This window comes from Pinus tabuliformis, chromosome 8 (assembly GCF_031772625.1).
Source record: "Pinus tabuliformis cultivar Carrire ecotype Pingquan chromosome 8, CPIR1, whole genome shotgun sequence".
Classification (NCBI taxonomy): Eukaryota; Viridiplantae; Streptophyta; class Pinopsida; order Pinales; family Pinaceae; genus Pinus; species Pinus tabuliformis.
The window spans coordinates 699,454,294-699,742,651 of NC_142294.1; the positions used below are offsets into that span (position 1 = coordinate 699,454,294).

General features: G+C 35.5%; 1 protein-coding gene across 1 annotated transcript; it reads right to left on the minus strand.

Annotated features, from left to right (window-relative positions):
- Positions 1–269,567: 269,567 nt before the first annotated feature.
- Positions 269,568–270,242, minus strand: LOC149237540 (wall-associated receptor kinase-like 20). Its single transcript, XM_089369307.1, has one exon. The coding sequence runs from the start codon at positions 270,240–270,242 to the stop codon at positions 269,568–269,570; it is 675 nt and encodes a 224-aa protein (XP_089225433.1).
- Between the last annotated feature and the right edge of the window lie 18,116 nt (positions 270,243–288,358).

The following is a 288,358-nucleotide window of genomic DNA, read 5'->3' on the forward strand; positions in this document are numbered from 1 at the left end:
GCTAGACTTGTTTTAAATTATTAGACATTAAGAATTATCACCAAACTCAAGACTAAAGGATTAACTAACTAATACTAACTAGTGTATAACTTTCGGCTAAAATAAAGTGGAAAGTTGACTGTAACAATTTCCAAAGATTAAATGATGTTTCAATTATCTATTTATGAATCAAATCAATAAATAAATAATGAAATATAAATACACATTATAAAATTCTACCGGACATATGTTAATCCAACTCATGTAAAAATAGCATTGTTTACAATCTAAATTGTTGGACACAATTCACAACAATTCAAATTGAAGTAATGTCCATATTAGTATCACCCTTAGGATACAAGTCACTGAAGCAAGATATGATAAATTATAAAAAATTAAAATTGAATTAACAAAGAGGAAGAGAAATGAAATTTTTTCACTTTTCATTCACGGGACCAAGCCATTGAACAACAACAAGCTATCCTCCAAACATTCAGGAATTAAATCACAGAATAATAAGAAGACCATAAATAAAAGTGACTATGGAAAAGAGGAATGATATAAGTATAATTGATTGAATCAAGCCAAACCAACCACATTTAACAAAACATTTTTGATTAAAAATTCCATAGTCACAGTTGTTAACCAACATTTCCTTTTAGTAATTTCCTCTCCTACAGCCTACAACCTTCATAATGCACACTCCCATTCTACAGATATTGATCCCCCCATCCTTTAAGATTACACTCACTCATCTTTTATAACAATACAAAATTAATTGAATTTGGTTCTTGTTCAATGGTTTTACTTCAAAAAGAAAATTGAATCTTCAAAACTTTTTGAGAAGATTCAAGGTTTGCTTGGTTCTCTTCGCTGCTCAAAGGCCAATTCTGGAGGAAAATTTATTACTCCTTCCACACAAGGTTTGATATCTCCTATTCTATTCCATAAAAAATGTCACCTAAAGTTTGGGATATTGATAGCACCTGCAAACACTAAATACAATTATTAAACCATTAATAAAAAACAAATTCTTATTTAGAATGCAATATTCTAAAATAATCATCAATTTGATGGGTGATGGTTTCATTTTGATGTTTTCTAGAGTCCAATGGCACTCAATATCTTTCAAACTCATGGTTCATTCAATATATTTCTAAAAATACGCTATCTACTTTGATCTGATCTTGAGTAACACTTATGTGTGTTCTTCCTTCTTCTTCTTTGTTGTAATTATTTGGCAGACTACAATTTGATGTTATGGCATCTTTGAGGCCTGTAGAACTATAACTATCCATCAAAAGAAAAAAAAAATCCTCAAAATCTTAGAAAATATGGAATCTAAAAGAGCACCATTCAATGTGTTCATTTTGATAGCAGATCCCTTGATTTAAAAGGTTTTCCATGTAAAAAAGGGTGTAATCAAATTGCATGCAAACCACATAAGGGTATGAACTTTTAGTCATTTCTTAGAAATCGTCGAGCTCAATTTCATAGCAGAATTGATTCAGGTATGCAGAAGATCATTGAATTACGTTTAGTTCTTTCAATGGTTGACGTGGTAGTGATAAAAATGAGCAATGAAACATGCTTGTCATTTTTGCATGCTGAGCTAATGATATGTCGTATATCTCATACACCTAAGGGTGTTTTTTGAAAAGTCAATAGAACTAAAACCAATCATTTTTCCTCCTCTTGCTCATGGTGTCATCATTTTTTTTAGTCGCATGGTGTTAAGTGTAGCTTTACCCTTTTGCAGTTTAAAATGACTTGTAGTCATTTGTCACCTCCACGATACAGTTTACATTTTTAAATTCATATAACATGCACTCACACGTTATTTTTTAAATTGCAAAGGTTATATACCAAATACATAAAATAAATGGTTATTACTATAGTGCCCCACTTTAGTTGACTGACATTGATATGAAATTAATATTGATTTAGCTCTGAGGCTCACACTTTATTATTTGAGGACCTCAGGTTGAGGATCCAAATACTTGACTCTATTATTAGTGGATGTGATGGTTATGTTTATTTCCTAGTTGATAGTGTGATGATGATAACATTGATGGATATGTATGTTGTCTACTTATATTATGATGATGATAACATTAATGGATATGTATGTTCCATATTGATATTATGATGGTGATAACATTGATGGATATGTATGTTCTATAGTGATATCATGATGATGATAACATTGATGGATATGTATATCCTCTATCGAGGATATGATGGTGATAACTCTAATGGATATGTATGCTTTCTATTGATGTTACGATGATTAAAACTTTAATGGATATGTATGTTTCCTACTAACATTATGATGATGATAGCTATGATGGATGGGTTCCTTATGTTAGCTACTTTGATTAGTTCTGGTTCACGATGAATGACGATGTGAATGACAAGGTCATGTTGATGATGATATTATGACAATGACTAACAATGTGAAACTTTATTAATAATGATTATCGAGTATGATAGGAAACCACTAGTGGCACTCGCTTGTGATGAGTCAACGACATCTGGTTGGATGGAAATGAATATTTTCTCTTTGAAATTATAAGTTTAGTTTGACACTTTCTATATATCCTAATGATAAGTTAGTGGTTGCAGACACAAATTATTTGTTTGGCTGAATGACTCACACATGGGTGATGGGGTTGTACAATTGGATGGAACTGCATGGGAGGGGTTGGGGCAATGTCTCTGATTTCAGTGCTAGCATTCCCGCCTTGACTTGGACTAGAAGGGTTGGAACATCTTCACCTTGAAGATCATGATATCATGGGGGTAGGTCCCAAATTTGGGTTGCTCACAAGGATTTTATTGGGGGTCTCACATCAAAGTGGATTCCTTGATCCCAAACACTATTAGTCTCACTATAGCTGTTAACACTAGATATGATGGCGGTCTCTATCGTTGCACCTAGACTTTCCCCTTGAGCCACTGGATGCTTGACAGGCAAATGACATGGCTCCCTTAGAACTTCAAGGGATTTCTTGAAGTTCATGACCAACTTGGCGCCCTTGGCATCATAAATAAATTGTTAGGCATGCCACCCTTGGAACTTCGAAGGGAAGTTCTTGAAGGGAACGACGAACTTGACACCCTTAACATCATCAAAAATAAAATAATAAATATAATCCATATATGAACATCCTAATATTCACATCAAGTGGTAAATGAGGTTATAACCAAAGCAATTAAATCAAAAATAAAACTTGGGGTAAAGGAAGAATATAAAGAAATAAAAATATTGTACTTGAAGAACTTTACACTTCCCATGTTGAAAAATATTAGGTAGATAATGTAAATAAGTAACTAAATTAGGAAAAATATGGAAAGAGGGGCTTAGAGTTAATTATAAAGATTAATCCTAAAATAATTAAACCTCATTAAGAGAAAAGGGTGGTGAATTAAAATAATATTAATAAATTAAAAATTGACAAATTTAGAGAACATAAACATAATAATATCCACATAAGAGGAAATTAAGGAGTATAAAAGGGGGATCGAAAGACAACTAGGAGAAGAAATGGGAAGTCTTGTTGGGATGAGGGAAAAAATGTTATTTTTAATCAAAATTTAAGTAAATAATTTTGGGGAGCCTTGGTGAGAGGGTGACACATGGGTGGAAACCCTTGGATTAATAAAAATAATTAATTATGCATGAAATGCCAAGTGTTACCTATGAAGCCTCCTATAAAAGAAGCAGCGACCCATGGGGGAATGGACTTTTTGGCTTACCTTGTTGTTGGATGGATGGGATTATGTCATTATGAGTAGCTATGCATTATAGTTGATTTTAGTGAGTTAGAGGATAATAGAGAGGGGATGCTTGAGCCAAGGAGGGCTCACCTATATCAGCTAGAACACTTCGTCCATTGTACAACCTCATTGCAACTCGCGGTCTGCGGGGAAGAAGAGTACCCAAGGAGTAGGCCAACAGGTCAACCAATGGGTCACTACATTTAGTTAAATCACACCAACATACAACAACAAGGGAGGGCAAGTAGTGGCAAGGTCAAGATCAAATATCGTCTTTGGGCGAACCGTACCTATGTATTTACAAGGTTCTGTTATATGATTTTGTTGTGACTATAGTTAATAGAATGTGAAATGATAATATTTGTAATGTAGTGAAATTCATGGATACTTGATGTAAGTGCTTTAATATTTCCGAGTTTCCAAAAGTGATGTGCTTATGGTTGTAATCCTAATTTAATATATTCTTGTTTACAAGAAAAAAAAAAATAACATAGAGTTGGTCCCTAAACTTGGGTATTAGGGCTCTGGTTTAACCTCTAGTACCTTGAAAATTTTCAAGTTGTTTGTTTTTCTTATATGGTTCATGTGGCCTTTTATTCCTTTGCTGACAGAACGACCATCCACCTGCAGGTCATCCAATAGCTAAAGTATTTAGCTCAGCTATGGTTTCCTCTTCTTCTTAATTATCAGGAATCAAACAATGGCTTAGTTATAATATAGTATTTACTTTGGATACCCATAGTTAACTCTCTATCGAGCAACTACGTATAACATTGTTGGGTCCAGTAGATGTAACCAATTCCACTGGTACTTATAAGCCCATGTGGCCTAGCACTTAGGTGATGAATGGAAATGCAATTTTCTCATCTGGATAAAAAATTGTAGGTGACCTTCCCGTATGTCAGCTCTGGTTCCTAGTCCATGAAATGAGACAAATACAAGGATTAGAATTTCATCCATCTGATATATAGCCTAGTTGGGCTTCCAATAGTTAGCTAGGTGAGGAGACACACTAGTCCTGGTGAAATAACATGTCGGTTCCTCAAAAGGCTACATAAATGACTCACGACTTGGTCATTACATCTTTTGAAGTGAGCTTATGGTCATTACATCTCGTATGAATTGGAAAAAAATAGGCAGGTGAGAAGAACAAAGACTTTGAATCGAATCATGAATAAAGGAGAAAAAATCCAGAAGTAGAAAAATAAAGATATACAAATAAATGTCTGGTAGCGCTGGTGGATGCTATCTGTAGTGTAGTCAAATAGAGAAGAAAGTAGCTCAAACAGGTAGAATACAAAACAAAAAAAACTTTTACAGACAAACTGGCATGATCTGTCCTTGACTTACAATTCGAAATCGCAATCACAATGTCTACTAAAGTTATGAATTTGACTTAGTCAACGTAAATTTGTACCAGTGTTCAATGGGATCATTTGGATGCCAATCCAATTCAAGCTCCGAAAATCATGACAAATTCTTGTTACACTGAAAAATAGTGCCCACTTTCACCATCTTGGCAGGCCACCATTGACATAAGAATGTGATTATCTAGACAGACACATTGCATCATGCTTGTAACTAATGGGCTTCCTAGTCAGAACTATGTTGCTTGTTCATATCATACTAGCAAAATAGTTTTGAATGTAGATTAAGAACCGGATCCAATGATGCAGCTGAGGTAAGGCCAACAAGCATTTTGATGTCCATTGAACTAGAAAAATCTATCCGTAAGATAAATATTTATGGGGGATTTAGATGATAAAAAGAAGAAAACATAGGTATATTAGGTGTATTCTCTGCTAAAAGGAAATTGACAATCGAACTATGAAGGTCACGCGTAAGGAGAGTTGAGCTCGACATTACAAAATCAAGAACCCTTTACCCATCCGAGACCGTATTCCACTTACGGGATAAACTAGAATAACCTAGTTGCATGAGCACGACAAAGTGTTTACTTTCCCTCATTCACCGAATGCAGTCTGAGAAATTCTGACTCAACTTCTTGCGATGGATGGTAGCAACATATATATAAACCAGTTGTATTTGTAATCATTATCCTGACACGAAGGATTTTTAATTAATCAATATAGATCTAGTTTAAATATGGATCTAACTTGAGATTAGAGATATTTAATTTTTTGAAGTGAATTTTTTTTATGAGTGGATATTATTTAAAAGTTATGTATAGTTATCTAATTTTTTTATTTTAACCCACATAAACAAAATTTCAATTTTGATGAGAGATTGACCGTAGGTTGTAAAATCAACCAACCTAGGTTGTAAAATCAACCAACCTCAATAACTAGGCCAAATAAAACTAATAATGAAACACTAAAGATGAGATACAAAATCCCAGCGGGAAACGAACCATATTCATTTTCAATATACATGAACTCTCCACTCTCCATGTCGGATCTTCCTGTAGGGAAAGCATCTTTGACATTGATGCAAAGCTGCGATTCTGGAATGTATACTCCAATGCAGAAGTGGAGTTGTCTCACATGTGGACAACCTGATCCTTGAATGCGGTAGCCGTAGAGTTAACTAAGTGCAATAACTAATTTTAATCGTTGCAATAAGTAACTTCTAGTTTAATCAACCCTAACTTAGTTGTAATATACTTGTAACTCTAAATTCGGGAGGCTTTACATTATCTGAGAGGCGCATTCCATTTTTATGGCACTTCGTTCATTTACCATGCAAAATTTACCACTTGTGAATACACGAGCTTGTTTATCGCAGAGAGGAAGTTGACTGGTTGCCTCAACTGATTCACTAAGCGCTTAGCTTTCTGAATGGATTGAATGGATTTGATAAATTGGAAACCATTTTTAATTGTTCTGTATCATTGGCCAAACATTTGCAGGCAGCATGGCGATGTTACTGGATACCCATTTTCCATGTTGATGAATGGTTTACATTCAACAACTAAAATCTAACTTACGATTATCTGTAATTTTATTTATATGAATCACAATGAAACATAGGCACTATTAAGACTACTCAAACATATATTGAATTATGAAAATATCCCTTTGCACTAACACTTTAATTCAATAAATAAAGATTTTTTAAAATCAACTAATAAAAATAACAAACTTATTTTATGAAATCACCATTTTAAAAGTTTGTGATTTTTTAAAATTAAATTTAAATTATAAAGGTGAAATTTAAGTTTTCATATTTTAGATTCATTTTAATTGGCTATATATATTCTTGTAAATTTCAAAAAAATTATGTTGAAAGGAAAAAATTATGTTAAAGGGTTCTTTGCTTCATAAACAAAGAATTCTTAAGAATCCTTTTCTATACCAATCAAGTACCTTGTTGATTAATTAAAATGAAATTATCAAGCTTCGTTATAATGATTCCACATTACCCTCTCAAAACTTATAATTTTATTAGAGGTCATCTTAAGGATAGGTAGATGAAGGGACTTTAATGCAAAGACCAAAGCCCCCACACCCAATAGTAAATGAAACGAACAAATCCAGTCAATTGAAAGCTCTTCCACTGCGGTATTCAGATTCGTCTCATCAAAATGAAGAAGTTCCAGAAATCAATCTACAGAATTGCATAATTACATATATAATTCACGACCAGTACACATATTTCGCACATTTTTTCATGCATCACATCTCTTTTATAATGCGACAACCTATCCAAAATTCTATGGGCAATTTTTGGCACCTCGTCCACAACAGATGCCTACATGGCCCCTATCAATGGCCATTGGAAGGGCTCCAGTCTGCCCCCTAGCCTCACCAATTGAGGAACAAGAAACCAAGACGGTAGGGTCCACTGGTGTATATATATTTATTACGTTGTTAAATGTAGTTCAAAAGGTTGATAAAATTTTATTTAATAGGATGAGAACTATGATTTATTTAGAACAATGTAAACTTTGAAACAGAAACTATAGTAAAAAAAACATAAAAATACTGCTAAAAACTAAAAGTGTTGATGTTATAATATTTTATTTTCTAAAATAATTTTTCAAAATGATTTAAAAATGACACTGAAAAGCAATTTTTTGTGCAAAAATTATGCAAAAACACACACTGAAAACCAAAAATGTTGATTTTCTAGGTTAAATTTTCAACATTTTGAAATAATGGCATAAAAGATTTTATCATGACTCCGAACAACATTAAAATTTCAAAAGAAATGAAAACTTAAAATTAAATATTAAAACAAAAGTTAAAACAATTAAAAAAACAAAAAAAAAAAATAATAGAACCTAAATAAAAATATATATTAAAACAAAACATAAAATTAAAAAAAACAAAATCAAATATATAAAAAAATACTAAAGAAAAATAAAGCATAAAAAAAAAAATAATAACAAAAAAAGTCAATTATAAAAACATAAAAAAACCCCAAAAAAAAAATCAATCATAAAAATGTTTAAAAAAAATAACAAAATTAACCTATAAAATATAGGAATTGAAAAACTAAAAAAAATAAAAAAAAAGAAATATAAAAAAATAATGAGAAAAACATATTTAACAAAAATAAAAATAAAAAAAATCTCGTAAACAATAAAAAATTGGGAAAAATAAAAAGGAGAAAGAAGAAGAAGATTAAGTAAATAAAAAAAGAAGAAAGAAGCAGAAGATTAAGTATATAAAAATAAAAAAAATTAACCAAAAAGAATTAAAAACATTTAAAAAAACATTAAAAAAACCCAAAATATACTCAAATTAAAAATAAAAAACCAAAAAACAATTAAAATTAAAATTAAAATTATTTATATATATATATATATATATATATATATATATATATAAATTTAAAATTTAATATATATATATATATATATATATATATATATATATATATGTGGTTTCTTAAAAAGAGCCATTTATTTTTTTTTTATAAAAATGTATATTTTTTATTTAAAAAAAATTATATATATATATATATATATATATATATATATATATATATATATATATATTCCATTTAAAAAAAAAAAGACTTTAAAAACAAGGAGCCACTGTTGTGGCGCTAGTCCCTGTCGGTTAATAGAAGGGTCTGGTGAGTTGTTATGATGAGATTTAATAGGTGTTTAATTTGCATTGTCATTAGAGCTGGTTTGCATTACTAGTGTGTTGTAGGCATGCTTATTTGTATTAAGATTTAGCGAATTCGATAGCGAATTGTTGTATGGACTTTTTGACTTTATGGAATGAATGAAATATAATGAAGTTTGCGTTTGTTAAATAAGAATTGTGATAAATGTAAGAATAGTTTTAGACGTAATTTTGCAATGTGTCATGATTTAGAAAGTGTTTAGATTAATAATTAAAATGTAATAAAATTTAAGAGTGAATCATGGAAACCTTGATGGGGAAAAACTATAAAAGGTAATAATAATGCATTATAATGTATGAAGAATTAGAGAGTGTTAAAGTAAGTAATGTATTTTAATAAGCATGGGGTATAAAGTATATTTAAATTCATAATAATAAATTCATGGTGCATAAAAGATAGAATTTTGTTATTTTTTTACATTTGAATATTATGGAAATATTCATAAAATGATAATGAGCAAATAAACATTAATATGAATATAAATTTGTTAATTAAATCCGTGGTGGAGAGTGTTCAATATTTAGATAAATGATTGTCGAAAGTCAAAGAAAAACTTAAGCATTTAAAAATTATGGAGTCTTGAACCCATAATTGAAAGATTAGATATCTAGTAACATGTTTGGACATAAGTGATTCCATTGGGGTTAATGTCAATGATTGGGGAATTATTCCATGGTCAAAAGAACAAAAGATATATTTATTTAAAAATATTGTTTATCATAACTTTAGTGTGAACTTTAAATTTGTCCAATTACTAATTAGCAAAGAAAATAAACCCTGCATCTAATCTCTAATTAGTAATTTGTTGCATTTAATTAGTAATTTGTTGTGATGCAAAAGGACATGACTTTTGGTCTTTTTTATAGTTTTGGGTTAGTAAATATAGTATCTAAGTACAATAGCAAAGCAATTTTGATAAGTTTATTTTATAAATTAAAAACTAAAATAAACATATTAAAATTAAAAAAACATTTAAACTCTACAAGTCGAAATGTAAATTGATCATGACCTGCAAGAAAAAATTCATTATCTTTTGGTGTTGTACACTCTTGCTTTTTGCAATATCTGTGTTCCATTTAAGCAAGTTAGTTTTCTTATTGAAATTTTTTCAAAGTATAATGGAGGCACTTACATCACAGATAAACAAATGGCATTAAACATAGTTGTTTTTCTATTTTGTGATTATCTTAATTAGGGAGTATAGTTTAATATAATTCATTTATTTGACATAACATAAACATAGGAGATATGATGACATATAGAATGACGAAATTTGGGATAATTGAAAATAATAAAAGAATGGAGATTGACTATACCAGTTCAAATTACTCTATTTATTAGTTAGAAATAATGTTTTGACACTTCAAATTACTTTATTTATTAGTTAGAAACTATTTATTAGTTAGAAATAATGTTTTGACACTTCAAATTACTCTTTATTAGTTAGAAATAATGTTTTGACAGCTTGATTTTTTAAAAGTTATTATGTTATTAAAATTTATACCTGGTGACAAGAAAGGCTTGCCTTGCCATAAGCTAATTGTTGCAGGTTAATACAACTGGGAGAAATGATATTACATGTTATAAATTATGAAAGTCATATTCAATTAATACTATTTTAAATAAAAAATAGATAACAGTTCATTTCAATGTGCGAATCTTTTTATTCAAGGAATTTTATTTCTTTGTGATTGGAAGTGTAGTCTTTCCATTATGAATACTGAATAATAAAAATATTATAGCAAATTTATACTTAGTTAAAACTATAAATAATTTAATAGTTATAATTAAATATGAATGGATAAGCAGTATTTAATATTATATGGGTAATTTAAATCATAAAATACATTATTTATTTAAACAATGCAAGATAGAGTGTGATATTACAATTAAATAAAAATAAATAATAATAATATTTTTATATTAGATCAGAGATATTGAAATTTAATTAAACATTAGCATAATGAATCAAGAGCCATAGAGACAAAATAAAAACTGCCAATGCAATTTTTATTAACTAATAATTAATGCATTAAACATTGGCATAATGAAAAAATATTGGACCAGAGATATTGAAATTTAATTAAACATTAGCATAATGAATCAAGAGCCATAGAGACAAAATAAAAACTGCCAATGCAATTTTTATTAACTAATAATTAATGCATTAAACATTAGCATAATGAATCAAGAGACATAGAGACAAAATAAAAACTGCCAATGCCAATTTTTATTAACTAATAATTAATGCAATGCAACATTCCACTAGATGAATGTTCACATACAGACAAAATAAAAACTGCCAATGCAATTTTTATTAACTAATAATTAATGCATTAAACATTGGCATAATGAAAAAATATTGGACCAGAGATATTGAAATTTAATTAAAGATTAGCATAATGAATCAAGAGTCATAGAGACAAAATAAAAACTGCCAATGCAATTTTTATTAACTAATAATTAATGCATTAAACATTAGCATAATGAATCAAGAGCCATAGAGACAAAATAAAAACTGCCAATGCCAATTTTTATTAACTAATAATTAATGCAACATTCCAGTAGATGAATGTTCACATACAAGATGATCATTTAAGAACATAGCATTTGTGCTGTAACATTTTGCCATTCTGTCAATACAATGTCATTTTGCCAGCAATGGCAGCACTTCATTCCAAGTCTGCATATTTCAGAAATTTCAGTTGAAAGGGATCCCATGGAATTTGCAGAAATTTATGCTTCTTTATACTGCTGAATTTTAACAAGATCATTTCCAGACTTTCCTAGAATGGCTTCAACTGTGCGTTCAGATGTTGCAACTTCAAATGTAGTTTTTGTGATAAGCTAACCAGCTGCTGTCACACTGCCAAAGGTGATATACAATGCCAAGGACATTAGCACAGAAATACTGATCAACAAAAGCACTATGATAGTAGCAATTGACAAAATTTTGCAAATGTTGTGTAGCTTTCAAACCTGGCAGAAGTCTGTTGACAAGGAATTGGGTTCTCAAACTCAGAGAAATTGCCAATACGGTTTATATTGCGATTTGACTGAATTTTGAAACAAAGCATATAGTTAGTACTGTAGGGGTTCGTGTTTGCAGACAGATTTATGGTTAATTAACTTAAATAGAAATTTAATTGAATCAAGGAATCTGCTTTTGTTCTAAGAAATCAAAATCAAAAAGTAGCAACAGAGGGACAGTAGACGAATTGTTGGCAAATGTTGGAAAATGTCGGAGGGAGATCAAGAACTGCATACAAAATTGGTGCACTTGTTTGCTGTGGATTGCCTGAAATTTCAATCAGTGATTCAAATTTTCCTGGTCTAACTTCAAGAAGATTAACTTTGGCATGAGAAATCTGACCATACAAAGAAAACATGATCAGTAAATAAAGTGTGTTCATAGCAAGGCATCAACAATTGAGCTTGTTATTTGAGCATGCAAGAGTCCATGGTTATTTGAGCATTATAAGTTAATGGAATTGTGGTTGAATACTGAGGGTTTGTCTTAGCTGTGGTCAGCATGCGCTGTGGTGATCTGATTAGCGGCCAACTATTCCTGCTCGAGATGCTGGAAAGTTTGGCTTGGGTTTTACTATCTTCGTGGCCTTTGGGTTTTACTGTCTTCACGGCCTTTGGGTTGGTATTGTTACTTGCTTGTTTAGCTCTACAGTCTGTGTGATTTTTCGTTTGTGGTGGAGTTCCTGGTTGCTCGGATATTGTTAGTTGCTTGTTTAGCTTTGCAGTCTGTGCGATTTTTCGTCTGTGGTGGTCTTGTGGGCGGACAACTGTCCCTCGTCGAGATCCTGGAAAGTTACTCGACTTGGGTTTTACCGTGTTCGCGCCCTTTGGGTTATTATTGTTACTTGGTTGTTTAACTGTGCAGTCTTGCCTGCTTCGTAGGTCCAGCAGTATTGTCTCTTCGTTTGCCTCAAGAGTCCATGGCTATTTGAGCATTATAAGTTAATGGCATTCTGGTTAAATACTGAGGGTTTCTCTTACCTGCATGGCTTTTATGAGCAACATAAGCTAAGTCGAACCAAGGTTTTGGAGGTTGGAAAGGTTGGTTTTGGGGGTGGAAAGGTTTTGGGGTGTTATTGGGGGCCTCGCATCGTTGGAGGTGAAGGGCATCTGGTCCGGTGACTCCCAAGCCGTTGTGTAACGTTGGTATGAATCGGACCGTGTTCGCACCCTTTGGGTTATTATTGTTAGTTGGTTGTTTAGGTCTGCAATCTCTGCGATTTTTCGTTTGTATTTGTTGTATTGTCTGCGGTGAAAACACAATGCGGTTTCTGCCGGCCGTGATGCTGTGGACTTGTCTTAGCTACATGGGTTTTATGGAAATTTCTGTAAATGTCGGTTTCGACCGGCATTTGGAACGAGATGACCTGAGTCAAGCTATGGAGTGTATTCAAGGTTTTTTGGTTGTATAATTTATGTGTATGTTTACTTTGGTGCATAATGTTTTTTTAAGTTTTTAATTCTGTTATGGATCTATGGATATTCGACTTTGATATTACTCCTAGAATGGAAGGTTGCTTTGTTGAATAAAGCTGTATAAGACTAAAACAGATGCCTAAGATGGCTTGTTGCAGTTTTGCAATGTTGACAAGATCTGTTTTGATTTGCAAAAACAATTTATTAGAAAGTGAGTATTATACATACCTGAACCAATTGATCAGTTTCAAAAGCACACCGAGGAAGCTGTTCTCTTTGTAATATTCTAATATTGGCAACTGTTGTGTGCCTCATATCAGAAGTCAGTACAGCACCCTTGCCAATTAGACAACACAATTTCAAAATAAGATCAAGTTACTGAAACGTACTTTATCATATGCAATCCTATTACTGGTTACAGAACTGTATCTGTGATCAAACTTCAGATTCACGCTAACTAGCTAAAAATGAGAATGCAGAAGGAGAGATCAAAAGTGTGAGGCTACAAAGCCATAAACTTTTGGAACAAGGCCTGTAGCATGTGCTTTTCAATAAGGTCTAATAGAAACATTGGCTGAAAATATTGCACAATGTTGAGGATGTAGGCAATTAAATGCAAAGAAACGACTAGAAATTTTAGGCACGGGTTTCATAAAAAGTTTTAAGTCCGCTTGCCGAAGTACTCCAAAGGTAGCTTCTGCGTACACAACACTGTGTGTGAAGTGCACTTCAAATGATATAAAAAATGAAATGGGTTGAGGTAAACTTACTACTTGGACATTCTTTATCATGCTTATTTTAAAATGGTAAATAAACCTTATTCTCCACCCCGTAAACCTTAATTCGACTTAGGAAAAACGCCAAATATTTCCAAATATCGCCGCGGTCAACCCAAAGTCAGCGATCTATCGATCGCTTATAGTCCCCAGCAGGGACTAATAACTATGTGTCATGATCTTTGTTTTTTTATTCTCGAGTCAAATGAATGCAATTAAACTAAAACAGAATGCACACAGAATGCAGACTAACACGTAGCAAAGTTTTAGAGACATATATGTAAAAGCAAGTGAAGCAGAAAATAAATGTAGTTTCACGTTTAAGTCTGAGCGGTTCTGTTTTAGAAGATAAAGAATTGCAAAAAAGTCATTTCTATCTATATCTGAATCCAACAGAATTTGATGCGGTGCTCCATGCCATGGAAAAATTTGACAACTTAGATAAGCTAACAGAAATATTTGGGAAAGAATAAACACATGTAACATCATCATGATGCTCTGTGACGAGTTGCACTTTGTATCATCAAGTGCAGTTGCTCATGCAAATAAACTAGTTGAGTCAAAACAACAGTCAAATTATGCAAAACTGAAATAACATGGAAGTGTAACCTAAAACATCTCAACTCAATTTTGCATCTAATAATATGTTGAGCCATAAATAAAACAAAGATGTCTGGATAAGGTATTTGCAAAAAAACCTGAAATACTTGCAAACAGAAAGAAGCATCAAATAGTTGCAGATTGCACTTGCCTTATGTGAGCAGGGAAGAACACAATTTCAATATAAGATCAAGCTGCTGAAAGGTGTTTTATCGTATGCAATGCTATTGCTCGTTACATAATTGTATCTGCAATCAAACTTCAGATTCATGCTAACTTGAGCCTCCTTTTACCCTGATTGAAGTTGTTTTTCTTCTGATGCACCACCAAGTAAAACAGAACGTCAACAATGCACTAGAAGATTCAAACTGATATAAAAGTGGTTTCTAACATTAATGCAATTGATATATCTAGCCATTTAGCTAACCAACGTATGCAAAAGGTATCACCCCATAAACCTTGTTCAGACTCCTTTATATTTGTAGATGCAGAATAACGCATTTTATGAAGATATGTACCAATATTAATAACACGATGTAACTCGTATAGGAACTCAGGTGCTACTTCATATTGATATGACTGTATTGCTTCAACGTCATTGTTCTTTAAGCAAAAAAGAAAGTGGTCTATTAACGCATTTCGCAATTCATTTGAAGTATAACGAAAATGTAGAAGCATTTCGAACGAGTCAAATAGACAATCTCCTACAGTATATGAAAATGCATTCAGTCTAAAAAGACCATTTCTTTTTAATACAATATCAATGTTGTCAGCCAAAATGCATTGCAATCTGAATTTGTAATTGTCAACATCTATTATTTCTTCGATTATTTGCAATTGCTTACCAGAGTTGGCTTTTGCAATTGTCTTGTACAGCTTTGCAAAAAATATTAATGAAGTTAGCAAAAACTGAACATGACTCTCATCGATAGGCCACCAAATCCTCCTGAAGCTTCTCAATGCCAAAGTGTTTCCCAAAGAACGATGCCCCTTTTTCAACAAAACTACCAATGCAAACATTTGCAGTTTCGTTGAAAAAGGGAGATCGTTCTTTGGGAAAGACTTTGGCGTTGAGAAGCTTTAGGGGGGTTTGGTGGCCTGATCTGACATATATACATTTAAATATAGATATGTAAAAAGAGGAGATATATATAGTAAACATTAATATTTTAAATAGCAAATAGCGTATTTGTATAGTTGCCATACATACCTTTTCAAAGAAAGTGGTTGGTTTGCCTTTCCTAATTGAGTTATGTGGTCTATTTCTTCAGTTGTTTGTTTTCCTTTTTCAGGATTTATGCTATGTTATAGAATAGGAACATATATTTAGTTCAATTTCAAAGAGCATATAGAAGTAAACAGTTAACAAGGAACATTAAAACCATAGAACCATACATATGTAAAGATAGAATGGATATATACTAAACATTAACATTCTAAATACAAATTGGCATATTTGTATAGTTGTCATAGACATGCCTTGCTGAACATTATTATTCTAAATACAAATCAGCATATTTGTATAGTTGTCATAGACATACCTTTGCAAAACAAGTGGTTGGCTTGCCCTTTCTAATTGCGTTATGGATTCTATTTCTTCAATTGTTTCGTTTCGTCTCTCAAGATTTAGGCTATGTTATAGAATAGTAACATATATTTAGTGCAAACTAGAAGTAAAAACTGAACAAGAACATTAAAACCATAGAACCATACATATGTAAAAATAAAAATAGAATGCATATATAGTAGACATTAATATTCTAAATACAAATTACCATTTTTGTGTAGTTCTCATAGACATACCTTTGCAAAACAAGTGGTTTGTTTGCGCTTTCTAATTGGCTTATGCATTCTCTTTCTTCAATTGTTTCATTTCCTTTTTCAAGTTTCATGCTATGTTATAGAATAGCAAGACATATTTAGTACAAGTCAAAAGAACATATGAAAGTAAAACTTGAACAAGAAGACAAGATCCATACAAAAGGAAAGGCAAAAAGAATATACTGTGTTTGTTTATGTTGCATGTTGTTGTTCTTTTTTCTTTGTTGTTCTGTTCAATTGAAAAGGGTTTTACTAGCAGAATCTGCATGCATAAATAGATGGGGTCATATCTGCAAATTTATGATAGGATAGTTCTGTTGATTAATTGAAAAAGCTGTCTCTGGCATAAGTTGCATTGATCAATACAGAACGCCATATATGTAAATGTAGAATAGAATGCATACTATGTATGATGTTATCAGTTCATTTACCACAAAAAGATATTGTAGTATGCTTTAGTAAAATAGATATGGTAAAAGCAATGAGATATTGAAAAAATGTCAAAATTTGGAATTTTGTAAACTATTTCATGTGTATATCATAGGTCAAGGACAAGAGATATTATATCATGGTCAGACCAATATGCATCCAATATGAAAATTCTATAGTTTATATTGCCTAGATTTGCCGAAACATGGTCAATCAATGATTTGTGCATGCTATTAGTTTTGTCAACTAGGAAATGAAGATTGTAGTTTTGCATGCAGGTTTCTAGCTGCTTTGTTTTTTGATTGCAATGCACCATATCAATATTCAAGTCCCCTAGTATAACTATGATATTGTTTAGATCTAACTGGTATAAGGATTTTGCAATGACGTTGAGGATATTGTTTGGGTTTGCATATGGCAATGCATATATAATGAGTATTGCAATTTCTAATGTGTCAACTTTTATTTTTGCAAACAATGCTTTTACAAAGCAGTCTTCAAAATGGGTATGTTCAAGGATAATGATATTTTACTTTATCAATATCATTACTTCATGCTTAATGCAACTTGAGATGCAATTGAAATTTTTGAAGTCTTCATTTAAGTCGAACTAAGGTTTACGGGGCAGAAAGGGTTGGGGGTCTTATTACGCGCTTTGCATGGTTCGAGGCGAATGGCACGTGGCGCATGTGAGGGGCACGTGGTTGCATGCGGTCTGGTGGTCTGATCGGCGGCCAGGTGTCCATCCTCGAGATGCTGGAATGTTCAGCTTGTGTTTTACTGTCTTCGCAGCATTTGGGTTGGTATTGTTACTTGCCTATTTAGCTCTGCAGTCTGTGTGATGTTTGGTCTGCGGTAGAGTTCCTGTGGTAAATGTCTGCGTGAAGCTATGATTCTTAGTTGTATTGTTTAGAGGTTAAGTTCGGCTACTGCATTATAAGTTAATGGCATTTGGATATGGTTATACTATATGGATCTAAACAGAATTCAAGGATCAAGGAACCCAAACAAGGCATTGAGAACCAGATACGAGCAGTGCATAAGCATAATTCCATAACGCTTCTCAAGAAGATCCATCATTATGGGACACTGGAGGTATGATCCATATAAATGATGAACATGTAATATATTCAAAGGGCAGGTTTGGCAAACACAGCAACAATCTGCCTAAGCAAATTGTCCCAAGACTATTGGCAATTGTTGCATGTGAAAGAAGATGCCCAAAAATTACAGATCTTTGATGATTCACAAATTGTGGTGAATTCGATGAATGGAACAAATTGATTGGATAATTATAAACTTCAACCTATATTTCAGGAGATTCGACTTCGTTAAACAGAGTATTTAACAGATTATGTTTGAACATGTTTACAAAGACAGGAACATGGAAACTGATGGACTGTCAAAAGCAAGATTACACTTGGTAGCATGAGCTTGGCTCATTCAACAGAGAGTGGAAGGAGAGCTGATGGAATGTGTTTTAAATGCCAATATCTATGTATAATTTTTTATGCCACTGTTTATGAACATATCTAGGACCTGATTCTTCATGAGACAAAACTGGTTTCAAATGTCTGATGTATGTCAGAATGACCATGACAGGGCTGTCATATTGACATTTTTGAAAACTGGTTATGAAGCAACATATCTTCTCAGCCATACTTTTATCACTTCCTATGCTTAAGCATATCTCTATATCTATATTTTTTTATGGGACTGTTTATGGACATATCTAGCAGCTAATTTCTTATGAGATAGAACTCGCTTCAAAGCTCCGATATATGTTAGAATGACTATGATAGGGTTGTCATATTGACATTTTTGGAAACTGTTTATGAAACAAGATATGTTCCCAGCAATACTTTTATCACTTCCTATGCTTAAGCATATCTGTGAAATGCAGGAACATATATAATAAATGTAATTTTGTTTTCATAATAAAATAATTTTTTCTGTCTGAGCAGAATAAGGTAGTTGAACATCATATGAGAACCAATCTGGTTATAACTAGCTAAGATGACATTTTAATCTAAGGTTTAAATAGACAAAATGTCTTGATTCATCATTATACGGAGCTAGTTGCATGCATTACTCAACTTCTACTTGTTGGGATCATCTCAAATAATATTGTTGTTATGATTATAACAATTGATAATATTAATATTAATATTAATGTAAACACAGAATAAACAATGACAATTTCAGATTTGAATTCCAATATAATTGAGTGACAGAAAAGATATAAATGACTGAATACAGCTTAAATATCTATGTTTTTTAAAACAATCACAGAGTAACTCAACTATAAATCTAGAGTAACTAAAACATAAACCTACACAATGCAAAAATTAAAAGCCTAACAAATTCACAAAAAGCAATTAATAAAAAAATTGACAAAAAGCAATTAGTCGAATAACAGCGTACCTGGAACAAAGCCGACTATTCAAATTGCTTCTCGTCTAGACCATATTCATGCACAACAGAGCCTGTACCAAGAACCACAGCTTCACCTAGGCCATCTCGGCCCAAATGACAAGGAAGTCACATGGTGCTCGAAGCTGACATTTATGGGAATTTCCATAAAACCCATGCAGCTAAGAGAAACCCTCAGTATCACAGAAAAGATTATAATCTTCGCAAACGAAACATTTCATCCAATATATAAGCAACAACAAATGAACAACATCTAGTACCAATATAGCAAATCTTCAATTCAGCACTTGTTAACAAAGCAAATGAACTTAACATTAACTAAATGAACTTAACAAAGTTGTTAACAAAGCAACCTTCCATTCTAGGAGTAATATCAGAGTTGAATATTCATACATGCATAACAGAATTACAAACTTGAACAAACATTATGGACCAAAGTAAACATATACATAAATTATACGAGTGAAAAACGTTGAATACACGCCTAAGATAGCAAACCGTGCAGTTACAAAACAGACTGCAATCTTCAATGTTTTAACATTTCAAACAGTTCAAAATCCCCAATTTATTTAGATCTTCATGTGCAAAAACAGTTCAAACTACAAAAGACTGCGACTCAATCTGTACCAAGAACCATAGCTTCGCCCAGGTCCACTCGGCTCAAATGATAACGAAGTCACATCGTGGCTGAAACCCACATTTACAGAATTTTCCATAAAACCTATGCAGCTAACAGAAACCCAGAGTATCACGGCAGCCAGCAACCGCATTGGTCAACACAAAGTCAGCGATCTATCAATCGCATATAGTCCCCAGCAGGGATGATGGAGTAACTGGACTATAAACCTAGAGTAACTGGACCATAAACCTACACAATGCAAAAATTAAAACACTAACAAATTGACAAAAAGCAAGTAATACAAAAATTGACAAAAACCAATTAGTAGAATAACACCGTACCTGCAACGAAGCCGAGCGTTCGAATTCCTTCTCGTCTAGACCATATCCATGCACAACGCAGCCTATGCCAGTATGATTAGAAAATGTGCAAATGACGAAATTCGTTAACGAAGTCTGCACACAAAACCCTCAGTATTCAACCAGAATTCCATTAACTTATAATGCTCAAATAACCATGGATTGTTGCATGCAGGTAACAGAAACCCTCAGTATTTAACCAGAATTCCATTAACTTATAATGCAGTAGCCGAACTTAACCTCTAAACAATACAACCAAGAATCACAGCTTCACGCAGACATTTAGCCAAATTTCCATAAAACCCATGCAACTAAGACAAACCCATGCAACTAAGACAAACCCTCAGTATTCAACCAGAATGCCATTAACTTATAATGCTCAAATAACCATGGACTCTTGCATCCAAGTAACAGAAACCCTCAGTATTTAACCAGAATGCCATTAAGTTATAATGCAGTAGCTGAACTTACCAAAGCGACAGCACACAGTCGAGCGATAGAAGTTGCACCTGGAACAACACAACCGCAACCAAAGGTTTGCGATAGAGTTAACCGAGCAGCCAGGAACCGCATTGTGTTTTCACCGCAGATAATACAACAAATACAAAGGAAAAATCGCAGAGACCGCAGAGCTAAACAACCAAGCAACAATAATAATCCAAATGCCATTAACTTATAATGCATTAGCCGAACTTAACCTGTAAACAATACAACTAAGAATCATAGCTTCACGCAGACATTTACCGAAATTTCCATAAAACCCATGCAGCTAAGACAAGCCCTCAGTATTCAACCAGAATGCCATTAACTTATAATGCTCAAATAACCATGGACTCTTGCATGCAGGTAACAGCAATCCTCAGAGCAGGCAGGAACCGCATTGTGTTTTCAGCGCAGACAATACAACAAATAGAAAACAAAAATCGCACAGACCGCAGAGCTAAAGAACCAAGTAACAATAACAACCCAAAGGCCGCGAACAGGGTAAAAGCCAAATAACCATGAACTCTTGCATGCACGTAACAGAAATCCTCAGTATTTAACCAGAATGCCATACAGTAGCCGAACTTACAGAGCTAAACAACCAAGGAACAATACCCGAGCAGGCAGGAACTCCACCGCAGACGAAGAATCGCACAGAGTGCAAAGCTAAACAAGCAACTAACAATACCAATCCAAAGGCCGCGAAGACAGTAAAACCCAAAGGCCGCGAAGACATTAAAACCCAAGCCGAACTTTCCAGCATGTCGAGGAGCAACAGCTGGCCGCCGACGAGACCACCACAGCGCATGCCGACCACAGCTAAGACAAACCCTCAGTATTCAACCAGAATGCCATTAACTTATAATGCTCAAATAACCATGGACACTTGCATGCACGTAAGACAAAACCTCAGTATTCAACCAGAAGACAAACCCTCAGTATTCACAATAATAACCCAAATGCCATTAACTTATAATGCAGTAGCCGAACTTAACCTCTAAACAATACAACTAAGAATCATAGCTTCACGCAGACATTTACCGCAGGAACTCTACCGCAGACCAAACATCGCACAGACTGCAGAGCTAAACAAGCAAGTAACAATACCAACCCGAATGCCGCGAAGACAGTAAAACACAAGCCGAACATTCCAGCATCTCGAGGACGGACACCTGGCCGCCGATCAGACCACCAGACCGCATGCAACCACGTGCCCCTCGCGCGCCACGTGCCATTCGCCTCGAACCATGCGAAGCACGTAATAAGACCCCCAACCCTTTCCGCCCCGTAAACCTTAGTTCGACTTAGGAAATATGCCAAATATTTGCAAAAATCGCCTCCGTCAACCCATGGACAAACCCTCAGTATTGAACCAGAATGCCATTAACTTATAATGCTCAAATAACCATGGACACTTGCATGCACGTAAGACAAAACCTCACTATTCAACTAGAAGACAAACCCTCAGTATTCACAATAATAATCCAAATGCCATTAACTTATAATGCAGTAGCCGAACTTAACCTCTAAACAATACAACTAAGAATCATAGCTTCACGCAGACATTTACCCAAATTTGCATAAAACCCATGCAGCTAAGACAAACCCTCAGTATTGAACCAGAATTCCATTAACTTATAATGCTCAAATAACCATGGACTCTTGCATGCAGCTAACACAACAGGCAGGAACCGCATTGTGTTTTCACCGCAGACAATAGAATAAATAGAAAGGAAAAATCGCACAGACCGCGCAGCTAAACAACCAAGTAATCATAATAACCCAAAGGCCGCGAACAGGGTAAAACCCAAATAGCAATGGACTCTTGCATGCAGGTAACAGAAACCCTGAGTATTTAACCAGAATGCCATACAGTAGCCGAACTTACCAAAGTCACACCGAGTAGACAGGAACCCCACCGCAGACGAAAAATCGCACAGACTGCAGAGCTAAACAAGCAACTAACAATACCCAAGCAGGCAAGAACTTCACCGCAGACGAAAAATCACACAGACTGCAGAGCTAAACAAGCAAGTAACAATACCAACCCAAAGGCCGCGAAGACAGTAAAACCCAAAGGCCGCGAAGACAGTAAAACCCAAGCTGAACTTTCCAGCATGTCGAGCAGGAACAGCTGGCTGCCGATCAGACCACCATAGCGCATGCCGACCACAGCTAAGACAAACCCTCAGTATTCAACCTGAATGCCATTAACTTATAATGTTCAACTAACCATGGACTCTTGCATGCACGTAAGAGAAACCCTCAGTATCTAACCAGAAGACAAACCCTCAGTATTCAACCAGAATGCCATCGATTCTTGCATGCAGGCCACACAGTAGCAGAACTCACCAAAGCCTCCACCGCAGACGAAAAATTGCACAGACTGCAAGCAACAATACCCGGGCAAGCAGGAACTCTAACGCAGACCAAACATCGCACAGACCGCAGAGCTACACAAGCAAGTAACAATGCCAACCCAAATGCCGCGAAGACAGTAAAACACACCCCGAACGTTCCAGCATCTCGAGGACGGACACCTGGCCGCCGATCACACCACCAGACCGCATGCAACCACGTGCCCCTCACGCGCGCCACGTGCCATTCGCCTCGAACCATGCGAAGCGCGTAATAAGACCCCCAACCCTCTCCGCCCGTAAACCTTAGTTCGACTTAGGAAAAACGCTAAATATTTCCAAATATCGCCGCGGTCAACCCAAAGTCAGCGATCTATCGATCGCTTATAGTCCCCGGCAGGGACTAATAAATACAATCTTCGATTTAAAAAAAAAAAAAACATTTCAGCTCTTTAAAAAATATATATTTTGATTTAAAAAAAAAAACATTGTGCTGCCCAGCTGCCTATGGGGGCGCGGCTGCACCCCCACGTGAGGGCAAATGACACAATTTTCTTTTTTATTTTAATAAAAAATATATACATATATTTAAGGAGTTTAAATGTTTCTTTCTTAAAACAATCGGAAAATACAATTATTTTTAAAGATTTTGTTTTGTTTTTTGTTTTTGTTTTTGTTTTTTTTTTATTTTTTTTATTTTTTTAAATCGAATATATATATGTTTTTATTTTTAATCAAAAATATAAATTTTTATAAAAAATTTAAATGGTTTTTCTTAATTTTAAATGTTTTTTTTTTTTTTTTTCATATAGCCGCCTGTGGGGCGCACCATGCCCACACGTGAGGGCAAGCGCCACAATTTTTTTTTCTTCTTTTAATATATATATATATATATGTATATGGAGTTTAGAGGTATATAAGGAGTTTAAAGGTTTCTTTCTTAAAACAATCGAAAAATACAATTATTTTTAAAGATTTTGAATTTTTTTTTAAATCGAATATATATATGTGTGTGTGTGTGGGGGGAATAGAAATGTTTTTACTTTTAATCGAAAATATACATTTTTATAAAAAATTTAAAGTTTTTTTTTTTAATGTTTTTGTTTTTTGTTTTTAATCTATTTTTTGTTAATGCTTTTTTAATTTTTATTTTTATTTATTTAATTTTATAGTCTTTTTAAATTTTGTTTTTTTTTTCAAATATTTCTATGGTTAACTAGATAATTTATTTATTAAAGAAAATCAAGACAACAAGAAAATTTGTTAAGTAATGATGATTTCGAAAAAAATTGGACATAAATTTTTTAAAGTGTGTAAAATTTAAAAAAAATATCCACACTTAATACATTAAAAAATTTAAAGTGTAAGCCTTCTAAAAAATGGTTGATGATCAACATGTTTCAAAAATCAGCATGAAAATCATTAACATTTAAAAGCAAATATTTATATTTGATACGTAAGAAAATTTAAAGTGTCAAAAATATGTTCCGAACAAAAAAATGTTTTCTGCGTCACCACTTTTCAAAATCAATTGACTATTTTGCTACCTCAACAAGTTCCCATTTCAATGTTTACATTATTTTAAGTTATAATAATATTATTAAAAATAATTTTGTCCGAATATGAGTAAAAGTCCAAACAAAATGTTTACACGAAATACTTTGCGTATAAAATGTGTCGTTCGATTTTCAAATATTATTATTAAACCGTTTTCCATATACATCGATCGACTTAGATAGTTGGTTGTAACACGAGCAACGCACAACACTATAATCGCCACTGGAAATTTATTTATTTGAGTAGATCTGTATAGTTATTAATAATGGATAGAGTGTCAATTATTACGTATCATGTACTCTCCACATGGTTTGGTTTTTTTTTTTTAAGGAAACTAGCATCATCCTCCCCCAACCACCCTCTTGATATTAATATTAAATCAAATAATTTATATATATATATATGAAATTAAACCGCATGTGAATCAATCCAAGAGAATCACACAGATAAGAAATGAATAAAATATTGTATATATGCCATCTAATTAATTATATCACTACACATTACTATTAAAGATTATCTACAAGTTTAATAGTGTCCTAGGGTTAGATAGTGTGGCCATATGTGTAATGATTAAGTGGCACACATTAAATATGCCTGTTAGATGGTGAAAATTTTGGTATAGGAAGCACTATTAATTTCCAATTAAGAGAATATATATATATATATATATATTTATTTATTGGGTATGTATTTTGAATATTTTTAGTTTAAAGTAGATTATATATATATATATATGAAAATTTTGGTATAGGAAGCACTATTAATTTCCAATTAAGAGAATATATATATATATATATATATATATATATATATATATATATATATATTTATTGGGCATGTATTTTGAATATTTCTAGTTTAAAGTAGATTATATATATATATATTTATTTATTTATTTATTTATTTTTGTGTGATTGGAATTTAAAATAGTTGTATCTTGAATTTAAAGATTTTGAATGATTCTAATTTTATTAAATTGCTAATTATAGTTGTCAATAAATGATAATATATTGGATTTGAGATATTATAATATGCTAACCATGTCTCTTGTGGTATAAAAATATTTTTACATTAAAGTTAAAAAGATTGAGTGATTTAAGGATTTATATTTACTAGAAGTAAAATTGTTAATTAAATTTAAATTAATATTAAATTTAAATTTGATATATGATTTAATATTAACATTAAGTCATTGGGTTAAGTGACTTGAGGATTTATACTTACTGGAAGTAAAGTTGTTAATTAAATCTAAATTAATATTAAATTTAAATTTGACATATGATTTAATATTAACATTAAGCCATTTAGTTGGATTCTTTTTAAATATTCCCTCAATAATTTTCCTACTTAAAATTGTTTAACAATTTGGATAAATTTTAGTCGAAATTAACCATGGTAAATCACAATATTCACATGTTCACTTCTATTTAAATTTATGCAAAGAAATGCAAGTAATAGTGGGGAATAACTCTTGGTAGATTTGCTTATTTACCTGAAGGTGAATAACGCCCCAAATAACTTTTGTACTAATGCCTATGGCATTCCAGCCATTTAAATTACATGGTTTTATTAGCTTAACATTCTCAGAATCATTACATTCATTTAATTATTTTTCCATATAAATAATGGAATTTATTATTATATATTCTTTTTTTCTTAATACTTGTTCATAAATATCTTATATACTAAGGTATAACATTGTATCATACCATACACTTTTAACTATACAAGCACATATATCTAAGTTATTATTAATGTAATTCCGAATTATCCATTGTTTGAAATTGGTATTCTTATCATACATGCATGTAATATGATAATTATCCTATTTTAGTTGTATTCTATATAATACAATATTTATCTATGCTTATTATTAATATTAGAGTTTTCTCTACTTCCATTATTGAAATCATAACATGTTAGGAACTTATTCTCTCTCTCTTTTTCTAATGGCATTCTCAATTTATGTTATGATAATGCTACCAACTACCTCCAGTAATTACATAATGCAATAGTTATACTACCATTTACATTTTTGTCTAAGCATGTTATGATAATTCTACCAACTACCTCCAGTAATTACATAATGTAGTAGTTATACTACCTTTTGATAATACTACCAACTACCTCTATTAATTACATAATGTAGTAGTTATACTACCTTTTGATAATACTACCAACTACCTCTAGTAATTACATAATGTAGTATTTATACTACCATTTATAGTCTTGTCTAAGCCTACTATGCTGAGTTAAATTGATTCCTTATGATTAAATCTTAGCCTACTATGCTGAGTTAAATAGATTGTATCCTTATGATTAAATCTTATAGGAAAGTTTGAAATTGATAGGTGAATCATATCATCAAGAACTTATACATTCATAAATTGTTCATATGGAAGTATATAATAATAACGGTAAATTATAGAACAACTCAGGTTGATTATAATTTTTGTTTGATTAGTTTTTATCTTATAAGAAAAATCATGTTAAATAATGACAATATTCATTGGTCAACCATGGTTAGAAGAGGTACTTGAAGGAGTGGGAAAGTTAGAGGGTGTAACATGGTGCCACCACAACAACCAACTCCTGCCACCCCACCCAATGATGGGGAAAATATCACAACACAAGAACAGATACCAGTCAGATAAGTGTTGAACATAATGATATCATTCCAACACATGTTTCAGGCACTAATAAACCATCTCAAAGGGGAGCATGGAGGACCTGTCATACAGAATGAAGAACCTTGAAACATAGCAAGAAATGATGTCTGTTGAGATTTGGAAAAGGTAAAATTTCTAGAGTTTTGGGGGTCAATGGATGGTCAATCTGCAGAGGCATGCTTAGAAACATGGCTATGTGCTTTACCCTGAGAGGTTAGACCTCAAACATGAAGGCTAAGATGGGTATATTCTAGCTAAAGGGAAATACACTACTTTGGTGGAAAACATTATTACCCGAGTCAGGGATAGATATCTCAAAAGTAACTTGGGAATTATTTGAAGCAAATTTTAGAGAATGCTACCTGTTAGAGGAGGTCCTTAAGAGACAATTAAATGAATTCAATGCACTAAAGCATAGGGATTCAATCACTAATATAGTATGAGGCTCATTTCATGGAGTTTCTCTATTATGACCCTCATTTAAAAACAAAAAAACAAGGTAAATAAATTTGTTTACGAACTAAATTTTAAAATCTGAAACAAGGTTAAGATCTTAATTCCTCGCACCTTGCGTGAGGTAGTTCAATGGGCGATCATCACAAAGGTGGAGATCATGAACAATAGACCTAGTAAGAAAATAAGGCCACAAGATCAGTAGTGCCTAGTGGAAACAATATGGAACACAAAAAATTCAAATGGTTCAGTGCTCAATCATAAAAAATGATCATAAGGAAATCAAAGAACACCATATAGGCATCCAGCTCATCAGTCGCACAAGGTTCCTCAACAAACTCGTAAACCACAACAACACAATCCTATGCAACAACACCAAGCCACACCACCTCTGCACCGATCCCAATAGTCTATCACGTACTAGTAGAGTTCGAGAACAACTTCTAGTTTAGTTGGTAGTAGGAGCCAAGCTCCTAAGAGGGGTTGTTGGACTTGTGGAGGTCCACACTATAAGAGGGATTTCCCTCAAAAGACAATTAATACCAACTCAAGTCACAAAGAAGCTACGATCAGGGTTCTAGGGAAAGCTCATCACATCCATGCAGTAGTGAACAATCACGAGGTCGAACACCAATCCACAGTGTTGGAAGCATCAGATAATATTGATGGTATGAGTTTTGTCATTTTAATATATCTAGGAGCTATTGATTCTTTTATTTTTTTTAATGCATTATCAAATATTAAACATGAAGCAATTAGGAAACATGATTTTAGACATGTAGAAATGGTGTGTGGTGTGAAAAGAAATGTAGTAAGGATGGTAAGGGATTGTGAGGTGGATGTAGGAGTATGTAAGAATATGGTGTCCTTATACTCTACGAACTTAGGAGTCTATGAAGTAGTCATAGGAATGGATTGGTTGGAATGACATGAGGCAGTTCTAAACTGTAAAGACAAGATACTACATTTCACAGTTGATTACAGCTAAAGAATATCATTGAGGGGTATCCCTAAGGTTCATCTCCTCAATGCAACTGATGAAATGTAAACTTAAGGGATGTCAAGTGTTCATGTTCATGGCTCTAAATGATAAGAGTGATTCTAAAAACCTCGATAGACATCTAATTATTATGAAATTTAAGGATGTATTTCCTAACGAACTACCTCGGATACCCCCAAAATGAGAAATAAATTTCACCATCGACCTTAAACCAGGAACTGAGCCTATTGCAAAGACACCCTATCATATCTAAGCTCTAGAACTAAAGGAATTGCAAATCCAATTAAAGGAATTATTAGACCTGGGGTTCATACGACTTAACATATCTCTGTGGGGAGCACCTGTGATTTTTCTTAAGAATAAGGATGGGTCTTGGTGATTGTGCGTTGACTACAACTAGTTGAACAAGGTTATTATAAAAATCAATATCCTCTACCGAGGATAGATGACTTGTTCGATCAAATGAAGGGAGCAAGTGTTTTTTCAAAGATTGATCTGAGGTCACGGATCATAAGTTGAGAATCAAGGAAGAACATATCCTAAAGAAAACCTTTAAGACAAAATTTGGGCATTGTGAATTTGTAGTTTTACCCTTTGGATTGACAAATTCCCTGGTTGTTTTCATGAGTTTGATGATTGGAATTTTTCGCGATTACTTAGATAATTTTGTACAAGTCTTTATAGATGAAATTTTCATCTACTCAAAGACCCCAAAAGAGCATGATGAACACTTGAGGCTAGTTCTATAATTTCTTAGAGAAAACCAATTATATGGGAATTTGTCAAAGTGTTCCTTTTACCAAACCACGATTCATTATCTTGGGCACATTATCTCTAGGGATGGTGTCATGGTAAACCCATAAAGTATTGGGGCCATCATGGAATGGACGACACCAACCAATGCTCATGAAATACAAAGTTTCATGGGCATGGCAGGGTATTATTGTAGATTTTTGGAAGGGTTTTTTTATGATATCAAGCCCCATTACCAAGCTCCAAAGAAAGAACAAGAAGTTCATTTGGAATGAAAAATGTGAAGATGCATTCTAAAGGTTAAAGGTGTTATTAACAACAATGCCAATTTTGAAGGTGTCGGATATGGAGCAAGAATTTTTGGTTTGCAATGATGCCTCGAAGGAAGGGTTGGGTTGTGTATTGATGCAATAAGGAAGAGTAATAGCATATGCACCAAGGAAACATAGAACCCATGATCTATAAATGGACTAAATTGTTTAAGCACTACATATTTGGAGACACTACCTTCTAGGAAGGAAGTTTTAACTTAGGACTGACCATTGTGGGATACAACACATATTCACTCAAGACCACTTAAATGCAAGACAGAGATGATGGTCTGACCTAATCAGTGCATATGATTTTGATATTATTTACATAAAAGGAATGGTAAATAGGATGGTTGATGCTTTAGGTAGGAGACCTTGAATATTTTCAGTGATTCCCTTAAGGACCAACTTGAGGGAGACGTTGCTTGGTTTACAAATTGAGGACAATTAGTACTGGGAGGTTAGTAAGAGTTTGATGGAGGATGAAATGATAATCCCAAATTATGAGGGATACTCCCTTGATAGGTATGGTTTGAGTGAGGATATATGTGCCACCAAATGAAAATATATGCCAACTAATTCTGAGCAAAGCACATCGAGAAATATACATGGCACACCCTAGTGTTAAGAAGATGAGTGTCGATCTAAAAGCACTCTTATTTTGGAAATGGATGAAGAAGGACATTTTAAACTTTCTAGAAAGATTCTTATAGTGTTAATGAGTGAAGGCTAAACACCAACATCCAATAGGATTACTACAACCCCATGAAATACCAGAATCTATATGGGAAGTTACATCAAAGGACTTCATTGTGGGACTACCAATGACCTCAATAATACATGATGCCATATTTGTAGTGGTGGAAACATTGACCAATAGTGCCCATTTTATACTAGTCAAGACTACATATAAGGCACTATAGATAGCCAGAGTATTTGTTAATGAGACTGTGAGATTACACGGGGTGCCTAGGAAGATCATATCAGATAGGGCAGAAGTGTTTACAACAACGTTTTTGACCAGTTTTCAAGAAGCCTTGGGAACTTAGTTGAACTTAAACTATTCTTATCACCCTGAGACAAATGGTCAGACAGAGAGGACTAATCAAATCCTTGAGCACATGCTATGGATGTTGTGATGGACCAACAAAAGAGATGGGAGGAGTTTTTACCACTAGTTTTTTCTTACAGCAACAGTTATCAAAGTTACATCAAGATAACATCATTTGAGTTCTTGTATGGGAGACCTTGCAAAACACCTCTCAATTGGGATTGATTAGAGGACCAAGTATTGATAGGACTAGAAGTGTTGTAAGAGATGGAAGAACAAATGACTATGATTAGGGGGAGGCTAAAAGAAGCACAAGATAGACAAAAGAGCTATTCTAATGTGCATTAGGTAGACGAAAGTTATGAAGTGGGAGATAGGGTGTTACTAAGAGTAAGGCCCCAAAAGAGAATTATAAGTTTTGAAAAGGGAGAAAATTTGTCTCCACAGTTTGTGGGAGCTCTTGAAACATTAGAAACGAAAGGGTCAGTGGCATATAGGCTTGCCTTACCTCCATCTCTAGTGCATATACATGATGTTTTTCTTGTTTCTTTTTTGCGTCATTACCTTTTAGATCCTTTACAGGTTATTGAATTGGGTCATTTGTAGGTTTCGGACGAGGGATCCTTCACATATTATTGACTTGGGTCATTTGCATGTTTCGAATGAGGGCACGGTGATGGTGAACGGTGAATGTTATAGCTTAGAAGATGATTAGTGGACCAGGTTAAGGTCCAATGGGACAATTATAGTCCTAGTTCAGCCACTTTGGAGGATTCCAAGGAGATGTGTCACCTTTTTCCTTACCTATTCCTAGGATTTCAAGGCAAAGTCTATCATTAAGAGGGAGTGTAAGTAGTGCCCCGCTCTAATTGACTAACATTGATATGACATTAAAATTGATTTATATCTAAGGCTCACACTTTATTCTTTGAGGAGCTCAGGTTGAGGATCCAAACACTTTACACTATTATTAGTGGATGTGATGGTTATGTTTGTTTCCTAGTTGATATTGTGATGTTGATAACATTGTTGGATATGTATATTCTCTATTAATATTACAATGATGATAGAATTGATGGATATGTATGTTTTCGATTGATATTATATTGATGATAGAATTGATGGATATGTATGTTCTCGATTGATATTATGATGATGATAACATTGATGGATATGTATTTTCTATATTGATATTATGACGATGATAACATTGATGGATATGTATATCCTCTATCGAGGATATGATGATGATATCTCTGATGGATATGTATGTTTTCTATTGATGTTATGATGATGATAGATTTGATGGATATGTATCTTTCCTATTGATATTATGATGATGACAGCTATGATTAATGTGTTTCTTATATTAGCTACCTTGATTATTTCTTGTTCACGATGACCAGCGATGCAAATGACTAGGTCATGTTGATGATGATAGTATGACAATGGCTAACACTAATAAAATTGGTTACTAATTATTATCAAGTATAATAGGAAACCACGAGAGTCATTCGCATGTGATGAGTCGACGACATCTAGTTTGATGGAAATAAAAGTTTCATCTTTGAAATTCTAATTCTAGCTTGACACTTGCTATATATTCTAATGATATGTCAGTGGTTGTAGGCACAGGTTAGTTTATTGGATGAATGACTCAGAAGTGGGTGATGGGGTTGTACAATTGGATGGAATTGCATGGTAGGAGTGGGACAGTGTCCGTGATTTCATAGCTAGCACTCCCATGTGACTTGGGCTAGAAGGGTTGGAACATATCCGCCTCGAAGATCATAATGTCATGGTGGAGGTCCCAAATTTGGGTCACTCATAAGGATTTTACTAGGAACATGCATGAAGCTGGATTCCTTGATTTCAAAGACCATTAGTCTCACTGTAGTGGGTAACACCAAAGATGATAATGGTCCTTATAATTGCACCTAGACTTTCCCCTTATAGCCACTGGATGCTTGAAGCATAAGCAGTGTGGCACCCTTGGAACTTCAAGGAAGTCCTTGAAGGGCATGAACGACATGGCACCCTTGGCATCAAAAATAAATTGTTAGGCGTGTCACCCTTGGAACTTCGAAGGGAAGTTCTTGAAGGGAATGACCAACTTCGCACCCTTGGCATCATAAAAAAGAAACTAATAAATATAATCCAGATATGAAAATCATAATATCCACATCAAGTGGTAAATAAGGTTATAATCAAGGCAGTTAAATAAAAAATAAAACATGGGGTAAAGGGAGAATAGAAAGAAATAAAAATATTTTACCTTGAATAACTCTACACTTCCCATGTTGAAAAACATTGGGTAGAAAATGTACATAAGTAACTTAATTAGGAAAAAGAGGGAAAGAGGGGCATAGAGTTAATTGCAAATATTAATGCTAAACTAGTTGAATTTCATTAAGAGAAGATGGTGGTGAAATAAATTAGGACTAATAAATTAAAATTTGACAAATTTAGAGAACCTCCATGTGGCAAGAGCCAACATAAGAATATACATCTAAGAGGAAAATTGAGTTAAATGAGGTGGTATTTATGGGACCTAATATGAGGCTTATCAATTGACTTCAATAATGAACGCAAATAAGGAGTAGAAAAGGAGACCAAGAGACAACTAGGAGAAGAAATATGAAGTATTTTTCGGGTGAGGGAAAAAATATTAATTAAAATTAAAATTTAAGTAAATAATTTTGGAGGGCCTTTGCGAGAGGGTGACACATGGGTGGGTGAATAATCAAACCCTTGGATTAATAAAAATAATTAATTATATATGAAATTCCAAGTGTTAGTTAGAAGGGACTTTTTGGCTTACCCTATTGTTGGATGGATGGGATTATGTCATTGGGAGTGGCTATGAGCTATAGTTGAGTTTGATGAGTTATAGGACAATAAAGAGGGGACTATTGAGTCAAGGAGGGTTCACCTCTATCAGCTAGCACACTTGCTTTATTGTACAACCTCGTTGCAGCTCAAGGGTCCACAGGGAAGAAGAGTACCCAAGGAGTAGGCTGGGACATCAACCTATGGATCACTACATTCTGTCATAGAACACCATCATTCACACTAGGAGACGGATGACCGCAAAGGAGGGCAAGTAGTGGCAAGGTCAAGATCAAATTTCATATTCAGGTGAACAGTACCTATGTCATTTACAATGTTATATTATATGATTTTGTTTTGCCTTTAGTTAAATGAATGTAAAATAATGACATTTGTAATGTAGTGAAATTCTTGGATACTTGATGTAAGTGCTTTAATAATTTTGAGTTTCCAATGGTGATCTGATTATGGTTGTAATCCTAATTTATTATATTGTTCTTTACACCGAATAATAGTAGAAATAACATAGGATTTGTAACGACCTGCGTTCTCCCGGTTCGTGCGACGAACGGTTCATCCCTCGGGTGCGCGTTTTGGTTAGAACTGCGAGCTCTTTTGAAGTGTGCATTGTGTTATGTGCATATCTGAGAGGGCGAGCTATGTTTATATGGCGTGGAGCATGTGTTAACATGTATGGAGGCCGACCTACATTGGTGAGGGAGCCGACGATGCGTTTGAAGACTTTGCGATGGTGTTTGGGGCGTTGGGCAAGTCGGCTGGGCAGCCAGACTTCGCCCTATGCTTGGATATATATTGTGGAGCGTTTGCTCTCATTTGACATCACCTCATTCGCTCAAACACATTCGCTCAACAAGGTAGTGCGCAGTTCTAGTGCGCAAGTCTAAGGGAAGGCGCAGATTTAGTATGCGCCCATTCTTGGGCAGGTGTGCACGGTGAAGCGTGGTTGTGGGTGAAGGTGCGGGCAGGAGCGCCCGGCGGTTGGGTGAGGGCGTGCATGGGTGTGTGGCGCCTGACGGTTTTGTGCGACGACCTGGCGCGGGTGTCTTGGAGACTCAGGTGAGCGCCCGCCCGGCATGCAAGTGCGCACGGTGACTTGGTGAAGTGTTGAGATTGTGAACGGAGGTGTGTCTCAGGTAGAGGCGCCCATGTGTGGCGACTTGGAGGCGGGCCCGAGTTGGGCAAACAACACGACCGTGTGATGAGGTGAACGAAGGGTTGGAGAGTCGTACGGCAACTGTGCGAAGGTGCCGACGAGCTAGGCAACCAAGTTTGCCAAAGTTGGAAATTTGGCTAAGCATAAATTTGGGGGTTTCCCAAGGACTTAGTCTTTACTTTGTAAAAGTGGAAAAATTGTATAATATATTGATTCGGGCAGACTCATATTGTAGGGAGTTGCCCCTCCCTTTATACTGTTGTGCATTTCTCTTGTATAATGTTGTTTATGTGAATGTTATGGGATTTCACTTGTATAAAGGAATACATTAATAATACTTGGTAACGAAAATAAACTAAGTATGGAATGTTAAGGCGTAGTCTACAATTGTAAGTATTGGTGAAAAGAAAATGATTGGTAGTGTCGCACCTCGATATAAGAGGTTGAAAGACTACCGCAAGTGTAGGGGCATGACAAGTGGTATCGGAGCTATTACGTGACAAAGTGCAGGTGTGGATGCACTTAACAGTTGATGACAGTGGAAGCAGGTACTTGCAGGTGAAGGAAGCTAGTTTCACATACAAGTGGAACAAGGGCCGGTTCATGGTTGCAGGGAACTTGGTGAAGCTGGTGAATGGTGAAACAGGTTTAGCAGAGGTGAAGCTTAGTGCTTGGACCAAGCTGAACGACAAGGCATGGCAGGTTTGGAAGAATGTGAAGGGAAGCTCTTGCTGACCTTATACAGGTTGAAGCGGATGAAAGAAGAGAATCCCTGGATTCGAAAGGAACTTGAAGTCTTGGAAAAGAATGTTGAAGACAAACTTCTTCAACTTGGTTGGACAATGGAGCAAGATGAAGTTGCAGATTGTGCTAACAAGGAAGAGGAAGTCGTGATGATTGAGAATGTTGCAGATGTGACAACGATGGAGGATGAACTTGAGGATGATCAAGTTGGACCAGGATCGTGCAGTTTGCAGACATGGATGGATGAGGATACTCACATGGAGGAGCCTCATGATGATGATGTAAGTATTATTGATACTTGTGTTTCATTTGAGCATTTGGTAGATGGACCGTATGCAGGGAAGGGCAAAGTCAGTTTTCCAATGCAAGGGAGCATCTTACCATGGATGACTATGATGAGACCTTGTATGGAGAAGCAAGGATTGTTGATTGTTGCAGGACTTGTTGGGGTTGTTTGTGACCTTATGGTAGAAGGTGCAAAGGCCCGTGACAAGGGAGGAACATGATGATCGTTGCGGAGGATTGGGTCATGCTTTAGCCACATGGAAAATTGGCTAAGTGCCCGGCATGACTCATGGACAGATTGGAGGGCACACACTAGAGGTACGATGATGCTTGGGTGGACTTCTCATGGCCGAGACCAAGAGCAACTCTTGGTGGAACCTTCAGTGGAGGAGCCATGATGGAAGGGACTCGTGATGTGATGATGATGATATGGTTGGGTGACCGAGTTCACTAGACCGAAGATTGCAGACTTGGATGAGGATGACCGATTGTTGTGATGAGTCTACTTGGTTGGACTACATGGGCAACTTAGTCATGGACATCAGGTTGGAAACATGGAGCATGGCAGTCTTATGCAGGTACATTATGCAGGAGAACTTATAGAGGTGTCACTCATGAGCGTCTAATGAAGAGTTCCAAGGTAGGGATGTTGTGCAGGTGGATTTTCTTATGTTATATGGAGACTTAATATTTATGAGCTAATGGGGAGGTTGTGCACTTATGTACAACAAGGCCATGGACTTGGATGGAGTTGTGAGAAGACTATGGAGCATTTCTACTACATGGAGAGCTGAGGCATCTTGCAGAGACCTTTGGGCTGAGACTTGCATGCTTGCTAGAGTGTTGGTTGGAGATGACTCATGGAGCTCATGATGACATGAGGTTGTGACTTTTAGGGACTTCATACATGGTGGACCTAGAGGATCTGATGCATTGAGGAGCTAAGGTCAGAGACTTTGATGCAGGATGGGGTGCATACTTTCAAGTACATGTATGGGAATGGCTTGAAAGAGTGACTTGATGTGGAGGATCGATATGAGACACTTTGGAGTGATGGAGTTACAACGATGATGATGCCTTGGTGACTACACTTGGGCATGGGTTGAGCCGAGACTCAACTACTTTGGACACATGGGAGCTGATTGATCTATGATCATGGATAGCACATGGATAGATGAGACAGGTGTATACTTGTTTCTATGGCAGACTTGAGGGATGGCACATTGCAGATATGATGGAGGTTGCTTCATGGACCTGGATGTGGCACATCGAGAGTTGGAGTTTGATGAGATGGTCTCTTCATATTGAAGAGGTACACATCTGGATGATGATGTTGGGATAGATGTGGCTGATTTCATGCAGCACATTAGTACCAGACATCATGGACATCATGTTGCAGATGAGATGAGGACTACTTCATGGACCTGAGCATGGCTTATACTTGTATGGAGATGGATTCTTGATCGAGTTGAGGATGTGATGGGATGTTCAGAGAAACGACTGATGGTGGCATGAGGATGTGCATTCTCATGGTTTGAGCGTGACAGTTGGACTGATCACCCGACTAGTTCAGACATGGGGGCCGGCATGTACAGAGATGTGTTAGCATTGTGTTGGAGTATCATGGCAGCAGTTCACATGAGGACGACACATGATGAGGTCGACACGAGGTGTTGCAGGAAGCATGTAGCTTGAGATGGAGGGGCCAGCCTTCCACGATGGAGAGCAGCATGTGGAGATTGTGACAGGGTGATCGATGGTCATGGATTGAGATGATTTCCGATGTATAGCATACCGATGAGGTGTATACCTTGGTATGGTGATCTTGGTGACATATGGTTGCCGAGATGAGACATGATGGAGACGGTGGTTCTACATATGTTGCAGAGATGTTTGCAGTATGTGGAGGAGTTGACATCATGGTTGAGACAGATATTGTTGTTGATCTTGGTGGATGGCTACCAGGATGGTATGTTGTCGAGGACGACAACGATTTCAGGTGGAGGAGGATGTAACGACCTGCGTTCTCCCGGTTCGTGTGACGAACGGTTCATCCCTCGGGCGCGCATTTTGGTTAGAAGTGCGAGCTCTTTTGAAGTGTGCAATGTGTTATGTGCATATGTGAGAGGGCGAGCTATGTTTATATGGCATGGAGCATGTGTTAACATGTATGGAGGCCGACCTACATTGGTGAGGGAGCCGACGATGCGTTTGAAGACCTTGTGATGGTGTTTGGGGCATTGGGCGAGTCGGCTGGGCAGCCAGACTTCGCCCTACGCTTGGATATATATTGTGGAGCGTTTGCTCTCATTTGACATCACCTCATTCGCTCAAACACAGATTTAGGGAAGGCACAGATTTAGTATGCGCCCATTCTTGGGCAAGTGTGCACAGTGAAGCGCGGTTGTGGGTGAAGGTGCGGGCAGGAGCGCCCGACGGTTGGGTGAGGGCGTGCATGGGTATGTGGCGCCTGACGGTTTTGTGCGACGACTTGACGCGGGTGTCTTGGCGACTCAGGTAAGCGCCCGCCCGGCATGCAAGTGTGCACAGTGACTTGGTGAAGTGTTGAGATTGTGAATGGAGGTGTGTCTCGGGTAGAGGCGCCCGTGTGTGGCGACTTCGAGGTGCGCTCGAGTTGGGAAAACAACACATCGTGCGACGAGGTGAATGAAGGGTTGGAGAGTCATATGGCGATCGTGCGAAGGTGTCGACGAGCTAGGCAACCGAGTTTGCCAAAGTTGGAAATTTGGCTAAGTATAAATTTGGAGGTTTCCCAAGGACTTAGTATGTAGTTTGTAAAAGTGGAAAATTTGTATAATATATTGATTCGGGCAGACTCATATTGCAGGGAGTTGCCCCTCCCTTTATACTGTTGTGCATTTCTCTTGTATAATGTTGTTTATGTGAATGTTATGGGCTTTCACTTGTATAAAGGAATACATTAATAATACTTGGTAACGAAAATAAACTAAGTATGGAATGTTAAGGTGTAGTCTACAATCGTAAGTATTGGTGAAAAGAAAACGATTGGTAGTGCTGCACCTCGCTATAAGCGGTTGAAAGACTACCGCAGGTGTAGGGGCGTGACAGGATTGGTCTCAATTAGGAGTATTAGATATTTTCCTATTCCCAAATAAATTTTGTAGATGTAAGTGGGGTTTATTAAAAATGAATGTACCTAAACCCGTAACAACGCCTAAAAACGATTTGTAATAGGTGCTAGTTGTTTTTCTAAAAATAAATACGATGTTCCATAGGGTTCGTAATTCATTGCTTTAACTCCTTATTACTTTGGCATATGATTAATGTGAACCCCCATATATACGAGGTGTGGAAATGGGTGTGTATCTTAAAATGGGATACGTTTCAAAGTATTTATAACATACGATAACTATGACCTACGTGATGTGCATTAACCTAATAAATTTCATAATTCATTTCAAGGGATTTGAAAATATGACGATGTATTTTATTATTATTTACATATTTAATATATACATATATATAAAAAAAAGGAGATGTGGTAACTAATATTTTTTTGAATTTTATTTATATATATTACAAGCATATAATAATTTATATAATGTATTATATTATCTGTAGTATTTATTTTATGTTATACATATATTTTTATATTTTATATTACATATTTTGTATATTATATATATTAATTTATACATTTTGTATTTACACATTTTTTAAGGAGTAAGTATTATGCAAATGTTATATGCAAATCAACTCAAATTGATGGGATGGAAGTCATTAAAGCAAGGTGCCATAGAGACGAAAGTAGTCAAACTTTTAAATTGTTAGTGGGAAGCATCGAAATTCCACGCATTAGAAAATTATCGAAAGAAGCTCACCAAATAAGAGATCAATATTTATGCAATCAAAATTTATATGCAAAAATCAATCAAAGTAACAACAACATGGATCATAACGAAGCATATGTCAAAACATGATCAAATCTTGAAGAACCAAAAAGCTTAAAAGTCAAACAATAAAGATAGGAGGAACCATCAACCACTCAAGTGTCAATAAGAGGGGGATTTTCAAAAAAATTTAAGTGGGGGCACCATCATTCTGACCGAAATGTAGGGGAGTTGTTGGTGGGCCAACACCACCCTGTCTTCCCATTTTGACCTTTCAAGCTGGCATATTCAACCAAACACCTCTTCATCTGTTGCTTTAGTTGTCTTCTTGATATCCCATGTTACTATCATTCCTTAGTCTACTCTAGTGTATTGAATCTTGCATTCAGCAATTGGTGCTACCTTCCCCTATGCATGATGCCTTGGAAAGGCATGCATAGTTGTTGAGAGGGTTGAGGGCATGGGCCCTAAGGTAGAAATTAAGCCTAGAATCAGGCGTAGGAGGAGAAGTATGACATTGTCTCTACCCTAAATGACATCATGTGTGCCAAAAATACTAGTGTTTATGCTTGGAGTGTTTGGATGCCATGTTAGCTCACATGTAAAGCCATCTCTAATAAAATGTAAAGCCTCTAGCCCCTCTAGGTTCTAATGCCAAGGATCCTGCTCTAGTGACTTCCTTGGATTCCTAATTTTCTATCATGTATTATAGTAGTACTTATATTTGTAGTTCAACAATTAACAAGCTTATTTATTTATAGCACTTGCATTTATATTACTTAGGCGTTCTCATCCGTAGGTGATCAAGATATCTAGTTTCCCATGTCGTAGTTTCAGACTATCTATCTCGTGCTCAGTTAAATCATGGACACATGATAGTTATATCTTTGTGTTTTCATATTTTGAGGTAATACCAATATAATTCTAAAAGAAAACATTTGAACAAAAAACACATAACAAGATTCCTAACCATGTAGATTCATCCCCACTTTAGCATTAATTTCTTAATCTGTAAATAGGCTATATTAAGTACAATGAGCCAATATTGTGGCTTGTCAATCCCACATGTCCAAAAAACCATAACTACATTGGAAATAAATATCAACCTTTGATTTTTGTATACTACTAATAATATTCTAGAATATTCTATGGAGGTTAGTTTCCTATGGCTCACCTAATAATTAAATTAAAATTATGAAAAACCTACTCCAAAATAGACATGTGTATCCATAGAAAAAAAGAAAAAAGTAAAAAAAAAAAAAAAATACATTTTTTCATTTGATTGTGAACATTGTTTTCATGATATAATTGCATTAAATTTTTTATTAATAATATTGTTAAAATATTTTATTAATAAATCTAATTTTTTATTATATTAAAATATTAAAATAATAAATATCATTTCCTGAATGGGGCATTTACCGAGACAAAATGGGAGTGGGTATGGATTTTCGTCATCCCAACTGGCCAAACAACCAAGGGATGTGGTAGCACACCCCCATGGTAAATTTAAATTCCTAACTTTCAATTCATGTCGACCATCATTCATACCATTAATATTTTGAGCACCCTGCATTTGGCTCATAGTTGTATCTCATCATGTCCATCTATTAGATGAGCCTTAACTCTTGCAGATTTTCAGTGGCAAGTGATTTTAACCATGGTACCAAGCATTCGAGTTCCTATCAAGATTAACTTAGTCGTAGTTGGTAGTCGATGTAACTCAACAATATTTCCATCAGTGGCATATGGTAGCTTCACTTGTTTCTTTCCATAAAGATTCTTCTTCACACTATGGCTTGGGAAAAGTTGGTTTCCACAATTGGAAAATTTCTAATTTAGGGGAGGCACTTTGTCTTTAGCTCCATGGAATTTGGACGCAAATGGAAACTTCCATATTCTCTAAAGTTCTCATTTTATTTTACACTTACCTTCCTTGTGCAGATCAAAAATACTTCTAGATGCTCTTCTCCTATGGCCTATTTGCCTACATAGTTTATTTCCCTATTCTTGGTAGTAGGCTTTAGGTGCAACATCATTTATATCCTCTCCACATAATATTATTATTTATAAATATGTCCCCTCTTTCATCCTTTCGTCTCATATTTTCCTCCTTTTGATGTAGCAAGTGAGATTCTATAACTTTCATAATAAAATATAGAACCAGAATTGTTATTACAGAGTGGCCAACCCCAACCATTTGATTTTGGATACTATATTAAATCAATTCAAGAACTAAATCACAGAGCATGAATAGAGAGTAATTTAAGCCTGCTCACGAGAACTCAAAATAGGCTTCAAATAATTTTTATTCATTCAGAATGTGTCATTACATAGAAGAAATTCATATGAAAGGGAGTGGAGTCTTTATACTAATTTTAGTTCATATGTTATTACATAGAAACACCATGTAGCAACCAAAACGCCCTCGCTAATTCATACAACATCTAGGCACGCTCTCTCCAAATCATGCAACAACCAAATCCTTAGCCAAAATCCCAAGAGCAAGAAGCCCAAAGTGAAAAAAAAATTGCCCCTTTTCTTCCTTATTCCCATAATTTATTTCTCATGTTGTTGACCTTTCTGAATTAAACTTGAACCAAGTCATTCCCCATGTCGTTGACCTCTTCAAATTCCATAACTAAATTTATTTGATTCCTCAGAGTACACCAACAAACCAAAATTTTTAACCTACATTCCATTCTCGTTGCATGACTAGTAGTGGTCGTCATGTAGTAGAAATTATTGATTTGGGCATGTCAACAACTCCACTCAACAGGATTATGAACACGAGATCTTGGGAGTTTTAGCAACTCCATGGAACAGGAGTATCAGCATTTGATCCTCGCAGTCTCAGCAACTTAAAAGTAATCATTATTTTGATAAAAAATAACTACAAGAAGAACAACAACTATCAGTTGGGTGTATAAACAACTAACATAATAGGAGTGTCAGCAACTCTAAATACATGGGAGTAGAAACACTTATTTTACTACATTACGAACTCAAACAGAATTTTTTTTTTTGGTTTATGAGGACTGGTTGAGGCCAAGGGTGCTCTTGCATCAAACATCCTTGGTAAGAAAATATGAACTACCAGCTCATGTGGTATTTACTTCAGAGATAGAATTACCTTGTAGGCATGTTATCTCTTGTTTGGTCACCCACAATGCATCTTCAAATCCCTATTTTTCCATTTGACCAAATACCCCAAATACTCCCTTTGGCAGGTCTTCTTTCTAAACCTTGTGGCCATAATTTCTTTCACTTCTTCAATATGTTTAATTGGTTTATGCTCCTTCCATTGAGTGGGTGTACCTATGTCTTCACCATTTTCTCCATCATGGAAATCATATCGATCAACCAGATTGAATATTAGAGAGATATGCAAGTCTCTCAGAAACTCCATCTTCTAGGCATTTTCATAAATCTTTTGAATAATTTTACATGGGCCTATTTTCTTATATTCAAACTTGATGTAGGTACCTCTATAAAATCCCTCTTTCTATAGATGCACCATTACTAGCTATCCTTTTGCAAAAATATTTGCTCTTCTTTTTAAATTTTCCTTCTCCTTTTAGTGGTCATTACTTTACTGCAATATTTTCTTCACCTGTTTTTTCATTTCCTGCATGTTGTGTGAAAATTCACTTGCATCAACCCTCTTCTTTTCCTCTAAATCTAGAAACTATGTCAGGTACACAGCACCTTTCGATGAGAGGCCATAAACAATTTGAAATTGACTCTTACTAGTGGATCTATCCACCAAATCATTGTCTTCAAACTTTACCTGTGCCAAAACCATATCCCACTAGTTGGGATTTTTGCCACTTAATATTCTCAACAAATTTTCAAGGCTCTTATTCACCACTTCAGTCTGTTCATCTATCTATGGATGATAGGATGAACTGTATAATAGTCTATATAGCATTGTCTTCCATAATTTCCTCCAAAAGTGACCTAGGAACCTTGTATCTATATTTGAAGTAATAGTTCTTGCTAAATGATGAAGTCTCACTACTTGTTTGAAGAATAGAACAACCTCTCTAGTAGCATCACTTTTCCTTTTGCATGTTATCAAATATTCCATCTTCGAAAATTAACCTACAACAACCATCATTGAATCATCCTTCCTATGTGTCCTTGGAAACCCTAAGACAAAGTCCATGCTCACATCTTCCCAAGGCCTTTCAGGTACCAGTAATAGAGTATACAACCTCGTATTTTGACTTCCACCCTTTTCTGGATGAAAAACTCTACATCACTCAACAAATTTTCTGACATCTTTGTTTATGCTAGGCCAAAAATACCTCGCTTTTACCAATGGTGTGGTCTTATCCATGCCAAAATGTCCACCTAAGCCTCTATCATGTAGCTTCTTAATAATATACATCCTCATTGACCCTTGAGGAATGCACAATTGTTGACTTTTAAATAAAATCCATTCTTAGATGTGGTAATCCAAGAACATGGTATTATCCACACTCCAAGGTGCTTTAAAAGTTGTAAAAGATTATCCAAAATCAAAATATTTTGCATACAACTCCATGTTCTCCAAACCCACCACTTCTACTGATAAAGCATTGATTAGTAAGACTCTTCTACTCAAAGCATCTACAACTTTGTCTGACTTTCCAAATCTATGCTTCAAAATAAATGTATAACTTTGTGAGAATTCAACCCATTTAGAATTCCCTCGAATTAACTTACTTTGAATCTTGATATATTATAATGCCTTGTGATTAAAAAAGACAAATTCCTTGGGTAGAAAATAGTGTCTCCACTTCTTCTAAGCCTACACAATAGCATAACTTTCCTGACCATAAACAAAATACTTCATATTAGCATCATTCAACTTCTCACTGAAGAATGGTATTGGTCTACCTTCTTGACCTAAACTTCTCCAATTGATGTCCCACTTGCATCATATTCAACTTGGAATACTTTATCAAAGTTTAGAATTGTGAAAACAAGTTTCTCTGTCACCTTCTTTTTTAGATATGCAAATTCTTTCCTTGTTGCTAATGTCCATATAAAATTCCCCTTTCTCATGCACTTGGTAAGAGATGAACAAATATGGCTGAAATTCCTAATGAATTTCCAATAGAAGCTTGTCAATCCATGGGAGCTCCTAACCTCTAAATTAGATTGAGGTGTTGACCAATCCATGGTAGCTTTCACCTTCTCAAAATCCATATTTAAACCTTACTTGGAAATCAAAAATCCCAAGTACACTAACTCACCATGCATGAATGTACATTTCTTCAAGTTAATTATCAACTTCTCTTCCTTCAACTACTACAACACTTGTCTTACATGTTCCAAGTTCTCCTCCTTGTTTTTACTAAAAATAAAATGTCATCTAAGTATATTAGAACAAATTTTCTTAAGAATGGTTTCAAAACCCCATTCAAGAATCTCATGAATGTTCTAGGGTAATAAGTTAACCCAAATGGAATAACTAACAATTCAAAAAATCCATTATTTGTCTTAAAAGTAGTCTTCCACTCATCACCTTCCCTTATCTGGATTTGAAGATAACCACTCTTCAAGTCTATTTTGAGAAATATGCAACCCCACTCAAACATTCCATAATATCCTCCATCCTTGGAAAGATAAATTGATACTTGATGGTTATCCTATTAATGGCTCTAGAATTCGTGCAAATTTTCCACTGACCTATCTTAGTTGCATTCAATACTACTAGTATTACACATGGAGATAAAATTTTACTTATCAGTCCTATATCAAGAAACTCTTGTACATGTTTACATGCTTCCTTACTCTTTGTTGGATTCATCCTATAAGGTGCCTTGTTTGGTAAGCTTGATTCAGAAATCAAGTCAATTTGATGATAAATACTTCTCATGGGAGGTAGTCCTTTTGGAAATTCATCAACAACAATCTCCTTGAATTGATGTAACAAGGATTTAATTTCTGCAGGCATGGTTTCTATTCAACTTCTTCTTACACAACCTTTGGAATCACTGCTAGTAAAAAAAATTCACTCCTTTCTTCATGTACAAATTCCTTTGTTGACAACAACATGATCATGCTGTCACTTGTGATTGTACCTCCACAAATTCCTATTGTTTATGTTGTATTTTCCAACATTGGGGGTGGGCTTTTACCACTTTCCATCTTTCCTAAACTTCTATTTGTTTTCCCAGCCACCATGGTAAACTTTTCTATCAAAAAACCATGGTCTCCCCATAAGTATGTGTCATCCATCTACCAACCATCTCACACAATACATGCTCCTAAAGGCTTCTAGTTTGAAAATTTAATAATCATTATTTAGTCACAATCACCTTTTGTAACCATGAGACTCTGAAAGGATTTGGATGGACTAAACTTTTGAGTTTTATCTTATCCATGACTTCAGTGGACACTAAATTTTCAATATTCCAACATCTACAAGCAAGTTACATGAATTTTATTGCACCAACTTTCCTTCCTTGTTTTAGTTCTTCCACTATGTTTTTCTTAGGGTTGAGAAACACTTTGTGAAACGTCAAATTTTCTCCATGTTCTTGGTGAAGTATAGTCACAATTTCTCTAGCAAGAGAAGCTTCATTGTCTTATGTAACTTTTTCTTGTCTTCACCTCTTCTCCTTGAATTTTGTCTTTCCAAACACTCAAATTTCTTATGTCCTTCTACTCCACATTGATAATAGGTAATTACATACTTTCCCTTTCATCTTCTAAGACTTCCTTTGCCTTTTCTAGGACTATTTCCACCTATACCACCTTGACTGTTAGAGGATTCTTCTTCCCTTTCACTGACTCTAATAGTCCCTATCTTACCTCTACCTCTAAAACATCTTCCTCTACCTTTCTGCAGTGTTTTCCTATTCAATTTTTCCCCTACTTCAAGGTAATGTGATATGTTTCATAAACTATATGGAAATAATGCATACTCATCTCATATTGAATCAAGTATTTTAGTCCATTCACATACCTTACAACTCTTTGGAATTCTATTTCCTTTATACCATATCAAAGTGATAGTCTGAAAAATTCTTCAGTGTACTCACGAACTCACATTTCCTTTTGTCTTAGATTCAAGACTTGTCTATACAAATTCTACAGGTAATCTGTAGGTATAATTTCTCCTTGATATTTGTGACCATCTTTTTCCAAGTCTTGATATTTTATAGCTTATTATTTACTTCGTCCATCTATAGCATATCTCACCATAGTTCATCTCATGAATCCAAGACAAAAAACCATTTTTTTTGTATCAATAGAGAATACTATTTTCATTATATTCTTCCCATAGCTGGGGTATAGTACTTAGATAGTTTTCCTTTCTTACCCAACTACATCTGAATTCTATATTCTCTTGTATGTTAGTTCCTAAGTATTGACCCCTTTGTTATATGGCAACATGATTGAATTACTCTAAACCATTTTCATCTTGACCATTGATTAAATATTAGGATTTATGTGATGTTGAAGTGCCTACCCCTATATTACCCATGGCGAAATTTACTATATCCCATTTTATTTATTTTTACAACCCAAGTAAACCAATTGGTATCTCCATACCACTGGTATGTCTCCTACGCTAAACACAAAGGTATGTCAACTCAATTTAACTTTTCCAAGGTCCAGGCCCTTTTTATTGGCGCCAAGAATGATTCCTTGCATTATTTTCCCAACCAATTTTACCTATGGTACCCTAGTCACGTGATTCACCACCTCTTCTCACGTGATTGTCATAGGTTTAATGTACCGTGCTACTAGTTTCTGTGTTGCGTTTTTGTGTGAGCAGCTAGGATATGACTCTGCTCTAATCCAACGGTGTGCCTTTGGTATTTGAAACCCTAAGGTCTCCTATGTGTCCATCCAGCCACATTTCGTTTATAAAACACTAAAATTTTTCTTTCCCCTTCTTTTTGTGCTACAGTCCTATTCATCGAGAGTCTCTCCCTTCCACCTGCTAACACTTAGACAAAGTTGTGGAAACGAGGCAGGATATGTGGTAAGATGAGAAAACGAAGTATTGTTTACTCTATTCCCTTAATTTTTTTCCTTGTTTATTTAGATAACTGTTTATGTTAATGTCATAGGTTAAAGTTGGGTTGGCAACAGAGTCGATTTGGTCATGAAGGCCCTCTACAACGCGTCATATTTAGGTGGGACTTTTTTTTTTTTTGCATTTTCCCTCTTTCCCAATCGACTGAGTTTATCATTTATGCTTTTTTTTATTAAATTCTCGGTTTTCTTTCCTATGATCATTCAACTAATCAGAAAAGAGGTTCCTTGGTCTTAAGTGACCATAGTGATGGAAATTGGGGTGTTAATATGCGGTGTCTTAAGCCTTAGCGCTTTCTAGGTGAATCCTTTCCCTGGATGTTGATTCCTTGCTATTTTATTTTCTCTTTGTTAATTTGAAATGATCTCCCTAAAGTCTCTTCTTTTATTTTTGTTAGAATGTGCTACTTTGTCTTCACAGGCTTACAGGAACCGACCCAACTCAATTCTCGATTTACCAGATATACCCTACCTCAACCTAACTCCTAGGTGTAGTTATTTTTTCCCTTATGCCTATATGGCTCCATATATGCTTGCACCCATGAGAATATAATTTCTACCATTTCGTTCTTCCTGTCGGTATCCTAATGGCGCTCTTGAAAAGTTCAACTGACTGTAATCTTATTTCTTCTTTGTTCATTGTTGTCTGATATAATTTCTTCCCCCTTCTAAGTTAGTTCTCTATGCATGTTTTAGTGGGGTTCTTCTTTAGTCATGGGCTTGGAATCATTAATGTGGAGACCAACCCATACATTGTGTTGTCCCATGGGAAAATAATTTCTACTTCGGTTGTTACGATAATTTTTTTGTGTATAGTGTTACCATGTAAGGGTAGAGGAAGTGTTTATGACTTATAGTCCCTTATTTTAAAAACTGAGTATAGTTTTGATGTTCCGAAAGGAGGTTCTCCCCAAGTTCTGTATGAAAATCTTATGTAATATATTTACCACAGCCCATTTAGGCGTTGAATTTGTAATTTCTCTTTATCAAATGTTTGCATTTTTTTTTAGTTATGAGTTTTAGGAACAAGGTTGCATTCCCTAATCTGAATAATACTATTAATCTATGATGATGGAATTTATATGAATATTTGTAGAATTTATTTCTCATTCCTATTGTGTTACATTTCATGTTGATGTTTTTCTCGTGGTTTTATATATCTTTTTTTCCTGTTAGAGATTATAATATCAAATTTGATCCAATTACCTTACCGCTCAAAATTATTGAAACTATACTTGTATGGTAATTGAAAATTCGTTAATAATTTAATTAGGTGTTATCTGAATTCGAATTTCTTTGCACAGGATGTTTTTTTATAGTGTCAATCGACCGAGAGAATGCATTTGTTATTTAATCTAGTGCTATCAATTTTCATGTGACTATAACTTCATTAAAGTACTGTAGCTTTCCTATGTTTCTAGGTAAATTTGAAATTGATTTTTGTTACTCACTCGTTAATAAATATTTCTCTATATTGAATCTGTTGAATTTGATTTTCTTAATTGAGTCGTAGTTCTTGTGAATAGAATTTATATGAACATTCTTAATTTAATTTTTCAGTTTCTTTTTCTTTAGGTTTACTGATTCGGCATAATGTATATCCTCTTCTATAGTAACTTAACATCTTCCTTTCATCTTACACCTCGGTTACCATCCAAAGCAATATGGTTTTCTTCGACTAAGATTACCTTTCGGTGGGGTAATATTGTTGATCAGTAGAACTACTATAGTATACCGCTCTCATCCCTGATGATATTATCGGGCATTTGGAATTGGGATCTTATCTAAAATTCAGCCCCATCTCATCCTACGAGCATAAAGTCTCATAAGATGACTGGGTAGAATTCTTCAAAATCATCCCTTCATTTTTTTTTTTGATTTATTCCACCATGTGACATTTACACCAGCTTAACTTATTTGAGTTCATACTTGCACTTACGAAACCTACCACTAACACTCTCTCCAACTGTTGGTCGTCAAATTACCCTTATAATTCTCATAAGCAGACTTCCTCTGCGTACCCAGTATCTCTACTATGTGTATTATTCCACTACAATTCCAACATCTAAGCACCTAATAAAAGAAATGGTTTTTATGGCTCACATGATCAAACAATGCTTTTGTAAAATATAACTTACTAGTTCAACCAAATTAAACTATTAATTCCAACATCTTCTATTGTAGATCAACTTACATACGGAAATATTTGTCAGTCTCATCTAAGTGTAAGAATTTGTTTATCAAATATCTATATTTAACAGAGTTCCAGTAACCCAAACTATCATCTAGCATTTTCTTTCTCTGTTATCCTTAATTCATTTCATGCTCAGAATTTTGTTGACAATTTGCACACACAAAACCCATACAAACAAAAAATTATTTCAATTTATTCATCACACAAACTCTTCTAACTATGCATGCCCACAAAAACTATGTTAACAAAATCCATAAAAACATATCCATGACTTCAGTGGACACTAAATTTTCAATATTCCAACATCTATAAGCAAGTTACATGAATTTTATTGCACCAACTTTCCTTCCTTGTTTTAGTTCTTCCACTATGTTTTTCTTAGGGTTGAGAAACACTTTGTGAAACGTCAAATTTTCTCCATGTTCTTGGTGAAGTATAGTCACAGTTTCTCTAGCAAGAGAAGCTTCATTGTCTTATGTAACTTTTTCTTGTCTTCACCTCTTCTCCTTGAATTTTGTCTTTCCAAACACTCAAATTTCTTATGTCCTTCTACTCCACATTGATAATAGGTAATTACATACTTTCCCTTTCATCTTCTAAGACTTCCTTTGCCTTTTCTAGGACTATTTCCACCTATACCACCTTGACTGTTAGAGGATTCTTCTTCCCTTTCACTGACTCTAATAGTCCCTATCTTACCTCTACCTCTAAAACATCTTCCTCTACCTTTCTGCAGTGTTTTCCTATTCAATTTTTCCCCTACTTCAAGGTAATGTGATATGTTTCATAAACTATATGGAAATAATGCATACTCATCTCATCTTGAATCAAGTATTTTAGTCCATTCACATACCTTACAACTCTTTGGAATTCTATTTCCTTTATACCATATCAAAGTGATAGTCTGAAAAATTCTTCAGTGTACTCACGAACTCACATTTCCTTTTGTCTTAGATTCAAGACTTGTCTATACAAATTCTACAGGTAATCTGTAGGTATAATTTCTCCTTGATATTTGTGACCATCTTTTTCCAAGTCTTGATATTTTATAGCTTATTATTTACTTCGTCCATCTATAGCATATCTCACCATAGTTCATCTCATGAATCCAAGACAAAAAACCATTTTTTTTGTATCAATAGAGAATACTATTTTCATTATATTCTTCCCATAGCTGGGGTATAGTACTTAGATAGTTTTCCTTTCTTACCCAACTACATCTGAATTCTATATTCTCTTGTATGTTAGTTCCTAAGTATTGACCCCTTTGTTATATGGCAACATGATTGAATTACTCTAAACCATTTTCATCTTGACCATTGATTAAATATTAGGATTTATGTGATGTTGAAGTGCCTACCCCTATATTACCCATGGCGAAATTTACTATATCCCATTTTATTTTATTTTACAACCCAAGTAAACCAATTGGTATCTCCATACCACTGGTATGTCTCCTACGCTAAACACAAAGGTATGTCAACTCAATTTAACTTTTCCAAGGTCCAGGCCCTTTTTATTGGCGCCAAGAATGATTCCCTGCATTATTTTCCCAACCAATTTTACCTATGGTACCCTAGTCACGTGATTCACCACCTCTTCTCACGTGATTGTCATAGGTTTAATGTACCGTGCTACTAGTTTCTGTGTTGCGTTTTTGTGTGAGCAGCTAGGATATGACTCTGCTCTAATCCAACGGTGTGCCTTTGGTATTTGAAACCCTAAGGTCTCCTATGTGTCCATCCAGCCACATTTCGTTTATAAAACACTAAAATTTTTCTTTCCCCTTCTTTTTGTGCTACAGTCCTATTCATCGAGAGTCTCTCCCTTCCACCTGCTAACACTTAGACAAAGTTGTGGAAACGAGGCAGGATATGTGGTAAGATGAGAAAACGAAGTATTGTTTACTCTATTCCCTTAATTTTTTTCCTTGTTTATTTAGATAACTGTTTATGTTAATGTCATAGGTTAAAGTTGGGTTGGCAACAGAGTCGATTTGGTCATGAAGGCCCTCTACAACGCGTCATATTTAGGTGGGACTTTTTTTTTTTTTGCATTTTCCCTCTTTCCCAATCGACTGAGTTTATCATTTATGCTTTTTTTTATTAAATTCTCGGTTTTCTTTCCTATGATCATTCAACTAATCAGAAAAGAGGTTCCTTGGTCTTAAGTGACCATAGTGATGGAAATTGGGGTGTTAATATGCGGTGTCTTAAGCCTTAGCGCTTTCTAGGTGAATCCTTTCCCTGGATGTTGATTCCTTGCTATTTTATTTTCTCTTTGTTAATTTGAAATGATCTCCCTAAAGTCTCTTCTTTTATTTTTGTTAGAATGTGCTACTTTGTCTTCACAGGCTTACAGGAACCGACCCAACTCAATTCTCGATTTACCAGATATACCCTACCTCAACCTAACTCCTAGGTGTAGTTATTTTTTCCCTTATGCCTATATGGCTCCATATATACTTGCACCCATGAGAATATAATTTCTACCATTTCGTTCTTCCTGTCGGTATCCTAATGGCGCTCTTGAAAAGTTCAACTGACTGTAATCTTATTTCTTCTTTGTTCATTGTTGTCTGATATAATTTCTTCCCCCTTCTAAGTTAGTTCTCTATGCATGTTTTAGTGGGGTTCTTCTTTAGTCATGGGCTTGGAATCATTAATGTGGAGACCAACCCATACATTGTGTTGTCCCATGGGAAAATAATTTCTACTTCGGTTGTTACGATAATTTTTTTGTGTATAGTGTTACCATGTAAGGGTAGAGGAAGTGTTTATGACTTATAGTCCCTTATTTTAAAAACTGAGTATAGTTTTGATGTTCCGAAAGGAGGTTCTCCCCAAGTTCTGTATGAAAATCTTATGTAATATATTTACCACAGCCCATTTAGGCGTTGAATTTGTAATTTCTCTTTATCAAATGTTTGCATTTTTTTTTAGTTATGAGTTTTAGGAACAAGGTTGCATTCCCTAATCTGAATAATACTATTAATCTATGATGATGGAATTTATATGAATATTTGTAGAATTTATTTCTCATTCCTATTGTGTTACATTTCATGTTGATGTTTTTCTCGTGGTTTTATATATCTTTTTTTCCTGTTAGAGATTATAATATCAAATTTGATCCAATTACCTTACCGCTCAAAATTATTGAAACTATACTTGTATGGTAATTGAAAATTCGTTAATAATTTAATTAGGTGTTATCTGAATTCGAATTTCTTTGCACAGGATGTTTTTTTATAGTGTCAATCGACCGAGAGAATGCATTTGTTATTTAATCTAGTGCTATCAATTTTCATGTGACTATAACTTCATTAAAGTACTGTAGCTTTCCTATGTTTCTAGGTAAATTTGAAATTGATTTTTGTTACTCACTCGTTAATAAATATTTCTCTATATTGAATCTGTTGAATTTGATTTTCTTAATTGAGTCGTAGTTCTTGTGAATAGAATTTATATGAACATTCTTAATTTAATTTTTCAGTTTCTTTTTCTTTAGGTTTACTGATTCGGCATAATGTATATCCTCTTCTATAGTAACTTAACATCTTCCTTTCATCTTACACCTCGGTTACCATCCAAAGCAATATGGTTTTCTTCGACTAAGATTACCTTTCGGTGGGGTAATATTGTTGATCAGTAGAACTACTATAGTATACCGCTCTCATCCCTGATGATATTATCGGGCATTTGGAATTGGGATCTTATCTAAAATTCAGCCCCATCTCATCCTACGAGCATAAAGTCTCATAAGATGACTGGGTAGAATTCTTCAAAATCATCCCTTCATTTTTTTTTTTGATTTATTCTACCATGTGACATTTACACCAGCTTAACTTATTTGAGTTCATACTTGCACTTACGAAACCTACCACTAACACTCTCTCCAACTGTTGGTCGTCAAATTACCCTTATAATTCTCATAAGCAGACTTCCTCTGCGTACCCAGTATCTCTACTATGTGTATTATTCCACTACAATTCCAACATCTAAGCACCTAATAAAAGAAATGGTTTTTATGGCTCACATGATCAAACAATGCTTTTGTAAAATATAACTTACTAGTTCAACCAAATTAAACTATTAATTCCAACATCTTCTATTGTAGATCAACTTACATACGGAAATATTTGTCAGTCTCATCTAAGTGTAAGAATTTGTTTATCAAATATCTATATTTAACAGAGTTCCAGTAACCCAAACTATCATCTAGCATTTTCTTTCTCTGTTATCCTTAATTCATTTCATGCTCAGAATTTTGTTGACAATTTGCACACACAAAACCCATACAAACAAAAAATTATTTCAATTTATTCATCACACAAACTCTTCTAACTATGCATGCCCACAAAAACTATGTTAACAAAATCCATAAAAACATATCCATGACTTCAGTGGACACTAAATTTTCAATATTCCAACATCTATAAGCAAGTTACATGAATTTTATTGCACCAACTTTCCTTCCTTGTTTTAGTTCTTCCACTATGTTTTTCTTAGGGTTGAGAAACACTTTGTGAAACGTCAAATTTTCTCCATGTTCTTGGTGAAGTATAGTCACAGTTTCTCTAGCAAGAGAAGCTTCATTGTCTTATGTAACTTTTTCTTGTCTTCACCTCTTCTCCTTGAATTTTGTCTTTCCAAACACTCAAATTTCTTATGTCCTTCTACTCCACATTGATAATAGGTAATTACATACTTTCCCTTTCATCTTCTAAGACTTCCTTTGCCTTTTCTAGGACTATTTCCACCTATACCACCTTGACTGTTAGAGGATTCTTCTTCCCTTTCACTGACTCTAATAGTCCCTATCTTACCTCTACCTCTAAAACATCTTCCTCTACCTTTCTGCAGTGTTTTCCTATTCAATTTTTCCCCTACTTCAAGGTAATGTGATATGTTTCATAAACTATATGGAAATAATGCATACTCATCTCATCTTGAATCAAGTATTTTAGTCCATTCACATACCTTACAACTCTTTGGAATTCTATTTCCTTTATACCATATCAAAGTGATAGTCTGAAAAATTCTTCAGTGTACTCACGAACTCACATTTCCTTTTGTCTTAGATTCAAGACTTGTCTATACAAATTCTACAGGTAATCTGTAGGTATAATTTCTCCTTGATATTTGTGACCATCTTTTTCCAAGTCTTGATATTTTATAGCTTATTATTTACTTCGTCCATCTATAGCATATCTCACCATAGTTCATCTCATGAATCCAAGACAAAAAACCATTTTTTTTGTATCAATAGAGAATACTATTTTCATTATATTCTTCCCATAGCTGGGGTATAGTACTTAGATAGTTTTCCTTTCTTACCCAACTACATCTGAATTCTATATTCTCTTGTATGTTAGTTCCTAAGTATTGACCCCTTTGTTATATGGCAACATGATTGAATTACTCTAAACCATTTTCATCTTGACCATTGATTAAATATTAGGATTTATGTGATGTTGAAGTGCCTACCCCTATATTACCCATGGCGAAATTTACTATATCCCATTTTATTTTTTTTTACAACCCAAGTAAACCAATTGGTATCTCCATACCACTGGTATGTCTCCTACGCTAAACACAAAGGTATGTCAACTCAATTTAACTTTTCCAAGGTCCAGGCCCTTTTTATTGGCGCCAAGAATGATTCCTTGCATTATTTTCCCAACCAATTTTACCTATGGTACCCTAGTCACGTGATTCACCACCTCTTCTCACGTGATTGTCATAGGTTTAATGTACCGTGCTACTAGTTTCTGTGTTGCGTTTTTGTGTGAGCAGCTAGGATATGACTCTGCTCTAATCCAACGGTGTGCCTTTGGTATTTGAAACCCTAAGGTCTCCTATGTGTCCATCCAGCCACATTTCGTTTATAAAACACTAAAATTTTTCTTTCCCCTTCTTTTTGTGCTACAGTCCTATTCATCGAGAGTCTCTCCCTTCCACCTACTAACACTTAGACAAAGTTGTGGAAACGAGGCAGGATATGTGGTAAGATGAGAAAACGAAGTATTGTTTACTCTATTCCCTTAATTTTTTTCCTTGTTTATTTAGATAACTGTTTATGTTAATGTCATAGGTTAAAGTTGGGTTGGCAACAGAGTCGATTTGGTCTTGAAGGCCCTCTACAACGCGTCATATTTAGGTGGGACTTTTTTTTTTTTTTGCATTTTCCCTCTTTCCCAATCGACTGAGTTTATCATTTATGCTTTTTTTTATTAAATTCTCGGTTTTCTTTCCTATGATCATTCAACTAATCAAAAAAGAGGTTCCTTGGTCTTAAGTGACCATAGTGATGGAAATTGGGGTGTTAATATGCGGTGTCTTAAGCCTTAGCGCTTTCTAGGTGAATCCTTTCCCTGGATGTTGATTCCTTGCTATTTTATTTTCTCTTTGTTAATTTGAAATGATCTCCCTAAAGTCTCTTCTTTTATTTTTGTTAGAATGTGCTACTTTGTCTTCACAGGCTTACAGGAACCGACCCAACTCAATTCTCGATTTACCAGATATACCCTACCTCAACCTAACTCCTAGGTGTAGTTATTTTTTCCCTTATGCCTATATGGCTCCATATATACTTGCACCCATGAGAATATAATTTCTACCATTTCGTTCTTCCTGTCGGTATCCTAATGGCGCTCTTGAAAAGTTCAACTGACTGTAATCTTATTTCTTCTTTGTTCATTGTTGTCTGATATAATTTCTTCCCCCTTCTAAGTTAGTTCTCTATGCATGTTTTAGTGGGGTTCTTCTTTAGTCATGGGCTTGGAATCATTAATGTGGAGACCAACCCATACATTGTGTTGTCCCATGGGAAAATAATTTCTACTTCGGTTGTTACGATAATTTTTTTGTGTATAGTGTTACCATGTAAGGGTAGAGGAAGTGTTTATGACTTATAGTCCCTTATTTTAAAAACTGAGTATAGTTTTGATGTTCCGAAAGGAGGTTCTCCCCAAGTTCTGTATGAAAATCTTATGTAATATATTTACCACAGCCCATTTAGGTGTTGAATTTGTAATTTCTCTTTATCAAATGTTTGCATTTTTTTTTAGTTATGAGTTTTAGGAACAAGGTTGCATTCCCTAATCTGAATAATACTATTAATCTATGATGATGGAATTTATATGAATATTTGTAGAATTTATTTCTCATTCCTATTGTGTTACATTTCATGTTGATGTTTTTCTCGTGGTTTTATATATCTTTTTTTCCTGTTAGAGATTATAATATCAAATTTGATCCAATTACCTTACCGCTCAAAATTATTGAAACTATACTTGTATGGTAATTGAAAATTCGTTAATAATTTAATTAGGTGTTATCTGAATTCGAATTTCTTTGCACAGGATGTTTTTTTATAGTGTCAATCGACCGAGAGAATGCATTTGTTATTTAATCTAGTGCTATCAATTTTCATGTGACTATAACTTCATTAAAGTACTGTAGCTTTCCTATGTTTCTAGGTAAATTTGAAATTGATTTTTGTTACTCACTCGTTAATAAATATTTCTCTATATTGAATCTGTTGAATTTGATTTTCTTAATTGAGTCGTAGTTCTTGTGAATAGAATTTATATGAACATTCTTAATTTAATTTTTCAGTTTCTTTTTCTTTAGGTTTACTGATTCGGCATAATGTATATCCTCTTCTATAGTAACTTAACATCTTCCTTTCATCTTACACCTCGGTTACCATCCAAAGCAATATGGTTTTCTTCGACTAAGATTACCTTTCGGTGGGGTAATATTGTTGATCAGTAGAACTACTATAGTATACCGCTCTCATCCCTGATGATATTATCGGGCATTTGGAATTGGGATCTTATCTAAAATTCAGCCCCATCTCATCCTACGAGCATAAAGTCTCATAAGATGACTGGGTAGAATTCTTCAAAATCATCCCTTCATTTTTTTTTTTGATTTATTCCACCATGTGACATTTACACCAGCTTAACTTATTTGAGTTCATACTTGCACTTACGAAACCTACCACTAACACTCTCTCCAACTGTTGGTCGTCAAATTACCCTTATAATTCTCATAAGCAGACTTCCTCTACGTACCCAGTATCTCTACTATGTGTATTATTCCACTACAATTCCAACATCTAAGCACCTAATAAAAGAAATGGTTTTTATGGCTCACATGATCAAACAATGCTTTTGTAAAATATAACTTACTAGTTCAACCAAATTAAACTATTAATTCCAACATCTTCTATTGTAGATCAACTTACATACGGAAATATTTGTCAGTCTCATCTAAGTGTAAGAATTTGTTTATCAAATATCTATATTTAACAGAGTTCCAGTAACCCAAACTATCATCTAGCATTTTCTTTCTCTGTTATCCTTAATTCATTTCATGCTCAGAATTTTGTTGACAATTTGCACACACAAAACCCATACAAACAAAAAATTATTTCAATTTATTCATCACACAAACTCTTCTAACTATGCATGCCCACAAAAACTATGTTAACAAAATCCATAAAAACATAAGCATATTAACTTTAGCATTAGTTTTAATATGTACCAGAATCCATAATTTCACAGTAAAGAGAATTTCTAAACAATTACTCACTGTAAATTAAACTAGGAAACACTTTTCCTTCCAACCTTGAACCAAATCCTGATTTTCCCCTTGAGCTGAGATGCACTTGCTTGGAACCAACAACCTCTTGTGATTCTGAATAATGTAACTTATACATTATTTCTCACCAATTTTTTCCTTAGTGGCATCCTGCCTTTCATGGGTCTGCCAACCCACTAGGATAGGCTTTTCCTTATTTTTATGATCATTTAAATTATTTTTTCCTTTAAAGCCTTCCTTTCTCTCTCGCGGAACTTTACTCAGTATTTCTCTACAACTAAGATATTTAAGGAAAAATTATCTTGATCCTATCCACCACATTAGTTTTTGGGACTTGGTAAACATCTCTTACTCAAGTGTTTCTTTCCCAATTAATTTTCAGTTTCTTTTTTTCATTAATCAAATTCATTTATTACACCATCATGCTCTATTGTTTATTTAAGTCAAGTCGACCATGGGTTCCCAACCAATCAAGTAACATAGTTTAATCTAAAAACATAATGTATTTACATAGAAATAGAGCAGTATTACATTTCTCCCCTCTTAAAATAACATGATCCTCATTGTTTCTTATTCATTCAACTCCTTCTCGAACAATGTTGGGTAAGATTCTTTCATTTACTCCTTTAGCTCCCAAGTAGCCTCCTTGGGTGTAAAGTGCCTCCACTGCTCTTTAACCCAAGTGACAACTCGATTCTGAAGCAAAATATCTTTCTGACCTAATATGCAGATTAGCTCTGGTAGAAAGTCTCCTTCAGGTTCCACCTGTATCAAGTTCCAATCAACCACATGAGATGCATAATGAATATATTCTTTTAATAAAGACACATGAAAAAAATTATGCACATTAATATGGTTAGGCAAATCCAACTGGTAGGCTACTGGACCAACTTTGTCCAAGATTTCAAAAGACCCACGGAACCGTGGTGCCAACTTTTCACAAGTCCTAGTTCTTAGAGTACTTTTTTGGGTTTTTCTCATTAGAAAACAGGGTCTCAAATGTTAAATTCTTTATGAACTCTCTTCTTGTTTGTGTAATTGTTTTTCCTATCTTGTGTTGTCTTGATATTCTGTCTAATCTACCACACTACTATTCCATTTTCTACGATGCATCTGGGCCCAATATTAATATGTCTTCCGGTTGACTCTAGCTAAGTGGTGTGTGACATTTTTCGCCATATAAAGATTCAAAAGGACTCATCTTAATTGAAGCTTGGTAGTTATTTTTATAGGAAAATTCTGCTAAATGCAGAAAACCCTCTGACTTAGTAGGCCTATCCATGACATACATTCGTAACATATCTTCCAGAATCTGATTAGTCCTTTTATTCTATCCATCAGTTTGGGGATGATATGTTGTGTTAAATTTTAGTAGACTCCTCATGCCCCCAAATAAATCTTTCCAAAAATTAGAGGTAAATTTAGCATCTCTGTCTGACACTATCATTTTTGGTACACCATGTAGTCGAAATATTTCCTTCATGAAAATATTGGCAATCTAGGTGGTTCCAAAAGTCAACTGCATTGGTATAAAATGTGTTTCTTTAGTCAAGGTGTCTACCAACACCATGATGGAATCACGTCGGTATTTTTTTCTTGGTAATCCTATAATAAAATCCATTGAAATTACCTCCCACTTCCATTCAGGAATGGGAAATCGATTTCAATCCAGCAGGATGTTGATGTTCCTTCTTTACTTGTTGACATTATATGCATTTTACTAAAGAGTCTACCACATCCTTCTTCATACTTGGCCAAAATATTATTTTCTTAATGACGTTATCATATTTTGGTATCCAGGATGGCCTGCATATGGTTTCTTATGGTACTCCTCCAATATCGTTTGTTTTAGTGTGGCCACATTGGTGATATACAACTTGTTTTGGTAAGTTAATATTTTTTCATAATTTTCAGCATATCCCAAAATTTTTGTTTATCATAATTTTTGTTGAATCTCCTGATATTGAGGACCTTATTGTTGTGAAATTTTAATTTGTTCCCCGAAATATGATTTAATACTACTAGCAACTGCTCCCATTACAACATGTGCATGTCTTCTTAAGGCATCTGCAATTTTATTTTCTTTTCCTTGTACGTGTTTGATATCAAATTGAAACTCACTAAGGAAATCTAGCCACCTTGCTTTTCTAGAATTTAGACTCACTTAGCTAAAGAAATATTTCATGTTGATGTGATCTGTCACTAAAGTAAACTTTTCCCCTAATAGGTAGTGCCTCCACATTTTTACTGTATGTATCATTGCTTCTAGCTCTAGATCACACACCGCATAATTCTTTTTGTGTTTTTTCAGCTTCCTCAACTCATAAGATATCACTACATTTTCCTACAACAACACTCCCCAAGGCCTTCCAAACATGAATCAGTACAAATAGTGAATTCCTTATATGGGTCTGCAATCTTTAATGTAGGCATTTCTATCAATAGTTGTTTTAACTTGTCAAAACTTTCTTGGCATTTGGTTTTCCACTCAAATTTTATTCCCTTTTTCTGTAAAGAAGTAATGGGATAAGCCAATTTTGAAAAACCCTCTATAAACCTTCGATAGTATCCTGTGATCCCCATAAATGAATGAACTGATGACACATCCTTAGGTTTGTGCCAATTCATAATTGCCCTAACCTTCTCCTTGGAAATGATGTGCCCTATATATTGTATTATGTTTTTCTAAAACTCACATTTTGTTGAGTTTTGCATACAATTGATGTTATTTTAAATTTTGGAACACCCATCCAAGATGTTCTTTGTGCTCATATTCATCTTTAGAGTACACCAGGATGTCACCTATGGATACTAACACAAACCTATCTAGATATTTGTGAAGTATTTTGTTCGACACATGAAGGTTTTTGGTTCATTAGTGAGCCCAAAGGGTAACACTACGAACTCATAGTGACCATATCTGGTTCTAAATGTTGTCTTGTGAGTATCTTCATCTTTTATTCGTAGCTGATGATAACCAGTCCTTAAATCAATTTTTGAGAATATAGTTGCTCCCCTTACTTGATCAAATAGGTCATCAATGCAGGGTAATGGGTACTTATTTTTTACAGTTAAAATGTTTAATTGATGATAATCAATGAAAATTCTAAATGTGCCATCCTTCTTCTTGGCAAATATTATAGGGTCCCCCCAAGGTGAGACACTAAGTTTGATGTAACCCTTGTCTAGCAGTTCATGTAACTACATTTTTAGCTCTATTAACTTTGGTATTCTCAATCGTTAAGGGGATCTAGACATAGAGGTGGCACTTGGTACTAAGTCAATAGATAATTATATGTCTCTACGAGGAGGTAACTCGAGGATTTCTTCTGGAAAAACATCTTGAAACTCTCTGATGACAAGTAGCGTCCCACAACTTTCCTTTTCAATTTGCTACCCATTTATTTCCACTTGCACCATGTATACTTGGCATCCTTTTCTGGCATTCCTCTTCATATGTAAGGTAGAAATTTGTCAGATTAGTATTGGTTTGGTTTCTGACTAACCATTTTTTCCCATTCATACCCATGCAACTCATTGTTTTCTCTAAACAATTTATGAAAAATCTTTGTTTTTCTAAGATGTCCATTCCTATTAAGAGATCAAAGGATCTTAATTGAAGAATGTTTAAATTTCTTCTATGGAATGACCATTTAAGTCAAGGGGGGACTGTTTTATTTGGCTAGTTACCTTTCTTTTGGTACCCATTGTTAACCATACCAACCATACATTTTTAATTTTTTCTGATTTTAATTTACATTTTTCCATAAACTAGGGACTAATATAACTTAAAGAATCCCATGGATCAATTAAAATAGAAACAGACTGGTTTGAAATGATACCTTCAATTTCTATCATGGTAGAATGATGTTCAGGCTATCTATCCTCTAGTGTCACATTGATCATAGGAATGTTTCTAGCAAAATTATTCACAATTGTTGCTTCATGAAGCACTTGAATGTTCTGAATAGATTGTGCATTGTGCGGATAGTCCCTTAATAAGTGTGGTTCACCACAACCCCAACACTTCAGTTACTATCTTTCCTTCACCCCACCATTCTTTTTGTTGTTCAGTTCCATGGGATTTGACCCAATATAAGATTGTGCAGGCTGACATACATCTCCCTTGCTGAATTTCTTTCTCTAATGGTCCTTTCCAAAAAAATTCAGAGAAGGAGGTTTCTGTCTTTTTATTGTGGACTTAATTTTGTCCTTAATTTTCCATGGTTTCAACCCTTCACCTCTACTTTTGAACTGCTAGTAGCACAACCTAGCTTTATGTACCGCCTCATCCATTGATTTAGGATTTTCAAACTCAATCCTTTCTTTGTAGGTTGTTGTAAACAACTCAAAAATCATTGTACTTTAGCTTTCTCTTCTTTTATGTAAGGAACATATCGTAATAAGTTTGTAAATTTTGCTACAAAATCATCCATTGTTAGTTTTCCCAGTCTTTACTCGTGGAATTCCTTAGCACGGTCATTGTAGTATCACTCACTTAGGAACCACAACTTAAATTTTTTATGGAATTCCTCGCAATTAATTTTCTTCTCCTCCAACAAATGTACATTTTTAACCTCTTCCCACAAGAGAGTAGCCTTACCCTGCTGCTGGTAAATAGCTAGTCGATCCTCCAAATTACTTTCTTATTCATATACCTGAAAGTATCTCTCATATTAAGAAGTTAGGCTTTTGCATCTTCCTCTTTTTCCCCATCAAAAGGAGGAGGTTTGGTTTTCCTAATCTCTCCTTGTAACTCCATTTTCTTCTTTCATTTCTATGATTTTGATATGTCCTATCTGACTCACCTCTACTTTCATACTTTTCTGATTTTGTTTCCACCTTTTTCCTTTTCAGCCCTTCGGGTTCTGTATTTTTGTAATTGGAATTTTTAGTAAATTCCCTTATCATTCTCTCTTGCTCCTCACTGGACTTCAAAAATTGTTTATTACTACTCCGAAGGTGGGATAACTCGTTGCATATCTTTGATGACATCCATAAACTAAGAGGGTGGTAGGTTAGTACCATTTCCCAACTTAACGTACAATTCCTTACCGCTTGTGATGGCTAGAGGAGAATTCTCTGTCATTTTGTTGAATTGAGCTTTGCTCAAGTACCTTATAAACAATACAACTCTTATCAATATGTTACATTTACACTCTCACACGTTTTTTTTTTTTTTTTTTTTTTTTTTTTTTTTTTGTCTGGTGGTGCCTTTTGGCTCAGTGCAGTAACTCACGCTCTAATACCATTTTCCATGAATCCAAGGCAACAAAACATTCTGTATTTTTTTGTTTCTATATTAATAGAGAATGTTATTTTCATTATATTATTCTCGTAGCTGGGGTATATTAGAGATTTTTTTTTTCTTACCCAACTACATGTGAATTCCATATTCTAATGTATGTTAGTTCCTAACTATTAACCCCTTTATTAGATGGCAACATGACTAAATTTATCTAAATGATTTTCATCTTGACCACTACTTAAGTGTTATGATTTATGTGATGTTGAAGCGCTTACCCCTATATTACCCATGGCGGAATCTACTATAGCCCATGTTAATTTATTTTTTTTTTACAACCCACCTAAAGCAATTTGTATCTCCATACCACTAGTATGCATCCTCCACTAAGCACAAAGGTATGTCAACTCAATTTATTTTTTCCAAGGTCGAGGCCCTTTTAATGGGTGCCATGTATGATTCCTTTCATTATTTTCCCAACCAATTTTACCTATGGTACCATGGTCACATGATTTACCACCTCTTTTCACATGATTTTCATAGGTTTGTGTATCATGCCAATAGTTTATGTGTTATGTTTTTGTTTGAGTAGCCATTATGACTCTGCTCCGATCCAACGGTGTGCCTTTGGCCTTTAAAACCCTAAGGCCTCCTAAGTGTTAATCCCACCGCATTTGGTCTGCAAAACACTGAAAGGTGTCTTTCCCCTTCTTTTCTATGTTGCAATAGCTAAACGTGTTGTCTTCACTGAGAGTCTCTCCCTTCCACCCACTAGCACTTGGACGAAGTTGTGGAAACGAGGCATTCTATGTGGTAAGATGAGAAAATGAAGTATTGTTTACTCTAGTACCTTATTTTTTTTCCTTACTCATTTATTCTAGCTAACTATTTTTGTTCCTATCATAGGTTAAAGTTGTGTCGGTGACACAGCCGATTTTTCTGAGAAGCCCCTTATGCAACTCATCATATTCAGGTGGGGTTTTATTATTATTATTATTATTATTATTTTTTATGTTTTCTCTCCTTCCCAATCGACTAAGTTTATCATTTATGTTTTTTTTTTCTACTAAATTCTCGGGTTTCTTTCCTGTGATCATTTGACTAATTGGAAAAGAGTTTCTTGGTCTCATGTGACCATAGTGACATAAATCACGGTGTTAATCCGTGACCTCTTAAACCTTAACGCTCTTGAAGTGAATCCTTTCCCTAGATGTTGATTCCTTTTTGTTTTCTTTTCTCTCTATTAATTTGAAATGTTCTTCCTAAAGTCTATTCTCTTCTTTTTGTTGGAATGCGCTACCTTTTCTTCACAGGCTTACAGGAGCCGACCCAACTCAATTCTCAATTTACTAGTTATACCTTACCTCTACCTAACTCCTGGGTGTAGCTTTTTTTTTCCTTATTTCTATCTGACTCCGTAACTATTTGCACCCAGGAAAAAATAATTTCTACCTTTTCGTTCTTCCTACAGGTATCCTGATGGTGCTCTTGAAAATTTTAGTTGAATATAATCATATTTCTTCTTTGTTCATTGATGCCTGATATAATTCTCCCCCCCCCCCCCTCACCCCCCCTTCTAGGTTGGTGCTCTACGCATGTTTTAGAGGGGTTCTTCTTTAGTGATGGGCTTGGAATCATTAACGTGGAGACCAAACCATACACTAGGTTGTCCCATGGGAAAATAATTTCTACTTCAGTTGTTATGATAACTTTCTTGTTTATAGTGTTACCATGTAAGGGCAGGGGGAGTATTTATGACTTGTAGTCCTTTTTAAAAACTAAGTATAGTTTTGATGTTCTGGAAGAAGGTTCTCCCCAAGTTTTGGATGAAAATCTTAAGTAATATATTTACCACAACCCATTTTGGCATTGAATATGTAATTTCTCTTTATCTAATGTATGAATTTTGGTTTAATTCTAAGTTTTAGGAACAAGGTTGTATTCTCTAATATGAAATGATGATGGAATTGATATGAATATTTGCAGTACTTATTTCTCATGCCTATTGTGTTACATTTCCTGTTGATGTTTTTCTCATGGTTTTATATATCCTTCTTTCCTGTTACAGATTATAATATCAAATTCAACCCAGTTACCTTACTTCTTAGAATTCTTGAAATTGTACTTGTATGGTAACTGCAAAGTTGTTAATATTTCAAGTGGCTGTTATTTGAAGTCGAATCTCTCTACACATGGTGTGTTTTTATAGTGTCAGTCAACTTAGAGAATACATGTGTTTATTTAATCAAGTTTTATCAATTTGCATGTGATTATACCTTCATTAACGTACACTAGCTTTCCCATGTTTCTAGGTAAATTTAAAACTGATTTCTGTTACTCACTAGTTAATAAATATCTCTCTGTATTTTATCTGATGAATTTATTATTCTTAATTGAGTAGTATTTATGGAAAATAGAATTTATATGAACATACTTAATTTAATTTTTCAGTTTCATTTTCTCTGGGTTAATTGATTCGACATAATGTATATCCTTCGCTATAGTAACTTACCATCTTCCTTTCAACTTACATCACAGTTACCGCTTAGAACAATCTAGTTTTCTTCAACTAAGTGTACCCTTCAGTGGGGTAATATTGTTCATCAGTAGAACCATTGTATTCTACCACTCGCATCAATGATGATATCATCGGGCATTTGGAATTGGGATCTTATCTGAAAATTCAGCCTGTCTCATCTGATGAGCACAAAGTCTCACAAGGCGACTAGGTAGAGTTCCTCATAATCATCCCTTCAATTTATTTTTTGTGAGTTATTCCACCATGTGAAATTTACACCGGCTTAACTGATTTGAGTTTGTACTCGCACTTACGAAGGCTACCACTAACACTCTCTCCAATAGTCGGTCGAAAAATTATCCTTATAATTCTCATAAGCAGACTTCCTCTGCATACCCATTATCTCTACTATGCACAATATTCCATTAAAATCCCAATATCTATTCATCTGATAAAATAAAATTTTTATATGGTTCACATGATCAATCAATTCTTTTGTAGAATATAACTTACAAGTTCAACCAAACAAAATTATTAATTCCAGCATCTTCTGTTGTAGATTGACTTACTTACAGAAATATTCATCAGTCTCATCCAAGCGTAAGAATTTATTTATCAAATATATATATTTAAGAGAGTCCCAGTCACCCAAACTCTCGTCTGGCATTTTCCTTCCTTGCTATCATTAATTCATTCCATACTCAGAATTTTGTTCACTATGTGCACACACAAAACCCATACTGGTAGAAATTTAATTCAATTTATTCATCACAAAAATTCTTCTAACTGTGCATGCTCACAAAACCTATGTTAACAAAAATACATAAAAATAGAAGCATATTAACTTTAGCATAAGTTTTAATATGTACCAGAATCCATAATTTCACAGTAAAGAGAATTTCTAACTGATTACTCATAGTAAATTAAATTGGGAAAGAACTTTTCCTCCTAACCTCGAACCAAATCCGCAGGTTCCCCCTAAGCTAAGATGCACTTGCCTGGAGTCAACAACCTCTTATGATTCTGAATAATGTAACTTATACATTACTCCTCAGCATATTTTTCCTTAGCGGTGTCCCACCATTCATGGGTCTACCAACCCACTAGCCTAGGATTTTTCTTCTTTGTATTATCATCTAAATTATTTTTTCCTTTAAAGCGTACTTTTCTCTCCCGCAATGCTTCTCTAAGTATTTCTCTACAACTGAGATAATTAAGGAAAAATTATCTTGATCCTATCCACCACATTGGTTTCCATATCTTGGCAAGCATCTCTTACTCAAGTGTTTCTTTGCCAATTAATTTTGAGTATCTTTTTTTTCATTAATCAAATTCATGTGTTACACCATAATACTCTATTTTTTATTTAACTCAATTCAACCATGGCTTCCCAGCCAATCACCTAACATAGTTTAATTGAAAAATAAACTGTATTTACATAGAAAAATAGGGGTATTACAATGAAACATGATCCTTCAACTTCGTCCTGACATATCTTACCTAATTTGGATCTTGAAAATTTTCATACTCGAAGTATATTTTGAGTTATCCAATACAACCAGTGAGAACAATAACCCTTATATTCCCATCATGACAGGAAAATTCGATTATTGCACTACCTCTAGTGCTTAGGTATGAGATCAACCTTGCTGCCAGGTCTCTCTCCTCAACATCATGTTCTTCATTTATTTCTTCGTCGGGGTCTCAATCCACTTTTTGATCTCCATTTATTCTTTACTCAGACTCTTATATTCTTTGTCTTAAATCTTCTAGTTCTTGATTGCCTACACCTCCTTGTTCTACTCCTCTTCTCCTCGGTGGAATCCTTATGAGTTTTAAATCTATGTTTCACCAACATCCAGAAACCTCAACCCATGTTTTGTATCCCAACTCATATCACTGGTAATTTTTCCAAGCAACCATCGAATAAGGTTTTCTAGTACCCTATACTTGAAGCAAGTCAAGGTGCAAATCCTAGAACTTGTTGACACCTAATCCGAAACGGATGGGTGAACTGGACAGTCATCTAGAAGATGAACTGATCCGTTTTATTTTTGTATATAAACATGAGTTAGTTAATGAATAAGATCATCAGTTCTTTTCTCCCGCTCATCCTGGAGTTACCCTGGCCTGACATGGTATCAGAGCACAGGTCCCAGAAATAGTAGTAACTCCTGCTGTCCTGAGCACTGCTCAGTCCTGAGCGCTACTCTGCCCTTGAACGTTAGCGCATTGATTAATTTCTGCTGTTGTCCTCTGTCTCTCTGTGCATTAACTACTAGCGCTCTGACCTGCATCAAGGGCTCTGCCTCTGCCTGGCTCTGACATTGATTCCCTGCGCATCTGCATGGTAACGTTTTCAAGCAAATTCTTCTTGCTATCCGAATTGATTTGAAACTTTCAAGGGGAATTCTTGGTGCGCTGCGGAACATTCTCCAGCCATCGCAGTCCCTCTGCTCCAAACCTCCATCCGGCTCCCACATTTCGACCCGAGGCCACATTTGGTCCGAAACATCAAGATCTGTTTTCCATTCAACTGTAGAAGTAGTTTCATTTACTGGAACTTCACCATCACCAGAAACCCACTTTCTTATATGGCTTAGCTTCAAGAAGCCGCCTCCACTTTCATCATCAGTTATCTTTTGAGGCTGTTGAAGTTTTTCTTTCACTTCCGTTCTTCTGGATTCATTCACTTCCAAAACTTCCTTTTTCCAAAGCATATCAGAAGTTTTTGGAGACAAAATCTCGACCTGCCAATGAGCTCTCAGCGCAAGATCTGTTTGAGTTATTTTTGCGAGAAATAAATCCTCCATCTCAGTTGCTTTCTGCTAAAGTTGGGATGGTGAACCGCACGACCGAAGCTATTTAGCTGCAGGGTCTCCATTTCTGGTGAGGAGCGGGCATACATTTCACATCGGCCAAGCTTGCTCGAACGTGCCTGACAAAAAGAACAGTATTTTAATCTCAATACAGAGTTCACTGTAATCCGTAGAAGTAGTATTTTAATCTCAATACAGAGTGTAATCTCAATAAAGAGTTCTGAGCTGTCAGCATTATCCAGTAATATAGACTAGTCTTTTAATCTGTTCAATACAGAGTTCTTCGTAATCTGTAAGTGCACAATGGAGCGTAGAGTTGCATTTAAACAGTCTCCGCAGCAAAACTAAATGGAAAAGGCGGGATTTTAGTGGGCTGGTTTGTTGAATGCAACAGCTTTCAACTGACATCGTATGTATATGAAGTCGTATGTCTTCAATGCGTTGTTTCAATAAACTTTCTTTTGCGATGGTTGAATAAGTTATTGAATGCGTTTTTTGGACATGGTTGTTGTGGGAAGATTGTAACATCGAGTGGCGCCGTATGTGTGAATGTCTGGTATGTTTAAGAGTGAACATTGGTGCATATGGTAAGTAGTTTTCAAAGCAGTCAGAGTGTTTATATATCAGTCAGAGTGTTTATATCAGTCAGAGTATTTTATATCAAAGCATCTGTAGTATTGCATGATATATTGATATATATTGAAGTGATCCTTGAGAAATTTTTTTTTCTCTCAGAACATAGTAATATTGCTGATATAAGAAATGACTGATGCAAACATTAGAAGAAAATAAAATGCATAAGGCTGTGGCATAAGGATTTTTTTTCCAGCAGAAGTTTTTTTTATCAACATAAGTTTTTTAGCAGAGATATTTTTTACATAATGCATTCAATCATTTCTATGGTAGGAATAGTTCTCACTGGCAAGGAGAACTATTCAGAATGGTCTCAGATGGTAAAACACACCCTCATCTATAATGAGTTGTGGAAGGGAGTGTGTGTCGGAGAAGAAGATAAAGACCCTGTGCAGCCTACATCAGACAAAGAACTCGCCATTTGGGAAAACAAGAACAGAAAATCCTATCCATTGATCGCAGCATCTGTAAATGAAGAAGAAAGTCGTCATATTTCATCCTATTCCAATGCCTTTGAAGCTTTACAAAAGCTGAAAGAACTTTATGATTCACATTCTACACTTGAAGTTGTTCAGCTCATGATTAAACTCTTAACTCTTGAACTGAAAAATACTGATCCCCTTGCTCTTGCATCTGAAATAAATTCTATAATGCATGATATTAAATCCACTAAGGTTGAGCTGGATATCTCTCTTATTGCCTTTCTCAAAGCACTCTATCCTACCTACTCTAATTATCTTGAGTCTTTACAAGCAAATGGAAATCTTAAAGACATAACCTTTGAGTCTCTTGTGAAAAAGTTTGCTGAAAGACAGAAAGCCTTTGGAAAGAAAACAGTCCCTAAATCTTCTGAAGAAACTGTTTGCCTTGCTCATAAAGAAAAGCATCCTGCTCAAGATTCTACAAGAGGAAGAGGTGGACGAAGAGGAAGAGGAAGATACTTCAGAGGCAGCGGGGGCAGACATTCTCAAGCAGAAAAGGCAGATCTGCATTGCATTCGCTGCAAATGAAATGGATCACATGATGCTTCTACATGCAAGCTACCATGGGACAAAGTTGAGCAGAGAAGAAATCAGCAGAAAGGTAAAACTGATGACACAGACAAAGGTAAAGCACCTGAATCCGCTCACTATATTGAGGCACAATGTAACATTGGAGTAAATGAAGATTTGATTAATGCTTCACTTGCTTCTTCGAAAAATGACTGGTTGCTTGATTCAGGAGCAACCTGTCAAAGAATTTTTTGAAGATTTCACTGACAATGTTGATGGAGCAGTATACTTTGCAGATCAGTCAAAAATCAAGCCATCAGGGCTTGGCACAATCAGGCTTAAACTGCCTGGTCTTCCAGACTTTCTTGTGGATCATGTTCTATATCTCCCACAGCTCAAGAGAAACTTGTTGTCCCTGGTCCACATCTGCCAGCAAGGTCACTCCATTCATATGTTTGATGGAAAGCTTGAGGTAAGAAAGGCATCTGACCATTCACTTGTCATGAGGGGTATAGAAGAAGAAAGACTTCTTAAACTGCAAGGAACTTCTGCTCATGCACAACATTTCTCATATATTTCTCATCATGAAGAAGGTACACTTCCGTCAAGTTTATTATGGCATGCTAGATTTGAACATTTAAACTATGATAGTCTCCGCTTGTTGAAGAAAAATGGTGTTGCTGGTTTGCCTACAATTCCTAGAAAACATAAACAATGTGATGCTTGCATTTTAGGAAAGCATAGCAAACAGTCTTTTCATGATTCACATTCAAGAGCACATAGGAAGCTTGAACTTATTCATTCAGATTTATGTGGTCCAATGCCTGTTCCTTCTCCAAATGGAAATAAATATATCATGACATTTATTGATGATTACACCAGAATGTGTTGGGTTTATTTATTGAAGAACAAATCTGATGCTTTTCAAACATTCAAGAATTTTCATAAGTGGATTGAAAATGATGCACAATCTCATATTGGGTCTATTCGCACTGATAATGGAAAAGAATATACATCAAATGAATTTGAACACTATCTTCGCCAACATGGGATTAAACATCAAACAACTGTACCTTATAATCCCCAATAGAATGGTGTAGCAGAAAGAATGAATAGAACAATCTTGAATATGGTACGATCCATGCTTTTCTTCAAAAATGTAAAGACAATGTTTTGGGTTGATGTTGTTCTATGTGTTGCATATATAAAGAATAGATGTCCATCTAATCCTATAAGAAACAAGACTCCTTATGAATTGTGGTATGGACATGTTCCTTCGGTAAAACATCTCAGGATATTTGGTTCCACCTGTTATGCTTTAATACCAAAGGTACATAGAAACAAACTTGGTGCTAGAAGTCGTAAGTGTATCTTCCTGGGGTATTCAAACACATCTAAGGCATACAGCCTCTATGATGAAGTAAATAAAAAGTTTGTTTTATCTAGAGATGTCATTTTTCTTGAATCATCCAAATCTGACAGTGTTGTTGAGCGGCAACTTGATCGCTTGGATAGATTCACAAAACCGAAATCATTCCAAGAGTTTGATAATCAGATTCCACATCTTGAAGGGGGGATTCCTATACTAGATCAACATGTGGAATCTCCTTCTGAAGAACAATCTCCCCTGCATGACACTCCAACAACGGATGATGCTTTAATTGATGTAATTGATAGAATTGGGAGACTTAATCTTGATTCAGTCCCAACTCAATCAACAGAACAGCCTGGACCATCTCAGAAAGGTCCCCCAAAGTGGCTGACAAAGACACTTGAAAGTGTTCATCTTGATGAAATTGGAAAAACAGGAACCAAAAATACAAACCGACAAGATGGAGGTGATGTAGATAACTCTAATTCACCTAATCATATGGATGTTACTTATGATTGTGAATTGAACCTGTCTACAGATTTTGAACCAACTTCATTCAAAGAAGCTGCCTCTCATGATGAATGGAAAGAAGCGATGCAGAAGGAGTATGATGCCCTCATAAAGAATGGCACTTGGAAGCTGGTTGATCCTCCATTTGGAACCAAACCAATTGGCTGCAAGTGGGTCTACAAGAACAAGTACAAAGCTGATGGCTCACTTGACAAGCACAAAGCTAGGCTTGTGGCAAAAGGTTTTGCACAGAAGGAAGGGGTCGATTATGATGAAACTTTTGCTCCCACAGCAAAATGGGCCACCATCCAGACACTCTTTGCACTAGCTGCTCAGAACGGTTGGAAAGTCCATCAAATGGATGTAAAAACTGCATTCTTGAATGGAGACCTAAAAGAGAATGTTTTTATGTCCCAGCCTGAAGGATTTGCTGTGAAAGGACATGAACACAAAGTATGCAAACTTGTGAAGTCCTTGTATGGCCTCAAACAAGCACCACGAGCTTGGTATGAAAAACTAACTGAGCATCTTCTGAAACTCAACTTCAAACATTTTGATCTTGATGATGCAACTTTATTTGTCAAGAAAGTTGGCAAAACAGTTGTATATCTTGTGGTATATGTAGATGATCTTTTAATGACAAGGAACAATGAAAGCTATATTGCATCCATAAAGAAAGAATTATGAATTTTTTTTGAAATGACTGATTTGGGCTATGTTCATTACTATCTTGGCATTGAAGTAACCCAACATCCAAAGTCCATATTTCTTTCTCAAAAGAAATACATTGGAGATTTGTTAAACAGATTTGGCATGACAGAGTGCAATCCCCTTTGTACTCCAATGGAACAAAACTTGAAGCTCACATCTATTGAAGGAAAGGAATTTGAGGATGCAACAAAGTATAGACAGCTTGTAGGAAGTCTCATCTACCTCACTACTACCAAACCAGACATTTCATTTGTTGTTGGAATCCTCTCCCGGTTCATGCAAAAGCCTTGTGAGGGATATTGGTCTGCTGCAAAAAGAGTTCTAAGGTACTTGAAGGGAACTCAAGACCTTGGAATCAAGTATACACAGGTGGACGACTTCAACTTGATTGGATACTCTGATTCAGACTTCGATGGAGACAAAGAAACTGGGGTATCTACTTCAGGATATGCTATGAGTCTTGGATCAGGAGCTATCTCTTGGAGATCACACAAACAATCAGTACCAGCAGATTCCACAACAGAAGCAGAATATGTGGCAGCAGTTGAAGCAACGAAAGAAATTGTGTGGCTCAGGAAAATTATTGAAGATTTGCAAGTAAAACAAATACAATCAACTCCACTCATGATTGATAACACATCTGCAATAAATTTGGCCAAGAACCCAAAGTTCCATGATCGTACTAAGCACATCAATACTAAATATCATCTGATCCGACATCATGTTGAGGCCAAAACAATCCATCTCCGTCATTGTTCCACAAACGAGCAAATTGCAGACATCTTCACCAAAGCGCTTGGAAGAGAAAAGCTTGAAAGATTCAGAACGATGCTTGGACTCACCAACATCCCTTCATATTAAGGGGGGGAATGTTGACACCTAATCCGAAACGGATGGGTGAACTGGACAGTCATCTAGAAGATGAACTGATCCGTTTTATTTTTGTATATAAACATGAGTTAGTTAACGAATAAGATCATCAGTTCTTTTCTCCCGCTCATCCTGGAGTTACCGTGGCCTGACAGAACTAAACCCACTCTAATACCACTTGATGTAGCAAGCAAGATTCTATAGATTTCATAGGAAACTACAAAACCAAAATTATTGTTACAGAGCACACAACTGCAACCATTAATTTTTTCTATTGTATTAAATTGATTCAAGAACTAAATTAGAGAACATAAATAGAGAATAATTTAAGCCTGCTCATGAGAACTCATATTAGACTTTAAATCATTTTTATTCATTCAAAATGTGTTGTTACATACATGAAATTTAGATAAGAGAGTGTGAAATCCTTAGAGTACTTGCAATTCATATGTTTTTATAGAGTGATACCACGTAGCAACCAAAACACCCTCTCTAAGTCATACAATGGCTAGTCATGTTGAAAATAGCAACAATAAATGCTAAAAATAGCATTTCAGGATATACTCCAACTCTGTTAGAAATAGAAAAAAATAGAAATGCTAAAAATAGAATTGCTATAAATATCATTTCAAGATGTATTCCAATTTTGATTTTTCTTTGAATAAAAAATGAGAATTAAAATTCAAATTTAGTCTCACTATTTGTTTGAAAAATAATTAATTAATTCATCTTGAGTTAATTAGTTGGAGAAAATCGAACATGAAGTCTTTGTGAAGACATGCAACAGTTATCCCTTTGATTGAGGAAGTTATCCCTTAATTAAGGAGATAAAGATGAGTTGTATTTGAGTTGTAATTAGTTAGCTCAGTTAACTGAGTTAAGTCCAGTTAAATTAGTTCCAAAAATTTGGAGGAACTAATTGTGAGTTCACTCAGTTAATGCATGCATGCATGCAACTAGTGTTCTCTAGATAACTGAATATTCTCTCATAAATAACTCATGCATGTCAGTTCATACAGAGACCTAGATGAGATTAAAGATAGGGACATTGTACTATCAGTTGGAGGATTTTTCTTATAAAGGAAACTCATCCATGCAAAAGGAATTATCTCCTTCAAGATTGCACAGTTATTTCAGAGATTAGTGTTGTGTGTGAAGTGAGAATCACACAGGTTGCAACTGGAGGAAACAAGAGAAACTGTGCAAGGAAATAGGAGGCTTGGAGGACTAAAGGAAGGCATATGTTGTGTCTATTCAGTCTATGAGCAGCATTGAGGGATTGTACTGAGAGTTGGATAGCTTGTGAGCTAAAGCTTTGTGTAATCTGGACATATTTCCACTTGTATGATAATATAGATAGCGGTCTTTTTAGCTGAGGCTTTCCCCAAAGTATTCTTCTATTTTTCATGTGTATGATTTCTTCTTCTCTATTATATGTGTTCCGATTGATCTTGCTCAAATTGATTAAGCTTTCGCAAAGTTTGATAGTATAAGTAGATCAAGTATTTTGCTTGAGTACATTGCATTATCAGGTGATCTACAATGAGCATTTCTACATGGTATCAAAGCTAGCTGATACATAGAGAAATTTCTACAAGTTTCACTCTATCTAAATTGTGCAACAACTAAAGATGAAGCCAAAAACCCAAGAGCCAAAATCTAAAACTCAAAGGCCTAAAGAAAAAAAAGGCCCCTTTTCTACTTTGTTCTCGTAATTTATTTCTTACTTTCTCGACCTCTTCGCATTCCAATTGAACCAATTCATTTCCCATGCTTTCGACCCCTTCAAATTCCAAAACGTAATCGATTTGATTCCTCATAGTATGCGGAGAGGATTCAAAACTTGTAGCATACATTCCATTCTTGTGGCATAGCTAGTAGCAATTATCATGTAATAGAAATTACCACTTTAGGTGTGTAATACACTCCATGGAATAGGAGTATCAACACACGAACTTGGGAGTTTCAGCAACTCAATGCAATAGGAGTGTTGTCACCCTCTGAAAAGAGATTCCTAGTTGTGCAAACTTTGTTTTTGAAACTCTAGCCGTAGTGACCCATTTTTAGACTCTAGCAGAAGTCCCTTTGTGTTTCCAACTCTAGCCATGTTTCTATGTTCCCCTTTGAAATACCTTAAAAAAATTTATAAAACATACCAAAGGCCTTTCAAAATATTGGGACTTGCAAAACTTTATCGCTATTGGCCCATTTTATTTTGTCATACATATCTACTCATCTCCCTTTTCCTTTTGCGATTGCGATATCACATATCATAAAGTTTCCCACTTACCACAATAAACTTTTTTCTCTCGCCGCCGATTGCGATAACTCCTCCCCTCATTGATTGTGATATCGTAATTGGGGATCACACAAACCATAAATCCCTCCTTTACCGATATCACAAAGTTCTATCTTCCCTCGCTGATTGCGATATCACATAGGTCTCATTACCACTCCTCTGTTGATATCACAAGTTCATCCTATTGATTTCGATATTGTAAGTTCCATCTCCCCTCGCCGATTGTGATAGTTCTCTCCCCACCAATTTGTGATAAGTCTTCCCATGTTGATTGCAATATCGCAATCAGGGGTTGCTCAAGTCACACTCCTCCGTCAAAGACCATTCTGACTTGTGATTGTGATGGGTGCGATATTTTATATATTGCAGTTTGTTACAATTTCAGGTCTAGCCCATTGGAAAAACATTATGGAATATGGTAAAAGGGTCCTCTCTTGTATTGTGATTGTGATACTAGTAGACCCAGATCAACGACCCAGATCAACGAGCATTAAAATGTCTATCTTGCTTCTGCTAAGTGGGATGATGAGGTTATTTTTCTCCGTATAGGTCAGAAGTTTAGGTATTAAATCAAGGCATGAAGCAATCGGAGAGTGATATGGGTTAATCCTATGGAAACCTCCACAACAAGAAACCCAAGAGAACAATGGCCTTAGAAATGAATTTGACTGTTTCGATGTATGTATTTGGAGAGTAAATGAAGGTATGAGGACTTAGGAAGATAAATGGGTTAGCATGGGGCTCCACTCAGATACACATCGAAGGACTATCAAGACACTTCTAGTCAGTAACAACCAACTCACATTGAACCCACTCCCTACTTTGGAGAATGATAAGTCAGGAAATTAAGGTGAAAGTGATAGGAACCAGTTCAACAACAGGAAAGACACATCATGGCAGAGACATGGCCTAAGTAGAGGCCATATTAGGAATGGTTGGGAGATAGTTTCCTCGCCATCAGCCAATTTTCCATATATTTTTCTGTATTTCTTACATTTTAAAGAAAGGAATCAAATCCCAATTGTAATAATTTTGGGCGGCAGAGCTATTAGAGGTCGAGGAAGCTATTCAAATGAACAACTAGCCCTTTGGTTGAGATATTTTGTAAATGTGGATTCAAAAGCCCCCCTTCTCTATATAAATAAGGGGTAGAAACACTTAATAGTGTTTCCATAATTCTGCACCCACATTGATCCAAATCTTTGGTTCCATTTTGGTTCTAAGTGCTTGTTCATGAGGGACTTGAGTTGCATACATGTTGAATGTAATGGACTAGTTATTTGGAGCCTCCAAGTATTAATGAAATTATTCTGGTGATTCCAAGTAGATCAATGCACAATATGTTTCCTCTTATGTTTATCACTTCATGTATGTTTTTCTCCCTTTGAAATAGTGTAGTCAAGCTGTTGGTTTCTCCCCTTATTCATGATTGTATATTTGTTAATAAGAAGCAACGGTACCTTTGTAAGCTACATATTTACTTAAGTACATGTAATGTGCACATATTTGCTTAAGCTTTTAGTGACAAATTTTCCCATGAGGTATATGGCATGAAAACCTTCATTTTCACTCCACTGTTTCTACCATTCCACCTATTCAATCTTCCATACCTCTGTCGAGACATTGTAGCTTAGGATTCTGTTATAGCCCTGTACATCAAATCCTCTCCTTTCTCTCCTCCTCTTCACCTTTACTACAACTACGATATTAAGTTGCGTGATTGTTGTGTGTCGGCCACCAGAACAAGGCATTTCTCTTTGAGGGTGGCCTGATTTACCCCCTGAACATTCATGTCCATGTCTTGGCTTGAGTTTACTTTTAGGAAAGCTGATTGAACCAAGCCCCCTTTTATCCTTTTTAAAATTCATGACAATTGGTGTGTTGCAGAACTCCCTCATAGATAATCTTTCATGCACTCGTCTACAATCGACCCACAAATTGTCTCTAGGAAGCTTTCTATGTCTCCTAAAGCACTTGTGCTATGGGTGTCATTAAAAGTGAAAACATCTTTCTACTACCATTTCCGGGGAATGGATTAGAATAATTTTCCCTAGGAAAGGGAAAATTTTTACATTCCCTTTGTTAGGTGAGAAAGGGAAGTGTGGGTTGAAGATATCTCACCATGGCGACTCCATTGTTTCAATTTTATGGTAAACATCCTGGCGACTCCATTGTCCATATGTCTATTTTAATCGTTTTGGCTTTCAAGTAGCCTCATACTCACTTTTATGCTAAATCAGCTGAAAAATTTCCCTACCTTTGAACCTAAGATCACTCACCTAGGGAGTTTTCAAAATGGCCATTCCATCCTTCATGGACAACAAATTTTCCCCACTAAATTTTTATTTTATTTCCAAACATCCCAATAATGTCCCTTCGTTTTATGAATGGAATACCTATTTGCCTAAATTTAGTGGAAACACAGATAGAAGGTCAGACCAGCACCTTAAGGATTTTCATGAATGCATGGAACAACAAGGTATTGTTTTCGAATATGTGCGAATGAAATTATTCATGTAATCTTTAGAAGACTATTTTAGAATTTGGTATAGAATGACACCTTGTGGCAACATCTCTTCATTAAAATGTTTTCATATAACATTCCATCATTACTGCAAAAAGATTATATCCACCGAATCCTCTGTTTGAATATTGTTGCACACATTTTAAATATGAAGACATTCCTGAGGTTAATGACCTTGTTGACGATGTTTATGGAGCTCCACTCCAAGAAAACATCTGCTCACATCAAGAAGCATCACCCGATGAGCAAGAAAGAGAATAAGGAAACATCATCAAGCTAGAAATAAACCCTCAGAGATCTTATTCAGCCGAGTTTGATGTTTCTCCTTCTTATGCTGTATATGACTCTGATTGAGATTCAAGTGATGTAGAGCCACAAAAATCCCAATCATGGGAAGGTGCACAAGAAGAGGAGGCCCATCAGGAGGTCAACAAAGAGGCTCCAGAATAAAATGCACATCCTTCACTTGGAGAACAAGATCAAGAACCTCCTCTGATTTATGATTCATATCATTCAGAGGAGCATGAGATGGTCGAGGATTATCAAATGGATCTGTTTACCAACAAGCTTCCAACAACAAGCTTTCCTCAAAAAATCTAAAGCCGAGGAGTTGAACAATGTTTGTGGTTGCCCTAACCAAGAAGATATCAGTCAACAGACTTTTCATGTAAATAAGGCAGCTACAAACTCTTCTGGCTAGTTCTATGATCTTGTAGCTAATTACTCAAGCACATTCTTTGGTCAGCATTAGAGTTTGTTTTTAGAGTATTCATAAAGATTTTTAATTGCATATTTTTCATGGTGTGTGCTTATTTTAATTTTTAAATTTCAGCAATAGGGAGACATCAGATCCAGCACCCAAATGTTGGCCTGGCTTGATTGGAGGGTTGAACTCACTTAGGTGAATTGAGCCATGTATGTAGATAGGAGTTGTATATAAATATGCTCACTAGCTGAGCATTTACTTTCCATTTGTTGGAATTTATTTTTTTGCATTTCAATCTAATGAGAAAAGGACTCCTAGCAAAAAAAGTTTCATGGAGATTTTATGGTTTCACAAGTTCGTTACATTTTTAACTCCATGCCCAATGGTGAAGGCTACTAGTCTACAGGTTCTCATCACCTTGTCAGCAAGGCACTATCCCCAGTTGGAGCTAATGTTGTCACCCTTTGAAAAGAGAGTCCTAGTTGTGCAAACTTAGTTTTTTAAAATCTAGCTATGGTGACCCATTTTTAAACTCTATCCGAAGTCCCTTTGTATTTCCAACTCTAGCTATGTTTCCCATTTCCCCTTTGAAATAGCTTAAAAATATTCGTAAAACATACTGAAGGCCTTTTGAAAGACTGGGACCCACAAAACTTTATCGCTATTGGCCCGTTTTCCTTTTCCATACATCTCCGCTCATCTCCCTTTTCCTTTTGCAATTGCGATATCACATATCACAAAGTTTCTCGCTTCCCACAATAAAGTTTTGGCTCCCCTCGTCGATTGCGATAACTCCTCCCTGTGCCGATTGCCATATCACAATTAGGGATCACACAAATCATAAATCCCTCCTCCGTCGATATCACAAAGTTCTGTCTCCCCTCGCCGATTGTGATATCGCATAGGTCCTGTCACTACTCCTCCACAGATATCGCATGTTCATCCTGTTGATTGCAATATCGTAAGTTCCATCTCCCCTTGCCTTTTGCAATAGTTATCTCCCCTTCGATTTTGCGATAAGTCTTCCCCCACTGATTGCGATATTAGAATTGGGGATCACTCAAGTCACAAGTTCATCCTTCGACAAAGCCCCTTCTGACTTTTGATTGCGATGGATGAGATATTTTATATATTGCAGTTTGTTACAGTTTCGGGTCCAGCCCGTGGGAAAAACACTATCAAATATGGTAAAAAGGACCTCTCCTGTATTCCGATTATGATACCAACAGGCCCAGATCAAAGACCCAAATCAACAAGCATTAAAATATATATTTTGCTTCTTCTTAGCGAAACGGCGAGGGTATTTTTCGGCATATAGGCCAGCAACTAAGGTATTAAATGAAGGCATGGAGTAGTTGGAGAGCGATATGGGTCAATCCTATGGAAACCTCTACAACAATAAACCGAGGACAACAATGGCCTTAGAAATGAATTCGACTGTTTCAATGCATGTCTTCAGAGAGTAAATGAAGGTATGGGGACTAGGGAAGATTAATGGCTTAACATGGGGCTCCACTCAGATACAAAGCGAAGAACTGCTAGGACATTCTCCACTTCTAGTCAGTAACAGGAAACTCACAGTTGACCCACCCCCTGCTCTGGAGAACGAGAATTTGGGTAGTTAATGCAAAAGTGATAGGAACCAGCCAAACAGCAGGAAAGACACATCATGGCAGAGACGCGGCCTCACCAGAGGCAATAGAAGGAATGGCTTGGAGATATTTTCCTCGTCATCGGTTAATTTTCCTTATATTTTTCTGTATTTTTTTCATTTTAAAGAAAGGAATCAAATCCTGATTGTAATCATTTTGGGAAGCAGAGCTATCAGAGGTCGAGGTAGCTAGTCAATCGGACAGTTGGCCCTTTGTCTAAGATATTTTATAAATGTGGATTCAAAGCCCCCCTTCTCTGTATAAATAAGGGGGAGAAACACTTAATAGATGTTCTATAATTCTGCACCCACAATGGTCCAAATTCTTTGGTTCCATTTTGGTTATAAGTGCTTGTTCATGAGGGACTTGAGATGCATACATGCGGACTGTAATGGACTATTTATTTGGACCCTCCAAGTATTAATGAAACTATTCTTGTGATTCAAAGTATATCAATGCGTAGTATGTTTTCTCTTATGTTTATCACTTCATGTATGTTTTTATCCCATTGAAATAATGTAGTCAAGCTATCAGTTTCTCCCCTTATTCATGACTGTATATTTGTTACTAAGCAGCAACAGTACCTGTGTAAGCTACAGATTTACTTAAGTACAATGTGTAATGTGCACATATTTTCTTAAGATTTTAGTGACAAATGTGCACATGAGGTATATGGCATGAAAAACTTCATTTCCACTCCACTTTTTCTACCATTCCACCTCTTCAATCTTTCATACCTTTGCCGAGATATTGTAGCTTAGGATCATGTTATAGCCCTATTCATCAAATCCCCTCCTTTCTCTCCTCCTCTTCACCTTTACTACAACTGCAATATTACGCTGCACGATTGTTGTGTGTCGGCCACCAGAACAAGGCATTTCTCTTTGAGGTTGGCCTAATTTACCCCCTCAAAATTTAGGTCCATGTCTTGCCTTCAGTTTACTTTCAGGAAGGCCAATTGAACCAAGCCCCTTTTTATCCTTTTTAAAATTCGTTACAATTGGCGTGTTATAGAACCCCCTCACATATAATCTTTCATGCACTCCTCTATTTAAGATGTCCTAGGCGCTGGTCTACAATCAACCTAGAGGCTGTCTCTAGGAAGATTTCTATGTCTCCTGAAGCACTTGCGATATGGGTGTCGTTAAAAGCGACAACAAGGAGTATCAACATGCGATCCTGGGAGTGTCAAAAGCTTAAAAGTAATTGTTGATTTGATAAAACATAGTTACATGAATAGCAACAACTATCAACTAGGTTTATAAGAAACTAACATAATAGGAGTGTTAGCAACTAAAAATTCATGGCAGTAGCAACACTTTTTTTCCTAATTTAATAACTCAAATTTTTTTTTTTTTTGGTTGATGAGGATTTCTGGAGGCCAAGGATTAATCTAGGTGGATATTGGTTTCCACCCGCCACATCCACTTGGACCCCCACCATTGTTTCTTTCAGCTTTTCAGTTTCCTTAATTGTCGCATAGTTTACTATTTTTAGCAGTTTTTCGGGTCCTAAACTTCCGGAGCCGTTTTGAGGCCCTAAATGACGTTTTTTGGGAAAATTGGGAGCAACATGGGTCCATGGGAAAATATTGCTCGTCCCAAAGTTGTAGTTCTTGGATAGATCTTTCTCACAAGATATTGTACGAGTCAAACGGAGATCGTATGCCAAAGTTACAACCCCAGGAAGTTGATGTACCAATTTACCCAAACACGGCCCACACTTTGGTGTTTCATCTTCTAGGGTTAGGTTTTTGGATGTTTAGGGTTTTCCATTGTTTCTCAACAATAAATAGGCCTTCGAGCCTCATTGTAACACAGTTCAGAGGCATGTAGCCACCATATCTCTTCTCAGAGATAAGCTACCATCGCCCTAGCTGTTTATTTCCATTTTCTATTTGTAAGCATATCTTAGTATTTTACATTAATGAGATGAAGTATTATTTCTGCTACATCTTTGCGTTTATGGTTATCTCTATAATTTGTTGCGTTCCTATTTAAATCCAGATTAGTGGTATCAGAGCAGTTTGCTTTTTCTCTGTTTTTCTTTGCATGTCCCCAACGAGGTTGGGATATAAGGAGTTAGGGCTTGAACTGGTCGAACCTTTGCAAGACCAGCCTCGCAAAACCCGATGGCCTCCCATGGTGGATGAAAAGAAAGACGAGGGAGCAGGAGATCCTATCAAAATCTTGCTCGAAGAAGCCCTCGAGCGACAAAGGAACGTGATGATGGACAACTTTGCCCAGATCCTTCACCAGCTACCCAGGGGTGACGCATCGACTTCCCACAGCTACTCTGGAAATGCTACACCATTTATGGTACAAGTTAATTTTGAAATCCCTATATTCGAGAGTTAGATAGATGAAAATGCCGTCAATAAATGGTTAAATCTGCTAGAGGGTTATTTTTTTGTTCATGATTTTTCCAGTCGGGAAAAGATTATTTTCGCTCTTCTCAAAGCAGGCCCCCACGTCAAGGACTGGTGGGAAACCTACTGTGAGTAGAAGGATGAAAGTACTAACTCACTATTCTCAGCCACACACACCTGGAATTCATTCTGGGATGCCATCAAGGAGCAATACTACCCTGTCGGAAGCTATGAGGATCAATACATAAAGTGGACCACGCTACAGCAGGGAAGGGACCAAGATGTGCCGGAGTTTACCAATATTTTCCATACCCTTCGCACAAAGTTGGGTATCAAGGATTCAGAGCAGCATGTGATACTCAAATACTGCGACTGCCTGCACAAGTACATCTAGGAAGAAATAGAATTCCTAAACATCTCACTCGGCATGGCATATCGATATGCTGTCAAGGTCAAGCAAAAGTTTAAACAGAAGAAGCGAGACTTTGGATCTGCAAATCTGAAGCAAGGGAAAGGTGTCGTCAAACCGCAGAACAAAGCAAAAAGCCAAGGCGGGGTGGCCCAAGACAACTCGCCAAAGCCGCAAGCAAAGAACAGCACCGCGAAGCTGAAAAAGGACATAGGAAAATGGTGTGAGTTCCATAAGAGCTCCACTCACAACACAAGTGAGTGTCAGGCTAAGCAGTCATTGGTGGCTGAGCTAAAGGATTTAGAATCAGATGCACGTTCTGACTCTAAGTCAAAACCAAACAAGGGGAATGACAAAGGGAAGTAGATTATTGGTGCGGAGCCCAACGCCACCATTGCCACCATGAAGATCCAGAAGGAGGAACCCGAAGATCCAGAGGAGGAGGAGCATCTCTTCCACTCCCAGATGTGGGTAAAGGGATCCCCACTACAGTTCATTGTCGATAGCGGGAGCCAAAAGAACCTCATTTCAGTAGAGGTCGTGAAGCGGCTGGGCTTACCGACCACAACACATCCACAACCGTACACCATCGGGTGGCTTCACCAAGGATGGGATCTTCATGTGAGCCAACAGTGTTGCCTTCCATACAACATCAAGCCCTTCATGGATGAGGTATTGTGTGACATTTCTCCCCTTGAAGTTTGTGATGTATTATTAGGACAACCATACTTGTGGAAGCAACATGCTGTGTATGAATCAAGGCCCCGTGCTGTTATTATTACTTTGGGAAATAAGTTGTACAGGATACCGGAGGTAGCACTGCCTACCGCCATCTCTTTGGTTATTGCAAAACAATTTACTAAGCTCATTTCCAAATCCAAGAAATTTGTTTTCCTGATGATACGCCCTCAAGGAAAGAAGAAGACGGTGGCCACGACCTCCAGACAGGGCTCCTCTGCATGACAACTACAGATGGACAAGGTCCTGGAGGAGTATCAGGACATCTTCACCTCCCCCGCAGGGGTTCCTCTACACTGTTAGGTCAAGCACTCCATCGATCTGACCTGATGTGCGCTGCTGCCTAATGGACCAATCTATCGACGTTCCGTTCTGGAAAACGGAGAAATCAAGAGGCAAATTCAGGAGCTACTATACAAAGGTCACATCCGTCCGATTTCATCACCCTATGGGAGCCCGATCGTGTTGGTACAGAAGAAGGATGGGACTTGGAGACTCTGTATTGACTATCGAGCGCCGAACAAGATCACTGTCCGTAATAGGTACCTGATCCCATGGATCGATGACCTCTTGGACCAACTGAAGGGGGAAAAATATTTCAGCAAGATTGATTTGAAGTCAGGATATCACCAGGTACCAATCAAACCCTCCGATGTGTGGAAGACTACCTTCAAAGCCAAGGAGGGCCTTTCGAATGGTTGGTTATGCCTTTCGGATTGATGAATGCTTCTGCAACCTTCATGAGGCTAATGGATGACATCTTGCGACCATTCACCAACTCATTTGTAGTGGTATACTTGGATGACATCTTTATCTTCAGCCGGAGTTAGGAAGAGCACCTCCAGCACATTCGACAGGTTCTCCAAACACTGCGGCAACACAAGTTATGTGCCAATTTGGAAAAATGCACTTTTGGCATGACCCAGGTTCAGTATCTGGGATACATTATTGATGAATAGGGGGTGCATGTGGATCCAGCCAAGATCCAAGTCATTTGGGATTGGCCCTCTCCAACCACTCTAACGAAGCTCCGCAGCTTTCTTGGTCTTGCTAACTTCTACCGCAGGTTCGTGTTGGGATTTTCTCATATCACTTGGCCTTTGAGTCAAGTCACCAAGGGAGGAGTGAAAGAAAAATTATTTTGGTCTGAATCTCAATAGAAGCCATTCACAGAGTTGAAACCGCCTCTGCTCGGCACCAGTGCTCGCATTGCCAGACTTACAACAACCATTTGAGGTCGAGACAAATGCCTCTGATTATGCTATTGTGGCAGTCCTTACTCAACATGGGCATCCAGTGGCATATCATAGTGAGACACTTTCAGACATAGTTTGGAATTATCCCACTTATGACAAAGAGATGTATTCCATTATGCAAGCTTGCCGAAAATGGAAACATTACATTTTGGGGAAGGAAACAGTCATCCACATAGACCACCAACCCCTCCAGTTCATACAGAACCAAGGGAAATTACAGAATGATTGACATCAGAATTGGTTCACATACTTGCAACTGTTCCATTTGAATATCAAGTATAAGAAGGGCAGCGTCAATAATGTTGTAGATTGCCTCAGTCGACCACTGATCATGTCATTACACACCGTGCTCAACTCTTGTGAGCACGAGAATTTTGATTGGCCACTTCTCTACAAAAGTGACCCAGACTTTGGCCACACATACCAGACACTCTTGGAGGGTTGGCATGTTCCAGATTTTCACCTCCAGGATGCCCTGTTATGCCACCTGGGTCACCTTTGTGTTCCTTCAAGTGAGTGTGCCAAGATGATTTTGGAAGCACACTATAGTCGTGCTGCTGGGCATTTCGGGGTCGAGAAAACAGTGGCAGTACTACAGAAGTATTTCTACTGGCTGAATCTTTCACAGGATGTTGAGAAGTACATAAGATCATGTAATGCCTGTGCCATTGACAAACCAATAGTCAAGAAGCAAGGCCTCTATACCCCGCTGCCTACCCCTAGTCGACCTTGGGAATCCATCTCCATGGATTACATGTCAGGCCTTCCTTCCACTAAGCATGGAAACAACTATGTTTTTGTGGTCATCGACAGGTTCTTGAAGATGGCCATTATGGTTGCCTGCAAGAAGAATATCGTAGTAGAAGCCACTGCTAAAATCTTCTTTGAATGAGTGTGGGTGCACTTTTGGATCCCATAGTCTATCATCTCAGATCGGGATAGCAGGTTCCTCAGTACATTTTTGTCAAGTCTCTGGTCGATGTTGGACACCAAACTCACTAAGTCCACAACCTTCCATCCTCAAACTGATGGCCAGACGGAGGTTTTTAGCAGGATGATTGTACAAATTCTATGCATGTACAACTCAAATTATCCACGCACATGGGATGAGAGCCTCCCCTATGTTCAGCACAGCAACGATCGGGCTCTCCACAGCTTGACTAGCCACAACCCTTTTCAGGTGGGCTTGGGATTCCATCCACTATGTCCCATTGATGTGGCCATGTCATTTATAGCTACTCATGCAGATTTGGCGCATGTCCATTCCGAAAAAAATAAGGCAAACAGCTTCATTGAGCACATCCAACATATTCACCAGCAAGTCCATGACATTCTGGAGAAATCAAATGCCAAGTACAAGCAGCGACATGATCAACATCGGGTGCCATAGAAGTTTCAAGTGGGCGACAAAGTCTAGTTGCATTTGCAAAAGGAACGCCTTACTGGAGCCTATCGGAAACTCAGACCACTCCGATATGGTCCTTACACCATTACCAAGGCTGTGGGAGACAATGCATTTGAGCTCAGCATTCCCCCATTCCTTGGCCTGCACCCAATGTTCAATGTGGACTGCCTTCGGCCATACTTCTCACCATTACTAGACATATCCGACATTGCAAAACAACTCACACCCACAGAGTTAAATCTAGATTGCATGGAACAAGCTGCAACTGATCGGATCATGGACACACAGATCAAGCACACTCTCCAGCAGAACATCCAACTGTATCGAGTTGTCAAAGCAGGCCAACTCCTTCACCAGGGCAAGTGGCTCACCAGGGACCAAGTTCAGGAGAAGTTTCCTCATCTCATGGAGGAACTCAATGAAATGGGGACCATTGCTTCCTAAGGGGGGAGGAATAATCTTGGTGGATATTGGTGGCCACCCGCCAAGTCCACTTGGACCCCCACCATTTTTTCTTTCAGCTTTTTAGTTTCCTTAATTGTAGCACAGTTTACTATTTTTAGCAAATTTTCGGGTCCTAAACTTCCGGAGCCGTTTTGAGGCCCTAAACGATGTTTATGGGAAAATTGGGAGCAATATGGGTGCATGGATTGATGTTGCTCTTCCCAAAGTTGTAGTTCTCGAATAGATCTTTCTAACAATATATTGTATGTGTCAAACGGAGATCGTATGCTAAAGTTACGACCCTGGGAAGTTGATGTACCAATTTACCCAAACGGGGCCCACATTTTGTTGTTTCATCATCTAGGGTTAGGTTTTTGGATGTTTAGGGTTTTCCAATGTTTCTCAACAATAAATAGGCCTTCGAGCCTCATTGTAACACAGTTTAGAGGCATGTAGCCACCACATCTCTTCTCAAAGATAAGCTACCATCGCCGTAGTTGTTTATTTCCATTTTCTATTTGTAAGCATATCTCAGTATTTTACATTAATAAAATGAAGTATTATTTCCACTGCATCTTTTTGTTTATGGTTATCTCTGTAATTTGTTGCGTTCCTGTTTAAATCCAGATAAAGGATGCTCTTGCATCATCTTGTGCTTCCCTATCTATTTTCCTCATCTTATCTCTATGTGTCATTTACTCCTTTTACCTAAGTATTTTCCTTGGAGCTTACACCATTGGTGTTTGTCTATGGTTAGCTTCATTATATGCATGAATTTCTCTCTTGCGCTATTCATTCACTCTTCCTGTGAACGTTTCTAGTGGTATGCAAAAATTATTGTCTCCTATTGCAATATCCCTTTTCCCCCTACTCCTACGATATGGCTTCCTTCTTAGCATTCTACAACCCCTTCCTTCCCCTCCTTCATTCTATGTTTTCTTCTCTTTTTTAACCCTCCTTCATACCTCGTCAATGTTCCTATGTCTGTAGTGTCACAACTTACTATCAAGAGCAGGCTCACTAGGCTAACACTCATATGCATCAATGCATTGTAGAAATCACCACCCATTTACGTAAACTCATACTAGGCCGCATCCATGAAGAGCTTACTTGTGCTAAGGGAGAGGGAATCTCTCATACGATCCAACTCTCTAACATAGAGGTTCTTGAGAAGTTGGCAGATTAGGTACTAGACACTTCATAAAATCACAAATGATTTACTCAATATATGCACATAGTTGATCGTTATTGACACATGAAGTTCCTATTAGGCATAATCATGTTGGACCAACATAAGCATCTGCTGGATATCCTCCATTCCCTTGAGAATTTTTATCATCACATGAAGGACCTAGACTAAAGGATGGAGCGCATTGAACAACATCTCGGTATCCCACCCTTTGCTAGCAGAACTACCGAAAAAAATAAAGATATCATCTAGGTTGCATCCATAGACCTTTATCCCTCTTCCCAGTTTATGTCATGATTCTTCTTTACTAGCACTTTGTTCTTGATATTTATTTTCACAAATAGTTAGGCCAACTACTCAATTTTTGTATGGTAAATTTTTATTATCTTAGCACTCATTTATCTCTTACATCACTACATAGAGTAAACTTTTGGCATTTTTCTTGTCTCCCTAGTGATAGACTAATCTAAGATTTCTCAGTGTATCTTGTAATCTATAGTTTTGAAGATAATACAATTTACCCCATAAAATAATAATAAAATTAATAAATATTTATTTAATTTTAAATGATTGGAAATATAAATATTTGGTTGAGATATAAATCTTTTGAAATTGTAATACTATGTAAATGGATGAAGTATTTTGTGGAGATGTTTTAATTTATTTTTTTCCTTTTGTTTTTTTATCAAACAATCTTATTGAATTATAACCATTTCCTTAGAAAAGTAAAAGTATTCCCATCTCACTATTCTATTTTGCCACAAGGGAAAACAAACCAATGGTGGTGAGTTCTACTCACATATAGACTCAACATCAAAACTTTCTAAATCTAAATGTTGATATAACTAGTTTCTTATTAAAACATTATTTGAGACAGTTGAAAAAATAACAACATAGTAGTTGTGAGTTATCCTAGCCATACATATAAATATAAAAATATAATTTTGTATCAAAAAGTTCAACCAAGAGTTTTCAAAATTCATCACTTGTTGTAAGATGTCACTAGAGTGGAGCCTGTGCACTACAACATATTGGAGGTTTAATACCACACTATAGCTTTCCCTTGATATGTGTTAAGTAGACATCAAAGTTGACCAAGTAGGAGTGTTGGTGGCGTTAGACTCTTTGAATTTCATTGAGGTAGGAAATGATCTCATTGCAGTCCTCATATTTCTCTTTCAGCACATTGACTAGGAGTCTTCATTTCAAATGGAGGGTCATAGGATTAAAATACTAACTCTTCCTTCCCATGATTTTACCATGATAATGCACCATCTAGCAACTTTTGTTTGGATTTCTGATTTAGAGTAGATCTAGAAACCATTGGTGGTTAAGGCTTCCAATTAATGAATGTTAGCTTGGATTTTAGGGGGGTGGAGGAGTAGAAGATGGAAACATTAGATTGGACCTCTCTCTAGGCCTAGGGCCTACTCGAAGTTCCATGACCTCCATACCCCCACTGAGATATGATCCTCTGATGTGTTTTCCACTCATGTCACAAAGGAACAACGCCATCTTCTTATAGTTGATAAGTTAACTAAAATTTCATGTTTCATCCTAGTGAAAGACATGTATAATGTCACTGATGTGGCACAATTGTTTATAAGTGAATATATCCGGCTACACGAGTTACTTACAAACATTATTTTTAATAGAAACTCTTAATTTACATCTACGTTTTGGATAATTTTTTAGTCAACATTTGGTACTCAACTAAACTTGAACATTGCACGTCATCCATAAATAAATTGGCATACTAAAAGAGTAAATCAAGTTATGGAAGACATGGTTAGACTATATGTTATGGATTAAAAAACTAAATGGGAGAAGTTCCTATCATTGATAGAGTTCACCTACAATAACAACTACCATAATCTGATTGGGATGCCTCCTTATCCAACTGCTTATGCAAGACCATGTAGGACATCATTGAGTTGGGAGAGGTTGGAGGATAGTGTAATAGTAGGGATGGAATTAGTTCAGGAAATGGAGGAACAAGTAAAAAATATATTGACAAAGGTTAAATGAAGCAGAAGATAAACAAAAGAGTTATGTTAATACACATAGGACTGATTGAAGTTATGAAGTGGGAGACCAAGTTTTTATTCATATTCAACCCAACAATCACACCATTCGTTTGGTAAATGGATGAAGTTGTCATCTCGATTTATAAGACCTTTTAGGATCAAATAGAAAAATGGACCATTTTCCTATCACTTTGTATTGCCAACCACTTACATAAAACTCTTCATGCTTTTCATGTATCTATTCTACAACATTATATTTCTGATGAATGTCACAAACTCGATTGGAGAGAATTGTAAGTCTTAGGAATGGTAACTATTATGGTCAAATCATTATGCATATTGGGCCATAGAGTTTGATAGCTCCGGTGTCAATTGGTGGAACATGTCAATGTCTAGTAGGAAAAGTATAGCCCATGATCTACTACCTAGGAGGATACATAGACTCTTTGTCAAGACTACACCTCAATTCTTTAGCATGTGCTATTCTCATTTAACATAGATGGCTCCCTATGTTGAGGCCCTATATGTATTTTCATGGTGTTTTATTTATGAACACTATGTAATATTGATGAATTTCAAATTCAACAAATGAACTTACTTATATAAAACACTCGATAAATTATATTTCTCCTAAATAAAAAAAATTATGCATGATTTATCTAAAGTATGATTTACTTCCAACATGTTGAACTTAATTGAGAAATTTTGGTATTTGGAAACCAGATCTAATAAGAACTAAGCTCGAATAAGATCTAATAGTAAATTTTTAATGTATGATTTACTTCCAACATGTTGAACTTAATTGACAAATCTTGGTACTTGGATATATCTCTCTCTCTATATATATATGAACTAAGTTGTAGATTGGAAGGAGGCTATGTGGTAACCATAGATCCATGCTAGTAATAGGTGGTTGTTAAGACATCGAATGACAACTTGTATGATGTACATTTCTCTATTATAATTTTATATTTATTTCATATGCACTATGATGACATTAGGTAAGGTTTATATTGTAGGTAACATGACTTCCCAACTAATTTATTTAATGACAAGCATCCAAACTGGCATTGTAATGCAGTCCATGTTAGGGTGTTGACCTTAGTTCTTTAGGATAGGTTGAGGCATTTCCCACCATATATCCTCCAAATCTATAATCATGGGAGGCTTGTGATGGGCATGCTGTCCTAGACATGTCATGATCATGGGAATTTAGGTTGATATAGTTGACACTTTTGCTAAAATTAGATTGACTCTAAAGCATGGAAAATTTTAGGGGCTAATATTTGCAGGTGGGCAAATTTTCCATGTTTTTTCCCAAAAAAAATTCGCTAAATTCCTTTTTTTTCTAAAATTGAGTCCCACACATTTTATAGTATAAAATTATTTTACCTTAAAAATTGCCAAAATTTTATATAGACTATAATATAAAATCATTAGAAATATAAATTTTTTTACAAAATTTTTAAAATTTTGACAACAGATCTAAGGCAAGGAAGTTTGTGGCTTAAGGGAAATTTTGGGACATAATTTAATGCAAGTTTCTTGTAGTCTTAGGCTGCTGATGCAAAGGTAAGTAAGGGTGCTTCTGTGCATATGATTTGGATCTTTGTTTCACAACACAGGGAAAGTTGTAGTCACAGATGATTATGGAGGACTAATAGGAGAACCGAGATAGGAAAGACCCTCTCCTCAAGCTGCAACCACTCAAATTGTTAGCACAGGAAACAAGGGTGTTTCCTTGTCCCAGAAGGATTTTTTCTAGGTCAGAATGTTAAAAATTGTCGAAGGCCTACAACAATATCGTGGACCCATCAAGAGAAGTACGAGGAGATGCTTACCAGTCCAACGCTTAGGAGGTTTCCCAGCCCATGAGTAGCATGAGTCAGAACTCTCAGTGAACCCTCTGCGACATTGGTTCAAAACCCTCGACGAACCCTCTTCAACCTTCACTGCGAAATAATCACGAAATTCCCCTTGTAATCTTCACTGTGAAATAATCATGAACTGCCCTGTGCAACCTTCATTGTGAACCATCTGCAGCCTTCACTACCAAAAATTACGAAATAATGAGCTCAACATACCACCACGACCTAATTTTTGCTTAATTTTTGTTTTAGCTACCTTTTGTTTATGTGCTTGGCCACAATTTTCAATAAAAAATACCCTAAAATACTAGCATTTCTAATTGGTATATAAAAATCCAATATCCCCTTGTTTATGTAGTCAATATAATGTTTTATGATTTTTTAATTTTTTTTACCCCAATATGACTGCACTTTGTGAAATTTGGTGTTGTTCAGCTCTATCTTTGCCACACTCACATAGTTGAATTTGAAAACGAGTTTATGTTACTTTATTAAGGTTGGATAAATGACCATAAATCTCAATAGATGTTAATCATATTTTTGTAAGAAAGGTAGATACATTTTAAACTTAGATTTATGATTTAATTCCATGTTATGTTTTCTTTATACATTAAGAATACATTTACAATAGATATAGAATAATTATATAATTAATTTTTTTTTTTTTAAATTTTGTATTATTTCAAATAGGATAGAATTATGAAATTTTCAATTCTAATATTATATTTATTTATTTATTTTCTATATAAAGTTGCATATTTTTTAAAATTTTTATATCAGGTTTATTGTAAGAATTTCTTCTCCATGCACTGCTCTAAAATAACACATTATTCCACGTAACATAGTCGATATGAGAGATTCTTTGCAGCAAAGTCAATTTGAAAAATACCATATAAATATACTTGAAATTACAAAGAAAAATGTAATGTCAAAACGTTATAAATTCTTGGTTCATGATTTTTTAATATATTATAAAGTTGCTGTCTGGTTATTCCATCCCCAAATTAAGACAAGTAATTTGGATGTATAATTTTGAAAGCCGACGCCATCTATCAATCTTTAACGTTTAAAAAATTAAAATTGTTGACAAAGGTACTGCGTGATAATGGGCAGAATGTGTGAAACAAAGATTGCGAGAGTTACACAAATTGTGAACTGCATTTACTATAGTTAGGTCTACACAAATTTGAGAAATTATTCTCACACAATCCTTTCTGGAGGCGAGCGCTTTCGCTAGTGGTTTGGTTTTCATCAGCAAATAAACCAACAAATATTACAACCTGCAGCCATAATATGGAATCGCTCCAAATAAAGGGAAAAAAATTACACATATGATTATGGTGGCCACGTCAAAACCCTATTGGTGGTGAGCTAAAACTGTAGAATTACTACACAGAATTGCTTATAGACGAAGCATACCACGGCAAACAAAATACAATACCTAAACCAAATCAATGTTTGCAAAGTAGTATCTTGAATGAGGCGGCAACAATAACAGAAATGAACATGAAAAATAGAATGAAACTGATTTCCCAGAGCCTTCCACTAACTTCTGAGTATATGAGTTGGCTTTCCAGATCCATAGCAGTGTGGTGTTGAATTGGTTGGATTTCATTTCCCATCTTCCATTTGAGTTGCAGCTTCTTTGCCATGGCCAGGAATACTGCGAAGGACACTAACGCTGAAAGAGTACAAGGTAAAGGCCATATGTGGCAGCGCTTCAGACAGAGAAAGGCCCTGAATATTACTGCCTGAATGGAGATATCAATACCCAAAAGTTTAATAATCAGCTCTCGAACATCGTTACTCCAGGTTGCGAGCTTCTTCATCTCTCTTTGTGGAGCTATGCGGTTATGTCCTCTGCCATAACGCCCTCTTCCTCCGCGTCTGCGTTTCCCGTTAGCCATTGCCTATACCTCTTGTTTTTGCTTGTAATCTTCTGAATAGAGAAAGCCCTATCTCTTCTTCTGTCGCTTGTAATCTTCTGAGTACAACAAGACATATGGCTCATGCCCTTTATAGAAGAAACTCACTATGTGTATTTTGCATTATGCCGCCAAATACCCAAAGTCTTTGTGTCAATTGCAACGCCGTGGTGACCACAAATCACCATCAAACTCACTATGTGTATTTTGCATCATAGTTACCAAATTCGAATTCTTAGGAAAAAATTGGACTCTATAAAATTTAATACTGAAAAATTCAACACTATACATTTTACAAACTCTTATATATATATATTTATAAATTTAAATAAACAATCATTATATTCAAAATTTTAATGAAAATACAGAAGTTGTATAAGTTGATTTTTTTCCAAAATAGAAGTTACACTATACATTTTACAAACTCTTATATATATATTTATAAATTTAAATAAATAATCATTATATTCAAAATTTTAATGAAAATACAGAAGTTGTATAAGTTGATTTTTTTCCAAAATAGAAGTTACTGTTTTTTATGTTTTATATAAGAGTTATTGATTTGCAATCAATTTGTTATTTTATAATTTCTTGTAAGGTAAGAATTATCTTTTTTCTTAATTGCAATTTGACATTTCATGAAATTTTCTAATTTAGAAATTACTATTTTTTATTTTTTTCTATAAAAATTATATTTTTTATTTTTATTTTTTTCCAATAAGAATTATCAATTTGGTAATATAGAAATCACTGATTTTATTTTTTTCTATAAAAATTGTCAATTTTTTCTACTAAGAAATACCAACTTGCTTAATTCATTATGTGATTACAGAGGCTTGAATACAGAAAATACCAATTGGCTAATTCTTCTAAGACAATTTATAAAAAGTAATTGATCTTAGCATTAATTTTGCCTTTCTACATTATTTCAAATTTTCACCAAAATTGTCTAGTTCCAATTTCCAAACTTGTTAATACTTTTAAATTTATATGCTTACCCCACCATCTTCTAAATTTATAAAATATATTTAAACAATGTTTGAAAATCTTTAGTTTGAAAAATTGTTATGTATTTACTCAACCATGTAAATTTTTATATATCAAACTGCAGATCTATTTATTGTATACCTTCCGTATGGCCATTGTTCGGCCATTGTTCGGTGTAGCGAAACACAGGACATTGTTTGGTGTAACGAAGCCCATTGCGTATGAACACGTTAAAGGAGGAAGCAGGAGAGTAACGAAGCACATTATTCCGTATTCGTGTTGGGGTGCAGAACACGTTAAGGGAGGAAGCAAGAGAAAGCGAACTGGAGCAGTGACCTTGACAAAAATGTAGCACCGTACCGAATTAGAATTCTCCGAATTAATCGCCGTACCGAACCGAACTGGCGAATTAACGTATTTTTTTCGCCGATACGGACGAACTTGGTAACTATGTTTTGCATTATGGAACCAAATACCCAAAGTCTTTGGGTTATTTGCAACGCCGTGGTGACCAGAAATCACCAACAAACTCACTAGGTGTATTTTGCATTATGCCACCAAATACCAAAGTCTTTGTGTTAATTGCAACGCCGTGGTGACTAGAAATCACCATCAAACTCACTATGTGTATTTTGCATTATGCCACCAAATACCCAAAGTCTTTGGGTTATTTGCAATGCCGTGGTGACCAGAAATCACCAACAAACTCACTATATGTATTTTGCATTATGCCACCAAATACCCAAAGTCTTTGTGTTAATTGCAACGCCGTGGTGACCAGAAATCACCACCAAACTCACTATGTGTATTTTTCATTATGCCGGCAAATACCCAAAGTCTTTGCGTTAATTGCAACGCAATGGTGACCAGAAATCACCATCAAACTCACTATGTATTTTGCATTATGCCGCCAAATACCCAAAGTCTTTGTGTTAATTGCAATGCCGTGGTGACCAGAAATCACCAACAAACTCACTATGTGTATTTTGCATTATGCCACCAAATACCCAAAGTCTTGTGTTAATTGCAACGCCGTGGTGACCAGAAATCACCATCAAACTCACTATGTGTATTTTGCATTATGCCACCGAATACCCAAAGTCTTTGGGTTATTTGCAACGCCGTGGTGACCAGAAATCACCAACAAACTCACTATGTCTATTTTGCATTATGAAACCAAATACCCAAAGTCTTTGTGTTAATTGCAACGCCGTGGTGACCAGAAATCACCATCAAACTCACTATGTGTATTTTGCATTATGCCACCAAATACCTAAAGTCTTTGGGTTATTTGCAATGCCGTGGTGACTAGAAATCACCAACAAACTCACTACGTGTATTTTGCATTATGCCACCAAATACCCAAAGTCTTTGTGTTAACTGCAACGCTGTGGTGACTAGAAATCACCATCAAACTCACTATGTGTATTTTGCATTATGCCACCAAATACCCAAAGTCTTTGGGTTTTTGGCAACACCGTGGTAACGAGAAATCACCAAGAAACTCACACTGTGTTTTTTCTTTATGCGACCAAAAACAGCTCCTGACTGTGTCATTTGCTCTATACCACCAAAATCAAGCCCAAAAAAAAGGTGTTTGCCCCTGGTGGAAGGTATCTCATTTTTCAACTTTTTTTTAGTGATAAGAGTTATATATATTTGTTTTGTAATTTATTAAAATTTCATGTTTATCCCAACCAGATCGGAATGTAATTGTAAAAGAAAAGTTCACGTATGAAAAGGCATAATAATATCTGTATTATGACATTATGAATATGATCGGTCATGAATAGGTGCCAGTCATGTCAGTAGGCCGCCCTATTCCAGCGAAAGATACATCTTTGATTTTGACCACAAAACAACCCCACCGGAGGACCATTCTAACACAAACTACCGTTAGCGCCTTTTCTTCCTCCTAAATGATACGAAGGTCTTCATATCTGCCCCCCTTTGAAATGACATGAATGTCTTTACAAAGTACATAGACATCATACTAGATGTGTTGTTGGTACACACTCTTGAATAATGCACTTTCATATATATTGCAGATTTTCGAAATATTCTTGAATTTGTTAAAAAAAAATTAAAGAATTAACCCTTCTTCATTGTCAAATTCCCGGATATTCCTAGAACTTACAATAGCTAAAAGTTCGGAACTTAAACAATTCTATAGATGTCCATTTTGTTAGATAACCATAAGAATCTTGTACACCATCTCTTAGCATGGTGTAGAAATTCAATTCCTTTTATCCCTTCATTGTCTTCTTCTCCTTCTTAATAGTGGCTTCATGGCTTTGGTTTTCTTCGTTGGATGATTCGTAAAGCAAGCCACAACAACATTTTAGGAATGGGTGGGAGTGTATGTGGTTAGGAAGGGGACAATATAGCTCCCAAGGGTGGTGGAGGTTGGGAGCAGGACAATATAGTTCCCAAGGGTACTAGAGGTTGGGATGCAATGCAGGAGGAAATAACTTATGGCAATATCACACACAACATAATAGGTTTGTGACTCTCTATCTAGAATTCATTTTTAGGATACACAATTCAAGAGATTTTCCTCCTCTGCGTCTGCGTTGCCTGTTGGTCATTGACTATATCTCTTCTTTTACTTCCCAAGGCTTATGGCTCATGCCCTTTATAGACCTTACGATGACCAAAAATCACCACAAAACTCACTGCGCACGGCCATGTCGAAATTGGTATATGTCGACCTCAGACTTTCGTTTAAATTACAAAATACCTTATTAAATTCATGTCATATTTCAATTGTCAAACTAGGAGTGAGGACTACTATCTCTATCTATTATCCATAAATGCAAGCTGACTCATGACTGTCATTCAAGGAAAACCACTGCATTGCAAATAACCCAAATAGAAAGGAGCTAAAAAAAATTGTTCTGGAGAAGTTTGGTAAGCGGGTATGGGGAAAAGAGTGAGGTAGAAAGAAGAAGTAATACATTGAGGAATTCAACCCTATGTGTGATCTACAAGAAAAAGAGTTCATTGGAGCTAGCATTCCGTGGAGGGAAAATTTTCTTAATTAAGAACCAATTTGCATCGACTTCAGTGTGAAACACGACGTTGGAAAAGGTCTAAAGAAGATTGGGAAGAACAGGTGTGTAGATTTTGCAATTTTTGAGCAGTGGAATCGGAAAAACATTTCATTTTGGAATGTGATGCATTCAAAGACATGAGAGAAAGTTATGGGAATATGTTAGTATCAGTTTCTTGGCATTGTCTTTAACAAACAACTTTGACTTGACCAATTTTTTTTTTACTTCCAAATGATTTTTTTTAAGGGATCATCATTGCGTTTATGCCATGCTAATAGTGACACCAAGGCCTACCTTGAGTACCTTTTAATAAGACCATTCAGACCTTCACTCACATTATACATAGCATCGCGACAGTTAAGTTAGGTGGTTATGGCATAGCATCGCGATAGTTAGGTTAGGTGTTTATGGTGGCTTTGCAAACAATTAGCTACTTGGCTTCTCCAAAGATGATTATGGTGGTTTTTTTTGACGACAAACGATGCTCAAAGATACCTCAACGAACAATGAACATATGACTCCCTTATCAACAATGAACAAAGTAGATGCTATGGAAACAATACAGTCAGTGTTTTGGTTTTATTATTATTATTTTAATGGTGATGACGTTCAACCCTTATCTCTTGATATCCAACCTACATTGATATGCTTAGCTTCAATACCTCTAATATGATCGACTACGATAACTCAAATTATATAGATGTGGCTCTCTAACTCAAATAAATTAAATCACTCGAAGAAACACAATTAAATAGATCCAAAACACTTATGGAGAATCCTCTAGAAAAATGTTTAGAATGCTATTTATGGCTATGCTAAATTTTGCATGATAATTCTTCCTAAATTCAGAATATACTATAAACTACATGAAACTACTAACTAACTATGAGTAATTGGGAGCAATTATGTCAAACAATTTATTGAATGATTTTAACATTCCCCCAAACCCCATTGTGAAATACAAGGACTAAGTCTACAGATATTCGAAGGAAAAATCAAAGGATTTGCGAGAAAACCTACATCTTAAATCCCTTGGTGAAAATTGGTATTTTGAGGAAAAAGTTGAAAACCACACACTTTTTTGTCATGTTAATACATCGTCCTTGTGACTCCTACTGTCATATCCCCTTGTTAACATTTTCCCCAACCCCCATTTTCAAACAATTTATTGGATGATTTTAACATTCCCCTAAACCCCATTGTGAAATACAAGGACTAAGTCTACAAATATTCGAAGGAAAAATCAAAGGATTTGTGGGAAAACCTACATCTTAAATCCCTTGGTGAAAATTAGTATTTTGAGGAAAAAGTTGAAAACCACACACTTTTTTGTCATGTTAATACACCGTCCTTGTGATTCCTACTGTCATATCCCCTTGTTAACAAATAATTGTAATTGTTCTAATGGATGAGAAAGGGACAAAAATTCCATTACTTGAGGAACAGGGTTGCCTAAGGAAATGGTTGTGTTTAAATAAAAATCGTGGTTAGTGGAAAACAATCAAATGTGTTGACTGCCCATTAAATTCAGCTGAAAAGGGAAGGACTGGTACAAGTGTCTTTCTGCCCAAACTGCAGGAAAAGAAAAGGAGAAAAAACATGAGCATCATGGGTTGCAATATTAGGGGATGGTTGTTGTGTGACTTGTGGAATAAGGAAGGCAGTTAATCCATTGGAGAGGAAGGGGATCCACATATATTCATTCATTGGTGGGAAAACATGCAAGCCCTCTCTCTTGGTCTCATGCACGCACAAGATGGGATGTATTGGAAACAAACGTGATATTCATAACTACTATGTGTGGGAGAACGCAGAGTTGAGAGAGAGATCAAGTGGTCTCTAGCGCTTAACGAAATCCTCGAAAAAGGAGCAAAACTAAGGAACCTTTTGAGTGATGTCTGATGTGTAAATGGTCTAGAGAATATGGCTTTCCCGTAAGGTTGAAGAAACCACTGGAAGTTGGTGGCTTGAAGAACCCGCTAAATTGGAAGGTTTCACCTTGGTGCTTGTGAGGATTGAAAGAACCACCAAGAGTTTCCTTGGGCTAAAAATCTATGTTTAACTCACTGATGAACCATAAGGAGAGTGGTTTCTTTATCATCGATAGTTTAACCACTGATGAACCTTCCTTATAGTGGAATCTCTTCTCCTAAAGTGAGCTAGAGTTCTCTGTATGATGAAATGTTGTCATGACTAGGGATATGCCTAAGTACTATGATATATAATGAGTGTTGCAGGTGGATGAAAGAAGTGTGGCCTGCTGGCATCCTAGTTCAACTATTTTAATGGTTCAAATCCTCAAAAACGCCCCACCTCAAGATTTGGAATCTGGCTCAGGGGAGATAATTACAAGTAAGGATTCGATGCAACTTTTTATGGTTGGGTGGAGAGTTGTATTCCTGATCTTAGTTTCCCAACTTCAATGTTAAATTAAGATAAGTGTTTATATGCTTTCCTTGCTACTGGGTTTTCGTTGAAATATTAAATTGATGTTTCACTTGTTGCATGGCTACTTATGGGTTCCTATAATGGAAAGGAAATGATGCATGTTATTATGTGTTATGATTTTGCATTGGGGGTTATAGTTGGGGAATCTGAACATGAATACTCATTCTAACATTGAGTTTAAGAAGATTGGTTGATCTTCTTGTGCTTGTAAACTTTAAAGTTTTGAAGCAAGCTCCCTTGGTACCGTGGCCTTAAAATGATGCCTTCATACATGAGTTTATATATATATATATATATATATATATATATATATATAGATATATATATATATATATATATATATATATATATATATATATATATATATATATATATATATGCCTAACTTAATGTTGTTGCATGAGGGATGATTGGTTCCCTAAGTTCAAAGACTTCAAACTTCTGATGAATAGTCCTTCTTGTATGCATTATTACTTGTGCTTTTGTGTAGGGATTTTCAAATGCTATTACACACTTAGCAGTGAAGGATGTGCTTGTTAAGAATATTATGCACTGTCAAATGATTAGTTCCTTATATTCTTTCTAGATGAATGGATGAATTCCTTCTGTGCTATATGGATATTGCATGTAATGATTTCTTGATCAAAAGGGCTAAGTGAGCCTTTGTGTATGTTTGAGAAATTGGTGATTGACATGCAATGGTTTCATCAATGTGTGTAAGTTTTGTAGCATTATGTGCTTGAGTTTCTACTGAGGAGGTTTACTAAGTATCCTAATCCTAGTAAGGCCACTGAGACACTTCCTTCAAGTCATTGTGGTGTTAATCCAAGTGGAAAAATTCTTATAAAACCACAAGGTTCAAGACATTGTGACAAGATAATCACTTATTTCCATTACGTAATTTGTATAAAGGTTGGATGTATGTCCCTAAAAACCACCAGATTCAAGATCAAGAATATCACTCATGACCCAAGTTTTGGGTACGATCACCGTGGTTGATCCATGGTCAAACTCCTTTGCTAATGGCACATAGTGTAGAGAAGAAGGAATGCCTTATCCCACATTCTCAGCCTCTTAACCATATCCTTGAGCTTGGATGAAGTTATCAGGCTACACGAGGGCGAGGTTAAAAGTTAAGTTGTTATCCATATGACTAGAAATAAAAGCTAAGGTTGGATGCTCGTAGGATTAAAAACTAAGAGTAAGTGATAGAAATAAACTACTGAGGAGAAGCCCATAATGACATAAGCCTAGACGTTATATCCATGGAAGCCCATAAGAAGTTGCACAAAGGAAAGGGTAAGGTTGGTGAGGACCAGGCTAGTGTGGCAAGGTTGGCAGCTTGGAGTAGGTCAAGATGACATGGAGGTCATGCATTGGCTAGTGGGAGAGTTGATTCCCACACAAATAGGGTGTATCGTGATGTTAGATACTAGTAAGTCGGACCCATGTATACACAAAATATGGTGGCAGTCGACTAGGATATGTCTTTCCCGAAGTCCGTTTCCCAGAGGTTTCAAGACATAATGTTCATAGGAGAGCCAGGATGACTCAAAACTAGGCTTCCGTGGTAGGAGCAAGGATGTCGAAGCTAACAACAACATGTGGACCAAACAGAAGCATCGACATTGACGAGGTGTCATCTTGTTGGGACTCGTAAGATGGGAGGTCCAACTGTGACATTTCTGTGACAGAGCGAATTTGGAAGGGCATAAGATGATGTAAGACTGGACTGTAGTGGCATACACACGAGCCCAATAGACCATTCATTGTTGTATGGGTAGACCCACATACATGTCAGCTCAAAAGTTCGTGCCCTAAGCAACTACTGAATGTGTAAAGTGTAAGGGCCAGGTAATGGGACCCTTGTAATGGAAGATTTTGTAGTAGTTGACGGTTTGTCAACCTGCTATATATTTATGTGATAATATATGGTTGTAGTATGGTGGATTTTAGATAAATAAAAATATAGAAGTGTGACTTATGAAGAGAAATTCCATGGAAGGGTCGACAACCATCATACTATTGTCAAGTCGAACCGATAGGTTGGCTAGGGTAGCCATGTGGGAAAGTTGATGATGTGGCAATTTCTGATTCGTTAGAAATTTAAATGGTCACATCTCTTAATATGAAGGGTGGATTGAGGTAAAATTTTATATCACTAGAATTTTATTGACGAGATGAATGCAACAATGATTTTTATTTGAAGCTTTGAACTAGTTGAGAAGATTGAAATTTTTAGACCCCATTTCCATAATGACACCTTGGATATTGGGTCTAGCATTGTAACCACCACCTTTTAACTGGTGTATTAGTGGGGATCAGGAGGGGGTCTGTTACAAAGTGGTATCCGAGCATGCAAGTTCAACAGTAGGATTGGATGGGCTCTATGATGGAAAATTGACATAATATTTCCCACAAGGGGTTTCATAGATATTTTAGAAAATTAACTAAAATAATGTTTAGGTGTTAATAACCAGTCTATAATTAATGTACTTCTTGCTTGATAATAATGCACAAATCCCTGCAAAGCAATGAGTTACTTGTAGCATATCGTCACCATTGGTTGGGAGATGCAAAATTGTATGCTTGGAATAATAATGTTCATAAGGTTTGAGAGATTTGGAGAAGAATCATTGTGTGATGTTTATTCTGTATAACATTGTTTGGTTTAGTGAATTATAGGCATTTTGTGTAAGTGCCTTGTTGGATTGGAGGCATTATGTTTTGTATCTCTATTAAAGAGTGACAAGTTTCAACATCTACTTATTTGGTGTTGATGGAAGCACTACGATTTATGATTATATGTTGATTTCTTGCTTATTCCAGTGGTAATTGGATGTAACACCATGATTGAATAGTTAGGCATTGATTGTAGATTACATGCCTAATATTTATATGTTTACGAAAATGGCACATATATATTTATTATGAAATTATGGATGTGATAAATTATTGGCCTTGGAAAAGAGATTGATTGAATTGAATCCTGGTGATTTTGGTAAAAGACTGATTTCTAAACCTTTGTAGGCATGATTATAAATGAGATGATACACTCCTATGTATGAAACTTTTTATTTTGGAAATTATGCTGAGATAGTAGCATGACTAATTATGTCTTGGATTTTTAATACATGTGACTAACGAATGACTGAGATATGTGTGCAACAGTAAGACAACATGATTGGTACAGGATGGCGGGGTGGCAACCAATGTGTATTTTGCATGAATGACACTATCAATGGAGTGCATGTATTAGCATAACTAGGCTCTGTGGCAATAAAAGAAACTTGTAGCATGGCATGGTGCAACAGACAAGAAAAATTGTAAATTACCTAAGCTTTTATTCAAGAACCATTGGGGACACTAGAACTCATGGGTATAGAGTTGTTATTTCATTGTACATTTTATACAATGTGTTCCTTGATTGATTTATGCTTGAATTTACCCTTTGTATGTTGGATTGTGCATGGCCATGCTATTTTATTACATGATTTTATAACTGTTGTCATGAATTTATTTATTTGTGTTGTTTCCCTCCTTTTCTTTGGATTTTTCCTTTCGTTCTTCATGCCTTGGTGACATTGGTTGGGTGTGGTAGGAAAGCCACATGGCTTTGGTAAGAGAGCCAAGGAGGCCCTGCATATAAATAAAGAACATGAACAAATGAGAAAGGTTGGAAATGGGCAGATGGCCTAGAAAAGGCTATCATTGAAATACCTTGGAGCGTTTTTCCTAAATATGGCAACAAGTGTCTAGTAATGGAAATCCACTCATTGCAGTAGTCTCTCTAAAAGGGGATTATGGGTTGCAAGATGGAGGCAAGGATGATGCAAAGGAAAGAGGTTAAGCTTGGATATGAGATTGGTAATATTGATTAAGTAGCTTCATGACAACATCAAGCAAGACATTGAAGACTATAAGCATATGTGATCATAAAGAAACAAGTAAAAGTTTGGGGACCCCTATAATGTGATGGTCACCAAAGATAATAGAAAAGGAGAGACATGAGGCTCAAGTACGATGTCATGGAGGGTACTAAAGAGGATCCCAAAACCTATGAATCAACATAGCATGGACACGAAAATGACAATATAGTGTTATTCTAAGGCACCCATGAAGGCTAGGTGGGTTATTGCTACAACTTGGTAGAGGTGGCTCCTAAGGAAAAGTAAAATCGTGATGGAAAATGTCAATAATGTGCTAACAATATTGAAAAATCCTAATCCTATATGCCATTTTTATTTTTATACCTCAAGAAAACAATGAATGTTTTTGTCATTTTTCATCATTTTTTTATTTTTTTGGGTTTTTATTATATATTATATACATATGTACAAAGCATGACATAGTCTCATAGGGTATGCAATGTATTGGTCACTACCAAACACATGCCAAGGATTCCAATTGACATGTATAAACTCATGTGTAGCGGTTGGAAACATATGGCATACTATGATAGGTTCATGCCACATATAGCTAAAGTTCCATGTTCCTAAAGGTTTATGATTCCAAGGACAACCTAGAACCGTAATATTATCAGGAACATCACAAGGACATAAGGAGTGAATGGTATCACAATATAATATGATCTAGACAAGAATAGGGTATGAGACATTCATTGATGTGGAAAGTTAGAGTGGATAATTTAGTGGCAAGTTTAGTGCTACAAATATGACACTTGACTCGGTCTAAGGGTGGTACTTCTTTGGATGATTCTTTGAAATTTGGTCAACTATTTCAGAGCTGATATGTAGTACATACAGGTCAATAGGGAGGTCCAAACCTATGGAACTATGCCTAGAATCTTGGCGTTTGTGCCCAAGAACTTGGTTAGATAAGTCTCCCAAAAAATCCTTCCTAAACTCGATCAAATAGTGAGAGAGAGTTAGCGGTCAATGAGAGTCAATAGAGGGAGAGAATGTTAGCCAATAGTGATAGAAACCCTTCACACATGCCATAGAAAATCGTCTTCTTCTTCTGCCTCAGGTCTGAGTTTCTTTAGAAGATATGTTGAGTTGTGTTAATGTGCCAAATGGGGTGAACATATATCCGTATTTATAGTGGTTGGAGTGGGGTGAAAAGACATGTATTTTCATCCATGAACCAACATGAAGAGGAGCCAACTTGAGAGACATGAAAATGAAGCATTTGGAGGAAGAAAAAAATTCCAAAATTCCCAATGATGAATCAGATGCCATCAAGATCTCTTCAAGGGTGAAGTGTGTCATCAAGAGGATCCTTACAAATGAGGGAATTGATCCCTAGTTTCCATCGCTAACACTTCCTCTCAACTAATGAGTAATTCTACATGCCAACACCCATTCATAGCTATACCATCAAGCTCATCATGTATCATCTCTACAACTTATCTCATCTCTACTAAATATTGATACAATATCAAGAAGAAAATATCATGGAGGGTGGGTCACAAGACCGTACCACCCTCATCCATATGACAGAGGTAAGTCCTCATGTCCAAGGGTAGAAACCATACTATTCTTGATCCTTAGTGATTAATTTGTTGAACATCATGCATCCTAGACATAGGGAGTACGACAGTACTTGATGCATCCATCGGTAGTGCTAATGGTCCCTATTCACTTTTCCCAACTCATTGGCCAGATGAGAGGTACTTCCCATGAGTCCTGAATTGCATGAATAGGACGTATGTTGGGTCATTAACAGGTGAAGGTGAACCACTCACCTTATTTTCATATAGTGTACTCCATAGGGGAAGGTAAACCACTCACACTATGCTCAAATAGTGAACTCCACAGGGGAAGGTGAACAAATTACCCTGTGCTCAATCCTGTTGGGGTGTATACTCCATATGGGAAGTGAACCACTCACCTTGTGCTAATATAGCGCCAAGAAGTACCCCAAGCCCCTAGGAGCTCCCAGAACTCAATTTCCAACTCAAGTTGGAGCCTCATGAGAGGGTCTTTCCACGACTCCAAGTCTCTCTCTGAAGATTAAGAACTTGGAATTTCCCAAAGGCTTTGTGAGGATGTCATAAAATTTTTCATTTATCCTAATGTGATGGAGCCCTAATGGTCCCCACTATACCATATATAGGATAAAGTGGTACCTGATATCAATATGTTTGGATCGGTCATGGAACACAAGATTTTTTGAGAGAGAAATCCCACTTTGATTGTCACAATAAATGATGGTGATATCCAACATGTAATAAAATAGCTCACTGAAGAGATTCCTCAAATCAATAGCTTCACAACAGGCCATACTAGTTGCAATATATTCAGCCTCCACAGTGCTTAGTGCGATAGTTTTTATTTTTTGGTTCATCCATGAAATTGCAATATATCCCAAAGAAAAATAACATCTAGATGTACTTTTTCTAATAGTTGATAGTGCCACGAAGATATCTTAGAAGATTATTTGCATCAACCCAATGTACATGATGAGGCTCAACCATAAAGTGACTCAATTTACTTACAACGAAGCATATTTCCAATCAGGATTTTACCAAGAACATCAGGGCCCCCACAAGTTGTCTATATTCAGAAGGATTTTCCGATTTTGGTAAAAAAACACTTCCACATAGCTTCTTGAAATTTAGTTCCATCGAGTAGACACAGACTTTCATTCCACGATACCACATCTTTCTAACAACTTCACAATGTATTTCCCTTGAGAAAGGAAAATATCACCTGGCTTTTGCCAAACCTCCAAGCCTAGGAATTAATGCATTTGTCCTAGGTCCTTCATCTCAAATTTAGAAGTCAAATCCCTCTTACACAGATAAATGAGATGTTCTGCACTAGTCAGAAATAGATCATCAACATACAAGACCAAAATGAGTGGCATGCCCTTTTCAACCTTGAAGTACAAGTTTGGATCATCATATATGCTTATAAATCCCAGCTTCATAAGATAGCTATCAATCCTCTCATAACAAGCCCTAGGGGCTTGCTTTAAACCATAGAGGGATTTCTTCAACCTGCATACATGTTTCCTTCTATCTTGTACTTCAAACCCCTAAGGTTGCTCCAAGTAGACTTCCTCCTTAAGAGAGCCATGCAAAAATGCATTCTTGATGTCAATTTGATGTAAGATCCATCCTTGATTGGCATCAAGGGTAATTACGAATAAAATAGTGGTGTATCAAGCAACTGATGAAAATATTTCATGATAGTCAAATCCTCCCTTTTGAGATAAATCATGAGCCATGAACCTTGCCTTATATTTGTTAGCACTTTCATAAGCTTTATGTTTAATTTTGTAGATCCATTATGAAGTGAGCACGGACTTGTCCTTGGGTCTAGGCACCACTTCCCAAACATCATTCTTTGTGATTGAATCATACTCTTCATCCATCACATCTTTCCATACCTGGTGCTTTACAACTTCTTTGAAAGTGCATGGTTTGGTTTGAATGATAGTACTCATGGTAGCCAAGTATCCTTGATATTTGTTAGGCTTCTTACTTTCTTCAAATGTTCCTCTAGGGGAATAATGTTTTTATTCATCTTGAAGAGTATCCCAAAGCCATAGTGGAGAGGTAGTAGATAAAGCAGAAATAAGATAGAACTGATCTTGTTATTCTACAACACTATTTTCATCATACCTAGCATTTATTGTCCTCTTGGGAGGTCGACTATTTCCTTCTTGGGCCAGAGGAGCATTTTTTTTTTCCTTTATTGTTATACCTCTTGTTTCTTTGTTTGTCGTTTTTGTTGCCCCTTAGATGATTCGTCTTAGGACACTCTCTAACATAGTGGCCAAACTTGTTGAAATTGTATAATATTTGTTCGCTTAGAGGGTCCTGACCTAGGTTTGGAGTGAGTTACGTGAACCAACAAAACCCTACACTATTGGCCCTTTCGGAAACAACCTGCGTAGCGCAGGCTGCACTCTCACCTGAAGCAGTATGGGGGGATGCAAGAACCAAGTTTTTGCATCCAGAGACTAGTGTGATGTCTTTTAGTGCCTTAGATATACCTTCACGCAGATCAATAAGCTCTTAGGGCTCATCATTGTACTTTGTTAAAACAACCTTTAGTTCTTCGCGAAGGTCTACAATCAGTCCTTGCAGGCCTTTAATAGTCAATTAGCCTACTTATGTCCATCAGAGGGCAATTTTACACTAGTGTTTGTGCAGATTTACTTAAGTTATTAGTAAACATCAAAGAATTCATAGAGTCTTCGTGAAAATACATAAACATGCATTGCGTACATCATTAACACTTATTCAAGAGAATTGCGTAACATTCAATCAATATTCCTTATAACACATCATTCATCAACATCATATAACATTAACAGAGATAAGCAAAAAAACACAAGGATTCTTGGAAAACTGTCTTTATTGAGCTTGAATTCAAGGTTACAGACTCAAAACTAGCCTACACAGATAGTTTCAGGGATCCAGGCACTCAGCCACAGACTCTACCTAGGCCTCTACGCACTCAGCGACAAAGCCTTTCTTCTCCTATCTTACCCACTTCTCTTCTTCGCTCTTCCTCTTTCTTACTTTTTCCTTTCACTAAGACTTACTACTTATAGACTTTTTCATACAATGCCATGGTTTGCGGACCATGGCTCAATCTCAAAATGGACTCAAAACTTATCCAAAACAAGGGGCTAATCCCCTTTGTCTCTTATTCATCTATGTTCTCCGCATCCACAAATCGCAAAGACTTTACATTATTTGCAAAATTGTATCAAAATTTGGGTTATCTTAACCCTAAACTAACCTAGGGGACCCCATCCCAATAGGCCCCCAACATAAAGGTCATGACTCACCCTCGATTCACTTTGCTGGCGCTATGATCTTGTTGCAAAGATCCCCCAGCTCTACCTGGACCACTGCAATTTAGGCAGCGCTCTTCTTTGCTACCTGTTGAACATCCTCAACCAATTTTTTTTGGCTAGTCCTTCTACTACCTTCCTCATCATTTGTTGTGTCTGTTGTAGTCCTTTAAGCTTATCCTAAATGGAATTCATCACTTGATAAGCCTCCCCCAACCAAGGTTGCAACCTAGCCTTTAGCAAGGCCTCCTTCTTCTATCCTTCCTCTTCCTATGTGAATAATTGTTTTCCTTCTTGTAATTTGGCAAGGCACTGCATTGGTTCTAAGGTGCATGCAGTCGCCCTGACCTCATCATATTGGCGCTGCCTCTCCCTTACCTCTATGTTCAATATCTGGAGGTTTGGATGCCCTTATAGATTGGTCAACAACTCCATATCTTGATTGAACAATGACGCACAGTCAGTGACTGTGGAATCCAAGGTAGCCATGCCTTTCTTAATTGCAACTTTGCACTGCTCCCAGACCTCAGGCAAAGTTATGGGCTGCAAATTTAACTACAGCTCTACAATCTTCATGTTGAACTGAAACATGACTCGTCCAACTTTTGCTTTAGCCTCACTCACACCAGCAACTAGTTTTCTGATTTTGGCTTATGGTTGTGCATCCTCCGAGATGTGAAGTTCAGGCACTGTCTTACATGCCTCAGATACTATTGACTCTAGACGCAAACTATGCACCTGTAGTGCCTCCTTTTCCTTCAGAGCCTTCATCTTTTCAGGGAATATTTGTTGATTATTAACTTTAATTTCACTGACAATAGAGAGTGCTCGCAGCTCTCTGATCCTAAGTTCTTCCACGATGCCCTGAAGTAATGCATGTAAAGATTCAAGTGATAGCGTATCAAGGTTCAATCCCATGTTCATGACTTTTGTGAAGCAGTTTGTTCTGTTCATATGTTTTGGCATGGAGTGACCCTTTAGGCAAAGGGAAGACTCTCACATCCTGCGGCCAGGTCATCTCCACAATTGTACTCTTTCCTCGTGCCAGGGTGGCTTGCATGCCACTCATCTTCCCAACATCTTCCTGGATTCTAGTTTCTTGGAGCTGCAACTCTCGCAGATCCTTCTAAACTCCCCCTAATGTCTACATGTATTGTTGCTCAAACTGCTACAACAATTCTATTCCAGTGTCCTGAATTTTATCTCCAATCTCATCGAGATCGCCCTCTATTAATAACATGGGATCAACCCATGTTCTATCATATTCTGCTTCTTTCACGTTCCTCCATGCTGCTCCATGGCACATCTTTTGAAAATGAATGGGGTACTCTACCCCTCATTATCTCTGCTGCCTTGTCCTGAAATCTCTTCCTCCTCAGTCTTTGGCGCAGGTGACTTGCCACCTTTCTGTGACTTGTGTTGTTCTTCTTCCGCCTGCTCCTTAGCAGCGCGTTCTTGCTCCATGCATGATTTTTATGTAGATTGCTTCCTTTTCTGTTCTGCTAGGGTACATGCAGCTTTCTTAGCAGCCTCCTTTCGTTTTTCTGCAGCATAACTTTTCGCACCCGTGCTTTGTCCAACATCTAAGTCTAACAGGGTGCACCATTCTGTAGGCCATTTCGCTACAATCTCTTGTATGTCCATGTCGGTCACCAAATATGGTAATTGGTGCCATTTATGCTCTGGATCCTTCCACGCTTGGATATAGATTCTGTGGAAGTTAGCCTTGAATGTTGCGTAGGCTGACAACTGTGTGAACAAGGTTCAGGACAACCTTGGACGTTGACTGATTTGCATATGGAGATCCATTTCCACAAAATTCCAAAATACATTTGTTTTTGTAACCCATACGACATCCTTGGTAGACCATAAGGAAGCAAATTGCGCTGCCTCCGGCAATCCTTCCTCGAGCAAAGGAAATTGGCTATCCTCTGGCAATCTCCATGTAATGAGCACAATTGACAACAACAACTAAGTGTAGTGGAATGGATTGGTCTTGTCCTGGGCTTCTTGACAATTCGCTAGGAACTCCTGACAAAGGTACCTTTCCTAATTAAATTGTACAGCTTTCGTGCACTACGCAGCAAGGGAAACTACGGGCGCTGAAACTTCATCTGCATGGCATTTTCTCATTACCTTCCCTACTAAAATCTCGGCATCGAATTGAATTGTTTGGTCTGTAATGGAAAGAATAGGGTACCCTCGTGATTTCTTGAGGAGGTTGTAATCTTTCTTCATCCTCTCTGCAAGATATTTCTCCCCAATCTTCCCTCCAAACTCCTTAGCTGGGTTCAAGCCCTCGTAAGGTAGCCGCGTGATTCTATGAATTAGCATGTCTTTGATGGGGATAGGCTCTCCTAGCCATAAAAGTCCATCATGCACCAGTGTGAGGAGCTATCATATTAATGGGGGTGCAGTGATAGTGTGGTACCAACAATAGATTGATTAGCCATGATTGCTCAACACCGCAGACCCATTCCTGCATCTCTAATGTTGTAACCCCTGTTTCTTCATAATAAACCTTCCACATATATTTTTTCGTCACCAGATGTGGAAATTTAGCATGGTCCACGAGGTCCCAATCCTCCATTTTTAACAGTGGGATCTGTGTGAGCTTAGGCCCTTCAAAAGGGACCTACTCAGGTAGCAGGGGCATGGATACTGTGAATTTCTTAGTATCTGGGTCCTTTGTAACCTTTGCTTTCCCTTTTATAGAGGGATATACGCAGGTAGCCTTGTCATGGGTACCACCCCTTTAGCATCAATATCCTATGTTTCCTAGAGTTCTTCCATGTCTAGGTCCACAACTCTCTCTAGCTACTTTTCTTTCTTCTATTTGGCTTGTGTTTCGGTATGCTTCCTTGGGAATTCGTTCATTGGCACCGACTTCTTATACTTTTCCTTTGTTGCTGGTTCGTTTTCTTTCATGGAAGGATTTTTGTCTTTTGTCATGGTCTATTTCATCCTGGGCGACCTCAGCATCGTGGGCACCGCAGGTGTAGCTTATACACTTGACACTTCTGGTTCTGGTGCATCGAACAAAGCTGCTTCCAATCTTAGGGCTTCAGCGGGGTTGGTGGTAGTCATTCTCTCCATAAAAAAATCACGGGCTTTGGAAGAAATGTTTGCTTGTGACATGAATTCTTCCCAAAACACTCAGCTCATAGCAAATAGACAATGAAATTCACAAACAACTCTTAAAGTGCAAAGTGTTCTCTATTGGACTAACACACGTAATTTATATGGGGTTTTGAATTCAAATCCGAACGTTCCCCCCAATTTCTGACAATAAATTATTTTTTGCCGACAGATCTTCAAATATTTTTTTCCTTAAATTCCACCACCCTACTCCACTTAATCATCTTCTGGTTGTCAAGTCATGAACAATAACCTCAATGGTCACTTTCATACTGTGCTGCGTGGTGTCTTCCTCCATGGCACAACCTCATAAGTGTAGCTTCATAGGTTGCATCTTCATCATTCTCCACGCAGCCTATTTGCCCTGTTGTCCTCCAAGCTGGGCAGTGTAGTTTATAGTCCCTCACTCCCTTGCAATTTCCTGGAGCACTAAGACTATCCTGTTGTCATATAGTCATTATGTAGGATCCCCTATATAAAACTTCAACCTACTCCCATTCACTCTTCCTGAGAAGGGTTCCCCATTCGACTTCGCAAGCTGAACTATGCCTCCATCTATAATTTTGTTGGCAATATATGGCCCTAACCAATGCATCTGTAATTTACCCGAAAATTTAGTGAATTTACTATCATATAACACGACAAGATTGTTTACCTTAAATGTGCAAAGCTTGATATGGTGATCATGCAACGCTTTTTCACGCTCCTTTTGTACTTGTTGATGGAATCCTGCCAAAAATTGATCTTCTTCAAGCTCCATCAGCTAGTCATTCCTCCAACACCTCACGATCTGGCATATCTGTTAGCGCTATTATGCATAGAGTAGGTACAATGTAATACTAATCTAAATGACGTTTTCCTTTTCAACTTCTTATAAGATGTCCTTTAAGCCCAGTGTAATGTAGGTACGTGCACATCCTAGTCATTTCCTTGTGTGTTGCAGATCTTTGTCAGCGCGTTCTCCAAAATCTTATTAAAGGCTTCAACAGTTCCATTTGCTTGTGGGTGATACTATGTACTCTTCTGATGGTAGAACTGGAGTTCTTCAATTAACGCACTGATTGTTCGTTTAGAAAGTGCATACCCAGGCACTCATCAACACTTTCGAGCAACCAAATATGGTTAAGACATACCCAAACAAAATCTTTGTTGTCATAGCCCTTGTACAATCCTTAACTAGTTGTGCTTCCGCCCATCTAGTTAGATATTCCGTCGCGTTGATAATATACTGCACATCTGTTTTCTTTCCCAAGGCTGAATTTTCCCAACAAAATCGATCGCCCACTTCTCAAATTCTTGCAAGGACACCTGAGGGTATAGTGGTAACTCATCTCTTCACAATGGTCTGCTAGTTCTTTGACATGCATCGCATGCCTTACAATACACGTTGGAATCCTTGTGCAATGTTGACCACCGTAGACCTACGCGTAGAATCTTTTGCGCAGTTGCCTTACCTTCATAATGGCATCTCATAGCTCCTGCATGAGCCTCAGTGAGAACGCTATCCTGCTCAATGTCTGACACATATCTTCGCAATATTTCATCGGCCCCCATTTTATACAAATGTCCTACAATGACTGAAAAATCGATTGCATGCACTACTAATTCCTTCTTTTGCAATCCTGTATATCCTTCCGATGTCGTCCCTGTAGTTAAGAAGTGAATAATATCTGTAAAATGGTCATCCACTACACATACCACAAAGATCTGCATATCTGGGAACCCTTCCTCCAGATTATTAGGTTCCTCTTCTATTTTGATCCAGGACAGATGGACATGTCCTACATTTAACCTCCCTAGATTCACAATTACTTCAAAGTCATACTCCTAAAATAGTAGCAACCATTTGCAGATCTTCCCCCCAACACAGGCTTGTTGACCAAGTGTTTCAAGGCAGAATGATATGTGTACATATTAAAGTGCCCTCCTAACAGATAATGCCTCAATTTTGTAGCGTGTACACCGTAGCCAATCCTTCACGCTTAGTTGTTAAATAATTTTTCTCAACCTTCGATAACTTCCTACTTGTGAAGGCTATAGGATGGTCCATTTCTCCTTCATAGACATGTGTTAGCACTGCGCCCAACACAATGCAAGAGGCATCCACATGTATGTCAAATTCCTTTTTCCAATCACGGAATACCAAGAACGGTGTAGTGACCATCGTTTCTTTTAACACATCTAAGTTGTACTGACATTCTTCGTCCCAACAGAATGTCACGTCCTTCTTTAGAATTTTTTCCATGGGCGCAGTAATTTGAGGATAAGCTTTGATAAAATTTCAATAATATCCTATATGTCCTAGCGTCGTGCACAATTGCTTGATGTTCCTAGGGGCGTCCAAATTCACAAGTACCACAATATTTGCAGGGTTCACCATCCATCCTTGCTTGCACACCACATGACTTAGCAAGATCCCAAAGGGAACACAAAATAAGGATTTTTCTAAATTCAGTGCGATGTGGTATGTGCGACACATATTCAACATCAAGCATAGACTGGTTACATGGTGCTTCACTAATTCGAACACCATCCAGTCATCAAAGTAGACTTCCAGGAAATTATGAATGAACTCCTTGAACGCTGCTATGACTACTCGGGGGAATATCACTGGCGCATTCTTAATCCCAAATAGCATCATAGTGTATTGAAAACAACCCCACTCCATCACGAATGTCATTTTGCTCCTATCCTCTAGCGCGACCTTCATCTGATGATACCCATAAAATACATCAGCAAAGGAGTAGGCCTCCTACCCTCCCACATTTTCTAACACTTCATCTCTAAACTACTTTGGGAATGGGTCATGGACACACACATAATTAAGCTTCCGCAAATCTACGCAAATCCTAATTTCACCCTTTTGTTTCTTCTCCTGAACCACCATCGGGCTCACCCAATCAGATTCTTCAACAGGTTCTATGATGCCTACCTCCAACATCTTATCCATCTCTTGGTGAACCTTTTCCTTGTATTTAGGATTAAGGCGATATGTCCTTTGTTTGATAGGCTTCACGTCTCACTTCAGAGTGATCTTCATAATGCCAAAATTTCCAACTATTCCCATCAAATCTGAAAAATTAGTAGGGAAGAGATCCTGGTATTCACAAAGTAACTCAGAACTTTATCCACTGTAGCGTCATCTCAATAATCTCCAATTTTCGCGAACTTCGGTTCTTTTTCAGTGCCAATGTTTACCTGCTTTGTCTTCAAAGGCATGAAGATGTCCAGGTTTTCTATTTGTTGGCCATCGACTTTGCGGTGCCATTCTGCCTCTATAATATTAACGTTTGTAGGATCTTAATCGTACTCTTCAATGGTCACATTATAGCATTCCAACACATCGTGTAGCTAGGTGCTCCAGTTTGGTTGGGTCCATTCCATAGGTTCCATCGGCGTTTTGAAGATAATCACCTTAATTTCTTGCAGTTCTTCATCGATGCTTGTGAACTCGTCTTCAAAGCTGAAGGTTAATAAGAACCCTTCCTTCAATATGTCCCATTCCATAATGCCATGGTGGAGTTCCATTTCCAGATACCAATTCATGGGAATTGTATCCAAAGTATGGAAAAATATGTGTACCCACTTTGGCTGTGGTTCTGTTCCCCATGCTTTAGTCCATTTCGCTAGGTGATCATGCGGATCATCCCTTCCATTATATTTCTCAGTCATTCTGGTGTTAGCACACCCAAATTGTAGCTACATCATTCTTTTATAATCTCGCCATCCAGCAAAGCTATCCTTATGCGTACTCCCCCACCATACGGGCGTAGCACGCAGTGTGTGTTCTAATGCTTGGAAGCGGTGATCCTCAAGGACTTCACACTCAAATTCATCCAAAAATAGATATACATCAGTTAAACCATCATAATAGGGTAATTTCCTTACCTCTAACGAAACACAGTGCAACAACTTCATCATCATATTGCATCACAAGGTACACACTTCATGTAAGCGATTCTGCCAATGCTTTAACTCCTTGTCTAAATCAGAGGTGTGGGAACTCTCCCTGTCCCATGCAATCCTCCCATCTGCTGTTGCATTGATCCAGTCCTAATCTTGTGTTGTTGTTTTGTAGATTTGATCCAGTTCATTGTCACTTTCTTCATAATCATGGGCTGGTTGAGTATATCACGCCCCTTCGACAGGGTCCAATGGTACCATAACCCGAAGCGACTTCTTCTCAAATGACATTGTCCTCTTCTTCAAATTAATGACCCCATTCATATCAATAGCCTAATCAATTCCCAAGAGCACGAGGTAGGGATTACTATCATCAACAATTTCTATAACTTCAAAGTTTTCTACCACACTTGCACCATTAATATCAATGGTTACACCATGTAGCCACCCCATGGGGATGATTTTCTGTTGGTTCAGCATTTAGAGCTGAATCGGAGACCACTGTAGCGCAGGTATCCCCATCCTTTCCCATGTTTGTTTTGGTAATACGTTTGCATCGAACCCTAGATACAAAATGACCTGGCCCATGTCATAATCACCTATCTACTCAGTGAGCCTCATCTCGTGCCCTGTTCGTGCCTTATGTTTTCCAATCTTTCTGACTACGTGGTGTGCATCAAGGGCTTTCTCTTTGCTGGTGCATTTATTTATTAATTCCTGCAGGCCCTCCACCACCTTGCTATCATGTAGTAGTTTCATGCAGGTTTCCAAAAATGTAGTGAGTATAGAGGGATCAACCTCTGCAGGCACGCTGAATTCTTGCATCTTGTCTTGGCTCCCTGAGATGGAGGCCTCAATGAAGCTCTTCTTGGCTTCCATAAATGTTTCCTTAACGTAATCCAAATCAAAGCTGACTTCCTTCTCTAGTAATTTGCAGACCCATCCTTCCTCTTCAGGTTGTTTACCCTTATCAGTGTCAGTCGTCATTCCACTTCTTAGCATAATGTTAACATTTTGATATTCTTTGTGTGGTTCAACCCTCATCATCTATAGATTTTGTGTAGGCTACTGAGGTTGTGTTTTCTTCTCTTGCATCTTAGCTATCAACATTGGGAATTCTTCTATAGTATGGTAAAATTGTTTGTAGTATTGACATGATGTGTGTGTGTGATTCTGACACTCTCGCGCATAGTGCCTCAGCTGTCCGCAGTTGTAGCAAATAATCTGGTTGTGACCTCTACCAGGTCCTCCTCCTCTATGCCCCCATCCTCGACCCTGATATCCTCTGCGTGCTCCTCTGGTATCTTGTTCTGGAGGCCGAGTTTCTACTTGCATCCAGTATGTAGGCGTCCTTTCCATCATCAGCTCATAGCTTTGATAGTGGCACTCATCGTGGCCCACAGATTTGCATAAGTTACCGAACAATTGATGGGGTGTCTGGATGAACTTTTGAAGTAAATGGAAATTGTCCATCACGTGTTGTCTAGCAACTTGACAAATAGCGAACAATATAGCAGCCCCCATGCTTGACCCTGCTGGGGCTTGTGGCTTTAGGGGAATTTCCCCCCCTCCTGTAATATAATTCGTGTATAATATACAATGATATTTATCATGCCCCTATCCCTTACACTTCAAACACTAGAATTTTGCATGCTCTTCTATTTTAGTCTCCTTTTCTTTCTTCAAACTCTGTAACTCTAGGTGTATGCTTGCTAATTGTGAGTGGATCTGTTGTACCCCCATGGTCATATCCTGAGAAGGTGATGCATGCACCCTCATCGCAATTTGGAAGGCTTTGGTCTACGTTCCTATCTTCTGTTGTGATAGATAAATTCTCAGGTGGGGTAAAAGTGAAGCTATAAACCATTCGTGATGTTGCATGTTAGCTTCACGAATCTGACACTTCAACCTTTGATCTAATTCCCAAGGCATCTCATCGACCCTCATCATGATTTCTTTGAATCAAATTACTGACTATGAGTAAGACTTAGGCTTACTAAACTCCTTGTTTAAAGTTGTCTTAGTCTCTGCTAGCATCGCAAGTTGATTATCGGAGCAATACTTAATATACCAGGTTAGCCCAAGATCCTGTAGAGAGGTAACCATTTGTGCCCCCTTTATATTGTCATCAGTAATCTGTTGCACTGTCCACACAACGTTCACAACAAACCATAACCGCTTCGCATCTTAACTTCCTATGCCCTTGCAAATCGACATCTTCATCGTGTTCGCCATGTTGAATGATGGTGGTGGAGGTGGAGGTGTGGGCGAAGGTGTATACGATGGAGGTGGAGTCGAAGGATGATTTTCTCAAGGAATTCCCTGAGTGATTAGCTGAACAACACTTTGTGGCGGAGTTTGTTTTACCCCTTCGTCGTCACTTAAAGGAGGTCCAATCAATGGACTATACTTTGGTCTTGATCCTTCGCCATTTTTAAAGAATCATCGACTTCACGTAGCTTCAAACATCAACGTAATGGAATCACCCATTTTTCACATAATAACATTTTAATCCAAGTATTCAATGATCTTAAGTACTTACCTCGCGGTCCTTTGAAAAATTACCTCTCTGCTTTGCTATAGCTGACTGAGGTATCAATTGCAAATTCTATAACAAATCCTCCTATAATTTGATCAAGAAAATGATCGAAAACCCATGCAATCTTGCTTTCAGAGGTTTCTAGTCGTCGTACTAATTCTAGAGTCCGCGCTAGAGGACTATTGAGCTTCCACCTTCCTTGACTATCTGTTAATTTATCCAATCATTCGTATAGCTCAATGGGGAAGGTGGAGAAGAATATCTCATATATTTCCATATACAGGTACTTGTTCAAAAAATCTTCCTTCGATAGGTGCAGATTCCTTTTTTCTTCCACCATGAACTCGTGAACCTTCTGATCCAACCGCTTTTCAATTTTCTTCTTGGTCGGATTCCAATGATGCAACATCACACAAATCTTTCAAGAAGATCCTGGTCCTGACAATGGAACCATTTGTTGCCTTACGGGGTCCTAATGTTGGTTTGGAGTTAGCTGCACCAACCAAAAAAACCCTACACTATTGGCCCTTTCGGTAACAACCTGCGTAGTGCATGTTGTAGTCTCACCCGAAGTAGTATGGGGGGATCCAAGAACCAAGTTTCTGCATCTAGATACTAGTGTGATGTCTTTTAGCACCTCAAATCTGCCTTCGCAAATATCAATAAGATATTACGACTCGCTAATGTACTCTATTAAAACAGCCTTCAGACCTTCATGAAGGTCTACAATTAGTCCTTGCGGATCTTTAACAGTCAATTGGCCTACTTACGCACATCAGAGAGTAGTCCTACACTAGTGTTCACACATATTTACTTAAGTTATTAGTAAACATCAAAGAATAAATTAGAGTCTTCGTGAAAATACTTAAACATGAATTTTATACATCATTAACACTTATTCAAGATAATCATGTAACATTCAATCAATATTCCATAAAACACATCATTCATCGACAACATATAACATTAACAAAGATAAACAGAAATACACAAGAATTATTGGAAAACTGTCTTTATTGATCTTCAATTCAAGGTTACAGACTCAAAACTACCCTGTGCACATAGCTGCAGGGGTCCACGCACTCAGTTGCGGACTCTACCTAGGCCTCTGCGCAGTCAACTGTAGAGCCTTTCTTCTCCTATCTTACCCGCTTCTCTTCTTCGCTCTTCCTCTTTCTTACTTTTTCCTTTCACTAAGACTTACTACTTATAGACTTTTTCATACAATGCCATGGTCCGAGGACCATGGGTGAATCTCAAAATCGACTCAAAACTTATCCAAAACAAGGGGCTAAGCCCATTTAGCTCCTATTCATCTACATGCTCTGTATCCACAAATTGCGAAGACTTTACATTAGTTGCAAAATTGTATCAAAATTTGGGTTATCTTAACCCAAAACTAACCCAGCGGACCCGATACTTTGATTTTTCCTTTGAATCCCTTCTTAGATCCTTGACCCTGTCTCCTTGAATTAGATAGACCAGAATTATTCCTCATCTTAGCATGCACAAAGAAATAAGTAGGTTCATTTCCATTGTAGGACTTACCTCTCTTCATCATCCTTGTTTCCTCTTGAGTGCATCTGGACAAAAGCTCATCGAAACCAGGTATCTTGTCATTATTGAGAATGGTGGTGACACATGTTTCCCATGGTCTTGTAATACCTCCAAGTGTAATAAGTGTGAGTTCCCTATCAGCAGTAACCTCTCCAATATACAAAAAAACATTCTTGAGAAAGAGGATTTGATTTTCATTGTTGACTTTGAACATCCCAATCAACTTATCATACATTTCCTTATAAGTTCCCAAAATCAAAGATATAGGGAACTAAATGCTTTTGAATGGAGTAAATTAAGATTTTCTTAGCTTTGACCTTACCTTTTCTATACTTCTTTCTAGTAGCAACAGGTGCATTTGGAGGAGGCTCCACCAATTTCTCTTTCACATAGTCCAATACTTAATGTTCTTGTAAAGTCAAATATAATTTCATCTTCCAAGCATGATAATCAGACTTGTCATTGAGCTTGTCCTCAATCTTGAAGTAGGAGGTGGCCATGGAGACTAGCCCTTATCAACAAACATCTAAGTGATTTCCTTTCACTCTTTCTTGGGCTTGTCCTCACCAGGCTCTAATACCATGTTAATTTTGACAATGTTATATGCTTACAAAAATTACTTCAAGGTACTTTTATTAACTCAATGACAATTTGCAGTTAGATTTCAATAGCAATGAAATTAACCATTAGAGCAACATTGAAAGTAATTTTAGATAAAACATAAACAATAAAATGCATAAGCCAAGCCAAGACAAGAGAACATGTATGTTTAGGTTAATACCAGGGAAAAACCCACAAGGGGAAAATCCAACTGATATTTTCTTATTAATTAATATCAAATGTTTAGAGCGAGAGAAAATCCAATAATGTACAATGATTCTGAATTCAAAGTCAAGCCTTTGACTTTCAAACTATTCACAAAACCCAACCAATACTTGTCTAAAAGATGAGAAAAAATCCAATCAAATGCTACCAAGTGTCACCTCTAAAATGCCTCAGGAAGTCTGAATTTTAAACTGTTACAGGTCTCTGAAATTCAGTAAATTGTTGTAGAGTTGACCTATGGTCAATGCAGGTCAACAAGTAGGTTCGAACCTATGGAAAGATGCTCATAATCTCAGTCTATGTCCTTAGGAGCTTGATCAAATAATTCTCCCAAAACAACCTTCCTTAACTAGATCAAATAGTGAGAGAGAGTGCTCTGTCAATGCGAGTCAACATAGAGAGAGAATACCGGCCAATATAGATAGAATCCCTTCACACGTTGCTCAAAAAATCGTCTTCTTATTCTTATGCCTCCGGTCCAAGCTGCTTTAGGAGAGATGCCAAGTTGCGTGAATGTGCCAAATGGGGAAAACATATAGTTGTATTTATAGTGGTTGGAGTCCATGAGCCAACATGAAGAGGAGCTGACTTGAGCCGACCTGAAATTGAAGCGTTTGGAGGAAGACAAAAATTCCAAAATTCACAATGATGAATGATGCCATCAATAGCTCAAAGTGTGTCATCAGGAGGAACCTTCCAAATGAGGGAATTTATCCTTAGTTTCCATATTTAACATGAATAGATATGTGAAAAGGGAAAGCACCCATACGATTATGGTGGAAAATAAATGCACATATGATTATGGTGGACATGCCAGAACATGATTGGTGGCGAAGCCAAAAACGTAGAATTACTACACATAATTGTTTATATATGAATGATACCACTACAAACAAAATCAAATAACTAAACCAAATAGATGTTGCAAAGTACTATCAAATAACCAAACCAAATCAATGTCGTGAAGTGCTATCAAATACTATTGCAAAGTACTATCTTGAATGTGGTGGAAACAATGATAGAAATGAACATGAAAAATATAATGAAATTGATTTCCAAAAGACTTCCACTAACTTCTGAGTATGTGAGTTGGATTTCTAGATTCATGGTAGTGTGTTGTTGAACTGGTTGGACTTGATTTGTCATCTTCCACTTGAGTTCCAGCTTCTTTGCCATGGCCAGGAACCCTGGGAACAACACTAACACTAGAAGAGTACAAGGTAAATTCCATATGTGGTAGTGCTATGGGTAGAGAAATATGTTGAATATTACTCCCTGGATGGAGATATCAATTCCCAAGGGTTTAATAATTAGCTCTTGAACATCATTACTCTAGGCTGTGAACCTCTTCATCTCTCTTTGTCCAGTTATGCAGTTATGTCCTCTGTTATAGCTCCCTCCTCCTTTGTGTATATGCTGCATGTTGGCCATTTCCCCTTCCTTCCTCGCCTCTATCTCTTTCTTGTAATCTTTTGAATATACCAAGCCCTATGCGTCATGCCCTATATAGACCTTCATAAACACCCACAACCATGGGAAATCACCAAGAAACTTATTGTGTGTCGTTGTTAGGTCCTTATAATACTATGTATCCCCTTATTCTTATTGTTAGTGTATCACCCCTATTTTTATTGTTGTGCCCCATAGAATCCCACTATTGTTATTGTTGTGCCCTTACATTATTATTGTTATGTAGCCTCTAATTATATTGTGACCCCTTAGACTCCTATATATACAAAGTAGGTTTTTTCATTTGTATAATCCAATAATTTTTCATTTATGTAATGTAAAGGAGGTTCCCCTTTGAAGAGGATAATTTTCAAGTCATTGATCTATCTATTTGTGAACTGTTTTCATAACATTTGGTATGAGAGCTTTGGATTCTAGGGTTTTGCTGCTTCAAACAAGTCATCGTGGAATTTTTGCTATAATTTTTTTTTCTACAAAGATTCAGAAGCTAAATTTGGAACCACGTGGATTCAAGATCTTCATGAACTTCATGTTATAATTTCATATCTTGGTTCACTATAGTTTCCAAGATATGGTTCAAAGAAGTTAGGGTTTTTTCATGCTCCAAAATTTAGTCTCAAATAAGTGACCTAGGGAAAATTGTCATAACTTTCATTTTATGTATCAGATTTGAATTCTATAAAATGTGGCTAAAATTGCGTGGGTTGTAGTTTCTTTTGTAACAATTTCAGGACAGAATGTTGAAACAATGAGACGTGGAATCCCATACAACTTTGCTCTATTGAACGAGTCCATAATCAGGTCATCATGGGATATCTAGCATAACTATATGTTGAAGAATCCAATATTGGTATGACTTATGGAATTGGAAATAAGATTCATAGGACTACCACAGGACCAAATTTTAGACCTTGAGAATTATAAATTACAGAGATACAACAATTGCAATATAGAGCTCCAAAAAGAAAGAAAAAGGTGTGTATTTTTGAAATATTGTTTGAAAAAATAGTTTGAAGTGATTCAAAGGGAATATTGAAGCATATATGCAAGTATTTGGTTATAAAGTTCCTCCAAAAAAAATAATTATACACCCATTAATCCCATATAAATCTCTTCTATGATGCATGAAGAGGAAGAATTGCAGCATGATATATCAAAATTACGGGACCAAGTGCAACAAATTTAGCTCTCAAAAAGAGAAACCAAAGATGATATCGATGGTTTAAAAGAAGACGTGGAAGGCTTGAAAGATGGAATTGAAGCTAATATGGATGGTTGAAAGCAGGCATGTAAGGTTTGAAGGAAGGTTTGACAAAGTTGTTGCAAGAAAGGCTTCCCGGTAGTGACAAGGTAATCTATGAAAATCATGATGAGGAGAAAAGGAATATGAAATATGATTATAGAGACTCCAATGTGGGGTTTAATAACCACCACATTCCAAATATAGATATGAGGAATTTTGATGGCAAGAATATGATAACATGGATACTACAGATGGAGCAATATTTGGTTCTACAGGATGTGAAACCCTCACAAAAGGTATGTATTACATCTTTATGTTTAGAACCCAATTAGTTTGTATGGTATAGATGCCTTTGTTCTCATAAACCACTTGTCACCTGGTTAGTTTTGACAAAGGAACTGATAGCATGTTATGAATATACAAAGAGAAATGATGTCTTTAGCCAATAGATAAATCTCAAACAAAAGGGTTCAATGCCGAAGAACATGAAGACTTCCAAACATTGAATATTAGGGTAACCAATATTCTAGAGGAGCATAGGATTGATATCTCCAGAGGGAATTTAAAATATAACATCCAACATGAGGTTCACCCTTTGGAACCTAATTCATTGGAGAAGACATTCAGGGTGGCAAGAAAGTTGAAAGCAAAATTATGGCAACCAGGAAGTCTACCACTCACAACTATAGAGAGGGAAGTGTTGCTGCTCCTAGTCTTCCACAACCTACAAGGTTGACACCACAAAAATTGAAGGAAAAAATAGAAAAAGGGCTTTGTTATAGTTGTGATAGAAAATACACTAAATGTCATAAGTTTTCTGAGAAGAAATTATTTGACATAGATTGTGAAGGGGAGGAAGAAAAGGAAAAAGAAACATCAAAATAGGAGGATATACACTAGGAACCAACCCTCAAGAAACAAGAAATGAATATGACTATATCATGTAATGCATTGATAGGAATTACCACTCCTAAAACTCTCAAGGTAGAAGGATATATCAAGAAGAAAAAGGTAATAGTGTTGATTGATTCAGGTAGTACCCATACTTTTATTCATTGTAAGATAGCCAAGAAATTGAATTGCTTCCTATATCCAACAATAGACTGTCAAGTGATGGCTGCAAATGGAGTAACTATAAATTTCTCTGGAAAGTGTCATAATATCAAGCTAACCATGGGGGGATATGTATTGGATAGTCCAATCCTTTCCATTCCAATGGGTGGTGTTGATGTTGTACTAGGAGTCCAATGGTTACAATCTTTGAGGACAATAGCTTTCAATTTTCAAGAAGTTTTATTGACATTTTTTGTGAAGGAAATCAAGTTGAATTAAGGGGTATCATAGGGAAACCAGGGGCATAATTTCACAATTATGCTCACTAGAGGCTCAAACATCGAAGTCATCTATTCTCCAGATCTCCAAAAAGTCTTGGATTATAATTCCAAGATGTTTGAGACTCCTAAAGGCTTCCCACCTATTTGTGATCATGATCATGCTATTCATTTGATTCCAGGAAGTGTTCTACCAAACATCAAGCGTTACATATATCCTTATTCCCAAAAGACTAAAGTTGAACATATGGTTGTAGAAATGCTAGAGGATGGTATAATTCAAATTATTAAAAGTTCTTTCTCTACTCCAGTAGTATTGGTGCACAAGAATGATGGATCATGGCATCTGTGTCTGGATTATAGGGAGCTCAGCAAGCTCACTATTAAAGATAAATTTCCCATTGTTTTCATTAATGAATTGTTGGATGAATTACATGGAGCAATTTACTTCACCAAGTTGGATCTTCCTTCAGGATATCATCAAATTAGAATGAAGACTGAATACATTCCAAAAACAACATTTAGAACTCATGAGAGTCATTATTAAAAAAAGTTCATGCCTTTTGGCCTTAATAATCCACCTTCAACATTTCAAGGTTTGATGAATTCCATTTTAAAACCTTTCCTTAGAAAAATTGTGTTAGTAATTTTTAATGATATACTAATCTACAACAAGTCTTGAAAGGATCATGTTCAACATGTTGACAGGGTGCTCAAACTATTGGAGGAGAAACAATTATATGCAAAAACCTCCAAATGTTTCTTTTGAGTACAAGAGGTGGAATATTTGGGTCATATTGTATATCTCGTGAGGGTGTTAAGGTAGACCCTAACAAAATTAAAGCCATTAAGGAATGAAAAATTCCCACAACCATAAATCATCTTCGAGGATTTCTCGGGCTTCCAGGGTATTATCAAAAGTTGGTTAAGAATTATGGGAGAATAGCAACACTTCTAACATCATTATTGAAGAAAGATGCATTTTCTTGGACTCCATAAGTAACGAAGGCCTTTGAACATCTTAAATAGGTCATGTGCCAAGCACTGGTCTTAGCTACACCAGACTTCACAAACACTTTTATTGTGGAATGTGATGCCTCGGGAAATAAAATTGGTGTCATTTTAATGCAATAAGGAAGACCCATTACTTTTGAAAGTCATCCAATCAAAGGAAAGTATTTACAAAAACCTATTTATGATAAGGAAATGTTGGCAATACTATATTCACTAAAAACTAAGTATATTTTTGATGTTTTGGAAGGAGGTTCTCCCCAAGTTCTGGATGAACATCTTAAGTAATATATTTACCATAGCCCATTTGGGCATTGAATCTATAATTCCTATTTATCTAATGTCTGCATTTTGGTTTAATTCTAAGTTTTAGGAACAAGGTTGTATTCCCTAATCTGAAATGATGATGGAATTGATATGAATATTTGTAGTACTTATTTCTCATGCCTATTGTGTTACATTTCCTGTTGATGTTTTTCTCATTGTTTTATATATCTTTCTTTCCTGTTAGAGATTATAATATCAAATTCAACCTAGTTACCTTACCTCTTAGAATTCTTGAAACTGTACTTGTATGGTAACTGCGAAGTTGTTAATATTTCAGTTGGGTGTTATCTGAATTTGAATTTCTCTTCACATGGTGTGTCTTTATATTGTCGGTCAACTCAGAGAATACATGTGTTTATTTAATCGATTTTTATCAATTTACATGTGATTATACCTCCATTAACGTACTCTAGCTTTCCCATGTTTCTAGGTAAATTTGAAATCGAATTCTATTACTCACTAGTTAATAAAGCTCTCTCTTTATTTTATCTCATGAATTTATTATTCTCAATCAAGTAGTATTTATGGCAAATAGAATTTATATGAACATACTTAATTTATTTTTTCAGTTTCCTTTTCTCTGGGTTGATTGATTCGACATAATGTATATCGTTCGCTATAGTAACTTACCATCTTCCTTTCCGCTTACATCAGAGTTACTGCTTGGAACAATCTCGTTTTCTTCGACTAAGAATACCTTTCGATGGGGTAATATTGTTCATCAATAGAACTATTTTATTCTACTACTCGCATCACTGATGATCTCATCGGGCATTTGGAATTGGGATCTTATTTGAAAATTCATCCTGTCTCATCTGATGAGCACAAACTCTCACAACATGACTGGGTAGAGTTCCTCATAATCATCCCTTCAATTTTTTTACACCGGTTTAACTGATTTGAGTTCGTACTCGCACTTAGGAAGGCTACCACTAACACTCTCTCCAATAGTCGGTCGACAAATTATCCTTATAATTCTCTTAAGCAGACTTCCTCTGCATACCCATTATCTCTACTATGCACAGTATTCCACTAAAATCCCAATATCTATTCATCTGATAAAATAAAAATTTTATTTGGTTCACATGATCAATCAATTATTTCATAAAATATAATGTACTAGTTCAACCAAATAAAACTATTAATTCCAGCATCTTCTATTGTAGATCACCTTACTTACAAAAATATTCATCAGTCTCATCTAAGCGTAAGAATTTATTTATCAAATATATATATTTAAGAAAGTCCTGGTCACCCAAACTGTCATCTGGCATTTTCATTCCCTGTTATCACTAATTCATTCCATACTCAGAATTTTGTTGACTATTTTTACACACAAAACCAATACTGACAGAAATTTATTTCAATTTATTCATCACAAAAGTTATTCTAACTGTGCATGCTCACAAAACCTATGTTAACAAAAATACATAAAAATAGAAGCATATTAACTTTAGCACATGTTTTAATATGTACCAGAATCCATAATTTCACAGTAAAGAGAACTTCTAACTGATTACTCGTTATAAATTAAACTGGGAAAACACTTTTCCTCCTAACCTTGAACCAAATCCGCAGGTTCTTCCTAAGCTGAGATGCACTTGCCTGGAATCAACAACCTCTTATGATTCTGAATAATGTAACTTATACATTACTTCTCAGCATATTTTTCCTTAGCGGCGTCCCACCTTTCATGGGTCTACCAACCCACTAGCCTAGGCTTTTTCTTCTTTGTATTATCATCTAGCTTATTTTTTCCTTTAAAGCCTACTTTTCTCTCCCACGACGCTTCGATCAATATTTCTCTACAACTGAGATATTTAAGGAAAAATTATCTTGATCCTATCCACCACATTGGTTTCCATATCTTGGCGTGCATCTCTTACTAAAGTGTTTCTTTCCCATGTAATTTTTAGTTTCTTTTTTTTCATTAATCAAATTCATTTATTACACCATCATACTCTATTTTTTATTTAACTCAATTCCACCATGGCTTCCCAACCAATCACCTAACATAGTTTAATTGAAAAATAGAATGTATTTACATAGAAAAAGAGGGGTATTACAATGCAACATGACCCTTCAACTTCATCCTGACATATCTTACCTAATTTGGATCCCGAAAATTTTCATACTCGAAGTATATTTTGAGTTATCCAATACAACCAATGAGAACAATAACCCTTATATTTCCATCATGATAAGAAACTTCAATTATTGCACTACCTCTATTGCTTAGGTATGAAATCAACCTTGCTGTTGGGTCTCTCTCCTCAGCATCATGTTCTTCATTTATTTCTTCTTCGGGGTCTCAATCCACTTTTGGATCTCCATTTCTTCTTTACTCAAACTCTTATATTCTTCATCTTAAATATTCCAGTTCTTGATTCTCTACACCTCCTTGTTCTACTCCTCTTCTCCTCGGTGGAATCCTTACGAGTTTTAAATCTATGTTTCACCAACATCCAGAAACCTCAACCCATGTTTTGTATCCCAACTCATATCACTGGCAATTTTTCCAAGAAACCATTGAATAAGGTTTTCTGGTACCTTATTACGTGAGGCAAGTCAAGGTCCAAATCCTAGAACTAAACACACTCTAATACCACTTGACATAGCAAGAAAGATTCTATAGATTTCATAGGAAACTACAAAACCAAAATTATTGTTACAGAGAACACAACTGCAACCATTTAATTTTTTCTATTGTATTAAATTGATTCAAGAACTAAATCAAAGAACATAAATAGAGAATAATTTAAGCTTGCTCATGAGAACTCATAAAAGACTTTAAATCATTTTTATTCATTCAAAATGTGTTGTTACATACATGAAATTTAGATAAGAGAGAGTGAAATTTTTAGAGTACTTGCAATTCATATGTTGTTACATAGTGATACCACGTAGCAACCAAAACACCCTCTCTAACTCGTACAATGGATAGTCACACTCTATCCAAATTTTGCAGTAGCTAAAGATGAAGCCAAAAACCTAAGAGCCAAAATCCAAAATTCAAAAGCCTAAAGCAAAAAAAGGCCCCTTTTCTTCTTTGTTCTTGTAATTTATTTCTTACTTTATCGACCTCTTCGCATTCCAACTAAACGAATTCATTTCCCATGATTTTGAACTCTTCACATTCCAAAACATAATTGATTTGATTCCTCACAGTATGCGGAAAAACCAAACCTTGTAGCATACATTCCATTCTTGTGGCATAGCTAGTAGCAGTTATCATGTAATAGAAATTACTGGTTTGGGTGTGTAATACACTCCACGAAATAGGAGTATTAACACATGATCTTGGGAGTGTCAACAACTCCACACAATAGGATTGTTGTCACACTCTGAAAAGAGAGTCCCAGTTGTGGATTTTTTTTTTTCAAACTCTAGCCACGGTGACCCATTTTTGAACTCTAGCTAAAGTCCCTTTGTATTTCCAACTCTAGCCATGTTTCCCTGCTCCCCACTGAAATACCTTAAAAATATTCGTAAAACATACCGAAGGCCTTTCAAAATACTTGGACCTGCAAAACTTTATCGCTATCGGCCCATTTTATTTTGTCATACATATCTACTCATCTCCCTTTTCCTTTTGCAATTGAGATATTGCATATCACAAAGTTTCCCACTTACCGCAATAAAGTTTTGTCTCCCCTCGCCGATTGCGATAACTCATCCCCTCATTGATTGCGATATCACAATTGGGGATCGCATAAACCATAAATCCCTCCTCTACCGATATTGAAATGTTTTGTATCCCCTCGTTGATTGTGATATCACATAGGTCCCATCACCAGTCCTCTGTCGATATCATAAGTTCATCCTATTGATTGTGATATTGTAAGTTCCATCTCCCCTTGTCGATTGTGATAGTTCTCTCCCCACCAATTTGCGATAAGTCTTCCCCTACCGATTGCGATATAGCAATCGAGGATCACTCAAGTCACAAGTTCCTCCTCCGCTGAAGACCCTTTCGACTTGCGATTGCGATGGATGTGATATGTTTTATATATTGCAGTTTGTTACAATTTTGGGTCCTGCCCATTGGAAAAACATTATGGAATATGGTATAAAGTCCCTCGCTTGTATTGTGATTGTGATACTAGCAGACACGGATCAACAACCCAGATCAATGAGCATTAAAATGTCCATCTCGCTTCTGCTCAGGGGGATTATGAGGGTATTTTTCGCCATATAGGTCGGTAGCTAATGTATTAAATGAAGGCATGGAGTAGTTGGAGAGTGATATGGGTTAATCCTATGGAAACCTCCGCAACAAGAAACCCAGGACAACAATGGCCTTAGAAATGAATTCCATTGTTTCGATGCACGTCTTCAGATAGTAAATGAAGGTATGAGGACTTACGAAGATTAATGGGTCAGCATGGAACTCCACTCAGATACACATCGAAGGACTGTCAAGACATTCTCCACTTCTAGTCGGTAACAACCAACTCACATTTGACCCACTCCCTGCTTTGGAGAATGATAAGTCAGGCAGTTAAGGCGAAAGTGATAGGAACCAGATGAACAATAGGAAAGACACATCATGGCAGAGGTGTGGCCTGACCGGAGGCCATAGCAGGAATGGTTGGGAGATATTTTCCTCATGATCAGCTAATTTTCCTTATATTTTTCTGTATTTCTTACATTTTAAAGAAATGAATCAAATCCCAATTGTAATCATTTTGGGTGGCAGAGCTATTATAGGTCGCGGCAACTAGTCAATCGAACAACTCGCCCTTTGGTTGAGATATTTTGTAAATGTGGATTTAAAATCCTACCTTCTCTATATAAATAAGGGGGAGAAACACTTAATATTGTTTCCAGAATTTTCCACCCACAGTGGTCCAAATATTTGGTTCCATTTTGGTTCTAAGTGCTTGTTCATGAGGGACTTGAGTTCAATAAATGTTGAATGTAATAGATTGGTTATTTGGACCCTCCAAGTATTAATGAAATTATTCTGGTGATTCCAAGTAGATCAATGCGCAGTAAGTTTCCTCTTATATTTATCACTTCATGTATGTTTTTCTCCATTTGAAATAGTGTAGTCAAGCTGTTAGTTTCTCCCCTTATTCATGATTGTATATTTGTTAATAAGCAGCAACGATACATATTTACTTATGTACATGTAATGTGCACATATTTGCTTAAGCTTTTAGTTACAAATGTGCCCATGAGGTATATGGACTGAAAACCTTCATTTGCACTCCATTGTATCTACCATTCCACCTCTTCAATCTTCCATACCTCTGTCAAGACATTGTAGATTAGGATTCTGTTACAGCCCTATGCATCGAATCCCATCCTTTTTCTCCTCCTCTTCACCTTTACTAAAACTGCAATATTAAGTTGTGTGATTGTTGTGTGTCGGACACCAGAACAAGCAATTTCTATTTGAGGTTGGCGTGATTTACCCCTGAACATTCGGGTCCATGTCTTGGCTTGAGTTTAATTTTAGGAAGGCTGATTGAACCAAGCCCCCTTTTATCCTTTTTAAAATTCATGACAATTGGTATGCTATAGAACCCCCTCATAGATAATATTTCATGCACTCCTCTATTTAATATGTCCTAGGCATTGGTCTACAATCAACCCAGAGGTTGTCTCTAGGAAGATTTCTATGTCTCCTAAATGACTTGTGCTATCGGTGTCGTTAAAAGTGACAACATCTTTCTGCCGCCATTTTTGGGGAACGGATTAGAATAATTTTCCTTGGGTACAACAAAATTTTTACATTCCCTCTGTTAGGTGAGGAAGGGAAGTGTGGGTTGAAGATATCTCACCTTGGCAACTCCACTATTTCAATTTTATGGTAAACATCCTAGCGACTCCATTGTCCATATCTCTATTTTGATCATACTTTCTTTCAAGTAGCCTCATACTCACTTTGATGCTAAATCAGTCGAAAAATTTCTCTACCTTTGAAGCTGAGATCACTCACCTAGGGGGTTTTCAAAATGTCCATTCCATCATTCATGAACAAACAAATTTTCCCCACTAAATTTTTCTTCTATTTGCAGTTACCCCAATCATGTCCCTTCATTTCATGAATGGAATACCTATTTGCCTAAATTTAGTGGAAACATAGATAGAAGTCCAGACCAGCACCTTAAGGATTTTCATGAATGCATGGAACAACAGAGTATTATTTTCGAAGATGTTCGAATGAAATTGTTCATGTAGTTTTTAGAATACGATTTTAGAATTTGGTGCAGAACAATACCTCATGGTAGCATCTCTTCATTAAAATGTTTTCATATAACATTCCATCATTATTGCAAAAGATTATATCCATTGAATGCTTTGTTTGAATATTGTTGCACACATTTTAAATATGAAGACATTCTTGAGGTTAATGACCTTGCTGAAGATTTTTGTGGAGCTCCGCTCCAAGAAAAAATCTACTCGCATCAAGAAGCATTACCCAATGAGCAAGAAAGAGAAGAACGAAACATCATCGAGCTACAAATAAACCCTCGTAGATCTTATTTAGCCAAGTTTGATGTTTCTCCTTCTTATGATGTATATGACTCTGATGGAGAGTCAAGTGATGCAGAGCCACAACAATCCCAGTCATGGGAAGCTGCACAGGAAGAGGAAGCCCATCAGGAGGTCACCAAAGAGGCTCCAGTTTACAATGCACATCCTTCACCTAGAGAACAAGATCAAGAACCTCCTCCGATTTATGATTCATATCATTCAGAGGAGGATGAGATTGTCAAGGATTATCAAATGGATCTGTTTACCAGCAAGCTTCCAACAACAAGTTTTCCTCAAAAAATCTAAAGTTGAGGGGTTGAACAATGTTTGTGGTTGCCCTAACCAAGAAGATATTGGTCAGCAGACCTTTCATGTAAATAAGGCAGCTACAAATTATTCTGGTCGGTTCTATGACCCTGTAGCTGATTACTCGAGCACATTCTTCAGTCAGCATCAGAGGTTGTTTTTGGAGTAATCATAAGGATTTTTAATTGAAAATTTTTCTTGGTGCATGCTTATTTTAATTTTTAAATTTCAGCTACAGGGAGGCATCAGGTTCAGCACCCAAATGTTGACCTGTCTCCATTGGAGGGTTGAAATCACTTAGGTGAATTGAGCCATCTACATAGATAGGAGTTGTATATAAATTTTCTCACTAGCTGAGCATTTATTTTCCATTTGGTGGAATTTATTTTTCTGCGTTTCAGTCTGATGTGGAAAGGACTCCCAGCAAACAAAGTTTCATGGAGATTTTATGGTTGCACAAGTTCATTATATCTTTAACTCCATGCCCAATGGTGAAGGATACTAGTCTACAGGTTCTCATCACCTTGTCAGCAAGGCATTGTCCCTAGTTGGAGCCAATGTTGTCACCCTCTAAAAAGAGAGTCCCAGTTATGAAAACTTTGTTTTTTTAAATCTAGTTGTGGTGACCCATTTTTAAACTCTATTTGAAGTCCCTTTATATTTCCAACTCTAGCTGTGTTTCCCTGTTCCCCTTTAAAATAGCTTAAAAACATTTGTAAAACATACTGAAGGCCTTTTAAAAGACTGATACCCACAAAACTTTATCGCTATTGGCCCATTTTCCTTTTTCATACATCTCCGCTCAACTCCCTTTTCCTTTTTTGATTGCGATATCGCATATCGCAAAGGTTCCCACTTAGCACAATAAAGTCTTGGCTGCCCTCGCCGATTGCGATATCACAATCGGGGATCACACAAATCATAAATCCCTCCTCTGTCGATATCACAAAGTTTTGTCTCCCCTCGCTGATTATGATATCGGATAGGTCCCGTCACTACTCCTCTGCTGATATCGCAAGTTCATCCTGCTAATTGCAATATCGTAAGTTCCATCTCCCCTCGTCGTTTGCAATAGTTCTCTCCCCGTCAATTTGCGAAAAGTCTTCCCCCGTCGATTGTGATATCGGAATTTGGGATCACTCAAGTCACAAGTTCCTCCTCCGACGAACCCCTTCTGACTTGCGATTACGATGGATGAGATATTTAATATATTGCTGTTTGTTATAGTTTCGGGTCCAACCCGTGGGAAAAACATTATGGAATATGGTAAAAATGCCCTCTCCTGTATTGCAATTACGATACCAACAAACTCGGATCAATGACCCAAATCAATGAGCATTAAAATATCTATTTCGCTTAAATAATTGACCGGAGAATCCACAGTTTTATCATTTTTGGATCGACGTTTCGAATCCCAAGTGGGATCCATCTTCAGGAAGAGAGAATGATGATGATAGAAGAGCAGCGGAGAGGTAATAAATAGTGATGAGGATGAAACGATTATGAAAACAAACAAGTCGGCTGAATTAATAACTTTATTATTTTTATTTTTATTTAATTTTTATTTTTAATTTTTATAATATGTTAAAATTTTTTAAAAATATTTATTTTGATATGATAATTAATATTAATCTTAATAAGAAAATAATAACCAAATAATTTAATTAAATTATTAATAATATTAATAATACTAATTAATTATATTATTAATATTAATTAAATTGATTATAATAATATTAATATTATTATATTAATTAATTAATTAATAATAATTATATTAATAATATTAATTATTGTTATTAATTAATTATATTAATTATTTATTGTTTTTTGAATATATTATTAATCCTAAATATATTAATTAAAATATTATTAATATATTATTAATACTAATTATTATTAATTATATTAATTATATATTATTATTATTAATTTATTAATTAATTAATATTTAATTATATTAACCATATTATTAATTATAAAACTAATCATATTACTTATATTATTAATATTAAATAAATTTGTTAAAGAATTAATTTTGTTATGAAATTAATTTAATTTTATACCTAGGAAGGAATAATTCTAATGAGAATAAACCTGGGGTAATAATATTATTAATTATATTAATAATAATATTAATATTAATATATTATTATTATTAATGTTAATTAATTTAATTATGTAATAAATTATTATTATTAATATTAATTAATTATATTAAATTATATTATTGTTAATATATTAGTTAATATTAATTATAATGATTATATTAATTATTATTCTTAATTATTTAATTATATATTATTATTTATAATTATAAAATAATTCCTCAATATATTAATTACATTATTATTAATATATTATTAATTATAATATGATTATTAATATATTAATTAATATTAATTATTTATTTATTTATTTATTTATATCAATTATATTATTTATTAATTATAAAATTATTAATAATAGTTCTTATTAATAATGTTATTATTAATATTAATTTGTTTTTATATATAATAATGATTTTAAAGGAGATTAATGTTATACCCAGGGGAAATTTTATAAGAAATAGATTTTAACCTAGGGACCAAAAGGGAAATAATATCTAGGGTTAGAATATTCTAGAATTTTACCAAAATCCTATACCTCGATTTAAATGAAAACAAAGACTAAAGACACAAGAAAGGAGAGGGATAACTTACCTGCTTGAGGCCTTTACCTATTACGGGCGGAAGTGCTTACGCTTTTTATTTCCTTGATCAAGGGAAGCCAGCTCCCGCTAATCTCCACGCCATTATCTCTGTTCAGATTATGAGGATGTTTGATGATTTCAAGCGCTTCTCTGATCTTTCGTTTCTGATGTTGCTCTTCCCTAGCAATAATTGATGCGCTTTCGAGACATATATGGTGCTTTGTCTTTAAGGAGTGCTCCGCCAGGGCTGAAGTATGAGATCTTTCTTTCTTAATATCCGCGCCATGTTCTTTTAGTCTTGTCTGGAGGGAGCGACCTGTTTCACCAATGTAGCATTTTCCACAGGAACACTCTATTTTATAAACTCCTTTAAGCTGCTGCATAGTGGGACAGTGAGGGTATTTTTAGTGTATAGGTTAGCAGCTGAGGTATTAAATGAAGGCATGGAGTAGTTGGAGAGGGATATGGGTTAATCTTGTGGAAACCTCTGCAACAAGAAACCCAACACAATAATGGCCTTAGAAATGAATTCGACTATTTCACTGCATGTTTTCGGAGATTAAATGAAGGTATGGGGAATTAGGAAGATTAATGGCTCAGCATGGGGCTCCACTTAGATACAAAGCAAAGGACTGCCACGACATTCTCCACTTCTAGTCAGTAACAAGAAACTCACAGTCGACCCACTCCTTGCTCTAGAGAACGAGAAGTTGGGCAGTTAATACGAAAGTGACAGGAACCGGCCAAATAGCAGGAAAGACACATCATGGCAGAGACGTGACCTGACTAGAGGCCATAGCAGGAACAACTGGGGGATATTTTTCTCCTCATCGGTCAATTTTCCTTATATTTTTCTATATTTTTTGCATTTTAAATAAAGGAATCAAATCTTGATTGTAATCTTTTTGGGCAGCAGAGCTATCAGAGGCCGAGATAGCTAGTCAATTAGACAGTTGGCCTTTTGTCTAAGATATTTTGTAAATGTGGATTCAAATCCCCCCTTATTTATATAAGTAAGGGGGAGAAACACTTAATAGATGTTCTGGAAATCTGCACCCACAGTGGTCCAAATTCTTTGGTTCCATTTTGGTTCTAAGTGCTTGTTCATGAGGGACTTGAGCTACATACATTCAGACTGTAATGGACTGGTTATTTGGACCCTCCAAGTATTAATGAAACTATTTTGATGATTCCAAGTATATCAATGTGCAATATGTTTCCTCTTATGTTTATCACTTCATGTATGTTTTTCTCCCTGTGAAATAATTTAGTGAAGCTGTTGGTTTATCCCTTTATTCATGATTGTATATTTGTTACTAAGCAGCAACAATACCTGTGTAAGCTACAGATTTACTTAAGTACCTGTAATGTGCACATATTTTCTTAAAATTTTAGTGACAAATGTGCGCATGAGGTATATGGACTGAAAACCTTCATTTTCACTCCACTTTTTCTACCATTCCACCTCTTCAATCTTCTATACCTCTACCGAGACATTATAGCTTAAGGTTATGTTATAGCCCTATGAATCAAATCTCGTCCTTTCTCTCCTCCTCTTCACCTTTAATACAACTGCAATATTAAGTTGCATGATTATTGTGTGTCAGCCACTGGAACAAGGAATTTCTCTTTGAGGCTGGCCTGATTTACCCCCTCAACATTCGGGTCCATTTCTTGGCTTGAGTTTACTTTCAAGAAGGCCGATTGAACCAAGCCCCTTTTTATCCTTTTTAAAATTCGTGACAATTGGATTTTTATAGAACCCCCTCACAGATAATCTTTCATGCACTTCTCTATTTAAGATGTCCTAGGCACTGGTCTAGAGGCTGTCTCTAGGAAGATTTCTATGTCTCCTGAAGCACTTGTGATACTGTTGTCATTAAAAGTGACAACAAGGAGTATCAACATGCGATCCTGGGAGTATCAAAAACTTAAAAGTAATTGTTGATTTGATAAAACATAGTTACATGAATAGCAACAACTATCAACTAGGTGTATAAGAAACTAACATAATAGGAGTGTCAGCAACTAAAAAATCATGGGAGTAGCAACACTTATTTTCCTACATTAGTAACTCAAACAAAAATTTGTTTTTGGTTGATGAGGATTTCCGAAGGCCAAGGATGCTCTTGCATCATCATGTGCTTCCCTCTCTATTTTCCTCAGCTTATCTCTATGTGTCGTTTACTCCTTTTACCTAAGTATTTTCATTGGATCTTACACCATTGGTGTTCGTCTTTGGTTAGTTTAATTATATGCGTGAATTTTCTCTCTTGCGTTATTCATTCACTCTTCCTGTGAACGTTTCTAGTGGTATGCATTAGTTGTTGGCTCCTATTGCAATATCCCTTTCCCCCCTACTCCTATGACATGGCTTCCTTCTTAGCATTCTGCAACTCCTTCCTTCATCTCCTTCATTCTAAGTTTTATTCTCTTTTTTAACCCCTCCTTCATGCCTCGTCAATGTTCCTATGTTTGCAGGGTCACGACTTACTATCAAGAGCAGGCTCACTAGGCTAACACCCATATGCATCAATGCATTGTAGAAATCACCACCCATTTACGTAAACTCACACCAGGTTGCATCTAGGAAGAGCTTACTTGTACTAAGGGAGAGGGCATCTCTCATAGGATCCAACTCTCTACCATAGAGGTTCTTAAGAAGTTGGCAGATTAAGTACTAGACACTTCATAAAGTCACAAATGATTTACTCAATATATGCACATAACTTATCGTTGTTGACACATGAAGTTCCTATTGGGAATAATCATGTTGGACCAACATAAGAATCTGCTGGATATCCTCCATTCCCTTGATAATTTTCATCATCACATGAAGGACCTAGACTAAAGGATGGAGCGCATTGAACAACATCTCAGTATCCCACCCTTTGCTAGAGGCACTATCGGAAAAAATAAAGATCTCATCTAGGTTGCATCCATAGACAGTTATCCTTCTTCCTAGTTTATGTCACGATTCTTCTTTACTGGCACTTTGTTCTTGATATTTATTTTGACAATTAGTTAAGCCAACTACTCAATTTTTGTATGGTCAATTTTTATTATCTTAGCACTCATTTATCTCTTACCTCTCTACATAGAGTAAATTTTTGGCTTTTCTCTTGTCTCCCTAGTGACAGACTGATTTAAGATTTGTCAGTGTATCTTGTAATCTATAGTTTTTAAGGAAACACAATTTACCCCATAAAATAATAATAAAATTAATAAATATTTATTTAATTTTAAATGATTGGAAATATAAATATTTGGTTGAGATATAAATGTTTTGAAATTGTAATAGTATGTAAATGGATGAAGTATTTTGTTTTTTTTATCAAACAATTTTATTGAATCATAACCATTTCCTTAGAAAAATAAAATTATTTCCGTCTCACTATTCTATTTTTCCACAAGGGAAAACAAACCAATGGTGGTGAGTTCTACTCACATATAGACCCAACATCAAAACTTTCTAAATCTAAATGTTGATATTATTAACTAGTTTCTCAATAAAACACTATTTGAGACAGTGGAAAAAATAAAGACATAGTAGTTGTGAGTTATCCTAGCCATACATATAAATATAAAAATATAATTTTGTATCCAAAACTTCAACCAAGTGTTTTGAAAATTCATCACTTGTTGTAAGATGTAACTAGGGCGGAGCCTGTGCACTACAACATATTGGAGGTTTAATACCACACTACAAGTTTCCCTTCATATGTATTAAGTAGACATCAAGGTTGACCAAGTAGGAGCGTTGGTGGCATTAGACTCTTTGAATTTCATTCAGGCAGGCAATGATCTCATTGCAGTCCTCATATTTCTCTTTCAGCACATTGACTAGGAGTCTTCATTTTCAAATGGAGGGTAATAGGATTAAAATACTAAATCTTCCTTCCCATGATTTTACCATGATCATGCATCCATCTAGCAACTTTTGTTTGGATTTCTGATTTAGAGTAGATCTAGCAATAATTGGTGGTTAAGGCTTCCAATTAATGAATGTTAGCTTGGATTTTAGGGGGGTGGAGGAGTAGAAGATGGAAATATTATATTGGACCTCTCTCTAGGCCTAGGGCCTACTCGAAGTTCCATGACCTCTTGACCCCTGCTGAGATATGATCCTTTGATGTGTTTTCCACTCACGTCACAAAGGAACAATGACATCTTTGCTATAGTTGATAAGTTAGCTAAAATTTCATGTTTCATCCTAGTGAGAGACATGCATAATGTCCTGATGTGGCACAATTATTTATAAGTGAATTTATTCAGCTAAGCGAGTTACTTACAAACATTAGTTTTAATAGAAACTCTTGATTTACATCTATGTTTTGGATAATTTTTCAGTCAGCGTTGGGTACTCAACTAAACTTGAACATTTCATGTCATCCATAAATAAATTGGCATACTAAAAGAGTAAATCAAGTTATGGAAGACATGATTAGACTATATGTTATAGATAAAAAAACTAAATGGGAGAAGTTCCTACCATTGGCAGAGTTCACCTACAATAACAAGTACCATAATCTGATTGGGATGCCTCGTTATCAAACTCCTTATATGAGACCATGTAGGACATCATTGAGTTGGGAGAGGTTGGAGGATAGAGTAATAGTAGGGATGGATTAGTTCAGGAAGTGGAGGAACAAGTAAAAAATATATTGATAAAGGTTAAATGAAGCACAAGATAAACAAAAGAGTTATGTTAATACACATAGGACTGAATGAAGTTATGAAGTGGGAGACCAAGTTTTTATTCATATTCAACCCAACAATCACAGCATTCGTTTGGTAAATGGATGAAGTTTTCACCTCGATTTATAATACCTTTTAGGATCAAGTAGAAAAATGGACCATTTTCCTATCACTTTGTATTGTCAACCACTTACATAAAACTCTTGATGCTTTTCATGTATCTATTCTATAACATTATGTTTCTGATGAATGTCACAAACTCGATTGGAGAGAATTGTAAGTCTTAGGAATGGTAAGTATTCTGGTCAAATGGTTATGCATATTGGGTCATAGAGTTTGATAGCTCCAGTGTCAATTGGTGGAACATGTCAATGTCTAGTAGGAAAAGTATAGCCCATGATCTGCTACCTAGGAGGATACATAGACTCTTTGTCAAAACTACACGTCAATTTTTTAGCATATGTGATTCTCATTTTAACATAGATGGCTCCCTATGTTGAGGCTCTATATGTATTTTCATGGTGTTTTTTTCTAAACACTATATAATATTGATGCATTTCAAATTCAACAAATGAACTTACTTATATAAAACACTCAATAATTATATTTCTCCTAAATAAAAAAATTTATGCATGATTTATCTAAAGTATGATTTACTTCCAACATGTTGAACTTAATTGAGAAATTTTGGTATTTAGATACCAGATCTAATAAGAACTAAGCTCTAATAAGATCTAATAGTAAATTTTTAATGTATGATTTACTTCCAACATGTTGAACTTAATTGACAAATCTTGGTACCTGGATATCTATATATATATATATATAGATATATATATATATATATAGATATGAACTAAGTTGTAGATTGGAAGGGGGCTATGTGGTAACTAGAGATCCATGCTAGTAATAGGTGGTTGTCAAGACATCGAATGACAAATTGTATGATGTACATTTCTCTATTATAATTTCTTATTTATTTCATATGCACTATGATGACATTAGCTAAGGTTTATATTGCAGGTAACATGACTTCCCAACTAATTTATTTAATGAAAGGCATCCAAATTGGCATCGTAATGCAGTCCATGTTAGGGTTTTGACCCTAGTTCTTTAGGATAGGTTGAGGCATTTCCCACCATATATCCTCCAAATCTATAATCATGGGAGGCTTGTGATGGGCACATTCTCCTAGACATGTCATGATCATGGGAATTTAGGTTGATATAGTTGACACTTTTGCTAATTTATCAATTGATTGACTCTAAGGAATGGAAAATTTTAGGGGCTAATATTTGCAGGTGGGAAAATTTTCCATGTTTTTTCCCAAAAAAAAGTTCACGAAATTCCTTTTTTTTCTAAAATTGAGTCACCCACATTTTATAGTATAAAATTATTTTACCTTAAAAATTGCCAAAATTTTATATAGACTATAATATAAAATCATTAGAAATTTAAATATTTTTACAAAAATGTTGCCAAAATTTTTTAAATTTTGACAACAGATCTAAGGCAAGGACGTTTGTGGCTTAATGGAAATTTTGGGACATAATTTAATGCTAGTTTCTTGCAGTCTTAGGCTGCTGATGCAAAGGTAAGTAAGGGTGCTTCTGTGCATATGATTTGGATCTTTGTTTAGCAACACAGGGAAAGTTGTAGTCCCAGATGATTATGGAGGACTAATAGGAGAACCAAGATAGGAAAGACCCTCTCCTCAAGCTGCAACCACTCAGATTGTTAGCACAAGAAACAAGGGTGTTTCCTTGTCCGAGAAGAATTTTTTCTAGGTCAGAATGTTAAAGATTGTCCAAGGCCTACAACAATACGTGGACCCATCAAGAGAAGTACGAAGAGATGCTTACCAGTCCAAAGCTTAGGAGGTTTCCTAGCCCATGAGTAGCATGAGACAGAACTCTCGGTGAACCCTCTGCGACATTGGTTCAAAACCCTCCACAAATCCTCTTCAACCTTCACTGCGAAATAATCACGACATTCAGTCTGTAACCTTTGCTGTGAAATAATCATGAACTGCCCTCTGCAACCTTCATTGTGAACTGTCTGCAGCCTTCACTACCAAAAAAATTACGAAATAATGCACTCACGACCTAATTTTTGCTTAATTTTTGTTTTAGCTGCCTTTTTTTATGTGCTTGGCCACAATTTTCAATAAAAAATACCGTGAAATACTATAGAAATCCAATATCCCCTTGTTTCTGTAGTCAATATAATGTTTTATGATTTTTTAAATTTTTTTACCCCAATATGACTGCACTTTGTGAAATTTGGTGTTTTTTAGCTCTCTCTTTGCCACACTCACATAGTTGAATTTGAAAAAGAGTTTATGTTACTTTATTAAGGTTGGATAAATGACCATAAATCTCAATGGATGTTAATCATATTTTTGTAGGAAAGGTAGATATATTTTAAACTTAGATTTATGATTTAATTCCATGTTATGTTTTCTTTATACATTAAGAATAGATTTACAATGGATATAGAATAATTATATAATTAATTATTATTTATTTTCTTTAATTTTGTATTATTTCAAATATGATAGAATTATGAAGTTTTCAATTCTAATGTTATATTTATTTATTTATTTTCTATATAAAATTGCATATTTTTTTAAATGCAATTGTAAGAATTTCTCCTCCATGCACTACTCTAAAATAACACATTACGACATGTAACATAGTCGATATGAGAGATTCTTTGCAACAAAGTCAATTTGAAAAATACCATATAAATATACTTGAAATATACTTGAAATTACAAAGAAAATGTAATGTCAAAACGTTATAAATTCTTGGTTCATGATTTTTTAATATATTATAAAGTTGCTGTCTGGTTATTCCATCCCCAAATAAAGACAAGTATACTTTTGAAAGCCGACGCCATCTATCAATCTTTAACGTTTAAAAAATTAAAATTATTGACAAAGGTATGCGCGATAATGGCAGAATGTGTGAAACAAAGATTGCTAGAGTGATACAAATTGTGAACCGCATTTACTATAGTCAGGTGTACACAAATTTGAGAAATTATTCTCACACAATCCTTTCTAGAGGCAAGCGCTTTCGCCAGTGGTTTGGTTTTCATCAGCAAATAAACCAACAAATATTACAATCCGCAGCCATAATATGGAATCGCTCCAAAAAAGAAAAAAAAATTACACATATCATTACGGTGGCCACGCCAAAACCCTATTGGTGGTGAAGCTAAAACTGTAGAATTACTACACAGAATTGCTTATAGACGAAGCATACCACGGCAAACAAAATACAATACCTAAACCAAATCAATGTTTGCAAAGTAGTATCTTGAATGAGGCGGCAACAATAACAGAAATGAACATGAAAAATAGAATGAAACCGATTTCCCATAGCCTTCCACTAACTTCTGAGTATGTGAGTTGGCTTTCCAGATCCATAGCAGTGTGGTGTTGAACTGGTTGGATTTCATTTCCCATCTTCCATTTCAGTTGCAGCTTCTTTGCCATGGCCAGGAATACTGCGAAGGACACTAACGCTGAAAGAGTACAAGGTAAAGGCCATATGTGGCAGCGCTTCAGACAGAGAAAGGCGCTGAATATTACTGCCTGAATGGAGATATCAATACCCAAAAGTTTAATAATTAGCTCTCGAACATCGTTACTCCAGGTTGCGAGCTTCTTCATCTCTCTTTGTGGAGCTATGCGGTTATGTCCTCTGCAATAACACCCTCTTCCTCCGCGTCTGCGTTGCCCGTTAGCCATTGCCTACACCTCTTGTTTTTGCTTGTAATCTTCTGAATAGAGCAATCCCTATCTCTTCTTCTCTCGCTTGTAATCTTCTGAATACAAAAAGACCTATGGCTCATGCCCTTTATAGAGGAAACTCACTATGTGTATTTTGCATTATGCCGCCAAATACCCAAAGTCTTTGTGTTAATTGCAACGCCGTGGTGACCAGAAATCACCAACAAACTCACACTGTGTATTTTGCATTATGCCACCAAATACCCAAAGTCTTTGTGTTAATTGCAACGCCGTGGTGACCAGAAATCACCATCAAACTCACTATGTGTATTTTGCATTATGCCACCAAATACCCAAAGTCTTTGGGTTATTTGCAACGCCGTGGTGAGGAGAAATCACCAAGAAACTCACTATGTATATTTTGCATTATGCTACCAAATACCTAAAGTCTTTGGGTTATTTGCAACGCCGTGGTGACGAGAAATCACCAAGAAACTCACTATGGTCACGAGAAATCACCAAGAAACCCACTTTGTATTTTGCATTATGCCACCAAATACCCAAAGTCTATGGGTTTTTTGCAACGCCGTGGTAACGAAAAATCACCAAGAAACTCACTATGTGTATTTTGCTTTATGCGACCAAAAACAGCTCCTGACTGTGTCGTTTACTCTATACCACCAAAATCAAGCCCCAAAAAAAGGTGTTTGCCCGTGGTGGAAGGTATCTCATTATTTAACTTTTTTTAGTGATAAGAGTGGTATATATTTGTTTTGTAATTTTCTAGAATTTCATGTTTATCCCAACCAGATCGGAATGTAATTGTAAAAGAAAAGTTCACGTATGAAAAGACATAATAATATCTGTATTATGACATTATGAATATGATCGGTCATGAATAGGTGCGAGTCATGTCAGTAGGCCGCCCTATTCCAGCGGAAGATACATTTTTTATTTTGACCACAAAACAACCCCACCGGAGGCCATTCTAACACAAACTACCGTTAGCACCTTTTCTTCCTCCTAAATGATACGGAGGTCTTCAAATCTGCGCCCCTTTGAAATGACATGAATGTCTTTAAAAACTACATAGACATCATACTAGATGTGTTGTTGGTACACACTCTTGAATAATGCACTTTCATATATATTGCAGATTTTCAAAATATTCTTGAATCTGATAAAAAAAAATTTAAGAATTAACCCCTCTCTTCATTGTCAAATTCACAGATATTCCTAGAACTTACAATAGCTAAAAGTTCGGAACTTAAACAATTCTATAGATGTCCATTTTGTTAGATAACCATAAGAATCGTGTACACCATCTCTTAGCATGGTGTAGAAATTCAATTCCTTTTATCCCTTCATTGTCTTCTTCTCCTTCTTAATAGTGGCTTCATGGCTTTGGTTTTCTTCGTTGGATGATTCGTAAAGCAAGCCGCAACAACATTTCAGGAATGGGTGGGAGTGTACGTGGTTAGGAAGGGGACAATATAGCTCCCAAGGGTGGTGGAGGTTGGGAAGGGGACAATATAGTTCCCAAGGGTACTAGAGGTTGGGATGCAATGCAAGAGGAAATAACTTATGGCAATATCACACACAACATAATAGGTTTGTGACTCTCTAACTAGAATTCATTTTTAGGATACACAATTCAAGAGATTTTCCTCCTTTGCGTCTGCATTGCCTGTTGGTCATTGCCTATATCTCTTCTTTTTCTTCCCAAGGCTTCTCGCTCATGCCCTTTATAGACCTTACGATGACCAAAAATCACCACGAAACTCACTGCGCACGGCCATGTCGAAATTGATATATGTCGACCTTAGACTCTCGTTTAAATTACAAAATACCTTATTAAATTCGTGTCATATTTCAATTGTCAAACTAGTAGTGAGGACTAATATCTCTATCTTTTATCCACGAATGCAAGCTGACTCATGACCGTCATTCAAGGAAAACCACTGCGTTACAAATAACCCAAATAGAAAGGAGCTAAAAAAAATTGTTATGGAAAAGTTTGGTAAGCGGGTATGGGGAAAAGAGTGAGGTAGAAAGAAGAAGTAATACATTGAGGAATTCAACCCTACGTGTGATCTACAAGAAAAAGATTTTATTGGAGCTAGCATTCCGTGGCGGGAAAATGTTCTTAATTAAGAACCAATTTGCATCAACTTCGGTGTGAAACACGACGTTGGAAAAGGTCTAAAGAAGATTGGGAAGAATAGGTGTGTACATTTTTCAAGTTTTGGGCAGTGGAATCGGAAAAACATTTCATTTTGGAATGTGATGCATTCAAAGGCATGAGAGAAAGTTATGGGAATATGTTAGCATCGGTTTCTTGGCATTGTCTTTAACAAACAACTTTGACCTGACCAATTTTTTTTTTACTTCCAAATGATTTTTTTTAAGGGATCATCATTGCATTTATGCCATGCTAATAGTGACACCAAGACCTACCTTGAGTACCTTTTAATAAGACCATTCAATCCTTCACTCACATAGCATCGCGACAGTTAAGTTAGGTGGTTATGGTGGCTTTGCAAACAATTAGCCACTTGGCTTCTCCAAAGATGATTATGGTGGTTTTTTTGACAACAAACGATGCTCAAAGATACCTCAATGAACAATGAACATATGACTCCCTTATCAACAATGAACAAAGTAGATGCTATGGAAACAATACAGTCAGTTTTTCAATTTTATTATTATTATTTTAATGGTGATGACGTTCAACCTTTATCTCTTGATATCCAACCTACATTGATATGCTTAGCTTCACTACCTCTAATATGATCGACTACATTAACTCAAATTATATAGATGTGGCTCTCTAACTCAAATAAATTAAATCACTTGAAGAAACACAATTAAATAGATCCAAAACACTTATGGAGAATCATCGAGAAAAATGTTTAGAATGCTATTTATGGCTATGCTAAATTTGGCATGATAATTCTTCCTAAATTCAGAATATACTATAAACTACATGAAACTACTAACTAACTATGAGTAATTGGGAGCAATTATGTCAAACAATTTATTGGATGATTTCAACATTCCCCCAAACCCCATTGTGAAATACAAGGACTAAGTCTACAAATATTCGAAGGAAAAATCAAAGGATTTGTGGGAAAACATACATCTTAAATCCCTTGGTGAAAATTGGTATTTTGAGGAAAAAGTTGAAAACCACACACTTTTTTGTCATGTTAATACATCGTCCTTGTGACTCCTACTGTCATATCCCCTTGTTAACATTTTCCCTCTTGTAAATAATTGTATTTTTTCTAATGGATGAGAAAGGGACAAAAATTCCATTACTTGAGGAAGAGGGTTGCTTGAGGAAATGGTTGTGTTTAAATAACAATCCTGGTTAGTGGAAAACAATCAAATGTTTTGACTGCCCATTAAATTCAACTGAAAAGGGAAGGATTGGTACAAGTGTCTTTCATCCCAAACTGCAAGCAAAGAAAAGGAAAAAAAATATGAGCATCATGGGTTGCAATATTAGGGGATGGTTGTTGTGCGACTTGTGGAATAAGGAAGGAAATTAATCCATTGGAGAGGAAGGGGATACATGTATATTCATTCATTGGTGGGAAAAAATGCAAGCCCTCTCTCTTTGTCTCATGCATGCACAAGATGGGATGTATTGGAAACAAACGTGATGTTCATAACTATTGTGTGTGGGAGAATGCAGAGTTGAGAGAGAGATCAAGTGGTCTCTAGCACTTAATGAAATCCTCGAAAAAGGAGCAAAACTAAGGAACCTTTTGAGCGATGTCTGATGTGTAAATGGTGTAGAGAATATGGCTTTCCCGAAAGGCTGAAGAAACCACTGGAAGTTTGTGGCTTGAAGAACTTGCTAAATTGGAAGGATTCACCTTAGTGCTTGTGAGGACTAAAAGAACCACCAAGAGTTTCCTTGGGCTAAAAATCTATGCTTGACTCACCGATGAACCATAAGGAGAGTGGTTTCTTTATCATCAACAGTTTAACCACTAATGAACCTTCCTTATAGTGGAATCTCTTCTCCTAAAAGTGAGCTAGAGTTCTCTGTATGATGAAATGTTGTCATGACTAGGGATATGCCTAAGTACTATGATATATAATGAGTGTTGCAGGTGGATGAAAGTAGTGTGGCTTGCTAGCATCCTAGTTCAACTATTTTATTGGTTCAAATCCTCAAAAACACCCCACCTCAAGATTTGGAATCTGGCTCAGGGGAGATAATTAGAAGTAAGGATTGGATGCAACTTTTTATGGTTGGGTGGAGAGTTGTAGTCCTGATCTTAGTTCCCCAATTTCAATGTTAAATTAAGATAACTGTTTATATGCTTTCCTTGCTACTGGGTTTTCGTTGAAATATTAAATTGATGTTGCACTTATTGCATGGCTACTTATGGGTTCCTATAATGGAAAGGAAATGTTGTTTTGATGCATGTTATTATGTGTTATGATTTTTCATTGGGGGTTATAGCCGGGGAATCTGAACATGAATACTCATTCTAACATTGAGTTTAAGAAGATTGGTTGATCTTCTTGTGCTTGTAAACATTAAAGTTTTGAAGCATGCTCCCTTGGTACTGTGGCCTTAAAATGATGCCTTCATACATGAGTTTTTATATATATATATATATATATATATATATATATATATATATATATATATATATATATATATATATATATATATATATATATATATATGCCTAACTTAATTTTGTTGCATGAGGGATGATTGGTTCCCTAAGTTCAAAGACTTCAAACTTCTGATGAATAGTCCTTCTTGTATGCATTATTACTTGTGCTTTTGTGTAGAGATTTTTAAATTCTAATACACCCTTAGGAGTGAAGGATGTGCTTGTTAAGAATATTATGCACTGTCAAATGATTAGTTTCTTATATTCTTTCTACATGAATGGATGAATTCCCTCTGTGCTATATGGATATTGGATGTAATGATTTCTTGATCAAAAGGGCTAAGTAAGCCTTTGTATATGTTTGAAAAATTGGTGATTGACATGCAGTGGTGTCATCAATGTGTGTAAGTTTTGTAGCATGATTATGTGCTTGAGTTTCTACTAAGGAGGTTTACTAAGTATCCTAATTCTAGTAAGGCCACTGAGACACTTCCTTCAAGTCTTTGTGGTGTTAATCCAAGTGGAAAAATTCTTATAAAACCACAAGGTTCAAGGCATTGTGATAAGATAATCACTTAGTCCCATTACGTAATTTGTATAAAGATTGGATGTATGTCCCTAAAAACCACCAGATTCAAGATCAAACATATCACTCATGACCCAAGTTTTGGGTACGATCACCGTGGTTGATCCATGGTCAAACCCCTTCGCAAATGGCACATAGTGTAGAGAATAAGGAATGCCTTATCCCACATTCTCAGCCTCTTAACCATATCCTTGACCTTGGATGAAGTTATGAGGCTGCACGAGCGTGAGGTTAAAAGTTAAGTTGTTATCCATATGACCAGAAATGAAAACTAAGGTTGGATGCTCGTAGGATTAGAAACTAAGAGTAAGTGATAGAAATAAACGACCGAGGAGAAGCCCATAATGACATAAGCCTAGAGGTTATCTCCATGGAAGCCCACAAGAAGTTGCACAAAGGAAAGGGTAAGGTTGATGAGGACCAGGCTAGTGTGGCAAGGTTGGCAGCTTGGAGTAGGTTGGGATGACATGGAGGTCGTGCATTGGCTAGTGGGAGAGTTGATTCCCACACAAATAGGGTGTATCGTGATGTCAGATAGTGGTAAGTCAGACCCATGTATACACGAAATATGGTGGTAGTCGACTGGGATATGTCTTTCCCAGAGTCCGTTTCCTAGAGGTTTCAAGACATAATGTTCACAGGAGAGCCAGGATGACTCAAAACCAGGCTTCTGTGGTAGGAGCAAGGATGTCGAAGCTAGCAACAACATGCGGACCAAACAGGAGCATCGACATTGATGAGGTGTCATCTTGTTGGGACTCGTAAGATGGGAGGTCCAACTGTGACATTTCTGCGATAGAGCGAATTTGGAAGCGCACAAGATGATGTAAGACTAGACTGCATTGGCATACACACAAGCCCAATAGACCATTCATTGCTGTATGGGTAGACCCACATACATGTCAGCTCAAAATTTCATGCCCTAAGCAACTAGTGAATGCGTAAAGTGTAAGGGCCAGGTAATGGGACCCTTGTAATGGAATATTTGGTGGTAGTTGACAGTTTTTCAACCTTCTATATATTTATATGATAATATATGGTTGTAGTATGGTGGATTTTATATAAATAAAAATATAGAAGTGTGACTTATGAAGACCAATTCAATGAAAGGGTCGACAACCATCATACCATTGTCAAGTGGCATCGATAGGTTGGCTAGGGTAGCCATGTGGGAAAGTTGATGATGTGGCAATTTCTAATTCGTTAGAAATTTAAATGGTCACATCTCTTAATATGAAGGGTGGATTGAGGTAAAATTTTATATCACTAGAATTTTATTGACGAGATGAATGCAGCAATGATTTTTATTTGAAGCTTTGAACTAGTTGAGAAGATTGAAATTTTTAGACCCCACTTCCATAATGACACCTTGGATACTGGGTCTAGCATTGTAACCACCACCTTTTAACCGGTGTATTAGTGGGGATCAGGAGGGGGTCTGTTACAAAGTGCTATCCGAGCATGCAAGTTCAACATTAGGACTGGATGGGCTCTATGATGGAAAATTGACATAATATTTCCTGCAAGGGGTTTCATAGATATTTTAGGAAATTAACTAAAATAATGTTTAGGTGTTAATAACCAGTCTATAGTTGATGTACTTCTTGCTTGATAATAATGTACAAATCCCTGCAAAGCAGTGAGTTACTTGTAGCATACCGTCACCATTGGTTGGGAGATGCGATATTGTATGCTTGGAATAATAATGTTCATGAGGTTTGAGAGATTTGGAGAAGAATCATTGTGTGATGTGTATTCTGTATAACATTGTTTGGTTTAGTGAATTATAGGCATTTTGTATAAGAGCCTCGTTGGATTGAAGGCATTATGTTTTGTATCTCTATTAAAGAGTGACAAGTTTCAACATCTACTTATTTGGTGTTGATGGAAGCACTACGATTTATGATTATATGTTGATTTCTTGCTTATTCCAGTGGTAATTGGACGTAACACCATGATTGAATAGTTAGGCGTTGATTGTAGATTACATGCCTAATATTTATATGTTTATGAACATGGCATATATATATTTTTTATGAAATATGGATGTGATAAATTGTTGGCCTTGGAAAAGAGATTGATTGTATTGAATCCTGGTGATTTTGGTAAAGCACTGATTTCTAAACCTTTGTAGGCATGATTATAAATGAGATGATACACTCTTGTGTATGAAACTTTTTATTTTGGAAATTATGCTGAGATAGTAGCATGACTAATTATGTCTTGGATTTTTAAGACATGTGACTAACGAATCACTGAGATATGTGTGCAATGGTAAGACAACATGATTGGTACAGGATGGTAGGGTGGCAACCAATGTGTATTTTGCATGAATGACACTATCAATGGAGTGCATGTATTAGTATAAATAGGCTCAATGGCAGTAAAAGAAACTTGTAGCATGGCATGGTGCAACAGCCAAGAACAATTGTAAATTACCTAAGCTTTTATTCAAGAACCATTGGGGACACTAGAACTCATGGGTATACAGTTGTTATGTCATTGAACATTTTATACAATGCGTTCCTTAATTGATTTATCCTTGAATTTTTCCTTTTTATGTTGGATTGTGCATGGCCATGCTATTTAATTACATGATTTTATAACTGTTGTCATGAATTTATTTATTTGTGTTGTTTCCCTCCTTTTCTTTGGATTTTTCCTTTCGTTCTTCATACCTTGGTGACATTGGTTGGGTGTGGCAGGAAAGCCACATGGCTTTGGTAAGAGAGTCAAGGAGGCCCTTCACATAAATAAAGAACATGAACAAATGAGAAAGGTTGGAAATGGGTAGATGGCCTGGAAAAGGCTATCATTGAAATACCTTGGAACGTTTTTCCTAAATATGGCAACAAGTGTCTAGTAATGGAAATCCACTCATTGCAGTAGTCTCTCTAAAAGGGGATTATGGGTTGCAAGATGGAGGCAAGGATGATGCAAAGGAAAGAGGTTAAGCTTCGATATGAGATTGGTAATATTGATTAAGGAAGTAGCTTCATGACAACATCAAGAAAGACATTGAAGACTGTAAGCATATGTGACCATAAAGAAACAAGTAAAAGTCTGGGGAGCCCCTATAACATGATGGTCACCAAAGATAATAGAAAAGGAGAGACATGAGGCTCAAGTACGATGTCATGGAGGGTACTAAAGAGGATCCCAAAACCTATGAATCAACATAGCATGGACACCAAAATGAAAATATAGTGTTACTCTAAGGCACCCATGAAGGCTAGGTGGGTTTTTGTTGCAACTTGGCAGAGGTGGCCCCTAAGGAAAAGTAAAATCGTGAAGGAAAATGTCAATAATGTACTAACAATATTGAAAAATCCTAATCCTATATCCATTTTTATTTTTATACCTCAAGAAAATAATGAATGTTTTTGTCATTTTTCATCATTTTTTTTTTTTTTTGGGTTTTTATGATGTATTATATACATATGTACAAAGCATGACATAGTCTCATAGGGTATGCAATGTATTGGCCACTACCAAACACATGCCAAGGATTCCAATTGACATGTATAAACTCATGTGTAGCGGTTGGAAACATATGGCATACAATGATAGGTTCATACCACCTCTAGTTAAAGTTCCATGTTCCTAAAGGTTTATGATTCCAAGGACAACCTAGAACCGTAGAATTATTAGGAACATCACAAGGACATAAGGAGTGAATGGTATCACAATATAATATGATCTAGACAAGAATAAGGTATGAGACATTCATTGACGGGGGAAGTTAGAGTGGATAATTTAGTGGCAAGTTTAGTGCTACAAATATGAGACTTGACTCGGTCTAAGGGTGGTACTTCTTTGGATGATTCTTTGAAATTTGGTCAACTATTTCAGAGCTGATATGCAATAAATATAGGTCAACAGGGAGATCCAAACCTATGGAAAGATGCCTAGAATCTTGGCGTTTGTGCCCAAGAACTTGGTTAGATAAGTCTCCCAAAAAATCCTTCCTAAACTCGGTCAAATAGTGAGAGAGAGTTAGCAGTCAATGAGAGTCAATAGAGGGAGAGAATGTTAGCCAATAGTGATAGAAACCCTTCACACATGCCATAGAAAATCGTCTTCTCCTTTTGCCTCAGGTCTGAGTTTCTTTAGAAGATATGTTGAGCCTTCCAAATGAGGGAATTGATCCCTAGTTTCCATCGCTAACACTCCCTCTCAACTAATGAGTAATTCTACATGCCAACACCCATTCCTAGCTATACCATCAAGCTCATCATGTATCATCTCTACAAATTATCTCATCTCTACTAAATATTGATACCATATCAAGAAGAAAATATCATGGAGCGTGGGTCACAAGACCGTACCACCCTCATCCATATGACAGAGGTAAGTCCTCGTGTTCAAGGGTAGAAACCCTATTATTCTTGATCCTTAGTGATTAATTTGTTGAACATCATGCATCCTAGACATAGGGAGTACGACAGTACTTGATTCATCCATCGGTAGTTCTAATGCTCCCTATCCACTTTTACCAACTCATTGGCCAGATGAGAGGTACCTCCCATGAGTCCTGAATTACATGAATAGGATGTATGTTGGGTCATTAATAGGGGAAGGTGAACCACTCACCTTATTTTCATATAGCGTACTCCATAGGGGAAGGTAAACCACTCACACTATGCTCAAATAGTGAACTCCATAGGGGAAGGTGAACAAATCAAACTGTGCTCAATCATGCTGGGGTGTATACTCCATATGGGAAGTGAACCACTCACCTTGTGCTAATATAGAGCTAAGAAGTACCCCAGGCCCCTAGGAGCTCCCAAAACTCAATGTCCAACTCAAGTTGGACCCTCATGAGAGGGTCTTTCCACGACTCCAAGTCTCTCTCTGAAGATTAAGAACTTGGAATTTCCCAAAGGCTTTGTGATGATGTCATAAAATTTTTCATTTATCCTAATGTGATGGAGCCTTATTGCTCCCCACTATACCATATATAGGATAAAGTGGTACCTAATATCAATATGTTTGGATCGGTCATGGAACACAAGATTTTTTGAGAGACAAATCCCACTTTGATTGTCACAATAAATGATGGTGATATCCAACATGTAATAAAACAACTCACTAAAGAGATTGCTCGAATAAATAGCTTCACAACAGGCCATACTAGTTGCAATATATTCAGCCTCCACGGTGCTTAGTGCAATAGTTTTTATTTTTTGGCTCATCCATGAAATTGCAATATATCCCAAAGAAAAATAACATCTAGATGTACTTTTTCTAATAGTTGATAGTGCCACGAAGATATCTTAGAAGATTATTTGCATCAACCCAATGTACATGACGAGGCTCAACCATAAAGTGACTCAATGTACTTACAACGAAGCATATTTCGAATCAAGAGTTTACCAAGAACATCAGGGCCCCCACAAGTTGTCTATATTCAGAAAGATTATTTGATTTTGGTCAAAAAACACTTCCACACAGCGTCTTGAAATTTAGTTCCATCGAGTAGACAGACTTGCATTCCACGATACCACATCTTTCTAACAACTTCACAATGTATTTCCCTTGAGAAAGGAAAATATCACCTGGATTTTTCCAAACCTCCAAGCCTAGGAATCAATGCATTTGTCCTAGGTCCTTCATCTCGAATTTAGAAGTCAAATCCCTCTTACACTGATAAATGAGATGTTCTACACCAATCAGAAATAGATCATCAACATACAAGACCAAAATGAGTGGCATGCCCTTTTCAACCTTTAAGTACAAGTTTGGATCATCATATCTCCTTATAAATCCCAACTTCATAAAATAGCTATCAATCCTCTCATACCAAGCCCTAGGGGCTTGCTTTAACCCATAGAGGTTTTTATTCAACTTGCATACATGTTTCCTTCTATCTTGTACTTCAAACCCCCGAGGTTGCTCCAGGTAGACTTCCTCCTTAAGTGAGCCATGCAAAAATGCATTCTTGATGTCATTTGATGTAAGCTCCATGCTTGATTGGCATCAAGGGTAATTACAAATAAAATAGTGGTGTATCAAGCAACTGATGCAAATATTTCATGATATTCAAATCCTTCCTTTTAAGATAAATCATGAGCCATGAACCTTGCCTTATATTTTTTAGCACTTTCATAAGCTCTATGTTTAATTTTGTATATCCATTTTGAAGTGAACACAAACTTGTCCTTGGGTCTAGGCACCACTTCCCAAACATCATTCTTTGTGATTGAATCATACTCTTCATCCATCACATCTTTCCATACCTGGTGCTTTACAACTTCTTTGAAAGTGCATGGTTTGGTTTGAATGATAGTACTCATGGTAGCCAAGTATCCTTGATATTTGTTAGGCTTCTTACTTTTTTAAAATGTTCCTATAGGGGAATAATGTTTTTATTCATCTTGAAGAATATCCCAAAGCCATAGTGGAGAGGTAGTAGATAAAGCATAAATAAGATAGAACTCATCTTGTTATTCTACAACACTATTTTCATCATACCTAGCATTTATTGTCCTCTTGGGAGGTCGACCGTTTCCTTCTTGGGCCGGAGGAGCATTTTCTTTTCCCTTTATTGTTATACCTCTTGTTTCTTTGTTTGTTGTTTTTGTTGTCCCTTAGATGATTCTTCTTAGGACACTCTCTAACATAGTGTCCAAACTTGTTGAAATTGTATAATATTTTTTGGCTTAGAGGGTCCTGACCCAGGTTCAGAGTTAGCTGCGCGAACCAACAAAACCCTACACTACTGGCCCTTTTGGAAACAACCTGCGTAGCGCAGGCTGTAGTCTCACTCGAAGCAGTATGGGGGGATGCAAGAACCAAGTTTCTGCATCTAGAGACTAGTGTGATGTCTTTTAGTGCCTCAGATCTACCTTCACGTAGATCAATAAGCTCTTAGGGCTCGTCATTGTACTCTGTTAAAACAGCCTTCAGACCTTCGCGAAGGTCTACAGTCAGTCCTTGTGGGCCTTTAACAGTCAATTAGCCTACTTACGTGCATCAAAGAGAAGTTTTACACTAGTGTTCGCGCATATTTACTTAAGTTATTAGGAAACATCAGAGAATTCATAGAGTCTTTGTGAAAATACTTAAACATGCATTGCGTACATCATTAACACTTATTCAAGAGAATTGCATAACATTCAATCAATATTCCATAAAACACATCATTCATTGACATCATATAACATTAACAAAGATAAACAAAAATACACAGGGATTCTTGGAAAACTATCTTTATTGAGCTTGAATTCAAGGTTATATACTCAAAACTACCCTATGCACATAGTTGAAGGGATCCGGGCACTCAGCTGCAGACTCTACCTAGGCCTTTGCGCACTCAGCTACAAAGCCTTTCTTCTCCTATCTTACACACTTCTCTTCTTCACTCTTCCTCTTTCTTACATTTTCCTTTCACTAAGACTTACTACTTATAGACTTTTCCATACAATGCCATTGTCTGCGGACCATGGGTGAATCTCAAAACGGACTCAAAACTTATCTAAAACAAGGGGCTAAGCCCCTTTGACTCTTATTCATCTACGTGCTCCACATCCACAAATCACGAAGACTTTACATTATTTGCAAAATTGTATCAAAATTTGGGTTATCTTAACCCTAAACTAACCTAAGGGACCCCATCCCAACAAGCCCCCAACACAAAGGTCATGACTCACCCTCGATTCACTTTGCTAGCGCTATGATCTTGTTGCAAAGATCCCCCAGCTCTACCTATACCACTGCAACTTCAGCAGCGCTCTGCATTGCTGCCTGTTGAACATCCTCAACCAATTTTTTTGTGGCTAGTCCTTCTACTACCTTCCTCATCATTTGTTGTGTCTGTTGTAGTCCTTTAAGCTTATCCTAGATGGAATTCATCACTTGATAAGCCTCCTCCAACCAAGGTTGCAACCTAGCCTTTAGTAAGGCCTCCTTCTTCTTTCCTTCCTCATCCTATGCTAATAATTGTTTTCCTTCTTGTAATTTGGCAAGGCACTGCACTGGTGCTAAGGTGCATGCAGTCGCCCTGACCTCATCATATTGGTGCTGCCTCTCCCTTACCTCTATGTTCAATATCTGGAGGTTCGGATGCCCTTGTAGATTGGTCAACAACTCCAGTATTGCTGCTCAAACTGTTGAAACAATTATATTCCAGTGTCCTGAATTTTATCACCATCATCGAGATCGCCCTCTATTAATACCATGGGATCAACCCGTGTTCTATCATATTCTGCTTCTTTCATGTTCCTCCATGCTGCTCCATGGTACATCTTTTGAAAACGAATGGGGTGATCTACCCCTCATTATCTTCGCTACCTTGTCCTGAAATCTCTTCCTCCTCAGTCTTTGGCATAGGTGACTTGCCACCTTTCTGTGACTTGTGTTGTTCTTCTTCCGCCTACTCCTTAGTAGCGTGTTCTTGCTCCATTCATGATTTTTATGTATATTCCTTCCTTTTCTGTTCTGCTAGGGTACACGCAGCTTTCTTTGCAGCCTCCTTTCGTTTTTGTGCAGCATAACTTTCTGCACCCGTGCTTTGTCCAGCATCTAAGTCTAACGGGGTGCACCATTTTGTAGGCCATTTCACTAAAATCTCTCGTATGTCCATGTCGGTCTCCAAATATGGTAATTGGTGCCATTTATGCTCTAGATCCTTCCACGCTTGGATATAGATTCTGTGGAAGTCGGCCTTGAACGCTGCGTAGGTTGACAGTTGCGCGAACAAGGTTCAAGACAACCTTGGATGCTGACTGATTGGCATATGGAGATCCATTTCCAAAAAATTCCAAAATACATTTGTTTTTGTAACCCATACGACATCCTTGGTAGACCATAAGGAAGCGAATTGTGCTGCCTCTAGCAATCCTTCCACAAGCGAAGGAAATTGGCTATCCTTTGGCAATCTCCATGCAATGAGCACAATTGATAGCAACAACTAAGCATAGTGGAATGGATTGGTCTCGTCCTGGGCTTCTCGACAATTCGCTAGGAACTCCTGATAGAGGTACCTTTCCCAATTAAACTGTACAGCTTTTGCGCACTACGCAACAAGGGAAACTATGTGTGCTGAAACTTCATCCGCATGGCATTTTCTGATGACCTCCCCTGCTAAAATCTCGGCAGCGAATTGAATTGTTGGGTCTGTAATGGAAAGAATAGAGTACCCTCGTGATTTCCTGAGGAGGTCGTAATCCTTCTTCATCCTCTCTGCAAGATATTTCTCCCCAGTCTTCCCTCCAAACTCCTTAGCTGGGTTTGGGCCCTCGTAAGGTAGCTGCGTGATTCTATGAATTAACATGTCTGTGATGGGGATAGGCTCTCCTAGCCATAAAAGTCCATCATGCACCAGTGTGAGGAGCTGTCATATTAATGGGGGTGCAGTGATAGTGTGGTACCAACAATAGATTGATTAGCCATGATTTCTCAACACTGCGGACCCATTCCTACGTCTCTAATGTTGTAACCCCTGTTTCTTCATAATAAACCTTCCACATATATTTTCTCGTCACCAGATGCAAAAATTTAGCATGGTCCACGAGGTCCCAATCCTCCATTTTTAACAATGGGATTCGTGTGAGCTGAGGCCCTTCAAAAGGGACCTACTCAGGTTGCAGGGGTGTGGATACTATGAATTTCTCAGTATCTGGGTCCTTCGTAACCTTTGCTTTTCCCTTCTACAGAGGGATATATGCAGGTAGCCTTGTCACTGGTACCACCCCTTTAGCATCAATATCCTATGTTCCATGGAATTCTTCCACGTCTAGGTCCACTACTCTCTCTAGCTGCTTGTCTTTCTTTTATTTGGCCTGTGTTTCGGTATGCTTCCTTGGGAATTCGTGCATTGGCACTGGCTTCTTCTACCTTTCCTTTGTTGCTAGTTCCTTTTCTTTCATGGAAGGATGTTTGTCTTTTGTCATGGTCTATTTCGGCTTGGGCAACCTCAACATCGTGGGCACTGCAGGTGTAGCTTCTACACTTGACACTTCTAGTCCTGGTGCATCGAACACAACTGCTTCTGATCTTAGGGCTTCGGCAGGGTTGGTGGCAGTCATTATCTCCATAAAAAACTCGGGGGATTCGGAAGAAATGTTTGCTTGTGATAGGAATTCTTCCCAAAACACTCAGCTCATAGAAAACAAAAAACGAAATTTACAAACAACTCTTAGAGTGCAAAGTGTTCTCTGTTGGACCAACACGCGTAATTTATATTGGGTTTTGAATTCAAATCCGAACATTCCCCACAATTTCTGACAATAAATTATTTTTTGGCAGTAGATCTTCAAATATGTTTTTCCTCAAATTCCACCACCCTACTCCACTTAATCATCTTCTGGTCAAGTCATGAACAATAACCTCAATGGTCACATTCATGCTATGCTATGTGGTGTATTCCTCCATGGCACAACTTCATAAGTGTAGCTTCAGAGGTTGCATCTTCATCATTCTCTGCACAACCTGTTTGCCCCGTTGTCCTCCAAGCTGGGCAATGTAGTTTATAGTCCCGTGCTCCCTTGCAATTTCCTAGAGCACTAAGACTATCCTGCTGTCATATAGTCATTATGCAGGATCCCCTGTATAAAACTTCAACCTACTCCCATTCACTCTTCCTGGAAAGGGTTCCCCATTTGGCTTCGCGAGCTGAACTATGCCTCCATCTGTAATTTCATTGACAATATATGGCCCTAACCAATGCATCTGGAATTAACCTGGAAATTTAGTGAATTTACTATCATATAATAGGACAAGATTGTTTACCTTAAATGTGCGAAGCTTGATATGGTGATCATGCCACGCTTTTTCGTGCTCCTTTTGTACTTGTTGATGGAATCCTGCCAAAAATTGATCTTCTTCAAGCTCCATCAGCTAGTCATTCCTCCAAGGCCTCGCGATCCGTCATATCCGTTAGCAGTGCTATGCATAGAGTAGGTACAATGTACTACTAATCTGAACGATGTTTGCCCTGTCAACTTCTTATAAGATGTCCTTTAAGCCCAGTGTAATGTAGGTACGTGCACATCCTAGTCATTTCGTTGTGTGTTGCAGATCTTTGTCAGTGTGTTCTCCAAAATCTTATTAAAGGCTTCAACAGTTCCATTTTCTTGTGGGTGATACTATGTACTTTTCTGATGGTAGAACTGGAATTCTTCAGTTAACGCACTGATTGTTTTGTTTAGAAAGTGCATACCCAGGTCACTCATCAACATTTTCGAGCAGCCAAATATGGTTAAGACATAATCAAACAAAAACTTTATTGTCATAGCCCTTTTACAATCCTTAACTAGTTTTGCTTCCACCCATCTAGTTAGATATTCTGTCATGTTGATAATATAGCACACACCTGTTTTCTTTCCTAAGGCTGAATTTGCCCAACAAAATCGATTGCCCACTTCTCAAATTCTTGCAAGGACACCTGAGGGAATAGTGGTAACTCATCTCTTCACAATGGTCTGCTAGTTCTTTGACATGCATCACATGCCTTACAATACACATTGGAATCCTTGTGCAATGTTGACCACCATAGACTTGCGCGTAGAATCTTTTGCGCAGTTGCCTTACTTGCATAATGGCATCTCGTAGCTCTTGCATGAGCCTCAGTGAGAATGCTATCCTGCTCAAAGTCCGACACATATCTTCGCAATATTTCATCGGCCCCCATTTTATACAAATGTCCTACAATGACTAAAAAATCGGTCGCATGCACTACTAATTCCTTCTTTTGCTATCCTATATATCCTTCTGATGTCATCCCTGTAGTCAAGAAGTGAATAATATCTGCAAAATGGTCATCCACTACACGTACCGCAAAGATCTGTGCATCTGGAAACCCTTCCTCCAGATTATTAGGTTCCTCTTCTATTTCGATCCATGACAGATGGACAAGTCCCGCATTTAACCTCCCTAGAGTCACAATGACTTCAAAGTCATACTCCTAAAATAGTAGCAACCATTTGCAGATCTTCCCCCCAACACAGGCTTGTTGACCAAGTATTTCATGGAAGAATGATATGTGTACATCTTAAAGTGCCCTCCTAACAAATAATGCCTGAATTTTGCAGCGCGTACACCGTAGCCAATCCTTCGTGCTTAGTCATTAAATAATTTTTCTCAACCTTCTATAACTTCCTACCTGTGAAGGCTATAGGATGGTCCATTTCTCCTTCACAGACCTGTGTTAGCACTACGCCCAACACAATGCAAGAGGCATCCACATGTACGTGAAACTCCTTTTTCCAATAAGGGAATACCAAGATCGGCGTAGTGGCCATCGTTTCTTTTAACACATCTAAGTTGTGCTGATATTCTTCGTCCCAAGAGAATGTCGCGTCCTTCTTTAGAAGTTTTTCCATGGGCGCAGTAATTTGAGCATAAGCTTTGATAAATTTTCCATAATATCCTGTATGTCCTAGTGTCGTGCACAATTGCTTGATGTTCCTAGGGGCGTCCAAATTCACAATTACCACAATATTTGTAGGTTCCACCATCCATCCTTGCTTGCACACCACATGACCTGCAAAGATCTGAAAGGGAACACAAAATATGGATTTTTCCAAATTCAGTGCGATCTGATATCTGCGACACGTATCCAACATCAAGCATAGACTGGTTACATGGTACTTCAGTAATTCAAACACCGTCCAATCATCAAATTAGACTTCCAAGAACTTATGAATGAACTCCTTGAATGCTGCTATGACTACGTGGGAGAATATCATTGGCGCATTCTTAATCCCAAACGGCATCACAATTTATTGAAAACACCCCCACTCCCTCATGAATGTCATTTTGCTCCTATCCTCTAGCACGACCTTCACCTGATGATACCCATAAAATACATCAGTAAAGGAGTAGGCTCCTACACTCCCACATTTTCTAACACTTCATCTCTAAACGACTTTGGGAATGGGTCATGGACACACACATAATTAAGCTTCTGCAAATCTATGCAAATCCTAATTTCACCCTTTTGTTTCTTCTCCTGAACCACAATTGGGCTCACCCAATCAGATTCTTCAACAGGTTCTATGATGCCTACCTCCAACATCTTATCCATATCTTGGTAAACCTTTTCCTTGTATTTAGGATTAAGGCAATACATCCTTTGTTTGATAGGCTGCACGTCCAACTTCAGAGTGATCTTCATAATGCCCAAATTGCAAACTATTCCCTTCAAATCTGAAAAGTTAGTAGGGAAGAGATCCTGGTATTCATAAAGTAACTCAACAACTTTATCCACTATAGCGTCATCTCAATAATCTCCAATTTTTGCGAACTTCAGTTCTTTTTCAGTGCCAATGTTTTCCTGCTTCAAAGGCGCGAAGATGTCCAGGTTTTCTATTTGTGGGCCCTCGACTTCACGGTGCCCTTCTGCCTCTAGAATATTAACGTTTCTAAGATCTTAATCTTACTCTTCAATGGTCACATTATAGCATTCCAACGCATCGTGCAACTAGGTGCTCCAGTTTGGACTAGACATGAGCCGAATCTGTGTGAACAAAAACAAATCCTTGATCATAATGAGATTATCATCAATATGATTTTTCCGAAAGATCTGAACAATAAGATTATGTTAAGAAATAGGCGCTATAATATGATCCTGGTATATATCAGAGGTATATATGAATCTCAAATTTGCCTCAATGCCTTCTAAGCTGAGAATAAAAAATGTAGACATGAAATATGTGGTATGACAGAGCCTAGATGAAAGATACACAGAATGAATGAATGAATATGCTTACTCGTGAGTCATTCGCCATGGATGGAATTCACCAACCACAATCTTTTCTCTCCGAACAAATTCTTCGCTTCTTCAATATTCCTGGTCTCAAAGTTGTTCAATTCAGCACTTCGCTTTTGCACGATTAATTTTTGACCCCATGAAATATTCTCCCATGTCTTTTGAACTTCAGTTGACTCCACAACCTCAATCAAAACTTTCTTCTTTGGTACTCTAGGAAATGCCAATATTGATACGAGTGAGTGAAAGCCTTTTAAGGTTCATTTGAGATTTCACCATCCTCGATGCATTAACCAATCCCTGCTTCTCGTCCATAACATCAACAATTACAATAAGCTTCCCATAGTCAAGGCCACAGTTAACAACATCAACAATTACAACAAGCTTCCCATAATCAATCCCATAGTTAACAACATCAACAATTATAACAAGATTCCATAGTCAAGCCCATAGTTAACAAGGGCTACACGCCCAATATCAACATAGTGTCCTAAAGGCATGATGTCTCCATGCTCTTCTACTCCTCGCACTCCTCGGGGTGCCTGTGCCTTCCCAGAGAAAACTGAGAAATCCTTAAGGCCTTCTTTCTTCAAAATTGCCAATCTACGTGCATGGATGGTGCCTTACTCTTTACACTTCCTCTGCAAACACTAATGAGCTTTTATATATAAAAAATTCGGAGTACCACCACGAATAGACAGTTCTTAAGGAACAACCCATCATTGGTAGCTTAGTGCATGGCACCCTTACATATGAGATATATCATAGAGTATGTATAGTCATACCATCATACATCTCCATAAGTTTTCTAGCGGTTTTATCACTCCAACATCCCAAGCCTCCATAGTTGAGTGTCATTAATATAGGTAGTGGGTTTCGCTTCAATGTAATTAATGCAGTCAGTGTGCTTCGATGTCATGAATACAAGGTGGATTTGAAATATGCATTAATGCGATATTTATGAATACGGGATGGATTTGAATAATGCATTAATGCGATATTCATTTGAATTTTGAAAAGGAGTAGTCTAACAAGGAAGAGGAATTGCCCAATTTCCGTCGTCGCCCGGAAAAACTTCCAGCTCTGGCCGTCGGCAATTCCTCCGCCCTCCGCCACCCTTAGCGAGCTTTGCCACCCTCCGCCCCCTTTCCACATAAAATTCCTGATTTGATCGGATCGGAGCTAGTCTGCTAGAATTCGCGCCGCGGAGAGTTAATGCATGTTCCAATTCAAAATTTTGCAAACAACGAGCTATTCCCCTAACCAACTCGACTCGGCCCCTGCAACTCACTCACTCCCGGGCTCGACTCGGCGCTTGCAACTCACCAGAAAACTCACTCCCGGGCTTTACAGCTCACCACCCAGGCGCTGTGACCTTCAAGTTCATTCATCGAATTTATATTTTCAACAATCCTGAAATATGGCTTATGGGTTATTTTTTGTCTGCATAGTTCCTTCCATGGATGAATATAAAGCTACTCTGTATCTGTATCTTTTGAATTATCCACCATTGTTAAAGCTTTTCCGGTGGGCTTAACATTGAACCAGATCTTGAACTTCTTTAGGAAAGTACATATGAAAGTAAAAGGGTCCTTCAGTGCCGTTATTCTCTGTAAATGCCACAAAATCTTTAATTTCAACGTGATTATGGGTGTGCAAAACCGAGGGAAACAAACAAACAAACTGCACCACGCAAACGCGATGTTGACACTGATGCGTGAGATGAATTCCCTCCTCACATGCCATGACTTGATGCTACGGCTGCCCACAAAATAGAAATTCTCACACACAAAAGAGAAATCCTTTGAGTAGAGCAAGAATCGACCCCATGGCATAAAGGTACTGAGACAAATAACATAGTCGTCAAGGTTATGTGCAACAACCCTTAGCAACCAACAAGATATCATGCATTCCCATTGTGAAGGACCCCCAGAACTAGATAAACCCCCTGAGGCTCCATGATGACCCTTGAAGCACAATGACTCCATATTTGCCCCCACTCTGACTACTGAAATTAGATCTCCAACCTGCTATATCTCCGTACAAAACTGCTATATTTCATGGGAACCATGTTGATTTAAGTGCTGGATTTGTGCTGAGTTGGCCTCTAAGAAAGCTTAGCCTTGAGTCAAAGGCTGATATTAATTTGTCATATATAGCACTACAGTCTTGATTAGGATCTCGCTGATTGGAATGCATCCTCATACAACACCGTATTAAATGTTTTTTAGTTTTTTTGGTGCCATAAACAAACCGTAAGATTGGTTTCTTAATTTCTGAGCTAAGTCTGCTCAAGGAGCTAGCTATCTTAGCTTCTAAGTCAAGCCTGGTTAAGTAACGAGCTATCTTTTCATGAACATGACCTTAGCATAATTTATAAGCATTCTCTTAGACACACATTCAAATTTACCACAACTTGTACAACTTACACACCCTGTCCTTGTTCAAAAATCCAGTGACTGGTCACCTTCAAGCAAGATGCATCTAGAGTTCTCATGCTATGATATGGGAAGGTGATAACCTCTAGCACACAACTAACTCAAATTCTGGAATTATTTCCTACTTTTGCAGTCATTTGTTAGACATCGATAATTCTTTCTTATCTTATCTTTATCCATCTATATCATGTGTGTATAAGCAATCCATAATATTTTCTCCATGTCATAACTCAACAAGTAGGGAATTCTCTCTGGTTGGACATGACAGTGTACATCTAGGCGAGATTATAAAGACAAAAATATGACAAACTAGACTTTATAAATACATAATCAAAGGCATTTAATAGAAATCCAAACAACACAACATATGTTGGAAGTCATCAAACCCTGTTTCTCATAATCTGATTCTCAAAAGATTTTAAGACATGTTGTTAGTAGAGTGTTATGTTATTTTAAACATGCCCTCTTCATGATTTTTTGATGTTCACTGAATGATGTTTTGTCCTTTTATGCTTGTGATAAAGTGTTAACTATCTTGTAGACTACTCCTTGATTGTGATCCTGAATTTTGCAGGCATAGGAATTTCTTCCAGAAAGGGCAAAGACAAATGGAAACATGCATTTTGCAAGAGAGCTAAGAGATGACTAAATAGCAAAAGCCCCAAAGGTGCTTGAATGCTCTTTGAAGAGACAAATTGAATCAGGGTATGATGCAAGAAACAAGTAGATTTAGGCATGATATTGGAGCTTTAGTTCTGTGGTTTGAATCCAATTTTTTGGGGAATTGTTTCTATTTTTTCCCCTAGTCCTAATCATTTACTTGTCGCATCACCTAAGGTTGGTGTTATTTGAGGTCTACAAGAATAATCTTTATGAGATTGGTAAAAGGTTTCACAATGTATGCCAAGAAGGGACACAGATTTTTGTTGATTGAAGTGGAGGGATTTGAGCCAAGGAAACTTTTAAGGCTGTTGACTTATGCACTGTATTGGATTTTCTACTCCTTTCATTAGCTATTATGCTCTCTAGCCTCTGGTGTGCTTCTTTTATTGTCGCAGTGGTTAATTCTATTCACTCAAAAAGTTATGATTTGTAAAAATTTGAACTCAGATCAAGAAGCAAATATATATATATATATATATATATATAGATATATATATATATATATATATGGCCATAGTAAAGTTTTCCTGTTTATGAATTTTTTGTGTAAATTCCCATAAAAAAAATATGTTCTAATTGTTCCTAACGGAATAGTAAAAAATGTGATCTTAAAGTGCCACGATGTGACTGTGTATCAATTAAAATACGTGAAAATGATATCGTTAGTAACCCAAATGATAAGCATGTTCCATGTTTTCAGTAAAATTAAATTAATATTGAAGGGTAGCTTGAATGAGACCTTAGATGAAGGAAATCAAAGCAATAGCATTTTGTGGCAAAGGATTACTCTATTAGAGTACACATAGCTGGTAATATTGATTACAGAGTCTAAGTTGGTAGAAGCCTAAATTGGGAGCATTTTATTTCTCCTAAGAACTTTACTGCAGCATTAAATCTATTATACTTCTTTCACAGTCTGAATTGTCAAAAAATGCACAGCAACAAACTAAAATACAATAAATTTTATGGAATAATTCAATTCTTTGATCCAAGAAAAACAATATGGAAACCCCATGAAGGAAAGCACAGGCCACACATCAGTTACAAGATGATGCGTTTTCAACATAATTTGTGCAAGATCATTTACCCCGTCAAAAGTTTTGGAGCAGTTTGTCTGGAAATTGCAACATATAAAATGATTTTTGTTCGACATCGATGCTCAAAGTAGAAATGACAGTTCTGTGGGATAACATCCTAAACCTTTTCCTTTCTGGTAGAAGCATATTATCCCTTGCAATCCTAGACAGATTAGCATACACAAGTTCAAAATAATTATTTCCAGAGTACAAGAAGATCCATGAAACAAGATATGACTTACAGAATGATCACTCCCTAGCTAATGAGACACTCCACTCTTGTTTGTTTCTGTCTCCATTGTATCATTATCATTGTTTACCTAGTGTAAGCCATCTTTACAAAGAGTTGCAGAGTCACATTTTCTAGTCTCACAAGTTCCTTGTTCACTCGCAAATCCATATTTCTCATCCATCATCAATACTGATTTAGGATATGTTCTCATGTTGTTGTGATTCTCAGGCTTCAACTATCTTCCAACAGTTGACTTAATTGCACACTTCCATCTCTTTCCAAATCCTCTGCTCACAAAGAAAGTGCACTAATTTATCAATAGTTTAATCTTTAAATTATTGTGGTAAAGGAATTAAAATTTTTAGAATTTCAAAGCAGATTAATGATTCCATTTGAGGTATCAGATGCCATATAACTTTGCTCATACACAAGATTGTTTTATTAATTATTCTCACTAGCATCTTCAAGACAATAATTAAGTAGAGGAATAATGATGGCTTAAAGATCCTATTGTGGACTTGAAAGCAATTGTATTTTAATAAGACATCACGCTGGACCATAAACTAAATAGTGCCTTAAAAAATATTAAAGATAGCCAAAAATGTAACTGATATAGGTAATGAAGACCTTATATTGAAGGCTTAATGATCAATGTGTGATCTAAATATTTCAAACAAAGATTTGGTCAACAAACAATCTTGTATCATGGTAATAAATTATGATCAGATGGAGTACTGCTTAAGTAATATACTTCAGTTAGCAACATTCCCACTGGCAACAGTGAGCAATAGTCTTCATCCATTATGATGTTTTTCCACTAGCAACATTCCTTGAAATTATCTACAAATTCAAAAGGATGATTTGCTTTGCAGGAATCCAAAGGTTTTTTCTATAGTTTTTCTCCAATATGGTATTGAGTATATGCTCAATCCTCAAGGCAGAAGCTGTTCCTGATCTAGGAATGGTGACAAATGCTTTGCTCATACACAAGATTGTTTTCTTAATTATTCTCATTAGCATCTTCAAGACAATAGTTAAGTAGAGGAATAATGGTGGCTTAAAGACCCTACTGTGGACTTAAAAGCAATTGTATTTTAATAAGACATCACGCTGGACCATAAACTAAATAGTGCCTTACAAAATATTACAGACAACCAAAAATGTAAGTGTTATAGGTAATGAATACCTTATGTTTAAGGCTTAATGATCAATGTGTGATCTAAATATTTCAAACAAAGATTTGGTCAACAAACAAGCTTGTATCATGGTAATAAATTACAATTAGATGCAGTACTGCTTAAGTAATATACTTCAGTAAAAAACATTCCCATTGGCAATAGTCAACAATAGTCTTCATCCATTATGATGTTTTTCCCACTGGCAACATTCCTTGAAATTATCTACAAATTCAAAAGGATGATTTGCTTTGTAGGAATCCAGAGGTTTTTTCTATAGTTTTTCTCCAATATGGTCTTGAGTATAAGCTCAATCCTCAAGGCATAAGCTGTTCCTAATCTAGGAATGGTGACAAATGCTTTGCTCTGTTTGTATTGTCTCTTTTCCTCCTCCAGTTTTATTTGAGGCAATCCCTTGTCTAAACAGTATGTAGGCTAGGGTTTGGTTGAAGGATTATGTGATTCTATTCCTTCCATCAATGATCAACTTATCAAATCTTGAAAACTCTTTTATCCCCTTATAATCATTGAACTTCCACTTGTTGACCTTATTCTGATTATGCAATCCTACTCTGGTAAAAGTCTCTCAATTCTTAGGGTCTAAAAAGTATTCTCCTTCAAGGTGTGCTCTATTTTCTCCAAGTTCTAATGTGTTTTTGTGACAGAGGAGTGTATATGGGTAGGTATCTATGGAGTTTCGAAGGTCTTTATCGACTTATCAAAGCAATACTTATGGGGCTAGGTTTAGTCTTTTGGGTGCTATTAGATATTGATTTGTGAATTTTGTGTAACATTTGCAATTTTGTTACAATCATCTATGAGAGCATAAGGCAACATTTAACATCCAGTTTATTGGGTTATCCATTGCTTGAATTATTTCTCTGAGTTTAGTCGGAAAAAGGATCATTGTTATGGGGAACAAACAACATCAGACTAAGAAGGACTTTCTTTGTTTGTAGCACCCTCCATTTCAGGATTGATTGCTCTTCATCAATTATGCATACAACATTTAAATCAAATCCCTCAGGAAATAGACAATTCAGTGTTATAAAAACAAAAGAGAATTGAGTGGTTATGGTCTCTGTGTTATGCATACAACATTTAAATCAAATCCCTCAGGTAATAGACCATTCAATGTTATAAAAACAAGAGAGAATTGAGTGGTTATGGTCTCTGTGTAGCCTCCATCACCTCTCCAGCAGTTATCTAAGACAACTGTAATGTTGTAACATTGCAATGAATTGGATAGATATATAATTGGTTGCCGTGTATTACATACCTTTCTGCTAATTACTTTTTTCCACTTGAAAAGTGTGGTTCTTCAACCTAGTGAAGAGATGTTGTAAAAAATCCAAAATTCTCTAATGAATTGTTATCCAACTTCTATCTTGATTGGCGATAGATTGTGGGTACAGAGTTATGTTGGAGATAATCATCACTAGTGCCAGTATGCCAAACAACAAAAGTTGTTCATGGAAATTCTTCAATGACATAATGTACATGTAATCGAATGCTCTGTCATAAAAGTAGTGTATTGAATCGTCATCTCCAACACCAAACAGTGTCAAAAAAACAATTATGTCAAAAGGCCTTGAATGGTATAACTTCATCTGCTTTGACTCTCCCCAAATTGTGCAAGGCACATAGTGCTCACCACGTAATCCACCATGTAGAGGCAGCCTAATGATTAATAAGTGGAACTCTGCATGGCCCATGGTTGTCAACCAATGCATCACACATGCATGACATGCCTCGTGGAGATGAGGCATGATGATGCATGATCCCACTTGACTTTAGTGATCCACATATCTAGCAAGATCCAAAGAAAATTATGCCGAAAGGCCCATTGTGATGGCACATTGCAGGATTAACACCATGTTTTATTACTTAATGGAATGGGAGATCGATTCGTGTGATATCCACAGGGGAAGGTGTCCAACCATTCTTGTGATGCAATATGGGTGTTTAAGGCTTATATCTACTTCAAAACACCATCACAAGGGGCATGGTCTAGCAGTACTTCAACCTGACATCATGCAAAGGTCCACTTACTGCCTCTGCACAGTGGTTTTTCACATCTTTCAAAGCACAATTTGTTTAAATTATAAGGCTTTGAATAGAACAACCTCATTGGCATTGCATCTGCTCACATTGTTTTGGGTAGATAATACATCCGCCCACATTGTTTTGGGTAGATAATAGGGTAGATAATACTCACCATGTGAACATAGGGATTATTTTCGGAGTACCTTTTATTTGACACTATTTTATGGAAAATATACTGAGTTTATCAAAGATTATTTGCCAGGCTGAATTTGCACCCATCTGAGGGGAGGGGAGGCATGCAATTTCACTTACTGCCTTTGCACGCAGAGGTTTTTCACATCTTTCAAAGCACAATTTGTCCAAATTCTGAGGCTTTGAATAGAACAACCTCATTGGCATTGCATCTGCTCACACTGTTTTGGGTAGATAATACATCTGCCCACACTATTTTGGGTAGATAATAGGGTAGATAATACTCACCATGTTAACATAGGGATTATTTTTGGAGTACTTTTTCTAACACTATTTTATGGAAAATATACTGACTTTATCAAATATTATTTTCCATGTTGAATTTTCACCCATCCGAGGGGAGGGGAGGCATGCAATTTCAACCTCGATTGCTGCAAATTTTACATGTTGGATAGTCTTTGCCAAGATGTTTATCTTAAAAAAAAATTATTTAAAAAAAACAACAAGCATTCATTCTCAAGATTTTCAATCTCAATTGCTTTGTGACTATGCAAATTGTGACTTTGCCAAGAAATTTATCCGAAAAATGAATTGTATTTACCAAACAAAACAACCATCCAATGCATCACACCATTGGTAATGTTCAATGTAAATTGTGCAACTCAAATTATTTCTGGTTTAGTATTAGTTTAGATATCATCCACTCATAGCATCATACCATTGGTAATGTTCAATGTAAATTGTGCAACTCAATTTATTTCAAATAAACCAGAGAGAATTTACAGCAATCAGTTCTATTCCATCTGCTCCTATGTAAAATGAGAACCATCAATATTTCCACATCTCAGCAGCCAGAATAGCTACCTTACTATTCCAATTGTTACATTTATTTTTTTAAGGTTAGCAGAACATTACATATTACATATGTTCACATTGTTCAGCCAAAAAAGATTTAGAAACAAAATCCTCCTTCACAACCATTGACTGAACAAAAAAGATTTAGAAACATTGGTGGGAAATTTCCCATTCCAAAATATTGTATGAGATAATTTAATTAGGCCAAAATTACATAAATGCAAAAACATTTATATTAATAAATTTCCATACTATGCATGAAATATTTTAACTCTTATGAATTGTAACCTTTTAGTTGAGTTAACATACATGTTCAAGGAAACATTCTAGCAAGATAGTGCAATCACATTCCTCAATCTATTCACTATAAAATTCATAAACAGGAAAACTTTACTATGGCCATATATATATATATATATATATATATATATATATATATATATATAGATATATATATATAGATATAGATATATAGTTGCTTCTTGATCTGAGTTCAATTTTTTACAAATCATAACTTTTTGAGTGAATATAACTAACTACTGCGACAGTAAAAGAGGCACACCAGAGGCTAGAGAGCATAATAGCTCAAAGAAAGGAGTAGCGAATCCAATGCAATGCATAAGTCAACAGCCTTAAAAGTTTCCTCTGCTCAAATCTGTCCACTTCAATCAACAAAAATCTGTGTCCCTTCTTGGCATACATTGTGAAACCTTTTACTAGTCTCTTAAAGATTATTCTTGTAGACCTCAAATAACACCAACCTTAGGTGATGCAACAAGTAAATGATCACGACTAGGGATAAAAATAGAAACAATTCCCCAAAAGATTGGATTCAAACCACACAACTAAAGCTCCAATATCATGCCTAAATCTAGTTGTTTCTTGCATCCTACCCTGATTCCATTTGTCTCTTCAAAGAGCATTCAAGCACCTTCAGGGCTTTTGCTATTTAGTCATCTCTTAGCTCTCTTGCAGAATGCATGTTTCCATTTGTCTTTGCCCTTTCTAGAAGGAGTTCCTATGCCTGCAAAATTTAGGATCACAATCAAGGAGTAATCTACAAGACAATTAACACTTTATCACAAGCACAAAAGGACAGAACATCGTTCAGTGAACATCAACAAATCATGAAGAGGGCATGTTTAAAATAACGTAACAATCTACTAACAACACGTCTTAAAATCTTTTGAGAATCAGATTATGAGAAACAAGGTTTGATGACTTCCAACATATGTTGTGTTGTTTGGATTTCTGTTAAATGCCTTTGATTATGTAGTTATAAAGTCTAGTTTGTCATATTTTTGTCATTATAATATTGCCTAGATGTACACTGTCATGTCCAACCAGAGAGAATTCCCTACTTGTTGAGTTATGACATGGAGAAAATACTATGGATTGCTTATACACACATGATATAGATGGATAAAGATAAGATAAGAAAAAATTATCAATGTCTAACAAATGACTGCAAAAGTAGGAAATTATTCCAGAATGTGGGTTAGTTGTGTGATAGAGGTTATCACCTTCCCAGATCGTAGCATGAGAACTCTATATGCATCTTTCTTGAAGGAGACCAGTCACTGAATTTTTGAACAAGGTCAGGGTGTGTAAGTTGTACAAGTTGTGGTAAATTTGAATGCGTGTCTAAGAGATTGCTTATAAATTATGCTAAGGTCATGTTCATGAAAAGATAGCTTGTTACTTAAGCAGTCTTGACTTAGAAGTTAAGATAGCTAGCTCCTTGAGCAGACTTAGCTTAGAAATTAGGAAACCAATCTTACAGTTTGTTTATGGCACTAGAACAACTAAAAAACATTCAGTACGGTGCTGTATGAGGATGCATTCTGATCAGCAAGATCCTAATCAAGACTGTAGCGCTATATATGACAAATTAATATCAACCTTTGACTCAAGGCGACACTTTCTTAGAGGCCAACTCGACAGAAATCCAACACTTAAATCAACATGGTTCCCATGAAATACAGTAGTTTTGTATGGAGGATGATCTAGCAGGTTGGACATCTAATTTCAGCAGTCAAAGTGGGGGAAAACATGGAGTCAATGTGCTTCAAGGGTTAGCATGGAGCCTCAAAGGATTTATCTAGTTCTAGGGGTCCTTTACCATGGGAATGCATGATATCTTGTTGGATGCTAAGGGTTGTTGCACATCACCCTAATGACTATGTGATTTGTCTCAGTACCTTTATGCCCTCGGGTTGATTCCTGCTCTACTCAAAGGATTTCTCTTTTGTGTGTGAGAATTTCTATTTTGTGGGTAGCCATAGCATCAAGTCATGGCATGTGAGGAGGCAATTCATCTCAGGCATCAGCTTCAACATTGCGTTTGCATGGTGCAGTTTGTTTGTTTGTTTCACTTGGTTTCATGGACCCAAAATCACTTTGAAATTAAAGATTTTGTGGGATTTACAGAGAATAACGGCACTGAAGGACCCTTTTACTTTCAGATGTATTTTCCTAAAGAAGTTCAAGCTCTGCTTCAACGTTAAGCCCACTAGAAAAACTTTAACAATGGCGGATAATTCAGAAGATACAGATAGAGAGTAGTTTTATATTCATCCGTGGAAGGAACTATGTAGACAAAAAATAACCCATAAGCCATATTTCAAAATTGTTGAAAAAATAAATTCGATGAATGAACCTGAAGGTCACGTCGGCTGGGTGGTGAGCTGCAGAGCCCGGGAGTGAGTTTTCTTGTGAGCTGCAGGCGCTGAGTCGAGCCCGGGAGTGAGTGAGCTGTAGGGGCAGAGTCGAGTTGCTTAGGGGAGTAGCCCGCCATTTGCAAAATTTCCAATTGGAACGCACAGCGAATTCTGTCAAATCAGCTCCAATATGATCAAATCAGGGATTTAATGCGGAAAGGTGGCGGAGGGTGGTGGAGCTCGTGGAGGGTGGAGGAATTGCCGACTGCCGGAGCCGGACGTTTTTCCGGGTGGCGTCGGAAACCGGGCAATTTATTTGCCTTGTTAGACTACTCTTTTTGAAAATGCCTACCCAAACTCTAGATATTTGAATTGTAGATATTTGAATTTCAAATTCGAGAATGGTTGAATCAGTTTCATCCACTAAGTTTCAGGTTTGTGATTGGAGGTTTGTTAAGATGACGCCATTGGACAAATCATAACCTGTATGTTATATACGGAGATGATACATATTTTTATTCCTTTCTCTTTCACTTTATTTCGAACTTTTTTCTCTTCCTCCACATGTTGAGTTGGGTCGGATTTTATGTAAGTATATAGATATGCCATGCCATGGCCGAAATGGATTCCTCTACTGTACACCAGATGAAATTAAATATAACGGTAGATTACAGCTTGAACGATTTTGATAAATTCTTTGTTATTTGTTATTGGTTTCTTGACATTACATTCGAGTCTTCATTCCAATCTGTAAATCAATAGCAATGCAACTTGAAATTATCACCCTTTTCAGGTTGCGAGGGATTTTGGTAAATTCTTCGTTATTTGTTATTGGTGACTTGATCATTCGGGTAAAATTTCGGGTAAAATTTCAGAGGCAATGTCTTCTAGGGAAAATTTCAGAGGTCTTTCTTAATGGATATTATCTACCGACACTTCTTGCAATTCAATAGTCAAGAACGTGGATTCCCTGCACGTCCTGATCTCGTCGTTCAGCATCAACTTACTGGAGTTGGAGAAAACCACACACAACCTTGGAGGCACATGAAACTATCCTTATAATAGCAATAAGTGCACTCCCTGTGTGAAATAATATGATGTTCAAACCATGAAACTCAAACTTGCAATGCATGGTAACTATACACATACAGTGAGAAATATGCATATGTTCAGATATATACGGAGTTGTCTTTAGTGCGATTTTTTGGAGATTTCGGTGACTGAATCCTTGATTTGTATTATTTAAAATGGTTTTTTAACTGCATATTTGGATTCAACACACTGAAAAACTGAAAAACCCCTGGGACGCTTTGATTGTGTAGAAATTAGCTATCAAACTTGCGATTTCAATAAATTGCTGCAGGATTTTGACTGGAAAAGCCCACCGGAAAAGCTTCCAAAAAGTCTCTTTAAAGACAACTCCATATGTATCTCCATGTTCATTCATATGGTTTCTCAATTCTTCTTTGAAATATTATTGATTTCCATTTACTAATTGTCTTCTAAATTGACTTGGATGTGAGCATTGAATTACCAAATGGGTCTCAATGCAGCCGTTCACCCGCTTGCATGCAATTCCCGCTGTACATCTCAATAAAATTTAAAACATGAAAATTTTTAAGTGCGTAGGAATACAACATAAACCATGGAAAATTAAATGCTATATGGGACGACAAATATTATGCCAAAATTACAACATGGGTTTTCAATAACGGTAATATGTATGAGACGAGAAGTCATGAATTACTGGAAATAACAAGATGGGTTTTATTTACTTGAATGTTTTTAGCAACAAAATCAAAGATATGAGTTTACCTAAAATTTTTATTTATTGACCAAAAAAAAAAATTAATTTCGAGTATCATTAATGGTTATATTGTGCGGTAAATTATTTTATGTTAAATTGTATTGGTTTGTGCATATATATAAGAGATTAAAATTTTATATTAATATATAGTATATGATTTTCTCATAGATAAGATTGAGAGTAAGACCTGAAATTGTTAGGAGTGAGATACTATTTGAGTAATTGTAAATCAACATAATATCACTTCAAATTATAACTTTTTTTATTATTGCTGGTATAAGATAGATCGTTCTCACTTTAGTAGTGATAAATTACAACAAAAGTACATGGATAAATTACGCACAAACATTTCTTTAGGACATGTGGAAAGAAGTTTAGAATATTTCTGAATATTAAATAAAATCTTTGATGCATTTGGAAATAGTTTTTCTGATTATTAAAAATGAAAGTTTTTTTTGGATTGGATTAATTCTGGCAACTTTATGGATGGATTAGATTTTGGTGTATTCGTCATCTAAGTTTCCACAATTTTTTTTGGTTTGATTATAAAAATAGTTCTTTTAGATGACATATGTTTTCTTCGAATTAATTAATTATATAGCTACTAAAGCATTATTGAACCTCGAAAATCTCCGTTAATCACCTTGGTCTACCTGTTTTAGTGGACTCTTTGGGATAATAATGTTCTCTTATTATGTTTGTTTTCACCTTGATAGTTAGGGTTTAATAATTTATTATCTATTACTACACTTTAGATAAACAAACTAAAATGATTATTATATGGGACAAATATCAACATGCCACTTTCATTTTGCTTTAGCATCAGTTAAAGTTGGTAATTAGAATTTTGTTTCTCATTTAAAAAATTAACAATTATTTATATTATTAAAAAATATGAATAAATTGATTATTTAAGTGATAAATTTTACCATTTCTATTTTAATATTAATAAAATTTACAATTTTTTTTTCTTTCTTATAATTTTTTTACAAATGTTTAATCAATTATTTATTTTAAACAAATCAGAATTATTTAATAAACAAATCATAATAAATATATTTATTAAAAATATAGTGTTACTCAAAATTATTTAATAAACAAGTCATAATAAATATATTTTTAAAAAAAATATTTAATTGCTTTCAAGCATTATAAGTATTGATAATAAAACAAATTAAAAATGGATGGATTTGTTAATGTTTTTCCCACATTTATTTCATTTAATAATAAACAAACTATTTTTAACACGTTTTTTTAAATGAGAAATATTTAATTCAAAAAATTTAAACTCAAAAACCTCAAATCTTTTCCCTTTCTATAAAATAAAGAGAGCTTTTTAATAAATAAATAAATATACGTATTGATGTTTTTAAAATAAATAAATATCTTGATAATCACTTTCAGTACATCAAATAAATAAGTCATTTATTGTGAATTATTTTAATGGATTTCATCTATTATAAATACTTATAAGTATTTATAATGGGATAAATTTTATCATAAAACAAGTTCAACTTCAAAAATTATCCAATAAGTTTAATAAATAGATTTATTGAGGATTCTTTTATTTTCTTTGGTTTATAAAAATTATTGATAATAGAATAAACAAATTATGGATCAATTTTATTTTTTATTTATTATTATTTTCAAATTTAATAAATAATCATTTTTATTTTCAATCTTTTTAATTAATAAAATCTTTAACTTTCTTAAAAAAACTTCTTTAAAAAAATACTATAACTCACTTCACAAAATAAACTAGCCATTAAAAAAAAATTAAATAGCCTATTGATAATAATTACACATGAGTTTAACTAAACTTAAAAACCATTAATAAATAAACTCACCTTATCTACTTTACTTTTTAAATGGGTCTATTAATAAACAAAATAATCCCTTCATAAATAGATATATAGAGAGGATTCATTATAACAAGGTTGAGGATTTATAGAAGTCGAAGCATTTTAGCCACATGGAAAATTTCTGAGTTCTAATGTTTCTTGATTCATGTGTTTGGAGGCATATTTTAATCTTAGTTTTAATCTCGGTTTAATCTAAGTTCAATATTATTGTTGCATTTCTAGATATATTGGTTCCTTTGGGTATGGAGAATTCGTGGAGCACTTTCCCCTCATATTGCAAACATTTGAATTTTGTGGGTATGCCCCGTTTCTCTTCAATGTTAATTTTAATGGATAAAACCAAGTCTGTGGTTTTGGTCCATACAATAAAATATTTACCTACTGATGAAAATTTGAAAGTTATTTCCCTTTCCTCTTCAGTCTAGAGAGAGGTGGAAACATTTGAAAGGGGCAGAGCATAGAGGATTCCCTACTCTAGAAATTGTCGAGACTACACAGACTCCTAAGGAGGTAGAACTATAGATGAAGGCATTGTATACGGGTTGGTTGACCCCAACAATGACACATGCCTCATATCCCCAAGGGCTAAGAACATAGTACTTTCCAAATTATAATTATTGCATATAAAAAGAAAAACAGAGGAACAAGGGAGCATACGCAAGGAACCTGAACTTTGTTTTCCCCATACCCAAAATGAAAACTACAGATCTCCTTCCATGCTTATTGTGAGGTACGTGGCATCACACTTTAAGAAAAAAAATTCCCACAACAAAGACTCCCGCAACAAGAAACCTCAAAAACTGAAACCTTTATTTTCATCATGCCTTCTCCTTTTAGCTTCTTCCACAAACAAATGACCAAAGTTGTCCATGTAAGAAAATGATTCAAAGGAAAGCCCTTGATTATAACATCTCATTAGAAAGAGGTTGTCATTCCATGGCACATTCTTGAGATGATAGAACAGACTCTAAATTGTAGCAGTGGCGCTGGATGGAAGACCAGAACACGGAGGAACCCTAGGCACCATCTTCCCCCTCCAAATTATTTCATACATTTAAGAATGAAACCAATGATTAAAAAATTTTAGATCTAAAGTAAATTAACCTTCATAATAAGGAATATAGTATTTTATTAGATTTTTTGTAACAATCTATTCTAGCAAAATATCCATGGCAGCTTCCATATCAAAAATTGAGGAAACCTATACTCTCTAAATGACCTCCCACTAAAAATATTATAGAAACAACTAGATTGAAGGAAAACAATAACGAAATCATATCTTTTTCATCATTCACTAAATTATATATTGTTGTGATAATGACCCACTTTTAAAGAGATAATTTTAGGAATTAATGGTCACGGATAAAGTAATCTTGACCCCAAAGTAGTAAAGTAAACCCCAAGCTAGTTTAGAGATGAGAAGCATACTAATCTCTCTTGGATAATGACCAATATTTGAAGAATAGATTGTTACTTCAAATCCAAAACTAGAGCATAATCCAAAACTAATATTAGGACTAGGAATGGAGGTTGGAGAAAAACCATAAGGAGTTTTATGATCCTCCATTTGATATTGATGAAAGAAAAGGTCTGCTATACATTATGAAAAAGATGCAGAAGTCTAAATTTCTAGAATTTATGGGTACCATTTGACATACACCAAATGATGCATCACTGACATTTCTATTTGACATATAACTTGTTAGTGATGTATCATTTGGTATTAGAGTAGTGTGTTCTTCACTTTTGTAGCGAGTCAAGAATATGTAGGGATACATTCCCTTTATAAGCTTTAGTAATCTCTCACAAATATGAATCCACTCCCTCTACAAGGTTCAATGGTCAATTTACATGGATCCACTCCCTCTGTAGGGTTTCATGGTGAAGCAACAAGGAACCCACTTCTTTCTCTATCAGGTCCAATAATATATTTCACAATGGTATTCAGTCCCCCAACTTAAATTTTTTATAAAAGGATAGAATTTTCTAGTGAAATAGAATGCATTATACCTTATTAAACTAAATAATGGCATGCTTTCATATTTTGCAATGTATGATTGATTGCATAGTGACATAAAGGTCCTAAATTAGGATGAATTAATCATTATGGAATGCAACATATTGCAAGAGAAGGGACACTAAAAATAATTTGATTGGTGTGTTGTTTTGATGTCCATCTTGAAGAAATGGATTCCCAAGTTGAAGGAATTTAACTAAAGATAATTCAAGGTGTTGCATTAAGTTGAAGGTATTAAAGTTTAGTTAGTTCAAGGACTTAGAGTAAGGATTGTCCATATATATGTTGTTATCATGTAAATTATTCATTTCCATCTCACCCTAGATCATTTTTTGTTATGATGATAATCAAGGCACCAACTCTGAATACATCATATGGAGAGACCTTGCCAAATATGCGTGAAACCCCCTTTTAAGGCCCAAAGTGCTTAAACATATCATCCACGTTGTCTGTTCCTATGCACCCCTGGACATATAAACATACGAAATGACCACAAAAACTGACCCCTAGGCATGCTTTTCATTAACTAACAAAACAACACTTGTCATGAAATTTCAGACCCTAGTCCCATCTCCTAGGAGATTTCTAATGGAGCCCATCTAAAAACTCCCAGGAAATAAATACCACATGTACCAACTACCAAGCATCAATCTTCGTATACCAACTCCCACCTGTACCAACTACCACTTATACTAACTACCACATGTCAAGCTTCAAGTGGTGCCACCTGTTAACTACTCCTTCTAGTGCCAATAATGTTGAAAACATTGGATAATCCATCAACACTAGGGGGTCTCCCTAGTATGAAGTCCCAATTAGAGATCAAACCATTTGGGATAGTAGCCCCATCTAGGATATCGGTTTAGATGCCATTTGGTTTATTTTTTTATCTTGGAAATCGAATGCAGGGATAAGTGTGAGACTGGGTGTACTATGTCAGAATAATGAGGACGAAATCAACACTTCATTGATGACTTGCAAAACATGATACAAGAACATAACAATAGCATAATGAGCAAGAGAATGACTTGAGGAATGATCAAATACTTGAGACTAACTAAGACATACACAAGCAAGAGAGTGTTATAGACCAAATGCGAATTAGTTCATAATTACTCACTAACATTAACAATGAATAAGGGGGAAAAGACTAAAAACAAACACACTAGCTGCATGAAATGATATAGTTCATAAGCATGTAAGAGACTAAGGAAGGGACCAATTTGTGCATATAATAAAATTATGCATATACAAAAGATGCCTTCTATATATGCGTTACTTCTATATATGCACATATGTATGCAAGCATGCATATATAGAATCTGAATTTTGTATATGCACAACCTCTAGATATGCAACCATGAATATACAGAAGATGAATTCCATATATGCACATAGATATGAAAGTCATCTTCGGTATATGCACGCTTCCATATCTATCTGCATATACAAAAGTTTCACATTTACAGATTATGGCTTATGTAAAAGCATAACTTCTTTACATCAACATAGATATGGAAATCATCTTCTATCTATGCACACTTCCATATTTATGTGCATATCCAAAAGTTGCGCATATAGATATGATGGTTTTCGTATATGTTTATATAATTTATATCATATATATATGGAAGTGTGCATCTACAAACAATTACTTCCAAATATGTGTAGCTTATGTATATGCACATATATATGGAAGTCATATTCTGTATATGAATGCTTCCATATCTATGTGCATGTATAGAAGTTGTGCATATACAAAAGTTGCGAATCTATAGAAGTTGTCTCTCATATATGAAATCTTCCATATATGTGTGTGTTATGAAACCAGATCACAAAAAGATAGAAAGGATAGATCAACGCCTTAGAATTAAACCTCTTCGAGGGGACAACCTCCTTTACATTACACAAATGAACAATTCTTGGATGATTCAAATGAAAAAACCTCCTTTCTATATATAGTAGTCTAAGGGGTCACAATATAACCAAGCCAACCTAACAATAATAATATAAAGGCACAAAAAAAACAATACAGGGATTCTATGGGGCATAATAATAACAATATGGGGACAATAGGGGAAAAACAATAACAATAAGGGATACAATGACAATAGTAATGGGGGAATCACTAGTATTATAGGGACCTAACATGCCCCTCTCCTTCAAAAAAGTGTTGTCCTCAACGCTTGAATACTTCTGGATACTTCTATATAAAATTCTCATCCTCCCATGTGGAATATTCAATGGGTAAGTTCTTCCACTTGATGAGATACTCAGAAATCGATCGATTTCATAGCTGTCGAGTTCTTATTTATTTGACTGCTTCAGGTTCCAATATGATTTTTCCTCCCTCATCAAGTTTTGGTAATATTGTTTGAACTGGAAGCTTGTCACCTATAACCTTCTTTAAGCATGAAACATGGAAAGTTGGGTGCACTCCAGAGGCTGCAGGAAGCTCCAATTTGTATGCAATAGAACCTATCTTTTGCAACACCTTGTACGGACCATAATACTTTGGTGATAATTTATTATCCTTCTTAGCTTGCTTGAGGGACATTTATTTATATGGTTGTAGCTGTAGGAATACCCAATCACCTACATCAAAACTTCTTTCGCTATGACATTGATCTACCTGCTGTTTCATTCTATTCTACGCCAAGGTGAGGTTATCCTTTAAGAGTTGGAGAACTTGTTGCTGATGCTCAATGTGATCTTCCATTGCTTGAACCTTAGATTTTTCTCTTAAATATGATGTGATGGATGGTGTATGATATCCATAAAGTGTCATAAATGGGGTCATTTTTGCTGCAGTATGGAAGGAAGTGTTATACCACCATTCAACCAGAGGCAACCATTTGACCCATTGTGTCTGTTTATCAAATACAAAGCAACGAAGATATCCTTCCAAACATTTGTTTACTATCTCAGTTTTCCCATCAGATTGAGGATGATAAGATAAGCTATGAGCTAACTAAGTACCAAGACAAGAAAATAATTCTGTCCAAAAATTTCCAGTGAAAATGGGATCTCTGTCACTTACAATAATCTTTTGGTTTCCATGTAGCTTTTGAATTGTTTCCATAAATGTAGTAGAAACTGTACTCGCTTTAAATGGATGAGAAAATGCACAAAAGTGTTCATACTTGGTAAGTCTATCAACTACCACCATGATAACACTCTTTCCTTCGGACTTGGGTAAACCTGTGATAAAATCCATTGAAACATCCTCCCAACATTGGCTTGGAATGGACAAAGGTTGTAATAGCCCTGGGGTCTTAATTGTTTCAACTTTATTTTGTTGGCAAACCAAACATTCTGCCACAAACTTTTGAATATCCAATTTAAGGCCATCCAAAAAAAATCCTTCTTAACCCGATGGTAAGTTTTTAGAAATCCTGAGTGCCCTCCTAAGGAAGAGGTGTGCAATTCCCTAAGAATCTTTTGTTTGAGTTGGGAATTCTTACATAGGTATAACCGATCCTTGTACCATAACGAATCATTTTTCCAACTAAATGTATTAAATGTACTGGGATCTTGTTGTATCTTTTGAATGAGTGCCCACACTTCCTCATCATTCTTCCATTCATCCATTGCTTCGTTTATCCAATCTGGTTGGATAATAGAAATTGCGCAAAGAAATTCTTCCATATCCTCATCCTTTCTTGAGAGGGCATATGCCACAACATTTTTCTTCCCTTTTTTGTAGATGATTTCAAAGTCATAACCCATAATATTTGTGACCCATTTTTGCTGCTCTTCTGAAGATAATATTTGTTCTAAAAAGTATTTAAGACTATCATGATCTGTTTTTACCTTGAAGTGTCTTCCCATTAGGTAGGGTCGCCATTTCTTAAGTGCATGTAGTATTGCCAACATTTCCTTCTCATAAATAGCTTTGTGTAAATACTTTCCTTTGATTGGATGCCTTTCGAAAGAAATAGGTCTTTCGTCTTGCATTAACAATACCAATTCCATTTCCCGAGGCATCACATTCCACAATAAAGGTTTTTGTGAAGTCGAATGTAGCTAAGACTGGTGCTTGGCACATTTCCTCTTTAAGATGTTCAAAGGCATTTGTTGCTTCTGGAGTCCATGAAAATGCATCTTCTTCAATAATGTTGTTAGAGGTGCTACTATTCTCCCATAATTCTTAACAAACTTGCAATAATACCCTGTCAACTCAAGAAATCCTCATAAATGTTTTATGGATGTGGGGATTTTCCATTCCTTAATGGTTTTAATTTTGCTAGGGTCTACCTTAACAACTTCATGAGATATAGTATGACCCAGATATTCTACCTCTTGTACTCCAAAGAAACATTTGGAGATTTTTTCATATAATTGTTTCTCCTCCAATAGTTTGAGCACCATGTCAACATGTTGGACATGATCCTTCCAAGACTTGTTGTAGATTAGTATATCATAAAAAAATATTAACACAAATTTTCTAAGTAAGGGTTTGAAAATGGAATTCGTCAAACCTTGAAATGTAGAAGGTGCATTAGTAAGGCCAAAAGGCATGACCAAAAATTCATAATGACCGTCATGAGTTCTAAATGTTGTTTTTGGAACGTATTTAGTCTTCATTCTAATTTGATGATATCTTGAATGAAGATCCAACTTGGTGAAGTAAATTGATCCATGCAATTCATCCAATAATTCATCAATGACAGGAATGGGAAATTTATCTTTAATAGTGAGCTTGTTGAGCTCCCTATAATCTGGACACATGCGCCATGATCCATCCTTCTTGTGAACCAATACTACTGGAGCAGAGAAAGAACTTTGACTAGGTTGAATTATACCAGCCTTTAGCATTTTTGCAACCATACGTTCAATTTCACGCTTTAGGACATAGGGATATCTGTAAGGCCTGGTGTTTGGAGGAACATTTCCTGGAATCAAATTAATAGCATGATCTTGATCATGAATAGGTGGGAGGCCTTTGGGAGTCTCAAATATCTTGGAATGATTGTCCAAGACTTTTTGGAGATATGGAGAAATGGGTAATTTCGATGTGGGAACCTGGAGCCGATTATCTTTCTCGGTTTCCCTGCGATACCCCTTAATTCAACTTCCTTTCCTTCTGAAGAGAATTTCATGAAATGTTCTTGAAAATTAAAATCTATTGTACCCAAGGATTGTAGCCATTGAACTCCTACTACAACATCCACACCATCCATTGGAATGGAAAGCATTGGGCTATTCAATACATATTCTCCCATGGATAGCTTGATATTATGGCACTTTCCTGAGCAATTTATGGCTCCTCCACTTGCAACCATCACTTGACACTCTGGTGTTGGATATAGGAAGCAATTCAATTCCTTGGCTATCTTACAATGAATAAAATTATGGGTACTTCCCGAATCAATCAACACTATTACCCTTTTCTTCTTGATATGCCCTTCCATCTTGATAGTTTGAGGAGTGGTAATTCCAGCCAATGCATTACAAGATATGGTCGTATTCATTTCTTCTTTTTCTAGGGTTTGTTCCTGGTGTGTATCCTCTTCTTTTCACGTTTCTTCTTCCTTTTCTTCCACCTCCTCACAATCTATGTAAAATAATTTATTCTCAGCACACTTATGACCTTTAGTGTATTTGCTATCATAACTGTAACAAAGCCCTTTTGTTATTTTTTCTTCCAATTGTTGTGGTGTCAAACTTGTAGGTTGTGGATGACTAGGGGCAATAACACTTTCATCTTTATGATTGTGAGTGGTAGGCTTGCTTGTTGCCATAATTTTTCTTTCAATTTTTCTTGCCAACCTAAATGCCTTCTCCAATGAATCTGGTTCCCAAAGGTGAACCTCATGTTGGATGTTATCTTTTAAAGTCCCTATGAACACATCAATCTTATGCTCCTCTAGAATATCTTTTACCCTTATATTCAATTTTTTGAAGTCCTCAATGTGCTCCATCATTGAACCCTTTTGTTTGAGATTTATCAATTGGCTAAAAAAAGTGTTGCTTTTTGTATCCTCATAATGTGCTATCATTTCATCCGTAAAAATAGCCCAGTTGACAATTTGTTTATGAGAGAAAAGTCATCGATACCATACAAACTGATTTGGTTCCAAATATAAAGTTACAATGCATACCTTTTGTGTGTTTTGCACATTATGGAACTCGAAAAATTGCTCCATATGTAGTATCCATGTTTCAGGATCCTTGCCATCAAACTTCCTCATATCGATCTTTGGAACATGGTGGTTCTTCGATTCAACGTTAGAGTCCATGAAATCATGATTAACATTTATTTTGTTCTCATCATGAGTTTCCTTTACGACCCTTTCGCCATTAGTAAGCATTTCTTGTAGAAACTTTGTCAAATTTGTCTTCAAATATTCCATGCCTTTCTTTAAATCATCCATCTTAGCTTCCACGACGTCCATCTTAGCTTCTACGCCTTTCTTTAAACCATCCATCTTAACTTCCACACCTTTATTTAAACCATCCATTTTAGCTTCTATGTCTTTCTTTAAACCATCCATCTTATTTTCTGTTACTTTTTGTGCGAGTGAAATTTGTTGCACTTGGTCTCGTAATTTTGATATATCATGTTGCATTTCTTTCTCTTCTTCATAAGTCATGCTAGAGCTTTCAGGTTGCTTACTAGGTGTTTCCATTTTCTTTCTTTAGGGCATCAATTACCAATAATAATGCTTCACTATGCACTTTGAAATCCTTCAAACTAATTTTTCAAACCAAGCTTATGCAAAAGTTTAAAAAAAACTACACACATTTTTTCACTTTGTAGGAGCTCAATATTGAATATGATGTATCTCTGTAATTTTGAATCTCCCAGGTCTAAAATTTCTTCCTTCGGTAACCCTCTGAGTAATCTTTCTAACCCCACAAGTATGATCAAGATTGGATTCTCCAATGAAGAGTTATGTCAAATCTCCCACAATGACCTGAGTATAGACTAGTTCAATAGAGTCAACTTGTATGATGTGCCGCGGGTCACTATTTCAACCTTAGGTTTTGAAAATGATACCCAAAAACACTACATTCTGTCCTTTTTCTGCAACTTCTTACAAAAATTCAATCTGATGCATAGAGCGAAAGTTATGACACATTTCCCAAGGTGACCTGTTTGGAATGTAATTATGGGGTCTGCAAAAACCCTAACTTCCTCAGATTATATCTCCAAAAATATAGCGAGACAAGATCCAAAATTTGGAACCGAGGTTCAGACTGATTTCTTCTCAAATGGTTTTTTTTTTAGCTTCTGAAGCTTTGTAGCGAAAGCGTTATAGCGAAAATTCCATGATGCCCTGTTTTAGATGAAATTCTGGAGCTTGCAAAAACCCTAACTTCCTCATATCATATCTCTGAAAATATAGTGAGACAAAATATCAAATTTAGACCCGAGGTTCAACGAGATTTAGTCTCAAATGGTTTTTTTTAAGCTTCTGAACGTTGCCGAAAAAAAGTTATAGCGAAAAATTCCACGATGACCTATTTGGAGTAGTAAAACCTTAGAATCCAAAGCTCTGATACAAAATGTTATGAAACCAGCTCACAAAAAGATAGAAAAGATAGATCAACGCCTGAGAATTCAACCTATTCAAGGGGGAAACCTCCTTTACATTACACAAATGAACAATTCTCGGATGATTCAAATGACAAAACCTCCTTTCTTTATATAGGAGTCTAAGGGGTCACAATATAACCAAGCTGACCTAACAATAATAATATAAAGGCACATAAATAATAATAGAGAGATTCTATGGGGCACAATAATAATAATATGGGGACAATAGGGGCACAACAATAACAATAAGGGATACAATGACAATAGTAATGGGTGAATCTTTAGTATTATAGGGACCTAACAATGTGTGTGTATAAAAAAATTGTGCATATAAAGAAACGAGATTTTGTATATGCACAACTTCTATATATACACACATATATGGAAGCGTGCATATACAAAAAATACTTATTGTATATTTGCAACTTCTCTATATGCACAACTTCTATACATGCACATAGATATAGAAGCGTGCATATACAAAAGATGACTTCCATATATATGTGCATGTACAAAAGTTTCACATATACGGAAACAATCTTTCGTATATGGGCCCTTCCATATATGTGTGTGTGCGTGTGTGCATATACCAATATGCACATATACGAAATCCATATTCTGTATATGCACAACTTTTGTATATGTATATATATATTGAAGCGTGCATATATGGAAGATGGTTTCTATATCTATGTGCATATATAGAAGCTATGCATATATGGAAGCCATCTATTGTATATGCATGCTTCCATATCTATTTGCATATATATAGGTTGTGCATATATTGATGCGATCCTCAATATATGCACACTTTGATACGTATGTGCATATACAAAAGCCACACATATAAAGAAGCCATCTTCCGCATATTTGCAGATTTTGTATATACACACACACACACACACATATATGGAAGTGGGCATATACAAAAGATAATGTATGTATATGTGTAGGTTCAATATATGGCTTCTTTATATGTGCATCTTCTATAAGATATATATGGAATTGTGCATATATGGAAGATTGCTTCCATATATGTGCAAATTATGTATATGCACATATATATATATATATATGGAAGCCATTTTCTGTATATGTATGATTTCATATACATGAGTGTGTTGAGGGACCCGAAATCGGGTCAACAACAAGGGGGATACCCACTCGGTCGGGAACCTAGTTGGCGGCTCCTTTCCCATTTGGTGTAGCGGGTCCGACTGGGGATGATGGGACCAACTTCCCAATCTAGAAGATGTGTGTGTGTGTGTAGATTTTGAAGACACTAATCTAAAGGTAATTTTAAACTAATTTAATTCTAGACTCTAAACTAACTCTATGCTACTGTAATCTAACAAAGACAACACATCTAATCTATACTAACCCGGGGTAAAAATTCTTTCATTATGCGATCTAAAAAGATTTCATACAACAACTGGTAATAAAGATCATTCAGCTATCATAAGAATATAAATCAATTTAAGATGAACCGTTCTGCATAAGAAGTTAGGAAAAACAGTTGTGAACAGCATATCGCATAATCAGTTATTCATATGTTAAGCACAAACAAATGATTCCACCGTACAAAAGTGCCAAATGGTAATCTAGACATTCATACATTAACATATAAACAAATCAGCTGTATATCACTCTAAGAATATGAGCAGAAATTAATCAAGAGATAAAAGTACCATTTATGACTGATTTCAATCACAAACTTCAAGCAATAACGATTTATCTCTACTTACTTCTAACATCTACTAAGAGTACAGAAGTGCAACATCAGTAGCAGACATTAAAATGCAAACATAAATAAATCTCGATCCATCCATTCATCAAAAACCCCCTCCGAGGGTGCAAAAGTGCATGTTCTGAGGACAAGTTTTTTGACAAATTTCTGGACCCTTCTCCAAATGCCATGAGAAGGGTTAAATACTACTAACTAACTAATCTTAATTACACAAATTTAGGGAACGGCTTCAAATGACCGCCCTTTTACTAAAGCAAATTTATTTCTAAAAATTGAATCTAATTTCTAACCGTTTCTGTATCTGCTCCTTAGTGTTGTAAGCAATGTGAGGTTCGCCTGGAAAGAGTCGGTTGGTTGTCTTTTCCTTTTGCTCGGGCGATGAAAGTAGAAATAACAAAAGCTGGCACCTCTTTCTGACAACTCAGAAGATATTTTTGAAAATCTCCCTCTGACTGGGTGTTTTTTGCTGTGTGTATACTTAGTATAACCCAGATTTCTTTCAAACTGATTGTGCTATTTCTATTTCGGTTTTCGGCCGTGTGAATGACTCAATGAGTTAGGGATTTCATTGCCTGAACAATCTTACGTATTGAAAATTGCTTCCATTCTTTGTTCCAGGCTTTTCTGAAGCATCATCCCTTTTCAGCGTTTTTCTTTTTGCTTTACCCAATCTGAGCTTCAGGATCTTTTGCAAACATGCTGCTTTTGTGTGCCTTTGATTCTGAGTCTTGGATAGTCTATTTTCATCAGTGTCTGTGGAGTGATACTCTAGACTCCACGGCTCTGCTGCATGCGGCATTCATTTGCGAAGGCATCTCCTCTCTGTTCTTCAAGTATAGGCACTTTCCCCTTTTCCTTGGATGTTTCCTGCATATAGATTTATATTAGTTGCTGCCTTACAGTTTACGCAAAGGAAAAGAGATATGAAAAGATTGACATGAAAGCTTTAAACTCTAATGAATGCATAATCATGACACTCATAAGGACTTGACTCTTCGAAAAACACAACATGATCATCTTTGGATACTCAGGCGTGCCATCATTAATTTCGCTTAAGGTGAGCGCTCGATTTTGGGTTTACAGATCATGCCGAAGAAACTTTGCGATGAGTGATTTCTGCGATTTGTATTGCAGCAATTAATAGTTTCATTCGTCGCAGATCGCAAATCGCAAAATCGCAGTTTGTAGGATCGCAAATCGCAATATCGCAATTTTCATTTGCTCGTTGCGTGCTGCTTTTGCGACGTTTGCGATATGCGACGTCGCACATCGGCCGTCGGCGATTCCTTCTCATTTTCTTTTAAGGGCGCTTTCAGAATATGCGATGCGATGAATTTCGCATCGCTTCTTTGCAGCTTATTTATGCGCATAGAAAAAACTCTTCACTCTCTCTCTGCGATGCGATATAGCTTTTAGGGAGTTAAAATACAAAAATTTGGATAAAAATATTTTTTGGGATTTTTGTTAAGGGTCCCCCTTTGCTTGATATTATTGCTAATACTAAACAAAGAGGGGGGTTGTTGTTGACCACAACAATGGCGATTCACTGTGGAGAACCAGTTATCTCTGCTTTTCTATTGACATTTCCACTTCCGAAACAGAAAAGTTTTCATATGTCTAAATTTTGTTATGGACAGATAGAGTAGATTACCCCTCATCCTGTCAATGATACTTTGTTTCAACCCTTCTTTTATTCCAATTGTCTGCTTCCCTAGGCTTAGTTCTTGCATTCATACTAGACATTACTCGGTCCTTTTTAAAAGATAAAATAAGGTCTTCTCTGCGTGCTGGCTTTAAAATATGCTCATTTTTCGTAGGTAGAGCCTCTGCTGCCCGCAAGCGTCCATAGCCTCGACAGGGTTACCATGTTATCCAGCAATGATCCTTTTTCCTGCTTAAGGTTATTTACAACATTTCAGAGAAAAATCCTTTTTTGGCACTTTTTCCTTTTTTACTCTCTAAAGAACAATGTCTTGGTTTGGTGGCCAAATTATGACACAGTCATTCACTTGATTTACACTTTTGCTGAACAAGCTGGCTCGTGATGAGACCCCTTGTCTTTTGATTGCAACAATCTTGAGTCGTTGCCCTGTTTTGATAGACAGTATTGGCAAAGTCAGCAAGTTATAATATCTGTGATCATGATAAGCCGGCTCGTGATGAGACCTCTTATTCTTTGAGATATAGTGCTTTCTCGGATTGTTTCTCTGAATGCTGCGGTTTCCTTTGGCAGGGAGGAAGTCATTGTTTTTCCTTAAGAAAGCTCTGGACGACAATAATAGAGCTTTGAAAATCACAGCTTTGCAGAGAATATTTATTTTATTATTGATGATACCTTTCATTGTGCTGGGATAAAACAATTTTTAACCAAAGGTTGATTTCATCAAAGTCTTTCGAAAGGTTGAAACTAATATCATTATTCAGGCTAAAGTTAACTCTATTTGTTAATAATAAAAATCATATTTTTCGAAAAGTTTTGCTATTTGTACAAGTGAAATCAAAATCTGATAGAGAGTTAGTGTGCTCTTTCATGAATCTTATTCAATGATCATTTACAACCGGTTTTATTTATAAGAAAGAGAAAACAAAAATAAAAGAAACTAAAACTATCCTACAAAAAATAGAAGAGTGATCTTCTATGGAAAATACATTTTAAGAATCTGTCCATTCACAGGCAAAGAATCTCTTCTACCTGCCAAATCCTGCAACACAAACGTCGATGGGCCTATGACTTCTACAATCTGAAAAGGACCAAGCCACAGCTTCTGAAATTTCGTATGTTTGCCCTTTTCTTCATGAGCCTTATCCCATTTCAAAACTAAATCTCCCATTTGAAAGTTCTTTCTGGTTATGATGGCTGAGTCAAAAGAGGATTTTATTAGCGCTTGGTGGTGAGCATGGGTTTTCTTAACTTGTTCTCGGCGTTCTTCTAGTTTGATTATTTCCATTTGTCTTAATTGCAAAGAGGAAGTAGGTACTTCATCGATGTGTTGTACTAGAGACAAAGAGGGAATGAATAAGTGAGTTGGAAGAACCACTTCTTTCCCATAAACTAAATTAAAGGGAGAAGTGCCGATTGAAGCTTTCTTCGTGATTATATCTGCCCATAAAGCATTTACCAGCGCTTTGTGCCAATTCTTTTGGTTTTGGTCGACTGTTCTTTTGATAATCCTGATTAGGTTTTTGTTTGTTGATTCAACCAACCCATTACCTTGCGGATAGTAATTAGCAGAATATTTCAATTTGAACCCTCTTTTTAATGCAAACTCAGTCATTGCATTTCCAGAAAAGTATGATGCATTATCAAACATTAAGGTCGTTGGCAATCCAAACCTAGTGATGATAAATTGATCTATGAATTCAATAATGTTTTCAGAATTAACTGTCTTGAGAGGAACTGCTTCTACCCATTTAGTAAAATAATCTGTTACCGTGAGGATATACCTATGCTGCTTAGAAGAGTGAGGAACGATCTCACCTATTATGTCCAAGCCCCATTGGTTGAATGGTTGCTCGATGTTGACCGGCTGTAGTGGCATGGACGACTTCCTTTGTTTCCCCGCAGCAGTCTGGCAGATTTTGCATTTCCTTACGTAATTGTATGAGTCTTTGAACAGCGTGGGCCAATAATATCCTGCACGTAAGATCTTATGCGCAGTAGTCTCTCCAGCATAGTGTCCACCTGCTGGTCCATCGTGGCGTTCCTGCAAAACCTTTTCGGCTTCAGTTTTCTCAAGACACCTAAGAAGTACAGAATCATAATTCCTCTTAAACAAAACATCATTTACAAGCTGGTATTGTTTAGCTTTCAACCTCAGAGCTCTTTTCTTGGTGTGATCCAGGTGTGACGGAGCATACCCGTTCTTAAGATAATAAATGGTGTCCGCATATAATGATTCTGCGTCGTTTAGGCTTACCTCATACGTGTGTACCTCTTCAGATGAGTTCTCTGGAATTTGCGATGCTCCAGCTAACATCTTGCAGAAGCCTTGACCTCTTACGATGCTTGCTGGTTTGATCTCAAGATCATATTCTTGTAGCGCGGTAATCCAATTTGCTCTCTTTTCGCCCACATCCTTTTGTACCAAAAGGTTTCTTACCGCTGGAAACGGTACTACGACTTTGGTATGGGCTTTAAGTAAGAAAGGTCTGAAATATTTGATCGCTTTGAAAACAGCATAAGCCTGTTTCTCCACGTCTGAGTAATTGAGTTCAGCACCTTGTAAGTTCGAGCTAAAGAATGCGATTGGAGCTTCCGCCTTTTCTTGATTTACTTGAGTCAAAATTGCGGCATAAGATTTCTCTGAGGCAAAAGTGTATAAGATGAAGGATTCTGAAAAATTTGGGTTCGCTAAAGATGGAGCGTTGATGATAGCTTGTTTGATCAAGTTGAATGCTTCGTGCTCATCTATGCCCCATTTAAAACTTGAATTCTTTTTTATCATATTTTGTAAAGGAGAAATAATACGTGAAAAATCGGGGACAAATCTTTTTACAAAATTGATTTGTCCGAGGAAAGATTGCATGGCCTTTTTGTTATGGGGTATGGATATTTCGGAAATTTCTTTGATTCTGTCAGGTTCAATGTGAATACCAGATTTCGACACTATGAATCCGAGCAATTTCCCTTCACTTAATGCGAAAAAAGATTTCTTTGGGTTAAGTGAAATTCCATACCTTAAGCATCTTTGAAAGATTTGTTTCAAATCTTTGAGATGGTCACTTTGCTTCTTGGAGTACACTGTTATATCATCCAGGTAAATCACTACCGATTTATTGACCAAACCTTTAAATGCGATTTCCATGGCTCTCTGAAAGGTAGCGCCGGCATTGATCAGACCAAATGGCATCTTCCGATATGCGTATGTGCCCCACTTGGTTCGGAATGTGGTTTTCAACTGATCATCGGGATGTACCAGCACTTGATTGTATCCTGAAAATCCATCCAGGAAAGACATTAATTCTGAGCCCGCTACTGCCTGTAGTATTTGCTCCATAGGTGGGAGGGGAAAATTGTCTTTCTGACAGGCTTTATTGAGATTCCAGAAATCAATACAGATTCTAATATCTCTGTTTTTCTTCCTAACAGGCACCATATTGGATACCCATTTGGAGTGTCTGACGGGGAAAATTATTCTGGCTCTCAACAATTTATTTAGCTCAGTCTTTATCTGATTTTCTAAGTTGGGGTGGATTTTTCTGAGCTTCTGCTGGACAGGTTTTTCATTGTCAATCATAGGGATAGTGTGTTGAATGATAGAAGTGTTGTATGTTTTCAGCTCATCGTAATTCCACGCAAAAACGTTTTTGAATTGTCTTAGAAGACGGATATATGCTGATTTTTCTTCAGGAGCTAGGCCGTGGCCCAGATTAACGTTTTGCGGCTTCTGATCGGTTCCTAGGTTCACTAATTCATAGTTCAGAGTTGAACTGTAGAGTTTAGAATTGGCAGACCTTTTAAACCGACTTTTTAAATCATATAAATCTTCTAACTTAACCACTGATTTAGGTATAGCGTTCTCAGTGCTATTTTGCTGAATTTGGTGATCATGATGGTCTTCGTCAATTATTTGATTTGAGTAGGATCTTTCAGAAGTGAGGAAATTTACGATGTTTTGATCGTCATTGAATACTCTCCAGTTGGTGATGTTGTCAGGGATGGATGGTTTAAATATTAACTCTATTGAAAACCTATCGGGACTAAAATCTTCGGAGGGAATCAGTCTAGAGGCTACGTTAGCTAACAGGTCTGCGCTCGCACTTTGGAGTCTTGGGATTGACGAAATATTGAATGCTATGAAATGCGAAGTCGGATCTTGTACTAAAGATTGATAGTGCTTTAAATGACTTGACAGGCAATGTATGGTGTTACGTACCTGTTTGACGACAATTTCGGAATCTCCAAAGACTTGAAGATACTTAACATTCAAGCCGATTGCTTTCTATAGGCCTTGCACCAAGGCTTCGTGTTCCGCTGTATTGTTTGTGCAATCGAACTCAAGTCTGCATGTAAGCATGGTCTTGTTCCCATCTGGGTCAACCAGAACGCATCCTGCTCCTGCTCCCTCGTTAGATTTAGAGCCATCAAAATATAATTTCCAAAATAAAGATGTATTTACAGAACTATCTAAAAAATTAAAACACTTTGAATCATCAGTTTGGGAAAAATTTTCAATTTGGGACACAACTGAATTTTCTAAGTAAGGTGAAGTGTGAGCATTGAAATTGCTGAGGAAAGAATCTACCGAGTAATTGCCTATGATACTGTTGTTGTATGCTATCGCTTCATTCTCTCCTTCCAATTCTGTCACTATGTACTTTTGGTGCAATTCTCGTTCAACCTTTATTTGATTGGGTTTGCCGTTGTAGGGTAACCACATGTGCGACCAGTCGGTTGAGAAATATCCGTGGAGTTTCTTGGACCAATCCCTGCTAAGAATTAAACCATAGAATTCAGGGATATCAGCTACTAGAATGCCGATAACCTGACAGACTTTCAGGTTAGACGACAATCTTATGGTCACCTGGTTAAGTTCACCAATCACTTCGACTTGAGATCGATCAAGTTGAACTATGCGCACTGTAGATTTCTGAGGTTGAACATTCAATTTGGCACATATTGATCTGGGTAGAATATTCATTGAAGCACCAGAATCAATCAGGCAATTGTGCACGCTTTTATTGAAGATTTCATAAGTGAGGAGAAAAGGAGGAGTATGGGATCTTGACCTTCCTCCAATCAAGGCAATGTCATTTGGATCAATCTTATTGATCATGTTGGTTGGAGGTCTTCCCATGTTGTGGAAAGCTACAGCTGTAGGTAAAGATGTAGTAGGCATGGCATGTAGTTCTTTCATCATTATTTTCTATTGATGTTTCAGTTTGCTCAATTCGTAAAGAGTGATATTAGCCCTAGTCTTTTTCATGTCATCGATAATGTTATACTCCATTTCGTCCGACAGTATCAGTGTTCTTGATGGAGGTGCTTGATCTGATTGGACTGGGCTAAGTTGGGTCGCTCTAGTGGTTGTTTTCTTTGTTGCGACCTTATCTTTTGTTGCAGGGCTTGTGCCCTTCTGTTTAGGGGTAATTTGGGGAGGATCAAGTTGATTTTTGCTTCGTGTGCTAACCGGAAATGCTTCTTGATCCTCTTCTTGTGGGAGGATGAAATCCCACATTCCTTGTAGTTCCACAACTTCTTCATCATCGGTCTGCCCTTCAGTGGTATTCTCTTCTTCTTCTTCTTCTTTAGATTCGATGTTCGAGACAGCATTGGGTGGTTTCACCTCCATGGGAAGGTTTCTTTTAAAAGATCTATAGGGCTTCTTTGAAGAAGTTTCTGCTACTTGCTTCCTTATGTCAATCATCTCGTTGGACATGGCCTTTAACACCTTTTGTAATCCTTCCATATCGAAAGGATCTTTCGTTTGCTTCTTCTTGGTGTCTTCTTTGAAAGAGATCTTCTTAGATTTGCGTTCTTCTATTGCAGATCTCTTTTCTAGGGCAACTACGCATTTTTCTACTGCTAGCGCCTCAGTTAAGTTTTCAACTAAGGTCGTCTTGCTTGCCCTATCTATGAAGATAGCCAAGTTAGATGGTAAGGCCGTGATGTACCATTCACATCTTACTTCCTCGCTGGGTTGAGAAGCAGCGGGAATCTTGTTGAGGATCTTATTGAACCGTAAGTTGAAATCTTTAATGGGTTCTCTAGCCTCAGCTTTAAGATTAGATAGGTCATTGATCAATGTCGTTGTTGATCTGTCATCGCCGAACTTGGTGAGGAATTGACTTTGAAAAATGTCCCAACTTGTGATGGACCCGGACGGTAACGAAAAGTACCATGACCCGGCTGTTCCTTGCATTGTGTAAGGAAAAAGTCGGACGACAGCATCTTCGTTGGTAACTTCGTTGAGATTAACAGAAAGCATGAAATTATTGATATGCTCTTCAGCTAGCATGCATGTTTCTGGATTGAACTTAGGTAGCCACTTCTCAGGATAGGCCGGTATTGGGCTCAGGGGTGGAGGCATTAAAATCGCCCCAGGATTGTTCCATGGAGACTGGGCCATCATTGAGCTGCTAGTTAATGAGAGTGCAGAAGACGGTCCCTGATGCTGAGAAGATGAAGGCATTATGATCGTTGATGATTGAAGAGGAAGTGTGGAAGATGGGTGAGTGATTTGGGATGAGGATGTGGGTGGTTGACTTCGCGGTGAGGGTGTTGAAATGGACGAAGTGGATGAAAGAGTCTCACGGTCAGACTCTGGTGGTGCTTTCCTTGCTCTTTTCCTAGTAGGGAGAGGGAGTTCACTTGGTTGAATACCAAATTTTTCACTCTTCAATCTGGTCAGAGGGTGAGCAGGATTGTACTGCGAAGTCACGCTGCTGTTAGATTTATCAGACCTATGAGAAAAAATAGAGAATCCCTGGAGTTTACGAATCAAAGTTTGAATTTCAGGGGGTTCAATAATGAGTTGGTCTGATATATTGGAGTAGGTAGCAGCGGTGGATACTAGAGCGACTTGTAACTCTGGGTTTAACCATAGTGGAGAAGTCGGGGGAGTTGGTGAGGGTGATTTACTCTCAAAATGGCATTTAGATTTTGACTTAGTTGCCATTCATAGTTCGGGCCCTCCTTCTAGCGCCAAATATGTTGAGGGCCCCGAAATCGGGTCAACAACAAGGGGGATACCCACCCGGTCGGGAACCTGGTTGGCAGCTCCTTGCCCGTTTGGTGTAGCGGGTCCGACTGGGGATGATGGGACTAGCTTCCCAATCTAAAAGATGTGTGTGTGTGTAGATTTTGAAGACACTAATCTAAAGGTAATTTTAAACTAATTTAATTCTAGACTCTAAACTGACTCTATGCTACTATAATCTAACAAAAACAGCACATCTAATCTATACTAACCTGGGGTAAAAATTCTTTCATTATGCAATCTAAAAATATTTCATACAACAACTGGTAATAAAGATCATTCAGCTATCATAAGAATATAAATCAATTTAAGATGAACCGTTCTGCATAAGAAGTTAGGAAAAACAGTTGTGAACAGCATATCGCATAATCAGTTATTCATATGTTAAGCACAAACAAATGATTCCACCGTACAAAAGTGCCAAATGGTAATCCAGACATTCATACATTAACATATAAACAAATCAGCTGTATATCACTCTAAGAATATGAGCAGAAATTAATCAAGAGATAAAAGTACCATTTATGACTGATTTCAATCACAAACTTCAAGCAATAACGATTTATCTCTACTTACTTCTAACATCTACTAAGAGTACAGAAGTGCAACATCAGTAGCAGACATTAAAATGCAAACATAAATAAATCTCGATCCATCCATTCATCAAAAACCCCCTCCGAGGGTGCAAAAGTGCATGTTCTGAGGACAAGTTTTTTGAAAAAATTCCGGACCCTTCTCCAAATGCCATGAGAAGGGTTAAATACTACTAAATAACTAATCTTAATTACACAAATTTAGGGAACGGCTTCAAATGACCGCCCTTTTACTAAAGCAAATTTATTTCTAAAAATTGAATCTAATTTCTAACCGTTTCTGTATCTGCTCCTTAGTGCTGTAAGCAATGTGAGGTTCGCCTCGAGAGAGTCGGTTGGTTGTCTTTTCCTTTTGCTCGGGCGATGAAAGTAGAAATAACAAAAGCTGGCACCTCTTTCTGACAACTCAGAAGATATTTTTGAAAATCTCCCTCTGACTGGGTGTTTTTTGCTGTGTGTATACTTAGTATAACCCAGATTTCTTTCAAATTGATTGTGTTGTTGCTATTTCAGTTTCCGGCCGTGTGAATGACTCAATGAGTTAGGGATTTCATTGCCTGAACAATCTTACGTATTGAAAATTGCTTCCATTATTTGTTCCAGGCTTTTCTGAAGCATCATCCCTTTTCAGCGTTTTTATTTTTGCTTTACCCAATCTGAGCTTCAGGATCTTTTGCAAACATGCTGCTTTTGTGTGCCTTTGATTCTGAGTCTTGGATAGTCTATTTTCATCAGTGTCTGTGGAGTGATAATCTAGACTCCGCGGCTCTGCTGCATGCGGCATTCATTTGCGAAGGCATCTCCTCTCTGTCCTTCAAGTATAGATGCTTTCCCCTTTTCCTTGGATGTTTGCTGCATATAGATTTATATTAGTTGCTACCTTACAGTTTACGCAAAGGAAAATAGATATGAAAAGATTGACATGAAAGATTTAAACTCTAATGAATGCATAATCATGACACTCATAAGGACTTGACTCTTCTAAAAACGCAACGTGATCATCTTTGGATACTCAGGCGTGCCATCATTAATTTCGCTTAAGGTGAGCGCTCGATTTTGGGTTTATAGATCATGCCGAAGAAACTTTGCGATGAGTGATTTCTGCGATTTGCATTGCAGCAATTAATAGTTTCATTCGTCGCAGATCGCAAATCGCAAAATCGCAATTTGTAGGATCGCAGATCGCAAATCGCAATATCGCAATTTTCATTTGCTCGTTGCGTGCTGCTTTTGCGACGTTTGCGATATGCGACGTCGCACATCGGCCGTCGGCGATTCCTTCTCATTTTCTTTTAAGGGCGCTTTCAGAATATGCGATGCAATGAATTTCGCATCGCTTCTTTGCAGCTTATTTATGCGCATAGAAAAAACTCTTCACTCTCTCTCTGCGATGCGATATAGCTTTTAGGGAGTTAAAATACAAAAATTTGGAGAAAAATATTTTTTGGGATTTTTGTTAAGGGTCCCCCTTTGCTTGATATTATTGCTAATACTAAACAAAGAGGGGGGTTGTTGTTGACCACAACAGAGTGTTTATGCAAAAGTTGTGCATTTACAAAATTTGATTTTTTTCTATGCACAACTTATGTACACACACAAACACATATGAAAGTCTACATTTATGAAATATGGCTTCCGTATATTCGCAATCTCTATATATGCACAACTTCTCTACACATACATAGATAAGAAATTGTGTATATACAAAATATGGCTTCCATGATGTGAAAGCCATATATGCATAATTCCTTATCTATGACTCACACTGATAGATAATCCTCACAATTTTTGAGTATCCTTGAAAACAAAATATGACTCACACTCATAGCTCGGTTCTCTGTTGGTATTTATAGAACCTTTTGAACATAATAGAGATGCAAAGCTACACAGTGCAAATACATGATGCAAAGATGCAAATATCTCTTTTTCTTTTGCATCAACCGATCATCTACCGCCACGTGCTTGCTAAGTAATTTATCTATACCTCCATCAAGCATCACCTTGATGGCTTGTTAACCACCAACATAGATCCGTCTTAAATACAAGAGGAGAGAGGGATCCAAATTCTTCACTTATAAATTTTTTTTTACGAGTAGACATTATTTAAATGTTATATATACATATACGTACACACACACACACACACATATATATATATGTATTTTTTTTTAATTTTTTATTTTAGTGGCATGAGAAAAATTTCAATGTTAATGATGGACTGACAAAAAGGCTTACACACATCATTTTGGGTTGTAAAATAAGCCTCTCGGCTCAATAAATTACTTTCCAGTAATAAATTCATATACATTCATTGCTTCTTTTTCACTTCGATGATGACAGACGTGATCATATATTGATAAGTTATATGTGGTCATGCTCTCTCTGTCACATAATATTTATATTGATAACATTTATAACAGAACAAAAACATGTTTTTAATCCACATTTTAACATCTGCATCATCATGAACACATAAGATTGTCTAGATTTGCTATGATTTATCAATCAGACTGCTCTGACACCACCAAAATCTGCCTCAAGCGTTGATATGATTTTTTCACATGCAATTATGTCAGTTACGCAAAATTTTCAGGGCTTAAGTTGGGTGTGAACTATGAGTTAGAAAAGATTCAATCATTTTTTTTCTTTTCTTTTCCTTTTAGGTCAATATGATATTACTATTAACATGAATATATGTTTTTTTGTCAAATTGTTATGATTATCAATAAGAAAGCTCTGAATGTTTTAATTTTAATACGATGATTTATACGAAGCTGCTTGTGCAAGGGATTCAAAAATAATTTGTTAAGGGGAGTGGATATTTACCCGTATAGATTACTTTTAAGCATAAATTTAACATGAGCCGAGAAGGATCAAATTTCTCTACTTTCAAACATTTTTCGAGTGCAAAATACAATGCATATTTTTTCATTGTTTAAATTGCATTTTTGAATGCTATATAGAGTATACAGAGGACCAAAGTGTAAAATATTGAGACCACTTCAAATATTTTAACCATAAAAACTTATCTTTTCGTGATATATACGCTATTTTTTAAAACAATATACAATATATACATAGTTGACATTAAAATATTTGATACAACATTATTTTTCTATTTAAAATGTATTTTATTTTTATTTTGTGAGGGACATTCCAACTCCACATTGAGCACAAACATACTTACACATCCCCACATACTAGATTAAAGTAAGATCCATCCTAAGCACGATTCTAACATGAGCATAGAGGAATCAAATCTTTTCACTTGCAAAATTCTTTATAGTGCAAAATACAATGTGTAATTTTTCATTGTTTAAATTGTATTTTTAAATATAATTGTATTTTTAGTTATTTGTAATTGTATTTTATTGTAAGAAAAACATATGTAGAGAGACATACTTACACATACCAATAAAGAAACCTCTTTGCTAAATAAAAATCAATAAAAACAACCAATTTGTTAAATATGTGGGGTTATATTGTTAATGATCTTCCCTCCCTTACAACCTCCTTTGTTGCCTTTTATTTGGAAATTGGACATCCTCAAAAGGACGGATAGCCCATCCTTCAAAGTTATCCCATAGATTTCCAACACTGGAAATTTCTTTCTATCGACAAATGTTACACACCCTTCAATAGGATTTAGGGTTTTTATGCATATGTTGAAATGTATCAATCAACTTCATCTTTTGAATACTCTCGTCACTTTTCCCAACCTCTGTACATGGACAAAAGAGGGGCACCTTTGTAAGTAATCTGTGTGACATAAGACAGCCTCGGGACCCGTATGCACGTGAATCGTAGGTTATTTATAATATTAGATTTAATATAAAAATTAACTATGAAATTTTAACATCAATTCATCTTATTTTACAATTGTGAGGTGACTTTCATGTCATTTTGGTTGGAGAACCTGGGTTGGGTGACTGGGTTGTCCTTGCAGGGTAATTCTTAACAACTAGTCACTAAGCCAATCATTGATTTGGTGTATGAAATTATTAATATGCATACCCGTACATGGCCATCCTATTTTCGGCAAGGTTCACGGTTTCAGTTTCAACTTCAACGGCTCGATTTAATCGCTCTGACTCACATAGATCCACAATTCGTACTTCATCACATCAGGGGGGTTAATGCAGATTGAACGTCGATGCCACATCCTCATTTACGATTTCAAACCTACTCATTCACTGTTTCAAATTGGCAATGGTGCCCAATTTTTTTGAAATTAATTGAAATCCTAAACAATTCCAAACTGGGAAACTCCCGAAGGATCTCTTCGCAAGAGATTAATTTTTCTTCCACATAAGCCACTAAATATAGAAAACAACTTTTCAAACTATCTGTTTTCAAAACATTGTAACTCCAATGAAGCCTTTAAAATAGATTTTGGTCCAATCTAGCATGTAAGTCATAAAATGTCTCATCGACATTTTTCATCTTAGTTAAAGAATCCTTCCACTAATATATTTCAGTATGGTGTGTCGTGGCAACAACCACTACAATTATGGCCAACGACAACCCCTTGCAGTCCTTTGCGATTTCCCTGGAAACTTCCTCTATTTCATGTGGAACATTTCCATTCCCATTATGAAATTCTCGGCTACAAAACAACTACCAACCCTCCTCTTCCAATAGCAATTCTACTCTTATAGTCTCTTACACATTCATTCTTGCACACACCTCTTTATCTTAAGTGGTAAGAACAATTTTAAAACCCGTGTCACCCAAGGACACTCCTAGGTTTCGAAGCTCGTCACTTGTCCACATATCATCTATCAGAAGAAGATATTTTTTATTCTTTAAATAATACTACAATCTATCTTTTTGCCCTTCAAAATTGGATGTGTCTGGAAGTGTTAAGCTTAATCTATCAACAACGCAATTCTGCTTCCCTAAGGTGAGCTCAAATGATTTGCTCACCTTTTGGCTGTTGTTAATGGTGTCAAGTAACGATGCTTTTCTGACACCCCCCCATGCCATGTACACCAACTCTTAAGATGTTTTTGTCTTCATCAGTTAACCATCTCTCTACAAGCTCTGCATATGCAGATCTCCTTGTGTTTGCAAGAAAGCCAGATTCAGGGTTTTGAACTGGTACCTGGGTGCGAAGTAGGGTCCCGATATTCCCCGATCAAAGGAAAATCAAATTGTCTCTATGAATAAAGTTGAGCAACATTATATTTCCAATGACTGAAAGGTTTTCTGATTTTGTAGTGGCATATGTAGTTAGGGAACTAATGCGCCAAGATTAAGATTTCTCTTTCCACCTCTAAATCACCAGCAAGATTAGGATTTTTCTTTGCTCAAAGTGTGGTAAGGAACTCAATCAACCATCCAAGAAATGGGAAACCATGAGTACTAATTTATTTTCTAGTTCTGGGCCATTTGTCCTCAACAAGCTAGGAGGCAACTTTACTTGTGGGTGCAAGCAAAGTATTTGTCCTCTAAAAGGGTCCCATATTCTTTGTTCTTTGAATTTCACTGTTTCTAGGGGGGCTGACATACTCTCCTGTGCTTCTTTTCAATGGGTGTGTTTCAATCTCCATTATTATCTACCTACGTATCTATGAATACGTAGTACCCCAAAACAACCCCTTTCCAGGGCATTTAGCCATTGTTTAGCCATTTTGAGGCATTTCCCATCAGAATCATCAAGGATTATGCAGAACCAGCAGGCTAGTTTTTTAAAAGTACCATGTCATCTATAAGGACTTTCTAGATCTTCGTCCCTTGGAAATTAAAAATATGAGTCTCAAAATGAGTAACTGTGATCATTTCATCTCATAAATGTGAAGCTAAAGCTATATAAGTGAGTTAGGGAGAGGATTCTTCACCGATGGCCACCATAACGTGGAGTCTCACTAAAATGAAATTTTATGCTTTCCCAAAAGTATTCCAAACTAAATAATTACAAAAAGAAGAGTTGCCTTGTGATGCAAGTTTTTGCACCTTTTGTGGTTTCCATGTTAGGTATATATTCCAATCTTAGGTTTCTTAATCTCTTGAAATGAACACGCATGCTATGGAATGGTAGGGCATGTTAAAGACTGCTAAGGTGTGATAGAGAGTGCCAATGCATACCAAGGAGTGTTAGGGAGTACTAATGAAACACAAGTGAGCACTAGGTAAAAATTCATGGAAATGAATGAATATGAGGGTGTGTTAGGGAGTGTCAACGAGTGTTAGGCGTGTGAAGGAGGGAGTGAAAGGGTATGCTAGGTAGTGGTAGGGCATGCTAGGGAATACCAGGGCATGTGAAAAAGTTCTAGAGTGTGCTAGGGAGTTCTAGGGTGTACTAAAATGTTCCAAATAGTGCCAAGGAATGCCAATACATCCCAAGTGATAAGGCATGGAAAGATGTGTAGGGTGTTAATGCATGCCAAGATGTGCAGGGTTCTAGGGTGTGCCAACATGTGTCAAGGAGTGTCAAGGAAACGAAAGGGAGAACCAAGCTAAAACGCAAGGAAATAAACACATAAGGGGGTTAATAAGTCAGGACTTTACCTTTTCCAAAAGGAGTATGCTAGGAACACTAGCAATAGGTTCCAATACATGTTAAGTGCTAATTTGTGCCAAGTACTAATGTATGTCAATGCATTCCAAGGTGTTCCGGGGCATGCCAACACATCTTATGAGAGTGCTATGTTGTGGTAGGGCATGCCAACTTGTGCTTTGGCGTCCTAGTCATGGCATGATGTTATAGGTACAAATATGTTCCAAGACATGTGAGGTGCCAAGGAATGTTAGTGTGTGCCAAAGCATGTCAAGGTGTGTTGAGAGTTTTGAGGAGTCTTAGGTCTCTTTCATTAATATAATTGACCGAGCCTGATTATGTATTAAAAAATATGGTTCCTACATACACTAGTGGAACTTCATCTAAAGGGAATTTGCTAGATAACAAGCCTAATAGGGATGAATCATGTGTTGACTCATAGGAAAGCTATATTCTCATTAATTGAGGGAAATGATACACACTAATTAATTTTTAACAAATTGATTGACTCTAACCACTATGGTCTTGGACACATAATGAAAAAGACTCCATAATGATGGTCTTAAATCATTCTTTTAAAAAAAATATATAACAACAACCACATAGCGCCATCAAAATCTCATTAGAATGATAAATGATGACGAACATTTTTTGATCGTCACCAAAAGTAACCACAAAGAGCGTCGGTAAGGGCCAATAAAAGATATTTACTAAAATTGTCACCAAAGAGAGAATTAGTGATGGGCCTTTGACAACTCTCACCAAAAATGTCATTGAAAATGGCTTTGATGACAAACCTTAAAGGATTGTCACCATATGCACTTACAAAAATGCTTTTTTGAGGACCGTCATCATATGCAACATTAATGACGAACCTTAAAAGTCTTTCATAGGTATGACCCTCACTAATGACCTTTTTTGTTGTAGTGGTTATTGAAACTTGAATTGGGATGAGATACAAATTATACAACGAACCCTTGATATATATATATATATATATATATATATATATATATAACCCAAAACATTCCTATAACCTTACTACGACATGAAAAAAGGGTGGTCATTCAATTAATAAAAAAAAGGAGGACAAGACAATGCAACCACATACAAGTTATTATATATATTAACCTTATGTGTATTCAACAAAACATTTGTTTGGTGAATGAGCATACTATGTGAGGGTAGAGAGATAACCCAAAGGGTGGTTATTTAATTAATAACAAAAAAAGGAGAATAAGGAAATGCGACCACAAACAAGTTATTATATATATTAAAGATATGTATATTCAACAAAACATTAATTTGGTGAATGACCATGCCATGTGAGGGTAGAGAGATAAAAAAAAAACGTTCCTATAACCTTACTATGACATGACATGTAACGAAGCTCTAACTGTACCCAAAAAAAAATTCCTTTCATTCATCATTGTTATATAGTACTATATGCAAGCATGATTTATATGGTTTAAAGTTCCTTTCATTAAAACATTGTTATATAAGATCATATACAAGCATGTTATGTATGGTTTAAAATTGTTGGTGCTCAATATAATTTCTGTAATGGAGCCCTTGGTGTATTACTTTATATATATATATATATATATATATATATATATATATATATATATATATATATATATATATATATATATATATATATATATATTAATATATTAAAGGTATATGTTTACCTACCTATACCTATGTATAGTCGAACCCCGCTAATTTCCTAACTACCCCCACCCCCTATCTCCCATACTTAGTGCGTCAGCCCCCTCCTTATCTACTAGTACTTAGGTGGCACACAGACCCATTCATTCCCTTTGGTGAGATGGAAATCCATGGCCTCCCACCAGTTGGCTCAAGTCAGATGGCATATGGTACCTACCTTCCTGTCAAATTGAAAACCCGCCATCACTATACAACTGGATTCATGCAATCCTATAAGGTGGGCACGCATATTGGGGTTTAGGGTTTCGAGGATGGATCAAGGGTAGAGATCCACTCATTTTATATCTACGACCCTGATTCCACAGGCCTAACCCTAGCCATATTTGGTTTCCCACTTCTTCCATTTTCGCCATTCTTGGTATTTCTTGAGGCTCAGACGGAGCGAGGTATGATCTGTTGTTCAAGGTCTAAGTCATTGATTAGGGTTACAATATTGCCATTTTAGGATTTCCCTTCATCTCTACTCCCAAGGCCTAAAAAAACCTCCTCTTTGGTGCTCACAAAAAGTCATACTCCACTGCCTCCCGATGGAATATTTACAGACCACAATGAAGCTGGGCATTGACTTGGTTCTAACATTCTTATGAATTTGGTAACCTCCATTTTTTTTCTCTATAGTTCTTCGTGAATTTTTCCTAGCATACTCTTGACAATTTCCAGTTTTTGAAAGGGCTTACTATTGATTCTCAATTGACAATTTCTTGTTGGTTTGTGCAGGGGAAGGTACAGGGGGTTGTAGGGACTGTCATTTTCTTCGGCGCAAGGGTGCTTCTCATTACCTAGCTTACTTGCCTCTTGGTTTCTTGTGCGATTCTCCAGGTTTTAAGTTGGGGTTTATCCTAATATCCGACTTGGCTCATTATGTTGGGCCTCTCTTTAGGTGGTTGGTTGATATCCTGGTTATTGTTGCTACTTCAGGTAAACTCTTTCATTTCCCTCACCCTTTTTGGCATTCTCAACAAAGTTTTAATGGTTTTACTCTTCAGTGACTAGGTTTTGTAATGGTGGCCCAGGTAAGGTCAATGGCGAAGGTTTGTTCGCACATTTCCAACCGAACTAGATGCACCTCATTTTTCTTTTGTCTTATTATTTTAGGTTGGTGGTCTCTTGGTTTCCACTTCCTTCGCTCCATGGGGTTTTCTTCTTGCAATAACACTCCTCTCACTCTCATTTTGTTGAAGATGGATAGCTATACATATCAGTTTAATAGTGGTTCCTAGAGACATGTCTGCGGTTCCCTTGGAATTCTCGGTCATAGATTTGAGTATCCTAGTTTTCTGTCAACCCCTACTTGGTTGTAGACCTATGGCATGCTAGGGGATTGTTTACTTTTGTTTAGTTTTCTTTAGTCTAGAGCTAAGTTTAGCCTATAGTCTTAGTATGTCATTGATTTAGTTCTCTGCGACTCTGGTAAAATTTGTTATGTTTCTAGATGCCCTCATACTCGCCGTGTCGGTTATGTTCTCCTTTGTTGAATTCTGACTGGAACATATTTTTTTTTTACATAACTGTGAATTATTGATTTATTTTTGCCATATATTTATAGACTTAATGAGAGAGATATATGGGGTTGTTCAAATGTAGCTTAGTGTTCTATATTTTTTACAATGGACTCTTTGTGCTTTTCTCTGTATAATTCCTGTATTTCAATTTCTGAGAAAGAAGGAATGAGATTTTTATCCTTGGTCTTGGCCTCAGGAAGAGTACTAGTTTATAGTATCTATAGGATTCTCTTATCTCATCTAAGACTACTATTCTCCATAGTGAATTCTTTCTGTTGTTTATGGTCATGAAATTAATTATAATTCCCCAGCTATATATCATAATTGTATCTCCTTCTGTTGTGAAATTTGTTCATTACACACTAAGTTTCACTGTAAAGGCTCTTTTTTCCATAGTCTAGTTTGTATCGGTACTAGTCTAAAGTTATTTCATCTCTGGCATGCAAAATTTCTTATTTGAAGTGCACCCACTAGATTCCACTCAGTTTTATTCCAGGTATGCATCAATGGTAGTTAGTATCATTTCCTAGACAAACAAATGTGCATGTCACCTGTGTTGATTTTTGATTTAGAACATTATATGTTGCTACTGATTTTTCTAATTTTACCATTACCTATATGGTTTCATGCATCCATGTACTTCTTTCGAAATCAATCCCATGTTTTTCTTTCAACAGATAGCTCTATTTATTTTATTTATCAGTATTGCCATGCATGTACTCTATTTGCGCTATTCGATAGATATTTCTATTTATTTTATCTATCAGTATTTCCATGCATGTACTTTGTTTGTGCTATTCGAAAAATAGTTCTACTTATTTTATCTGTCAGTATTTCCATGCATGTACTCTGTTTGCGCTATTCGACAGATAGTTATACTTATTTTATCTATTGGTATTGTCATGCATGTACTATGTTTGCGCTACAATTCAATTACTTCAACTCATTCATTCCTAACGGTAAGAAGATTCATTGGCTTAATTTCCTCAGTATCACTACCTATATCTGACATGCATGAATTTCTATAAAGTCATTTATGTTATTTTACTTGTACGCAATTTTTCTTCATCATGCATACAGTAAATCTATGATTGACCTACATCATTCATATACCTGTAAATAATGGTTAGCTCAAGACATAAATCTTTATTAATTATGTAATTTTCCTACTGCATAATAATATCCATATATCAAGAATAAAGTAGCCACTTCACCAGAGATTCTGCAATAGTTTTCACATTGTTTTTTAACCTACACCTTTAAAAATGAGAACGTAATCAAAATCTACCATAACTCTAGTCCATGCAATTTCTATGCCATACTACATCATTACAAATATTATTGATATTTTTAGTGGGTAAAGGATATTTTGACTGGTACACTTATGCAAGAAATCTATGGCTTTCTGCACCAAACCTCTCAACCATCAATCACCTCTGATTCCCCTTGAGCTATGATAACTTTCCAGGCCTCTGTAACCTCTACTGAGCCTTGATAATGTTTAATTAACATTATCCTACTCACATATTTTTCCTTGGCAATGTCCTACCTTCTAACGTTTGTTTTCCACTTAGCCTAGGCTTTTCAATTCCTTTTTCCTAAAAGAAAAATCCCGTTTTTCTTCTTGCAGTGCTTTTATCCTTGGTATTTATCTTTCACCGAGATATCATATATATATATATATATATATATATTTATTTATTTATTTATTTATTTATTTATTTTTGAATTTTAGGAAAATCAAAATGAATCTGATTCTTCTCATATTCTAGCAAGTTTCATCATCTACTCTGGTGTCAGCCAACATGATTTCCAGAAATAAAACCAACAAATTTATTTATTAATATTAAACATCCTTTCCTAATTATAATAAGTTTGTTCCATCCTAGTAAAGTCACTAGTTATGGTAACCATCAAATGCCTAATTATTTTAATTACAGTGGGGAGTGTTACATCATCCCCCCTTTAATATTTAACACCATCCTCGGTGTTTATTATTCTTGTGGAAATAATTCTAGATACACTGCCTTCATGACATCTTCTTTTTCCCAGGTTGCCTCCTTAGCCGTAAAGTGCCACCAATGCACTTTAACCTGAGCAATGACATGATTCCACAGTACAGTTTCCCTCTGCTCCAAAATGCGGAGTGGTTCAGGCAAGAAGTCTCCTTTGAGATACACTTGTAAGAGATGTCAATCAATTATATGAGAGCTATCATGCACATATTTTTTTTAATAATGAAACATGAAATACATTATGCACGTTAACATGAGCAGGTAGAGCTAATTGATATGCTACTAGACCTATTCGGTCCAGTACTTCAAACGACCCACAAAACCGTGGTGGTAGTATCACACAACTGCGAGTACTCAAGGTGATTTTGAAAGGTTTGACCCTTAGATACACATGCTCCCCAATCTGAAATTATTTAGGAGTTATTTTGTTATCTACATATCTCTTTCAATGGTCTTGAGCGATTTTAATGTTCTGTTTAATTTTCTGCACCGTTTCTTCCATTTGACCCAAGACCTCGTGTCCAAGGACCAATCTGTCTTCTGGTTAACTCCAGTTGAGAGGGGTATGAAATTTTCTACCATAAAGAGCTTCAAAGGGACTCATTTTAATGGAATCCCGATAATTTTTGTTATAGGTGAATTCGGCTAGATGCAGAAAGTATTCCCATTTTGTGGGTCTGTCCATTATGCACATTCGAAGAAGATCTTCCAAAATCTAATTCGTTCTTACAGTTTTCCCATCCGTCTGTGGATGGTAGGCAGTAATGAAGTTTAGTTTAGTACCAAAATTTCCAAATAATGATTTCCAAAAATTTGAGGTGAAATTTGCATCTCAGTCTGATATTATCATTTTTGGTATACCATGCAGTCTATAGATATATTTCATGAAGATATTTGCAATTTGTGTCGTACCAAAAGTAGATTGCATGGGAATAAAGTGTGCTATCTTCATTAGTACATTTATTACCACCATAATGGAACCGTGATGGTACCTGGTTCTTGGTAATCCAGTTACGAAATCCATGGAAATCACTTTCCACTTCCATTATGGAATGGGTAATGAATTCAACAAGCCCATCGGGTGCTGATGCTATACTTTCACTTGATGTTATTGCATGCATTTTGCTAAGTAATCAGCTACTTTTTCCATTCCGGGCCAGAAAAACTATTTTCGTAGAGCAGTTATCATTTTCTAATACCTGGGGTGGCCAACATATGGTTTCTTATGTTGTTCGTCTAGATTTATCTATTTTAGAGTCATCATGTTGAGAATGACCCATCTACCTTTGTAGGTGATCAAACCTTGAGGATTTACCCCATACTTAGATTTTTCCCCTTGTTGTATTTTATTATGAAACTCTTGACACTGTGGATCCTATTGCCCGACTAATCTTACCTGTTCCTCAAAATCCGTCCTTACACTTATTCCTGTATATGCGATTGAAGCATGAGCATGCCAACTTAAAGCATCAACAGTTTTGTTCTCCTTCCCTTTCATATGTTTGATTTCAAATTCAAATTTGCTAAGGAAGGCTAACCACCTTGCCTGTCTTGCATTCAAGTCGGGTTGATTGAAAAAATATTTAAGACTGATGTGGTCGGTCATCAAAACAAGCTTCTTTCCCAATAGATAATGCCTCCACATTCTTAAGGCATGAATTACCGCAACTAATTCTAGGTCATAAACAACATAATTCTACTCATGTTTCTTCAATTTCCGTGATTCATATGCTACAACAGCATTGTCCCACAACAATACCCCTCCTAGACCCTCAAGGCACACATCCGTGCATACCATAAAATCCTTATCCGGATCTTCTATCCATAGAACAGGAGTCGTTGTCAGCATTTTCTTCAGTTTATTGAAGTTTTCTTAGCATTTTTCCGTCCACTAAAACTTCACTCCTTTTTTATGCAATGAGGTGATGGGGTATGCCAATTTGGAAAACTCCTTTACAAATCTACGATAGTACCCTACAATTCCCATAGGAACAAACTGTAGATACATCTTTTGGTACTGGCCATTCTAGAATAGCTTTAACTTTCTCAGGGTCCACCGCCAACCCTTCCTTAGAGATGACATGTCCTAAGTACTGTATCCTGGGTTTAAAAAATTCACACTTACTGCCTTTTGTGTACAGTTTATGCTCTCTTAATGTCTGCAACACTAACCTTAAGTGTTCTTGATGTTCTTCCTTGTTTTTTGAGTACACAAGAATGTCATCTATGAAAACCAGCACGAATCAATCTAGGTACTGGTGTAGTACGTTGTTCATGAGACACATGAAAGTTGCAGGTGCATTGGTGAGGCTGAATGGTAGCACCACGAACTCATAATGCCCATACCATGTTCTAAAGCAAATTTTATGGATATCCTCCTCCTTTATACACAATTGATGATAGCCCATTCTCAGGTCAATTTTTGAAAAGACTGTGGCTCCTCTGACCTGATCAGATAAATCATCTATTCTTGGCAGGGGATATCTTTTCTTAACTGTTAATTTGTTTAGTTGCCGATAGTCAATACACATTTTGTACGTACTGTCCTTCTTTCTCACAAACAATACTAGATCCCCCTAGGGAGAGACACTGGGTCTGATGTAACCTTTATGTAGTAATTCTTGTAACTACATCTTTAGCTCCAATAGTTCTAGGGTACTCATACGATATAGGGCTCTAGATATGGGAACAACTCAGGGTACTAAATTTATAGTAAAATCTATATGTCGAGAAGGGGGTAATCCAGGAATTCTTCTAGAAAAACATCCAGGAACTCCTTAATGATTGGTACAGTCTCCAAATCTTCCTTTTCAGCTAGCTGGGCTCTAGCTTCCACCTGCACCAAGTACAATTGGCAGCCTTTTCTGGCACTTCTTTTCAGCTGCAAAGCTGAAATTTGTCAGATTGATACTAGTTTTTCTTTCCCTCTGATCACTCTAGGGACTCCATCCATCCCAACACATGCCACTATTTTTTATAAACAATTTATAATAACGACTTGTTGTTCTAACCAGACCATACCCACTGACAAGTCATATGACTAGAGCCGAAGAAGGTTCAGATCTACCATTGAGGAATACCCATTAAAATCAACCAGGTATTGTTTCACGTGTTTGGTTACTCTCCGCTTGGTTCTCATTTCTAGCTGCACTAACCATGAATTTTTAAATTTTTCCCTTTTTAGAGTGCATTTTTCTACAATTTGGCGGATAATATAACTTAGAATCGCCCCTGGAGCTATCAAAATAGACACAGACTGGTTTACGATGTTACCTTCAATTTCCAACATAGTAGCCTGATGTTCAGCTTGTTGTTTTTCCAAGGTTGCGCTAATCCTCGGTATATTCCTCACACCATCATTAAATATAGTGGCCTCATGATCTGTCTAGATGTTTTGGAAGGACTGGGGATTGTGTGGGCAGTCCCTCAGCATATGCAGTTCTCCACATCCCCAACACCTTAACGGTTCTTTGGCAGCACCACTATTTTTGTTGTTATTCTTTGTCACTCTCAAACCCGTATAGGATTGAGTTGGCATTGGTTATCCTTTAATCCACTTCATTCTTTGATGATCTCTACCAAAGTTGTTTAGGTAGAGTGGTTTTTGATTTTTCATGCCCCCACCAACACTGTTACCTTCCTTGGTCCTCCACAGTTTTCCACCTTCATTTTAAATTTTGAACTGTTGATAACATAGTCTATCCTTTCTGAGCACCTCATCCATGGTCCTTGGGTTATCAAACTCAATTATCTCCTTATAGGAGATTGGCAAACAATTCAGAAAACGATGAATTTTGGCTTTTTCCTCTTCAAATACGACACATACTGCAATAAGTTGGTGAATTTATTACAAATTCGTCCATAGTCATTTGCCCCAACTTCAGCTCATGGAACTCTTTAGCCCTTTCATCATGATACCCTTCACTCATAAATCGTGCCTTGAATTGCTTTTGAAATTCCTCCCATGAAATTGTTTTTTCTTCAAGCATTTGAACACTCTTCCTCTCCTCCCACCACTATGTTGCCTTACCCTGCAATGGATAAATTTCCAATCATGCCTTCAGGTTACTTTCATATTCATAAACTTTAAAGTATTTATTCATGTTTAGTAGCCATGCCTCCACGTCCTCCTCCTTCTCTCCATCAAACACTTGTGGTTTGGTATTTCTAAATTCACCTTGTAACTCTGCTTTTCTTCGCTTCTTATGTAATTTTGGTCACTCAAGATCGGATTCTCCTCCACTTCATGACTTTTCAGACTCTATCTTTTTCATGCCTTTAGTTTCCACACTCCTGTGACTAGACTTCTTTGTCGAGTCCCTGATTAACTTATCCTATTCTTCACTAGCTTTCAGAAGTCTCTCATTATTCCTACGGAGTTGGGCAAACTTCAATTGCAGGGTTTCTACCATTTCTACCAACTCGGACGATATGATGGTATTGCCTTCTTCCCCCAGTTCCACATATAGTTTTTCTCCTCCTATGTTAGTTGACAGAGGTTCTTCCATAGCTTCTCAGAATTCCAATTTCCTACAAAACAATCCAAAATAGATAATAACAATAGTGTCTCTAGTTTAGTTTTGTTTTGTTTTTTTTCTTCTTTCTTTTTCACACACAATTTCTAACGCTGATGCCTTGTTCAGGCTACAAAGTAGAACTCTTCTCTGATACCATTTATAATGAACCACTAACTATACCCCCAAAAAAAAATTCCTTTCATTCACCATCATTATATACTACTATATGCAAGCATGATTTATATGGTTTAAAGTTCCTTTCATTAACCATCGCTATATAATATCATATGCAAGCATGTTATGTATGGTTTAAAATGGTTGGTGCTCAATATAGTTTTTGTAATGGAGCCCTTGGTGTATTACTATATATATATATATATATATATATATATATATATATATATATATCTATACATATATATATATATATATATATATATATATGTATACATATATATATATATATATATATGTATACATATATATATATATATATATATATATATGTATACATATATATATATATATATACATATATATATATATGTATACATATATATATATATACATATATATATATATGTATACATATATATATATATATATATATATATATATATTTCTATATATATATATATATGTATACATATATATATATATATATATATGTATACATATATATATATATATATATATATATATATATATATATATATATATATATATATGTATACATATATATATATATATATATATATATATATATATATATATATATATATATACTTTTAAAGCTCTCTATATACCTACCTATATGTATACATAGTCGAACCCCATTAATTTCCTAACTACCCCCACCTCCTCTCTCCCATACTTAGTGCGTCGGCCCCCTTCTTATCTACTAGCGCTTTGATTAGGTGGCACGTGGATCCATTCCTTCCCTTTGGTGAGATGGAAATCCACACCCTTCTCTCCCACCAGTTAGATCGGGTCGGATGACATATGGTACCTACCTTCTTGTCCAATTGAAAACCATGAGTGATGTACAACTGAATTCATGCAATCCTGTTATGTGGGCACAAATATTGAGGTTTAGGGTTTTGATGTTGGATCGAGGGTAGATATCCACTAATTTTATATCTACGACCCTGATTCCACATGCTTAACCCTAGCCGTATTTGGTTTCCCACCTCTACCATTTTTTCCATTCTCTATCTTTCTGGAGGGTTGGACGGAGCGAGGTATGATCCGTTGTTTGAAGGTCTAATTCACTGATGAGGGTTACAGTATTGTCGCTGTAGGATTTCCCTTCATCTTTGCTACCAAGACCTAACAGAACCTCCTCTTCGACGCCCACAAATAGTCATACTCCACTGGCTCTCGATGGAATATTTACAGACCATGACAAAGCTAGGCATCGACTTGGTTCTAACATTCTTATGAATTTGGTAACCTCCCTTTTTTTTTCTCTGCAGTTCTCTGTCAATTTTTTCTAGCAGACTCCTGACAGTTTCCAGTTTTCGAAAGGGCTTACTATCAATTCTCAATTGAAAGTTTCTTGTTGGTTTGTGCAGGGGAAGGTATAAGGGGTTGCAAGGACTGTCATTTTCTTCGGCGCGAGAGTGCTTCTCGTTACCCAGGTAACTTGCCTCCTAGTTTCTTGTGTGATTCTCCTGGTTTTACGTTGGGGTTTATCCTGATATTTGACTTGGGTCATTATGTTAGGCCTCTCTTTAGGTGGTTTGTTGATATCTTGGTTCCTGGCGCTACTTCACGTAAACTCTTCCGTTTCCCTCACCCTTTTTGACATGCTCAACTTAGTTTTAAGGGTTTTACTCTTTAGAAACTTGGTTTTGTAATGGTGGCCCAGGTAAGCTCAATGGAAAAGGTTTGTTCGCACATTTCCAGTAGAACTGGACGCACCTCATTTGTCTTTTGTCTTCTTATTTCAAGTTGGTGGTCTCTTGTTTTCCACTTCTTTTGCTCCATGGGGTTTTCTAACACTCCTCTCGCTCTCATTTCGTTGAATCTGGATAGCTGTACATCTCGGTTTAATATTGGTTCTTGGAGACGTGTCTGTGGTTCCTTTGGCATTCTCGGTCACAGATTTGAGTCTCCTAGTTGTTTGGCGACCCCTGCTTGGTCGTAGACCTGTGGCATGCTAGAAGATTGTTTACTTGTGTTTACTGTTCTTTATTCTAGATCTAAGTTTAGCCTATAGTCTTAGTCTGTGATTGATTTAGTGCTCTGTGATTCTGGTAAAATGTATTATGTTTCTAGATGCTCCCATATTGGCCGTGTCGGCAATGTTCTCCTTTGTTGAATTTTGACTGGAACAAAAACCTTTATACATAACTGTGAATTATTGATTTATTTTTGCTATATCTTTATAGGCTTAATGAGAGAGATATATGGGATTGCTCAAATGTAGCTTAGTGTTCTATATTGTTTATAATGGACTGTTCATGCTTTTCTATGTATAATTCTTGTATTTCAATTTTTGAGAAAGAAGGAATGAGATTTTTATCCTTGGTCTCGGTCTCGGGTAGAGTACTATTTTATAGTATCTCTAGAATACTCTTATCTCAGCTAAGACTACTGTTCTCCATAGTGCATTCTTTCTTTTGTTTCTGTTAAAGAACTTAATCATAATTCCCCAGCTATATATCATAAATATATCTCCTTCAGTTGTGAAATTTGTTCATTACACACTAAGTTGCACCATAAAGGTTGTTTTTTCCATAGTCCAGTTTGTATTGGTACCAGTCTAAAGTTATTTCATCTCTTGCGTGCACAGTTTCTTATTCGAAGTGCACCCACTAGGTTCCACTCAGTTTTCCTCCAAGTATGCATCCATGGTAGTTTGTATGGTTTCCTAGAGAGACTTAATTGTGCATGCTGCCTGTGTTGATTTGTTATTCAAATGATTATATGCTACAACTAATTTGTCTAATTTTATCATTACCTATATAGTTGCATGCATCCATGCACTTCTTTCGAAAGAAATCCCATGTTTTTGTTTCGACAGATAGCTCTATTTATTTTATTTATCAGTATTTCCATGCATGTACTCTGTTTGTGCTATTTGACAGCTAGTTCTACTTATTTTATCTATGAGTATTGCCATGCATGTACTCTGTTTGTGGTATTCGCCAAATAGTTCTACTTATTTTATCTATTAGTATTTCCATGCATGTACTCTGTTTGCGTTATTCGACAGACAATTCTACTTATTTTATCTATCGGTATTGTCATGCATGTACTATGTTTGCGCTATAATACAATTACTTTAACTCATGCATGCCTAATAGTAAGAAGATTCACTCATTTAATTTCCTCGATATCACTACCTATATCTGAGATGCATAAATTTCTATAAAGTCATTCCTGTTATTTTCCTTGTACGCAATTTTTCTTACATCATGTATACAGTAAAGCTATGATTGACCTACATCATTCATATTCCTATAAATAATGGTTAGCTCGAGACATAAATCATTATTAATTATGTAACTTTCCTACTGCATAATAATATCCATATATCAAGAATAAAGTAGCAACTTCACCAGAGATTTTGCAATATTTTTCACATATTTTTTCAACCTACGCCTTTAAAAACGAGAACGTAATCAAAATCTACCATAACTCTAGTCCATGCAATTTCTCTGCCATACTACATCATTACTAATATTATTGAGATTTTCGGTGGGTACAAGATCTTTTGACTAGTACTCTTACGTAGGAAACCTATGGCTTGTTGCACCAAACCTCTCAACCATGAATCACCTCTAATTCCCCCTGAGCTATGATAACTTGCCAGGCCTCTGTAACCTCTACTGAGTCTTGATAATGTTTATTTAATATTATCCTGCTCACAGATTTTTCCTTGGCATTGTCCTACCTTTTGGGGTTCTGTTTCCCCTTAGCCTAGGCTTTTCAATTCATCTTTCCTAAAAGTAAAAGCTTGCTTTTCTCTTTGTAACACTTTTATCCTCGATCTTTATCTCCCACTAAGATATCATTAATATATATATATATATATATATAATTTTAGCAAAATCAAAATGAATCCAATTCTTCTTAGATTCTCACAAGTTTCATCATCTACTCTGGTGTCATTTACTCTGGTGTCACCCAACATGATTTCCAAAATAAAACTAACAACTTTATTTATTAATCTTAAACATATTTTCCTAATTACAATAAGTTTACCTCATCTTTGTAAAGTCACTAGTGATAATAACCATTAAATGACTAATTATTTTAGTTACAATGGAGAGTGTTACATGACAAAAGAAGGTTCATTCAAATAATAACCCAAAAAAAAAAACAATGCGACCATCGAGAGGGGTTATTATATATATTAGCCTTATGTATATCCAACAAAACATTAATTTGGTGAATGACCATGCCATGTAATGGCGGGGAGATAAATTTTATATATAATCTACGAGATACGTGTGTTATCAAATTGAAATGAAATTAAGACCAACATAAAACTTTACCATGGTCAGTCTCTTGAAATTAATGAGGATATTAAATTATTGTAAGTAATCAATAATAAATGTTAATTTCATCTTGAATTTATCATAATGAGTCTTTTGAAATGAATGAGAATATTAAATCATTATAAGTAATCAATAATAAAGGTCAATTCCTTCTTTTCATGCAGGTTAATTAAGGTTAAATTTACCATAATGAGTCTATTTAAATAAGGAGAATATTAAATTATTATAAGTAATCAATAATAAACGTTAATTCCTAAGCTCGACCTTCTCACCTTGCCGAAAAATTCTGATGGATGGGGCATTCTGAACATCAAAATTTTTGGGGCTGCTCTTATTTGTAAATCCCTTTGGAGGGGTATTTATGGCACCAACCTGTGGAGCGACATCATTCGACAAAAATATCAAAGAGGCAGGGGAATTGAATTCTGGTTCAGATTTGATTCTATCGGCATCAAACGAGGCTCCGCAATCCGGCTTAGTTTTCAAAGGGTCGAGCAATATTTTCTCAGCAATCTAAAATGGAAAATTTACACAGGTAGAAAGATTCTCATAGGTCTGGACTCCTTCGCTGGATTCAGGGGAACATTACAGGTTCCTCCTCCTCTTCTATTCTTCCTCCGCAGATCTGGCTACTTTACATGGAACCGAATCATAAAGGAATGGAGCGGCTCTTCGCCCGTGCTTCGGGATGCTGATGATATTCGTCTCCCAATCGACCTCCTCCCTCTTTGGTCCGATCTGTCTTCCTCTCTCCAGCGAGGTGGCTTACAGCGATCCACCATTGATGACCACCTCATCTAGTCCCTTCCTTTCTCTGTTCCACATGCAAATGTAAAGGACATATACTCTCATCTCATTTCTGTTAACTCATCAGCAAATCGGCGCTTTACAGTCTTCTAGTGGAAGCTTGGATGCCCCCTTAAGATTATCTTATTCTCCTGGTTGGTGCTTTTCAACAAGAACTTAACTTGGGACTCCTTGACGCAGCGATCATGGCACGGCCCCAGCAGATGTGCTCTCTGCAATATGGAAGAGGAGACAAACTTCCATCTCTTCCTCAAATGCTCTGTCACTCAACAAATCTGGTATGACCTTGCACAATTTTTCTCTTTTCAACATCTTAATTTCATCTTTGTGGATGCAGCGTTTGTCTGGTGGGGGCGCCAAAACACTCTCCGGCCCATTCTTCCCATCACCATCTGGTCACTTTGGAGGTGGCGGAACCTGAAAATTTTTGAGGACTCTTCTCTATCCGCCAAATTTGTCCTATCATATGTATCTGCTCTTTATCTCCCGATCAGCTGAATGGTTTCTATGGGTTTTGTTTTCTTTCTGAAAATGTTGTTAATCAGGTTCATGTTTTCATGATGGTTATCTGCTCAACTTGGTTTTGAGATGCTGTCTATCGGTACTATAAGGAGTTTTCCATCAAACACATTCAGAACTATCTGAACATTTTGTTTTATATTTCCTCAATATAATATCAAGATTTTCTTTCTAGAAAAAAAAAATGTTAATTCCTTCTTTTTCATGTGGGTCGATCAAAGTTAAATTTACCGTAATGAGTCTATTGAAATGAATGAGAATATTAAATTATTATAAGTAATAAATACTAAAGGTTAATTCCTTTTCTTCAAGTGGTAGGTCGGTCAATACGAATGGTAGGTCGGTCAATCAAGGTTATATTTACGTAGTGAGTCTTTTGAAATAAATGATTCTTCAAGTGGTAGGTTGGTCAATACGAATGGTAGGTCGTTCAATCAAGGTTATATTTACATAGTGAGTCTTTTGAAATAAATGATTATATTAAATTAATGTGAGTAATCAATTAATTTTTTCATTTCGAGTGGCAAGTCAATATTGATTAAAAAAAAAGAGAGTATCAATCAAGATTAAATTTACATATTGAGTCTTTTGAAATAAATAAATGATTATATTAATTTAATATTAATAATCAATAATAAATGTTAATTTTTTCTTTTTTAGTAGTTATTGTTGATTTGTTTTTAAAGGTATGTTACATATATTTAATGTTATGTTTGCATTGAAGAATCCAAAGTCATTGTTAGGGTTGATCATTTCCACATAGAGAATTTAGTGAAGGGATTGAAATTGAAAGGCATGCCAGGGATGATGGTTGGAAATTAAGTAAAAGCTGGATTCCAACTCTCTTTTCATGACTCTTCCTCCCTTTTTTCTCCTTTCTCCTTCCAATTCTTCCTTATTTTCTTTTATCTTCTTCTAGTTTTATCCCCTATTATCCTTATTAATTTTCTTAAACTTCATATGTCTAATATGATTTGTATATTTTAGAGCATCCTCATTTTTTTTAATGATTAATACAACTAAAATATATTTTGCACTTAATACTATATCTTAACTATTAATATTTTTATAGTAAATTTTTAGAGTTATCATTGCTTTCCTCCTACACCACTATCCTCCTATTTAATGGAAACAAGCTATCCTCTAATAAATAATAATCATATTAAATTGATAACATTAATAAATATTCTTATTAAAGAAATTGATAATATTAATAAATTATCATTAAAATATAGTGATATAATATATTTTAATTTAATAATATTTATAAATTATTATTAAAATATAATGAAATAAAATATTTTAATTTTGAATTATTCCTAATCGCTAGTTTTCAACTGAATATATTCTATTTAATAAGTCAACCCATAACAAATAATATTATATAAATTAATGAACTTTATATAATATTATTATATAAATTGATATCATTAAATTATTACTTTATAATATCTCGAAATTAAATAATTATTTATTACATAACAACTGGTTTTTAAGTAAATATTGAATAATTAAGCAGATAATTCTTAACACTTTTTCTTAAATAATATTTTACATAATTAAGCAGATAACTCTTACCATTTTTTCTTAAATAATATTTTTCCTTTCTCAGTAACAAATTTACCAACGGCTAACTCTGGGCAAAGATACATCCATGCTATTTATTCCTTCACGTGGACTTGAGGATGAGCCACATTAGTTAGTTCGAAAAGTTGATCAAAGTCGAAAATACTTGTATCGACATTAAGGATCACAAAAATCTTGGATCTAACAATATTAAATAAATTTGTTAATTTATTTTTAATAAAATAAATAAATTATTTTGAAAATTTATATTATATTTAAATAAATTTATTTTATTTTTAATCAAATAAATAAATTATTGTGAAAAATTCTATTATATTTAATTTTAAAAATATATGATTAAGATTATTTGTTTATAGAGTTTGAGTGTATCTAAGTTCAAAAGCAAAGAAATAAGGTATATGCTTTAATAGATTTAGTACTCACTTTAAAATTAAATAATAATAATATATATATATATATATATATATATATATATATATATATATAATTTTAAAAATTTTGACCTTAAAATTGGTTCAAAATAAAGAGTTAGTTGGCCACCGGCGGGTTTTCTGAGCAACATATCACGCTACAAACAACATATTAACTCAAAAAAAACAGTATTATATGTTGAAAGAACGTAAAACGCAGTACAATAAGTAACTGCACTGAAATTAATATACTTTAATATACATACATAGATGTGGAAGCAGCAGGACGATATAGAGACTAATGTAGGACACCGTTGACAAGTTTTCTGACCTCTGAAAATACAAGAGAGTAAAATAATGATATATAAAATAATCACTGAACTGAAATCACGATATCAGGATAGATAGAGATATTTAATTTCCCCTGAAATAGGTTATATTCTACATGAATATCATGGATTCTTAAAATAGCATGGGTCAATATCATGGGTCATTTTTTATGTTTATATATCCTTCATTCTAAATAGTAAGTTTTGTTCCTTTAATTTTTAATTTTATTTTTTATAATTTCTATTACTTGATTTCGCTATATAAAGTCTCATGTAAAATAAAAGTTAAAATTGAAATATTTTATTTATGACATACATTGATTTTTAGACTTATGTTATTTTTTCTTTATTAAATAAGTTATATACAACATCTCTTGCATATACATATATTTTTTATTAAATAAGTTATACACAACATATCTTGCATATACATATATTAGCCTACATATATATTATATTTTATTTATTTATTTTTAATGTAAAGAGTTTCTCAATGATTATTATTAGCAAATACTTGATATTTATTATTTTAATTTTTAATATTATTTCTTTTAAACCAATAAATACAACAATTTTAAGGCATCTTTCAATTATATTTTCCTTTGGACATTTAATATTTTATTATTTATAAAATTAAAATATTTTTTTTTATATTTTGTTTCTATATATTTAATATAAATTTTCAAATATTTTATTTAAATTGCATGTTCGAATATTTTTGAAAAATATAATGTTTAAATATCTTACACATTTTTTTATTATTATTTTTAATTACTTTATCTCTTTTTAAAATTAATATAAAATTATATTACATCAAGTCAGATATCTAAATATTTTATTTATAATTGATATGAATCAAATATTTTATAATATTAAATTGCAAAATCAACAACCAATCTAGTAATCATAATAAAATTAAAATTATTTATATTTTATAATTTTTATATTTATTTTTCAATTTAAATATTATTTTATTTTTATCATAATAAGAAAGACATTTAAGCTCTATATTAGTCACAAAAGAAATCACCATCATACTCAGCTGTAACATAACCTTCTCCCACAATTGAAATATTTCGTATCGCTGACTTGATCTTTGGATTTGGATAGAGTTGGCTATCCACCATGAAATACACTATGGCTCGATTACCGCTTTGAAAGGGCTGGATCACCGATTTGAAAGGGCTTTTGGTGAGGTGCGCTCTGGAAGAAACTAAAATTTTGCTGGATTACCGCTTTGAAAGGGCTTTTGGTGAGCCGCGCTCTGGAAGAATCTAAAATATGCAAATTGAATAAAGCTATCAACATATAACAGCACCCAGCATGCATGATATGACGGCTGGGGCCGATGGCTTTCGCTCCCCCCAGCCGTGTTTGAACGCTGCGGAGGTCTCTCCTTTCGGTGATATGTGACGGCTTTGCCGTATCAGCGGGTTTCAGCCTTATGGTATTCGGGCTTCGGGCTTCGGTCGTATTCTGACTGGCTTCGGCCATATTGTAATCATGAGGGCTTTGGCCATATATGGATTTTCTCTCTAAAAAAAAAGTTCATATAACACCATCAACTGTTGCAATTTGCACGGATACTTTTTGACCCTAGTTTAGCCATGGTTAAATTATGCTCACCTATAATCAATGCTTAAAAATGTTTAATAATATTTATATTAATATGGTTTAAAACTTATCGGTTTATTAATATAATTGATTATGTTTTACTATGTTTTAATATTGGATTTTAACATATCCTCGCCAACCATGGTTAACTATGGTCATCCAACATAAACATGATTAGAATGGTCAACCAAGATCGATCATGATCAACTATGATCACTCACAGTGAACCATGGTCAACCAATGAGAAACTATGGTCAACAAACATCAACATGGTTAGAATGGTCAACCAAGGTCAACCATGGTTGACTATGACCGACAATGTTCAACCATGGTAAAACATAATTACCTATTAATATTATTGATTTATATTGATAATTGCCTATTAATATTATTAATTTATATTGATTTGTTGAATATAATATTAATAGTTAATCATGATCAAATTTGATCAACTCGATTATATTAATAATATTATTATTAATAATAAGATTGATTGTATTAACCATATCTAATTATAGTTAATAATGGTTATTTAAAGTCAAATATTGTTAATGTTAATCAACGAAAATCAACATTGGTAAGATATTTAAAGATGTTTAATTTAATAATATTAATATTAATAAAATTGAGTAATAATAATAGTAATAATATTATATTAAGGTGACTATATTATTATTATATGTTGTTAATATTATTATTGTGGTTTATAATTAGGTTTATTAACATTAATATTAATAATATCTGCTTTCTAATAATTAGGTTTCATATTATTTGGTGTAAAATTTTGTGTTTTTTGTTTGTTTTTAGTTGTGTGTGTCGTCTAGAGATGACTATATGCTTAACCTTTGGCTTGAGAAACCGCGACTCAAGGACATCTAAGTTGTCAAAATCACTCGTGGATCACACTCTGTTTGGGCCACATCAACCCTTAACACGACGGATTTTTCCCATAGAGTTTTGAACCGATGACCTTCACATCACAAAGTGACTTAAAAATACACCCCAGCATTGTCTATTCTAAATTATTGGGTTTTAATAGGGTATTAGTATTGAGTTTTAATATTATAAATATTTGGTTTTAATATAAGATTTATTAATATTAAAATTAATAAATAATATTTAATATTGTATTTTAATAGGGTTTTAGTATTAGGTTTTAATATTGGGGTTTTAATGTTGGGGTTTATAACATTAGAGTTTATAATATTGTGTTTATAGAATAGGGTGTTTAATATACAGGGTTTAATAATCAACCATATTTGGTAATGTGGTTGTGTCGAGGACCTTTATTATATTTGAGTTTATAATTTTTGGTTTATAACATTTGGGTTTATAATATTGGGTTTATAAAATATTGGGTTTATAATATTGAAGTTTAATATTTGAGCTTATAATATTAGGGTGTTTAATATTAGGTTTAATATTTGGGTCTTTAAAATTGAGTTTATAGTATTAGGGTTTTTAATATTTGGATTTATAATATTAGGGTTTTCAATAATGGATTTAATATTAGGGTTTATAAAATTGGGTGTTTAATATATAGGGTTTATAATATTAGGTTTCATATTATGGTTCATAATATTGGATTTATAATATAGGGTTTAATATTAGGGTTTATAATATTGGGGTTTATATTAGGGTTTCTAATATAGGGTGTTCTATACATACATACATACATACATACATACATACATACATACATATATATATATATATATATATTCAACCACATTTACTGATGTAGTTATGCATGTGCTTGGTATAAGCTCATCAACATATATCAACCACATTTACTACTGTGGTTTCACTAGGCTCTATAACATTGGAGTCTATAATTTTGAGGTTTAATATTTGGGTTTATAATATTAGAGTTTATAATATTGAGAGTTTAATATTAGGGTTTATAACATTTGGATTTATAATATTAGAGTTTTTAATATTAGAGTTTATAATATCGAGTTTAATATTAGGGTTTGCAATATAGAGTTTAATATTGAGTTTATAATATTGTGTTTATAATATATAGGGTCAATATTCAACTACATTTACTAATGTTGTTGTGCTAGAGTTTATAACCTTTGAGATTATAACATTCAGGTTTATAATATTGTATTTATAACATTGGGGTTTAATATTTGGGGTTTTAATATTAGGGTTTATTATATTGGGTTTATGATATAGGGTGTTTAATATTAGTGTTATACCATTTATAATATTAGAGTTTATTATATTAGGGTTTATTATATAAAGTTTTTAATATTAGGATTTTTGATATTGGGTTTAATATTAGGTTTATATTAATGGTTTTATAATATATGCCTATCAACATATACGATCATATTTACTATGTGGTTGTGCATGTGCTTGACATATGCCTATTAACAGATATCAACCTCATTTATTAATGTGATTGTGTTAGTCCTAATACTTCAAGATAAATTTTATGTTACAATGAGTATGACAACATGTAACATGTGAAGCTATGACCATGTTTGCAATCATTAGAGTGAAAAATAGACGTGATTCTATTACAATGAATGTATATGCTTATATTATCAGAGAACAATATATGGTTAATAAGCTAATGCAAGAACATATTGATTAGATAGCAAGTTCTTCTGGTGGATGATCAATTGATGCAAAAATAAGAGAGAACATTCACACATGCATTTGCAGCTTTGCATCTCTGTTATGCTAGAAGGCTCTATAACTAACACTATCACATTTACTAATGTGGTTGATATACACTGATTGACATTATTTCATATGATAATTAGTGTATAAAAGGTGTAAAATACTACCGATCAGTGTATATCAAACACATAAACCATGATCAAGGTCTCTATGGTTGAATATGGTCAACAATGGTCATCTTTGGTCAACCACAATCTACTTGGAACATTCCATGCTCTATCGACTCCTAATGGCCAACCATGGTCAATGATGGTTAGAATGGTTGAACATAGTCAAGTAAGGGCTCTACAGTTGAATATGGTCAACCATAATGGTAAATCAAAAACTTTTTGGTTGAATATGGTCAATAATGGTCAATCCTCTTCAACCATGGTCAAGTCCATAAACCATCTTAGCGTTAATGTAACCATTTTTGTAACATTAATGTAACATTAGCATTAACATTAATGTAAGATTAACCATGGCCAACCTTGTGAACCTTGATCAACCTCATCAACCATTTCTAACTATGGTCAACCATTGCTAATGAATCCATCCCACACACGTCAGTTGTAGCTAGCAAAACCACATTTACTAGTGTGGTTTATATATGTCAATATACATCATTTTCACATGTTGATTTGTGTATAAAAGGTGGAAAATTTCACCAATCGACGTATATTTACCATATTAGTAAATGTGGTTATGTTATTTACAACTGACATGTGTAGGGTGGATTGGTTGACCATAGTTAACAATGGTTGATGAGGTTGATCAAGCTTGGCAAGGTTGATCAAGGTTGACAAGGTTGACCATGGTCAAGCTTACATTAATGTTAATGGTAATGTTACATTAATGTTACAAAAATGGTTACATTAATGGTTGATATGGTTGAAGAGGGTTGACCATTATTGACCATATTCAACCAAAGAGATCTCGAATGGCCATTATGGTTGACCATGTCTAACCATAGAGACCTTGATTTACTGAATTGGATCATTCTAACCATGGTTGGCTATTGGGAGTCAGTAGAGTATGAACTGTACTAGGTTGATTATTGTTGACCAAAGATGACCATGGTTGATCATGGATGACGATGGTTGACAATATTCAATAACAAATACCTTGATCATGGTTGACCATGGTTGATCATGATCGATAATATTAAGCCATGGTTGCTCATAGTTGACCATGGTTGATCATATTCAACCAGGATTGACCATATTCAATCATGGTTGATCATGGATGACCATAATTTACCATGGTTGATCATGGTTGACCTTGGTTGATCATGGTTAAACATAGAGATATTAATTGGCCATTATTCTTGACCATATTCAACCATAGAGACCTTGGTTGATGATGTTCGACCATTTTAACTATAGAGATCCTAATTGACCATTAGGATGGATAATGGTTGATCATGGTTGATTGTGACTAACCAAGGATAACCATGGTTGACCATATTTAATAATTATCGTCACATTTCCATGTTCGGAAGAGTTTTATATTATTATGATGTCACAACATGTTTGATTATTAGTATTAATAGGTGATTATGTTTGACCAAAGTTGAAGAGCATTGATTGTCAAACATAGTCAACCATATTATTAAATGTGGTTAACCACATTTTGTAATATCGCATTGTGATATTGGATAAATTGTAATGTAATGTAACATTGTGATAATGTTTTTCACATTGTAATTTTTGATATATTTCCGTACCATTTCGATGTCAAAGTATTAATATCATTGTTATTATTATTAGTTAACTTTATTAATATTAATATTGTTATTATTAAACATTTTTAAATCTTTATGTGATCAACCAAGGATGACCTTAGTTTACTATGGTTGATAATGTTTGACTTTGGTCAACCATGGTTGATTATAATTGAATATGGTTTAGTTACATTGACGGACAATGACTAAGTGAATAAGGTTGACTATTGCCAAATATGGTAAACATAGAGTTGACCAAGTTTGATTATTGTCACCTATTTAAACATTGACTATAAAGGTTGATTTTTTTTGGTAATGTTTGATTAATGTGGTTGACTATGTCTGACTATTAATATTAATCAATAATAATAATAGGTGATTATGTTTGACCGAAGTTTGAGTGTTGGTTGTAAAACATAGTCAACCATGTTAGTAAACCATATTAATATTAATATTATTAAACATTTTCATTAAACATTGACTATGGGTGAACATGTTTTAACCATGGGTGAACATATTTATGTTTACCAATTGTTTAACTCTGTTTGAGCATGATTGACTATAATTGTCCATCTTCACCATGTTTAAACATCAATGACTATGTTTTGACTAATAATTACTATGGTTAATGATTGTATAACTATGGTTGGTCATGATTGAGTATAATTGAACATGGTTTGACAATGATTGACCATGGTTTGACTATGTTCAACCACAATTGAATATGATTGATTATAACTGACCAAAGATTGAATACGTTTTTACTATGCTGGGCCAAATTAATTATAATTTGCATATGGTTACCATTGGAATGGTGGTTTCTGCTGGTTAACTATGATTTGACTATGGTTAACATTGGCCATCCACTATATGCTTCCATGATTTACACTTGAAAAATGGTGTCAATTTAGATAGGTTGGAGACCATTAAAAATTATATTGAAAACATATTATAATCAAGATGTTTTTAATATTAATGTGAATATTATTAAATTGTTGTAATTATAATTATAATAATTATTATTATTATTAATGATATGTATAGATATTAATGTTCTTGAGCATTACTAATAATGTTATTAATAACTTTAATATTAATATAAAAATGAATTGTTACATCGAATATTATTATTACATTAATAATATATTTTTACATTAATAATAAATTTATGTTATAATTAATGTAATATTGTTAATATAATAAAGTATTAATGCAACATTATTATAATTACTAATAGTATTATTATTAATGTTATTAATATTAATTATATTCGAATTCAAGCTTCTGTGATCCATATCATAATTATAAAATATTTTTTCGGAATAAGTCACATTGAAGATTTTGGTCGACGCGTTTCGAACCAACAAGTGTGGTTCATCTTCAGGACACGATGAAGAAACAGATCTAGGAAGAAGGTTAAATAGGGAGACAAGTCAACCTAACAGCTAGAAAAAAATGGCTATATTTGACCAGGGGAGAAGAGGGAAAAGTTTAATATTATTAAATTAAATTCAGTTATATTATTAATTGTTTATTTAGAACAATATAAATAGAATTTTTTTAATAATATTAATAAATTTATAAAAAGGTTATACTTGGAATTATTTATATTTATCTTAATTAATATATTATCTTATTATCTCAATGGCTATAATATTTATTTAAATTTATAAATCAAATATTATTATTAATTTATCACTCTTCCTCTTTCTTTCTTCTTCTTTTTTTTATACTAGTTAAATTTTAATATTATTAAATACTAACATTAATAATATTAATATTCGTATTACTAATAATAGATGTCAAATTTTTATATTGTTAGATACTCATATTAAAATTAATATTAACAATACTAATATTACTAATATTCATAATATTATTAATACTAATATTAGAAATATCAGTATTAATAATATTCATATTAGTATTTAGTATTAATATTAATAGTATTATTAATATGACCAAATCATAGGCTTATTAAACTAGTATTTACCATCAATATTAATATTATTATTATTATTAATAGTATATAAAAAAAAAGGTCTAAAGAGAGATTGAGCAAAACTAAGAAGAGAGGGCGGGAATCCAGAAACTACTAATTTTCCATCCATCATCCCTATTAATATTACTGGAAGACCTCTCAATTTCAGTGGCTTCCCTAAACTTACGATGATGAAAATGAGGGATCTTAGCGATAACCCTAGCCTCCTTAATGCATATATGATGCTTTGTCTTCTCTGCATGCTCATCTAGAGCCGAAGACTTGGTCCTCCCATGCTTGATATCAACTGCATGTTCCTTAATCCTTTGGTTAAGACGGTCGCTCTTGCTATTAAATCCAGCAGCACTATTGGCTCCTTTAGCCATAAGCTGATTGAAAGTAGCGTTATCACTCCTAGGATCTATGGGCTTCCCAAAATCGATAAACGGGTGCCCCTTAAACCCGTTGTCAACACTATTGGTGGGCCAACCTTCCTTTTAGCTAAGTATTTAGCAATGAAGCTGAAGCCCCTAGTGGGGCGGACAGAGTCCTTTGTCAAAGACTCCTCTTCTTTTGTCAGAGAGTTAAAGGATATGAATTTTGAACCTGGTGACAATCTAGTCAGTTTTGATGTTGTTTTCCTATACACTAGCATCCCCATTAAGGAAGCCCTGGATGTCATCTTTCATCTTACTGATCCTGACACAACAAATTTGGTTGAGATCTGCGTCACCTCTACTTTTTCTGTTCTGAAGGTGTGTTCTATGAACAAACCTGTGGGGTGGCCATGGGTTCCTCCCTGTCCCCTATTGTTGTTAACCTATTCATGGAAGATTTTGAATCCAGGGCTTTATCCTCAACTTTATTTAAACCTAAGCTTTGGAAAAAATTTGTTGATGACACCTACACCATATGGCAACACGAGCCGGATAAATTAGATCTTTATTTCTAGCATCTCAATAACCAGTCTAATTCCATTAAGTTTACGATGGAGCATGAAGTCGATGGTTGCCTTCCTTTTCTTGATTTCCTCATTTCTAAGAAAGATGATGGATCTTTCTCCAATGAGGTGTATTGGAAAAAGACTCATACTGAGCAGTATCTTCATGCCAATTCCCACCATTTCCCTTTTGAGAAGATAGGTGTTCTCAGCACGTTAACCACTCGTGCTCTAAGAATTTCTGATAACAACCACTTTTCTAAAGAAAAGTCCCATCTCCTTAAGGTTTTTGTCCATAATGGTTATAGTAGGTAGCAGGGTGTCAAAGCTTTCCTCAAGGTGAGTAAGGGTCCCAAGGTTAAGAAAGAACCCATTGCTCATAGTTCAGGAGTCCACCTCCCCTTCATCCAGGGGATGACAGACAAGATTGCGAGAATCCTGAAAAAGCATAATATTCCCTCAACCTTTAAACCCCTCAACACTATTAGAAGCTCCCTAAAGTCTGTCAAAGACAAGGTGAACCCTATGGATATGAAAGGTGTTTATATCATCCTGTGTTCGTGTGGAACCTCATACATCGGTGAAACTGGTCGTTCTATTAACCAAAGGATTAAGGAACACGCGACTAATATCAAGCATGGGAGGACCAAGTCTTTGGCTCTGGCCGAGCATGCAGAGAAGACTAAGCATAATATATGCATTGAGGAGTCTAGGGCTATCACTAATATCCCTCACTTTAATCATCATAAGTTTAGGGAAGCCATTGAAATTTAGAGGTCTTCCAGTAATATTAATAGGGATGACGGATGGAAAATTAGTAGTTGCTGGATTCCCGCCCTTTCTTCTTAGTTTTGCTCCATCTCTCTTTAGACCTTTTTTTTTTTAGTATTAATAATACTATTAATATTAATATTGATGGTAAATACTAATTTAATAAGCCTATGATTTGGTCATATTAATAATACTATTAATATTAATATTAATACTAAATATTAATATGAATATTATTAATACTGATATTTCTAATATTAGTAATAATAATACTAGTAATAGTACCTATTAATATTAGTATTAATAATATTATGAATATTAGTAATATTAGTATTATTTTTAATATGAGTATCGAGCAATATAAAAATTTGACATCTATTATTAGTAATATGAATATTAATATTTAACTAGTATATAAAAAAAAGAGGAAGAGTAATAAATTAATAATAATATTCGATTTATAAATTTAAATAAATATTATAGCCATTGAGATAATAAAATAATATATTAATTAAGATAAATATAAATAATTCCAAGTATAACCTTTTTATAAATTTATTAATATTAAAAAAAAATTATCTATTTATATTGTTTAAATAAACAATTAATAATATAACTAAATTTAATTTAATAATATTAAACTTTTCCCTCTTCTCCCCTGGTCAAATATAGTCATTTTTTTCTAGCTGTTAGGTTGACTTGTCTCCCTATTTAACCTTCTTCCTAGATCTGTTTGTTCATCGTGTTGTGAATATGAACCACACTTGTTGGTTCACCAAAATTTTCAATGTGACTTATTTTGAATTTTTTTTTTTTATAATTTTAATATTAATTGTATTAATATTTTTTAAAGGAAATTTTTAATAATAATTAATACTAGTGTTATATAATTGTTATTAATGTTATGTAAGTGTTAATAATAATATTAATTAATATTGATGATGATGATGATGGTGGTGGTTAACGTCCAGTAAGACCAAATTGGTCTATCGGACCTATAATTTTCTTAGTTTTTAATTGCCTGGCTCCTTGTCTTTCTTGGCGAGATTGGTGCTGTAGCTTTCTTTTTTTCCTCTACGGTCTTCCAACTTCCTTTATCTTGCATCTCCTTCATCTCTTTTGGTTCTTGGGACGTTAGTGTCTTAGCTTTGCGATCTATTGTGTTCGTCCTTTTGAAGATAGTCGGAGAAGAAGTTTGGTCTAGGAGATCTGTTTTGCTATTGAATGAAGATTTATTTTGTGCGGTATTCGAATCCTCATAACTATTGTCAAGTTCACTTTTTTGTTGTTGGGCGGGGCTTTCCCCCTGCTTGTCTTGAGAGTTGTTTCTTCCTTGCCCGATTTCTTGTGATTTCTTGAGAGTATTCTTCTTTGATGACAGTGTAGTGTTCTTTTTATGCTCCTTCCCACCATGTAGATCTGTGGTGATTTTTTCTAGCAGAATTTTTCTGGGAGGCTTTATGGCAATTTTTGGCTAGATGGCCTGTCTCAAAGAAGGATCGACATCTGAAGAGGACACTTTCATAATCAAGTTTCTGGTTCCACACATAGTCTTTACTTGTTAGGTGTATTTCAGCTGGGAATCCAGCGCTGAAGTCCATTTTCACACAGATGCGTGCATAGGTGGTTCTAACATATTCCTCTATTTTTGGGCACCTGCAGTAAAATTTCCCAATTTCATTTCCAATGGCTTTTAGCAAGGAGGAATTCCAAAGTTTCAAGGGTAGGTTTGGAAATCTCACCCAAACTGGTGCTGAGGTTATGACTTTCATTGAGGGATCGAATGATGGGTTCCATGGCTTCATGAATATGCCTGAGTTTTCCCAAAACCAAGGGTCGGAATCTAGAATACATTGTCTGCTTTTAGGGTTTTCAAAATCTACTATAAAGAAACCCCTAGCACAGGGGTATATATTAATTGCATCAGAAATGATAGGCTTCCATACCTCCGAGATCCAATTGTGGAGAGCTGTCAGCCATGGCCAAAATCCATTGAATCAACAAATTAGTGCACTTTCAGAAAACTTCAAAGCCTCATCAAGTGAGGCCTGGTCCACCTGGACAGTGGGAGCTGGGGCTTCACTGACTATATGGGGAGGAGCTTACCCCCTAGAGGCGGACGGATCTGAGCCAGCAGCTATTTTCACGAAGCTAGGAGCCATCTGGAGAATTCTCTCCTTCTAAGTATAAAGATGTTTCTGAAGAACTTTACAAAAGGAATCCACACAGGATGTTCAAATCTGTGTCTCAGATCTGTAATATGTTAAGATCGCCGCTATTTCAAGTCCTGCGATGGTTCCGTTGCCCGCGATTGCTGGAAGTTGCATGAATTCGAACCAACGTATTTGGAATATGCAATCCACTGGCCGAAGATCCTGCCAAAAGGCCACAGAAGAACTTCACACTAGCAGCATAAGAATTCACACTGGTCGTAGATCCAACTCACCTTGGCCACAGAACCAACGTATTTGGAGAGGAGAACTCACGCTGGCCGCAGACCCAACTCACGTTGGCTGCAGAAGAACGTCATAATATTATTAATAATAATGTCATTAACCATTACTTTAGTATATACATTAAAATTCTTATAAAACTTACTTACAATACACCAAACTTATAGTTCGTTTATAAATTTATTTTATTGTAAGTTATATTCATATTAATAATATTTAATGTTAGATATTATTATATTATTAATAACATAAATAATAATATAACGAAACATTGTTTCAATATAAAAAATAAAGCTATCAAGTCTCACTAGCATCACTAGGTGAGAATGGATATCCTTAGTAGAGTGATCGAGGATCAAACCTCACGGGGTGTGGTTATGGCCTCTGTTAGGGGAAGGAGTCATGCTAAATGATCTAGTCAGGTTAAGGCTACTGTGGCCCAGGTCGAGTGTGACCCCCGAGAGACTTCAACGAATTAAATGCCCTTAGGTCATAGCTCCTCAAGCCATAAAGTAAGTTTAACAAATCTAAAGGACTAGAGACAATTTTACAAACAAAAAAATATAAAAATTAAAACTAACCTAAAAATAAAACTATTATAAAATTAATTTATAAAATAAATATATGAAAAATCAATATTAATATAAAATTAAAATAATATTATTATAATATAAAATATTCACTAATATTGAATTTTAATATTATATTATTATAATATAAGAATAATAAATTTAATTTTATCATAAAATTAATATAATCAAATTTAATATTATTAAAACCTAATAGAATTAAAACTTATATAATATTGTTAAAACCCACCACGTACCAGTGATGGAGTAAAAAGTTTCTTTAAGCATATCACGAAGGAATGTGAAAAACATAGCACAAAGACGTTAAATAATTAAATACACCCTAATCCGGTCATTATCAATCTAATCCAGATTTTAACGCTGGTGAATCTAGTTTTTATTAATCTTTATATGTGGTTAATATCAAGTGGCACATTAAACTTTTAATCATGTTTTGAATTTTTTTAATTTAAATATGGTTTAAATACATGATTTATGTGTGAACATATTTCATTTTCAATCTACTATTGGAATTTGTAGTTAAGGGAATAACTAATATAATTACTTATAATAAGGGAAAATATATTGATATAAATAAATAAAAAATACATATTTATGGACATTTTTATCTCGATTACAATTTTCTTAGAAAGTCATTTTTTTTTTTTTTTTTGGAATTTAACCATTTTTAAAATTTAACTATAAAAGTGTTTAAATTTTTTTTTATAATGAAAATGTATTCAACATTAAAAAAAACCTCATAAGGCACCAAATTTTTTTAAGTTTGACAATTGTAATCTAAATTTCTTAAAATTTTTACCTAGTTTTAATCAAAATATTGATAGAATTTCCTCTATTTTCTAGGAAAAATTATTGCCTCATTAAACTACTCTCATAGTTATGAGTGTGAGAGGTAATATATTTGCTAGCCTAGTGAGAAATCTTGGTAATCAATATAAACAATTTTAAAACTACAATTTACTAACCAAAACCGCAATCACACTTTCAAAATATTTGTTTTTTTCAAAACTCTAAAACTAAATCCTTTGTGTTCAAATCTTATCTAAAATCCTTTAGTAATTAAATATATAATTAAAACTTAAATATTCAAAACTACATCCTCAGTAAAAAAATCCTTTTATAATTAACATATATTTAAAAATTAAATATTCAAAACTCAAAATTATATCCTTCTTTAGTTTCAGTTTTGATTTAAAATCTTTTTCTAATCAATACACATTGAAAAATTAAATATTCAAAATTTATTTTTATAAAATTTCTCTTAAAATAAATATATAAAAAAAATTTCTTAACATAAATATATTTTTATATAGAAGGTTGTTTAGAGGAAGCAAGCTGTGTTGGCACGATCTTAGATGGGATAGTCATCATCCTTCTTCTCTATGCTGACGATATTTTTCTTCTCGCAAGGTGCCCTTCTGATCTTGATAAGCAACTTAGACCTCTTAAGGATTTCTGCTCTACCATGGGTATGACTGTCAACACTAACAAAACAAAAGTTATGATTATCCAATCCAAAAAGGACACTTACACTAATTTTATGTATGACAATAATAACTTGGAGGAAGTGTCTTCTTACAAGTATCTAGGAATCGATATTCATCACAAGCTCAAATGGAACTATAGCATTGAGAAAAGGATTAATGGAGGGTGGAAAGCTTATTTTGGTCTTGAAAAGAATTGTAAAATGACAAAACTCATAATATGGGATAGAAAGAAGTTCCTCTTTGAAACTTTAGTCACTCCTGTTATCTTATATCGATGTGAGGTTTGGGGTTGTGACATCTCTAGAGAATCCTGGAGAAAGATTGACCAAATCCAGAAGTGTTTTATAACGTATAACCTCAAAATTAAAAGAAATACACCCTATCCTATTCTCCTTATAGAAGTGGGTCTTTCCCCTATTGAGAGCCTAGCTATGACTAGGCTTCTGTTGTACAAACACAAACTCAATAACATAGGAGACCATAGACTTCCTAAGCTAGCTTTAAATTCCAGCCAAAACCACCTAAGGCTCAAACAAGGTTGTTATAAAGACACCAGGGCCTGGTTAAACCATTGGGAGATTGACGAGAACGTTGCATTGCAAAACATTAATAACATTAAAAATATTGTTACTTCTAAGTTCAAAGAAAAAATGTGGTGTGAGAAAGATTTAGCAGCTAAAAGAAAATTAAGATATTATAAGGAGGTCATCAACCCCACCCTAAAATATCAAAAGTATATCTCTATTTTAACTAGCTCAAAGAAGAAAATTAATATAGCCAAGATCAGAATGAACTCTCATGAGCTCCATAGTGAAACAGGTAGTTGGGCAGTTCCTAAAACACCATGGATGGAAAGGATCTGCCATCTTTGTGAGAATATGAACATCGATGATGAAAATCACTTCCTCTCAGAGTGCCCGACCTACAACCACATTAGATCTCAGTTTCATAATCTTTGTTGCAATACTGACCTTTCTAGCCTTTTACGATGTCAAAATTATAGTGAGCTCAAGACGCTCCTTTCCAAGCTTTCAGAAGAATAAAATCTTAAATCAAACTAAATAATTCATTTCTTTAGGTTCAATAGACCAAAATTTGGTCTCAGTGAACGTTAACCATCATCATCATCATCATCATAAATAATTACTTATATTCAATTTTTTTTTTCTTTACTTACTATCTCATCTTTTAAACCATTAAAAACCATATTAAAATTAAAATTTAAAAAATTTTCTTACTAACTATTAATTTCCATTTTACTAACCAACCCATAACCATCTACATCTATATTGTGTTTAGAAATCACTACATTTACCTTTCCGAGCATACAATTTAACAAATAAGTATCATAAACTATACACCATGAATTTTCGTTTATTCGCGCATCGCTATTTATCGAATTATTCGATATACCAATAGAACTCTCAAATTTCCGTACTCTTTTCTCCAATTCAAGTGTAATTGGTAACTATGATTAAAAAACAATATAATCTAAAGTCACAAAAACATTATAAATGTCTGCATCATATGATATAGGAGAATTTCTCATTCTAGGGATACATAGATATCAGTGTTTCTCAACCAAGATTCCAATTTTCCTCGAAAGATTGCTTTAAAAACATTATGAATATCTCCACCGCACGATAGAGGATGATTTCTTATTCTAGGGATACATAAAACATAGGAAGTGCTACTAAAGAAAACCATGGGAAAAAAAAAGACTCACAAGTACCTAATAAAATATAATTTTAAAAACTAATAATAATAGTGATGGGTGATTTCATTTGTCTCTGGAATTGATACACGTGTTTTGGAAATAAAAATAAAATATACGGTAAATAAAAAATATTATTAGTTATAATAAAAATAAAAATAAATATTAATATAGGGTTAGTTTTAATTAAATTGATAAGTATAAATATAAATTTTTGGTTAATTTTAATTAGAAGTATTATAAAATATTAATAATCTTAATTTCTTTTTTGTTAAATTTATTGTCGTTAATGGCACAATTTAGTATAAAAAAACGTGATAAAAATAGTTTACTTTTATTCTTAATACCATAAATCAAATATTTCAATATCTATTAATATAATTTTATATCAAATAACTATTTTTATATTTTCTTTATAAATATTTAAAAAACTTAAATATATTATTTGAACATCCATATTAACTAATATATATATTTCAATGCCTAAAAGGAAAAAAATTTAAAATAAAATAATTTACTTATTTTTTAAAAAGAAAGATATATAATTCATTCTGGTATGAGTATAAAAGTGATAAATAACATTTAAAACGTCTAATTTAAATCATAAATATTGATATGTATTTAAAAATAATATTAATAACTTAAATAAAATATAACATTTTAATATAAACAAGGTTGTCCATAAATAAAATATTTCAATATACATATTAATTAAAACAGTTCATTGTCAACTATGCATGCATGTATGTATTATATAAAGTAATTAAAATAATAAATTTAATGGTTAAAACATTTTTAAATATCTCAAATAATCTTACTATTTTACATTTTAACACTTTTGTTTAAAATGTAGCAAAAAATTATTAGAATTGCAAATTTAAATTGTGTAGTCAATAGAATCCAAGTGATAAAAGTGACTTTTAAGGTATTATATCTATTTATGCATTAAAAAATGTAATATATATATATATATATATATATATATATAGATAATGGATTAAATTTTTGAAATATAAATTTGTTTCCAAGTTTTACACTTAAAATATTTACATATCAAAATAGATTAAATTTTTTGAGTTACAAACTTTTTTTCAAATATATTTATATATCAAAATTTTTTAATGTTTATAGACTTTTAATAAATCCTTAATTAAAATAACACATACATTTTTTCTTCTATTTTCTTAACACTTTTTTTGAGTATTCTATTTGACATTATTACTATATTATCTCTCAATAGGGACATTACTCAATATTTTCAAACTATACTCTCTTTTTTATATATAAAAGCATACTAAGTCTTATAAATTTTTAACTTAGGGAAGTATGAATGAAAATGAATTTCCGTAAACTTTTTAAATATAAAACAAATAAATTTTGTTATATTTTAAATTTTTATAATAGTCATAAAAATATGAAAAAATCCAATTCTAATTCGTAAGTTGTTTTTATCTTTTTTAAGGCTAAAAGTGTATTATATATTTTAATTTTGATCTTATTAAAGCATAATTATTCAAAAATTTATTTTTTTATTATTAAAAATTATACTTAATAAATATTTAACTAGATTAATGCAAAATTAAGGTTAACTATTTTATGGAAGTCAATGGTACCTTGTTTTTTTGACATTTTTTTCTTTAAAAAAGATGATGGTTCTTTGTCTTACTATATCTTTCATAAGAAAATTCACACAAAGCAATATATTCATGCCAATTCCTATCATTATCCAACCCAAAAGGTGGGAGTTCTCAACACATTGGCTATTCATGCTTTTAAGGGTTTCAGATGAGAGTCACCTAGAGAATGAAAAACCCTATCTTCTTAAAGTGTTTGAAAAGAATGACCATAATAAACACCAAGGTATCATATCCTTTTTAAAGGCGAGCAAGAAGCTTAAGGTCTCTTCCACCTTTAGACCTCTGAACACCATTCATAGCTCCCTAAGATGCATCGAAGACCCGGTGGATACTAAAAACATGAAAAGTGTTTATATATTCTTATGTTCCCGTGGGATCCCCTACATTAGAGAAACTAGCCGCTTCATAAATCAAAAGGATTCATGAGTACGCAGTTGATATAAAACATTGTATGACTCACTGCTCAACTTTGGTTGAGCATGCTGAGAAGACAAAACACCATATTTGTATAGAGAAGTCCCAAGTCATTGCCAAGATTGATCATTTCCATCAACGAAAGTTTAGGCCATAAAAATTAAGAAGAGATCTAATACGCTAAATAAGGACCATGTGTGAAAAATTAGTAGTTTTTGGATCTCATCCCTTTATTTCTAGGTATCTTCGCTTGTTTTTCACCCTCCTTTCTTTCCTTAATAAGTTCTTTTTCTTCTCTTTAATTGCAATTTCTCTTTTCTGGTTATTCTTAGCATTTTTCTTTATAATTTAAAAAATTAGATTTAATTAATTCATTTCATTTAATAATTTATTAATATATTGCTAAAGTTTATAATTCTTTTATTTTATTAAGTAAATAAAAATATATTTGATTGGATTCATATTTTACATATTTCCTCTCTACTCCTTAGGATTATGATACATTTGTTCCTGCTTCTATTTCAAATTTGATATTTTTTTGCAACTTTTATTTATTTATTCTCACACACATATATAATTTTATATATTTATATTTCTTAATTTGATCGACAATAAAATTGTTATTTTTAGTCTTTTTTATTTTATTTTTAATTTAATTTTTTATTGATTTTTTAATATTTCATTTGAATATAATATTATTTATTTATTTTATCTAAATCGTATCTCTATTATATTTAATAAGCTTAATTAGACAGGAACATCCATCTTAGTCTTCATAATAAACCAAGTGGTTCAAAACCCTTCTACCATAAAAATATCTATGTAATTCATTCGATTTTTTTATTTTATTTTTATAAATCAGGATTCACACACACTTGCGCTCAAAAAAATAAAATCATTATCACGTAATATCTTATATCTATTTACACTGATCAATATCAATATATTTTTTTTATCTCACTTGTTCCAATAAATGTGAATAACACAACTCTAATTTGAATTTATGATCATATTTTGTAAAACTTACTTGCACTATACAATATGAATAACACAATCTAATTTGGAATCATAGCCATATTTTTTAAAACTCCTTTTCACTCACCAAAATGAGAATGATAACCGCAATTTGGAATCATTCTCAAATTTTTATAAAAGGAACAAATTTACTTCGAAATCATGGTTACATTTTTCAAAGATTATTGGGGTGATTATCTGCAAATGATACTGGACAGTGGTGCGATTGAAGGATGGCCAGGAGAACAAAAGTCATTGATCAAATGAGGACATGATTCTAGAGGAAGAAATAGGTGGTGATCTACTGTAGGACTTTTGCAAGAAACCTAGCAGAATCCAAGGTCACGGAGGGTTTGCTGATGGCGTATGGAGACCGTAAGAGTTCTTGGATTAGATACACGAGCATTTGAAATTGGCCTATAATCCTGGACTGGGTTCCCCATCCTCTGCGTAAGTTACTTGTGTCAAAGTTTTAGTCTGAATGGTTAGTATAAGTATGATGGGTATGCTTGCACTATAGTTTATGCTTTGAAATACTCTGGGGACTGATTTGCCTCTACGGGTAGGTTTTATTTGAGAAGGAATTATCTTGTGTGGTGGTTGGTTACGGAAACGGCGATGGTTTTTATGGTCATGTCTTGAGGATTTTTGGAGTTTTAGTTGTTCCATTCGTGATTTTTTTCACATGCGGGTCATACTTGGGTGACGAGAGGGTAAGCTGTGAAGTGAGACAGTGTCTATTATTTTGGTGGCTGCGTTTAAGGGACTGGTCATTTACCTTTGGTTTCGGGCTGTGCGGATATTCTAGGAAAGGGTGGCGGTGTAAATTTGTTTAATTGGGTGTTATGATATAACCATTGTCCCTTCGGTCTCATGGGATGTTTAATTCTCCTATTCTATAGTTGATTCATATAGTCCTACTGATCCTTTGTATTATATACATCTTGTTTCTCATATACATCGCACGCCTGAAGACACCTCAATAGAGGCCAAATGCGCAGTTGGATGGAAATTATTTGCAAGGATATACGGGTGGATGATAATGAGGTTGGGGTTCAATAGGGACAATCAAACTTGCACTTTCTGTGGAAAAAATGTATTGATTCTATGGATATAGAAATTTGGTTGTCTTTGAAAAGTTTATCCATGATTAAACCATGCTTACTCATAGTTAATGCTTAAAAATGTTTAATAATATCTATATTAATATGGTTTAATTAATGCTTAAAAATGTTTAATAATATCTATATTAATATGGTTTAAAATCCATTGGTTTACTAATATAATTGACTATGTTTTCTTATGTTTTATTATGTTTTAACATTGGGGTTTTAATATTGGGTTTTAACGTACCATGGTCAACCATGGTTAACTATGGTCATCCAACATCAACATGGTTAGAATTGTCAACCAAGATCGACCATGATCAACAATGATCAATCACAGTCAACTATGGTCAACCAATGAGAAACGATGGTCAACAAACATCAACATGGTTAGAATGGTCAACCAAGATCGACCATGATCAACCATGATCAATCACAGTCAACTATGGTCAACCAATGAGAAACAATGGTCAACAAACATCAACATGGTTAGAATGGTCAACCAAGGTCAACCATGGTCAACCATGGTTGACCATGATAAAAAATGTACAACCATGTCTATATTATTATTTTATGTCGTTAATATTATTATTATGGTTTATAAATTAGGTTTATTAACATTAATATTAATAAAAAATATTAACAATATCTGCGTCTTAATAATTAGGTTTCACATTATTTGGTGTAAAATTTTGTTTTTTTATTTGGTTTGTAGTTGTCTGTGTCCTCTAGATATGACTACAGACTTAACCTTTGGCTTGAGAAACCGCGACCTAGGGACATCTAAGCTGTCAAAATCACTCGTGGATCACACCCAGCTTGGGCCACACCAACCCTTAACACGACTGTACTTTTCCCACAGAGTTTTGAACTGGTGACCTTGACATCACAAAGTGACTTAAAAATACACCTCATCATCGTGTATTCTAAAATATTGGGTTTTAATAGGGTATTAGTATTGAGTTTTAATATTGGGGTTTCAATATTAGGTTTAAAATATTTGGTTTTAATATAAGGTTTATTAACATTAAAATTAATAAATAATATCAATAATATTTAATATTGTATTTTAATAGGGTTTCAATATTAGGTTTTAAAATTAGGGTTTTAATGTTGGGATTTATAATATTAGAGGTTATAATATTGTGTTTATAGAATAGGGTGTTTAATATATAGGGTTTAATAATCAACCATATTTAGTAATGTGGTTGTGTCAAGGACCTTTATTATATTTGAGTTTATAATATTTGTATTATAACATTTGGGTTTATAATATTGAAGTTTAATATTTGAGCTATAATATTAGGGTGTTTAATATTAGGTTTTTAATATTGAGTTTATAGTATTAGGGTTTTTAATATTTGGTTTTGTAATATTAGGGTTTTTAATAATGGATTTAATATTAGGGTTTATAAATTTGGGTGTTTAATATATAGGGTTTATAATATTAGGTTTAATATTATGGTTCATAATATTGGGTTTATAATATAGGGTTTATAATATTGGGGTTTATATTAGGGTTTATAATATAGGGTGTTTAATATATATAGTTTAATATTCAACCACATTTACTAATGTGGTTGTGCATGTGCTTGGTATATGCTCATCGAAATATATCAACCGCATTTACTAAGGTGGTTTCACTAGGGTCTATACCATTGGAGTCTATAATATTGAGGTTTAATATTTGGGTTTATAATATTAGGGTTTTTAATATTGGGCGTTTAATATTAGGGTTTATAACATTTGGGTCTATAATATTAGAGTTTTTAATATTTGAGTTTATAATATCAAGTTCAATATTAGTGTTTGTAATATAAAGTTTAATATTGAGTTTATAATATATTGGGTTAATATTCAACTACATTTACTAGTATTGTTGTGTTAGGGTTTATAAACTTTTAAGTTATAACATTAGGGGTTTTAATATTGTATTTATAACATTGGGGATTAATATTTGGGGTTTTAATATTGGATTTAATATTATGGTTTATTATATTGGGTTTATAATATAGGGTGTTTAATATTAGGGCTATACCATTTATAATATTAGAGTTTATTATATAAAGTTTTTAATATTAGGGCTATACCATTTATAATATTAGAGTTTATTATATAAACTTTTTAATATTAGGGTTTTTGATATTGGGTTTAATATTAGGTTTATATTAATGGTTTTATATATTCCTATCAACGTATACAATCATATTTACTATGTGGTTGTGCATGTGCTTGATATACACCTATTGACATATATCAACCTCATTTATTAATGTGATTGTGCTAGTCCTAATACTTCAAGATAAATTTTATGTTACAACGAGTATGAAAACATGTAACATATGAAGCTATGATCATGTTTGCAGTCATTAGAGTGAAAAATAGACGTGATTCTATTACAATGAATGTATATGCTTATATGATTAGAGAACAATATATGGTTAATAAGCTATTGCAAGAACATATCGATTAGCTAGCAAGTTCTTCTAGTGGATGATCAATTGATGCAAAAAGAAGAGAGAAAATTAACACATGCATTTGTAGCTTTGCATCTCTATTATGCTAGAAGGCGCTATAACTAACACTATCACATTTACTAATGTGGTTGATAGACACTGATTGACATTATTTCATATGATGATTAGTGTCTAAAAGGTGGAAAATACTACCAATCGGTGTATATCAAACACATAAACCATGATCAAAGGTCTCTATGGTTGAATATGGTCAACCATGATCAACCATGGTCATCTTTGGTCAACCACAATCAACTTGTAACATTACATGCTCTATCGACTCCTAATGGCCAACCATGGTCAACGATGGTTAGAATGGTTGAACATAGTCATCTAAGGTCTCTATGGTTGAATATGATCAACCATAATGGTAAATCAAGATCTCTTTGGTTGAATATGGTTAATAATAATCAATCCTCTTCAACCATGGTCAAGTCCATAAACCATCTCAACGTTAATGTAACCATTTTTGTAACATTAATGTAACATTAGCATTAACATTAATGTAAGATTAGCCATGGTCAACCTTGTGAACCTTGATCAACCTCATAAACCATTTTTAACTATGGTCAACCATGGCTAATGAATCCATTCCACACACGTTAGTTGTAGCTAGCACAACCACATTTACTAATGTGGTTGATATATGTCGATATACATCATTTTCACATGTTGATTTGTGTATAAAAGGTGGAAAATGTCATCAATCGGCGTATATTTACCAGATTAGTAAATGTGGTTATGTTATTTACAACCAACATGTGTAGGGTGGATTGATTGACCATAGTTGACAATGGTTGATGAGGTTGATCAAGCTTGGGAAGGTTGACAACATTGACCATGGTCAAGCTTACATTAATGTTAATGCTAATGTTACATTAATGTTACAAAGATGGTTACATTAATGGTTGAGATGGTTGAAGATGGTTGACCATTATTGACCATATTCAACCAAAGAGATCTTGAATGGCCATTATGGTTGACCGTGTCTAACCATAGAGACCTTGATTGACCGTGTTGGGTCATTCTAACCATGGTTGGCTATTAGGAGTCATTAGAGTACAAAATGTTCTAGGTTAATTATTGTTGATCAAAGATGACCATGGTTGACAATATTCAACCACAAAGACCTTGATAATGGTTGACAATATTCAACCACAAAGACCCTGATCATGGTTGACCATGGTTGATCATATTCAACCAGGATTAACCATATTCAATCATGGTTGATCATGGTTGACCATAATTGACCATGGTTGATCATGGTTGACCTTGGTTGATCATGGTTAACCATAGAGATATTAATTGACCATTATGCTTGACCACATTCAACCATAGAGACCTTGGTTGATGATGTTCGACCATTTAACCATAGAGATCCTGATTGACCATTATGGTGGATAATGGTTGATCATGGTTGATTGTGATCGACCAAGGATAACCATGGTTGACCATATTTAATAATGCTCATCACATTTCCATGTTGGGAAGAGTTTTATATTATTATGATGTCACAACATGTTTGATGATTAATATTGATTAATAATATTAATAAGTGATTATGTTTGACCAAAGTTGAACAATGTTGATTGTCAAACATAGTCAACCACATTTTGTAATATCGCATTGTGATATTGGATAAATTGTAATGCAATATAACATTGTGATAATGTTTTTCACATTGTAATATTTCATAGATTTCCATACCATTATGATGTCAGAATATTAATATCGTTATTATTATTAGTTAAGTTTATTAATATTAATATTGTTATTATTAAACATTTTTAAATCTTTACTGTGATCAACCAAGGATGACCTTAGTTTACTATGGTTGATAATGTTTGACTTTGGTCAACCATGGTTGATTATAATTGAATATGGTTTAATTACATTGACTGAGGATGAATATGAGTGAATAAGGTTGACTATTGTCAAATATGGTAAACATAGAGTTGACCAAGTTTGATCATGGTCAACTATTTAAACATTGACTATAAAGGTTGAGTTTATTTGGTTATGTTTGATTAATGTGGTTGAGTGTCTGACTATTAATATTAATCAATAATAATAATAAGGGATTATGTTTGACCCAAGTTTGAGTGTTGGCTGTCAAACATAGTCCACCACATTAGTAAACCAATGTGTTTTAAACCATATTAATATTAATATTACTAAACACTTTCATTAAACATTGACTATGGGTGAACATAGTTATGTTTACCAATTGTATAACTTTGGTTGAGTAGGATTGGCTATAGTTGTCCATCTTCACCATGTTTAAACATCGATGACTATGTTTTGACTAATAGTGACTATGGTTAATGATTTTATAACTATGGTTGGGCATGATTGACTATGATTGAACATGGTTTGACTATGATTGACCATGGTTTGACTATGTTCAACCACAATTGAATATGATTGATTATAGCCGACCATGGGTTGAATATGTTTTGACTATGGTGGACCATATTAATTATGATTTGCATATGGTTACCATTGGAATGCTGGTTTTTGATGGTTAACTATGATTTGACTATGGTTAAAATTAGTCACCTACTATAGGCCTCCATGATTTACACTTGAAAAATGGTGTCGGTTTAAATAATTTGGAGACCATTAAAAATTATATTGAAAACATATTATTATCAAGATGTTTTTAATATTAATGTGAATATTATTAAATTGTTGTAATTATTATTATTATTATTATTATTATTAATATGTCTAGATACTAATGTTATTAATAACATTAATATTAATATAAAAATGAATGATTACATAGAATATCATTATTACATTAATAATAAATTTATGTTATAATTAATGTAATATTGTTAATATAATACAATATTAATGAAACATTATTATAATTACTAATATTATTATTATTAATAATATTATTAATGTTATTAATATTAATTGTATTGATATTTTTTAAAGGAAATTTTTAATAATAATTAGTACTAGTGTTATATAATTGTTATTAATGTTATGTATGTGTTAATAATAATATTAATTAATATTAAAATATTATTAATAATAATGTCATTAACCATTACTTTAGTATATACATTAAAATTCTTATAAAACTTACTTGCAATACAACATACCTATAATTCATTTATAAATTTATTTTATTGTAAGTATGTTATATTAATATTAATAATATTTAGTGTTAGATATTATTATATTATTGATAACATAAATAATAATATAATGAAACATTATTTCAATATAAAAATTAAAGCTATCAAGGCTTATTAGCACCACTAGTTGAGAATGGATATAGTTAGCAGAGCGACCCAAGATCACACCTCACGGGGTGTGGTTGTGGCCTATGCTAGGGGAAGGAGACATGCTAAATGATCCAGTAAGCTTAAGGCTAGTGTGGCCCAGGTCGAGTGTGATTCCTGAGTGACTTTGATGGATTAGATGCCCCTGAGTCATAGATGACAGACAACTTGACAAAAAAACAAAAAATATAAAAATTAAAACTAACATAAAACTAAAACTATTATAAAATTAACTTATAAAATAAATATACGAAAAATTAATATTAATATAAACATAAAATAATATTATAATGTGGCCTAGATCGAATGCGATTCGCAATGAATTTTACGGATTAGATGCTCCTCGGGTCATAAATAACCAAAAAAAAATTATAAAAATTAAAACTAACCTAAAACTAAAACTATTATAAAATTAACTTATAAATTAAATATATGAGAAATTAATATTATTATAAACTTAAAATAATATTATTATATTATTATAATATACCATTATAATATAAAAATATTCACTCATATTTAATTTTAATATTATATTATTATAATATAAAAATAATATATTTAATTTTATCATAAAATTAAAATAATAAAATTTAATATTATTAAAACCTAATACAATTAAAACTTATATAATATTGTTAAAATCCACCACATACCAATGATGGAGTAAAAAGTTTCTTTAAGCATATCACGAAGGAATGTGAAAAACATAGCACAAAGACGTTAAATAATTAAATACACCCTAATCCGGTCATTATCAATCCAACCCACGTTTTAATGCTGGTGAATCTAGTTTTTATTAATCTCAAGTAGCACATTAAATTTTTAATCATGTTTTGAATTTTTTAATTTAAATATGGTTTAAATATATGATTTATATGTGAACATATTTCCTTTTCAATCATATCATTGGAATTTGTATTTATGAGAATAATTAAGATGTCCATTTATAATAAGGGAAGATATATTGATGTAAATACTCATAAAAACATATTTATGGACATTGTCTATGGAAGTTATAATTTTGTAGGAAAGTCATTTTTTGTTGGATTATTTTAAAATCTAACATAAAAGTGTTTAAATTGTATTTTTGATGATAGAAATGTATTCAACACTATTAAAAAAACCCATAAAGTACCAAAATTTTTGAAGCTCGATAGTTGTAATCTAAATTTCATACATGATTTATATGTGAATATATTGCATTTTCAATCATACCATTGGAATTTGTTTTCAAGAAAATAATTAATATGACCACTTATAATAAAGGAAGACATATTGATGTAAATACCCAAAAAAAAACATATTTATAGACATTGTCTAGTGAGGTTATCCTTTTCCCCATAAAATCATTTTTGGCCGGACCATTTTAAAATCTAACCATAAAAGTGTTTAAATTGTTTTTTCTATGGTAAAACGTATCCAACATTATTAAAAAAAACCATAAAACACCCATTTTTTTTTGAACCTGGACAGTTATAATCGAAATTTCTTAGAATTTTTACGGAGTTTTAATCAAAATATTACTGAAATTTCCTCTCTTTTCCAGGAAAAATTGTTGGCTGCTCTCATAGTTATGAGTGTGAGACGTAATCTATTTGCTGGCGTAGTGAGAAATCTGAGACGTAATCTATTTTCTGGCGTAGTGAGAAATCTTGGTAATTAATGAGTTCAGATGAGTCGAGGTTGGACTGAAAAGAGAGCCATGGTTATATAGAGGGTTGGAAGTTTAAGTGGAGAATTTTCATCCCTGTCAGGGTTACTCAAACATCCAACGCTAGTAATTTCATTGCTTAATATGAAGGGTTGGTCTAGCAAGGAAAGTGCATCAATGTGAGGGCGACATAAGCCTTGGACTTTTCGCAATGCTGGACTCTTAGGCATCCACACAAATTTCTCATCTAAGTCATTGTTCCAGATCCCTCCTCCCGTTGCCGAGCCACAAGAAATGGACTACCTTGACCATTTTCTAGCAGTACTACGTGGAGGGACCGAGATGGCGTTGAGCACGGTGACCATAGAACCATAATTTTAGTTACTACTTATGGGAGAAGGTGTACATTTTTTTCAAATAACGGTGCAATGTACTAAAATATGGTTTTTTTTTCACCTTCTAATCTAAAAAATCTAGTTAGCTTCACTATATATCTAGTTGTTAATTTCTGCTAGTTCAATATGTACATAATATCTTGTTGCTGATTTCAAGAATGTATAAAATATATCTATCTATTGTTGTTTTAGTGCATGAATGGTGTTTTCTATATGTACTTAATTGTCTTATTTTTTTAGTTGGTTAAAAAAAATGTTATTTTCAATGTAGCCAATTCGCTTTATATTTTTATTTGCTTGTTTCTTTTTCTTCATATGATTTATTTATTTATTTTATATTTTGATGTTATAAGTGTGTTTATTTTAGAATAAGTCTTTCATAACTCAAATTTAATTATTAGTGTGGATGAGAGAGATTTAACCTCCATGGAATATTGGTAGTAGTATTCAAACATCAACGGATGGTAATCAAAGTTGAACTAATAGTAATCAACAAGCAAATCAATTGCTAAAGTCCTTCCTCGGTAGGGAGGAATAATAGCCTTGCTTTGCATTGTTCTATGGTTTCAATGTTTATCTTTATGAACTTAAAATTTTTGGGTTTTGATAAGAATTATTTTCCTTTACATAATTTAAACTTTTAGGATGGTAAAGAGTATTTGGCTACTAGTGAGATTTGCTTGTTGATTACTATTAGTTAAAATTTGACCAATACATTATATAATGTTTAACTCTCTCTCTCTCTCTCTCTCTCTCTCTATATATATATATATATATATATATATATATATTAAAAAAGTTATATTTTAAACTTCTGAGATGTTCATAATTTGAAGGTCTTATTACAACTTTCACACCATACAATAACATGTACATTGAAGTATAACTAAACAATCGTTCATTCAACCGAGTTTTGTTCACTTGTCATTCTTTTCGCCCGGGTGTCCACACAACTTCCATCTACATGTATCATTACTAAGAAATCATTCGAAATTGTTCTTTTTGCTAACTTCTGTTCAACTGCCATATGGTTTACCATTCATACACCTTATCTAGTTTCGTAACATTAAATTTAATCACTCACATTAGTTATCAAATTGAAAAAATCATCTACATCATGGTTCACCTTTTTCTCTTCATCGAGAGCTTCCTTGGACTACTTCAAGTGACTTAAAAATTACCCTAATTTGTCAAAACTCATTGGTAGTGAGTCTAGCAATTCTTTTGATCTATCCCTATCATTATTCTGCGCCTTTGATTTTGACTTTTTCATAAATGATAGCATCCATGAATTCATTGTTGTCAATATAGCGATCATATTTCTTCAATTTACTGAAACCTAAAGACCTTTTAGAGCTCAATCTTCTCAAAAACCTAACAGATCTACATACTGAGTCTTATGAGGAGAAATCAATGAGATGAAAGTGATATGGAGTACAATCTCCTAGAGCACACAAACAAAAAATTCCTTTGAGAGCACACAAAGGGAAACAACACTAGGGATGTTCTTGAAGATTTCTATGGGGTCTCAAGTTCGAACCACTTCTTCATTATTATTTGTTGAGTTTTTGTGATGGTTATTATTTGCATAAAACATTTTATGTTTTTAATGTTAAGTAGAAGTAAATTTATCTATATGTTCATGGCGAAAAAGGTTATAGTTCCTTCCAAATATCGACATAAGTCTTGCATAAAGGAAGCTATCATATCTGTTAGAAAATTATATATTATAGAGTAATGGAACACATAAAATGTATTGCAGAAATACAAACACAAAAAAACACATAAAACAAGAGAGACACAGATATGCGGGGTTCATCCAATTTGGGCTATGTCTACGGAGAAATAGACAGTCCTTCCTTTTATATTATCAATAAATTGAAGAGATATAACCTACAATAGATCCGCTATAATACCCTCTTCGCTCTCACACAATCTCCTCTCTCTTTCTCACTCAGAATACAGATCTACATAGACGTAATACAATTCCATCATATATAGTGAGGGGTTTCCTTCTAGGGAAAAAAACCCAAAATTAAACATAACTTCTACTGTTAGATCTCTGCCTAATGAACGACCCATATTGACTAAAAAGTTACAACATTTTACAAGGAAATTTTACATCTATTTTTAGCTTCGGGGGCGCTTCCCTCGATCCTCTACGAGGGGGGGCTCCTAAAGATTGCATCCGCCCCCCTGGACCCCCCTTACAGAACAAATATTATGGGTGGCATTATTGCCACATTACGAACTGGGGTCCAATGTGGTGATACCTCTGAATAAAGAAGATAATCAGGCTCCACATCCAACAATCTCTAACTTAGAGACTAATTATAGCAACTCCACCACTGCTTCATTTGCTGGACAATGACTCCACTTTGGACTTGGTTGTTTCTCATCTTTTTCATCATACTTGAAGACTAATTGAAACTGAGGAGAATTTCAGTTTCTCCCTCGTTACAACTTTTGTTAACATATCTGCATGATTTTGGTTAGTGTGTATCTTTTCCAGCTTCAACTGTCCATCTTCCAATGCTGACAGTATGAAATGGTACTTGAACTGTATCTGTTTAGTCTTGGAATGAAATGTAGAGTTCTTTGCAAGATGTATGGCACTCTAGTTGTCACTGTATAACCTGCCCAACTCCTGCTTCTTAACCTATTCATCTAGAAACCTTTGTAACCAAATCATTTCTTTACTAGCCTATGTAGCAGCAACATACTCTGCTTCCGTTGTTGAGAGTGCAACAACACTTTGTAGTTTTGAAACCCAACTGACAGTTGTTCCACCTACAATAAACACATACCCTGTTGTGCTCCTCCTGTTATCTCTATCACCCACCATATCTGCATCAACATATCCCTATAGAGCAATGTTTGAACCACCAAAGCATAATGCTTGATTTGTGGTACCTCTCAAATACCTAAGAATCCACTTCACCGCCATCCAATGTTCTTTTCCTGGATTGTTCATGTACCTGCTTACAACTCCCACTGCATGTGCAATATCAGGCCTTGTGCAGACCATTGCATACATTAAGCTTCCAACTGCTGATGCATATGGAACTTTAGACATATAATTCATTTCTTCCTGAGTCTTGGGACACACCTCCTTACTTAGTTTGAAATGGCTAGCCAAAGGTATACTAACTGGTTTTTCATTTTGCATATTAAATCTTTTCAACACCTTTTCTATGTACTCACTTTGAGACAATGTTAATTTTTTATTCTTCCTGTCTCTAGTTATTCTCATACCAAGGATTTGTTTTGCAACACCCAAATCCTTCATTGCAAATGAGTTTTCCAATTTTCTTTTGAGCACATTTATTTCCTTCATGTTAGAACCTGCAACAAGCATGCCAGCTACATACAATAAAAATATAATATAGCTGCCATCATTTTGCCTTTTTAGATAAACACAATGATCAGAGTGACATCTAGTATAACCTTGTTTAGACATAAACCTGTCAAATTTTATATACCACTATCAACTCCAACTATAACATCCGTGTTGGTGACTTTGGCCTCACTAGACTGGTTGAACATGAGCATATATCTTTAAGTCTCCTTGGAGTAGTAGATGTGGAGCATAGGAAGGATCAAACCAAAATAATACAATGGCCATTTTATCATGTGCAATATTGGTTTAAAAAAATATATATTTTCAGTGTTCACCATTGGGAAGTGGAAGGTAAGAAGCATATTTTTTTAAGCCTAATGTTCTTTCCATTTACTGAATCATCCTTAAAGATTCTAGATTGCAACAAGAAGACTACAAACTAGCCAAATCTTGAGATACCAATATAAATTAATTAATTACACAGTCAAAAGTGCATCAACAATTGATTTTTTATTATTAAAAGAATTAGAGTTCACCTTGTGTTATTAATCCTCAAAGGTGGCCTATTTTTGTTTTCATTGTAACTTTGCAAGAAATTTTAATTTTTTTTTAAATCTCAATAGATATCATTTACAAAAGAATTTAAAAAACTTCATTGTGACATATTATGATCAATATCAAGATGAGAATCCCATGAATATGGCAATATCATATCCTAATTGGCTTCTTATTTTGTTTTATCCTCTCAATATATTTCTCATTGGATTATTATTAGTAAACTTGTGGTTTTATTTAAGAAAAAAAAATCATAAATTAGCATATATTTAGATTCAAATTTATTTGACAAGGACTACTCTACATGCAATACCGGTTAAACCATAAAAAACAATGTGTACGTAAAGGTTAAACCATTAAAAAAAAGCACTTTAAGATGGGGAACTTGTGTAAGACGACTCCCTCATTTTGTGGCCCTTTTGAAATATTTTCAAGGATTGGTATTGTGGCATATCTAATGACTTCACTTAGTCATATACACATATAAAATGTATTTCATGTTTCTTTTTTAAACAAATACATACATGATCCTAAGCATATTATTAATTGGCAGGATGTCTAGGTAAACAAAAACATTTTGAAATGATTATATATATTTTTCTTAAACAATGATTGATGGAAACTAATGACAACCATAATGATTGTTGATGTAGGTTGAATTAGATGGAATATTCTTGGTCAAGCCTCTACTCATTCTTTATCAAAGAGAAATTATGGTACGGAAGTGAGCAATCACCCAAGTTGAAGTGCAGTGAAGCACTTCAACCTGGAAGAGGTTACTTGGGAGGATGAGTATTTTATACACGAGGAATATCCCAACATTTTTTAAGGGCTAGGAAAACACTAAGTATGATGTTTCACTCAATGGGGGAAAGATGTAATATGATCCGGATTTAAACAAGAACACAACAAATTATAGAGATAACCATAAACACAGAGATGCAATGGAAATAATACTTCATTTCATTAATGTAAAATACTGAAATATGCTTACAAACAGAAATGGAAATAAACCAGCTAGGGCGATGGTAGCTTATCTCTGAGAAGAGATGTGGCAGCTACATGCCTCTGAACTGCCTTACAATGAGGTTCAAGGGCCTTTTTATTATTGAACAATAAGGGCAAACCCTAAACAACCAAAACCCTAACCCGAGGAGATGTAACACTAAGAGTTTATGGTCCTCGTTGGGGTGAGTTGGACAACCAACTTCCTGGGGTCGTGACTTGGTCATATTATCTCCGTTTGGCGTGCATGATAACCAGTTGGAAAGATCTCTTCGAGGACTATGACAAAAAATATAATTTTAGATATTGAATTGTTGGCGGTAGATTTCCAAAAAAACGTCATTTAGGGCCTCAAAACGGCTCCGGAAGTTTAAGACCTGAAAAACTGCTAAAAATAGTAAACTGTGATACAATTAAGGAAACTAAAAAAATCGAAAGAAGTAATGGTGGGGGTCCAAGTGGAATTGGCAGGTGGCCACCAATATCCACTTGGATCATTCCTGCCCCCTTAGGAAGCAATGGTCCCCATTGCGTTGAGTTCATCCATGAGATGACGAAACTTCTGCTAAACTTGCTCCCTAGTGAGCCACTTACCCTAGTGAAGGAGTTGGCCAGCTTTGACAACTTCATACAGTTGGATATTCTGCTGGCGAGTGTACTTGATCTGTGTGTCCATGATTCGATCAGTTGCAACTTGTTTCATGCAATCTGGATTTAACTTTGTGGGTGTGAGTTGTTATGCAATGCCAGATGTGTCTAGTAATGGTGGAAAGTATGGCCGAAGGTGGTCCACATTGAACACTGGGTGCAGCCCAAGGAATGGGGGAATGTTGAGCTCAAATAGATTGTCTCCCACAGCCTTGATAATGGTGTAAGGACCATATTGGAGTGGTCTGAGTTTCTGATAGGCTCCGGTAAGGCATTCCTTTTGCAAATGCAACCAAACTTTGTCGCCCACCTAAAACTTGTGTGGCACTCGATGTTGATCATGTCGCTGCTTGTACTTGGCATTTGATTTCTCCAAAACATCATGGACCTGCTAGTGAATATGTTGGATGTACTCAATGAAGCTGTTTTCTTATCTGTTTCGGGCTGGACATGAACCTAATCTATGTGAGTAGGTGCAAATGGCATGGCCACATCAATGGGACATAGTGGTTGGAATCCCAAGCCCACCTAAAAAGGGTTGTGGCCAATGGAGGCGTTGAGAGCCCGACTGTAGTTGTGCTAAACATAGGTGAGGCTCTCGTCCCATGTGCGTGGATGCTTTGAGTTGTACATGAGTAGAATGTGTACGATCATCCTGTTGACAACCTTTGTCTGGCCATCAGTTTGAGAATGGAAGGCTGTGGACTTAGTGAGTTTGGTGTCCGGCATCGACCAGAGACTGGACCAAAATGTACTGAGGAAATTGTTGTCCCAATCTGAGATGATAGACTATGGGATCCCAAAGTGTACCCACACTTGTTGAAAGAAGAGTTTAGCAGTGGCTTCGGCTATGATATTCTTCTTGCAGGCCACCATAATGGCCATCTTCGAGAACCTGTCGACGACCGCAAAAACATAGTCATTTCCATGCTTAGTGGAAGGAAGGCCTAACATGTAATCCATGGATATGGATTCCAAAGGTTGACTAGGGGTAGGCAGCGGGGTATAGAGGCCTTGCTTCTTGATGGTCAGTTTGGCAATGGCGCAGGTAGTGCATGATCTGATGTACTTCCTGACATCCTGTCGAAGATTCGGCCAATAGAAATACTTCTGCAGTACTGCCACCATTTTCTCGACCTCGAAATGCCCAACAGCCCAACTATAGTGTGCTTCCCAAATCATCTTGGCACGCTCACTTGAAGGAACACAAAGGTGACCAAGGTGGCATAACAGGGTATCCTTGAGGTGAAAATCTGGAACATGCTCACCCTTCAAGAGTGTATGGTATGTGTGGCCGAATTATGGGTTGCTTTTGTAGAGAAGTGGCCAATCAGATGTCTCGTGCCCACAAGAGTTGAGCACGGTGGTTAATGCCGTGATCGGTGGTCGACTGAGGCAATATGCAACATTATTGGTGCTGCCCTTCTTATAATTGATATTCAAATGGAATTGTTGCAGGTATGTGGACCACTTCTGATGGCTATCATTTTTCAATTTCCCTTGGGTCTATATGAATTGCAGGGGTCTGTGGTCTATGTGGATGATCATTTCCTTCCCCAAAATGTAATGCTTCCATTATCAGCAAGCCTGCACAATGGAATACATCTCTTTGTCATAAGTGGGATGCTTACAGACTGTGTCTGAAAGTGTCTCAGTGTGATATGCCATTGGATGCCCATGCTGAGTAAGGACTGCCCTAATAGCATAGTCAGAGGCATTTGTCTCGACCTTAAATGGTTGTTGCAAGTCTGTTAATGTGAGGACTGGTGCCGAGCAGAGGCGATATTTCAACTCTGTGAATGCCTTCTGTTGAGATTCAGACAAAAGAATTTTGCTTTCGCGCCTCCCTTGGTGACTTGACTCAAGGGCCAAGTGATATGAGAAAATCCCAACACAAACTTGCGGTAGAAGTTGGAAAGACCTAGAAAGTTGCGGAGCTCTATCAGAGGGGATGGAGATGGCCAATCCAAAATGACTTGGATCTTGGTTGGATCCACATGCACCCCTTGTTCATCAATAATGTATCCTAGATACTGAACCTGGGTCATGCCAAAAGTGAATTTCTCCAAATTGGCACATAACTTGTGTTGCCGCAGTGTTTGGAGAACCTATTGGATGTGGTGGAGGTGCTCCTCCAAACTCTTGCTGAAGATCAGGATGTCATCCAAGTATACCACTACAAATGAGTTGGTGAATGGTCACAAGATGTCATCCATTAGCCTCATGAAGGTTGTAGGAGCATTCGTCAATCCGAAAGGCATAACCAACCATTCGAAAAGACCCTCCTTGGCTTTGAAGGCAGTCTTCCACACATTGGAGGGTTCGATTGGTACCTGGTGATATCCTGACTTCAAATCGACCTTGCTGAAATATTTCCCCCCCTTCAGTTGGTCTAGGAGGTCATCAATCCGTGGGATCGGGTACTTATTATGGACAGTGATCTTGTTCAGCGCCTGACAGTCAATACAGAGTCTCCAAGTCCCATCCTTCTTCTGTACCAACACGATTGGGCTCCCATAGGGTGATGAACTCGAACGGATGTGACCTTTCTGATGCAGCTCCTGAATTTGCCTCTTGATTTCATCGTTCTCTAGAATATAACTCCAATAGATTGGTCCATTAGGCAGCAGCATGCCCGGGGTCAGATCGATGGAGTGCTTGACCTGACAGTGCAGAGGAACCCCTGTGTGGGAGGTGAGTATGTCCTCATACTCCTCCATGATCTTGTCCATCTGTAGCTGTCGTGCGGAGGGGCCCTGTTTGGAGGTTGTGGCCACCGTCTTCTTCTTTCCTTAAGGGCGTATCATCAGGAAAACAAATTTCCCGGTTTTGGAAATGAGCTTACTACATTGTTTTGTAGTAACCAAAGAGATGGCGGTAAGCGGTGCTACCTCCAGTATCTTGTACAACTTATTTCCCAAAGTAACAATAACAGCACGAGGCCTTGATTCATACACAGCATGTTGCTTCCACAAGTACGGTTGTCCTAATAATACATCACAAACTTCAAGGGGAGAAATGTCACACAATACCTCATCCGTGAAGGGCTTGATGTTGTATGGAAGGCAACATTGCTGGCTCACACGAAGATCCCGTCCTTGGTGAAGCCACCCGATGGTGTATGGTTGTGGATGTGTTGTGGCCAGTAAGCCTAGCCGCTTCATAACCTCTACCAAAATGAGGTTCTTTTAGCTCCCGCTGTTCACAATGAACTATAGTGGGCAACCCTTTACCCACATATGGGAGTGGAAGAGATTCTCCTCCGCCTCTGGATCTTCAGTTTCCTCCTTCTGGATCTTCATGGTGGCAATGATGGCGTTGGGCTCCACATCGATAATCTACTTCCCTTTGTCATTCCCCTTGTTGGGTTCTGACTCAGAGTCGGAACATGCATCTAATTCTAAAATCTTTAGCTCAGCCACCAGTGACTGCTTGGCCAGACACTCACTTGTGTTGTGAGTGGATCTTATGGAACTCACACCACTTTCCTATGTCCTTTTTCGCTTCGCGATGTTATTCTTGCTTGCAGCTTTGGCAGGTTGTATTGGGCCACCCCGCCTTGGCTTTGTCCTTTGTTCTGCAGTTTGGGGGCACTTTTCCCTTGCTTCGAATTCGTAGATCCAAAGTCTCGCTTCTTTTGTTTGAACTTTTGCTTGACCTTGACGGCATATTGGTATGTCGTGCCTAGCGAGGAGATGTTCAGGAATTCTATTCTTCCTAGATGTACTTGTGTAGGTAGCCACGATATTTGAGTACCAAATGTTGCTTTGAATCCTTGATACCCAACTTTGTGCAAAGGGTATGGAAAATATTGGTAAACTTCGGCACGTCTTGGTCCCTTCCCTACCGCAACGTTGTCCACTTTATGTATTGATCCTCATAGCTTCCGACAGGGTAGTACTGCTCCTTGATGGCATCCTAGAATGAATTCCAAGTGGGTGAGACTGAAAATAGTGAGCCTGTATTTTCATCCTTCTACCCGCAGTAGGTTTCCCACCAGTCCTTGACGTGGGGGGCTACTTTAAGAAGAGCGAAAATAATCTTTTCCCAACTGGAAAAATCATGAACAAAAAAATAACCCTCTAGCAGATTTAACCATTTATCGATGGCAACTGCATCTGTCTGACCCTTGAATATAGGGATTTAAAAATTAACTTGTACCTTAAATGGTGTGGCATTTCCAAACTAGCTGTTGGAAGCCGATGCGTCGCCCCTGGGTAGCCGCTGAAGGATCTGGGCGAAGCTGTCTATCGTCGCGTTCCTTTGTCGCTCGAGGGCTTCTTTAAGCAAGATTTTGATAGGATCTCTTGCCCCTCGTCTTTCTTTTCATCTGCCATGGGAGGCCATTGGGATTTGCGTTGCTGGTCTTGCAAAGGTTTGACTAGTTCAAACCCTAACTCCTTATATCCTGACCTTGTTGGGGACATGCAAAGAAAAACAGAGGAAAAAAGCAGACCTCTTTGATACCACTAATCTAGATTTAAATAGGAACACAACAAATTACAGAGATAACCATAAACACAGAGATGCAGTGGAAATAATACTTCATTTCATTAATGTAAAATACTGAAACATGCTTACAAATAGAAATGGAAATAAACTAGCTAGGGTGATGGTAGCTTATCTCTGAGAAGAGATGTGGCAGCTACATGCCTCTAAACTACCTTACAATGAGGCTCAAGGGCCTTTTTATTATTGGACAATAAGATCAAACCCTAAACAACCAAAACCCTAACCCGAGGAGATGTAATACCAAGAGTTTATGGGCCCCATTGGGGTGAGTTGGACATCCAACTTCCCGGGGTCGTGACTTGGTCATATTATCTCCGTTAATGCGCATGATAAACCGTTGGAAAGATATCTTCAAGGACTACGATGGAAAAGATAATTTTAGGTAGAAAATCACTGAAGACTTCCAAAAATACGTCGTTTAGGGCCTCAAAGCAGCCTCGGAAGTTTAGGACCCGAAAAACTACTAAATAGTAAATTGTGCTACAATTAAGGAAACTGAAAAAACTGAAAGAAGCAATGGTGGGGGTCCAAGTGGAATTGGCGGGTGGCCACCAATATCCACCTGGATCATAATACCCCTCAGTGAATTGTAAATATTCTAATTTACTTTTGTTAAAGTTACTTGGAAAATTTTTGGGCCATGTTGAAGGTCTGGTATGAATAAGTGATAAACATAAATGTTTATATTTCTAAATTTCATTAATAAATATTGTTTATGGTGAGTCATGGAAATGACGGTGGGAAAGACACTAAAGGGAGTTTCACATTCTAGATAGTTAAAAGACAATTATGGGTAGAGATGGTTACTTACCCAGATTCCTCTCCCCAGAGATAAATTATCCCAGTTATGGAAAAGGGAGCCAAGAGGGTGAGAGGGAAAAATTCTGAGGCAACTTTGTGAACTTGGATACTAGTTGGAGGGGGCCTAAGAGAGGAAAAGAAAAGTTGTTAAGCTTTATGCCCTCATACAAGATGTTATTGGGGGAAGTAAGACGTTGCCAAACATAAATTATTTAGCTGGTTGACCAATGGAATTCTGAACTGAACCTGTGTGGTCAGTGAAATCCTAAGCTGGACTTGGTGTGGTCGAAGAAGTCCTAAGTGAACCTGGTAAGGTCTCTGTTAAAAGAAATTGTTTTGGAAGTGAGACTTGCTTGCGGGACTTCTGGTAGAGGATACTAGTTCTCATTGGTTGGGTGGATCATTCTTCCTCCCCCTATCATTTTCGTGGCAGGATCAATTGACTAAATAGATAAGTGTTATGTTGAGTGAATTCACTTCCTATATATATGCTTCTTTTTTTTCTACATATGCTATATGAAATTTTAAGGCTTGAGTCAGGTTAGACACCCAGGTTATTGGAAAAATATGTCCAACTATCTTTGAGGGTAATCAGTCCTAAACTTAGAGTGACAGGACTAGAGAAAATGAGGTAGGTCCTAGATTAGGCCTTCCCTATTCCTCCAGACTAAATAAATAGTTATATATGTAGATATATGGGTTTTAAATAAATTACAGAATGTAAAAATTGGTCATTATTGTTCTACATAACTTATCCCAACTATTTTTTTTTTTATTAACCACTGAGTATTGAAGGGAGAAAAGTATTATATGATACATTCATATCCTTGAAATGAGCAGAGAAAATGTAACATACCGCAAATTCAACTTAAAAATTTTCCACAAGAAAATCAAACACTAAAATTGAATTGCTTGGATGGGCATGATTGCATTAAACAAGTCATTATAAAATACAATGAAGCATATAATTTCCTACTGTGATACTTGAAGGGTACAAAAAAAAGGGTAACTGATAAATTCACTAAATTATAATATCGGGTAGGTCACTATTGAGAGACTGTTAAAGAGTAAAATACAAAACCCAAACATTTTTAAAATTAGAAAATCCAATTGAGATAAACATATCTGTAAATGAGATGGTATATATATTCATAAAAGTAAATTAATGTTTCACTATCCATTAAACAACCAAGACTGGCAGCCATAATATGAGCAAAGACCCTCGCTATTAGGTCCTGGGATGTTTTTATAAATATAAAAGAGAACTTGCAAGACTGACAAGTCGTGAAATCAATTTAAAAAATACATAATTTCCTTTAAAAGAATTTAACAGTTTCTTAATAACCCTAGCTCAAAGAGGGTTAATAACCAGGTGTGGCTTCATAGATATCAACCTCGTATACAAAGAACAATAGGGTAAATTTAGAGAACTTGGATTAAGCAATTGGATTGTGAATTTCAAGCCATAACCTAAACGAATAACCACTCAAGTGGAAGCAAAACCAACCCATAGAAAATAACCATAAGAGAGAAGCCTTAAGACTAGAAAATGATTGATTTAAAGAACGAAAAAAGTAATAAAAAGGCTTGTAACCTTTACCTGTTAGATTGGGCTTGGAATCGGTAAGTATTATTCGAAAATCCCTACACAGTATAGCGAACAAATTAAACTAGAAGGAATTAAAAACCCTAAGTTGAGAAATATCCAGTTTTTCTTTAAAAGTGCACGGGTTAGATAATGAACATGCCAATTATGTAACTAGAATTTGCAAGGAAGTTGAGGAGTACACTTATGAGAGTTGGTCCTCATCAAACCCTAGAGAGATGCCAGGAGTTGATTGGATAGAAAGAAAAATAAGGAAATATAACAATAAGCCACAAAGAATAAAACCCAAGAACAATCACATTAGAGCATTTCTTATGAATACACTTTACAAAATAAAGTTTTTTATGGAATTGAAGGTTTAATAAATATTATCAACCGAGAAACCATTACATTCTCGTGATTAGCCCATGGTAATCCAATGAGCTTAACTAGTTGTAGAAAGAATAAGGGTCGAGAAATGATAGGTATTCTAGACTCCAGAGAAAAGGAGTTACAAAGCTCATCACAAAGATGAGAAAGTGAAAATGAGGATGAAGTGGTGCAACGAGAGAGGGGTAGTTACCCCATAACCAATAGTTGAGTCTCCCTGCCATCAATCATAATCCTATATGATAAGAGTCACAGATTTGTTAACACCTCAATAATACAAAATTTGACATGAATTCTAAGTGGAGAATCCAATGCATGATAACTACCACTTCTAGAATGTTCAATGATCATGAAAAACATATAACAAAAGGGTAAATTTAGAGAACCTGGATTAAGAAGTTGGATTGTGAATTTGAAGCCATAATCTAACCGAATAACCACTCGAGTGGAAGGAGAACCAACCTTTAGAAAATAACCATAAGAAAAGAAAATGGTTGATTTAAAGAACGCAAAATAATAAAAGGGCTTGCAACCTTTACCTATTAGAATGGGCTTGGAATCGGTAGGTAATGTTCGAAAATCCCTACACATTATAGCGAACAAATTAAACTAGGAGGAATTAAAAAACCTAAGTTGAGAAATACCTAGTTTTTCTTTAAAAGTGCACGGGTTGGATAGTGAGCATGCCCATTATGTAACTAGAATTTCCAAGTAAGTTGAGGAGCACACTTATGAGAGTTGATCCTCATCAAACCCTAGAGCGATGTCAGGAGCTAATTGGATAACAAGAACAATCAACGAAATATAACAATAAGTCACAAAGAATAAAACCTAGGAACAATCACACTAGAACATTTCTTATGAGTACACTTTATGAAATGAAGATTTTACGGAATTGAAGGTTTAATAAAAATTAGCAACCGAGAAACCATTACATTTTTGTGATTAGTCCATAGTAATCCAATGAAATTCACTAGTTGTAGAAAGAATAATGGTCAAGAAATGATATGTATTCTAGACTCCGCGAGAAAAGGAGTTGGAGAGCTCATCACAGAGATGAGAAAATGAAAATGAGAATAGTATGGTGTAGCGACAATGGGGTAGTTGCCCTATAACAAACAACTGGGCCTCCCTGCCACTAATTGTAATCCTAAACGATAAGAGCCGTGGATATGTTGACACCTAAAAAATACAAAATTTGACATGACTTCTAAGTGGAGAATCCAGTGAGAGATAACTACCACTTCTAGAATGTTCAATGAGCATGAAAACCATATAACAAAAGGGTAAATTTAGAGAACCTGGATTAAGTGGTTGGATTGTGAATTTGAAGCCATAACCTAACGAAATAACCACTCGAGTGGAAGGAGAAACAACTTGTAGAAAATAACCACAAGAGAGAAGCATTCATATAAGAAAATGGTTAATTTAAAGAACGAAAAATAAATAAAAGGGCTTCTAGCATTTACCTATTATATTGTGCTTGGAATTGGTAGGTAATGTCCAAAAATCCCTACACAATATAATGAACAAATTAAACTATAAGGAATTAAAAATCCTAAGTTGAGAAATACCTAGTTTTTCATTAAAAGTGCACGGGTTGGAGAATGAACATACCCATTATGTTACTAGAATATCCAAGGAAGTCAAGGAGCACACTTAAAAGAGTTGGTCCTCATCAAACCCTAGAGTGATACCAGGAGTGGATTGGATAGAAAGAACAATCAATGAAATATAACAATAAGTCATGGAGAATGAAACACATGAGTAGTCGCACTAGAACATTTCTTATGAACACGCTTTACAAAATAAATATTTTTATGGAATTGAAGGTTTAATAAAAATGATCAATTGATAAACCCTTACCTGCTTGTGAGAAGTCCATGGTAATCCATTGAACTTAACTAGATGTATAAAGAATAATGGCCAAGAAATGATAAGTATTCTAGACTCCATGAGAAAAGGAGTTGGAGAGATCATCATAGAGATGAGAAGGTGAAAATGAGGATGGCATGGTGCAGTGAGAGAGGGGTAGTTACCCCATAACCAACAACTGAGTCTCCTTACTGTCAATCATAATCCTAAACAATAAAAGTCATGAATCTGTTAACACCTCAACAATACAAAATTCGACATGACTTCTAAATAGAGAATCCAATACATAATTACTACCACTTCCAAAATGTTCGATGAACATGAAAACCATATAATGTTGCAAGCTGACTATACTAAAGATTAAATTTAACAAGAACATTATTACAACTTGAATTGAATGCACTAGGCATTATATATATATATCCCAAAACATTCATATAACCTTACTACGACATGACAAAAGGGTGGTCATTCAATTAATAATAATAAAAAAAGACAATGCGACCACATATATGCTATTATATAAATTAACCTTATGTGTATTCAACAAAACATTAGTTTGGTGAATGACCATGCCATGTGAGGGTAAAGAGATAACCCAAAAGGTGGTCATTCAAATAATAACGTAAACAAGGAGGATAAGGCAATGCGACCATCAACAAGTTATTAGTCCCTGCCATCTGGCAATGGTCAGGGACTATAGTAATCGGATTGATGATATTTAGCATTAATTCACGTGGTTTATACACTGAGTGTGCGGCTTATGCAACTAGTTGCATATGTTAACTATATGGTAGTTTGTTCCATCATCTTATTTGGCCTCTTCCCAAGGAGAAGAGGCCAAAAGCATATGTTATTTTCGACTTGCGTTGTTTTCATTATTTGGGAAGTGGAGATTAATGCTAGCATTAAAGGACTATTACAATCGAATTGCATTGAGATCTGAGGCGTATGTATACCCAACAAGAAATTTAACCAAAGTTTTCTGTACACCTTCATCCTGGTTTCCACTGCCACCGCCTTGTAACTGCCACCTACACCTTTCAAGACGGTGACACAAACACTACAACTACACGTTGCATGGTGGTGCCACGAATACTGCAATGGAAATAGGAAGTATGGCTTATAAAAAGCACTATCTCTGCTAAAAATTGCAACACTTTGTAGTCGACTTTTCTGCAATTTCACCTTGTGCCTTGATTTCTTCTGTGTTGCAGATCACAGGCGTGCTGGCCGTGGATCCAGACGCTCCAGATATCGTCGTCTCCTGCTGTCGATGAGATGCAGACCATCCATGATTAGCGGCTTCGTTGAGAAGTTCGAAGAGCATCATGTCGTCCGAATCATTTTCCTTCAGAGACAACACTGAAATTTTAGGATTCCACCAGCAAATTTCTTCATTAGCATCATGAATAGCTAGTTCAATCATATACAATTATGTTTAGTGTCTATTTTCAGACTATTGTAATGTAGTAAATTGAATACCAAATTTTCACATCATTTTTTCTATATCCTTTTTCTCTGGTTATTCATAGTAGTAACAAACTCTACAACAGAGACCTGACTGTTCTTTCCCTTTCACTTGTTGTTTATATATCTGAATTGAAAGAACTATCTATTTGTCTCAGAAACCTATTAAGTAGGATAAGGAGTTAACAATTTTAGTCCACTTTGTTTTTATTGTGTTCATATATCTGATTTACAGAACCATTTAATTGACTCAGAGAATGCATATTTATTAGAAATTAGAGAGCACAGTTTTTATTGGAAAGGAAATTATATATTTTTATGGAAATGTAAATTTGAGGAATACAGATTAATGGTTGATTTCATTAGTATAATCAAATTAAATAGTTTCAGTAAAATTTAAAAAATTAAATTTCAGTAAAGTCAATATCAAATTAGATAAGTAAAATTTAAAATATTCTGGCAACTGTGGTTTAATTAGGTGAAATCAAGACCATATACATCTGCAAGCTAGTTTAGCTGATTAGGCGAATTTATCTCTTCATGGTTTAGTTTTTTAAATGTCTATATTTACATTTTTCCCTCATGCTTTTGATTGGGATTCTGAATTTAGAGATAAAGACCCATACCTTCATGAGCAAGATCTAGATCTATCTCGAGAGCTTGAAGCAGAGCCTAAGGAGAGCCTGTTGAAGCACACGTTTATCCATAGTTCAATTGCCTCGCAGGCACTGCCGGGTTGAAATTTAGGACACTCGTGTAAGCCCTGCAACCACCGGAGTGTACCCCTATTGTCTGAGAAGTGGTAAAACCTCCCTCTATAGATGTGCAACAGACACCATCTTTCCTGCACGCCATGGATGCCTCAGCTTCATTAATATATGTATGACACAAACTGCCTGAACTACAATTCAATGGCGATGCCAGTATTATAGGATCGCAGTTCAACAGCATAACCGTGTTCGTACTTGTAAGATTGAAAGGCAGGCTCTGATTCAATTGCAGTCTCTGGTTATTCATGTCTCGAGTCTCGCAAGAATCATTAAGCAGAGGCAAAGGTTGAATAACCAGCCTCATGGTGGCTCGATTGATACTGACGATCTTATAAAAGCCCCCATTGACGGATTTGAACTCCAGCTCCTTGGCCGCATTACAGTAGATTCTGTAAGCAGGGACGCCGCAACCATCGTTGGTGCTCAAAGGGTATGGAACAAAAGTATTGCCACACTTAGGACAACGAGCTATAATGTCTGCAACACTCGACTTGAAGTTGAAGTTCATCCATAGTACCAACAAAAACACAACAGAAACCCAATGTTTAATATTTCCTGCTTCATGACTTCCCATCCCACATGCTTTGAACATGGCCACAACCATATAAATTGAAACAAAATGCAGAACTTTGAAATTTTTTGGGGGTGGAAGGCTTATTTTATCGTTGCAAGTAGGTTATCTCTCATGGCCTTCATTGAACGTGACAGAGAAGCCTCCCAATCTGGACATTTGGTATGCATGCACCCCAGATCTAGAAGAAGGCATTTGGTATGCATGCAGGTTATCTCTCATGGCATGAGAGATACGTGGCTGTGTTGAGGCTTTTTTATAAAACAGGTGTATCAGTGACAGTTTCATGTCGTTGATATATTGTTGGTTAGATGTAACATGGCTCGTCGTGTGTAATCCGATACTTGCCACTTGTTTGGCCAATATAAATATTTACTATTAGGGAACATTCGCACTTTATATTTTTTGGATGAACGTACAACCACACTGATTCTAATTTTCTATTTAAGGCTGCAGGCTTTCTCCTTTTGGTATGAATTCAAGGTTGGAAAATTAGTCCCATACTGATTGGGTGATGACTGAAAAGGCTTTGGATATGGTGAACCAGCCTAGATGGGTTAATGCAATTGTTAGCCTTGTGTTGCCTCTATTGGCATGACTTTCTTTTAGCCCTCAATGTCACCTGAACCCCTCTACGCCTGTTCTCCACATCTTTACAATGTCCGTGACTGCAAGCTGTTCATCTGTAATTAACGAGCAAGCTATTTCCAAGGTATATAGATAATACCTATCTTTGCCAGAGTCAATAAATGTAGAGCAGCATCTAGAAGAAGAGAGTGCTGATATGAGTCATTTCCCTACATTCTTCCAACAACAGACAATAATTGCAAAGAATGTTGCCATCGTTGTCATACTTGGCAAGGGAATTGTCATACAAAGATTAAGGAACTGAAATTGAAAAATATCTATTTAGAATACTTTGATGAATTTTCGACAGGTCTTGGATATTCCTCACACGGAGGCCATGTTCTTTGCTCGGTCAATTGAAGACCTTAACGGACTCATAGAAGACACCGAACTTTTACTTATGAAGACCAGCCACACCATTACTTGGTTCTTGTAATCACTCAATTCTTCTTATAAAGATGTTGTTACTCGTCCTTTAGGACATCAAAAATATCAAAGAAAAGTTCCATGAGAGCATCAACACTAGGGAACACTTCAAAAAAACCATCCACGTTTGTGCCAAAACTGTTTATGATACTTGTTTACCAAATGTTGCTTAAGTGCCGACACCCCCAACATATTGTAGACACAAGATATATAGTCATACCTTGGAAAATATGAATCCGACATCAGCTCATCAGGTTGAACTTCTTAGTCATATTCAATCCTCGGCGCCAAAGTAAATGGAAAACAATTAGGTGTAGAAAATAGGTTTTTTTCTTTATTCTGATTCCAATCTAGTTAAGTGATTATCACTGATTACTCAACGTTTTCAATGCAGATTCATGAGGATAGCATTTATCAACGTCATACTGCGCGCCAAGTATATGAAACCGAAATCGAAATTAGAGGATCAAGAATGTCATTTAGGCACAACTTCCAGCACAGAAAGGCAAAATACTGCCTCAAAAGTAACTTGTAAATCCTTCCAGGTTAAGGCATTGTAAAGCTTTCCAGGTCAAGGTAAAGACTTGCTGCGATGCAGCTTCCCTTGTTATATCTATTAACCCTATTTATATTCAACAAAACATTAGTTGGTAAATGACCATGCCATGGGGAGATAAAGTTTATATATAATCTACGAGATACGTGTTTTATCAAATTGAAATGAAATTGAGACCAACATAAAACTTTACGATAGTGAGTCTCTTGAAATGAATGAGGATATCAAATTATTGTGAGTAATCAAAAATAAATGTTAATTCCTTCTCTTCGAGTGGCAGGTTAATGAAGGTTAAATTTACCATAAGAAGTCGAGGATATTAATTTATTATAAGTAATCAATAACAAATGTTAATTCTTTCTCTTCCATGGTGTGAATCAAGATTAAATTTACCATAAAGAGTGTTTTGAAATGAATGAGGATATTAAGTTACTGTAAGTAATCAATAATAAATGTTAATTTCTTCTCTTTAAGTGGAAGTGAATGTGTTATATATATCTTATATATGAATGTGTTATATATATCTATATATAAGATAAAAGATAAAATAATATTTTATTTTTTTCCATAATAAAATAAATAAATTATTTTAAAAATATATATTATATTTAATTTTAAAAAGATATAATTAAGATTATATATATATATATATATAATTAATTATAATTTTAAAATTTAATAATGTGTATAAATAATGAATATTTAATGTGAAATAATAATAAAGAATATAAATAATGAATTATGTTTTTTATTAACAAAAAGTTGTTAATCTATATAATAATATTATTAATATAATATTCCTTATTAATAATTGATTATGAATTTGGATAGTTTTATGAGTTTTAAAAACTATTTTTTTTAGAACTTTGAAAATAGATAAATAATTTATATAAAATTTTATTATTTATAATTTTCTTTAGAATAATAATTACTTTCAATTTGTTTAAATTTAAAATTAAATTCCCAGTTTTTTTTAAGATACTAATGTACTTGATATAATCCTTAGTTAGAGTAATATCTTTAAATATAATATCCTTTTCTTATTCAATATCATTTTAGTATAAGATTGATTAATAATAACTTTTTCACTCTTTTACATTAATTTGGAAAAAATATATTCACTTTCTATGTTACTCGCAGATGGATTGAGTTGATAAGAATAATTTTACTCCATCAGCGAATTGGTTTTGAAAATGATTAGGCTTGATAAAAATATTTTATTAACAATACATGGTTTTCAAAATATTCATTTTGTAGTTGGATTTTATTTTTCAAATATATTTATAATATTACTGCCAGAAAGAAAATTGTCACGTGTAATCAGCCAGAGAGACCAGCTTTCACATTGCGAATACCTCTGGGTTTTGAGGCTTTAACCTATTTTCTTAGATCGATGAAACCTCTGAACCTACCAGTTGTGAGGAATAATATTTTAACAAAAACAAATAATATTAAAAAATAAAATAAATTAGTTATAAACCATTTCATAGATTTGAAAACACTAGTTCCGAAAAGTAATGACTCTAACTCTAAAATTGCTCAGCTTTAAAGAGTTGCACCAGCTGGTGTATGTAGCAACATATCACGCTACAAACAACACATTAACTCTTAAAAAAAGTATTTGATGTTGAAAGAACGTAAAATACAGGACAATATATATGTAACGATGTAAAACAAAGCGATTGCCTGCTTGCGACCCTCTATATCACTGTGAAAACCCTAAATCACAATCATCTTGGCTAGCAGGCTAGATTTCTCTCTACTCAACTTCCACTCAACTCAACTCATTAATTACTAAAATTTCTCTGTATCCTCTCAAACAAACTATGACTCACACTCATAGCTCGGTTCTCTGGTATTTATGCTACATTACTAGAAATATCTTATCATAGCTGATAACATTTACAGCACAGAGACGTGTTTTTAATCCATCTTTCAACATCCGCATCATCATGAACACGCAAGATTGTCTAGATTTGCTATGATTTATCAATCGGACTGCTCTGACACCACCAGACTTTGCCTCAAGCGTTGATATGATTTTTTCACATGCAATTCTGTCAGTTACGCAAAATTTTCAGGGCTTAAGTTGGGTGTAATCTCTGAGTTAGCGAGATTCGAAGGCTTTATTTTTTTTTCAAGTCAATATGATATGACTATTAACATGAATATATGTTTTTTTGGTCAAATTTTTATGATTATCAATCCGACAGCTCTGAATGTTTCAACTTTTAACACGATGATTTATACGAAGCTGCTTGTGCAAGCGATTTAAAAATAATTTGTCAAGCAATGGTTGGATATCTATCAATCAGTAGATATCAATCTTAAGTATACATTTAATTAATATTGAAGGGATCAAATTTTTTTAATTGTAAAATATTTTAGAGTGTAAAATACAATATGTAAATAAAATATTTTAGAGTGCAAAATACAATATGTAAATTTTTATTGTTTAAATTGTTTTTTTAAAACTAAATTGCAAAATATTGAAACCACTTCAAATATTTTAATCATAACTCTTTTTTGGCATATAGACATTTTTTAAAAATAATATAGTTAATATTAATTATATATATATATATATATATATATATATATATATATATATATATATATATAATTGACATTAAAATATTTTATATAACCTGTAAGTCCATAAAATATTTTATATAGCCTGTAAATCCAAATATTTTATAGGAACAAAATAAAATGGTTTAAACATAATTCTAATTACTCTAAATGCATATTAAATGGATAGCATATTAATTTTTTTTATTATACTCATATTATTTTTCTTTTTAGAGTGTATTTTATTTTTATTTTAAGAGGGACATGTGCCAACTCCAAGTTGAAAAGAAACATACTTACACATTCCCCTTATACCCGATTAAAGTAAGATCCATCTTAAGCACGAATAATATATATTATTCGTCAGCTGAGAGATCAAATTTCTTCACTTGCAAAATATTCTTTAGAGTACAAAATACAATGTGTAATTTTTCATTATTTATATTATATTTTTTAATGTTATATAGAACATATAGAGGACCAAAGTGTAAAATATTGAGACCACAATTACAATGTGTAATTTTTCATTATTTAAATTATATTTTTGAATGTTATGTAGAGCATATAGAGAACCAAAGTGTAAAATATTAAGACCACATTTTAGTTATAAAAACAAATCTTTTTCAGGATATATACATGATATTTTTAAACAATATATAATATATATTATTTTTCTATTTAGAATGTAATTTATTTTTATTTTAAGAGAGACATATTACATATTTCCTTTCTACGAAATTAATGTATAATATTTGAATATCTTACTCACATTTTTTTTTTTACTTTTTATTTTTTTTACATCAAAATACTTCAAATATACAGTAAATTCATTTTTTTAATTATAGTCTATCTTATTTTTCTATTTTTTATTTACTTAAGATGTATTTTATTTAATTTTATTTCAAAAAAAACATGTATAAACTACTTTCACATCTTTTATACCAATCTCATACTAAACTGTAGAACAAACTTTTCTCCTCAATAAAAACCAATAAAAACAAAACCAATAAAAACAAAGAATTTATTAAATACGAAGAGTTATGTTGTTAATGATGTTCCCTCCAACTCCTCAGCTGCCTTTATTTGGAAATGGGACATCCTCAAAAGGCCGGATAGCCCATCCTTCAAAGGCTATCCCATATACCGGGGAACTTCTCTGGAAACCTCTTTCCGTCGACAAACGTTACACACCCTTCAATAGGATTTAGGGTTTTTACGCATATGTCGACATGTATCAGACAGCCTCGTCTTTTGAATACTGTCATCATTTTTCCCAGCCTCTGTACATGGACAAAAGAGGGGCACCTATGTTATTAATCTGTGTAAGACAGGCCCGTATGCACGTGAATATTAGGTTTTTTATAATATTAGGGTTTAATATAAAAACTTAACTATGAAATATTAACATCAATTCATCTTTAGTACAATTGTTTCGTGAATTTCGTGTCATTTCCGTTGGAGAACCTGGAGTGGGGTGACTGGGCTATCGCTGCATCAAAAAAAAATTACGCAGTCTTCATCATGCTCATGGCTGGGAGGAAGAGCATAAGCAAACACAGGTGACTTGCTTGCAGAAACCATTTCTGACACTGGTGAACCAGGTACGGTTTCTAGTTGCATGTCCCTGAATAAATATAAGCTATACAGAGAAATTTACAGTATGCAAGTAAAGACTGTATTATTTGCTAGACATACAGTGAGATTTACAGTATGAGATAAGGACTGTGTTTATTTAGATAACAGTGACATTTACAGTATGTTAAAGGACTGTGTGTATTGCTGGATATATAATGAAATTACAACATGTGAATAAGAACCGTGTTTACTTGCCTAAATACTGTCATAGTAGATAGTGACTTTACAGTAAGAATATATATTCCTAAACACTGTTGTATTATTAAACACTGCATAAGGGTGGTGGTGAACGAAAGGTCTGTTACCACTAGGGATATAAGCAGACTAGCCGTATGGCAAACCCTTATAGTACATTGAAAATGTAGCAAATACAGTTAAATTAAAGACTGGTTAGAAATAAGCCGGAAGGAAACCGGATATTAAACAAACATTAATATGTCATAACCTTATCGAAAAAGAACAGAGACAGTGCACTGATATCAGAACAGTGAGCAATAAAATCAATAGTGCAGGCCCATGCATGCGGCAAGCAATGCCTTTAAGTGTTAACCACACGAATCACAACGCGCCAAGTCTATGTGGAAGCGCCGACAGTGGTCGGATTCCTACACATTGACGGAAGGAGAATCACTGCTGTTACATTAAGACTGTTAATATGGAAAGAAAAACATATGAACCATCCCGATTAGAAACCCTTATAAGTGAACTATGCAACAGAGAGCAAGAACTATAATTCCTTCGAGCGCATTAGTGTTACAAGAAATGTGAACATTCGTTGATATATATATTTATATTAACAAGAAAACACAGAGCAATAAGGGAAAGCTAGAAACCCTTCATTTAACCCTGAACATAATACGATTTCAACTCTGAAATATATACAGATATAAGCTACGGCTATGACAAAGAAAGGAGGATGCATGAAACGGTTACCCGTTCTAAACAAAGCAATCTGAACGAGTTCATTAAAACAAGAACTATATAGTAAACGGCAGACAGAGGAACCGAAAACCGTAAACAGAACCTGTGTATTATGAACATCGTTCACACATTCTCGGAGAACTGTAGACATGCAGAATGCTGGCATAAAATATAAGTTCTGTTGCCATGAAAATATAGACAGCATAAAGATCCTGTGCATAAATTACAAAAGAAAGCCCGAAGGCCGAACTGTAGAGCGAATGTCTGTTACACATTAACAATAAGAAAACCCCAAAACGAACCTGGACCGTATCAAACATGTATGTTACAGCCAGGTCCGAGGGCATATATCCAGGGATGGATATGATAAACCAGTAGGCTAAGTATGCCTCAAGATTGCATTAACTAAATATAAGTTCATAAACACCTACAACAGCTCTCAGAAGATTATCGCCGTGGAAAAGTAATTCCATAGAACGGGTCATGTTTCGACCAGAGAACAAAGTAAAACCTAGACACAATCGGTGAGGGTTCTCAGTGGAGAATACCTCGTTATCCGGTGCAAAGAGACCCTCGTCCATACGACGGTCTGCGTATCCAACATGGAAACAACTTAATAAAAATCCACGGGCTCTCGTGAGCAAGAAGTGAAACGATGTTCTGTGGCATACCTGTGACCGCCGAGAGGGTGGGAGCATAGTGTGTATCTGCCCTGGCACCACCAGAGGGGTTCAGGTAACCCGGCTGTGTGCCCTGCAAACAAAAGGAGAACCTACCATAAGAAAAACGTTACTTGAATAACACTGTAAGCACATAAGTAAGAGCTGTAAACCTAGTATGCGTGACTCATTACCTGTACATAACTTATGCCAAGGGTTTTTCAGACTTCGGAGGAGCTGCAGGTGAATGTTGCAACACTGGTTGAGTCGAACCAAAGAATGAACACCGAGACGGAGCCAGACAGGGCCGAGCAAATGACTAAACCCTGAGATCGCGGAGATGGGTTTTGTAAAGACTTAAACCCTTGTTCATGTCTCAGCCCTTGGATCCAGAAGAGAAATCCTGATCGTCCATTCGAGGCGGGAAACCAAAGCGGGGAAGCCGAGATTCCTGTGTTCGAGAGTTCACATGGGCCGAACAGCCAGGCTTTGCCACCTGCCCCGCCAAGGACTGAAGTAATTAAGGTAGGAGTGAGCTGGCATCTGCAGAGGCTGCGGCAGAACCGCCAAGCCCGAGGCTCATTAAAATAGTCACTGTAGAACTGGCGGGATAAGAGCTGGCTCGTGCATGAAGTCAAAGTTTACACAACCACCGTATGACAAAGCAATGTGGCAGAGTGGTATGGCCACGTAGTCATATACCCGGGGTTAAAACAATGATCAAACCATACCATAAAACTGTTGTGAACTCGAAACATTTGCATAGCACCATGTAATCGTTCGTGCACATAACAAGGTTGACTGCTAAATGTCATATAGCAAATGGTAAAAGTAAAGTATACAAATGAATTTTTTTTATGTGTGTGTTTAGGCGTGACAAATTGGTATCAGAGCCCAGTTTCAACACTGTGGCCTCAGGCAAACATGTTTCACTGTGAAAGCCTACACCATGCATATGGAAGTAAGTTAATAATTCATCTAACTGTTGTTCTGTTTATGAAGGGACAAATACAGAATTACAACAGTTAAAAGTTAAGGCAGTGAGGAGACAAAATGCAAGGACCCGGCAGTAATCCTCAGGAGAACCCGGAGCTGTGGGTACAGTTGGGTGAGGCAACACGAAGCACCAATCTGGCAATACTGGAAACGGTTCAAGAATTGAAGAATGAGATGGCACGGTTGCGAGAGGACAACGCGCGTTTAACAGTTGAACAAGAAAGGATTCTGAAGAGCTTGTCGGACAGGCAGAATCCACCTCCATCTAATCCCAGTGCGGAGCAGCAGAGGATGACAGAGGAACAAAATTATCAGATGGAACCTGAAATTTCCGAGGGCAAAGAGGATCATTCAGACAATGTACCAGAGCAGCAAACTTCAAAACGTCAGAGGATGGAACTGCAGGGAGAATTCCGGAAGATTAAACCCCCACATTTCGATGGCGAACAGGAGGAAGCTGCTGAAGCCTGGTTAATAAATATGAATAAATATTTTCAGTTGTATGAGTATGACCATAACTTGAAAGCAAGACTAGCAATCTTCCAGTTACAAGGTAAGGCAACCTTGTGGTGGGAGGAAATCAAGATTGTCAAGGGGGTCAGCGAACGGACCATTACATGGGAGAAGTTCCAGAAATACTTCAAGGAAAGGTACCTGACTGAGCGCTTCTATGATGAGAAGGCAAGGGAATTTCATGATTTAAGATTAGGGCAGCAGACCATGGACGAGTTCATTAATCGTTTCACCTCCCTGCTACGTTATGTACCTTACATCAAGGAGGAGAAAGCTAAGGTCCAAAGGTTTGTGAGCAGCTTACCTGCGTATATAAGGGAGAGGATTGAGTTTGACAATCCTAGGACCATGGATGAGGCTATTCGTAAAGCAAGGATCTGCTATCAGCAGAGTAAGCAGAAGGGGGATACTTCGAACAAAAGATGGAACGAAAAAAGGAGCAGTCGGGTGGTTGGAAGCGGCAAGGGAGGTCGCAGCAATGGAAGCAAGGGAGCTGGTAAAGGATTAAACAACAGATCTGTAACAAGAAGTGCGCCCCGAACTAGACCAGGAAGTGAAAACAGAGTTAGTGAGCAGCCTGCTAGACCAGAAGGTGAGGGGATGACCAGACCTCCAGTTCAATGCTGGGGCTGTGGAGGGCCTCACTATGTTAAAAACTGCCCACAGCGAAAGGGGACAGACCAGATATCCCAGATTCATGAAGCATCGACTGTTGGGGACGTGGCACGTAGTGTACCCAGAATCAATGCAGCGTTGGAGGACCGTCAAGCGGAGTACCAGCCATCTATGGTTGAATTTGAAGGTAAAATTTCAAACCTCTCTATAGCTGTTCTTATTGACCCAGGGGCTACTTTAAGTTATGTTAGCCCAAAAATAGTAGAACAGTGTAAACTGCAAGCTGAAAAGTTCAGGAATCCGTGGCTGGTCCAATTAGCTACAGGAGCCAAGAGACGAGTCTTGGCCAAAGTAAATAATTGTTCCTTAACCATAGCAGGACAGCCAATAGTGGCAGATTTGAATATACTACCGTTGGGTTCCTATGACATCCTGATTGGGATGGATTGGCTGGAGAAGCACTGGTCCTTAGTGAATTGCAAGACAAAAACTATTTACTATAAGGATGACTGTGGGGAGCAGCAGGAGTTGCAAGGAATCAGACATCCTGTACAGATTCGACCCATTACAGCAACTCAGTTAGCTAAATGCATCAGAAAGAAATGTCAAATCTATGCTATTCAGGTGGGTTACGCTAATCAGAAGGATAAAACTGCCACGTTGGGTAACATTCCGGTGGTGCAGGAGTTTGCAGATGTTTTTCCCGAGGAGGTACCGGGATTACCACCTAAAAGAGATGTGGATTTCACCATTGAACTGATTCCGGGGGCAGCACCTGTATCACGGGCACCATACCGTATGAGTGTACCAGAACTAACAGAATTAAAAATGCAACTGCAGGAGCTGTTAGATAAAAATTACATCCGTCCCAGTGTATCACCCTGGGGAGCCCCAGTGCTGTTTGTCAAAAAGAAAGATGGCACCTTTCGGATGTGCATCGATTATCGTCAGCTGAATAAGCTCACGATCAAAAATAAATATCCTCTGCCTAGGATCGACGAACTTTTTGATCAGGTGAAGGGAGCGACGGTATTCTCTAAAATCGATTTGCGATCTGGTTATCATCAGATCAGAATTAAAGAGGAGGATATCGCTAAGACCGCTTTCAGAACGCGGTATGGGCATTATGAATTCGTGGTGCTACCTTTTGGTCTGACCAATGCACCTGCTACCTTCATGTGTTTGATGAACAGTGTGTTTCACCGGTTTTTAGACAAGTTTGTGCTAATATTCATAGATGACATTATGATTTACAACAGATCAAGAAAGGAGCATGAGGAACACCTTAGATTGGTGTTGCAAACTTTGCGAGAACATCAATTATATGCAAAGTTTAGTAAGTGTGATTTCTTCAAGGAGGAGATACAATACTTAGGGCATGTAATCACAAAGGAAGGAATCGCAGTAGATCCTGAGAAGATCAGAACTATAATGGAGTGGCCCATACCAAAGGACGTGGCAGATATTAGGTCCTTTATGGGGTTAGCGGGTTATTATAGAAGATTTGTTGAAGGCTTTTCGAGGGTAGCATACCCTATCACCTCCTTACAAAAGAAGGGAAAAGTATTTAAGTGGACCTCAGAATGCCAGAAGAGCTTTGAACAGCTCAAGCACGCACTCACCACCGCACCTGTATTAAGTATAGCTGATCCTAATAAGGATTACGTGGTCTGCACGGACGCAAGTAAAGAAGGTGTGGGAGGAGTGCTGATGCAAGAAGGAAGAGTCATTGCTTATGAATCTAGGAAGCTGAAAGAACATGAGCAGAAATACTCTGCTTACGACTTGGAGCTGGCAGCTGTCATTCATGCCCTGAAAATGTGGCGACACTACCTATTGGGCAGAAAATTTCTGTTGCTAACAGACCACCACAGCCTAACGAACTATTTCAGCCAACCCACCTTAAATACGAGACAAGCTCGTTGGGCTGACTTCTTAAGCGGGTTCGACTTTGAAATTAAGCATCTAAAAGGGAAGGAGAACCGAGTAGCGGATGCATTAAGTCGGAAGGTACAGTGCGTGTGCAAGATTTCGGTCAGTAAATGGCAAAGTACTCTGTTGGAAAAGATAAAAACAACAGCTGAACAAGATGCTGTTTATCAGCAAATTAAACAGCAAATACAGCAACAATCTGGTAAGGAAATACAACAAGGGTATGAACTAGATGATGCCGGAATGTTGTACTTTAATAAAAAGCTGTATGTACCCAATGAAGACAGTCTTAAGAAGTTGATTCTGGACGAATTCCACATCAGCCATTACACCGGGCATCCAGGATACCAGAAAATGGTTACCGCTCTTCGAAAAGAATATTACTGGCCAAAAATGAAGAAGGAGGTAGCTGAGTATCTAGCACGATGTCTAGAATGTCAACAGATCAAGGCGGAGCATTTGCATCCAGCAGGGCTGCTACAACCCTTACCCATTCCGGAATGGAAATGGGAGACTATCTCCATGGATTTTATAACCGGATTGCCTCGGACGAAGAAGAATAATGATTCCATTATGGTGGTAGTGGATAAGTTGAGTAAAGCAGCACACTTCATACCTGTGCAATCAACATATAAGGCTGTGCAAATCGCTCATATTTTCATGCAAAATATATTCAAATTGCATGGACTTCCAAAGGTGATCATTTCTGATCGTGATGTTAAGTTTACATCAGCCTTTTGGAGGACATTGTTTGCTGAACTAGGAACACAGCTGAACTTTAGCACAGCCTATCATCCCCAAACAGATGGCCAAACGGAGCGAGTGAATCAGGTTGTGGAGGACATGCTGAGAGCATGTGTTATGATGAAGCCAACCCAATGGGAAGAATATCTCCACCTGGTCGAATTTGCATATAACAATGGATATCACTCCTCAACACAGTTGAGTCCTTTCGAGGTCATGTATGGGCGGAAGTGCCGCACACCCTCAAGTTGGGGTGGACCTGAGGACAGGTTACGAATTGGTCCTGAAATGCTCAAGGAAATGGAAGAAACGGTAAAAAGGGTGCATACCAACTTAAAAGCCGCTCAGGATAGACAGAAAAGTTTTGCTGATCGAAAGAGAAGGTTCAAAGAATTTCAAGTTGGGGACCATGTGTTTGTCAGAATCCAACCCAGAAGGAGTACCTTGCAGTGGAGCGGGTGTGCCAAACTTGCACCTCGTTATTTTGGGCCTTTCCAAATCCTGGCAAGGGTGGGGCCGGTAGCTTATCAGCTCGCCCTACCAAGCCATATTAGGATCCATAATGTTTTTCACGTTTCCGTATTAAAACAATACGTCTACGATCCTAAACATGTGATTCAATGGCAGAATGTTCGGGTAAGAATTGATCTGGTCATTCTAAATAAGCTATGTTCCTAAATAGGAAATAACTTAATCTGTTGCTGATTGCAGGTCGAGCCGGAAGGCGAGGTTCTGGTCGAACCACTGACCATTCTTGACCGGAGAGAAGTACAGCTGCGGAAACGGGTTATTTCCCAAGCTAAGGTGCAGTGGCAACATTATGGGCCTGAAGAGGCCACTTGGGAGGATGAAGAACTCCTTAGAGAAGCTTACCCGAATTTGTTTAAGGGTGACAGACATCGGGACGATGTCCAATCACAGGAGGGGGAGATGTAATGACCCCAGGATATGTAATTGTGAAAGTTTACTGTGGTAAAAGACAGTAATACAGTTGTTGTTATGTTTTAGACAAAACTGTGACAAACTATTTCTTTTAATTAAAGTAATTTAAGTATTTCTTGAAATGCTGGCAGCCTCTAAGAGGTATATTTAAAAGAAAGAGTTCAGTTATAGTAACTGATGAAAACTACCTCCCAGAACAGGAAAAGTCCTGGCTGTGGGGAGGGGGGATTCTGTGCTGTGAGGACAGACAGAAGAGAAAAACCTTTTTCCAAGAAGAAAGGAAAAAATACAGTGGTTAAGTCTGGTTAGGACCAGATAACCAGGCACAGAGAGTGCGTAAAATCTTGTTGAGGACTTGAGGTCTGCAAGATGGCTCGGGGGGAGAATTCCGTCTGAGGGATGGATCTCATGGCTGGGAGGAAGAGCATAAGCAAACACAGGTGACTTGCTTGCAGAAACCATTTCTGATACTGGTGAACCAGGTACGGTTTCTAGTTGCATGTCCCTGAATAAATATAAGCTATACAGAGAAATTTACAGTATGCAAGTAAAGACTGTATTATTTGCTAGACATACAGTGAGATTTACAGTATGAGATAAGGACTGTGTTTATTTAGATAACAGTGACATTTACAGTATGTTAAAGGACTGTGTGTATTGCTGGATATATAATGAAATTACAACATGTGAATAAGAACCGTGTTTACTTGCCTAAATACTGTCATAGTAGATAGTGACTTTACAGTAAGAATATATATTCCTAAACACTGTTGTATTATTAAACACTGCATAAGGGTGGTGGTGAACGAAAGGTCTGTTACCACTAGGGATATAAGCAGACTAGCCGTATGGCAAACCCTTATAGTACATTGAAAATGTAGCAAATACAGTTAAATTAAAGACTGGTTAGAAATAAGCCGGAAGGAAACCGGATATTAAACAAACATTAATATGTCATAACCTTATCGAAAAAGAACAGAGACAGTGCACTGATATCAGAACAGTGAGCAATAAAATCAATAGTGCAGGCCCATGCATGCGGCAAGCAATGCCTTTAAGTGTTAACCGCACGAATCAGAACGCGCCAAGTCTGTGTGGAAGCGCCGACAGTGGTCGGATTCCTACACATTGACGGAAGGAGAATCACTGCTGTTACATTAAGACTGTTAATATGGAAAGAAAAACATATGAACCATCCCGACTGGAAACCCTTATAAGTGAACTATGCAACAGAGAGCAAGAACTATAATTCCTTCGAGCGCATTAGTGTTACAAGAAATGTGAACATTCGTTGATATATATATTTATATTAACAAGAAAACACAGAGCAATAAGGGAAAGCTAGAAACCCTTCATTTAACCCTGAACATAATATGATTTCAACTCTGAAATATATACAGATATAAGCTACGGCTATGACAAAGAAAGGAGGATGCATGAAACGGTTACCCGTTCTAAACAAAGCAATCTAAACGGGTTCATTAAAACAAGAACTATATAGTAAACGGCAGATAGAGGAACCGAAAACCGTAAACAGAACCTGTGTATTATGAACATCGTTCACACATTCTCGGAGAACTGTAGACATGCAGAATGCTGGCATAAAATATAAGTTCTGCTGCCATGAAAATATAGACAGCATAAAGATCCTGTGCATAAATTACAAAAGAAAGCCCGAAGGCCGAACTGTAGAGCGAATGTCTATTACACATTAACAATAAGAAAACCCCAGAACGAACTTGGACCGTATCAAACATGTATGTTACAGCCGGGTCCGAGGGCATATATCCAGGGATGGATATGATAAACCAGTAGGCTAAGTATGCCTCAAGATTGCATTAACTAAATATAAGTTCATAAAAACCTACAACAGCTCTCAGAAGATTATCGCCGTGGAAAAGTAATTCCATAGAACGGGTCATGTTTCGACCAGAGAACAAAGTAAAACCTAGACACAATCGGTGAGGGTTCTCAGTGGAGAATACCTCGTTATCCGGTGCAAAGAGACCCTCATCCATACGACGGTCTGCGTATCCAACATGGAAACAACTTAATAAAAATCCACGGGCTCTCGTGAGCAAGAAGTGAAACGATGTTCTGTGGCATACCTGTGACCGCCGAGAGGGTGGGAGCATAGTGTGTATCTGCCCTGGCACCACCAGAGGGGTTCAGGTAACCCGGCTGTGTGCCCTGCAAACAAAAGGAGAACCTACCATAAGAAAAACGTTACTTGAATAACACTGTAAACACATAAGTAAGAGCTGTAAACTTAATATGCGTGACTCATTACCTGTACAGAACTTATGCCAAGGGTTTTTCGGACTTCGGAGGAGCTGCAGGTGAATGTTGCAACACTGGTTGAGTCGAACCAAAGAATGAACACCGAGACGGAGCCAGACAGGGCCGAGCAAATGACTAAACCCTGAGATCGCGGAGATGGGTTTTGTAAAGACTTAAACCCTTGTTCATGTCTCAGCCCTTGGATCCAGAAGAGAAATCCTGATCGTCCATTCGAGGCGGGAAACCAAAGCGGGGAAGCCGAGATTCCTGTGTTCGAGAGTTCACATGGGCCGAACAGCCAGGCTTTGCCACCTGCCCCGCCGAGGACTGAAGTAATTAAGGTAGGAGTGAGCTGGCATCTGCAGAGGCTGCGGCAGAACCGCCAAGCCCGAGGCTCATTAAAATAGTCACTGTAGAACTGGCGGGATAAGAGCTGGCTCGTGCATGAAGTCAAAGTTTACACAACCACCGTATGAAACCATACCATAAAACTGTTGTGAACTCGAAACATTTGCATAGCACCATGTAATCGTTCGTGCACATAACAAGGTTGACTGCTAAATGTCATATAGCAAATGGTAAAAGTAAAGTATACAAATGAATTTTTTTTTTATGTGTGTGTTTAGGCGTGACAATGTCTTAGGCAGCTGAAAGTGCACCTTTCGTGTCATTTCTGTCTGGAAAACCCCGGGTAAGATCACTGTCTCATCGCTGTACGAAGGTATATTACAATTCGGACTGCCCTTCTTCACATCAGGCTATCCGGCGAGCGTCTTCGGACCAACAGGCAAACGTTATCCATCCAATTTAATGCTTCTATCTGGAATTTCCATTACTACGTCCATATGCATATGGACGATGAGCCGATTCCAATGTTCCACTGGGAAATGCGTGGATACCAATCAACTCATCCGAATGAACCCATCGCAATATGGCCATGCACATTGGAATGTGTATTAATCCCATGCAAGTAATTATTTGAATTTTGAGAATTTCGCCAAAGTAGTAGCATGTTTTTATACAGATCAAATTTTTTTTTTTGATATTTTTTTCGATGAGAAATTTGAAAAAAACCATATATATATAATATAATAAAATGAGTATTTTTATTTAAATTGTATTTTCGATGTTATATAGATCATATATTTTATAATTTTTATATATATAATTTTTAATTCTTTAAATTTGACTGTTGATTTTAACAAGGCATACATATTTTTTTTTTTTTGGTTTTTTGAACATGTTCTTAACAATTAGGCCCACTCATAGCATGTGCATAGAAATATTTTATCCATTCATTACTTTGTCTTAATTAAAATGATTTTTTTTGTTATTAATATATTTGTAAAGTATACCTTAATATTACTTAATCTTGCATATTCAAATATTTTATTGATGACCCACATTGATTTTTTTATTATTATAAATATTTTTAAATGTTATGAAATTGGATGAATTATACATCTCCCTCTAATTATTATTATTAAGAAGTACTTGATATTTCTTATTCTATTTTTTATCTTTCAATTTTTATTTTGAACAGTGAGAAAAATCTATCATAACTTAGTTGTCAAAGCAAGAGCCACACCTATCATAACCACGGGGGATTCACTCAATGAACCCCTGACATATCATGTGCATTCATGACATATTAAACAATACCCCTAATTTGACTATATATTGGAAAATACCTCTAAAAATCACATTGTTTAAACGCCTACCAATACAAACCTAATACACCTTCCCAATTAAAAAAACCCCTACTTTCACTAGATATTGTAGGTATTCATTTTTTCATTAACATTTTTTATACCCCTTTATATTTTTCATTAACTTTAAGTTCCATTTTTTATACCTGCCAATATAAAAACCCTTTATCCCCCTATATATCCCCCAATATATTATGTCATTTTTTCTTCAATATATATCCCCCAATATGAACCCACGTGGTAGAGTATTGCTCCCTCGATGAAACCCGCGTGATCATAACTCAATTTTCAAACTAGCATCAGCTAATGAAGGCCAACTCATCACCCTTCTTCAAGGAAAACCACCACACTTAGAATGACCCACTTGTGTTCCATAAGGGGGAAAACTTTCACTCCTGCCAAATGTCTCTAGGTCTTGGGCTATTAATTTTCCAACTCATTACCCTTGTTCAAGGAAAACCACCCCACTTAGAATGACCCACTGGTGGTCCATAAGGGGACAAATTTTCACTCCTGTCAAATGTCTCTTAAGTCTTGGGTAGTTAATTTGTTTCGTTAAGTTCTAGGAAGATGAACTCTTAACCAAACACAAACAGTTTTAGGGCATCTTTCAATTACTTTTTTCATTGAATATTTTATTATTTACAACATTAAAATATTTTCTTTTAACATTTTCTTTCTATATATTATATTTAATATATTAATATAGATTTTCAAATATTTTATTTAAATCAAGAGTTCAAACATTTTTGAAAAATATAAAGTTGAAATATTTTAACCATTTCTTTTTATTTCTAATTACATGTCTTTAGACAATAAATCAAATATTTTTGTAACATTAAATTATAATATCAACCACAAATCCAATAATAATAATGAAATTAAAATTAAAATTATTATTAAAATTAACACACTCTCTCTCTCTATATATATATATATATATATATATATATATATATTATTTTTTCTATTTCCAAAATATTTTATTTTTATTTAAAATATAACCAACCTGCGGATCGTCCA

Coding starts and splice junctions, on each gene's coding strand:
- LOC149237540 (XM_089369307.1), bottom strand. CDS start 270,242: ATGGTTGTGGCCATGTTCAAAGCATGTGGGATGGGAAGTCATGAAGCA.